The sequence below is a fragment of the Rhipicephalus microplus genome, chromosome 4, assembly GCF_043290135.1.
Source record: "Rhipicephalus microplus isolate Deutch F79 chromosome 4, USDA_Rmic, whole genome shotgun sequence".
Taxonomy (NCBI): domain Eukaryota; kingdom Metazoa; phylum Arthropoda; class Arachnida; order Ixodida; family Ixodidae; genus Rhipicephalus; species Rhipicephalus microplus.
The window spans coordinates 100,142,976-100,431,333 of record NC_134703.1 but is presented as its reverse complement, the minus strand read 5'-3'; the positions used below and the strand labels follow the sequence as shown (position 1 = coordinate 100,431,333).

The following is a 288,358-nucleotide window of genomic DNA, read 5'->3' as shown; positions in this document are numbered from 1 at the left end:
GCTACATAATGGTCCTCTTTTGTTGAATAAGCCCAAGGGGCCTGATTATCAAGTCCCTTCTAGTTGCCTCCGTTGAACAGTGTCGCTACACGGTGCACGGCTGCAAAGGACACGGGTTTGATCCCGACCGTGGCGGGCGCATTACGATTGAGGCGATATGGTCGAAGGCCCGTCTACTGAGCGATGCCCGTGCACAATAGAAAGCCAGATGGTCAACATTTCTTAAACCCTCCACTGCGGAATTATTATTATTATTATTATTATTATTATTATTATTATTATTATTATTGTTGTTGTTGTTGTTGTTGTTGTTGTTGTTGTTGTTGTTGTTGTTGTTGTTGTTGTTGTTGTTGTTGTTGTTGTTGTTGTTGTTGTTGTTGTTGTTGTTGTTGTTGTTGTTGTTGTTGTTGTTGTTGTCGTTGTTGAGATGGGGGAATGGCTCCAAACTGCGTCGTCCATTCGCAGGACACACCCCGCTTTGGAAGGTCCCATCCACACCCCACCGGCCCCTGTCAACGTCCCCGACTAGGGCGTGGCCACCGTACTCAGCACCTGTGGCGCCGGGGTGGTCTTTCCCCGGCGTGCGACGGCTGCAGGATGATGGGTCACACGCTCGGACAACCGGGTGCTTCAAAAGTTCCGGCACTCATCTACGATCTACGCCGGCACCGGTGTCTCTTCAGAGACAGCAGTGGGCTTCGCTACCGGAAAACTTTCCGGGCATCTTGTCGAGCACCTTGCGGCGTCAGACTGCACGGCGCCCCGTGCACTTCCTGTGTCGGGACGATATCGTGTTGGTAAAAATACACTGGTTTGGATGACTGTCACCGAGTCAGCAGCCCTTGGCCGACTTGTTCGAAAACAAAGGACACCGCCACTTGCTCCTCGGCCCAGCCTTCTCGGCACAACCACAAAGACGGCTGAAGCGCCGCAGCCGATCACCTTGAAGCCTAAAAAATAGTTCAGCACATGCACTCAGCAATGGTATCCGATGGGCGCGGTTTTCAGCAGCCAGTCTCTTACATCAGTCTGAAATGAGGGCCCATTGGTGCGAGCTTCTGTGCCTTTGTCTTTGAGCAGCAAACACCGCGGGCCATTAAAATAGTGATGACAGTTTTGTTGGCATTGAAATAGGTGTGTAGCAAAAATTTAATAAGGGCTCATGACGGGGGACTAAACGCTTTGAACTGTTTACCAACGTATCTAGTGAACAGGCAGCAAAATGTTGGTAATACTTCAAGAAAGTTGACAACAGCACATGTTACTACCTATTTAGTGCAGTACAAACTTTTTACCACTCCTTTTTTAAAGAGAATACAATGAATTTCACTCAGTAACGACTACTTTGCCGTGATTTCACTATTGTACTGGTGATTCGAATCATTGCGCTGCTTTCACTGCTTTCGAATCAATGCTTTCAATATAGCAGGTGGTACAAACACGAGATCCTGCGCCAAAAAGTCCCGGGTATTTATGCGAAACGACCTCTGTTCGGTATATATAGTTATTCGTAGAGAAAAAATATCCACGCATCTTCACGAAATGAAGGATGACGATTGAGCGAAGCTCGGTCCGAAGGTCTGCGATGAAGTCGCCGACTAGTGCAAAAGACGGATGAACGAATGGCCGGCGCAGGTGATCATGTATTATGTTGTCATATACACTTGATTGATGCACGTGTAAAGTCGGTTTTTACATAAATGCTCTCGTTTTTCCTTGCGCGGGTGTTCCTTTTTTTCTTTTGTGGAGCATGACGGACGCGGAGGACCGCAATGTTCGGCCCCAAAGAGCTTCGCTCCTGAAGCAAACCGACGAAACTTGGAGTGTTTTCCCGGGTTGATTCAAAGCGGGTTCATGCGTTCCGCTGGGTCGTTTCAGAGCAAATCACTCCAGGCGAGCCTGCTCTCGTGGCTCCTCTGCCAAATCACGTACTCGTTCAGAAATAAAAAGAGCAGTATACAGTCGCTTGCGTCGGTTTACGAGCGATTGCAGTCGTTCATCGCAGCGATTAAGGTTGTCATGAGAACGTACAGAGTGGGAGCAGGAATAGTTTTCGGAACAGGCCAGCGTAACGTGCATGTGCATGAATAACTTCCGGCGAAATCTCACGCGCAGGTTTCTCGTATTGGCACAATCGGTTTGGTTCAATCCGAGTGGCCGCAATAACATTTTGGTGGCCACTGTGGATTTCCCAGCGAAAACGAACATTCTATATACACATTTATATCAGGCGGCAACTAGAGAGTCATTTTCCATGCGTCCACCTCTAGTGGACAGTCTGTTTCGTTGCTGCCGAGTTACTGTAGTTCGGCAAGCAGCGATTCGCCAGTTTTCTGTTTTTTTTTTTTTTTTGAAGTCACGAAGCTTTTACAGCTCTCAACGATTTCGAGAGGGACGGAATGTGCTTCAGCGCAACGAACTCAGCCCCCTCCACGAGGACCACTTTTGAACGCAAACCTCAGAGGCCTTGCCTGAATGCTAATCACATAAGTCCTCAAACTTCAATTAGGTTTAACACGGCCGCCCGTCTAGCACTGCTGTCCAGGTCGGTACGCATTCCCTGCATCGTTTGCAAGCATATGGACATGCTCATAGGCAAGTTCAGACTTTCCACGTTTGTTTATACCAGGTTAACCACTCCGTCTTTTCCTTATATCTTTCTCGCTCTACATTTCTCAATTTGAGTATCTTGTGAGGGTAGCTTTCATCCACTTTATTCTTACGCTTTGAATGTGCTGGTGGGTTCGGTGTGTAGACGTGGTCAAGAGCACAATTACGTCACGGCTCCCCGCTTTCAGGGGTGAAGCTCCTTAAAGGGACCCTGAAACGGTTTCGACGATTTTTTACAAACACATTGGACTGGTATAACAAGTCCCAAGGGCAACTTAGAGACCGATTTCAGCTCTCTGCGTAAACTTTGTAATTTGAAGCTGTGAATTGCTCCAGATCGCTGCAGATCGCTGCGACTCAGCCAAACGTGTTTTCAACCGCCCATACACCAAGCGACACGATCTGCCCCACTGACGTCATTGTATCCAGCTGATATCTTTGGCTGTGGAACGCGCAGCACAGACTGCCGGTATCGTATCGACAGCTGCATTTACGCGTATGCGGTCTCACGCCACATCATGAAGCAGGCGCCGTGAAGGCGAAGCTTAGCCCCGAGCGCTCGAAGGAAGAGTTGAGGGCAGTTGAAGGTGAAAGGCGGAGCGGAAGAGGAGGGTACTTATTTAGTACTTATAGCTCCGTTAATAATGGGTGTTTCGATTTAACTCTGGTGCCAATGATTTGCTCCAGTAGTGATCTAATCAAAAACGGAATCTAAAAAAAAACCGTTTCATCGGCCCTTTAAGGCGTGGGTTCGTACATCCTCTGAGGTATGTAGTTGTAGTAGTAAGTAGCCACCTCTATTTTAGTTCTTGCAGTGTTCACTAGGTGGTGGTACTTGTAGTTGATGAAAAGATGCGAGATGTTATAAAACTAGATGGCAGTACATGTAGAGGATGATGAAAGATGCGAGATGTTATAATAGAAATGATGTCACATATGGCGCCTGCCATTGGTGGAAGGCAATCGTTCGATTTAGTGTGGTGATACGCTAGGGGGAGCGTTGTAATAAAATTCGTTCGCTGTTGGCGCGTGCTCGGAGTCGCCAGATGAACAAGGCTGCAGAGCGGCGAGCGTGCAAGGCGGCGGCAGCGCACATTCGCAGACAAAATTGCGGTGGGTAATACCAGCGAGGCAGAAGCGCGCCGTGACGCTGGTGTTGCCGCCGCCAAGATACTGCCATATGACAGCGGGAGGCCCAAGTGGCATGGTATGCATACATAGCGTTTTTCACGTCTTCAAATGATGATCAACTGGGCGAATTACACGGAAGATTCGCGGTTTACCATTGATGCCCTCTGGAGCTTCGCCCACTCATCATCATTCAACCCGTGGATATGCTGTGATTTTTTTAGAGTAACTGAAAGCACGTTAAGCAAATGGACATATTCACAAGGTGTACACATCGAGAATACCTTCACTACATATACCTGTGAACTCGATCGTGTAGGGAACACGACTAGTGCCGCCTTTAGTTTCGCTCAAATGTCGCTTCAAGCTAGCTCACGAACTTTCACCGTGTGGACTAGCAAATGGTGCCTTTAAGTGAGCATTCAGCGGTAGAAATCTTGCGGAAAACAACCCAGCGCCACCTTTCGCAGTGGTTGGCTTCACCCCAATACCCTCAAGGGTTTCCGCCCCATGGTTGGGGACGATGGGCGATGGCTGACGGGAATGGCTTATTCTTTTTTTTTAGGCACGCCAGGAAACACAAGAAAAGCTTGAAAACTTCTAGTAAATGTCCAAAAAGGATAGTCCAAAAGTATATAGAAGTCTTGTTAAGGTGTTATTTAAACTTAAACAGCTTGAAAACCTCCTGTAGCTGTGCTAACGCCACATTATTATACGGCTAGAAAACGTCTAGCAAGAATTCTAAAGGAAAACGTCGCTCTAGATTTTTCAAAGAACCTTTGTAAACGTTTACTATACTTATAATATTAGAAGCCTAGTAAACTTCTTGCCAAGATTCTAGAAAGACTTTCGCTAGATCTTTTAACACCTTTTTAGACACTTATTTTTCATGCAAACCAGCTTATTGAGCGTTTCTCGTGGTTAATTTGTTGCATCATTTCAGCGTTTACAATCGCTGCATTTAGCTGTTCACTGTTGAGAGTGGCAAGTAGACACAGCAACATAAATTGGCAATAAATTATTGCTGGCACTATTTTAATTAGCACAATTGGTGCCACAATGGTTGAAAGAATTAATTAGTGACTGCCATCTATCCTTACGATAACCTGTTTTGCTTGGAGATAAGACGGGCTTTTAAACGTCAATTCATCATTGTTTTTGGTGTTGCCTAGAATGCATCATACTGTACATCCAAAAGTAAATGCGAAATTTCAACAAATCTTGTTGCATACTTGTAACCGTTACTATACATAACAATGACTGCACACTTTGTCCCAAAACTCGCATGCTTTATAGTAACCATAATTATACAAAGCCATTGAGGGGCTGGCCAGATACTTGGTTCAGGAACCTGCTCACATCAAAAAAGGCACAAACTGTTCTCTTCGAGCAGACTTCTATCAGTGCAACAAAATTTAACAGGCTTGCTTAGCAAACACATTGGCCCAGTAGCAAATATCTGAAGGTAGAAAACTTGTTACAGCCAAAAAACAGCAGTCGAACAATTTATTTTTTTATAACCCAGTGCGCTTAAATTTAGGTATGTTAGAACCATGAGTAGTTGACATTAATGGCTATCACCACAAATATGTGTTTAACAATCAATATGTGGTTTCGGCAACACTTCGAATTCTAATTCCATCCCAAAATACTCGCACAAAAACACAGTGAAGTAAACACGCTACAGTATTCCAGAATGCTTTCTGTCAGTCATCATTAACAATGTTAAACATGGTTAGGTATCACTGTATTATATCACGCATGGTTAGATATTGGCAAAGTTAGGTATAAGTAAGTATGACAGCAGAAAATCACTTGTTTGCACTTACAGCAATGAATTCGAGAAGACAATGAGTTAAGGTTACAAATGCATTAAAACAAGATATTCAGTCAATATTACAGTGAAAATAAAACCATTGATCTGCTACAGCCTTATTGCAATGCAAAAAGTTCGATTTTACCTGAGTAATTGTAGATTACACAAAAATTAAACATGACATAAAACCTTACAAAGCAGCACTGACACATGTATTCAGAGACGTGTTTGGTGCTTGTACTAAAATTCAGCCCTAAGAACAAAAAACTGTCTTTCTAGATAAGTCGTGTGTCCAGAGGGACAAAAAGTAAGACAATAATGCTGTCAACTGCCCAATCAATTAAGAATACCGAAATTTCGGTGTGTACAATAAGTGGGTATGTTTGCATAGAATAGTTTGTGGCAGTTGTGTTTCTACACACTCCCACTTGGAAAAATTCTTCGAGCATGTCTATGCTCTGAGGTATTCCATTCGGAAGTTTATTGTGTTTTTCATGATTACGCATGCAAGGCAGTGAGAATCAGCAAAACACTACTCTCTGGTGGGTTGAGCAGTCAGCGTTTGCTGTCACCAGCCGGTAGTAAAAAGGTAACCATTATAATGCTTGTCTATGGCTTCGACCCATGGTCAGATTATATGCGGCACCTCAGGGAGTAGTAGCTGTGTGCTAGTGCTCACTGTCCTGCATGCATAAAAGCCACATTACAAGCCGCAACTAAACTTTCCAGCGGCATATCTGAGCACAGGCATGCCAGACTTCTTTGGACCTATGTATGAATGTGACTGGCTCAAATTTTAATACGTGCATGGCCACCTGCTCCAGTCACTAATAAGTTCATTATTGAATGTTATTTAAGGGCACGGCTGACAGTGATAATTATTGTTGCACATTGTGTTCCCCTCAATACTTAGCTACCTGCAAAGGTGGTTTTTACACACGCAACTTACAGCACTAACTTTTTTAAAGAAAAACAAAAGGCTTAATATTGAACATCCTGAACATGTGAGCTACTTGAATACAGCAATCAGGTGGCTCAGTGAAGTTCCCTTTCCATAGAAAACAGAAGCCATGCGCAGGTGCTGTACATTCAGTAGCCAACTTTTCCATGAGCCACCATTCATGACAGGCTTGTCCGGAATTTTTTCACACTTATTTCGTACGAGGTGCATGCATAGGCTGCAATGGAAACACCGAAAGAAGAATTTAGTGAAATGAGTGACATGTGTCTCTTAGAAAAACAGAAGTTGTCAGCGCATTTAAAATGATTTGGAACAATGTGTCTCAAAACAAGCAGGATGTAAGCAAACTAGAGATGTTACAAGCAAAACTTTCTTGATGTTCTTGGCGAAGACAGTTGCAACCTTATGAAAGAAAACGCGATTTCCACGCTGAAGATGTGTCACAACCATGCTTGAATTGCACTCGTTCATAGTGCATTGAAAGGGAATTCAGTGACACTACAACACATACATGATGGTATGCACTTTTGTCAAGTATCTATTGCAGGTAACATACATTATTGAACACGAATTTTATTTCAGATACCACTACTGTAGCTATTTTAAGGCTGCTCACACTGGGACTATTATACCTATAATGTCAGAAATTGATGTCACTAAATTACTATTGTGTGCTGCCAAATTATGTTCATCAGTTTCAGTGATTATGATTAGCTAAAAAGGCAGCACTCTTCACTCAAGCATCGCAGGCTGTCTGATGAAAAAAAAAACATGGAAATACTAAGACCTACGAGGCACCCACCTTGAACCACACACCATCCCTATAAAGCATACAAGCTTCTGCAAGAATCTTAGGGAACCATAATCTTGGAAGTTATTGACCACGATTTAGCAATAAGATTTGATGAAACTGATTTTAGAATTCTTTCAGTGCCAATAGCTTGAAAACTCGCAGTCTATATTTATGATTCCCAAATAAATACCGCGCCCAATTTTACATTTCAACAGCAATACGTGTATGACTCATGCATGCTCACCATGATTTATAACATTTTCGCAAGTTCTGAGTTATAAATGAAATATTCATTCTGCACATACCACAGATTCCGTCAGTATCTCTAGCGCAAGCCTAGAAACTTTACTTTATTCAATATACTGTTAACCTTATCATTAATCAGAAAATTTTGTTGGGGGTGGTGCTATAAACTTTTCTTAGTGTTCGTACACGTAAAAGTGTTTAGTAAAGTTTACACACCAAGGTTGGGCGAGGTGCATAAGATATTTAATAAACCAAAACAAAATACAAACATGGCGGATACAAGCAGAGTAAAATCGATGGCGCTCGAACGCATGGACTAATGACTGAATCAGTGCTCGCGCAGTAAGGTACAGCAATGCGGCCTCATTGAGCCAAGAAATATTTGTTATAAAATACAGTTCGGGATAAACGAATGGCTTAAAATGCACGGATTCAGGCCGCAAGGCACTCTATGTTGCTGGTGTATACCAAAAATTGAATATTTACTAAACGAGCTGCATAAACACTTACGGGTAAGTGCAACCTTTGCGAGCCCTACCTAAGACTGTTCAACACGTTGCACACGAACACGCATGAACTCGAGTATCACGGTAGTGTATAAAGGCGCGTGCCGGCGCGGATGCACACACCGGCATACATTCGGCCACCTACAAGGAAAAAAACTTCTGTGATAGTAGTTTTAACGTATAACGATACTGTAGCTGTTTAAAATGGAACGTGCAGCAGATTAAACTGCCTTAGACACGTTCACTTCAATAGCGTACAATATGAACAGGCATCAACGCCTACAGCTAACAGACGCCCCAGAATCAATAAACAAAAATAGTGGTCACTGGCGAGCAGGTTCCAACTTCAACACCACTGCCGAAATAGGTGGACAGCCACCTCAACTCTGCTCGAATCTGCCGCCGAATTCCCGCTACGCGTGCATGCTTCACACTCCGCACAAAATAAAAAAAACTCGTCCGCGCTTAACTTCGCACAACTTTGCTTTTACACTGCTGAAGTACTACAGAGAAGCTGAGTCCCCACGTAAACAAAAGCTTACTTATCGTGCACATGGTTGGAAAAACGTGGTGAACGCAGTGATTAAGAATGCGCCGACAGCAGCAGTGTGGTACATACCTATCCAGGGCTCCACGATACGAAGCCACACGTCTTCGCTTGAGTGTAGCGCATCTTCGTAATCAGCAGCACTTGCAGAACACAAAACACGAACACAACGCGCAAGCACGATTTATAAAACACGAAAGAAACCGACTCGAACCCGCTCCTTCGTGAGGCGACTGAGCGGTGGGTAAACCCGTCCATACATGTAAAATTGTTCTAGTCGTGCAGGCGCATACCGCACTTGCGCATCTCAATTTGTTAATGCTGATTAGAGAGCTCAATTATTACGTTTAAATATGTAAAAATATGTAAAAATATATTACACAACTACGAAAAGTGATTATTGTTTTGATTTATAACAAAGAAAGAAACAGAAAACACCCTGCATATATTGCATGGACAATCAAGACTTCAACAGCGGATTCTACCAAAAGTTCTCGAGAATATATTTTAGTAAATGTTTTGAAAAAGACTTCTTGTAAATATCGTTTTCTCAACGTCTTCTAAAAAAAACTTCCTTTGAAAAACGTTTATTCAACGTCACCTAATATAACTAGATGTCCGCATACCTTTCTAGTCGTTTCGAGAACGTATACGACGTTTCGCGTTTCTTGGAACGTAGCTCCTTAAGGTGTGGGTATGTACATCCTCTGAGGCATGTAGTTGTAGTATTTGCAGGCAGCCACCCACATACCAGTGGTACATACCCGCATACATACCTGCATGCCCACTTGTTACGAAAAACGTAGCACGGCGCCATCATCTCGTCTAGGTGTTAGCAAAGCGCTGACGGCAGAAATGTGGTACATACTTTCGTTTAGTCCTTGGATTGTCCGCTGAACGGCGCTACTTGTATATGATGAATATATGATAAAAAGAAGCGATATGGCGGTACTTGAAGTGTTCACCACATGGAAGGACAGACAGACAAGCAAACGGACAGACAGGCAAACACACGGACAGACGCACTGACGGATGCACGGACGGACGCAGGAACGGGAGCACGTACGAATGGACTGACGCACGGATGGACGAACGCACGAACGGGCGCACGTACGGACGGACGAACGCGCGGATGGAAATATGGACGAAAGTGTGGACGAAGTGCGCTTCGCACCACTCATCATCATTCATTCCGTGGATATGCTGTGATTTTTTAGGGGCGAAGCTCTTTAAAGCGGCTCCCGTTCGTCCCTAGTAGTAGTGCGTAACATGTCTTACGCTTTTACCTGCAAGGTGGTACCGGTGGGAGATTTCTCATGTGTGTTGTTGAACAATAAAAAATTCGCAGCGTGCGCGTTACCTAAAAGCCAAATTCTCCTGTCTCTCATTCCGAATTAGCAGGCATTGGCATGTACATTGCCCACTATCTCACAAGAAAGGGTTACTACGTTATACTTGCTGGGCGTGAACTCCTTGGTTTTAGAAAGGTTCAACGATCGTTGGGCCGCAGTGCCAACCCAGTGAACTAGTATATACCATGAACTCTAGGTGGTTGAAGGTGGGAAGTAGACACTAAGCGCAAGCTGTAAGAAAGTGTGCGTGTGCCACCTCTAATTTAGTCTTTGGAATGTCCGCTGGATGGCGGTGCTTCTATATGCGGAATATATAATGGAAAGATGCGAGATCGTGACTCTTGGAGTGTTGATTAGATGGACGAACGGACACATAGACAGATGCACTGCACGGACGGATGGACGCATAGACCGACACAGGGATGGACGCACGAATGGACGTGCGGACGCACGAGCAGACGCACGCACGGACGGGCGGATGGATGCACGGATGGTCACACAGACGGACTCATGGACGGACGGAAGCAAGAACGAATGGACGGACGATGCTTCGCCCCACTCTCCATCGTTCACTCTGTGGATATGCTGCCATTTTTTAAAAATAAAGTCATCTTTCTATCTTTCAACGGGCACCTGTAAACAGCCTTTTTTTTGGGGGGGGGGGGGGGATGTTTAGGGAAGTGGCGATGTTTTAAGTGGCGATTGCCAGGGGATATACTAAGAGTTGAAGAAATATACATGATTGACTCCTCCACATCCGGGCAGAAAACGTGCCAATGAGTGTGTTTAGAACAGATGTACGACGACTTGGCGTACAGTGTACATTACTATTGGGAGAGAAAAGAATAACCAATCAGCCATCGCCTGCAGAGGAAGCCAAGTGAGAATGGCAACGCCTTGCTTAAGTCCCATGAAAACCTTTCATGCTAGTTCTGGTTGTATTTCGAAGTTCGGCTGCCTATTCAAAGTATGTTTACTGGCAACCATGCTCAATAAAATTTGTTGCAGAACATAAATTAAAGGACCCTTTCAACTTTTAAGCGAGCTAGAAGACAAAAAAACTATTCGGAATGGTGCTGCTTGTATGTCTGCTACGAATTCATCCTAAAACAAGGGGCAGGTTCTACCAAAGGAAGCACTGAAAGCCACAACAAGTAACTAATTATTAAATTAGGTATTATAAAATATTTGGTTATTCAAAATTATTCGAACCCACGCAGGATTCACATTGGAAATTGTTGAAGAAATCTTATTAAGGCGAAAGTCATCAAACACAAAATTTAACAGCCAGCGTCTCCCATCCGCGTCGTAGGAGACAAGTGATGAAAAAAATTATCGCGACGAGACTACGTTACCCTATATCGTCACATGTCGCCAAAATTTGTCAGTATCTCAGTGACATTACGTGATGTAACATTCAATAACGACGTCATTACTTGGCAACTTAGCTTGGCAAGGGCTGGGCAGTATGAAAGTATGATGGGCAGTATTTGAGATACTATCTTAGAAAATCTTTGGGTATTTTGTATCTGTATAACAATACGTTCAGCAAGACGAGTGCCTGTGTCTGTATTTCCGTTACATTCAGTAATATATCGGGTATCTTAAATACAACATAGTGATGTCGCATGCTTTACCATGTGGTACGTAATTTTATAACGTAACTTTATCTTTTTGCCCGACTCCCCCACTCGGGGGCGGGTGATGAGGTGTGCGCGTTCGTTTTGGTGAAGCCGAACAACACGACAGAGCTCATGCAGTTTAGTGTATTTTGCCTTCGATATTTCTTCTCTTTTATGTTTTTTCAGAGCAATGACACCTATACTTGAGCTTCATCCATTCACACGTCCCGGACGGCTCCAGACGGCCCCGGACGCCGGCGCCGCATTCGTTTTTCTCGGAGACCAACTGCAAGCTCAACCCACTGGTCCGGGATCGCTCGGACACATGTTCGTTTTTCGCGGGCCTGGCGGCCTGCGGGTGGCCCGGGACCGTCCGAACGATTTCTTCCGGGCAGCTGGCAGCCGACAGCACGGGATGCATGCCAGTGTGGCCATCTTAATTTAGGCACGGAAATTTTTGACATACTCTTGCTTTCTCTTTGCGTTTCTTTCCGCTTCTCGCATGTTTCTGGATTTCGCGTTGTTTGCGCACCCAGTTCTTGTCACCGGTGTTCTGAGCTAGGTCGAGCATGTGCGTATTTCCGAAGGTCGGGCCATACTCGCTAGGAGAAACAGTGGTGGAACTGCCACGCCGGTGTATACGATGCGCACGCGCTCGAGTACTTCACTTACAGTAAGTTGCATCACAACAGAAATAGGTATTATTCACTACCTAACTGCCGTTTAGGTTGGAATTGGGTCGGCGTTGTCAGGAAACTCTATGGGCGTTGTGGCCTGTGCCACAGCTATGGAGGGAGCAGACGGCATAGTCTGGCATAGCAGATGCCACAGCGGATGCAGCCAGCGTCAAGCGCGCAGATGGCCCGGGGCCACTCGGGCTGGCACGGGACTTTCAGATCACTTGCATGTGACGTAGGCGCCCATGAGCCGAGGCGTCCGCGGGCTACCGGCGGGTGATCCGGGACTTGGTAAATCGATGAAACTCCTTGACTACTTGCAAGCGTCGCGTACCACAATGCGCGCGCCAAAGACCGCACCAATTCTGATGCTACTCTCTGGTGTGGGGCTATAGCACCACCGGTACTGATGCTGTATCTAATAAAACAGGCGCTTACCTACCAGACCATACATTGTCGTACCATGCCGCTTTCAACCTACTGCTTTTATTCAAAAAGCTGTTTAAATTATAATATGGCTGTTAGCACAAGTGCTTTCACAGTCGTCCATCACTTCCTGTGCAGGTAGCCACTCAAGCCCTTCTCACATCCTGTCCTTCTCTTCCATCACATACATCATTTTGTTTTTATTTACCCATTGTTCGTGGTGCATGCCCACTGTGGAGGATGAGTGGGCTCAGTGGCACCAATGTAGTATTGTTATACCCGGTGTTGTAAGTGTTTCGCTGTTGTGCGTATCGTTGCTCAAAATATTGCATTTCCTGAACTTTGTATCTACTTGGTTACCTGTGATGATGTATGCCCGCTTCCTGTATGGGTCTGAAGAAGGCCTACAGTATTGTTAAATAAAACAAATAAAATATAAATCAACAATTTGAGTTTTATAAAATAATGTGCAGATTTAGAATAATGAACATTACATAATAGAAACATCACCTATAACTCTCTGAGCGGTTTCTTTGTTCAGTCTCGCGAGTACAATAAACCTTTTGTAATGTGCAGTCCAAATTAGCTTTGTTTTACGCTTACCTTCAATCGGTTGCTTTATTTTTGTTGCTTGCACTTATATGTTTACTTGAGTTTACTTCTCTGGCAACTTGATTAGAAAAACAAATATGTTATTAAGTATATGTTGGCACGTGTTGAGTATACAACACGTGCATACATATACGAGATAATGCACAGACCTTTTTTTTCAAAGACGATATTCTTTCTTGGGCTACTTCTACGCAAAATATTGGCCCCATATTTGCATGTTTCACTGCAAATGTCGTTGAAAGGCGAGTCTTGCGTCCGGAGAGAGTGAAGAAAACGTTTATTTGATATTCTGCGTGAGAAAATTGGTGAATCGTATTCTGGAGGCACTGCGTTACAGAGTTTCGATCCATGCAGCGAAGGTGAACGAGCGCATCGAGGTACGTTAAAATCCCTAGATGATGAGACAAGTTTCCAAGGTAGCGTCACTCATTGTTCTCGAGCCGTCCTCCTCACTCTTTCGCTTACCCCTCTGTTTCTCTGAAATCCGCGTCTGTATTTGGTGCATTCCTCTCACGTGATCTTGCAAGTGGCTGGTGGTGTTATTTATTATTATGCAAAAGGTTAAAAACGAGTACGCATGCGCATATGGCTCTAGCTGGATTCTCACCGTGACGAAAGACGAAATCGTAGCCAGGACATAAACTGAAAAGGGGGAGTGCTTCAGTGGGTGCCAAGTCGGCCAAGATTGTTTTGCAGTGCTTGTTCAATGCAACATACAAGTTTTTCAAGAATACTTGGTTGCCGTAAAACAACAGAAAACGGTTTCGCTTTCTTCAACTTAGCTCATGTTGTCCAAAATGAAGCACGCCGTGAAGTTTATCTATGAAACATTTCACGCGAACGTCTTCGTGCAACTTCATCGACGTACGTCAATGCGGATCTGCGAAATGAGTTTACTTGTCGGTTTTTATTGAAACGCCAGGAGCGCGTTCATATCGTGTCTAGTGCATGTGAGTTGTTACAAATGTTTGTGCGTATTCACGTATAGAGAGCAGCTGGATCGTGTAAATAACGCACCTTCTGGAACATTTCACGCTTGACCAGCTGACCAGAATGCGGAATAAAGGAGCCGAAACGTGCTGCTTCGGGACACCTCACCAGTAGAACTCTCACTTTTCAGGAAGATCCGCGTACCGCACCAGGATTACCTGGCTTCACTTTTGTCAAAATGGGCACGTTTAAAAACTGTCATCGCAGTGCTGCTAATAAAGCGTTCCTGCCACTCTGGCCACGGTTTTTCCTTGCATGTGCACAAGTCGGCTGTAATCACTCGTCACAACGTCACGCCCTGTGGTCACTGGCAGGATCCAGCAAGAAGCGCGTTTACTGTGTCACGGCACGAACGAAACACACTCAGAGAACTAGACTAGTTGTAACTGGACGAACTTCAGTGGGTTCTGCTAATAGTTTCTGCTAATAAAGAAACAACTACGATGTACGACGCGAGACGCCATGGCTGGTTGGGCAAAATATAGAACTGCACAACGTTGCCAGTTGAGTAACGCACATCCCGATTGCTCTTGTGTCGTACCGCTTATGCTCATCAAGGCAACCGTTTATTCTACGACTCATTTCATTCAATTTTGTTTAATTTACATCTATTCACCTTAGCAACTGAACCCTAATAATCGCTTTTTTATGAAAGCTCTGAACCTTCAAGGGGGCGCTGCAGAAACATAGGTGAGGAGGAAAGGGAAAGGTGTCGCTATTTTGGAAACTTGTTTCATCTAGGGACCTTAAGCAACACCACCTAGACTAGGTGGTGTTGCCTTAAGGCATGTGAGACACGAGCGCTATCTGGCAGTTATCTTCGAAAACGAAGAATGGCGCGCATGCCTGTCTCGGAGGTGATAATGTGTAGAACGCAAAATGACGGGCAGGTGCCACCACCGTGTCGTCTTAGCAAAGCGTTGGAAACACTTGCCTTTTTAAGCATCGCGTTGCGTTGTCCGCGCAGCGTGGTCAGCGCTACGGCCCTTAAAATTCCTTATGTATCCCTTCTTTAGTATAAAGACACACATACAAAATATTGACTTGTTGTTGGGGTGACTTAAATACGCGCAATAATTGCTCTTTATATTGACAATCACACAAGTATGAACGCTAAAACTTGAGCAATACTGGTGGGCGCTGCAGATAGAGTTAGCCGTTTAGAGTTTCGTTACGGTTCAGTTAGGTGCTTTTAGCGGGACGGCTCAGTAAAGTTGAAGTACTCGAAATCGTTAAACATTTTTTTCTAAACACACGATCGTCTTCATTATACAAAACGAGATGAAGTGCACTCTTTTCTAGTTTTGAAATAGTTTGATAGGCTACCCGACTTATGGCCAGTCCCTCCGGGTAGATGTAATGCAAAATTTTAAGATGTATTCATTTATATCTAAATCTGAAATGGTGAAACATGCATCTCTACCTTATTCCAGGCTGCTACTACTCGAATGCATTCTATGTGAACTAGTACCATAAGTGCCCAACGTTGCTCAGGAGCAACAACTCACTACTAACCTATAAATAATCATAATTTTTTTCTGACAACGTTATTGGCATAATTTGGAATTTTTTATGCATAAGAGACAAAATTTCTTGGTGTTGTTCATTGAAACAAAATTTTCGGCATCAAAGAGTTGCTCACCGACTCGCCCAGTTGTCCCTTTTGATGCTAAAATGACCCAATTGAATTTGCATTCTAGTATTGAGGATAGTTATTTGACCATCTTCAAGATCTAAGAAAGGGGATTCTAGAAACATTGCTATGTCGAATGGTCCGTTTTTTACGAATGTGTAAACAAGCCTATCAATGCAACTTTCCATAGGTACCGACTTTTTATTGTCTTACCTTAACAGCTAAATTGACGATACCACATGCTTAATTGCGATAGCTCCTATAAGAGGACCACCTGCATTGTGCATGTGAGCTTATTCACCATGAATGCTTGACCCAAAAGAGCTTTTTTTTTATTTTGGTTGTAACTGTTTTACTTTTAAAGCTTTGCTATTTTTCTCCTAAATACAAATTTCCAGGTAATCTCAGGCGGCAATAGCGTGATTAGCAGCGTTGTCGTCCGAAAATTTGTGCAACTATGCTACCACGCACTCTCATGTTTTAGGGCCGAAGCTCCTTAACGTCGAGGCTTGTCTGTTGGTGGCGTTGGAGTTTACCGTGGCCAAGCACGATCATGATGATGATGATGTCGATAAAGATAAATAACAAGTACATTCTAGACCCCACGTTCTCTGGGTGTGTTCCAATACTCACCATAGACGGCTAAGTAGACAAATGGATAGCGGCCATCTTAAGTCCCATTCTAATTCTCACGTAGGCGGCAAAATAGACAGCGCTGAGAAGACCACATCGCAGACAAATACAATGCAGGTTACTTTGCTGTCTAAACAAAATGGTGGCTCAGCGAATCGCTCAGATAGATCAAATCACGCCGGAATGGTCGTCTGCACACAAGCAGCCGCTTTCCCAGACGCTCAATGTGAGAAACGTTTATTTATTTTTGAGTTCAACACAAAATGAGCCAGAAAATCTAACTTACATTTGTTCATTCTAGCTTTTTTTTTCTCGAGGCGAGGTGGCGCATTGTCGCATAAAAGCCGTCCAGTAGAGTTCCAATTCTCGGACAGCATGGGCTTGGTGCCGTCTTCTAAACAGTCTACCCGTAGATTCTCTACGTGCTGTCTAAGAATCGGAAAACACCTCTTTCTGCTATCACGTCACAGCATAGAATTTATGCGTCACAGCACACGCAAGGTACCCACTACACGCTATGACGATGACAATGACACTCGTGACGATGAAGAGCAAGCATGTTCCGTACGAAACGTTCTTTTTCTGCGATCACGACACAGCACATCAGATGCGATATTATAATAATATTAATGTTATGTAAAATTTAACGTCTCAAAACCACTATATGAGTATGAGAGACGCCGTAGTAAAATTTCGACCACCTGGGGTTCTTTAAAGTACACCCAAATCCAACATACAGCATTTCCGCCTCCATCGAAAATGCAGCCGCCACAGCAGGGATTTGATCTCGCAACCTGCTGGTCAGCACCCGAGTACCTTAGCAACTAGATTACCGCGGCGGGGCACATCCCATGCAATGTACCCACTGTTCTGCTTTACGCGCTCGGCAAAGACACAACCACACGAGACGCTAGCTAGCAAGGGACTGTTTATTGATGGCTGCCGCGCCGCGCGCGCGCCCTCTCTCAAGGTGGCCAGGTGAGGTGGGATCATCCCGATTTATTAAGCGGTGGCCCGCCTGGTACATCCTCCTTTTTCTTTAGGTGATGTAGTCGGCAAAGCGCGTCGGTGCTCTACGTGGCCTAGTTGATCTTCTGAGACTCGAGTCGGCTGCTTCTTGTGCCTGGCAAGTGACCTTATGCTGGGACGGGACCACGTCGGGGTCCCTTGATGGTTGACTTGCAATGGGTGGTGCACGTGCAGCTGACTGGTTCAGTAGAGCATCCGATGCAGGCGCCTGTTGTGACGGATGTCGTTCCTTTCGTGATGCGGATGCTGTTGTCAAATCGGGCGCTGTATCTGATGTTGAATGTTGTCTATGCTGTATAGGCGACGGGATTATCGGTGCGACATCCTTGTCATCCAGTGGGTCTAAGTGTTCGGGCGTCCTTTTTAGATGCTGACGATTCCTTCGATAACGCCGGCCTTCATCTGTACAGACTATGTAAGATCTAGGGCCAGCAAGTTTCTCTACTCGGGCTTTCGGAAACCACCCCTTGTCGTTTCTTATTCTGACGACGTCCCCTTCGGAGAGAGGTGTGAGAGGTATGCCTTTGCCGTGATCCTGTGGATGTTTCCGCACTGACGATGTCGAAGCCGATGAGAAGTCTGGAAGTCGTCCCCGAAGCATCCGTCCCATAAGGAGCTGACTTGGTGTGCGTCCGTCTATCAGGGGCGAGATTCGATAATTGAGCAGTGCAACCCAGAACTCCTCGCCAGCGTACTCACTTTTCTTCAAGAGGCGCTTTACGACCTGTACCCCTTTCTCAGCTAGACCATTGGCCCTGGGGAAGTGTGGACTGGATATGGTATGAGTAAAATCGTATTTTACTGCAAACTGTCTAAACTCTCGCGATGTGAACTGTGGTCCTCCATCGGTACAGACTTCAATGGGTATACCGTGGCGAGCAAACATGGTCCCTAGTGTGTCCACTACGACCTGACTTGTTGACTGAGGCAACTGTTCCACTTCTGGGTAGTTGGAGTAGGCACAGTACGCAACCAGGTAACGCTTGCCCCCATGGTCAAATAGGTCGACACCAATTCGCTGCCACGGCCGCGTTGGGATTTCCCTCGATAACAGTGGCTCTGAAGGTTGCCGGTAGGCAAAGTGCTGACATGTGGCACACTTGCTAATGAGTGACTTGATGTCAGCATTCATCCCAGGCCAGTACATCAGAAGGCGTGCTCTGGCTTTGCACTTGCTCATTCCCAAATGGCCTTCATGAAGACGTTGCAGCATGGATCGCCTCAGACTCTTTGGGATTACCACCCTGCTGCCCCGCAAAAGCACTCCATCAACATATGACAGTTCTGACAAACATGGAGCTAGTTCGCCTGAGACTGGTCATCTTCAGCGCAGGGTTCGACTGTTACACTTCTGACACCATGTTCTGCTTTACGCGCTCGGCAAAGACACAACCACACGAGACGCTAGCTAGCAAGGGACTGTTTATTGATGGCTGCCGCGCCGCGCGCGCGCCCTCTCTCAAGGTGGCCAGGAGAGGTGGGATCATCCCGATTTATTAAGCGGTGGCCCGCCTGGTACACCCACTATACGTCATGACGACGCTCGTAACGATTAAGATAATGACGATGACGATCCCGGACAACGACTGACTTGTGCACTAAATGACGTCTCCATATGCTCTACGATGCATCTCTTATGACTGCAAAGGACGAGCAACCACCAGGAAAGCATGCACAGACCTTGTCTTTGCCAAGTTCTGGCTACATCTAAAAACCACAAAGAAATGAAGGCAAAACGATATTCACAACGCAACACAATATACCAGTTATGACCAATGAACATTGTATATAATGAACATTGTATATAACAATGAACATTGTATATAATTGTATAATGAACATTGTATTTACATGTGTTAGTGGTCAATGTCACGGATGGCTTACAGTAACTTCAAGTAACACCAAACGTTCTCCCTGCTTCGCATCGTCTTTCGCTTCGCAGATATGCCGCGAGTTTTTTAGGGGCGAAGCTCCTTACGGTCGTGGCATGTCCGTTGGCGTGCATCGTTGCCATGATGATGATGACACTGATGACGATAAAAATGATTGCGATGAAGATCACGGACAACGACATACTTTTGCAGTATGTGACGAGAGGACAATGTCATTGCGAATTTTAGCTAGCTTACATCCCATGTATGAACCCTTGGCTTTGATTTCAGTGATGATGCATAAGGCGGTCTTAATGAAGGGAAAACGGAGTCCGCACCTCAATACGAGACGAGACCAATAAAACAACATACACATACACGTGTGTATGTAATAAACAACATACTGTACACGTGTGTTCTCACTCATTTGCATGTTTGAGTCAGCTAAGTAGGGGGTTTTACCGGTTACCCGAATGATCCTCCGCAGCTTCGCCCACACATCATCATTCACTTCGTGGATATGCTGTGATTTTTTTTCATTTTGGTGTGATCATGTCTATAAGTCACAAAAAAAAAAACGTATGGGCCTTCGGCGCAAGTGTACGATTCTGTTTCGTTAACATTGAGATCATCTCAGGTTGGGCTGCTAACCCCCGTATTCACAAAGGCTCCTCGACTCGACTTTCACCCTTCACTTGACAGAGTTGGGCAATGCGCCATTGCTCAGCTGAAAATGACACTGCGCTACTCAAAAATCGCAGAAGATTATCCCCGATATACAGTGACTTGCCATTCTTAGACATGGCGCTCCCATTGGCTTTCTCAAGTGAAGGTGAAGCGTTGAGTGAAGGGATGTTCTAGAATACGGTGGTAAGACTGCGCGAAAATCCTGCGTGCTGCCATGGCCACATGTCCGTGGAGGTGAAATGCTAGAGGCTTGGATTTGAATCCACGTTTGAAAACGCCGCATGGTCTAAATTTCCGGGGTCAACCACTTCTGTGTTGCGTGTAGTTATATCGTAGTTTTAGAACCATAAGAACAGAAAATTTATTTAGATTTCGCGCATGCGCTAAACGTATTCACCTTTTCATAAACGCCTCCCTGGGTGCCACCATAGCCCTCCTTGGGCTGTGCAAATTGGCGCGTCCCCTCGAAAATGCACTGGCAACGCTGCGCCCTTAGCCTTTGTACTCCCGTGCACAGCCCATCATGGCGGTGTTTTTTTCTTTCCTGTGAAAAGGTGGATATACTCTTGTTCATTCGCGAGCTTACGCATTCACCAGCAATAATGCTGGAACGTTTGAGCCCGGCTGCATAACTACAAGCAGAGTTGTGCCAATGATCAGGTTTCCGAAGGCTGACCAGTGTTATTGCTGCTATGACAGTACAGCGCAATATGCTTGAACTTTGATTTACTTAGTTTTCCTAGCATAAGTTAGCTCATTACTGAGTTTCATTTCTGCCAGAGTGCCTATACCACTGTCATCGTAGTAATCGTCACGTGTCAGTACAATGTTCTCTCAGTCAAGAAAAAAATGATTGCACTTTAGTGAGTATATAGATAATGAACGGTTTACGTGAGCAGACAACAAGTACAACAAAAGGCATAGCAGCTTTATGTGATCTGAGGAGGCCTATATACGCAGTCTTCCTAAAAAATGTCGCTACCGGCGTTGTTGCTCCTGTATACCGGTGATTTGGTATTGCTTCTTATTGAAGCTCTTGTGGTTACGTGGCAATCCGCTAGCTGGTCGGCAAGCTCACAAGCGACTTCCACCAATTGCAAAATGACAAGCAAGAACCAGTGGTAATTGATCAGAAGTCTTGATATATTCGAGTTTGTAATGGAATTTCTTCGTTTTTTCTTCAAGCCTTTTTTCAGCATTCCTAGGGCAGCATTCCTAGGAAATTTCGCAGGTGGAAACCCGTGAACTGACGTCGGTAATCCGTCACAGGAGTACGAGGTAGACCGAACCTCGCAAACATAGCCCTGAGGACCTCCGCTGTCACTTCTGCTGTTGCATCATTGTAACTGCTTATATCTACTTCATTTTGGAATCGACAGCTACCCATATGTGTTCTAAAATGGGACATGCATAGATTGCATGCAACAACAACAAAAAATAAAAGACGCGTGACTGCGTGGTACAACACCCGCTTGATTGATTTATTTGTGTGGTTTAACGTCCCAAAACCACCATATGATTATGAGAGACGCCGTAGTGAAGGGCTCCGGAAATTTCGACCACCTGGGGTTCTTTAACGTGCACCTAAATCTGAGCACACGGCAACATGTGCTATGCGAACACCCAGGTTCCTATGCGAACAGAAAATCTAACTTACATTTGTTCATTCTAGCTTTTTTTTTTTTTGAGGCGAGGTGGCGCATTGTCGCATAAAAACCTTCCAGTAGTGTTCCAATTCTCGGACAGCATGGGCTCGGTGCCGTCTTCTAAGCAGTCTACCCGTAGATTCTCTACGTGCTGTCTAAGAATCGGAAAACACCTCTTTCTGCTATCACGTCACAGCATAAAATTTATGCGTCACAGCGCACGCAAGGTACCCACTACACGCTATGACGATGATGATGACACTCGTGACGATGAAGAGCAAGCATGTTCCATACGAAACGTTGTTCCATACGAAACTTTTTCTGCGATCACGACACAGCACATCAGATGCGATATTATAATAATATTAATGTTATGTAAAATTTAACGTCTCAAAACCACCATATGAGTATGAGAGACGCCGTAGTAAAATTTCGACCACCTGGGGTTCTTTAAAGTACACCCAAATCCGACATGCGAACAACCCGGGTTCCTATGCGAACAACCCGGGTTCGATTCCCATTAAGACCCAAAACTTATTATTTATTTTATTTGCATCTTTGTTTTCAACTTTCGAGTGATGCACAAGATTATTTTGCGCTCACAACCAACGGTGCCGACATCGGCATTTCTACGAAACGAGCTCTTTAACCCTGTCGCGTTCAAAAAGAAAAACTGCAGATACCCTCTCGACAAATGTTTTCATTATTTAGCAGTATAAAATGCTGTACAGTAATAAATCTAACACGTACACAAGTAGTGCAGAACAGACACACGGTAGCAAGAAAATTGAACGAGCACACTTCTTGCTGCTTAAATTGGTACCGTGCTTATAGACACAAGCGGCATAAAACCATCAATGGCGTTTCGAATTTACAGAAATTGCGTGAAACGTATTCGAATGTCCAGTGTTATTTCAACAGACAAAATTTGCAGTCACGTAAATACCTTGCACACAATAATTTTCAGCTGATAGATTGACGCAGTTCATCGCTAATAAGGGAATTCTGATTTGTACTTGGTTAGTCCACGTTCAACGGGCATGCTAATGCTTCTTGTAATAAAGTGCGAAACACACAGAGACACAGCAAAAAGGGGACAAAGAATCACCGAAATTACCCACACGGTCACAATCTTCAAGAAAGCGATCGTGCGTCCACTCTGCACCGTATCCTTCTGTGTTTACGCTGTATTACAAGATTATTGTCCACAAACTCGCTCAAACCACTACGCTACTCAAGTGAGCGCCCGTTACACGGTCATTCTGCGTTTGCGTTGAGTCAGAGTTCGTGAGTCCGCCCGCTACTGTGTCATTCTGTGTTTCCGTTGCATCATAACGTGGGCGTGGATAATTCTTGCTGTAGCCGACCGGGCACCCAGGTTTAGCCGTGCAATCCGAGACTGTGTAGATGGCTATGGCATCTCGAAGCTCCTCGGCAGACACTTTCTCGTTGGTTCGAAAGAAAACCACCTTGTTTGATTCTCTGAGCAGAAAACCGTTGTCGGAGAATCGACCGCTCAGGTGCTGTGAGTCGAGCCACACGAAGATCGCCACGTTATCCGTAAAAAGGTTCACCTTATAGCTGTACGGCTCGTGGTCGGCAAATAGTGGTCCCGTTACGGATACTACCTGAGAAAAAGCGGTAAAGATGAGAGAGGATGAAGTTAAGTTGCGTTTAAAAAAATTACTGCGGTAAGAGACGCAGGCCAAAAAAGAGACTAACGCCAATAAAGAAAAAGTTACAGCTTTACCGCAAAGGCGAAGCAATGAACGCGATAGCGACAAATTGGAAGGCTACGCTCAGAGTGGCAAGCAGATCGAAACGTGCCTCGCGTTTCTCACGCATAAAGGACACACGAAACGTACTCACAGGTACAGATGAACGCGAATAAGCGTCTTAGTTGTTACTTCGCTGTCTCTGAAAAGCACGCCCTTTTCGCAAAGGAAGACTGTGCAGCGATTGCAGTGACCTTTGCCTGGTAACTACAACAGAATCTTTCCGACGAACCACAAAGGCTAGCCATGACGTACAATTTTCCCCACTGCAAGATAAGGGCGCGTGATCGAGCGTGCACCCCCTCATTCTCTACGCGGGTTGATGCAAGCGTGCGAGATTAGAGCCGCCGCGCGCTCACTGCGCCATCTTGCTGATAATGCTGAAAACACAATAGTACCCCACCCCCCGCGATGCCCGCCAACAGCGGTAAGTGGTAGGTATGAATATCTTGCCGTTTGAACCTTGAAGAAGGTACCTCTCGGTGGCTCAACATTAAAGAAAAAAAAACCTCTCGGTTGCTCAGTGGTTAACGCCTCGCGTTCACGACGCGGAGGTCCTACGTTCAATTATGCGCGCTGAGTCATTTTATGGTATTTTTTTCTGTCTTGCGTTTATGTATAAATATGTATACATATACGGTGCATGACTTCGACGCTGACGCCCACGCCAACGCCGACGCTGGCGGCGAAATCCAGCCGAGAGTGTCCATATATTTGCTATCGCAACAAAAGAATGAACGAATGTGTTTACAGCAGTTTAGTTGTCTGTCACATATTATAAAGCCGGTGTGGCGCTTGCGATGCCACTGATTTGCAGGAGAAAAGGCAGAGAATGGCGTGCGGCGTCGAACCCTGACCGAAATTGCGACGAAAGACCGTTTATACCACTAGAGAAATGGTCAGGCTGTGGTTACCCTGCATTTCACTAATATGCGTAAAACGACACGAGTGAAGCCTTCTTTCACGATTACGTAAACGTTAAACGACCCCTGACAGCGAAAGTTTTGTTTGCGACATTTTTACAGCAATTTCCAGCCTTGCGTCTGGTGACACCGAAACTAAATCGTTGATTCTCTAACGCATCATATAATTAATGGTAGCGTCGTTGATTCAGAACGATTTTGCGTCAGTTTGAAACACCTGCCTAAGTACAATAAGAAACTCTAACACCATACAGCGGGGCAGCGCCTGAGATGCATGCGCTCAAGATGACAACACTTAATTTACCTCTGCGATGTCATAAGAGGGCTTCTGTTTACATCAAACCACGGAAAATGTTGATTGGGCCTGTATACTCGGATGGGCACAAAACGTTACTTTAAAACCAAATTAATATATCTTTTAAGCAATGCTCGTCAGTAATAATCGGTCCAAAATGACCCCAAAAAAATGCAGGACTATCAAACAACACAAGCATCTTGAGTTTTCAAAGCTGTTTAAGGAATCATTCAGGACACATCGTACGAAAGCGTAATAATGCTGCAAAATGAAAATATTTTGTGTCAACTGAAGCGAATGCAACACAGTGAAACACATTTTCTAATGAAGTGCTCGGGGCATTAAAAATACATTGTTATAGGCCACCAATTTGCTAAGGTTAGTCATACACTGCGATGCTTCAGGAGTCATTAGCTGTTCAGGTAATTTAAATTCAGAACCTTTTGTCATAGAAATATTGCAAATATAGCGCTTAAAAATGGTAAAAAAATGTCATCTGCCCATTTCGTAGCACGGAGGTTCAATAAATAGTACAAATTTATAAGAACAACCTGACACTTCTTAATTGACAAAATATTATTTGTCTGAGTTCAGGATTTAAACCCTGGACCAAGACACCCGTGAGACAGTTGCTCGGCCAAGTAAGCTAACCAAGAAGCGACCAGGTTTTATCCTCCTGCACTTCGTTTCTTCCTCCGCCCTCGGGGCTTCTGCAGAACTGATATGGCGATGTCGATGTTAGTGACGGTATTTCGTACAAACGAAATTCCTCTGTAAACCTCACCTTTATAGTTGCCTGCACTAAGGTTGCGTTGGCAAGTCGAGCGGGCAGGACATAAGCCTCTGGCGCAAGCGGGAACGCTGTCAGAGTATCCTCTAGCGTGAACCACAAGAAACATTCTGTACTCGAGCACGAACTGGTGTTCCACAGGCTGTCCAACGGTATGATGACTGCCTCGAAAGAGCTGGCAGCGGGCTACAGCATTCAAAGTGACACATAAATTAAGAACTTGTCTTGCGAAGTAATTCGTTGCATGGAGAAATAAGCGCTAGTAGTAAGGGAAGGCGAGAAACTATAACGTCTCACCTTTTAACGCGGTATGGTTTGGATGCCCTTTATAGAGCCCCTAAACCGCACCGACCAAAGGCGAGACAATAGTTTAATTTTCACCTCAATTACCCTTCCTACAAGTGCTATCTACTCCCCCCCCCCCCACTTATTTCTTCATAAAGCACGTGGAATATCAGCAATAAGCGTTCAGACAATCAATATTTCGCGCTTTTCGACTATACACTGTGATCTCCACTTGCGCAGTCACAAATGTAGAAAAAAATTAAGTGAAATTGATTTACCGCACACGAAAGAAAGTCTTGCCAGACAAGGAAGAAAGGGCATGCGACTGCGTGGCAAAGCCGGGCAGGTGACAATTCGCGACAGATATCCCTTGCATATCGACAAACAGGGAGCATATTTCATCATGACGTCACCTGAGAAATCTCTCTTGACGTCGCAAATTGTGGCGCAAAGACGGGAGACGCCAGGAGATAACAGCGAGCTAGAGTTTTCGGCACTCTCAGACCCTTTAAGTTTGAGCAAGCCGGGTGGCTCTTTCGTCAAACTCACGAACCCATGACGATATGAAAGTGGGAAACGCGCGAGGAAACGGTATACGGCTGTTTGACGTTATATTCAAAGCCCGCAAAGCAACTGTGAAACGCAAAGCAACTCTACAACCTATTCTTTACCTGCAACTCTTAGGAGGGCGTTCCCATCGTTCACAGCCGTTTTAACCCTTTAACAACATTACGCGGTTTTGATGCTTGTTTTATGGTTCTCTTTGCGGAAACGAATACTGAGTTGTACGCTGCAGGGCTGATTGCAAAACATGATACGCCATCGGTTTCCAATTGATGAAGAGTATGTTTCAGAACTGCATTTCGCAATTTTCGTTGATTTATTTCGATCAATCTTTGGTTATTTCTGTATGTTATTTTGGACATTGTTAGTTTACTTCTCGCGGGTTTTGAACATTGTTAGTCTTGTTGCAAGCCTGTATTAACCACTGCGTAATCATGCGACGGTGGACGGACAACCCACGCCCCTAAAGTTCTACGCACTTCAAAAAAAATTATGTAAACTTTATACAGATGTTCCAACCGATACATGCAAATCATTGTGGTTAAGCCGTCTAACCTTATGCAACTAATGGTGAGCGCACAGCTACGTCTACTTTCATGATGCACTTCTTGCGATATCACACGCAACAAGTTGGAACCGATGGTTCCAATTTTCGAAAATAACTTGTCGGCCTAAAGAGATTCAGACGTTTTGCATGAGGGTCGCCATAAAAATGAGAAGCCTGGCTCACCACCACGAGTTCAAAGGCCGTGGTGTTTTCAGGAACGAAAGACGTCCACTTCTGAGAAAAAATTTTGAGCGAAACTTTTTCCAACGGTGAAAGTTCATCGTTGACGATGAACACAGTGAGGTGTGTTTTGTTCGAGAACGGTGACACGAGCACTGGACTGTAGAACTTCTTGGCGAAGTAGTGTAGCATTTTCCAACGACCTCCATACTCTGAAAGAGAAAGGGGGAGAGAGAGAGAGAGATGGGGTAAGAAGCGCTTGAGATAACGTGGTACAGCTACAAAACAAAATTTCAAAGAGGTCACGTACAGGGGCCCTGAGTATGAGGTAATCAGAGAAAGGAATTTCGAGGGTTCGCTTCATTGTTTGACAGAACGTTAACGAAGCCCAGCGAATAACGAAGTCCAAAAAGACATAAAGGTCGTTAGCTGCACGGTTTCAAGTATAATTGTGATATATATGTGAAGACGGTGAAATGGACTACAAGAGCAACGGAAGCCGGCAAGGACCGAATCTGCAATCTTCGCATAACGAGCCCAATGCTCTATACTTATTGAACTACGGTAGCTGTAGTACTCTCATCCCCATTATCGTGTGCATGCAAACTTGGGAGTGTTAGTCACTGCCGCTATATCGGTGAGTGACGGTGGAACATACGGCGCGTTATCCGAGCTTTGGGGGCTCGGGAGATCTAACTACGTTCGCGATAACTTTCGGGGCTACTCCCTTGTTTTAAGGCTCACCTATGGAAGACCACGACGGTGCCTGCCAGATATCGTTCAGCTGCCAGTAGAGGACGCCCATGGTGTGGCCATGACCACCCTCATCGAGGTAGCTGCGCCAACGCCGGAATGACTCGCAGCCGGTGCGAACAGCTTCCGCTTGCACAACCTGTGTTGTTGTGTTTTGTTTTTCAACAAAATAAGGTAAAGAAGACGCAAGACGATTCAGGAAAAAAAACTGAGTTCGAATAAAGACAGTGCTGGAGTTGAGGCAGTAACTTAGACTGCGTTAATCAAGGGTTGGCCTAAGTTTGCCATCACATAGCAGTCACAGCATATGCCGCAGGCATCCTTAACTCGTGGCCGGCAACTTTTTACGGTCACTTAAGGGGAAAGAGTAGGCCCATTGCACTCAGCCAGTTCTAACATACGGTCCGCCTCGGTGAACAGTGCTTAACAGTGGAAATGTGCTCGGCAGCTGACCCGAAGGTCATGGGTTGGATCCCTGCCACGGCTATCGTATCTCGTTGGAGGCGACATGCTAGAGGCCCGTATACTGTGGAGTGCCTGTGCACGTTACAGAACACAAAATGGTAGAAATTTTCGGAGACCTTCAATACGGGCTGTCTCGTGACCACATCGTGGTTTTGGCGCGTAAAACCTGAGATAATGCTATTATCTAGCATACGGGCCTAAACCTGAAGAGTGACCCAGAAACATGAAAGACCATCGACCATAGGGAACCGAAGCTCAAGTTTGCAGAGCAATGACAACGCCGCGCCTGGCCCTGGCGGCAAGCTCCGGAAAACTTGAGGATAGGCGTGGCGGGGGGTGCAGGCAATTCACTGTATTCGACGGTTTCGCCTAAGCGGGGGCGCGTGCTACGCGTCAAGAACGCGTTCTGCAGTCGGTGCCGGTGGACTTCAGCGCCGTGCCGACAGCTTGGCGCGCAAAAACCAGATGCTCGCTGTGCATAGTTGCATTTTCGCGATTGCAGAGGTGACGCCATGGAAGTGTCGGCAAGGTCCAAAGTACTGTTGAGTCGTGGGCTGCCACAACAATGCAGACAACACCAAGGGACATTTTCCACGTGTAAAGCTGTACCGGTTTGCCCCAACTCTGCGGCTCACTGGTGCTTGAATTGACTTATTCATTACTTTGTGGATGCATACCGTGGCTGCGTGCTTGCACTGTGCTTTATAGCAAGCTTTGCAGATGCGCCTTCTCAAATACAAAGAACCCGCATCTCCTGGCGTGACCACGCCAACTATGGGAGAGAAAAAACTGGACAGCCAGTTGACACTGTTTTTCACATGCAACTGCCTTCTGGTTTGCCCCAACTGTTGGGGCTGACTAGTGCATAAATTCACTTCTTCATTATTTTATGGATGCATACCACAGCTGCGTGCTTTCAGTGTGCTTTAATGCCGGCTTTGCAGCTGCATGTGCCTTCTCGAATACAAGGACCCTGCTTCTCCTGGTATGACCATGCCAACTATAGGAGAAAAAAAGAATTGGATAGCCAGTTGCCACTGTTTTTCACAAGAAACTGACTTCTCAAGCCTGCCTATATATACTTAGCAGCGTGTTACATGACGGCGCACGTTTCAAAGCTAACCTCAAGTTTGCATCTCTGCAAAAGAGCTTCAGGAGTGCGTACAAAGTAAAAATTTAGGTGACAAAACATGCTTGAAAGTAAATTACACTCCGCACAGCAGACAGGGAGGCGCTGCGGTCACCGAGGTGAATGGACGCTCTTCACGTCGGCTCCGTTCTCATAGAATGATTTCACAGCGAATACAGCCAGGCACTGCTCGGATTTATATACCATCTGATTCTTCTCGTCACCGAGAATCCGAAGAGACCATATTCTAAGGTGGGTGATCATTTTTTGAGATTTTACGACCGAAAACCAGCCCCCCCCCCCCCCCCCCAAGTAGCGTCTACTACTCCTACGACCGGCGCTCCGCGTCGACTGGGGCAGCCTCACGATAGCCAGGACTCGGCGTTCGCGCCATACAGGCCGTAATCATCAATAATGGAGGTATCGCAGCAGAATGAAGACGCCACCCGACGAGAAGACGAAGACGTCACCCAACAAGAAGATGACACAGGCAACGGATGGGCAGAAGTTCGATACAGAAAACGTGCGAAAAAAGGTAGCCAGGAACGCCGTGGTAGCCCTAGCCCTACCCGAACACCTAGAACGCGCGGTGCAAACCTGATATCCTGGATAACCAGAGCCAGCAAAATGCCAAGACTGCCGACAGGTGACTTCAAGATAGTTATAAGGCCAAGAGGAGGACTGTAGCTATCCAAGCTCAGCTTAACGGAGCTAGACAAAGCTGTGTATGAAGCGGCCGAGATCCCTTATGAAGAAAGAGAGACGGACACGATTTGTCCGAATAATTTTCAGAACATCTGGGTCGTTAGCACCCCAAACCAAGACCATGCAGATAAGTACCAAGGCATCAAGCACATCAAAGCCAACGACAAGTTGTATGAGGTGGGAGCATACGAGACGGCCCCAGAACTCACTGCCAAAGGTGTAATCAAAGGAGTTCCTTTGAACGAAACCCCACGGGACATCACCGCAGCTATTATTGCAGCCCGAAATCCTACGGCCATCACAGCCAAACGTCTTGGCAACACCACGACAGTGATAGTCCTTTTTGACGGCAGCAGAGTCCCAATGCACGTTATGTACAGAGGAGAGCTCACACGCTGTTCACTATACAGGAAACAAGTTGACTTTTGCAAACAATGCAACAGACTTGGGCACAGGAGTGACGTGTGCTGGAGGCCAAACGACAAGCTATGTGCGGGTTGTGGAACGCCTGATCCGAGCGAGGACCACCACTGTCAGCCGCGATGTCAGCTGTGCGGCAAGGATCATCCCACGGCTGACAAACTCTGCAATGCCAAGTTCAAGACACCCTACATCGTAAAACAACGCCAGTGGTTCCGACAACTTCAAGAGACGCTCGAGGAGAACTACTCCCCTACCACCAAGCCAACCGAACGCGGGAGGTCCAAATTCCGGACGAGGGCAACGCCTGGGTCCAGATCAAGGTCCTGGTCCTGCGCAACGCCCCGCGGCCACACCACGCAGTTTCCGGGACCGAGAAGGCGCACTACATCCCGTTCCAGATCCCGGTCTAAGCCAAAGGGTGGCAATTGCCATCAAGGGAACCCGGCTTTCATGGTGAGCTGGTCAGACGTGGCTAAAGGGACGCGCCCTGAGCCTTCGGGGGAGACTGCGCATAATGCCAGTGATATAGCAGAGCTGAAAAAAGAAAACGCTGAGCTTAGAGAATTGATATCACAACTTACTCGGGAAATTCAAAGTCTTAAAAACTGCACAAATAGAACTTCTAGTCAAATGCGTTCCGCGGCCCAAGAGCGCCTCGAAGAAATGCCAGATAACCGAATGGACGAGGACAGTACCCCGCCACCTCTTAAAAGGAAAGCTCAGGTGTCTAATGACAAAACTACGGCGCAAAGCTCGAACATTAATCAAACATTGTCCGAAATACAGAAAGCAGTTAAGGAACAGGCAGAGGCAACCAACAACCTCTCGCTTGCAATATCTGTGATCATGAATAGACTAGATAAACTCGAAGCTAACGTAGCCAATCTCAACCCTAGGACAGCTCCGGTACTTCCAGCTACCAACCTTCCGATAAGCACTGAAGGAAATTCACACTTATCTCAGGGCACCGCATCAGTCGCTATATCAACTAATTTCATGAGGCCTGCCTCCTTTCACCCTCCTCCCTCTTCGATAGCCAACTCAAAATAGGGAAGCCGAGAAAAAGAGACTTAATTATTTGGCAGTGGAATTGCAGGAGCTATGAGGGGAAGAGAGCAGTCTTGCAACAACACCTTAGAGACAAAACCAAACTGGATGTTCTAATTTTGCAGGAAACCCATGCTTTAGCTAAGCTACCGGGATATCAGGCGATCGGCCCCTCAACAGGGGATATTAGAACACTAACCACTCTAGTAAGGAAGGGACTCGTAGCAATCTGCCACGACACCCACATCACAGAAATTGAACATATACTCGTACAACTTGCCCCTAAAAGAAAAAAAATCTCCGAGCATATTTATTCTGAATTTGTACAGCAATCCCACACGCATACGACAACGCTTCCTTCTTCTCTTTAGGAAGGCGGTAGATATAGCGGGACCCAATCCACTCGTCATAGGTGGAGACTTTAACGCTCCACACAGTGCTTGGGGATACGGATACACAAGAGCCAAAGGAAAAACGCTATGGCAGGATATTCAAGAAACAGGCTTAACTATCATCACTGACCCCGACTCCCCTACGTGTATGGGAACTGGGCTTGCAAGAGACACCACTCCAGACTTAACGTTAGTTCGTAACGCGGGGACCGCTAAATGGAAAAACACATTCGATGATCTGGGGAGTGATCATCGAATATTAGAAATTAGGATAGAAACCATGGCTGCCGCAAAAATTCAGAGACAGATTAGATGGACTGACTGGGTAAGTTTCGGAAAGTCAGAAATGCGAAAAAACAAGACCCTATCAGCAATATAGAAGATTGGATCAAAGATGTCAATAACGACGTCAGCGAGGCAACGCGGAGTATCACTTCAAGTCCACCCCTAGAGCAGATTGATAGCCGTCTCGCACACATGTGGGAGGCCAAACAATCACTGCAGAATAGATGGCGGGGACAGAGGCACAACAGGCCCTTGCGCAAGCGCATAGCCAAGCTGAACAAACAGATCGAAGAACATTGTAAGCAGCTAAGCAAACAGCAATGGGACCAAGTTTGCAATAGTCTCGATGGCCAAATGAATGCTGGTCAGACATGGCGCATGCTCAGCACCTGCTAGACCCAGATAACACCAAATCAGCACACAAGCAAACCTTGCGTAAACTGGTGCACCAGTATAACGGCAGTGAGGAGGACTTTATCGCTGAGGCTAGCGACACGTACATTCCCGCCATGCCTGTCATAGAGCACGGACCATATTCCGGAGGCCCGAACGAGCTCTTAGATGAGGAGTTTACTGTGGCTGAAATCAGGGCCGCGCTACAGAAGCTAAACAGCAAATCTGCACCGGGACCAGACGGGATCACTAACATAACACTACGGAACCTTGACGACCAAGCCATAGAGAACATCACGCAATATATTAACGAGTGCTGGACCAAGGGCACTATACCACAACAGTGGAAAAAAGCTAAAGTAATCCTCATCCCCAAGCCTGGGAAACCCCCCAATCTATCGAATTTACGCCCCATATCACTAACGTCTTGTGCTGGGAAGCTGATGGAACACGCTTTTCTAGACAGAATCAACACTTATCTTGAGGAGAACAAAATCTTCCCAGATTCCATGTTGGGGTTCCGCACACGGCTTTCCACGCAAGACGCCATGCTGCAAATTAAGCAGCAGATTCTAGACAACAAAACAAGAGCTACCCGGGCGATCTTAGGGTTAGACCTTAAAAAAGCCTTCGACAAAGCATCGCATACGGCTATCTTACATCAGATCTGCCAATTAAGCTTAGGATCAAGGGCGTATAACTATGTCAAGGACTTCCTAACAGACAGAACGGCATCTATCGTAACGGGAGAACTGAGATCTGAGGAAAGGCCTATGGGCAGTGCTGGTACCCCGCAGGGTTCGGTCATATCGCCAATGCTGTTTAATCTCATAATGATAGGACTCCCGGCGCGGCTGAACTCAATATACGGAATACATCATTCTATATATGCAGATGATATCACCATCCGGGCATGTGAAGGTAGTGACGGAGAGATAGAGCAGAGACTACAAGAGGCCGTCACCACTATTGAGGAGTATCTTGATGGTACTGGCCTCGAGTGCTCGCCAGATAAATCCGAACTCCTCCTCTATCGCCCCACACTTAAAGGCAGACCACCCAAGGGATACAACCGGGACCGTGCTTACGAAGAGATCCAAATTCACACCAAAAACGGCAGGACTATTCCTATAGTGCAACAAATCAGAGTCCTTGGACCCATCATAGAGTCTAAGGGTACAAACGGTGATACCGTCAAGAGGTTAGTAACCAAAGTCACCAACGCAATACGGCTAATCAAGAGAGTCACCAACAAACACCAAGGCATGAAAGAGGCTAACGTCATCAGGCTTATTTATTCATTCGCCATAAGTCACATTATATACGTAGCGCCATATCTAAACTGGTATACAGCCGAAAAACTCAAAATCAACGCACTCATACGAAAGGCGTACAAACAAGCTTTGGGCCTTCCAGATAGCACCAGCAACGAGAAACTGTTTCAACTGGGCTTACATAACACTTTAGAGGAGCTGATAGAAGCGCAACAGATTGCCCAGTTGGAGAGGCTAGCCAGCACGCGCACAGGACGGAGTATCCTTGACAAGTTGGGGATAAATTACCATAGGCAACAAGGAAGTAAAGTGTCGATTTTAAAGGTGATCAGGGAAAAGATCCAGGTCCCCAATCTGCCCAAAAACATGCACCCCGAATTTAATCAGGGCAGAAGAGAAAGCCGCGCTAGAACTCTGCTTAAGGCCTACGGCAGAGACAAGGAAGCGTTGTTCGTAGACGCAGCGGAGTACCCTAGTCACAAATCCTACGTTGCGGTAGTAATAAACACCGACCGCAAATGCGTAAACGCGTGCTCCATACGCTCGGATAATTCAGAAATCGCGGAAGAGGTGGCTATTGCACAGGCCATAATTTCCCCAAAGTGTAGGTATGTCATCAGCGACTCGCAGTCAGCAATCCGTAACTATGCACGAGGAAGAATATCTCCCGAGGCAGCCAACATACTCCTCCGCAAGGCAAATCTCATATCATCCGAGGAATTCGAAGAAAGGTATATTATATGGTTCCCAGCCCACACCCCGTGTACGTCCCCCATTCCCAACCTCAACGAGGAGGCTCACCGCGTAGCGCGAGGTCTCACTTACCGCACTCGCAATGGAGCTTCACATGAGGTACTGGGAGGAGATGAGTGGTGGGAGAGGGACAGAATGTTTCGGTTCTGCGACATTATCCAATCCTACCAAAAGTCGAGGCGCAGATTTCCACCACCTAGCTCCACATTAGACAGATCTCAGGAAGTTGACTGGAGGCGACTTCAAACTAGAACATTTCCCAATCCGAAGCTCCTAAATCGCATCTACCCCGAACTATACCCAGATGACTCGTGTAAACTATGTAGCATGAGACGCGCCTCCCTAGTGCATATGTTATGGGAATGCACACAGATAAAGGACGCCAATGCAGTCTCCCCAGAACAGCTTGGGGCGCGGTGGAGAGCCGCGCTGATCAGCTCAGATCGCACAGATCAAATATGGGCCATCCAGCGGGCACGGGAGGCGGCTGAGAGACAGGGTCTCTCCACCGCCCCTGATGCGGCTTAGGCCCACGCCTCAATCCGCTGGTTAAATAAAGTTTGCTCACTCACTCACTCACTCCGCACAGGTGCTTCGAGTGCGGGTTTACATGTGCGGTAATTGCGCATCGTGTGACCGACACCCCACCTCGCCTGTCCTTCGGCCCCACTCACACTGAGCCGCGTTCGCGAGGGATAGAGCAAGCATGACACGAGAGCCGAAAAAAACGAGGCGAACCTTTCAACTTGACTTTAAGGCTTGTATTCAGAAACCAACCTCAGCCTTACCTCACGTTTTCCTCAACTTCCTGTACTCTTTACATGCGTTATAAAGACACGAAAATGGTAACAAGGTGAAAGATGGGAAGAAGATTGTTTAATGTATACTGATCCAATTTGTTTATCATGCGCAATAAAGGTTAAAAATCAATAAAGAAAACTCGAGGAAAGTATGAGGTTGGTTTGCGAATACGGTCCTAAAACTTTTCGGACATTTTAATGTCATAACCACATGCTTACTTTTTAATTATTTTTTTCAGCACACCGCAAACGTTTGCACATGACAGTAAATGACTGCTATACTGTTAGATACCAAATCAAAACAACTACATGATTTTCATAAAGGTGGATTCACACGAGGGAACAGAGGAGGAATTTTTGCAGTGGATGGCGCACCACGTGACGTGCACGTCATCGAAAGGTGCCGGCCTCGCTTCATCCGCTCTCCTCCGCTCGCTGCACGGATGGAAATGTGTCGCCGCTATTTCAATCCCTCTGTTTGGCGATCGTCTGCTCTCGATTGAGAAGATTCAGCGTCAAATCTGTCAACATTGGTCGGATTGGCGTGGCTAGGAAGCAGGCAGCCTACGCGAAGTAGTACGTTTTGGCGCGCGTCTCGTAACGATGTGGAAAGTGGCGGGGGTGCACCATCAGCGTTTCATGTAGACGCAGACGCCACTCGGCGTTTGAGATGCACGTAAAAAGGCGGGTATTTCTCACGAGCTCAAAAACGCGAAATAACAACAGATAAATTAAAAGAAATACGAATATCTTATTGGTGTCAGCTGCGTCCTGTCTTAAATGACTCCATGTAGAAAATGAAGGCGGTAGAAGCGCGCTGCATAAGAATAGGAGTCGAGAGTATGCAGGAGGATTCAGCGAGCATAGATCCGGTTGTGTGTATGTGACGTGTCTGCTGCTGCGCCGGATAAAACTAATCACGTGACTATTCGGTCCGCGGAGCAGTGCGATTTTGCCCTCGCGTGTGAATCTAGCTTAAACGTCAACGCAGCACATTGATTGAGGACGCGGCTGAGAAACGCATTTCGCAGTGAATCAGGCCTCCTCTTCTACCATCGTCTGCTCCACATCATAAGCGTGACTAACGAGCTTTTATGCTTCCGTTAAATTCGCTTTCGGAAGTGCTTCTCTACCTGAGAGATCTTTTTGAAGCTGCGATGCAAGCGGTGCATTGTGAGGCGACTCAAACGCACCGTGTGCGTTCTGCCGTTCTGCACGAGCAGGTTAGAGAGCGGCAAAAGCGTTGGCGGGAAGGGAAAACGTGCGAAATACATACGCGATTTCTACTTCTCGGTCAAAGATGGCGCTGCCTGCCCAGAGTCGCAGTGCCACCATGCGTTGCTTTGGCTTCCTATACTTGGAAGGAAGGACGGCACAGTGACACACAGACTGTCGGTGTAACTAGTCCAAGAAACAGCCATCTTATAATCACCCAGCGCGCAACGTCCCATTGCAGTGTTTACATTAAGGAACGTATTTCTGTATACCTCTCTTTATATGTAACCCCCCACCCAAATACGCTCAGTAAACTGAAACTTAAAAAAAACTAAAAAAAGACTGGAACGTAACGAAAAATGATGAGTGTAGCTGATACCTTAGACTACATTAAGAGATAAAGCTGCATAAGATCCTTGAACATATGCTTATGAAATCAGAACACAAAAGCATTCCTTTTAGGCTGATGTTACGAAGGGGTGCTGCAATGCCACGTCGCCGGCGTGTTTTGAAGAATCGGATAATGTATCAGCGCGCCGTGTCACGTGCGCTGACGTGCGCTGTACTCAACCTTGCAGTCGAGACACCTTGAAATCGAGAACTTACAGCTCATGGCTTAATCCTAGATCAGCATATTGTGCAAGAACCACTTTACAAAGGCTCTCGCCGAGGTGACCTGAATTGCCCCCCAAGATTATGCGACTTGACCCAGCTAGAATTCTTCTGGTGCTTGCTTAAGTCGCCTTTCTACTCACACAAGCCACAACCGACCGATGCCATTAAGGTCAACATAAGCCAGACCACCACTGAAGTTCTGTCTCGTCTATGTGGTCAATAAAAATTGCACCACTCGGATCCGTCCCGCAGTACATAATGGCATAGATGAGTATTTCAAATAACGAAAAAAAAACTACATAGCTCGCACACAGCTTTGTCTAATTCATTTCAACATCGACCAGCCTTTAGATAACCTCATATTAGTCAAAGTTATATTTATTCATCAGTAGAGTAGTGCAGCCTCTGAAGGGCAACTTACCTGGCTCAAATACGAAACCATGGCGTAGCCTTCTTCCGTCCTGTTGAAACTAGAGTCGTGTGCGGCTATGCCGAAGTACACGTACAGTGATTGTATCAATTCTGATGTACCTGCAAGGTAGCAGAAACCAGGCATAGCGTTGAAAAATTGTTAGCTTAGTCGTCTTTAAAAAGAACACGGCGTTCGCAATATGCCTACACCGTGTGATCTCTCAGGCTGAGCTTACACTCGGCTCTGCGTAAAGTAAATTATTCCACTGCATTTAAGGAAATCGCGCTTTTACTCACTCTAATTAAGCAGTTATTAATTGAGACCTCATTGACATGCTATTCTTCTCGTGACCTGACGTTTTTTCAAGCGTCGCCGAATTCATAAAGCGTGACTGTTTTCTGCAACACTACCCTCCGAAAATTCAAAAAAGCTCAATATGCAAATCTACATACGGTTAACCATGGCGAGTGAAATAATGATATCGGTTTCCGAAGAATTTGGTCATTCCTATGAGGTCCATCCCAATTAAACTATATTATGTTTACAGTGGAGGCGTTAATAGAGAATTTTCGAGAGACTTTAAAAACCTTACCGAATGAGCTTTTCTGTGGAAAAGTGCTAACATGTAAGTCCGTTGTTGAAGTGTTGTCCTTATTCACTGGCGTATCTCAAGGCGAACGGCCACTAAAAAAGTGCGACTACAAGCCTCATACATTGCTGCTACCAAGATGAATACTTATTCGTTATCTACCTCAAGAAAAAAAAATTCTGCTGATCCCACGTACCTGGGAATAGACGTTATGCAAAGCATGCGGTAGAAAGGCGACCGTGTTGCAATTTTTTTTATTGAACGACACGTCATGAGATGACGCTAAATATATGTACAAATGTTGCACGCACATATATATGTGGAAGAGCTGTAGATGTTTGTATAACCAGTTGTTTGCATTTGCGCAACGATGCCAACTGGAACATGTGTATTAGCAACACCAGAAGCTGATATGAAGCGCTGATGCTCGCAAGGATGCTGGCCCTGGTCACTGCTACATAAATCAACTTCAGCGCAACTAACCCCAATTGACGTGAAGCTGACGTCACGCCTATGTCAAAGGAGTACATATGCAATGTTTATAAAATTAGGTAGGCAGCACTGCAACCACTATTGGCGTTTCACGAAGATTAGCGTCTATTTGAAAAGTAGTTCCGAGACCTGATGTAGCTCTGTGGTAAAATGCTTCATTGCCACGCAGAATGCTTGGGTTTGATTCCAGCTGGGACTCTGACATTTATTCTTTGCATTCGTAGGGTATTTCTTAACGCTCGTGCGTTAAGATTGTCCATGTGTGTTCTCGTCGATCCTGTATATATACTAAGTGGCAATCATCTGTGGCGCATACCCGCATACCAGCGGCCCATACACGCCCATGGGTATGTGCCACTGTCTAGCGAGTATTGTTCGACTACGTACGCGACGGGATTGTGACATTATTTATGTATGGACCAGCGCGTCATATTCGTCAAACCATCTTACCCTCCCATGCTAATTTCGGTTCACGCCAAATTAAGGGGTTGACCACGAGAACAACCAAACGTAAGCGGCTAAATATATTGATATATAGATAGCTACGCTCAAAGTCACCGAAGTTCGCTAAGAAATGCTACGCATTTAAAAACTCGTCAAAGCATCGAATCTTCATAATCCCATAACATGTGATCTGCTAGGATTCTTATTCTTTTGTCTTACGCGTCTGTGTCGGCTCCGTAAATTCACGCTGCATTAAAAAAAAAACGCTTAACCGTCGTCCTATTACCCATTAAAATGCAATGAAACCTAGCTATTACAAAAGCTGATATAACAAATTATTAGGTATAGTGAACTGAATATGAACTTAAGTAGCGTCTCCAATGAATCTCCTTCATTTTTTAGGAAAATTTACAACAGTCTATTGCAACCTAAAACCCATGGAAAGACACTAGCACTACCGACAACCATTCATATTCAACCAACAGACATTTTTCACAAATGCGCCATCCCAGCATGTTCCCCCGTTTGGAGCGATGAATTGTGATGAATGTGGAGCGATGAATTGGGCTCGTTGCTGGTTGTTCCTGACTTCTTATTGCGCTCTTTATTAAGAGACAGGGACGAGACACGGACTACAGAGCGGGTGACGCACAAATGAACGCTACTTGTGGATCGAGATTTCCTTTATTCCTAAGTTATGACTATCTATCTTTTCAGCTCATGGAAGTACTGTGCGTACTTAGCTTTAGCGTCACCACCTTGGTGCGCTCTAAGCACCGGGTGTACGCAAGAGAACACAAACCCGTTTGCAATAGAATGCAAGCACGGCTTGGGGACACTGAGCTATAGCTATAGCGTTGTTTGCGTTACGCTATAATGCAAAGCATAAAGTTCCCTGGTGATGATCACAGTGGCGTTTCATTTTGTCAGAACGCTTCTCGTTGATAGGCTACAGGTGTCTGACGGAGAGATTGATCATTTTCATGTTCTGCTTCGCAGATTGCACCAGCCAGAACTTTCAAACAACCGCGACCACTCCATCGTGAGCTACCGGGTTTATATATCGCCAACAAAAGTAGTCTACGTACCTCCGCTGTGATGCTGCCTAGCTTGGAGAAACGGCGAGAAGGGGAATACTAGCGTCGACTCCGGCGCTATCTTCCTCATGGTGCCAGGAGATGGGTAAGACAGGAGACCGTACTCGCTCACGAATCGAGCAATCGGATACATCGCCGGAAGCCAGGCATAGTCCCAGTACTCGTAGTAGTGCACTAAAAAGGTAAGCAAAATAAAGGAGTGGCAGTGATAACAAAGGGCGCGTAGAAAAGAATGCCTGGAACTCGTTCCCTACCTGCCTAACTACTTGACTCACTCGCTCACTCACTCACTCAATCACTCACTCACTGAAACCATCGACAGTGTTTTTTTTTTTTTTTTTTTGTAGCGTTAGCTACACTGGCCTCGCTGAGCCAATTTCCCGACGCACTGGCCTGCGCATGCGCAATGATACTCTGCCGCCGCCGCGCGCGGCTCGCCGCCGGTACTTGGCTGGTACAGTGTACTAGAATACTTTCCAGTGACACGACCGCGCCTCGCCGGCTGACGCGCGTGGTGGCAGCTGCAGCGGCGGCGCTGCCATCGACCACCCTTGAAAGTTCGCCCTGGCTCTCCTCTGCAGTGTACGTGGCACACGAGAACGTGACGCGTGTTCGGTTATGCAATGCCGCTGTTTTAACGTAATTAATGCTGTGTTCACAAGTATTTTCCGGTTACTTTATAACCGCATTGGTGCGTTTAAGCTGCTCGCATGATTTCGGGCCTCTCAGCAATAAAACCTAGTAGCAGACGAAAGCCAGTCGATGCGCTGCAACTTTTTCTTTTTTCGCCCGTAATGGACCATTCCAGGCAATGTGGCTATTTCGCGAGTACTAAATTTTGCGAAACGTATGCATTATAAACTATCAAAAATCAGACATGAAAAAAAACAATCTCTAAAGTGCTCTTAATGACCCACACGATTTTATTGCACGCGTTTTTCATTTGCACAAAAATTGTTCTTGAAGCTTCAATGCACAAAGCAAGCAGGGTAGAATTACAGCTAAGTTAGTCTGCTTAGCTTGAGGTGGTGTGCTGCCTTTCTCTTTGACAACACGTTTGCTTTGTTCAAGCCTTTGATAAAAAAAAAATTGCCCGCAGCTTCCCTCGGGGGAACACTGAGGAGGATGCGGACCATATAGTTGGTTAACGGGGTGTTAAAGTGCGACTTACTTGGGTCGATGGCTAAATTGGTTAACGTGGTTGTGAAATGGGGTGTTAAATTGCGACTTACTTGGGTCGATGGCTAAATTGGTTAACGTGGTTGTAGGAGGGGGTGTTAAATGAGTGAACACGTACACACGTATGCGAAAGGGCGGCGCTGGTCGAAGGGACGTCGATCATTGTGTTTGTGGATTCGTTGGAATTCATTTCACCGCGACCTTGGACGTCGACGCGCCGTACAAACCAACCGACGAGCGGCAACTGAGCGAGCGAGCGCCGACCTTGAGTATATATACAGCACGACGGCGCATGCACTGTCAGCTGTTGAATGTTCTCGAAGCGCGACGCCACATGCGCGTCCACTGGAGAATCAGGAGAATTGAAGATGTCGAACGCGGTGTGTAGAGGAGGAAGGGTGCACAGATGGTGGAGGAGTGAAGCGCGCGCGGTGTGTAGAGGAGGAAGGGATGCACAGATGGTGGAAGAGTGGGCGACGGCGCGACGGCGCATGCGCGCGCGTCAGCTGTCGAATGTTCGAGAAGCGGTGCGGACGGCGCACTACAAGGTGCGAGTATAAGATGCTCCGCATCTAAAAAGGAAGTTGTGTGGTAACATAAAAGCTGACTATGCGGGGAGTCAGACTCTCTGCGTGAGCTCTGCATCCCACATTCAAGGAAGCGGCACAATGAATCATGTGCAGGATGTCCATCAGGCTCTCCCAGTGAACTTTTCGTGCACTAAAATAATTTGTGAAAATATCTTCAAGCCTTGAGATAAAGCAAAAGAGTTCGACTGACGTGTAGAGCAAACCGACTTGATCATTGTGGCGTACAAATGCTGCAGCATGCAAGCGGTGCCCTTCTTTTGGAAGGAGGAGGCTGTCATTACATATAAGTCAGTCTTGAGTCGCTTCTCCGGACGCGGCACTCATCCACAGATTCACTGTCACATGAATATGAAGGTCCCGCTTGCTTTTCCGTGCAAAGCTTCATTTTGTCGATCAGCTGTTGCTTTGTGGTTTCTTCCCTGTCCCCAATGTCAAGAAGAGAACTGATGATATCGCCTTCTGCATTCTCGCCTTCAACACTGTGTGTTCAAAATTATAAAAAGAGAGACAGTGCATGAGTAGAAACTGCTGTGACGTCAGGTGAGAGTTGCAGCCGGATAAAAGTCTCACCATTCCGGATAAGTTTTCTACTTTATCTTGGCTCAGCCTGGATGTCAACAAGTAGTGAAACCCAACTTGCTCACGCAAACAGCGAACGAGCTCTAGAGTACTTGTTAAAGTGACTCTTAAGCCCTCAACACTAGACTCGCTGAGAAACTTCTTTTTATCAGCATGGCGCTCCCAGGCGTCCAGGAAACTGAGGATTTTCTTGATGTTTTTCTCACCTGCCGAGTCAGGTCTGAGAGCCTCGGCTGTGTACCTTACTGTCATCATAGCAATCAGTGACTTCATTCTCGTCAAGACCTTCTCGGTCGCATCAATTTTACCACAGCGAGTCGAGGGAACATGGAGTAAAACATACTCCGTCTGCGTCGTGAAGTTAATGTAGCGTCCAGCGCTTCCCAAGCGTTTTGAGTTCCATCATAGCAGCGACAGTCGCGGCCACACAGACTTCATTGCTGTTCGTAGGTTCGTCAGCGTCTGTCACCTCTGCAACCTCCCCACGTGCCTTTTTTTCGTTGCGGGACTTCTTCATTGCGCTTACTTTTTCGCTCATTCCTCTTGCGAGTGGGCTGTTTGCTCAGGTAACCTGGCAGACTCGGCAAAATTGTGGGGACTGCGTCCGGAGGGAGCGTAGGCGTCCCACGTGGAATGCGAACTTCCTCACCATTTATACGGTGTACGTAGTCCCTGACAACGAAGCGCTGCTCAAAATGCAGCTCACATACCGCGCAGTCTGCGGTTTGCGGCTTGTAGGCTCTATGTAGGTTTCTTTCCCACGTGGATCTCCGTTACGGGTCTGCAGGCGCCTTGAATATCGACAGCTTCTTCGCGCTGTTAGTTCGCGCGTATCCTGTGCTGCATGCAGCCTGGAGCATATATCAGTGATTGAGACGTTGCTTTGCACTCATTGACGCAAGTGGCCACGTTCACATAAGTACAGGCACGAAACGCAACCACGCAGAACGAAAAGCCAGAACGAAATGCAGTAGCCGTGCGCGCCCACACCGGTAGCTTTCAAGAGTGGTCGACAACAGCGCCACCACTTCGGGTTCCATTCAGTGTGACACGCGAAGCAAGGCGGCGCCCCCTCCGCTCATTGCGCTAAGTTCTTTTGGTTCACTGTACCGCCGGTGTGCGCACAATTTGAAGCGCTGCGCAGACGATCAGTGGTGTCACGCACCGGAGCCGGCACCTCCCTCGCACTCGGCCGCGGCCGCCGCGCGCGACTCGCCGCCGCCGGTGTGCGCTTTCCAGAGGAGTGCCGTCATAGCCTTGGTAGACATGTGGACGCCGACGCGCGCGCCTTCCCTGTGCAGTCGCCATCTGACACTGCGCTGGAGCCGCTTGATAGCGCCTCTGACCGGCGTTTGCAACTGTGGTATAGCCATGGAGAAGGAAGAATAATCAGCTGAACCTTTGCTAACGCTACGTATATCCTGGCATAGCTGAGCTAAGCCACTGCCATTTTTTTCCATCCTCGTTCAGTATCAGACATTTTTCATGCCTAGCGTTGGCTTGTGTTACCATATATGTTGCTCAAGTGATTCAGCTAAAAATAATGTTTACGCAGTATCGGACAGATCCTTCATTACACCTTTCTGTTTATTCCTTAATGTGATGTGAAGACAACCTGTTGACAACTTAAGTGGAAAAACACATGAAATGTTGCCATTAGCGGATGCACCAAGGCAATTACACGGGGGTGTACATAAGCAAGGCTATTTCCCACACGAAAGGGCTACAAGCAGGCGGAACGCCAAAAACGAAGTTTGAAAACTTCCAGAGCCCCGGCGCGATTGGGAAGACTTGGGGAAAGAGAACCCTGGCGAGTGCATGAATGACGTACTACCTTTCTCTCTTTTTGTTTCACTCTTTCCTTCTTTCTTTTCTTTCTTTATTTCCCTCTTTCCTTCTTTTTTTCCTATTCTTTTTCACGATGGCAATGGTACCTGCGCCTAAGTCAGCCAAAATGGCACAGTGGAAACAAACAAGCTCCACGCTGCAAGCTTTGCGCTGAAACTATACGTGCCATAGTCGGAGTTTCATACAATTTGGTTCGGCGCCTAAAGGGAAAAAGCACAAATGTGAGTACACGCAGCCATATAGAAAGGGTTAACAAGGCAGCCGAAGGTAACGTCCGCCTTCACCACTGAGTGCAGCTATGTTCCCCTTCATTGAAAAACTGCTCTTGACGACGCCACATCAAAAGGCATAAGTTAGTGTACAAACAAATGCAGTATCAGAACAGATACTGAAGGGAGAAGCAAATTTGGCCTGCATTTTGGTTCCTCTTTATACACGCCCAGGGTATAGCAAGAACTTTTTTCGGGGGCGAAGGCGCAGGAGGGTAGGAGGGGGGGGGGGGTCAATCACGCTTTATGTATGCTTGAGCGTGCGTTTGTACGTGGGCGCGTCTGTATACGCGAGCAAATTTGAAAAAATTCAAAAAAAAAAGGGGGGGGGGGGGGGGTAAACGTTAACCTCCCAACACACATCTTCCCGCATCCTTGCATACGCCACCGACGCCCCCCACAAAAGTGTCGAACACTCTACGTACAGCCTGATGTTTATATCTTGAGCAGTTTTGTACCGGACTCACGTAAATAACCTGTAATACAAGGAGGATATTGCATACCTGCGCACACGCGAACACAGAAAGTTTTTCTCACCATATTCATCCTTGCTAGGCGCTCTCGAAAAGCATTAATGCTGACGAAAAATGCGGCCCGGTGTACCATATTCGACGCAGAAGCCACGGGGTAAGGGAGTGGTGCACTGCTGTAACTAATGCCAACAGATCTATGGGCTTTGTTCCCCACTACCCGAATCTTAGTTTTCCCATTATTCATGACCACTCCAGATGTGAGGCGAGCCTGCTCAGTCTTCTTACACACTACTTTTGTCGGCAAAAAAATACGCTAGGTCGTCATTTTAGCAGTATTAAATTTATTGCTAAACAATCTTAAAACATTACCATTCTTTCAAAGACACTGGCCATGCATATACTGTAGGTATCAAAATAATTGCCTCTTTGGGAATTAGTAGGGTAGTTGTACTGCAGAAGATACAATTGTACTGCAGGAGCACCAAGGCACAATCTCTCGGTTTCGGTAGCATGTTTTGCACACTTTTGCAGTTCTTTATGCATGTGATCACATCAGATTTATGGTGTGTTTATTCTTAACTCAATAAAACTGTCAAGATGCCTTTCCTACGTTGCAGAATTACAGGAATGAAATGGAACTGCCCGGTCATTCCAGGAGTGGAAATGGGCTAAGCTTTTTTTTTTCATTTCGATGTATTAAAAGCAATTGCGTTGCGACAAGTTATAATTCTCTGTAATGGGATTGGAATGGAATGGAGGCGTCCATTCCACAACACTAGCGCGGTGCGGACCTGACGAGCTTCGCTCCTAAAAAAGGAAACCCAGTGAACTCCACTTCGCGAACCCTTTCGAAACGGCGAAGCTTATGTCCATCCTCCATCGTGCTATATAGTACTTCTGCATTTTTCACGTCTTCCGTTCGTTGGCGCTTAGCTTCGCTCGGCCCCTCTTGCGCGAACACTGCGGTTGGCTTGGCGACGACATGTCCGTTCTTGCATTGACTACCACTGACGCTGACGACGGGTGGCTTCTTCGTTGGTAGAATGAGAAAGGTTAGCCATCTTGAAAGCATGAACTCCTGAACACTGACACGCTACTTCACACAGCACTGCGCGCATCACCATATTCTTCTGTGTCGCGTACCTCAAAGGCTCACCCCTCTACATCCTCCACCTTCACTTCTGGCATCCCACACTTCCCTCTCCCTCCTAGTGAGGCTCATTCTCGCGACAATAAAACGACACATGTTCAGCACCGCCACAACATCGGACACAAATCATCCACTTAGAATAGCTCAGGAATTTCAAAAACACGTTTTGCTTCTTGCCGGCCCCTTCCGTTTTTTGTTAAACTTAGCCGCATAATTTGCTTGCACTGCGGAGGAGCCGACTTACGCTCCTCCTCCTTCGTGATATGGCTGTAAAGCTTTCGTTGAATTTTTCAACGTCATGTGCGTGCACGCACGCTTTTTCCAAGCTTGCGCATTTGACACGCCAATATAGCTACAAAACAGGTTGAATATGGCTGAAACCACTAAGCTTACTGACAACCTGTTGACATGGAATTCACGCTGCACTTTTGTTTTAGCATTCATTGTCGTGTAGAAAAAAGGTGCTCCTATTTCATGCTGCATGCCACGTCTGTATATGACCCATCTTCAACTCCTCCCACTTCCGCTTTCTCTCACTACAAGGAGTCCCTCATAACTTCAACGGGTTCACAAATGACACCCTAAGCATCCACGATTCAGAGCCCGTGTCATTAATGCTTCGGTTAAAGGGGTCCTGCAACACATTTTCAGGTAACCAGTGAATGCCTTCATTAAGAGAGTTTACTACCACACGAATCAACCATCGAAAAAAATTTTTGTACCCCTCTTCCCCCCTCACCCGGTAAAACTGCCGGACTTTAAATAAAGTCTATTCATTCATTCATTCATCTGGCAACTGTGAGCGAAGCTATAGAGGGAATGGTGTAGTTGATTTCTTTTTTCTCTCGTCCCAAACAGCACGTGAATATTATTAATTGTTGCGATTTAACGTCCCAAAGCTACCATATGATTATAAGAGACGCCGTAGAGGAGGGCTCCAGAAATTGCGACCACATGAAGTTTTTTAATGTGAACCCAAATCTACGCACATGAACCCCAAGCATTGTCACCTCTACCAAAAGCGCGGAAAATTGGAATAGAAAAGAAAAGTGAGCCCTGCAACTGTCTGTAGCTAAGCGCGACACCTCAGCAGCAATTCACGAGGGAATGGGAAAAAGAGGGTTTAAAAAGGTAAAAGTAAAGATTGAAGAAAGTGAAAGATTGGGACACGGTCAAAGGAGCCGGAGGACGGGGTGCCGATTGGCCAGAGCTACACGGCACCAGTAGTTAGCGGGCGGTGGGCCGATCGGCGAGAGCTACGCTGGCGCCTAGTATAATGCGGACGACACAACCATTCAGCGACGAATCTCCCAAGCAAGCCCGCAATTCCAAGCTGCGTGCTGCGCTGTAATGTTTGGCTCGCGTGTTTTCAGGACTGTCAAGTGGCAGCATTTCCAGACCATGCTGAGAATGCGTTGCCGGGCTCCTTTAAAAATGCGGTTAACTCCAGCAGTACTCACAGTCGCCACGCTCTTCGCTGTTCGGAGAACCATACTTCCAGACGTCGTCCATATCCAAGTGCAATCGTACAGGAAGCGAAGTGTTGTGCAAGACGGGGCTTCCGTTCCTGCCGTTGCTGGGAGTCGAGGACAGGAAAGGGCGTGACCTATCTTCTCTGTCAATGACTCTTTTTATGGTGTAAATGTACAGCCGTCGATAGTCATTCAAACCACTTTTGGCGTTTCCCCTATCAAAAGGAACAAGGAAACAGTCAATAGCGAATTACAGAAAAGATCACTCGCTGACAAATTGACACTAAGAAAACGCGGAGTTTAACGTCGTTGCTGTCATCTCTTCCGGTGCGCTGTACGTTCGCTTTGAACAGAGAGAGAGAAGCAACTTTTTTTTTATGGCACGAGCACCGAATTACACTTTGGTTTTCTTCTGAGCAAGTGAGATCGAGCACTTACTTCCAGATTTCGGAGTGTTCAGGAAAGGTTTTTTTTTAATATAAATCTGGTTCAAGTTAACACTGCACAAATTTAATGTGCACAACGTGCACATTAACTTCGCGCAGTGTCAAGAGCTATATTGTACAGGGTACACATGACGTCGGAGCGTAACTTTACTTCAGGTGAGAGTGAATTATCTGCCAGAATAAATAATAAAGATTAAGCGATTGAGTACATAGAAAAATCGGGAACAGCTGCGATCGTTGCGGCACCTGGTGGAGAAGATATCAAGCACACACTTTGTTCTGCATGGCCCTCGAAATCCGCGTTGGCCGCGCGAAAAAATGCAAAGTTTACCCTAGGTGTACTGCAGTGCGCACCAGCTAGTGTCCCTACCAGACACATAAGTCAAATATTGTACAGCGCCGCCTCCAAATTTCTGAACAAAATTATTATCGTTGTAGGTGTTGCAGGGGCTGGTACTTGGTCCAGGATTCCGGAGACCACCACAACGAAACACCGCAGGTCTGGCCACGGAGGCTTATCTAAGCTAGACGGCGCGGGTTCGATTCCCGGTCTCCGGGGCCGCACTTCGATGGGAGCGAAATGCAAGATCACCAGCCTACCTACACTTCACCGCCTGTTAAACACTGGGTGCTCAGCATCACTCCAGACTCCCCATCACAAAAAGTCTGATAATCATATCGCAGTTTTGACGCGTAAAGCTCCATAAGTTATGCATTGCTTAGCCCAAATGTGACGGGACATCATAGCGTCGGTGTGTTACTCACCAGAAGTTAAAGAATAAATTATTTTCATTCTCGTTGTTGCCAACCCACACGATCAGACACGGATGACGTTGAAGACGACGAACCTGCGCGAGGTTAAAAGGGAATAAATGCTTGTGACCATTCATAAAACCACCAATATCTGAAGTGAACGCTAAGAATACGTAAAAAAAGCTTTACGTGTTACATCTCCACTTTCGCATATTGATTGCGCATTGTGCCCTTCCAAGGATATCTCTAATCCTTTTGTGACACTTTTTTGCCCCTGGTAGTTTATTTGTCTCGAAATAAATCATCACATTTTATGGCATATGCATGAACACACAAAATTCATGTCTACTAGCTTGAATGTGTGTCATATGAGAAGGAGTACCTTATTTGGCACAAAAGACTTCGTTGCCTCTGACACATGGCAACGCCGTGTGGTCGTGCTTCTATTTCAGGGCCGCGCTGGCTCGCCATCATTTCTGCACTTCGGATCAGCCTTAGGTGGTGCCCGAGGACAGTACTGGACAGCTATGTTTCCCAAGCAAATTTCGCGGTACTTTCTTCTTGCTTTTCGGTGTGATCCATGCATTCTTGTGTGATGTGGCATGGTTTTCCCCCCTATTTCCTTCAGCGCTTCCGATCCACGTTGGCACCAGCCGTTCAACCCATTGCTTACAAAAGCGCCGCGCAGTGAAATGCACCGATACCTGAAGTGTGGTGGCTCATGATTTCTTTTTGTATTTTTTTTTTCATTTATTACGATCAGAAAACCATCCGCCTCTGTGGTTTACAGTGCCAAGCTGCTAACCTGAACGTCGCAGCTTTGATCCTGGCCGCGGCGGTTGCATTTAGATGCAGGCGAAATGGTACCGTGTGATGTCAGTGCATCCTAAAGAGCACCAGATGGCGTCTTTCGTAATTACATCACGGTTTCAGGACGTAAAAATACTATTATTATTGCGATTGCAAAGTCATTCAAACAAGTGAGTGAGACCTCTGAGAGCAAAAATTAAGTACATGCTGTGATGGTGTTTTTGTGGTATACCAGTGAATAACCACTAAAAACCCAAGTGTTAGGACCCCCTCTCCGGTCTTATATCAAGCGGCCGCTTACCCTAAAATAATTGACAAGCTCTGCCCCTGGTGAGAAGCCACTGTGTAATGTTATTAATCGCTTCGATCTGAAGAGCAAGATCGCCACTTGTGTCAAGTTCGCCTCCGCTGCACTTGCACTAACTAGATTTCATCTGTATGATTCGCGACGTATATAGGTTCTGAGTTACGTGATTAATACACGAAACAGGTTATAAAGTATCCGATCTGACGAGGACGATGACTATTGCCGAAACTTTGTCTGCCTGCAACGAGATACCTCGTTTGACGCCTAATGATTCCTTCAAGCCTCCGGCTTCGGTCTTGTTCGCACACAAACCCTACGAAAAAGTCGGCGGTCCTCAACATGTATTCTACCCCACAGCATACAGAGATATATGTCCGTGGTGTGGGGCCACATCAACTCTGTTTCACATCACGTGGGAGTGTACACATCACAATGAAAAACCCCACAACATGAACAACAGAGAGGAACAATTGGAGGCACTGCTGTCCATCTCGGTCACTGCTGATCAGCGCTGGCTGGTCCAACGGGTAGAGATGATGGCCAGGGCCAGCGGAGCCCTGGAATAGGGGCCCGACCATTTGGAAGGCTCCGCGTTATGCGCAAATAAAGTCTCTCTCTCTCTCTCAGCATTCATACGGGGACGGATTACCGGCGTAGCTTCATTCCCACTTCTACTGCACAAGCATCGTCGCTCGTCTCTCCGGCTTAAGCAACTGCAAACATTGACGTTCTTGTTCGTACTCATGATCTTTCAGCGCATTCACCTCGTGGCGTAGTGGGTAAAGCACTCGGTGGGAGAACCACCTTTATATATACGGTCCAACTCGGATGGTGGTGGTGGTAGTCGTTAGAAGATGAGAAAAGGCACCTAATTTCTGCAACCCGGTCGGGATCAACTCGGATGTGTGCATTCGAGTTGCTGCTTCGCATTTTCAGCCTTTTCTCCTCCCGTGTACACGCGCTATCCGCACAGTCGCACCGCACGTGCCGGAACATCTGCCGCACACAAGAGGAGAACGAAAGAGCGTAACAGAGGCAGTAACGGGACTGCGCTTTTTTCTTCCCTTTTCCTCTTTTCAAAGCCACTTGGGGAGCGTATCGCGGCGACGCTCTTTCGCCCCAGCTTGCGTCCGGCACGAGTCCCGCCACAGGTGGTGCGGCTGTGCGGATAGCGCGTGCACAGTAAAGTCCGTTGATCTAGGGGCTTTAGTGTACAGGCTCGCGCTGCGCCCTCTCGGTGCCTCGCCTTCTCCGGTTTCTCGCAATGCTGTGTACGTCATATACCACAGTAGCGCCACCAGCCAGCACCGCGTGTGCATGTTCCGCCAGCTGCCCGTGCGCAATCTGAGCGTTCTCCGCCAGCTGCGGTCGAGTGACAGTAGAGGGTTTCAACAAGCTACGGAAACACGTTACGGAAATACGACACGGTTCCTTTCCGTATGCGCGGACAATTCTCGCGCATGCGCCTTCATCAGCCTGTTCCGTATTGCCACGTTTTCATAACGTGTTTCCGTAGCTTGCGAAAAACATCCAATGACTCCATTTGCCACCTTCACTGTTTCGGTCTGACGCGAGCCACCCAGAATACCTACCCCCCCCCCCCTTTCTTCCTGGCAACGCATTGTAAACAGCTTCGCGGTAAAACAATTCCGAATGCACACACCAACCTGCTGCCTCACTTCAGCGGCAACACTGCGGAGGAAGTTGTTGTCTGAGGGATATTCGCTGACGGAGAACATCAGGTCTTGCCAGATCAAAATTCCAAGTTCATCGGCGAGGTCGTAGAAGTGGTCTGTCTCGTAAGTACCACCGCCCCAAACACGAATCATGTTCATGTTGGCATCCTGCGAGCATAGGAAATATCATTTGTTTTCAGTTCTGTTGCGCCATCTACCGGCGCATTTAAACACCCACGAACACCACGACTAGTTGATTATCACCACTAAGCCATGAGACCAGCTGTTACGAAACGAGCTCCTTCGTTGCAATGGTCGCAATAAAAGTTATTAGCTGAAAAAAGGCACTTCTGTGTGCTGATTTCTTCATTCAAGGAACCGATACTAAGTTGTACTTCTGGGAATATACTGAATGGTACAATAACAAAAAAATAATAAAACGTCAGGTGGGAACAACGTTTGGACGAACGAAATGACAATGCATAGCTTGTGTTCGCCTTGTGTGTTTTGCCGTTTTGCGCATTTACACTGCGCTAGTTTTTAGGTACGAAGCATCCTATGCGGGGGGGCTCTCTCTCTTGTCCCTCACTCCTGCGGCGTCTATACCCCACTGCGCATGCACGTCTCCTCCCTTCTCTCTCCTCTTCTACGCTCCTCTCTCTCTCTCTCTTTCCTCGCAACGTCGATGCAGGCAGCGTCTGCTAGCCTACGCTTGCACCCCCTTCTCTCTCCTCTAGGCATCCCTTCCTCGGTGTCTACCCCCTATTGCGCATGCGAGTTTCTTGCCTTCTCTCTCTTCTAGTACGCTCCCCCCATCTCCCACCTCGCAACGCCAACGCAGACAATCTGCTAGCGAGTTGCTTGATTGAAAAAAAAAAAAACGACCACTGGCTCTGCACAACTATTCACTGGCCATCTCGTATATATAGGCACTGGATCTTGTTCCCCCAAGGTAGTGCTGGTGGGACATCTTTCCTGTGCGTTGCTGAACAATAAAAATTCGCTGCATGCGCGTTAACTAAAAGCGGACAGTTTGTCCGCGTGTCCAACCGGCATCTTCTCTCTGCCATTGCCCATTAGCCGCGATTAGAATGCTTCAGTAGGAAACACTGCATGGTCCATCACTGCATGCTTTGTGGCTCCCCAGGTTTCTCTCCTGCGCAATGCCGCGATGAGCGCCAGCGTCAACGCCGCCGCCAATGTCAGTGTTCGCGCAAACACTCGTTCTCAATGAAGTGCACTGTCTACTGCTCAAGCGAATTATCTGCCCGCTGCTTCGCGTCCACGCATGGATCCCTTTAGCGGGACATGATGTACTTTTTAGGGGCGAAGCTCATTAAGGCGTGAACTGAGCGTCCCGTCGTAATCGTATGTAGTGACCTCTCTTTAGTTCTTGAAGCGACCGTATAGGGCGGTCCTTGTACATATAACGAAATGCATATACGCTGAAAATGCAAATGGCACGAAACTAGGGGACGTTACCCTGCTTGTAGTATGATAAATAATAAAAATAACAGCATATCCACGGAGTCAATGATGATGAGTGGGGCGAAGCGTCCATCAGTCCGTCCATCTGTGCGTCCGTCCGTAGGTGCGTCCATTCATCTTCTCGTGCATCCATCCGCGCGTTCATCTGTGCGTCCGTCTGCGCGTCTATCCATGCGTCCGCCCGTCTGTGCATCCGTCCCTGCGTTCGATCATGCGTTCGTCCATCCATTCGTCTATGCGTTCGTTCATCCGTGCGTCCATCCCTGTGTTTGTGCACGCGCCCATCCATCCGTCCGTCCACACGTCCATACGTTCATCCGCGCCTCTATGCATTCGTGTATCCGTCTATGCACTCATCCGTCCGTCCACTTTGCCCCACTCATCATCATTCACCTCGTGGATATGCTGTGATTTTCTTTTCTTATTTTATTTTATATTTCTTGGGGGGGCAGAGAGATAGGCCACGTTCTGAAAACCCCGCTGTGCAAGACGAAATTGTGGCCCCTACATTCACTCAACAAAATCGACATGCACTAATCGAGTGGCATCTTGTACCGTATGGCTACGTAATCTATCGGAAAGTTTTTGGCTTTACAATCACAAACTACTCGAGGATTAGGAGACGCAGAAATTTTTTGTCGGGGGGGGGGGGCATTTCGGGGAGGGCACCCCTTGAAATGGTCATTTTTCCCGCTCTATGCCGTGGCAAAAAGTATTATCAGGGGCGGGGGGTATGGGCTCGGTGTGATACCCCTGGCTACGCCACTGGCAGAGGGGCAGTGATATTTGTACTAACCTAGATGACACAGGGTGTCTTAGCATGTATATAAATCTATATATCCGGGTGATTTTTCATATCGTGCCCATGGGAACACAGCCGCCGTGGTCGAGAAACGATTACAGCGTAATACCATGAAGCCACGGAGGGAGGGGGTGCGTCAGCAATAGTACAGACAAACGTACCGCTATTTGGTCAGCAGTAGGAGGAGTTTGCCCTTTAAGGGTTTATGCTAAAGAGACGGAAAAGATATACTAGTGCTTGCACATTGCCATGGTATCTCTGGTTTCTGTTAATAGGGAGTTTTAGTGCTGGGTACGCATTCTCTTGGGGCCTTGCGGGCTTGGGAGCGTGCGGCGTTGCGTGCCCAACCCATACCCAACCGGAATTCCTTTTAGTTGGCACCACGGTGGCACGCACGCAAACGCAAGCCGCACGAAGGTCACACGCGCTCGCAGCGCCATAGCGTCTTGTCGCGTAAGTATTATTTAGGTATATTTATGATTTAAAATGTTAAATTAAACATACATAGTGATCAGGACACTTTTTATTGTGTACAGTATCCTGGTATACGCAAAAAAGTGAAAAGACAAGGTTAATGTAACGGCAGTATCGACATCTTGTGACACTTCGTGCAACCACAGTCATGAACATGTTAGCTTACGCGCAATGTTTCTGAGGTGAAAATGAATAAAATCGTTACTCATTTGTAATATTGTCGCTGCGCAATTTTTGCACCAGATGTACCATGCACAATGTTTCTGCAATAACAAAAGTGTGGTTGTCTGTTTCACTATGACCTCGTTAGATGGCGCCACCTAGTCAGCTGGTCGGGAGATGGCAAATTTTTAGTTCTATGTTCCAGGCCATTCTAGCTGTGGAAATCTGGCTGAAACCGTGTAATCGCTATAAGTGATCGCACTTTGGCTTATTTTAACTCGACGGCGAGAGTATCCGCAGTGCGGATACCGTGAATTTTCGCGAAGGTGGACCTTACAAGGCGGCCGATCCATGCTGTCCGAGATTTCGCGACTTTGTGCCATGCTATTCGTATAGTGGCTAGCCACTATAATATTTGCGCTTAAAACTTAAAAGTCAAAGTGGTGGCTCAGGCCAGCCTCAGCTTTGCTCGCCATCAAGGTAACATGATGCGCCAGCATGTGCGCCACGGCAGCTTATCTCCGCTAGGAGGCCAGTGGTGGCAGCGTTGTTTATGGCCGCACAGACGCATCGCCCCAGCGATCTTGCGACGCATCTCTTTGGGGCTTCGCGCATGCGCAATACCGCCGCCCCATCGTCCTACGTACGCAAGCCGCCTGCGTACCCAGCACTAAAACTCCCTAATGTCCGCCTTTTTCGAGAACTTTTAAAATTTCAGTCAGATAAGCATCTTTGTTAGTATCTTTCATCATAATGTTTCCTTAGGAATCAGACCTTGCTTGAAACAACGGGTGACTCGTGCAGACAAGACTGCTAGCGAAGTGCCCGTTGCGGTGGTTTAGTGGCTACGGTGCGGGGCTCCGGGTCTGAAGGATGTGGGTTCGATCCCGCCAGTCGCATTTCAGTGTAGGCTAAATGCTATAGAGGTCCGCACACTGCACGTTGTCAGTGCACGTTAAAGAACACCAGATTGTCAAAATTTCTGCAGCCCTCCACTACAGCGTTCCTCATAATAATATCCTGGTTTTTGGACGCAAAATATCAGATATCATTGCTCAGAAAGTGGGTAATAAATTGAGGTCATAAATCTTGGATACAACCTGGACGCATAGTAAGTAGGGCGGTGTTCAGGAAAAAGCCCACCTTGGCGGACTGCAGCAGGTCTCTGACGTATGCCTCCGTAACCCTCTCTGGAAAGATGTCCGCTGGAATCCAGTTGCTTCCTTTGGCGAATATTGGCACACCGTTGATTTTGAAGTAGAACTCCGTTCCTAGAGTGTCATTGGCTGGGAAGCGTGCATAGATAGATAGATAGATAGATAGATAGATAGATAGATAGATAGATAGATAGATAGATAGATAGATAGATAGATAGATAGATAGATAGATAGATAGATAGATAGATAGATAGATAGATAGATAGATAGATAGATAGATAGCAGTTGCCCGTGTACTTAACATACGGTAGCAGTACCTTATAGTCCCTCAATTATCGTAACTATCGGAGTGTTTATCGCAACTATTGTAGTATTTAACTGCCTTGAAAACCCCGCTGGAATTATCATGAAATGCTACTGTGCACAAATAGTCGGGGACAACGGAAGTATGCATAACACATAGGCGCTGATGTCTTGTGAATCAGCGCTATGTTGTATCATGAGAGTGTGTGCACTCTCTCATGATACATTAACTAGTTACCAAGTCATCCTCGTGCAATATTCAGATATGAACAAAGAAGGATTATCGGCTGCATGTATATAGCCACACGCAAACGTAGTTGCATGAATATTAAGGATGCATATAGTATACTTGCTATTAGATGCTGTTGCGAACGACGGACCGATCCCGCCGAAGTCACCACTGTTGCGAAAGACGGCGACGCCAACACGGTCCCGGAGGCGCCACTGCTTCCAACTCCGCCGGGAAGGTCACCAGCCGTTTGGTAGCGTATGTTTATCAGCTCGCGACTACTTCTGCGCAGAGCTGATAAGACGAGCGGACGAGACGACGGTGAGTTAAACAAGGTTTATGTACAGCATATTTACAGAGGCGTTACAATTTCGGCACTGGGGCCGACAGAGACTCGAAGAGCCGAGCTCTTCTCTCTAACACATAGTTCAGCCTTTCGCCTAAGACCGCTGACTCGCATACATGTCGGCCCTCCGACATGGGGTCTCCTCGCTCATAGGAACTCCGATCGCGACGCGCCGCAGGGCTTCTTTTATTTACACCGGGTCCAACCAAAATGTCCAATCAGAAGCGCCGCTGGTCGTCCGGGCAGATTCCGCCAATGGGGGTCGCCGCGCCATGCGTCAGACCACCAGGCACGAGAACGCCGGCTCGCTGTCACGTGCGCCGATGACTCAATGCACGTGGGCGAGAGAGGCGCCGCGCGTGTTCACGCCGTTGAGAAGTTCGCGTCGGGCAGACGGCGGGCTGGCCTTGACCCAGATTGCCTTTTTCAGAGGCACGGTCGTTTGACGAGGACTCGCTGGCATAACAGCACCCCCGCCGCCAGACAATGCACCGGAAAGACGAGCTGCTTCCACGGGGCTCGGATGTCAGGTGCGCTCGTTCGCCTGGTCCCTCCAGGTTCGCCTCCAGGGCCATGGGGAGAATACAGCTCCAGACTGGTCCGGGAACACATCCCATTTTTGACGACGGATCCCAGCTCCACTGGCTTGTCGCCACAACTTGCTGGCCAACTTCGCTCGTCTCTTCTGACCATCTTCGGTTTCAGCACTTGTCGATGGTTCTGCAACTTGCTAAGAACGGTTCGACAACAGACAACACACGACACACGCAAGTGCCTTCGGTCACCCGACAGAACACCAGACAAAGTATAGTACAACGTATACCTATCTACGTGTCTATCGGAATTTTGTTCCCTCTACATCAAGGGGCACATGTGGGACACAAGACTCTTAAAATGACAACTCAATTTTTTTTTCCCACGTACAACAACGTAACGAATTAGAATACCACAAAGTTGGCCCCTTGAGATCACTCTGAACTAGAGCGCTCAGCCCAGGTCGTGATGAGGCCAAAATTTTGCCCCGAATCACCAGCGAGAAACCGAAAGGTTGAGAAGTTACTAGCTGGAACGCACTGCTCAATGCACCTGCATTAGCGTTTACCTTTCCTTTATTTTTTTTTTATAGCGAACGTCAAAGTTGCGCAGTGGAGCAACATGCTCCACTTCAGTAACCGGCCACTTTTAGGCGACGATACCTATGCGGCACCAAGAGCGGCTCACACTTTCGACGTTGCACAGGGGAACAACGATACGGCTTGCTACTGATTGACTCCTCACCGCTGAGCTCGATATCGTGTTCGATCACCCTCGTGTTTCCGGGGCGGTCCGAAAGCACGTCTTCAAACTCGGAACCAATCTTTCTCAGGTCCTCTTTCTCAGGTCCTCCTTCACTTAAGCTAGGCTCTAGGTTTATCTGCTCCCGGATTACTTTCGATCCCCCTTCAATTACCTCACTAGAACTCAAAATTTCTGCTTCCTCTTCCTTTGAAGCCTTCAACAGCTGATTTACGACCGCTTGATGTTGAACATTGGGTTTCATCAAGTTGTAAATTTTGTTCTGCCGCCTTCCTACTTGCACCTCATAATTTGTATCGCAAGGCTTCGATAATACTTTGGCGGGCCCTTCCCAATCAACCTCAAGCTTGTTCCTTTTGGATGGCTGCAGCCGCATTACCTGATTATCAACTTCAAAAGCGCGCTTCTTCCCCGATTTCTCGTAGTGCTCCTTCGACAGCACTTTTGCCGCGTTTTTCTGGCTTTCCACTAGCGCTTCAATTTGGCTTTCCACTAGCGCTTCAATCGAGAGATCCTCACTCTGCCCTCGAATGAGCGTCTCTCGATCAACTCTCGGCAGCTCGCTCCAACTTTCCGCTACAGGCGAGAGCGTTGCAGCCCTCTCGCTCTGACTCAATGGCGCCACGTCGTCTCCCCCAGCGCATACCGCGCCGGCCGCTCCCGCGACGGGCCGCTCGCGTGACTGCTCACATGACTCATGCGGAAAATTTCCTTTCTGGGGTTCCGTCGACCCGCCGACAAGGTCACTTGAGAGTTCACCGCATGGAACCAAGTCAAGCTTCCGCGAAAGCTTTCGCGCTTGCGATCGCGTGAGAGCCATGCACGCTAAGTTGGGGAAAAACGATTTGCCCTGCTCTTTGAGAAGCTGCTCTGAGTTGTTGGAGAATAGATAAGGAAAACGATCATTTAGCGCGGCAGACACAGCTGCTTCGGTGCGAAGCTTACCGAACGGGCCTTCCATGACAACCGTGGCGATTGGTAAGCGAACACTCTGCACCTCGGCGACTTGCCTAATCCACGCGCATTCTCCTGTGAAGTCATCCGGAGACACCAATGAAGGATGGACAACGTCCATGGTTGCCGCTGAGTCTCTAAGTGCTCGGCACGTTTTCTCATTGACCCTAATTTCTTGGAGATACGGCTCCAACAACCGAATGTTTTTTTCTGATTCTCGGATCGTTGCGAAGGCAAATTTTTCCTGACAGTTTCTCGCGATGTGCCCTTCCTTTTTACAGTTGTAGCAGATTAGCGGCTTCCGTTTGTTTTCCGATTCAAATGCCTGTGTGGTAGAAACCTCACTCGATTTCTCCGCTTCGGTTTGCCCTTCCCCTACACTGTCCTTCGTAAGAGACGGGTCCTTTTTGAAATTACGGTGCGGAACGGGTTTCCGTTGATCAGGTTTCCTTGAAAAGCCCTCTTTCTTTTCATCCTTTTCAACGCGCGCTGCCCTGCTATGCAACTTTCGGCGAGTATAATACTCCTCAGCTAACTCAGCTGCCTTGTTTAACTGTACGTCTCCAAGTCTGTCCTGCAGCCAAAGTTTGACATCCTCCTCGATGCAGCGGTAGAATTGCTCCAATGCAACGCATTCCACCACTTTATCGCGGTCGTCATAAACACCTTCGCCCTTGAGCCATTCAATCAAATCGGCTTTAAGACGAAACGCGAAGTCAACGTGTGACTCATTCCCCTTTTCAGCATACCGGAACCTTTGCCTGAAAGCCTCGGGTGACAACTTGTAACGTCTCAAGAGCACTTCCTTAACCTCGTCATAGCTCTCAAACGCTTCCCTAGACAAGCAAGTTAATGCGTCGGACACTTCGCCGGGAAGAAGAGCTAACAGGTTCTGCGCCCAAAGAGACCGCTCCAAAGCGTTTCGCTCACAGACGTGTTCAAACTTGACGAGGTACTTCGCCCTGTCCTCGCCTACTACGAACGGTGGCAGTTGGTCCCGAATTCTGAAACCGCTGACCTGAATCGTCGGAGAAGCTACGCTAGGCGCCTGCGAACACTGTAGGATTGCCAATTCTAGTCGTTTCAACTCTAGGCGCTCTTGTCTCTCGGCCTCCTCGCGCTCGCGACGTTCGCGCCTTTCAGCTTCTTCACGTTCGCGAGCTTCGCGCCTTTCAGCCTCCTCACGTTCGCGAGCTTCGCGCCTTTCAGCCTCCTCACGTTCGCGAGCTTCTACTTCTCGCCTTTCAGCCTCCTCACGGCGTGCTTTAATATCCACCCAGGCCTCATCGACTTCCTCAGCCGACACTCCCTCATCCTTCATGATCTCAAGGATCGCTTGCTTTCGTTTCGCACGGCCCAAAGTAATGCCGAGTTCCTCACAAATTTCGATGAGTTCCTTCACTTTAAGGTTCTCCATCGTTCACACTAGCCTCTTGCTGTTTGCCCCTGTTAACAATTTACTTGCCGTACCCACTATAAGTCAACTAGCAAGACGCGCAAGCAATTTTTCACTCTCCCGTGTTTACCCCCTCCGCATTAACTTTGGTTTCAAAGCACTTCGACTTTGCTTGAAACGATCAAAGCTCACTCTAATGCTTCACACAGCCCTTCTCTAAACTACTACAACCTGAGCTAGAGTAGTCTGGTGAACTGAGGGGAAAACATCAGGCACTCACCGCATCGATGTCGCTGACGCCGGCCGATCCCGCAGCTGCCAACCACTGTTGTGAACGACGGACCGATCCCGCCGAAGTCACCACTGTTGCGAAAGACGGCGACGCCAACACGGTCCCGGAGGCGCCACTGCTTCCAACTCCGCCGGGAAGGTCACCAGCCGTTTGGTAGCGTATGTTTATCAGCTCGCGACTACTTCTGCGCAGAGCTGATAAGACGAGCGGACGAGACGACGGTGAGTTAAACAAGGTTTATGTACAGCATATTTACAGAGGCGTTACAATTTCGGCACTGGGGCCGACAGAGACTCGAAGAGCCGAGCTCTTCTCTCTAACACATAGTTCAGCCTTTCGCTTAAGACCGCTGACTCGCATACATGTCGGCCCTCCGACATGGGGTCTCCTCGCTCATAGGAACTCCGATCGCGACGCGCCGCAGGGCTTCTTTTATTTACACCGGGTCCAACCAAAATGTCCAATCAGAAGCGCCGCTGGTCGTCCGGGCAGATTCCGCCAATGGGGGTCGCCGCGCCATGCGTCAGACCACCAGGCACGAGAACGCCGGCTCGCTGTCACGTGCGCCGATGACTCAATGCACGTGGGCGAGAGAGGCGCCGCGCGTGTTCACGCCGTTGAGATATTCGCGTCGGGCAGACGGCGGGCTGGCCTTGACCCAGATTGCCTTTTTCAGAGGCACGGTCGTTTGACGAGGACTCGCTGGCATAACAATGCACAATCACGAACAGTTAAAGCGTGATCAAGCTTATGTAGGCGCCTATCATTGCTCGAGGAGCTAGAATTTCACTGTACTGTGTGCCATGTTTTATAATAATTGAGATATGAAAGAACTGATGAACTGATATGCACAAAAGACGCTCACGTATACTTCTATATAATGTCCCTGTGTTGCGGGTGGCAGAAAGCACTCAAGCACACTGATACCTTTACTAAGGAGGTGACGATTGGAATGCATTGGAGGGACACTTACAGATGTCATCTTCCACGAGCTCAACAGTGCGAAATCCAAATCTGATGACCTTGTCGCACTGTTCGCCATCGACAGACATGGACACGTTCAGGTGGTACAGCTTCTGATTCCCGTAGCCAGATGGCCACCAGTGCTCTATTTCTATGTCCTATGGAAGCAGGAGGTCGAAGTTTGACTGACAGTATCAATAAACGAATTACAATCTATGCTTCCAGTCAAACATACATTCCAAACAAACATGCACTCGCCAACGATAACACCAAGTCTGCTCCAATGCGCAATGTTATACGTTCAGGTGACTTTACTACCTGCCATATGTTTATATATTTAGTTAGTCGGTTAGTTAGTTAGTTAGTTAGTTGGTTAGTTAGTTAGTTAGTTAGTTAGTTAGTTAGTTAGTTAGTTAGTTAGTTAGTTAGTTAGTGTTTAAAAGCGCACAGTGGCTGCACCATACTGACAGTGAACACAACAAAAGCTGCTTGGAAACATTTTTTTATTTTTGCATTTATTCATAATTCATTTTTTATTTGTTTATTTAATAACTTATTTATATATTTGTTTGTTGCGTCTAACACTGCTTTGCTAGTTGTATCAACATTGTCTTTCACGCGATCGGTTGCACTGACTGATCAAGATCTCGCATGCTACCGAATCGATGACGATCACAATGTTGATCAAAAATCAAGCGAAATTTGCGTGACTCGATTTTGACTCGCACATCCGAGTAGCTAAACCGTAGATTGTTTCTGTATATTGTTACCCTCAAGTTTTGTGATACATTGACCATCATTGCACAATATCGAGCTTTATTTGCATGAGCAGACGGCTTTTTTTTTTTGTTCCTTTGTTTTGCACTTAGTACCGGTCATTTCTGAAGCTTCATTGCAAGGCGAAAATAAATAATCATAATTATAAAGTGTTGCCATTTCGTAATTTACAGGTTGGGCATATCAAGGAGCCGTTTCGACTACGCGAGTGAGCTGTTGTGCAAGAACAAAATCGTTCTGTGGCTTCCTTTTATTTTTATTTTTTGGAAGGGGAGGGTGGAGTTGAATAAAGTTTTGTACTGCGACGCTTCAGCACATTAGCATGCTGTCCAACTTATGATTACATAACGTGCTAAATAAGGTACTCACGTCTGGGATGCTGACGGGCACCGTCACCTTTCCGCTGTAATCCTCATGCGACTTGTTGCTATTTGCCACATTCGCAAATCGCACCACTGAACTGAACAAAAACGAGGCGCCCAGGCTGACTGATATGGTGCCGTGTTTGGGCGCACGTCGAGACAGCGTGAAGAACACGCCGACTTCTATATCCCATTTATGCGCTTGGTATTTCGTTCCTGTATAGCAAATAGGCAAAAGTAAATTCACAAAATTCAGAACTACACAGATAAAAAATATTACTAGCACTACTACTTCGATTATATTTTTGTGCCTGGAAGATCTGTGCTCAAAATGTGAAAAAGTTGAGGACGTACAAGTATAGCGTGTGCAGACCTTAGAAAAAAATGTATCAAAATTTAATTTCATCTTCAAAACCCGTAATAACTTACGCTTTCCTGAGTGATATAACGTTGAAAACGGTCATTATGAGCCAGCTTGTTTTTTTTTTTCGAGTTTACGGTCTTTCTAATGCAACCAGCACCCTGAAACTTGAATGGAGGCTATATTTAAACAGACTAATTAGCGCACCAGTGAAACGAAACGTAACAAATATTAACTTCTTGTAGATATAAGCTGCCTCAATTTTGTCCCTGCAATTGAAAAAAAAATGTATGTGCTTGCAGACGTGAACACATTTACCATTGCTGTCGCCAACAGTTATCACGTGATGAACTCAGCTTCTACTACGGTACGCCAATTTCACTCTACACAACGTCACTCTACTTCGACGCATGCCTACGACTCACGTTTTTGTGTCGTCGTCACAGTAACATCTCGAATAAAAACTTGGTTGTAGGCCACCAGCTCGATCGGTTTCCTGCCAGAGAAACAGAGGAAGATTTGCTATCGAGAATTCGATCACAAGGTGGGGAACTTACAACAATTATCACTGGTAAATCTCCAAAAATCAAGGATGTTTACGTATGTGGCATTTAGACTTCAGAAAGCGGGAAAGTTTGGATATTTGGTATTGGTTCATTTCTGGCCTAATCAAAGTACAACTGCAAAACGTTAACATAGGTTCTTGTATATAAATGCACCTCATTCAAAATAAAAATAAATTAAAGAACCCCAGGTGGTCGAAATTTCCGGAGCCCTCCACTACGGCGTCTCTCATAATCATATGGTGGTTTTGGGACGTTAAACCTCACAAATCAATCAAAATAATAATAAAAACAAAATTGGCATCGTCCATATAGGGGGCAGCCATCTTTGACTGAGGGCTGTGGGTCGAGCGTGACAAATATTTACTATGGGCACCCTGCAATGGAGCAGAGGTCGCGACGGAGCTCTCACGTCATCAATGGGCTTTACTCCCGTGATGCCTCAGTATCGCCGGCATCGGCCGCCAGAGATAGGAAGGAAATGCAATGCTCACACGTTTCTAAAGAATTAAGGCTCCTGGGATGCAACCGTAACCTCTTCACGGCGTTGTGAGTATTGTCACGTGTGCTTCTTTTCATAGTTTAATGTAAACGATTCGCCACATGTATGACCACTGCCTCGCGTGAATTGCGCCGTGGTATATGGTAACCTTCCAGATTATTTTCGAATCTTTTGATGAGCTGATTGGTCCGGATCACAAATAGATCGTCGACCACAGCTGTTTTTACTCTACCATGCACGGTCCGTGCACCCAATAATGACGAAATCGCCGTCAGTATTTCTTGGAAGGTTAAGCTCACTTTCATACGAACTCACCTGGCATAAACTTCTATCTTGGTTTTCTTTTTCTTTCTCTTATTTTTGATGTCTATTCAACTCTTTTGATTTTCCAGCGCAGTCTTGTGCACCAACTCTGTATATATTTTTTCTAGTATTGCTATCTTCCGTATTTCTGCAATGTATGCCACCAGTTATTCTTTATTGCTTGTCTATTTAGATGTAATACCCCTTTTAAAGTATACCCTGTTATTGATTACTGCACCTCTGCTCCTGACATGTAATTAAATAGTCATGTCATAGATTGCACCAGTAACTAGCCGCATAGGCTAATGGTACAAATACTTTGTTACCATTTTTTGTACCAAGTTGACTGAATAAACAGATTGATGGATTAATTGATTGATTGATCGAAAAAAGAAAAGAAGCTTGAGCGTGAAACAAAGACAGAGTTCATTCTGCAACTAACGCGGGCACTAAGGACAAAGCTCAAGTCTTCGATGCTGCATATGATAAATACTGTCGCGCTCTACTGCTGATATTATTACCGACGACCGACGACATTGCTTCACACTATCAGTGTACAGTGTGCATTTCTTGTACTTTGACTTTCAGTTTCATTGAACAAGTTCACTCGAATAAAGAGTTTCATCTTGAGTACGCCGACCGCTGCCTTCTTTAACGCCATGACTAGCGGGACAATATGCGCTACCTCCCACCACCCCTTGAACTGCGGACGCTGCGACAGAAAGAACAGTGTGAGCGGGCACACACGAAGACACGAGCGCTGACTATCAACTGTTCATGTCTTCTATCTGCCCCGTGCGAGCAGCCACATGAATCGTCAGCAAGAATCCTAAAAGAAGGGACATTCCGCGATATACGTCGAACGACTCAGCCTTGTTCCGATTGTCAATTACTTAAAAGAGCAGCTTCCTTGCTTGATGGTGCCAGATTCCACGCACGCACAACCCTTCTCCGCACGTGCTATGTTCATAGCCTCTATAATCACCCTACCATGCTTGTCTGTGTGACGAGTGATAATTTCTCGCCGTTCAAACAAGGGCTCGCAGATTGGCCTCGGGACTGAGATGCAGTTCCACGTTGTCTGCAATGCATGCTTGTGTCCCTGTTTTGCTTCCATTAACATCATAGTGATACTCCCTTAACCAGCCGCGCCGCGGTGGTCTAGTGGCTAAGGTATTCGGCTGCTGACCCGCAGGTCGCGGGCTCAAATCCCGGCTGCGGCGGCTGCATTTTCGATGGAGGCGGAAATGTTGTAGGCCCGTGTGCTCAGATTTGGGTGCATGTTAAAGAACCCCAGGTGGTCTAAATTTCCGGATCCCTCCACTATGGCGTCTCTCATAATCATATAGTGGTTTTGGGACGTTAAACCCCACATATAAATCAATTACTCCCTTAACTTGCTGTAGGCACATCTACCTGCCTGCCCAATATACTCGTGGCCACAAGATAACGGTACACGATAAATGCAGCTTTTATAACAAGTGAAAAACTTTCTCACGTGGTCAATTGCATTGTTTTCTTAACTGGTTCTGACGCGGATTTGTCTTTTCACAAAGCATGGACATTTTTACAGGCGCTAAAAACACTATACCTTATCACCCGTGTTTGTTTTTATGTTTTCGTGAGATTGTGCTAGGTTTGGAGAATGTAAGAAATTGCGGCTTTCCTTCCGCAGTCCTGTTGCCTCTCCTCGTCTTCGCATTTGTCTAATGGTCCTTTATTTATTTTTTGGAGCATGGCGTCAGCCACGGAAGTGCAACAAGTGACTCTGGATACCCAGAATCTGACATCCTTCAAACTTGTAAAAATAGGCACTCTTTCATTAGGTGCTCGCATGCGCAATTAACACATTATATAAGACAGTACAAAGACTGACAGTGACGTTAGCCTTTGTACTCTCACGCAAGTTTCTTCAGTTCAGGAAGCTGCTTCCTTTCACAGCCGATAAGACGCTCTTTCTACCTTCTCAAATACAAGCCAGTCGCGTTCGTTTCTTTACACTGAGCACAATACTGCTGCTACTGCTTGCTAGGCTGTGTACTCGAAAACTGAAATGCAGGGTTCATATTGTTACACAAGGCAAGGTAACTCAATGGGGGTTTTTAATGGGCCCTGAGTCCGCGATCACCGTATAATGATGATGATCTACACTGCCATGGCTCGTACCCACTCAGGGGGATCGCAATGGAGGCAACGTCGTCCTTCATTCTCTACCCGCGCTTCCCTTGTTTTTCCTGGTAGTAATACTTCTTATATGTACCCTTCCAATGAAGGCTCTCTGGTGTCACCGTAATTCCTTCTGGCCTGTTGTAAGTTTGCCTGACCTCCCAAAAACACACTGCCTAGGCAGCGAAGTCAGCGTATACCCGTTATACAGTTCACAAAAGAGGTACCTCCTCTCTATGCTCAGAAAGGTCTTTTAGACTTGTATGATTGCGATGATTGCTCCCTCATCCATCAGATGTGACGTAAGCGATCCCGCAACCACCACGCTGGCCGCACACAAGACCGACAACGGAGGTCTATAAGCAAGTGCGCTCGCTCTTAAACGTGGCCGCTATGTATAGTGCAAAATACACTGACCATATTCCAGTGGAGGGAAACGACGGACCCCAGTCCCAGCCGAACGAGCACGGCATCTTGCGAATCAAGTTGATGTGACACTGGCCCCTCTGTTCCGGCGGCGCGCACAGCGGATACACGGGGGTCGTATTGCTGCTGACGCGCAGCTCGTGCTTGCGCAAGGCGTACCGCAGCGGCGACTCGCAGCTCACCACGATGCTGTTGTTCCTCTGCGCATGCGGGTCGACAAAAAAAAAAAAACAGTGAATAAAATGGCAATCTTTGATATACTTTAGAAGACGGTACACGGCATTTTGCTCGTATAAGAGCCTCAAAGGTAATGATAGGAAGTTTTAGAATGGGGTACGCAAAGCTTCGCGTTAACGGTGGTCGTCACTGCGCACGCGCCATACGATATAGCGTCTTGGTCAGTGATGGAAATAGCGTAGCGTACTTAACGAACGCTATTTCTCTACACCCTATTCTAAAACAGCATAATGATGGGGAGCTTTAGAAAGGCATGCACTCAACCTCGCGTTAGCACTTGTGACCACTGCACATGCGTCGTACACTATACTCTTGCGGGCCCCCGTTAAGTGAGGGAAATAACGGGCAACCGCTACGAATGCTGTCTTTGCGTACGCTTTTCCAGAACTATAAATTCCAAAACTGGACACATATCATTAAACGCTTGCAAGCGCCGCGTTTTAGGTTCATCTGTTCAATTCCGGCCTCGGCGGTGGCATTTTGGTGCAGGCGAAATTCTGGAGGCCCGTGTACATTCATCATCATCATCATCATCATCATCATCATCATCATCATCATCATCTTCATCATTATCATCATCATCACCACCAGCCTGACTACGTCCACTGCAGGACAAAGGCATCTCCGATGTTCCGCCAGTTAACTTTGTGCGCACGTGTACATTCACGTGCGCACAAAGGAAGCAGCAGAGGGGAGGGGGGAGGAGTGGCCGCTCCCCCTCGCCTAATCACCTGCATGGGGAGGAGGAGGGGCGAAAATCTACCCCATACTTCTATACTCAGTGGGACCCGTACCATGAAGAGCATGGTTTACTTTTTCTCTTTTTTTTTTTTTCGTGCTTGTGAAATCACAATGCAAATATGTTGTAAACACATGCGAAACTCATAACATTCGTCTCTCTTGTTTTTATTTTCGGTTTCGTTATAGCAGTGCACAGAGCCAGCATGCCTTTTCGTCGGCTATATTCTTTTGTGAATGTGACAATGTAAATTTAGCCACGCCCCGACCCCCATGTGCAATGCTCAATTCAGGGCCAGATGATGATGGCCACGCAGGTTTCTTTTGTATACATTAATGGCGGCAAAGGTTCCAAATGTCACATTCCAAGGCCTGTTTACCACCCGTCTTCACTTCGAGGAAGTTCGTTTTTTTTTTTTTCATCTACTGTCAAGCGTGCTGTCTTTTTGACCCAACCAACCCGGTGGAGGAGGTTATATTTAGATTTAAGTGACTGTTAAAGAACCCCAAGTTGTCGAGATATCCGGACAGAGCATACGGTGTGCGAAGTGCTGTTATTCACCTGAACTTTATTCAGATCACTACAGCAATGGCAACGGCAGCCCCTCCGACAGTGTATTTGTCTATGCAATCTGCGTCGCAATAAAACGATAATAATAGGACAATCTGCCATGTAGGCTTAGCAGCTACGAAGTTGCGAGGCTCAGCGTGAAGTCACGGCGTCAAACCCCGGCGGCGTCAGCTTAGCTTCGCCTACGGAGAACATCAGGAGGCGCCCGTCTCTCTTCAACATCGTCTTTGCACGGAGACGTGGTGCCGGTGTAAATAGTGTAAGCGCAACTACTCTACCAGCGTATACAAAAGAACAGCAGGCTCACCCTTAGCATGCTCGTCACTTCGACTTCATAGCGGACGAACATGTTGCTCGTGTTGAGCGCGTCGATACCATTCAACGTCACCGTGCAGGCAGTGTCGATGCCGTGAGCCACGAGCTTTACATGGCGGTGATCTGTTATGTACGTGGGAGCTGCGAACACGAAAAAGTAATCAATTACTAGCGTGGTACATTTCAAAAGTGGTCCAAAGAAAACATGTGACTACGTAGTAGCTTAGTTCTAATATGTAACTTCGGGCGTTCCGCGTTTCCCGCGTAAGCAGTTCTCAAAAAAGTTTAAAGAGATAACATAGATGAAAACGATTTTATGTTATTAGCAAATATCTTTTTCACAACTTCCAAATCGCCGCCACTCTCCACGGGAAGACGCTTATATAAGCAGGAAAACGCGCAAAATGAAAATGCTGGTGGCGACGCCTCTTTGAATTTCCTGCACCAAACGCCTTGACGTCATGAATTTTGACGGTGCTTACCAAGGCCGATTCACTCGCAGGATTTCAAGCTGGACGGTTGTGCCCTCGCGATCTCCGACGCCAGCGTAGCTCCCGCCGACTGGTTCGCCCTCCGCGGTCTCCTGACGCCGTGCAGCTCTCGCATTGTGGCGCCCCGCCCTTGGACTGCTTCGACCGGATCCCCACTTTCCTATCTCCTTCTTTTTCCGTCGCTTGCCTGTCTACTTCTTCGTCTATTTTCCTTCTATTCTTTTTATCCCTCCTTCCCCCCACATTTATAAGGCACTGCGCCGGGTCGCCTGAAGGCAGACAGAAATTAGGTGCCTTTTTCCTCTTCATTCTCACCACTACCACCGCCACCTACCAAGGCCTACGTAGTTCCGAATGGGTAAAAGTGAAGCGAAATGTCTGTTGATGGGGTCAGAGACTTAACATACGAAGTTTCGGGAAATTTCGTCAACCCTGTCTCGACAAAGTGCAACAAGTACACCTTGAAATTCGTGACGAAAGCACGCAGACTTCGGCACGAATTTTGAAAATTGTTTTCTGGTTTTCTCCTATACTAATGAATTTAGGATGGTAAAATAAGCGACATTAGAGTTATCAGAAAGCACTTTATTAATATAAATAATACATTGTTTAACTTTAGTGTCCTTTTAGTTGTGTTCGATCGTGATACTCTGCATGGCATGGCATAGCTTTCTTTTTTTTTTTACACGTTGCCGTGTTTCGAAAAGTAAGACATTTGACTACTGAAAGGCGCTGCAATATTGAAGGACTAAACGAGAGGTGGCTACTACGACTACAACACGGGACATTTGGCCCATGGCGTAAGGAGCTTCACCCCCAAAATTTGTCGAAAAGTGCCAGGTTAAGCATTATTGGCTCTTTGATGGCGCTGTTCCATCTTAAATCAGGTGGCTGCAAAATTATTGACTTCAAGGAGAGTGCGAGCTGCAGGTTCGAAAGACATTGCGTGCATCGCTTTTCGTTATTTTTACATTTCCGATTAATGAGGTGCCCCCAAGCACATGAAAGTGCCGCTGCTTTAGTTTGGCATAGCCCTAATTGACACGCCCACGATAATTATCAGTATCATTTATTGTCCCCTTAAGGTATCGGCATTTATAAATCAGGCCTTAAAACTACTTAGTTCTTTTTCTTCACTTTAGGTAATCCTGTAAGGTGTGTGCTTTAGATAAGACTGGAAGATATTGGGTCTTCTGTCTATTTTTTTACTGGTATTCTAATTTTAAATTCTCTGGCTGGTATGTCCAAAGTTTTCATGTATTGGTATTACTACCGCAAACAATTTTGTAATTTATAATTGTTCAGTACCGAAACTACGATTTTTAAACTGGTAAGCCTTTGTATATTTTGAAATAACACCACTGTTGTTACTCCCAACGCGGCGTAATTCGTGGGCGTAGCGTTGGGCGTAACTCCTCATTGGCTAACCACATCAGGAAGTCTTTAACCTTGACCACCTGGCAGAGCTTTTTATAGACCAAAAAGGAATTGATTATTAAATAATATTTTAAATATATATTTACACGGTCACGATAAGTCAACGTTCTTTTTAAGATCAGACATCTTCATTGACATGCACGTTTAATTTTTCGTCTTTTTTGTGTCTTTAGACTACCTCAGTGAAAACTTATTGAAAACGCAAAAAAAAAAAGGAATTGAGAGACAGTTATTGATGCTTACCTACAAAGGTTCTGTGGAATTTCCAGCTCTCCCAGCCAACCCATTCGTACTCGACATCACCGTCGCCGTAATACGGTTCACCTATTATGCCGGCCATATTGAGGTCCGTGTATATGCCGCCAGGCACAGTACTGGGTACGGTGATAGCTGCGTATTAATACAGACGGGAAGATCTTCATATCTATAAAATATAGTGCGTGATGGTAGTTACACAATTATTAGTTGTTTCTGTTTCCAGTGCTCTATGCCTATGCCTATGGCTAGCGAAATATTCCCAATGCATCGATAAAGAACAACTAAATAAATTCGATTTATTTCTTTTTGTTTTCATGATAAATAGTGATCAGCAAACAGATTATGCATTTACTTGTATGTTCGAGTATGTATGTATGTACGTATGTATGTACGTACGTATGTATGTATGTATGTAATGTATGTATGTGTGTATGCATGCATTGATTGATTGATTGATTGATTGATTGATTGATTGATATGTGGGGTTTAACGTCCCAAAACCACCATATGATTATGAGAGACGCCGTAGTGGAGGGCTCCGGAAATTTTGACCACCTGGGGTTCTTTAACGTACACCCAAATCTGAGCACACGGGCCTACAACATTTCCGCCTCCATCGGAAATGCAGCCGCCGCAGCCGGGATTCGATCGCGCTACCTGCGGGTCAGCAGCCAAGTGCCTTAGCCACTAGACCACCGCGGCGTGGCAAAAAAGGTGCCATCAGCACTCGGTGTTCCCAGGTGGTCTCCCTCCCAAGTACTGACCGAGCCCAATGCTGCTTAGCTTCGGTGATCGGACGAGAACCGGCGCATTCAGCATGGTATGGCCGATGGCGTGTATGCATGCATGTATGTATGTATGTATGTATGTATGTATGTTTCACGTACGCTATTACTGAAACGTGTTTTCTTAGGCGATATTTACTATCTTACCCGTTCTTTCAACTAAGTGAATGTAAACATAAATGTAAGCGATTGTACTGTCCATACCACTCGCTAGCAGTGACAGAGGACGATTCAAACCACCTGATGTGAGGATGTGAGCATGTCCATATCCTTCCTCAAGCTGGCATCTACCACAATGCCACCACAAGCCACGATGACTGTGAGCACGGCAACGAATACTACAAAGCGCTGCTCCAATTCGTACACAACAAAGGCCTCACGGCATGCATACAATACACAAAATGCACTCTGTGTACTGTATGCATGCCGTAGTAATTTGTAGTCGGCGTTGCCGGTTTGCCGCTTCTTCGCGAGCCCTCGTTTTTGGGGTAGCTCCTCTGCGTCGGCATTGCCTTTTGCGGGCGATTGTGTGTTTACGTTGATTTTAATCCATATCAGAAAGAGAATATGTGGTATCTATGGCCTGACACGCGCTTATTCTTCGTCATAAGCAGCGTCATCTGGTGTTGTCTGCGTCAGCGTTGCCGTTCCCGGCCGAGGGCCCGCTCACGTTCTTTTGCATCCGTGGCAGAAACAGAATGTGTGGTCTAAAACGTGGTTTTTCTGCATTGCCATGAAAGTCATCATCATGATATATAGTGGGTAGCTTAAATTGTCTTCAGCGTCATCGTCACAATGCACAACGGACAAGCCTAGACCCTAAGGTACTTCGTCCCTAAAGAACATGGCAGATGCCTCTGCCATAGCAATCGGTATAACACGAAAGCTAAACGTGTCTTCACAGAGGTAACGAGCTTATTGTTCATTGCCATCAGCGTCATCGTCTTGATGTATAGGGGGTACCTTAAATTGTCATCAGCGTCTTTGTCACAATGCACAACGGACAAGCCTAGACCCTAAGGTGCTTCGTCCCTAAAGAAAAAAACCTGGCAGATGCCACTGCCATAGCAATCGGTATAACACGAAAACTAAACGTGTCTTCACAGAGGTAATGAGCTTATTGTTCATCGCCATCAGCGTCCTCATCTTGATATATAGTGGGTACCTTAAATTGTCATCAGCGTCTTCGTCACAATGCACAACGAACAAGCCTAGGCCCTAAGTTGCTTCGTCCATAAAAAACGTGGCAGATCCCTCTGCCATAGCAATCGGTATAACACGAAAGCAAAACGTACCTTCACAGCAGTAACATGCTTATTCTTCATTGACATCAGCGTCATCGTCATGATCTATAGTGGGTACATTGAATTGTCTTTAGCGTCATCATCACAATGCAGAATGGACAAGCCTAGACCCTAAGGTGCTTCGTTCATAAAAAACGTGGCAGATCCCTTTGCCATAGCAATCGGTATAACACGAAAGCAAAACGTATCTTCACAGCAGTAACATGCTTATTCTTCATTGCCATCAGCGTCGTCGTCATGATCTATAGTGGGTACATTGAATTGTCTTTAGCGTCATCATCACAATGCAGAATGGACAAGCCTAGACCCTAAGGTGCTTCGTCCATAAAGAACGTGGCAGATCCCTCTGCCATAGCAATCGGTATAACACGAAAGCAAAACGTGTCTTCACAGTGGTAGTTTAGCGTTTATTGCCCATTGTTTAGCCACAAGGGCGAAGGAATGAATGTTAGAGCAACAAATTGGGACGTCACGCGAAGAACAGCAAGCACCTCGAAACTTTCAGTGCGTTGCTCAAGCAGAAAGTACGTACGAATATTACATACACAAGACTATAGCACGAAGCTCATAACTTAAAGCACGCTACTGTAATACAAGGATGCACGAAATGAACGGACAAGTATATGACGAGCGCGAACTGAGAACTGTCAGAGCTAGCTGTTATTTCTTCGTATGTGAGCAGCGTGCTTCTCTCGCAGAAACAGCCGCTTAAGTAAGCAAAGTGACCTTCGTGCTTTTTGCAACTTCAACGCAAACTTGCAGTGATAGCAAAAGAGGTATAAACCACCCCCGTCACGATGTAAGCACGCACACAAGCGACAACGCCTCTTAAGGCGCACGAGCTGCACGAGCGAGCATCGCAACGCGCAGGGCGACGACCTTTGAAGAGACTATGAAACGGTTTGTTTTTTAAAGACAATAGTCTTTCTTGGGGACCTTCAACGCAAAAATTTTGGTCGGTCTGTGTCTGTCTGTACATTTGTCTGTTTGTCCACTCCTAACAGCATCGGGTATTTGAAACGGCCGACCCCATCCGCAGCGCCCACCTACGTTGCTCAAGTTTGAGCGTTCACACTTGTGCAATTTTCGATTAAAAGGGAATTATTGCGCATGTCTGGGGCACCATAACAACACGTATATATTCTGCATGTGCGCCTTTTACTAGAAAATGCATACATAAGTAATTTTAAGGACCGTAGCGCTTATCACGCTGCGCTGAACAACCAACGTTTGCACGGGAAGGCGAGTGTTTCCAACGCTTTGCTAAAACGAGACGGTGGTGGCACCTACCCGTCGCCTTGCGTTCTACACCTTATCACATCTGACGCGGGTGCGCACACCCGTCTCAGAGTCACGCGCTTTGTTTTTGGAAAGAACTGCCAGATGGCACTCAAGTCTCACGTGTGACGTGACTTGATGCGCTCGTTCGCCTCCGCTGCACGCTCGAGGCACTCTAGCGCCTCTAGAATACGATTCACCGATTTTCTTGAGCAGAACATCAAATAAATGTTTTGCTCACTCTCTCCACACGCAAGACTGTCGTCTTTCGATGACATTTGCAGATTAAATGCAGGTACGGGGCCAATTTTTTATCTTGTTTTATTTTTTTTTTGGGGGGGGGGAGGGGGGCACCACAAATTTAGCTACATGCCATATACAAGGCCGCTATGAACAATCACAGCATACCCTCCTTCTCACCTCTGCCTTGCCTCCTCAACTTATAAAACACGCTGGCATCACTGGCGATCAGAAAGCTCTCAGGGGTGCACTCGATGATTTGAACTTCGCCTGCAATCTAGACTTCAGAGTTAGTACGCTGACAGGTTGCGCGCAGTCTCGGAGGCCATCACACAGTGCGCCCGATAGCTCGCTAGCCATGTAGCAGCAGAGACGAAGATCGCGGGGTCGTTGATATCTGCTCCGACAGGATATCGTCACCCTACCATTCGATCTTACTTTCGCTCATTACACAGACAATCTGATTAGAAGCCTCGGTGACGTCGCGTTACCAGAGCACGTATACATTTTTCTGTGAACAGGGGATCGAAAACGCGTTTGGTTGAGAAGCAGAGATCTGCAGCAATTTGCAGCTTTAAAGCGCTGTAATAAATTAATCAGTTTGCGCAGAGAGCTCAAATTGGTCTGTAAATGACCCTTATGACTTGGTCCACCGGCCCATTGTGTTTGTACGAAATTGTAAAATCGTTTAAGGGTCCCTTTAAAGTGCACCCTTCGTGCCATTTCGCTAGTGATAACGAAAACACGCTGAAGTGCCACCGATCTCGGAATATCGTCAACGGTAAATGGTGTATAAATAGTTTTACGTTTGCATTATTAAGAATGTACACTCTGCGGCCGTGTTATTTTGCGCCGCGCGCCCATAGGTTTGACGTAAGGCGACGGAACTTTTTCTAGTTTTTTTTCTTCGCCATTCGTTAGTATATATTTTACGTCACTTCTTCTAGCTTTTCTTTGCCATGTGTTGCTTTATATTTTACGACGTCATATCCGTGACGGAAATAAGTCATTGCAGCTATATATAGTGCACCCCGGCATAAACACTTTCATATTGACGAAAAAGAAAACTGTATAGCGCCACCTCTGCAGGTCTTCTGCCTCGCTGGGAACCCTTGCTTACGTTCAACGAAATAACAAAGCACTCCTATCTGTCAAGAAGGGTATTCCCCTCCCACACCCTGCCTTGTGAAGGGCGCAGGCAGTTACCCTTAGACTATTGCAGGCCAGTGCGTATCCTAACCCTGCGCTTCTTCATACCATGTACCCTGAACGGTATCCAAGTGCGGATTGCCCCGCCTGTGAACGGCTAGCAACATTCAACCATGTGTTGTGGGAATGTGAAGCCATTGGCTCCGCCCTCAGCGAGGACAGGTGGGCTGCGCTCAGCCCCGAACTTAACGATCAAACCCTGGCCGTCCAGAGTGCCCGTGAATGGGCCGCCAAGCTCGGCTTGACGGTCCCTACGTGGGATTAGCCGGGTGGCGCGGGGTCTCCCCTGCGTCTTCTTAGGACAAAAATAAAGTTTTTATCAATCAATCAATCAATCAATCATTACCGTAGGCATTGCATTGGCGTTGTGGGAAGCGACCTACTTCAACGCAGTATTTTGATTTGCTATTCTATTGAAGAGCAGTATTAGATGAAACTTTAAAAAATACGATCAATCATGCGTTTCTGCAGTTCGCACAAGATCACTTTGTTTACAGAATGTCCATATATATGTTTTGATGCGTTTATACAGTTTTCTCGCATATATTTTTATTATATTCTAAAAAAATTTAATATCCGATTATATTCATTGTATATTAGTAGATGTGAACAAGCTTGCGAGTGCTCCCCATTTAACTTTTTAGCGGAGCTCTACATTTGCCTGACGCAGTATGGTGCCATGATGTCGCTTCTTAGCGACATCATGGCACCATCCCGCAACCAACAGCAAACCAAATACAACCGTTCTTTTTAATGAGTAATTTAGGTCCAAGAACCACAAATGCAAGTAGGCTTGGGACATAAAAGTCAGTTAAATGCAACACCCCCGCCTCCTTCACGCCTGTCCCGTGGAGGGGCGGAATTCGCTGTCTGGTTCACCCCTTCTGAGCAAAGGGAAAGCGTTTGCTCTAGCTAAGGGGAAATGTTGCATGCATTATCATCCGCAGGCATATGCAGGAAATGTCACACACTTACAGCCGTTGCTGTTGCTGGCTCTCCAGCGTCCGTTCAGCGAAAATCGTTCGAGTCCCAGCGCATTATTCGCAAATATAAGGAGGCACGACATCTGCAAAAGGCACGCCATAGCTATGATTCTTCGTCCTCGTCCACGTTCGTTGGTTTATCAACTGATGATTATGACGCTCATGGTGATGATTACCTACAGCACATGACAGTCAATCAGTCAGTTCACGTGACGAAAATCACTTAACTAGTCGCCTAACAGAATTATGTTACACCACGTAACTATGCGCGTTACTAATAGACGCGGTTTCGCGTCCCAAAACAATGAACCATGGTGGCGTGACTAAAAATCACGTGATAATAATCCCGCAACGTTGCGTAAGAGTTATCCAAGTCACAGTTTCCCGCCAAAACATGCAAGTCAAGTGACTAAAACCACATCAACGTGGGTAGTCACGTCGCATGTCTAACCAAACCTAATAATGTCTGGGGTTTTGCTCTCCCAAAATGACGATACGATTATGGGGGATACCACAGTGTAGGGCTCCGGAAATTTTGACCATCTGGTGTTCTTTAATGTGCACCGACATCACACAGTGCACGCCCCCAACGAATTGCGACCTCCGCAATCGAACCTGCGACCTTCGATCGGGCCAGCCGCCGAATACCTTAACCACTTTACCGCCATGCCGCACGTCTAGACAACTATAGCCATACTTAAAACTAATGAAAAAAAACTTCGCATCTCTAGCAAAAGCTTGTTATATCTGGCAAAGGCAAAAGTTAGCTAGGTCGAGCACAAGGAGTTTCCGCTGGCGGTTGTTATTGTTGTTGTTGTTTCCCTGTGCAAATGGCTCGTACCCAAAGGAGGGGATTGGCCGATTATAAAGTGAATTTGTCCTATACTTTCAGAATTGCGTCATTCCTACAAAAATTTTGTAATTTAATTTTGATTTGAAATGCCGATAGCAAGCTTGCAGAAAAAAATAAAGAAAAATAGTGAGACCGTAATTTAGCAAGATACTCGTTTAGTCGCAGTGATGTATTCCTGAACGGCGAATAAAAGATGCCTGGGGCTGAAACCCAGTGTAGAGGGTCCAAATGAAGGAAGATCAGGTTGAGATAATTGCAAGCCCAGTCTTTGAAGAGGTGGTGCTAGTATGCTATGCCTGAATAAATCGAAACGGCGACAATGTAATAAAAAATGACTAATCGTTTCCTCTTGATTACAGTAAATGCACATATGGAAATTCAATATACCTGATCTATGCAAGTAAAAATTGAGGGAGGTAACGCGACAACGAAATTTTGTGATGACAACTTCCATCATTCTTGAATTAGACAGTTCACTGCGCCAGGGAAATAACAAGTGGTTGTACTCCGGAGAAGCCGTCAGTCCAGGTTTCAGCCTTGCGCCATAAATGCAAGCTGCACACTTCTTTTTTTTTTTTTTTTTTCAGCCGGCTGCACTCGACGGGAAAATATTTCTGCCTTCGTCACGGCTCACGTCTACGAAGTACTCATTTCCTTTAAATGTAAAGCACCACGACCTACGTCACTGTACGGCTATATATATTGAACATTCATCATAGGTGCGAACGCTGTTGCCTTTGCATGATAATCCGATAACGTTTATCTACGAAAAAAACTGATCTCCGGGACGCTTTTTTTTCGAGACTGATGAATTAGTTGAAGCTGTAAGTGAAGCGCAGAGAAAAAGACAGTTTGCAATAATCATAGAGCTGTTTCTTTGTTTCGTTTTAATCTCGTATATAGTTGTGTTAAAGTTCTAAAAAACTCGACCTTAATAAAAAAAATTCTGTTTCAGTGCTAATGGTGAAAGTGAGAGCATTCGATTATTACTCATGCCCCACTCCAATTTCTTTTGTTCTTTTTTTGTAACAACTGAGGTGACGTACGTTGATACTATGGGAGAAAGCACAGTAAATGGAGTTGATCGCTTTGCCTGATCGGCCGCATTTCCATCCATAGAACTATATAAACCATTGGCCGTTGTAAATTGTGGCTTTTCACAGACAAATGAAAGCGTTTCTGCTAAAAAAAGAAAAAAAAATCCAATCAAGCAAGTGTGGCAAGCCTTCAAGCAAAAAAAAAAAAAAATACAGAGAATAAAATTCAAGCCTTTTTAGAAAATGTGACCACGAACAAAGGAGTGCGATATGAATTTCTTAATATCATCAGAAAAAAGAGGCACCCGCCTGTTGCTTGTTTAATATGTGTTCTTTTTGTTCATTCATTAATCTACTAATAAATGGACAAAAAGAACACACATTAAATAAGCAACAAGTTTTCGCAAGATTACTCGAGCAAAAATTTGAGGGGGGGGGGGGGGGTACCAGCAGAGCAGAGGGGACGCTTTTCTGGTAAGTGCTTAATCGAAGGTAAATGTTCGTAAATCATGTGCATGTTAATTGACACCCTCTTTTCAAGCAACTCAACAACCGTAGTGCAAATAATATCTTCTTTTTTTTTTCTTTCTTTTTCAAATGCACTCTTGTTGCATAGAAAAGCTGAAGACCCATGTGAAATATTCTGCTTACGTCTTGGAACGGCATGTTATGCTGGGCCAGTTGGCGCCTCGTTACTTGACACACTTCAGGAAATTAAAATAGCCGCCACATGAACACGAAGCTAGCGACAGCAGCGATTTTGGTGGTACTATGCAAAACCACAACAATCATCATATTGACCTCTGAGATCTATTCAAAACACTGCACCGTTTAAAACTCGCGGAGGCTTTCTGTTCATCCGACCAACTTCTGTTAAATCAGGCATTTCAAAAAGTAGCCTCCTGGTGCGAGGAATGGCAGATGGTCATTAACTTTGATAAAACTGTTTTTATGCGAATTACACACAAGAAAAAACCTTTGCATTTCAGATACAATGCTAACAACACCTTTTTGACTGAAGTCACTAATTATAAGTACTTGGGGCTTTTCATATCGAATGATCTCTGCTGGAACAAACACATTACACATGTAACGGCCAATGCAACTTACAAACTGTTTTTTCTATGTCGTGCTCTCAAACTATCCACTCCTTCTGTCCGCCTTTTAGCGTACAAATCAATTGTTTTACCAATATTAGATTACGCCGCTATTATATGGGATCCTTTTACTAAGACTAACATTAACAAATTAGAAAAAGTGCAAAAAAGAGCAGTTCGTTTTGTCTACAATAATTTTTCGAGGACTTCCGTTACTGACCTATTAAGCAGAGCTCAACTTTCACCTTTATCATTAAGATACCGTAACTTAAGGCTTAAGTTTCTGTACCAACTAATTAACGGCCAATATCAAGTAGACATAGCCGATATTTTTTCTTTTTCTTCTGGCTACTCTACCAGGCAGAGACATTACCTCACCATAACCCCCTTTCCCACACACAATAATTGCTTTAAGTATTCATTTTTTCCTCGCACCATAGTCGAGTGGAACAAACTAACTAGTGCAATTGTTTCAGCACCCTCATTGGCATTGTTTTTCTCGAAATTAGAAAGTGCACTAACCAGTTGAATTGTTGAATCGTATTACATACCACTGTACATGCTTGTATAATTGTAGTCTTCTATTTTTTATTGTATGATATTGCCAGTTGAAGTTTGTATTTGCCCTATAGACATTGTATAACCTGTATATATTATATGACATTGTACTTGCCATTTGTTCATGACTAACTTCATGTACCACCCTGCTAAAATCACCAAAGGTGATTGCAGTATCTGTAAATAAATAAATAAAATACCCTACGTGCTTTAAATTCAAATGCCATCTTTCAACATCTTGCGTAAGAGTATCGCACGCTTTTTTTTTTATAACTGTCGTCAATGCTAAACTATTTTTAAATACTAATAATAGTAAACTACAAGAAATCTTATAATTTTTACTGAAAAAACCTAGTGAAAAACTTATTTGTAAATTGTCTTGTAAATAAACGAAAGGCTATTCCAATGTCATCACTTTAGCACATTTTTCCGCTGACTCTAGGCGGGGCAACGAACGCCAGCTGGGCCACCATGGCTGTGTGTGGCTCAGATATGCAGATCTGATGTTTGTTGGTCGCTGCAAGATCTTATTTCCCTTTTCGGTTATGCGATGATTCGGATCACACTACGTAAAATTGCTTTTCGAGAGACGCTACGAGACGAACTGCTGGTGTCCGTTCCCGCAGCGACGGTCCAGCCACAGAACCACAAGGCAAGTCCGATGAGCCAAGCCAGCGTTTCTTCTTGAAAGCTCAGGGTGCGCGGAAATTGGGTGTTTCTTCATTCTTGGACTCTTTTGTTTTGCGTGTGGAACGTGACACACCGCCATCACCGGCTGTTACGTCTCCTTGCAGAGCTGTATGAGCGAAGCCGGACCTTTCGGGTCCCTTCGATAGGAGCTGGACCGCAGTTATGTTCCCGCTCAACAACTGTCACCGCTGTCCTCCAGTCTTCGAATACTCCTAGCAGTTGTTCGTGTTAACCTGCACCACCATGACGTTTCTTTGTGAACGCCGTTTGCCCGCAACCGCCCACAGCTACGTGATGAGGCTGATCGTAATCTTGCTGCTGACCATATCGCAGGTAACCGTGATTACATGCCAGTCTTTCTACGTGTCTGCATTTGCTGCCGAGCAGAAATGTCTGCGTTTCCCCTAATCTAATGGCGCACGGCCACAAGGACTCGTGTAAAATGCGCATGTGCATTTTAAGTTCTTAACGTGTAACGGGTGCGTTCTTCATGTATTGCCACTCGCAGGTCTCGGCCGGCGAATACTCGGTGATAATGGCTGAAGCGGACAATTCAGTGCATCAGTTTTGTATGGTGTATTTCTCTGAATTCAAGGAATTGCCAGAGAGTCCAGAAAGAATGGTTAGTTATGTTATTTGTGCAGCCTATAAGCCGTAGAGTGCATAAGCCTGAGCTCTGAAAGAGCTGTGAAACGACAGCCTTTTAAAATGTCCTGTATTTTGCAATGCAGCCCTACATCCAAATGGTCAACCTAACATCTCAGGATGGCTGCAAGAAACTGCAGTCTATTAATCTGCACGGCAAAGTTGCACTAATAAAGGACAGCGGCAACTGCACGCTAGACAAGGTTGTTCTTCACTACAAGGCTGCACAGGCCTATGGCATTGTCATTTCGACGCAGAAGAGTAGAGTGGTGAGTGTGTGTTGAGAAACAGACTAGTGACTGATGTAGTGTCATGGGCCGTGTGTTGTGACAGTTACTTATCTGCCTACTCATTTGGCTGCATTCTAGGACAACATTATCATCAACAGAAATGACACGCGCAACCTGGATATTGTTGTGGGATTTGTTACAGACATCACTGGAAACAGCTTGCTGGTGGGTTTTTATTTGTCATCTGCACAAAATTTGACTCTCTTGCCTGCTTGTACACTCCCAAACTTGTGAGCCAGTTGTTGTGCTCACGTGCAATAACTGGATTGTAAATTCAGTGGATTTTGTCAAAAGACCCACAGAATTCCTGGCGCTCTTTGAGTTGCCTGTGCAAGACAGAAAATTAGTAACCTGTGCCCTTACTTTGGATGAGTTGGCTTTTGTAAAGTGCTTGTCGCTGTCATGTGCTAACGCTAGACTTGAGCCCTCCATTAGAAGATTGGCAATAACACCCAATGTAGACGCTCCCATACAGCTGCATTATGAATTGCTTAGGTTCTGTTTGGGGCACAATTGAGAGGAACATTACTTTAGAGTGCAGCCTGGTCGCTGAGACACTTCTTTGAAAAACAGTTCTGGTCAGCTTTTGATTACAGCAAGAACAAACTGAAGATTGCTAGGGTTGTGGCTTGGGCAAGTTGGTTTATTCTTATAAGAGGGAAGAGGGGAAAACAGCACAAAATTCATACACAAAATGACAAGTTGTCGTGCCTCCTTCATCTTCTGTCTGTCTAAATTTTGGACTGTTTTTCCCTCTTACCAACAAAAGATGTCACGCAAGAGATAGTTTTTTGCGAATAGTTGAAACTGATGGTAATGAATAGAGAGTGTTCACGTAGTTATTATGGATTGTACAATTTAAAAGTGATGATAGTGCAAAAGACCAGAATTGTTCTGAGATGTCTACAGAGCATTGCATTTCAAGATGGCCTCATCTGATTCTCTGTTCCGTGTCGAGTCCGTCTATCCTGGTTAGGCACCTTGTATTCCATTGAGTGTGTACCAACATGCCCAGCAACAAGTTTGATTGACTTACATTTCAATAATCTCAAGAATAACATGACGCATGAAGTGCCTGGCCCCTCTTTGCAGAGCCTAATGAAGCCCAAGGAACCCTTGCTCACGAAGCTGTTTACCAAAAAAAGCCTGGCATTCGATTATAGCCTGATCATAATCTGGCTGGTAGCTGTGTTCACCCTCGGTGTTGGCTCCTATTGGTCAGGACTGGTCAAACACGAGATGTGAGTGCATTGTTTTCTGCTCATGCATCATGGCTCTGGCTGTTACCGGAGGCTCAAGAGATCAGAGAGCCCGAGGGACACGCAGCTTGTTTTCTATCTGTGCATAGTTAATCGCTTGGGTACTCTTAATGCTATAATTAGCTCAAAGGCTGCTTGTGATCATTTAAAGCAGTGTGTTTGCTACGTTATGAAAGCAGAGGGGACATTTCTAGTTCAGAGATGCCATAACTGTATTGTATATGACTACGCTATACCCTACTCTGCTTTATAGATAAAGGACAGTGATATCAAATCTGGATTCCTCTTAGAGCTAACCCTTGCAGTGAAGGAAAGACAGGCTGTCAAAAAAACAAAAAGAAGGATGTTGGTGCAAAAGTAGCCCCAGGTAGCATTGCATGACACCATGCATTCAGGCATGGCATATTTGTTGCATAGGAGGCATTTGCAGATTCGAGCACATTAATGCAAATGAGAGGCATGACACGTTTGTGCAAACAGCAGGGGCAGCCTGCTGCTTGTGTTTTTGTCTAAGACAGTGCTTTGTAGTAGAAGTGAAAATGTGCACAAATAATATTCAGTTCTACCTAACCTAAAAACTGCAGGAGTTACTTGTAATATATGGCATAGTTATTTGGTGAAAAACATTGCATGTTTTAAACAGCCGCTCTGTAAACCAAGTGGAATGAGTCTGGCAACTGCTTCACTATTCGAAGTTTTTTTTTTTTTTTGCTATATACAATATTGAGCGCAACTTATGAGAAACGCAGCCATCGAGACTTGATCACTGTTTGAAACATTGGCAAATATGCTCTTCAAGACATCAAAAAGTCTTCAAAATGCTATGTGCCAGTTTCTTGCTGTATTTCCTCATTGCAGCTAGCTTATTGTGACAACTTATCTTAGGATGCAGTGCCCTTGGAATTAACATCGATTTTCATTTATATGCTTCCGAAGTAGACGTCGCTTCGCTTTAATGCTATCATGTTAAAACACCTCTTTTCAGCTACCAGCACGAGATTGGCAAGTGCTCGCATACCAGCCATGCCGGAGCTGAAGGCGAGGAGAGCTCATTGCCAAAGTCTGAGAATGTACTCGAGGAAGAGAGCTCGCTGGATGTCTCACCCGTGCTGGTTACGCTCTTTGTCATCTGCATGGGCGTCATGCTGCTTCTGCTCTACTTCTTCTTCCAGTACCTGGGTGAGTTGCTCCTTAGTGGCAGTAATAGGAGCATTGGCAAAGTGGACTTATGTCCTCATTTATACCAGTGGTTGAACAGGTTGCTTTGGTCAAAAAGCGACTATTACAGGTGAGTCACTCCCTGCTCAGTCTTTTTGCTGCAAATGTAATGACACGAAACCAAAGAAGCAGTCAGGTTCACAGCAGCGGAACGTCTACTTGTTGTTCATGGAACTGGTTGTGCGACAGGCGTGAACGGCACCAACAGTGATTCGTATTCATGTGGCAACGAGCAGGTTGTTCTAGCCATTGTGATCACTGGTTCCTGTGAGTTGCTTATTGGTCATGTCGTTTCTTGGTCACTGGTCTCAATCTCATATGCAGCCACTTGCCATCACCGGTGTAAGTTAAGCCTTACTCTTATATGTAGCGTTTCAACTAGGAACTAGCTCAATAAACACACACATAATGTGCGACATATGGGTGTCATCTGCCATTTTATTCTAACTTCTTCCTTCACTACCCCATTATTCACTTTATCCTTTTTTGTGTGCTTATTGCAGATCACTTTATTATAATGAGCACATAAAACACCAGGTGTTCCACCAGTGACAATACAAAAAAAAAAAGCCTCCCAAGAACTCCACACAAATGGTTAACCAGCGATGGCTGAAACGTGCATTCTCGGTGTTCAGCCGTGGGTTCAATGCGTTGTGGAACTGAAGCCTTTCACAATTATTCATTACATTTTTGTGCTTATTAATGAAGTTAGAAACACATTTGGCTTGAGTTTAGTACAGTTATCGCATGCCACACATTGTGCCCTGCATGATCACGATCATGGAGGAGTGTAATGAGCGGTTAAATGCATTCCGCAATGCAATAATTATAGTGATTCTTCTCGAAGCACAGGCAGTCACATACGTCGCAGCCGAAGCTGATGTGTCGCTGGAGAAAGTCCCGCCAAAAGCGGGCATTTGCCCCTTCAAACCGGCCCACAATCATCACGTTGACGCCGCAATGACGTTGCAAGTGTTTAACGTTGCGAGATAACTTGGCAGCGTGGTTTGCAGGATCCGCCCGCTACTGGTACTTGCATTCCCATTCACAACTTAGCGCGGCTTGGAAGGCTGCCGGATCATTGGTACGCAGTTGCTGCTGGCACTCTGTTTCCCGGGCCTGTTTTTGTGGCCGAATTGAACCATCAGCCCGGCGAATGTTGGCTCTAGCTCTCATGTTTCCACTGTTGACGCTTTTCTAGAGTTGTCCTTGGCATACAAATGTGGAAGGTTTCAAGAAAAACTGATGCGCGTGCACTCGATGCTTCGGCTGCGGTGGGATGGACGACGTCACTCACAACGCAGCCAATGGTGTGCGTGCTTGGGTTCGATGCTGCGAACAATGTAACTGATAATAGAGCCAATAAAGACCGCTCGTGACACTGCTGCTGGGCAGATTTTTGTTTCTCCTAGCCATATACAGCTTTCGCTGTAATAAAAGCCTGTTAACTTAGTGCTTACTAATTAGAAAGATTGGATAATTCACACATGTTCTCTGGTCTTAGCAAGCATGTGCATTTTTAATGGCACACTTGTAAGTGTGGTCATATTTGTCTGCAACACAGTGAATAAAGATTGATGGAGCGCGCCAACTGTGAAATATCACAAATCTGGAAGAAAAAAAAAACTGCGTTCACTGGCAATGAAAATGTAGTGGCACAGTCCATATTGCCATCATAATCAGTGCAAACCATACTGTAATGACCGGAAGGTTAAACGCCTCATGCCTATTTGCATTTACCACCGTGAGTGATAGATACCACATCGTCCGCAGGCCTGTAGAAAGGCTTGGCCATCATCAACGATCATGTTGTTGGCGACCAAGGCTTCGGCTTCTGCAGCAAACTTGTTTCATTTTCATTTTTGCTTGGTGCAATTGAACAACCTGAGTGCTATCTGTGATCATGTCAATAACTATTCTAGTATCGTCCGCAGTGGCTCTGACAAACAGTAGTTTAGTTTTTTTCGTGTGCCTTCAGAACTGTGTAGTCACCATCCATTATTATACAAGGGGCCTTGTGCCTGGGTTGCATTGCGAACAAAGTTGCAGGATGACACAAAAATGGTTGCTTTTTGCACTTATGAAAAACAAAAACATGATTTATGTAGTCATTGAAAAAAAATTAATGTGCATTGTTTTATCAGGCACTTTTTTTTTGCGTTCCTAATACTTTAGATAACTCAACATTTCTGTTATTTTAAATATTTTCCGGTCTGCCCTGCCACGGTGGTCTAGTGGCTAAGATACTCGGCTGCTGACCCGCAGGTCGCGGGATCAAATCCCGGCTGTGGCGGCTGCATTTCCGATGGAGGCGGAAATGTTGTAGGCCCGTGTACTCAGATTTGGGTGCGCGTTAAAGAACCCCAGGTGGTCGAAATTTCCGGAGCCCTCCACTACGGCGTCTCTCATAATCAAATGGTGGTTTTAGGACGTTAAACCCCACAAATCCAAATTCAATATTTTCCGGTCTTGTGGAATTCGAATTGACGAGCTTCCACTGTAGAACATGCCAAGAGAGCAATTTGTGTTAGGCCATTTTTGTTATTTCAAAAGGTTTGAGTAGACGAGCAAATGCACCTTCTACTGGGCTTAATGGCACAACAAAAAAGCATCTAGTATTTCTTTGTGGGAACTTTAACTTGAACAGCTAAGGCATCTATTTCTTACTGGTTTTATAATAGTTACACAAAACATTTCCAGTGTTCATCAGATCTATAGAGCCACAAAATCCCAAGCAGTCTACAGAACAACTTGACTTTGCCTTCTTGGTGCGTGTTGTGTAATGTCAAGTTTTCTTTCCTTCCAGTGTTCTTCATCATCGGCATGTTTGCCTTGGCATCTGTGGTGTCGGTCATTGGTGTGCTCGAACCTTTAATCTACAAAATTCCAATTGGGACAACAAGGTTAGTGTATAAGCTTGCCTTAGTGAATATTTTCAGTCACAACAGCCTTGCATCGGCCAGTGAGCTACCAGTGTTACTCTAGGTATGATGAACGCACCACTGAGCTTCAGCAAAAATTAATTTTATTTCTTTTAGTATGTGCTATCGGTTTTTACGCACAACCGAGTCGAGACCAATTACCAACTTGCCCAGAAGTTGCACGCTTGGTTTACCATTGTAGCAAGCGGTGAAAGCAGTTGTGGGGCTATGTGTCTGCCATTTTTCAAGGTGGCTCGTGTGTCACATACTCTGACTTTGCTTCCTGATGTTTCATAATGGAGCAAACTGCAAGTAACATGCTATTAAATTATTCGCTTTCACTCGCTTGGCATGATTTCCTTCCTTGTATTTTGTGCAGCGTTTGTTAAGCTTATTGGCAGCCTGCAGTGCTCTAAAGCTCCACAATAATTTGTGCTGTGCACATCGCATTGCATCAGAAAACCTTAGCTTTTATTCTAACTCCAACACTCAATATTAAATGCACTCAATGGCTTATTTGGGGCTTGAAAAGCTTCATAGCATGAGGGTACATAAAATGCAACTCGGTCCTTAATAGTTGGCAGCATCATCTTCAATGTTGCTGTTGGTGTCACGCTCAGTGCTCTTGCAGTCCTCATCGTCCAGTGAAGCAATGCTGCAGTGGTATCCGCACCTTTCATCGGTGTGGCTGCTGTGTTGTTTTTCCAGGAAACTAGACAACCAGCGGAGCCCACTCCTGAATTCTCATGCCATGCCTCTGTGTCGCGCGCAGGATCCCCCGCAATGTGTGCCCATGTTTCCATGGCCCCCTGGAGGTGCGTCAGCTGGCACTCATCGTGTTTGCCATTTCGGTGTCAGTGACCTGGGTCGTGCTGCGGCACCACCCGCAGTCGTGGATTCTACAAGACCTGCTGGGCGTCGCCTTCAGCATCAACATGCTCAAGACCCTGCGCCTGCCAAACCTCATGGTGCGCTTTTGCCACATAGAACTGAAACCCCCTATATGAGCGAATTTGCCCGGAGAAGTGAGGAGATTGGTCCTTGCGTGCCTCGACCACTTGTTGATGTCGCTGGATAGCTTGGTTCTGAATGTCATAGAAGGTGCCACTAATTGATTGGCGGATTATGTGATTCCACTTTGTCATCACTCCTTTACCACATGCTGTGGTGGAGCATGTCTTCTTAGCCTTACACAGCTTCGTGTGTTTTGGTGCATGTGATTGTAAGTTACACCAAAACAACAAGCTCTTTCGCAAGCCTATCACCACTGCATATGCAGACAAAATACAAACATTTTTAGTGGTTTTTTTTACAGCTCATGCACATGGTTGAAAAGACACCAAGCTTTTTAGTTCAGTTCCGCCAATTGTCGAGGCTCTGTATTGTTAGCTGTGCAAGGTGTCAGGTTGTACTTACATGGCCGCTCAGTACCTGATATCGCACAGTATTAGTATCAGCGCATAGTACCTGTGGCATAACTGTCGGCATTTGTTTATCAACTCGCAAGAGGATTGCATTGTAAACTGCATTCCCAACATAATAGTGCTTTTCACTCATCTTTAGCAAATGACAAAACTTATCTTGTTGCCATTCCGTTGTGTTCGCTGCAGCTGTCACTTGCATCGTATTTTACCAACAAGCAGCAGACTTCAGCAATAGCTACTATCTCTATTGTGTCGGTTCTCACTCTAGCATGTGAAATTTCTTATATAGTGGGCTGTTTATATGTAGTACTTCCAAGTTTTCTCACCTCGAGAGCAACATTGTATGTGTCCTCATCATGTTTAACCATATAACCATATAATATATAATCATTAACCATATAAACAGACTTCACCATATTTGTTTGTCACAGACAGGTGCACTCAAATCTCATTATAAAAAAGTTGCTTGTCACACAAAATTAAGTCCATTATATCCAAAAATTCGTTACAAAGTAATATTCCTAACACTGTCTATTGCAAGACTATTTTTTGTTGACTTCATTATAACTGATTTTTCGTTATGTCCACATTTGTTATACTGTTAAACCTGGATATAACGAAATTGACTAATTCCCGGAAAAACTTGTTATAAAGGGGATATAAAGAGGTTCAGTACGAAAATTTGGAAAATAAACGCACATTAAACAAAAGGAGAACTGAAAGCATAGCTAACCCAAAACACCGTCGCCGTGTTCGCCGTCGCCGGTATGCACCGTAACAAGTTCAAATTGATGACATGCTTCCGTGCATTTGTTGTAACTTTCACGAACAAGTAAAAGCAGAGATCAAATGAGCCGACCCGTCTCTATCGCCCGAAGAACGCATACGATAATATCCCCCCACGTGTTGAAACTGCCGTCTAAGGCTCAGAGAAAAGAAGACCACCCGTATTGAACAAGAATGAAAAAGCGTGGAAGAGAGGGCTGGGCGGTCACTTGAGTAGCAACGGAGAACTTTCATTTTGAGGGCACAGTCGCCATCACTGGCACCTGTTATCTCGGCAGGCATACGTGTGCTTATAACGCGTAGACTGTGAAAAGAGCACTTCATCCTGGGGTGGCCATATTTGCTTACACCAGCGTTTTGTGGGAGTACCGCGATATCGGACCGAAAAGAGTTGGCTGCCGGCCTTACTTCTCATACAACATTACAATTTGTTGCTCTCGCATTAATTGCATTGCATCCAACATGCCCTCGTGTTGTTGCCAAAGGTAATCTGAATCCTGAAGGCTACGGTTCCTCGAACGCGTGGTGCAAACGGAAACGCATGACGAGCCGACCTCCGAACATCCATTGTAGTCACAATGGTCTTGGAGTGTTTCCATCAGCGTCTATTCTGACATCCCCTCAGTAGTGGCGACATGGTCGTCTGCATTAAAAAAAAGCAAAGCGGTACGTTGTCAGGGCCCACATCATGCGCTTGCATTGAAACTATGCATCCACTCAAGGGGTCGAGAGCGAGAGTTAACGATGCAGATACTGTGGAAGACTATTCGGTAAAGCGCCCTCCATATCTAGCGCCGCCCCACATATGTGATGCTAACTCGCAAAAGTAGTTTTGTAGCGTTAGCTACACTGGCCTCGCTGAGCCAATTTCTCGGGGCACTGGTCTGCGCATGCGCAATGATACTCCGCCGCCGCCGCGGCGCCGGTGTGCGCGCAATTCGATGCGCTGCGCAGACGATTAGTGTCACGCACCGGAGCCGGCACCTCCCTCGCACACGGCCGCGCCGCGCCTGACTCGCCGCCGCCGGCGTGCGCTTTCCAGGGGAGTGCCGTCATAGCCTTGGTAGACATTTGGACGCCGACGCGTGCTCCTTCCCTGTGCAGTCGCCATCTGACACTGCGCTGGAGCCGCTTGATAGCGCCTCTGACTGGCGTTTGCCACTGTGGTATAGACATGGAGAAGGAGAGTGCAAATGCTGCTCAACGGGGCAGTAGAGCGGAGAAGCTTAACTCATCAGATCCCGAAGTAGTTGCCCGGCAAAATAAGTATACATGTGCCACATAATACGTGTACCGTGTGTGTGTCATTAGAACAGCTGTAAGCATGATATCTGGAAAGCTAAGAATAATGAGCTGAACCTTTGCTAAAGCTATGTATATCCTCGCATAGCTGAGCTAAGCCACTGCCATTTTTTTTTTTTTTTTTTGAGGGGGAGGGCACATCCGCGCATGCGACTGCAGTGGCAAGAACAGCGGCAATGTCGTCTCGCGGGGCGGAGACCTGCCTGCCCACCTTGCGTGCAATAACAAGCGCTCTCTCTCGCCTGGGAATCGCCGGGGCCACAAGCACGCCGCCGCGGTTTCGCGCTCGGTCGGTGGCAGGGCTACCACGTAAGATGCATGCTCGTGCCAAAATTACAAAATCCGGGGCGATATTTCTAGATTGTTTGTGGTTAAAATTCGTTATATCAAGGTTGTCTCCCGCTGTTACTTTGTTACACAGAGGTCTCATATATATATGCTTCTATGGAATAACGGCCGGGAATACGAAAACTTTGTTATACCGAGGAATTTGTTATATAGAGGTTCATGATTAGCAGGTTTAACTGTATCGAGGTTTGAGCGTATTTTTTTGCCTTTTGCTCACCTCTGCATGAATGTGTTCCCGAGATATCATGAAGCTTTTATTGATGGAAAATTTCGTCTTGATGTGTGGCACTGTCTCAGTGTAGGGCCCACTTTAGTAAAGCCACACCACATGGCAAGATTCGCATGTAACTGACATTTCGTCTTTCTGTTGCAGGTTAAGCGCGCATGAATATGATACAGTCACAGTGCATCCATCATCAAGTGGTGGTGATGGTGTCGCCAAGTATTAAAGTATACGGTAGATCTTGATTCAATTTTGGAGATATTGTGAGAATTGATGGCCGAGTTACACAACAAGCTTTAAACAAAGAGCGGAAAAAATATGTAAAGTTAATCCCAGATATATCTTACTCCAAGGGGATCGTGAAATAGTTTGATATATCGATAATTCGAAAAACAAAATATGCGTATTTAAGGCCTAAATTAGCCCTGCCATGGTGGTCTAGTGGCTAATGCACTCCGCTACTCACCCGCAGGTCGCGGGATAGAAGCCTGGCTGCGGCAGCTGCATTTTCGATGGAGGCAAAATGCTGTAGGCTTATGTGCTCAGATTTGGGTGCACGTTAAGGAACCCCAGTTGGTCAAAATTTTCAGAGCCCTCTACTACGGTGTTTCTCATAATCATATGGTGGTTTTAAGATGTTAAACCCGACATATCAATCAATCATCAGAAAGCACTTTTTTACCCGTTCGTCACAAAGTAGACACATCTTAATGTGCACAGAGTGGCCACTTTTCCTTGGTTCAGCCAGCTGGACAATTAGTCAAGTGCAGATTTTTCGGACCCTCTAGGGAGCAAAAACCGTCCAAAAATTCGGGCAGTCTAAAAAAATGAATGCAAGAAACAAAAAAACGCATTATTTTACTGATAATTTTCAATGCAAGCCAAAAAAATTCTCCATTTTGCTAATATTTCTCAATGCAAGCAAAAAACGCACCATTTTATTGATATTTCTCGGATCAAGAGGGTCAAGGTATCTCTGAAACTGTTTGCTTCGCTGTTTGCTGTTTGCTAAATTGGAAACTGTTTGCTTGGAAATGCCGAACTCCTTGCTCACGTCAGCCTGCGATCGGCCACTCTTCACTAACTTAATAATGGCGGATTTCTTCTCCATCGTTAACCGACGGTACTGTTTTCTGCGCTTCTATGCCATCAGCGAGGACGACGAAGGCAGAGTGGGGGCCATCGCAGGCAAGCGAAATCCTCACGATGTGAACAAAGGAGTTTGCTGATGAGCGTCGAAGCACCTAGGCTTAGCATTGCAGAGCTCACTTCACACGATGGCACAACCACGCACTAGGCTAGCCAAACACCATGTGGACTGCGTAAACAACACAGCGTGATGGCAGGCGACGGTGCCTCGGGTACTTCGGAGGTGGCGCTGGTAAACATTCAAGATAGCCAGCGTGGCCACACCGAATCGGTGTCTGTGATGGTTAGTTTTAGTTCGAAGTGGTGAAACGCTTCGTGAAAGCGCTGCGCAGGAAGCCAGAGTGGCACGCACAAGCGCTAAAGCGAAAGGAACTTTATTGGCGCCAAAAAATTTTCGGTAGGATAGTTTCGATTGTCAGCGAAGCACCCTTGCACTATAAACGCGGCCAGTGTTAGGAATCTCGGAGGCCGTGTGTGTTTCTCCGCTAACAATCAACGAGTCCAAGCAACAGATGTCGCCACTGTAGACCAGCGTGCTCATTTATGCGATCGTAATCGCGTGTGACAGTTGTGGTGGTTTCCACTGGAGGTCGGTGGTGGTTTCCGACCTTCCGTCATGTCAAAAAGTCCGGAAAATTGGACTCCGGGGGGTTCGAGCGTCCGAAGTTTCAGACTTCCTTATACATTGATTCTACGGGGCTCGGGGCGGTGCCGCGAAGATTTCCGAATTATCGGGCATGTCCGAAAATTCGGGTGTCCGAAAAATTGGCAGTTGTCTGTAGATTAAGCGCAACGCCATCAGCAGGAATCGCACACAAAAGCTGGCTCTCTTACTAGGTTCCTTCTGCGAGTAACGTTGAAATGCTACTACGTTTGTGCTATAAATATAAATTTTCTTTTGTTTGCCCATTTGTCTTGTGTTTGCGCATCAGGAACATTATTTAGGTCTTTTGTAACTGTTTGCTTGCATCTGCTGTACTCTGATACTACTGTTAGCGTATGGCTTTGTCAGGTAATGTATTCCTTTTGTTGCATCACGTAGGACAAATTTTTAACTCATGGTCGAAAAAGAAAGGAGAAAAATGGTTTTTTTCCTGAATGATCCTTTGCAGGAAAATTTCCTAAGGTGAAATCCTAGTGCATAACTAGGGATCTCCAGTGGTACTTGCACAAAAGTGTCTATGCATCAAGAGAATGACAGGATGTACTGAAAAGGAAGTTTTTTTGAACTGGGCTTTACATGATATGTTGTGACGGCTGCAAAAAAAAAAAGGCATGTCTTTTGGTCTCTTTTAAAACTAGCCAGGGTGCATGTGTTCTTTCTGAAATATATTTCCCGTTTTTGCAGATCTGCAGTGTGCTCTTGGTGTTGCTTTTCTTCTACGACATCTTCTTTGTTTTCGTCACTCCATTCTTGACTATGGTAAGTAGAGTGCAATTTTCTTTGCAGTGGAGATTGCTTGTCCATATTTAACATTTACCACAATATCCAAGCATCTACATTTTCCCGTGCTTATTGAATCTTATTTGCACTAGGCAGCCAACTTACAGTTTAACTGCATGTATGTGCCAGATGTTCAGTTTGCCTCGCTGTGTCAAACCTCAATAATGAAAACTTTTTGCTATGATGACACTGAAAGGGGAGAGGGCGAACTAACATTCTGACACATTAAAATGTTATCTTCAGTGCTTGATAGCCTTGCTTTTTGAAAATGTTAGGGAAAATCGCTCTCACTTCATTGTGTTCATAACTTTTATATAGAGGTTTGGTAGCTGTGAAAATGGTGAAATTACAATAATGGCAATTAAATGTTCAATCTTATAACACTGCGCGCACTGTGGGACTGGTTTGTACCAGGTCCCACAAGTACTAGGTGAATGCAGAGACTTTATGCTTTCTGACTGACATTTTTGAAATTTTGCATGGTGAGTAGAGTGCAATTTTCTTTGCAGTGCAGATTGCTTGTCCATATTTAACATTTACCACAATATCCAAGCATCTTCATATTCCCATGCTTATTGAATCTTATTTGCACTAGGCAGCCAACTTACAGTTTAACTGCATGTATGTGCCAGATGTTCAGTTTGCCTCGCTGTGTCAAACCTCAATAATGAAAACTTTTTGCTATGATGACACTGAAAGGGGAGAGGGCGAACTAACATTCTGACACATTAAAATGATATCTTCAGTGCTTGATAGCCTTGCTTTTTGAAAAGGTTAGGGAAAATCGCTCTCACTTCATTATGTTCATAACTTTTATATAGAGGTTTGATAGCTGTGAAAATGGTGAAATTACAATAATGGCAATTAAATGTTCAATCTTATAACACTGCGCGCACTGTGGGACTGGTTTGTACCAGGCCCCACAAGTACTAGGTGAATGCAGAGACTTTATGCTTTCTGACTGACATTTTTGAAATTTTGCATGGTATTCTCGCCGAGCTGATGTAAATGGGCTCATGCTCATAAAGGGTACATAGCTTATGAGTGCACATGCCCTAAGAGAATGCTGGTGCAACCACTATGATCCGCACAGACATGTATTTTTGTTCAAATGCTCGAGTAGGGTGACTTAGCTTCTGGTAACTAAAATTGGCTGCCGACATTTCGTACATATCTGATTATTGAGACATCTCTGTTGCTATTCCTATTATACATTGGACAATTTACAAGTGTGCATAGGACAAATGTGCCGAGTTGGCTGAAAATTGGCACGTGCTTGTTAAACTTTTGGACGTGACCCGTGTGCCCAATGTTTCAAAAATGGCAGCCACGAAGCCACGAGTCCCACTACTCAAATTGGCCCTGTGCACATTTACAGAAGGGCGAGAGCGTCATGGTGGATGTGGCCACAAGAGGCCTGGAGCAGCTGCCAACGGTGCTGAGGCCCCCCTTCTCTCCCCGCTTCAACAATAAGTTTCTTCATCAGCTTGGCAGTTAAAAGCTTTGCCCTCATTGGCGATGTGACCTGATGTCCCAGATTGCAACTGAGTGTCAATGAGAGCGTCGGAAATGAATCGCTTTTGTTTTAAAGAGCACAAGTAGCTGCTGTCACTGCCTTTGTGGAAGTACATTTTTGTTTGAAAGTTGTCTCATTGATTCACAGAGGACATTTTTTCATATTTCGCTTCCTAGCAGCATTCTCGTGAATTTGCAATGCTGTTGCTTATAGGGATTAACATAACTCTGCTTGTTTTTTTGTATTTTTTAATTATGTATTGATCTGCATTTTGTTTGCAAAGGACATGCTTGCCGCTCATGCAAAAGCAAGAAACTTTAATGATTCTTTGTGTCCGGCATTCATGCTTCTTGCTAATAGTTTTGAATTCCAAGGGCAGAGCTGGAGCAGTCGACCGACTTTGCTAGTGAGCACTTGACTCTGCGTAGAACAATCCCGTCAGATATGCAATTGGAACACAACACGTCACTGTAACTAGGTGAAAGCGGAAGGTCTATCTTTCGAGTGAGTAGTTGTCTAGGATACCTTGCTTATATAGTCACTTAACCTGCTGTCAAATCACTCGTGCTTGGAAGTTTCAGCGGCACTGTTGCTATGCGATGTACCACTCGTGTAGAAATATCTTTCTGACTCGGCGCTGTTGTTGTGGAGCAGCAGAAACAATGCTGCACAATTTGACAACTCATTCGTGTAATCCGCTAATACGTACCACTAAAACAAGCGACCACTGGCGCCACCCCCAAGAAGGCAAATGTGTTGGAAGAAAGTATGTCATGCCGAGATCTGGTCCACTACAGCGATTTTTGTGGAGCTACTTCTGATTCACGGAGTGACTTCCGCTCTGAATCCATTTTGACTCAGTCACTAGAACGCTCGACTCCCTTCCTCAATCGGCCATTGTAGCACACTTGCTCCAAAACGAGCAGAACTACTTGCTCTGACTCGGCCATTGGAATTCAACATGAGTTTGTCTGTCCAGCAGTAAGCACAGTTGCCGACCGATTTTCTTGGAGTACCTGGTTTTTCTGTCGCCTGGCCATTCTCACTTTCAGATCTAAAGCAGCTTATGGCGAAGTTCAATCCTTTGTGCGTAACCACCCTTAGTGGGCATGCGCAACAGCTGGCCCAAGCACTGCCAGAACATGCTCGTGCGTTCTGGCCTGTGTGAAGGGCTGAGTAAGACACTGTGGCTTTTGCCTCTTACACTCTCTCAGCAATCACGTGATGGCATCGGGAATGAGATTCTGCAGATGTGCGATGAATCAACGCGTTCTATCTCAGAACGTGCTGGCATGTGATAAGGTGTTTGGGCCTGCGTAAGTGGTCGTGGTCTCCCCCTTACACACGCTCGGCAATCACTTGATGTCGTTGGGGAACGAGATTCTGCAAACGCGCGATGAACCCATGTGCTCTCATTTCGCTTGGCAATGAACCCGCGTGGCCTCCTCCAACTAGAGTTAGGGACGAGTGAAAGCAACAGAAACTACAATGAATTAATGGTGTGCTTCACTGGCAAGGATGCGTTACCATCGGGAAAGGTGCTCATGATGAACGAAACATTAAGTCAGCCTATGCGCCGCTTCGCATGCTACTCATGCTTCCATGTAGTAGGAGGTGGTGTGAATTTTTTTCAGTTATGATGTCTTCTTTATGCGCTGCTAGTTTTTCCTTTGCACCAATATACATTGTAAACCAAATCATAGGTGCTACAGTGTTTCCCAAGATAGCTCAGATGTGGTGCGCGCTGCTGCAAGAAATCGCAGCCTCGGAGTAAATCCGGTCATTCGGGGTCATGTCGTACCCTTGCTTATGTTGATGAAGCTTCCTTCTTTAGTTTTTCGTTGTTATGTATCCTCTGCGAGTACATGTGCATTGGCTTGTTACCAAACCATAACTTTGGTTTCTGATACTTCGTGACACTGTGCTGGCTTAGTTGAAAAACACGGGCCTTGAAGAAAGTTTGCGTGGGCAACGTGGCTATGAGCTGCAAGCTGTGTGCCAAGCTGCTGTTCACTTTCTGCCAGTGTTTTTCATTAATGACTTGACCTAATGAATGAATGAGTGGCCATGCGTTTGGCTGACATTTGTACAAGCACCATTTCATCATCATCATCAGCCTGATTACGTCCACTGCAGGACAAAGGCCTCTCCCATGTTTCACCAGTTAATTCGGTCCTGTGCTTGCTGCTGCCAGTTTATACCCGCAAGCTTCTTAATCTCATCTGCCCACCTAACCTTCTGTCTCCCCCTAACCCGCTTGCCTTCTCTAGGAATCCAGTTAGTTACCCTTTAATCCAGTTAATCCAGATAAGCACCATTTAGTACGTTCTAAAAGAGACCATTTGTCATTTTTATTAAATAAACTCACGGGAAAGCTGCTATTCCGACTTATAAGAACCACTTAGTACATTCTAAAAGCGACCATTTGTCATTTGTATTAAGTAAACTCTGAGTAAATTTATCATAAACTTACTGGAAAGCTTCTATTCCGGCTTATAAGAATGCTCTGAAAGAGATTCGTGTGGTGCAACCCAGAATATGGTCCCTGACGGATTTCTTGTGCTTCAAAAATTCAATCTTGTTGCATATTTCGGACTTTATAAAGGCACAATCAACATTATCATAGCACTAAAGCATTCTCACGACCCATTTTTTGGACGAGATCATGCTCTAAAATTTGATTTACTGTACTAAATCGTTCGTTTTGAGCCGTGCCTCTTAATTTTGAAATCGGCCATGTTGAATTTTGCGTTGGCATTGTTGAGTTTGGCTTACAGTGGCTAGTTGTGTGGCCTCCAAGATTGAAAGCGCACACAAGCTTCAAGTGTGTTATCTTCCTCGGCTGGCAAAACTGTCTAGGTGACGCAGCTTTTCTTCTTTAGTTATTGTTATCATCATCATTACTAGGCTTGTGCGAATAGTGAATTTTTGGTTCGAAGCGAATTTGAAGCGAATATTGATTTTGGCGAAATAATTTTGAATCAAATTCGAATAGTGTATGTGACATATAAATAAAAATGGGCATATTTATCATAACCTTACTAAGCTGCTCAATATTTTTTTACTTGAACTGGAGCCTCTATGCAAATGCCTTCTTTTTTCATTCAAAGGAAGTCGAAAAAACCTTGAGTAGTAGCAGGATTTGACTTTCTGTAGGATGTGAGTGATGGACTTTCAATTACATAACATTTTCAACTTTAATATACATAGAGCATACAAGCCGTCATAACAAACTTTTAAGCTTAATAAGATGAGGAATTGATTTTAGGGTAATAGGCTTATTTAAAGGGGCCCTGCAACACTTTTTCAAGTAGCCATGAAAGGAATTCACTAAAAAAGCTTATTGGCTCACGAATTCACTGCCTGAAACATTTTTAGAATCCATCCAGTACAAGTGGAGTTGCAAAGATTTGTTGCACGCTGCAGTTTCATTCTCTCATATCGTCCCGACAAAAGTGCTGGAAGCTCAGCAGGGAGGGATGGCAGCGTTTTCTGACCATGCTCAAAAAGTGTTGCAGGGGCCCCTGTAAATTTGAAGGGGGCTTTCTGGCAGGGCAGATTTCTTTTGTGAAAAAGCTTTCATGGCTAAGCATTTCTATTTTGCAGTAAAACCACCTTTACAGGTGGTTACATGCAAATTAATATACATTTATTCGTTCATTGCGAATACTTCGAAATTTTCAATAATCTAAATTCGAATCGAAGTGAATTCGAATACTCTACTCTTCATTTGAATATACGAACCATACGAATATTCACACGAGCCTAATCATTACACGTCAGTAGGCTATTTAGGTTTTTGTTTTGTTTTATTTTTAAGTGTTTAATTTCACACGTGGTCATTTTGGTGATGCATCAAGTGTTTTTGAACTGTCGTGCGTGTCACATGTTCTCTGCTGTTGTGGTTGCTCAATAGCAATTGGTTGTTACGGTGCTTGGCCACTGACCTGGAACAAGCAGGTTTGATCATGGCCGTGGCAATCACATTTCAATGGAGGAAGGGCAGCTGTTGGAGGCTTTTTTTTTTTTAGCTGTTGGAGGGTTGCATACTTGCAATGTCTGTGCAAGTTAAAAAAAATCCAGACGGCGTCGTTAAATCCGACCAGACAGAAGAGACGTTGCAAGCATTTTTTTTGCAACAAACATCAAGTTTTTGTTTGCTTGGTGCCATGGAGCCACCTACTGTGCCACCCGCAACGGTCGACGGCAGCAATTGCCAATTTACTGATGATGTTAGCATTGCCCGAGTACAACTAAATCTGCTAATCCCCAAGCACAGCATGATGCTGGGCATTGTTGAGGACTTTGTTGGCTACTCTAATCTAAACTAACTTCATTGTCATGTGCCTTCTATTTTTTCTGCTCAATTTTTCGGACTATTGGCCGTCCCCGCCAGGTCTGAAAAATTAGTCGGCAACTGTATTAAAGTCAAGGCCGCGTTCAAAAAATATAAATTTACAGCATTGCCGTGTGGCCGTATAAAGAGTACTGCAAAATTCTCTCGGGACTTCAGAAGTTGCTAAAATTTTTGTAGGAATGGTTTTTTTTTTTTTTAAGTTTAAGACTGGGCAATATCTTTGTCTGCCCGACTATTCCCTCATTTTTGCAGCTTGAGAAATCTGTCAGTGATTGTGTAGTTGCGAACTTGTCTGTGTTCTTGCTTGTGTTGCTTTGCCTTTGTGTTCGTCTCTCAGAGTGGTATGTCTTTTAGCTGTTGACTCGTACACGCCTAATGTGGCACTCACCCTGGTCGTTGTTGCCACTTGTGTTGTCCACCTGCAGAAAGGCGAGAGCATCATGGTTGAAGTGGCTAAAGGAGGCAACACCCAGGAGCAGCTGCCCATGGTGCTGAGGGTGCCCCACTTCAACAACGAGTCGCTGTCGGTCTGCTTCGGCCAGTTCTCATTGCTGGGCTTTGGGGACATTCTTGTTCCAGGTACGCTCCTTCTCAATTGGACTGTTCGTTTGGTCGCGTTGTAATTGGCAGCTCTTGTCCACGCATTCTCGCGCCTGAAAGCAGTTCCGGGGAACAGCAGCTTTAATTCTCTTCCTGCCATGGCGAAAACATGTGTTTCTGGAAGCTTTCAGTAGATTTAAGGAGCTACTGCACCTTATATATTATGAATGATAGATAAACAGAAAAAAAATGAATGACCTTTTTATGCATGCAAGTTTCACTAGTGAGATACTACTATATGCTATGTGAGCAATATAAATTGCGAAATTTAAAATTGCAGGAATGAATTAAACAGATTTTGTAATGTCATGCTTCTATCTACTAACTAAAATATATAGCAGTAACTATAAGATATAAAAACGCACTGTCATAAAACAAACGCCATCACTGAAAAATTTATAAACATTTTTATTAAACAGGACTTCCTTGACAAAAATCCTACTGCAAGCGCTCTTATTGGGTTTGTCATGCGGCAAAACAGTTCCTTGATGTAAAGCTTAGCGTAATGTTGCATGTCTTGCAGTAAACTCTTGCTTTATGCTTGGTTTTATTGTAGCACATCTATTTTTCACAGTTTCTAGAAGTCTCCCATCGTGGCAGGCTAGTGCTGAAACATGTTTTAGGCTGCTTTGCGTCATCGTTGCTCTCAGTGTCAAAGCCTGAAAAAAAAAAGCAGAATCCTCGAGCTCGCTGTTGCTATAGCTAAATCTATAAAATCAGTCGCAGACACACAGGCATGCTGTTACCTGCATTCATTTAAAGCGCGTGTATGCACTGCATTCGGTATTGGCTATATCCACATTCCGCTCAGACGATCGTTCGAAATTGGAGTGTGTTAAAAAATTAAGGCCAGGGGGAGGGGGGGGGGGGGAGTACAAAGAAAAGTCTAGCTATTCTCTTTCGTGGCGGATGTCCCTGAAGCAACGAAATGTCGCTGGATCAACAGAATGTTTTTGAAGCGGCAATTCAGACCGTCTATAAAAAGCATACCGTATATACTCGTGTAAGGGCCGCCCTCGTGTAAGGGCCGCACCCCAACTTTGAAAGCGGATATTTCGAAAAAAAAAAAACAAAAGTTCAAAATGTCCCGCCAGAAAAGTGTAGTTAGTTCATTTACAGCCAGATGGCGCTGCACGCTTTTCCGCTTTTATTCTACTTCCGCCGACGCGCCGACCACGCTGTTGACAGCGCGCCGCCATATTTGCCTTGTGCGGCCTCTTTGTTGGCATCGTTCCTAGCATCGTGTCGATACGTTGGCAGCGCGACTTCAGATCGGTGTCGTCGGTGTCACTTTGTTGGTTGTAGTGAACCCTGCAGAAGCCAGCGCACGTGACGGACGATGGGCCGGCATCTGAGATCATTCACTGCAGCATTTAAGCTGCAAGTGATTGACTATGCCGAGGAGCACGGGAAGCGGGAAGCTGGACGAAAGTACGACGTCGATGAGAAGCGCGTGCGTTACTGGATGAATCAGAAAGATGCCCTCGCCGCTACTAACAGGAGCCGAAAGGCGTTTCGCGGGAAAAAGTGCAAGTACCCGCAACTCGAAAGCGAGCTCGTCAACTACGTCGTCGACACACGAAGGGACGGCTACGCCGTATCGACTGACATGATACGCGTCAAAGCCCTCAGCATCGCTCGCCACATGGAAATACCCCCGGCACAATTCAAGGCAAGTCGGGGCTGGGCTACGCGGTTTATGAACCGTAACCAGCTTTCTATTCGGCGCCGAACGACGATTTGCCAAAAACTGCCGCGCGAGTACGAAGACCACGTCATTAAGTTTCATCGCTTCGTGAATGCTCTCAGGAGGGAGCATGAATACGACCTGTCCCAAATTGGGAATGCGGACCAGACACCTGTGTGGTTCGATGCACCGGAAAGCACCACAGTGGATTTAAAAGGTGCGAAAAGTGTGTCTGTGCGCACGACTGGTGCAGAACGCCAAAGGTGCACTGTGATGTTGTGCATCACGGCAGACGGCAGGAGGCTTCCGCCGTACGTCGTATTTAAAAGGAAGACTCTCCCAAAAGAGAAGTTCCCTCAGGGAATCGTCGTACGTGCGCAAGAGAAGGGCTGGATGTCCGAGGAACTGGTCGTTGACTGGATTAAGACCGTCTGGGCAAACAGACCTGGAGGGCTGTTACAACGGAAAGCCCTCCTTGTTTTGGACAGCTTTAGGGGCCACTTGACCGACCGCGTCAAGAACCGAGTTGCCGCAACTCGTACGGACTTGGCCGTCATTCCCGGTGGCCTGACGAGTGTGCTGCAGCCGCTCGACGTATGCGTCAACAGACCATTCAAAGTGGAATTTCGCCGATGTTACTCTGAATGGATGGCTGGAGGCGTCCACGAGAAGACCCCTACAGGACGGCTGAAGCGGGCGTCGCTCCAACAGGTGTGTGAATGGATTTTGAATGCGTGGCGTGCCATGTCAGTAGAAGTAGTTGCTAAAAGCTTCAAGGAAACGGGAATTTCGAACTCCATGAACGGCACCGAAGATGACCGTCTCTGGGAAGACGCGGACGCCGAGGCGAGCTCCTCCGAGAACGAGGACAGCGAAATGGAATCCGAATAAAAACATTTCTGGCATGTCATTTGTGACTCTTGCACTCTGCTACTGTTGCATAAACAGTACAGACCTTTGGCCTGTACTGCCTGTACTAAATCGGCCTGATTCGTGTAAGGGCCGCACCTAGCAAAATTTTCGAAAAAAAAGTGCGGCCCTTACACGAGTATATACGGTATATGGTTTGAATTGCCACTACCTGTTTATGTGCATTGCGCTGGGTATTGTTGGAATGGTTAACAACCTGGTTGCTTTCAGTACTGTATCTCTAATAAGCATTTAATTTTGTCGTTTTCTTGCTCATATAGTGCTGTTCCTATGGTGTAAGGGGCTGAGCTAACACATGCATTTGTACACCGTTTTTAGGCCTCTTGGTTGCCTACTGCCATGGTTTTGACCTGCTGACTACAAGAAGTCGTCTGTATTTCCTCACTGGCACGCTGTGTATGTTTTCTTTATTGAACTGCCTGCTGTGTGGATTCCACCTTTTGCAATTTTTCTTGCTTGCATGCTCTCATACAGCTTTTGTAATGGATGCATGTTCCACTTACCAAATACGTGCATTCAATTTTATGGCTGGAAAATGCTCACTGTCGCTCTTTATGAAAGAGGAGACGCGATTGTGTGACCTGCTCTCTACAACGGCTGCCTACAGTATCTTGCAGCACTTGTTCAGCAGCCATAACTTATTGTTTTATTGTTTTGTTTGCCAATAGATGACGCCAAAAGCCAACGTCCTCTTTTGCTGTCAGTTGATGGTCCTGTAAGCAGCCGCCACAGAGCGCAGGCCACGCGCTCATGTGTTTCCTTTCATAAAGGAAATCAGTGTACCTCATTTCTAGTGACACAGGAGCTGACTAAAGTTAGGGAAATGGCATAGGAACTGAGTAGTGGTTTTGCCTGTCGCTTGAACAGCTTTATTGGGATGTTGCAACAATTATACATGTGCAGCTTCCAAACCGCGTGTTACCTCGGTCAAGACTCAGCGGGCAGACCACTCAATCCCAAAAATATGCAGCATCATCACATGATGTGGCCACAACACATTATGTTAACTCTTGCCCTTTCACTATAGTGCAGTTATTAAATTTGATGCGCCTCCTCACTGTAATGAGTGCCAAAAGGCTGTAGACTGAAAGTTTTTTTTTTTCTTTTTTCGTTATTCACCATCACCAGCTATAAACTGGTGTGATAGAAGTCTCCCTATTTCGCAGCTGTGCTCATCTTTCTGCCTCTTTCGTTTCATGGTTCGAGTCTTTTCGAGTTCATTATCCTTATCTTTACATTGTGGTGTTGTGCCGTGTCTATGTTGCAGTTTATGGCATGGGGCTTGTGCTGACATTCATCGCACTGTACTTGATGCGAACTCCCCAGCCTGCGTTACTGTACCTCGTGCCAGCCACGCTCCTGCCAACCATCGGCATAGCATGGTGTAGAGGGCAGCTAGCCGACATCTGGCATGGTGTCAAGGTGAGGTGTGGATTGTGTCCTCAGTAGTTCTGCACCATCCTCTCAATTTTGGTGTGTAGCTGTACGCCCACCTTGGTAACTTACTGGCTGTAGCACCACCACTAAACATGAGGGTGCAGTTTTGGTACTAGATCATAGGGCTGTAGGTATTATAGTGGTGGCAAAATGCAAAAGTATCCTTTGGGCCCTTGTTGAAAAAACCCAAGCGATCTGGATTAATCTTAAGTGCCGTCCTATGGCAAGCCTCATGATCATGATATTGAGGTTTCAACATGTAAAAACCAGAATATATATACAATTAAACGTCGTTATAATGAAATTGGAGGGCCGCCGCTATTTACTCGTTATAACCAATATTTCGTTATAGCTGTAGCGGGCATTTACCGCAAATATTATGCACTGTACTTACCCAAAAAAATAGCGGGCGAAATAGCATCCCGCCGCACGGTGGTATGCAACAAAATAACCGCATTCCCAAATAAAAAGGAAAAAGTCATGCACCTGTTTTAATGCACTTCAAAATACACAGCTTGCATTTCAGGCAGACTTAGCTGCAAAGAAGTCCGTAATTGGACGTTCATGCATCTTCCTGATGCGAACGATGGCTCGCTCAGCTGCGGCCGCAATGTTCGAGCCTTCTTCGCTGCCCTCGTGAGCGCCGAAGTAGCGGCGCAGTATGTTCACCGGGTCTAATGCCTCCGACGCCGTCGGCACGTTTGTCTCCTGTTCGTCGACAGGGTCATCGTCACTGGTTTCGTTACGATCACTGAGAGCGCGCACAATATCGTCATCCAGGAGCTGCTCCGTTGCCACCACTTCTGAGTCCGCACTCACATAGTCGCAAAACGACTCCCTGTCAGCCACGACACCGGCGTCACGAAGTGCTGTCCATGATGCAGCGACTTCGTCTGATGTGGCAAAACCGTCCGGCACAGTGGGCTTGTCTGATGGCTCATCGCTGGCGTCTGGTGCGGCAGCAAATGAGGCGTGTCGAAAGCAGTTTGCGATCGTGGTCGCTGTCACACTCATCCACGCCGCCTGAAGCATTTCGAGCGCAGCGTACAAGTCAACATCGGTGTCTCGCTTCATCCTCATGTTGAGCAGGAGCTTGTCTATAACGCGCTTGCGGTAACCTGCCTTCAGCGGCATAATCACGCCTTGGTCAAGCGGCTGTATTTTTGCTGTGCACTTGGCAGGAAGGAACAGCAGCTCGATGTTTTGAAGCACAGCAGCGGTATGGTGGGCGGTGCAGTTATCTAAAACAAGGCACACCTTGCGGTTCGCTTTTGCCAGCTTCTCGTCCCATTCGCAAAGTCATTTTGAAAAAATCTCCCTGGTCATTCAGGCTTTGCGATTGGCTACGTACTTGACTGGGAGCTGCCTCTTCCCCTTAAAGCAGCGAGGGGATGCACTTTTGCAAATTACGAAAATTGGCAGCTTCTCAGAGCCGGTCATGTTTGCACAAAGTAGCGCAGTGATCCGCAGCTTACTTTGTTTGCCGCCATGGCACGGCTCGCCTTTGAGGGCTAACGTATTGTGAGGCAACATCTTGAAAAAGAGAGCGGTTTTTTCCGCGCTGTATTTTTCTAGCAGCCACACGATGTTTTCTTTCGCCCACTTGGTAGCCTCTGCTTTGTCGACAGATTGCGATTCGCTGCAGACCGCTCTCCCGAAAATGTCGTGGCGCTCCTTGAAGCGTTGGAGCCAACCCGAACTTGGTATGAAGTTGTCATAGCTCATGATGCAGGCAAAGTCTCTTGCTTTTCTTTGCAGCAAGGCGCCGCTCACCGACAGATTCACGGCCCGCGTGTCCAAGAACCATTTAAAAACGGCCCTTTTGACCGCTTCAAAGGCAGGTGCCCTCATCCTCTTAGCGCTTCCTTTCACGCCACGTGCAACAGCGTCGATGATGGACTCCCGCTTGCTCAAGATGGTTGACAGTGTGCTCGTCGATACGCCAAAGTCTCTTGCCACGTTGCCTTTCTTGGTCCCCGATTCGACGGCTCTTATCATAGCCGCCTTCTGATCTAGCGTTATGCTCTTTCGCTTCCCGCCTGGCGCATTCATGTTGCTGGAATCACGAGCGCAGCACGATAAAAGATAAGGCGGAAGCGGTCGAAAAAGAGAAGAAACACGCACGCAAAAGCAACGCGGCTCACGTCGGCGAGCGACAACACTTGCAGAGAAAGTGACTATGAAGAGAAAGGGGCAGAAGGGGCGCTCTTTTGCGCTGCCCTCTAGGAACCGGTTACTCAAGGTGAAGGGGGTATGTAAGATTAGGAAGCGCGCCTCAGCACCATGAAAAAGGGGAGAGGGAGAGTATAAAAAAGACACAAAAGAAAAGAAAAGCGAGACGTTCGCGGAGCTGCGGAGCGCTCCGCTGTCGGTGGTAGCCAAGCGGCGCACGTGCAGCGACCTCTCCTCCGGAAACAGCGCGTGCCATTTGCTTTGCGCGCGTTGCTGGAGGGCACGTGGCGGGAGTTTTTAACTGCTAAATACAGTTCTTGCTTTGCGCGCCGTCTCAAATTCGTGTTGTGCACTGTCGTGACATCGGCTCAAAATTTTACTTCCTAACAAAATTTGTTCGTTATATCCCATAACAGGCAAATTTTGCCTTGTTAAAATGAGGTTTTGAATACATTGGTTTGTATAGGGACTTTCAAGGGGAATTAGGATTTGCTCGTTATATCCATTATTTCGTTATAGCCCGTCTCGTTATAACGAGGTTAACTGTATATATTTTTTATTTTCCACATAAACTGAGCACTGTTCTCAAACACAAATGGACGCTCGAAGCTTTTGACTGAGACAGGAAACATATGCTTACATCTTCATCTATAACTTAGCGCTGCAGTGGGCCCTGCAGTACAGTCTAACCTTATCAGAATGAAATACCGCCGAACTTAAAAGTAGTGCTTTCATCATGTCAATGCAGCACGCCACACCTTCTTGCAATTGTTCTCACGGTCAGTGCACGGTCAGTGCTCAGTGTTGGTCAAAAGAAGGGGAGTCGGTCGGATAAGAACACTCATTGCTATGCTTTTTTACCGAGTTGCGTTTCCCTCGTGACAATTGAGAGCTTTTTAATCCATTTGGGTGAAGCTGGAGGCAAACAGCAGGCATCAGAAATCGGAGTGCAATCGCACATGCAGTGGCCTCATGTATTTCGACAAACGCTTTGCTTTGCAAGTTACGGTACAACACGAGCATGTGCTTAGAGCTGTGTACTACTTATAACCGCGCATAATTTGGGTGGGCCTGGTTTACTTGCAGCCTGTGCCGCTAGCGCTGACTGGGCAGACTGTTCCTCCCACCACGGTCGTGCCGCCAAGGGCGGTCAGCAGCGCAGATGCCTCGCAAGCCCCGTCAACTCCCACTAGTTGCCACGGGACCATAAACTCGTCAAGCCGGCCGGGTACACCACCGCCGCTCGCGAGTCCTCAACATGTTCCGGCGTCGCAGCTGGGTGGTTCTCCAAACGCTCAGCCAAGGATGTCTCCACCACCGAGCCCCGGTTCTGGGGGAAGGGGCTCTCTAGGCCGTACTCCAAACGCTCATTCAAGCAATCGCGTTCCAAGCGCACTACCACAGGCCAACACCCCTCTCCTCAGTCCAGCGCAGTATCCTAACCCTGGGACTCAAAGCCAGTACTGGGTTGGTGCTCAAGAGCACTTTGACAAGTCTTTCCCTGCCGAAACAACACAGAGGTAGTAGCCACTCATGGCCTCTGCTGTTCAGTAAGAGGGACTGTACCTGGGAGTTCTTGTTGTGATGCTTTCACCATTTTTATGTTATATCTTTTTTTTTGTACTCTGTGGCCACTCTGCACCCATCTGATTGGCTGGCAGTTCTGAGCTTCTTCCGTTGGCAGGAACGCCTTAGAAAGGCTAGCTAGTGTTTAACTCTCCTTTCGTGCATAACCCTTCTTTTGTGCACTGTCTGTCCACTTATTGGACAGTTACCATGTAGCAAATTCTGTGAGCTGCACTGATGGTAAGCCGTGTTGCACGTGCTGGGCTGCCTGCTCCGGTGCGTTGACGTAAATGACAGCGATGTATTGTACATTTCTGAATGTGCAGCACTAAATTCCTTCCAATCACCAGAAAAGCAAAGCGGTTTACTTTTTGGCTTGTCACCCCTGTTGTAGCAGAACCCTAATTGACTGTACGGTCTGCTGGCTCAGACAGCTGAACAAAGAGGAATGCGGAATGGGTGGGACAATAACCCAAGCCAACGGGACATGCAGCCACTGCTATTCAAGATCGATGGCTTAGTGCGAGAACCGAACAGTGCAAACAACTCGGGGTTTTGTAAAGACCGTTGGTAATCGTGCACGTGTGTCAAGAGCGGGGAGGAATACTGTAAGAACATATGAAGCATGAATGAAGTTATCAGTTGTCAACGTACACAAAGTTTTTTGTCATGCAGGGAAGGTTAAATTTTCGACAAGCTTTTTGTTGTCTTGTTTCTTGTTGTCACAACACTGTGCCACTTGCACAATTGTTCAATTTCCCCTTGTGGTTTGCTCTGTTTCAGTTCCTTTTATGCCTCTCAGCAATTTTCCCAAGTTTTCAGTTGGCCAATGTTTTTGGGATGGTGCTACTGTCTTCAGCCTTTGGTACGGCCTCTATTTGGAGGCACAGTCTTTGTTAAAAAAATATGGATTTCAGCACAAGTTGAAATGTTCACTCGTGTTAACCTCAAGTTTTCACAAACCACTCGAGGCATGTTAACCCACAAAAACAACTCTGGTCAGATTCTTGAAGCATCTCTCTTCCCTGAAGCTGCTTCCCACTCCTTCCTATTTCTTACAATTAATTTTTTTTTTCTGTTAAGGCCAGTGTCGCCTAGGTGCCTTTGGTGTGCTCTCCGTCCTCAAACTCTCCTTGGAAGCTGCACGTGAACAGAATGGCTCTTTTTTTCTCTTTATTTTTTTCACAAGTCACAAGCTGTCTTTGTGTAGAGTATGCAGCCAACTTTGCATAATGTGGCAGTGATTACAGCTCCATGCTTCCAATCATGACAGTAAATGTTCCTGAGCTGTAAATCTTCCCTTGTATTTTGTTTAATGTTTAAGGGAAATTCTACTGGTCACTCTTGAAGTAGCTGCTGAGGATCAAAACTTCTGCGTTTTTCTTGAACCCGCATTGTCGTCAAATCGTATGCACACTGAAAAATATTCCACCACAGGACCTTTCGTGCAATCGTTGTTGTAAAACTTTCATGTTGTAAGCATGACACTGTGTTTGCTAAAACGTCGTCCAAACTAATTCTTCGCTCTTTTTAAAAAGTTGAACTGTTGTCATCAAGCGTAGCACGATCACTGCGTACCCATGTGTGCGGGTCGTATCCTAAAAGATGACTTGCGCAAGGAAATGAACCCGTTTAATGTCGATGTGTGTATCAGAAGACAAGTCAAGTTACACTCCGCGCTTCCCTCTCCCCAAACTCTCTATGTATCACTCTTTGCAAGCAACGAGCTATTTGCTACTAAAGCCGGTTTTCCCGAATAACAATGAGAACAAGCTGCATCACTTCTTCAAGGTTGACCGGGAGGGTTTCTTCATGTTTGTTTTCTCAGACCATTTGCAAAGCCTCGTAGAGGATTGTGTCGTACTAATCACTCTTTTGTTTCTCTTGTATTGCACATTTTTTTGTGCTGTATGTAATGAAATTTATTATTAAGAGTGCTGTATTCATTTTGAGTGAACATGTGCTCACTGCTGGCAGTTGTGTCTATTGATGTACGTATAATGCATTCGTAAGCAGTTCTCAAGTAACCACTTTGAATCACCTTGACGATGAACTTTCGAATTCTAGAATACTTCTTTCTGAAAATGACAGCAACAGATCTGTGTAAATAAAACATTTCAAAGGTCATTTCAAAGTCGCACACTTGCCCTATGGGACGATTAACCTGTGTTGCTTATCTGCGTGTGTTTATATCTGTGCCACTGAACGGAATGAGTAGAGTTTGTGATGGGTGCCTCAGGTGTTTGCTTACTGTGATTCCTCGTTAAACAAGTTACAATACAAGGTCGCATTTTGAGGCTAAAAATGAACACGTTTTCTTTGTATATGTGTGCCAAGTATTCCTATTTTCTGATACTAGTAATCTGATAATGATGACTGTGGCATATACACAAATTTTAGTGTGTAAAATATGCATACGTGCAAGTCATGGAATTTTTATATGTGAAAATACGCCATTAGAGCAAAGCTTTGGTTAAAGTTACACAATAAACTGGTCTAAAGCTTTTTTTCGTCTCGACTTGTCAATGATTACAAATTCAAGACTCTAAACGTGTTTGCACAACATCGGCATGGCACAGTAAAGGAGTACACTCACAATGCCGCCCTTCTTCAAATGCAATAAGCCATTTTCTATAGAAGCTACTTCTTCAAACGAAAATTTGTAAGATTTTCAAATTTACTTCGAGATTTACCTGAACCACTTTGTCAAGTTTGTTTTCTCATCCTGATGGTGAGACATGCTGGAGGTTTGTAGCATGCCCGTTCAACATCCAGTATTTTATACCAATGTGCCCAGTGTTCAATGCTATTAAGTTAACTTGATAAGAAAAATCTGTCGGATGTTTGCGGCACCATAGTTTACTTTTGGCTAAGGGCTCTTATTCCTAGGCACCTTGGCACACTAGCAGTTGTGAAGAGGAGGTTCTTGTGATCTTTGCGAGCATGTGAACAATGGTAGCCGCTCGAAATTTTAAATGGTCTCAATGACAAGTTTATCCTAACTTATGTCTAGCTTGAGCTGCATTTTAGTAGTAAATATGCACATTGTAACATAAACTGTAAGGTAAGTCTAATGCACACATTCTTAATGTTGCTACTACACCCAAAACACGTTATAACAGAATGGCATCTTGCAAGAAGTAAGTTCGTTATATACAAAAACTCGTTGTAAAGGTTATTCTTAACATTGTGTCTATCACAAGACTGTTTTTTATTTACTTCATTATAACCAATATTTTGTGATATCCGTGTTCGTTATATTGAGGTTTGAGTGGAGTAGAAATCGCTTTTTTGCATGCAACACTGTTGTCACACCTGCAAAATGTTGGAACACCAGTTTGTAAAACATTAAGAGAACTTGTGTTACGAACAGCACAGCTGATTTAGTGCCCATGTTCTGTTTTAGTGCATGCATTCTCTAGCGATTTAAAGCAAAGGATCCCCAGATGTGAAATGTCCCCACACCCACCACATGGTTATGGCACTCGACTGCTAACCAAAGAGTCACAGAATCGAATTTCGGCCGTGGCGACTACATTTAAACACACACAAAATGCTGGGGGCCGATGAACATTAAAGTTTGGGTGGTTGAACTTGCTGGAGCCTCCCACTATAGCATCCCTGATAATCATATTGTTTTAAGAAGCAAAGCGCAACAACTATTACATGTAAAGTCTCACTATACAAGCATTTTGTAGTAGCGCTTCTGAACCTAACCATTTCAAGCTGTATTAGATTTAACCAAGTGCCACTTGGCTGTGCCAACGAGTTGAGGCTCTGAAACGGGCATCTTAGAAAGACCTCTGTTATTGCTATATGTTGTCTAACCAATCTTCTCTTGGGAAAATTATTTTAGTCCGTCAAGCATAAGTGGAGTTACTGGTAGTTACGCAGGTCGCGGGATCGAATCCCGGCTGCATTTTCGATGGAGGCGGAAATGTTCTAGGCTCGTGTGCTCAGATTTGGGCGCACGTTAAAGAATCTTAGGTGGTCGAAATTTTCGGAGCCCTCCACTATGGCGTCTCTCATAATCATAAAGTAGCTTTGGGACGTTAAACCCCATATATCAATCAATTACTGGTAGTTATTGCATGCTTTACTATTACCTTCTTTGGCAATGTTACATAGGGGGGAAACACAAACATAACAGAAGTTGGGGGAATGTGGTGGCTTGATTTAAGGAAAAATCGATTAACAGGGAATGTTGTTGGACCCGCTGTTTTGACGAGCAGACTTTTTCGTTGTTAACTCAACTTAGCAGCTTGTTTATTTACACTTGCTCACTCTCTCCCAACCTCAACAGTCGAAGTGTGGGAAGGGAAACCATATGCAAAAATGTAGGAAACGAAAGAAACAGTATTGAGACAGATAGGTTGGCATTCCTAACGGGAGTTGTAGTATAGCTGGGAGAGGAAGTTACTTAGGTGTGGGGGTGGCAGGAGTGTGCAAGGCTCCACTCAAAATTTACACTGCAACACTTCACGCCTTTAGGCATTTCTTATGCCTTGTTTGTTTGTTTGTTTGTTTGTTCTGGAGCATGCTGGCTACTACTACCTGTTCAGGAGTGGGTGACACCAGCCTTTGGTGGTACTTTGTAGTGTACTTCGTGCTGGTACCTTGTGGCGGAGGACTTTGCATTGGAAGAAGTTTTTGTGTACTGTGCTGAAGCGTGAGCTTACACACTCAAATGTGGCTGAGTTGAACCGGGTGTGGACCACTCTTGCTGTGCAGCTGCTTTACTGACGAAGGGTAGCCGAATCCAGGTTGTGCACTTTGAAGCACATTTGATAGGTTTAAAAATTGGGAGACCCTTAAGCTACCTACGCCTGTAAGAGTTGAACGCGATAGTGATATCCTGTCCCTGGTGTGTGTACCGAGTTCAAAATGGCTTGTGTTGGTAACGTGTGTGCTTTCTGTAGGGTGTAACCCACTTTATACCATGAAGTGATGATAATCACCTGTTCTGACGCCAATCGCAATTTACGCTTGCACCATGCATTATTACTGCAATATTAGATATTGCATTGTAAAGCATATATACGGTATGCATGCGTTTGCAAAGCATGGAAGTTACTTTCACTGCACTTTCAAGCAGAGGAAGTTGTTTTCACTGTATTTTCAAGCAGACGGGTGGCTCTGTGGTAGAACACCTTCTTGCCACGCAAGCGAACAGGGTTCAATCCTCACTCATGCCCACAATGTTCATTATTTATTTTATTTGCATCTTTCTCAATTTTTCGGTCACACACAAGATAATTATTTTTTGCTCACAACCAACGACGACCGGAACTTCTGCGAAACGAGCTCTTTAACTCTATCACCTTAAAACAAAGTTTGTCTCTTGAGGCACGTGAGAGAAAGCTAGAGCATGGCTATGGAGACAATATGCATAGATGAGCACTTTCCAAGCTTGCTCAGTGCCAAATAACAAACTAAGGCACAATGTACTTAAATGACCACTCATTTACTCTGTCAAGTCCTACCTTGTGTGTAGGAAACAAACATAGACCACTACTAACTAATGCCAAAAGAGTTAAAGTGAAACATCTTGTGGCCTTTTTGACATTGCAAGTGTATACTTTTCATTTACTTAACTATAACTTAGAAATATTACAATTGCTGAGAATGTTTTCATGTCAGTTGGTATTAATTGGGCTTGCTTACTCCTACTTCAAGTTACACCTACAATTTTCTTTTCCATCGTTTGCTGCTTGGTCCTTAAAATTGGGGACAATGCAGCAAGCTATGAAAAAAAAAAATGATAGGTGTAACCTCAAGGGACAGGGAGAGAGCAGATTGGGTCAGGGAACAAATGGGGGTCAAGGATACCAAAGTTGAAATCTAGACGAAATGAATATGAACAGGGCATGTGACACGTAGGCAGGATAACCCACGGTCATGAAGGGTAACTTACTGGATTCCAAGAGAAGGCAAACAGGTGGAAGGGAGATGAAAAATTAGGTGGGCAGATGAGATAAAGAAGTTTGCAGGCATAATGTTGCAGCAGAAAGCACAGGTCTGGGTTGATTGATGCAACGTGGAAGAGGCCTTTGCCCTGCTGTGGGCGTACTTAGGCTGATGTTGTGATTTGTATGTTGTGATTAGCTACATAACGAAAGTAAAAGCAAGCAATGTTCAGCTGTTCCAGGTGCAATTTTTTCAATTATCTGCTGCATGTAGTGCAGCAAATGGAGATCCTGCAGCATATATACAATGCCTCCATTGGCAACATTTTCATAACGTGGTCAAAAAGTGTTGCAGGGCCCCTTTAATGGCTTCAAAGCGAATGCGAAAGCAGCTTTTTGCTCCGTTTGTTTTGTATATTATCTCTACTCTCAAAGCAAAGTTTTATTTGTTATAATTTTAACAATTCTGGAACTGCCCAAAAACATATGATTTAGACTTTTCTCGCTAACAAAATAAAGATGGTAAATACTTAGACTAACTGGTGCGTGTGCCTGATCTCATTTTGTCTTACAACTGAAGGAGCTATTGCTTCATCCTAAACGTGGCTTGCACGAATCGGGCAGAGATTCCTGGGCATTGTCTATTCTGTGGCCTTTATGAGAAGGCTATTGGCAAGTAGTTGACTCAGGTTGCCTGGAACACAGGCATGTGATCAAGTTGTGGTTAAGTGACAAGATGCACCTAGAAGAACAGATTCATAGAGGATAACTTAAGATAATTTGCCAACAGTTATTTGTTGAGAATTACATTACAGTCAGCTGGCTATGAGGAATAGTCAATTTCCCGGTCTAAACAAATGTTGCAAGCAAGCATACGCACTTGAGAACTTAAAGAAATATATTTAAAAAAAAAAGTCATGCTAAATTGTGAAAGAAATTATTTCCTACTTCCATGGCTGACGCCAGACTGATTTCAGTATATTTCACTTGTTCTAAAATAACAATTTTAATGCTTCACGAAGTGTTTTCACCCACATATTTCATAAATATCTTACTTTATAAATATTTTACTGATTGAAATCTGTGAAAGTTTTGTCCAAGACGATCAAAGTAATTGCATGCAAATTGCAGAAGGTAATGCCACATGACCTTGTGAGGCAACAAATTGCTCTATGCCATGAAGCAAACACATTCAAAAGAAGCAGTAAAAATTTTGAAGAATGTTTTCATGATATGCATGTAAACGTTTATGATCACAGCACTCCACTTTCAACATTGTGCCACTGTCTTCATGCAACCAAAAGTTACTCACCATAAAGCTAAAGCAAACATTCAAAATGGCCATTGAAATTTATCTGGAGGTCTGTGCTCACTTCAAGAACACTTAAGACCTCAGTGGAGTAAATTAAGGTCAACTGCTTTTACAAATCAATTCTCCGGCATATATATTACTGACTTAATTTTCTGTATCTTTCGTCCCGCACATCAGCTCTACCTGATGGAACGTGCTCGGGGGAAACCTATACTACTTCCACCAGTTGATCAGATGTATGAAATAAAGGAATAATCCTTTCAAACAGGAGACACTTTCTGCAAATATTTGAATTGTATGGAACAGGTGTGATGTTTTACTCAGCAGATATGCCAGCCAGACCAGCTGTCCCAGCGAAAAAGAGTACAGGGAGGATGGGCTCATTTTGTTCTTGCGAGAAATAAATGTCAATGTAGTGTCATATCTTTACAATTGTGCAGTGACCTTTAAACATTCAATTTTAATTTCATCGGCAGGTATAATAATGCACGTGTGCATAAAGCTCATGCTCCGGATGTCGAAGCCAGAAGACTGTTCTTCCTGATTGCATCAAGAATTTAACTCTGGCTTTAACAGAGTCAACGGTCAGAATGAGCAACCAGTTGGCTTAGTCATTTTTGGAGCAAACGCAGCAAGCGAAACTTAGCGTGAGTCTGAAGGAAGAAGAATACAGCAAGGAAGGAAATGCAACAAGATGAGAGGTAATTGACATGGACACTTCCTTCTTTGGTGGAATCTCTATCCTTCGAGCTGAAACTGAGCTATGCGACATCGCTATGACATTATGATGCACCCATGTGCCCAATCTGCAATACTTGAGCGAAACGCAGTTTTGGTTGCATCTCTTGTATCCTCCATGCGTGGGCCGCAGGACATCACAACGAAGCCTAGAATGATGGTGCAAATGCACACAAACTCACGCTCAAAATTGCGATTTAATTGTTGCGCTCTGATAAAGTGCCATACACAAACATATAGTGAATGTTTTGTTGTCCATATTTTAAGAGGGGGCGGGTCAAATACTTTTTATGCGGGTTCATGTGTGTGCCTATGGGTGCATACATATGCATACACCCCACATCCCCCCTATTTGTTTTGTTTATTACGAAGGCTAAAGTTTAGTGCCTCATCCAATGGATGATTTTAGTGTTGGCGGCGTCAGCTTCAGCAGAAAGTGACGGAAAAAGAATTATGTGTTATGATGAGGTCAAGATAAATAAATAAATAATATAATAATAATGATAATTGTCATATCATGAGGTCAAGATCACCGAAATACATGACGTCATAAGACATCACGTGATGACGCTAATGAATCAATGCTCAAAGGTCGGCCGATTCATAGTGTTTAGAAAACTCCATTGAGTTACACACTATGGATATGGGCTGATCCTAGGGTGCTATTCTGGACATTGTTGAATTTCACCATGTTGTCAGATTCCAACATTGATCACATCACTATCATCACATCGCATCACTTTATTTCCTTAAAGACCCCTCAAGGGGGTATTACATAAGAGGTGGGTGCACAGGGTAGCCAGGTGACTTCACTCGGTACGATACTTTGTCCAAAACGTTTGATGGATTAGTAATGGCTGCAATGGTGTGGGAAAGGCCATTCCAATCTGTTGCTGCTCGGGGGAAAAATGAGGAGGAAAATGTGAGGGTGCGAGCACGTGGGCGTGACACTCTCAATTCATGTCCGCGGTGATGAGGTATGCGCGTAAGATGAACGATGTAAGGTGGATGACAGAGATCACTGTAATAAAATTTGTGGAATAATGATAGCGTGGTAATACGACGACGAAGACAGAGATTAGATAAACCGGTATCCACTTTCAGTGGCGATACACTAGCTCGGTAATAATAAGTGGAATGAATGAATCTAGCAGCACGGTTTTGGACCGCTTTCAGGGCAGATACTCGCGATGCTAAGTGGTCAAGTCAGCTGTTACAACCTCTATGATTGGCTTAAAATGCCGCCATTACGAAAACTGCATGAGGTGCGAAAAGTTCGCAGCACTTCCGAAGTTCAGTGGGTGGGGGGTGGGGCGAAGACACTTGACTGAGAACTACAAGAAAAAGGCTTACGCCTTCAAGTTATCTTAGGCGGATGCATAGTGTTTCCTGCAATGAAACTTTATGGGCGAATCAGACTGCGTGACTTCTGTGGTAGTCTTGAAACCTGACTGACCTGGCTTTTATTGCGCCTTCCTAAGAACTATAATGTCATTTTGATTCGAACAATGCAGCATTAAATAGCTTTGAACGTACTTTAACAAACTATTATTTGTAGAAATCATCGACGTTAAAGCGGTACCGAACAATAATTTCACAAGACAAACGCTAGATTGTAAACTGTCAACTAATCCCCATCGACATCAAAAATAACATCTGCGCACGGAGGAAAAAAAAAGGCATCTGCGTGTGTTTGTTTTGTTTTAAGTTTCTCCTGACGTGCTTCTGTTGTGATGCGTGTAATTCTGACCGTTCAGGTGGGCGAATAGCTGCTGCAATAGCATTTTACTCTAAGAAAGTGTGAGGTATCTCTCTCTGTTTTGTTTAAGCCGAGAAACACTGAGCAAGTGGTTGTATATTCGCATTGGGCAGCTGATTCCGCCACCAACTCCATTCATTTCCTCAGCTGTTCCACGAGAACTGTTACGCTAAACCACCCCGTGCTAGCACTTGAAATGAGCGCAATGGGTGCTGCGATGTGTCCTTTATGCCAGAAAAACTCGGCCTTCGTCGCGCTGTGCTTATGCTCGTTGTGGAATTAACGGCACAAGATGAGATGACTGCGCGCGAAACGAAACTGGCGATCGTCGCAAATTAAGCTGGGCTCTGACTGCTTTGTATTTTTCAGGCGGCGCCCACAGAGTAAAACTTACAGTGGCCATCTAAGGAATCTGCGAGGGTGTCGACAGCATGGACGCCAAGGGAGACTCCATCAACTTAGATTTAAGCCAACTTACTGGCGAGATTGTTGCTGTTGTAGATGAGGAGCAAAAGGGGTGAGTATATTTGCATAACATTCGGAGTTTCCGAGTTACGAACTGCATATATTGTGTCAACGAGCAGATTCGCAGAGCACTGTATTAGTATGTTCTACAGGTGGTAACTTTCGTTTAGGTCGTGTGTCTAACATGAATGACACGGCAGTGGTAATTTTTGCCCGTGCCACGTCATCGTCACAACATGAAAGTAATACAAGTAACGGGGTTACCAATTTGTGCGGCGGTGTGAATTGATGTACGCCTCAATTATATAGCATCAGTGACATCGAAATCTTAACGCCTCTGGTTGAATGAGCGTAAGAACAGCATAGGTGAATAGCATAGGTTATCGAGTGTGTGCCAAGAAAACTCGGTTGGCGAGAATATATCACCTGTTGTTTATCTGCTACTTTGGGAGGGGTAAGATCTATCAGTCATTACCTGTTGACCTTAACTTTATATATAATTCTGTAAAGGTTCTTATTTTAAAATTCTGAGAAACTAAAATGAGTCTTGTGTTTCGCAGGTTTTCAGATAATGTATTTTTGAGGGCCACCTCATAGGCAGTCTCTAGCTGCTAAATAAAAGTATAACTAAGAAACTGGAAAAAGATGTGTAAAATAATGTTGATATGCAGTCACTGTGATAAAATAATAAAATCGCGAAAGCCATGACGTGATAGCCTCGTGTAAAGGCACACGATGATGTTTTCTTGCAAGCCAAGCTGTTTCTGTTCCACTTATTCAAATATTTATATATATATATTTTTTTACAGCAAGCCTGGACTATTGCCAACCAGTCCTGCTGCCGCGAAGGAATGGCTCTCGCAGAAGAAGCAGACCATTCGTCCGTGGAAGCAGTTCGTGAACTTCAACCGATTCAGCGTGCCCAAGAACATTGGCGATGCATCTGCCAGAGTTGTTCGGAATGTGGAGCACTTCCAAAGCAACTACCTCTTCGTCTTCATTGGCCTCATTGTGTACTGTATGTAAGTTCAAAGGTTTCTGCAGGGAAACTTTCCCTTTTATTTTTGTTTTTAAAGGTGAGAAAACTCAGTCAAGAAGCTTTGCAGAAGTGTGGTCCTCTGTAACCTGTGCATCGCTGCAAACACGCACATCTAATGCAGCACACACATTAAATACATCATTGCAATGAACAAATAAACTTAGAACTACTTTCATACACAATCAAAAGAAACTAGTGAGCAAACAATATCTGTACAAAAAAAACAAAGAAGTGTCATATGTCATTGATGAATTGAAAAAAGACCAGCAATAAATGCTATTTGTACACAGAGAACATAAATTTGAGCATGTATTGCTGCCACAGAAATAAATGTTGATAATATGTTTGTGTGAATGTATACTGACTGATAGCAAAAACCTCAAATTTTCAGTGAATGAACTGTGTGGATACATATTGCAAGTCATGGAAGAACAGGACATTTCATTGTTCCCAAATATAACGTTATACCAAATGTGTTCTCTCTACACTTAAGGTATTTAATACTCTTGACACGTGGGATATGCACCTCTAGAAAACCGTTAGCACCCTATAGTAATGGCTGTATACATTTAATTAAACTGCTACATATAGGAGATTACAACTTCTTTAATTTGTTTGGCTTTCTGTACCTACGCAGGTTTCTGCATTGAAAAGTCTACATGTTAAGAATGCTGAAGTAGCAGCAGTCTAACTACAATTGAACATGAATACACAGTACTTTGGCCATTATGTGACTTTGGGCTGTGTTGGCACCATTACTATGCGAATAAACTTTCCTTTCCTCAGAAATATTAGCCACTGATGATTGCACTAATATTGGTTATTTACACAATAACTATGTTGTTAACAATGCCATAGAAATTCGCACTTGTGGCAAGTACTACTACACGGGCTGCTGACGTATACAATTTTGTGTATTTCGATTGGTGTGATGGCTAAAGAAGTTTAACTCAGATTACAGTTCTGGCAGCAACCTTCATCACAACTTCGACCTTGCTTTTTTACTTGAATCATGGGTTCCTATGTTAAAGGATATTTTGAAAGGTCGCAGGCCTTGTTCGGTAGACTCACAGTAAACAGAAATCGCATGGAACTACTGCTGAAACAAAACAACTGAGTTTAATAAGACTGATTTCATACCTGAAAACTGCAACCTTGTTTATCTCCCAGTAAAGGAAATTCCTGTTGATCGGAACATATTTTGCGGTCCCTTCAGGTTGTGTTTCACGAGAGTCTATTGTATTTGATCTTCTTGGCATGCAAGTAAAATGACAGCAAGATTTCAACAGAGAGGGCGGGTGAAATTTTTTCATCTTTTTCATTCGGGGAATTGAAGTTAATGCACTTATATGTATGAAGCTCACTGAAGAAAATCCGGATGTGTGAAGTTCTTATGAAGTTGAACTACAGAGGAGGTCGGCAAACAAAGGAACCTAGAGGTTTAACGGTTTTTAAATGCATAAAACACTTGATAGAAAGGTCCTGCCATCCAACAGCGTACCACAATCTAAAAAAGTCGAGTACTATTTGGGGAGTGTTCCTGCTACACAACAATAATCATCTACTTCGAGTACTTTCCTTGCATTATCACCACGGTTCTGGTAGTTGGCAGTGGCAAACAGCGTGCGCGTTATCAGAGTGACATAGCATTTCCGACAGGAAAGTGGCCAGCGCCGGGTTTTTAAGGGGGGACGCGGCACTTCGGGACCGAAAATCAGCCAAAAAATCGAGTTTTCGCGGACCTTCTTTTCGCGTTCCCGACATCATTGCGCACCTATTTACAAAATTTCATAGCCGAATACCATCAACTTTTATCGTTATTCAACTTTAAAAAACCGAAAACGGGCGTCCTGCCCTTTAAATTGAGGGCGAATAGCGCAGGTTTCGGCTCTACAATACGCGGGAACTACGCGCTCGATCGGCGCCATTTTGGTCTTGTTTGAAAGAACGCGTTTTCAGCTGTTTTTTCTATTCAGTAAGCAACATTGAGCGTTTCCCCGGCTCGAAAAACGGGGCCTCAAAGACGAAGAGCCGCGCTCACTGCCATTGGCTAAATGGCGCACGTGACTGAAATGGCGCTTTCCGGTTGGCTGGAAGCTCGCGGCTTGCGCCTGCATACGCGACCCGACGCCATTTTGAAAGGGTTACCGCTGTGACGCCTCGAAATCGGCAGAGCACTCTGAAGCTTCTGATCGTATCGCCATGCCTGGAAACGCAAAAAAGTATCGGACCGTGCACGCATTTGGTCGCAGGAAACGCAAAGGTCGTGGGAGAAAGTCTACGAAGTCATCAGAGCCCTTGGTTGGCTCCGACGAACGATGTGTCGACGCTCCGCGGCCGTTCAGCGATGGTGCGACCGAGCGCGTTGCCTCCGACGACGATGACAGTGAAGCGAACTCCGGATGACTACGAATCGACGCCAAGGTGGTGACAAACGCCGAAGTTGAAGAAAATCATGCCCGGGAGAAAGCGACGCTCGACCGGCTTTCATCGGCGCCAGCAACTGCACGGAAAATTGACTTTTTCACCGCGAGTTGTAGCGAGGCAACCGCACAGGACTCGGACCACGCTGCTCCTTATCTGCTTATGCATCTAGATATCCTAAACGCGATAATGGGTGCCTTGTGTTGCAAAGCCTGCCTTGGACCGGCTACGATCGTCAGAGGGGATCGGGACTACGGACTTGCCGTGAAAGTGCTAGTGCAGTGTGAAAGGTGCGGCGAGATCGCGAATGAATGGACTTCGCCCCGCACAAACGGCACGAAAACGTGCAATCCGTTTGAAGTAAATCTTCTCACTTCGAGGGCGATGGTGGCTACCGGCAACGGCCAAACGAAAATGAACGATATTTTCGCAACAATGGGCATCTCACACCGCGGTATGCACCACAAGACGTTTCAGCGGCATTTGAAGAACACGCTGGCACCCGCTGCAACGCGAGCGGCTGAGTCCGCTATGAGCGAATGTGCGGAAAAGGTTAGAACAATTTATGATGACTTGTGCTTCGGCCACCGGGGCAATATTGCCGTTAGCTACGACGGCACGTGGAAGACGCGAGGCCATTCTTCCCACATCGGCGTGGGCACAGTTATCGAATTATTTAGTGGCTACGTGTTGGACTACGTCGTTCTTTCCAACTTTTGCCTAGGCTGCGAGGTGGGCCCAAAGCCTAGTAGTGAGGGCTATCAAGAATGGAAGGCTAACCACAAATGCCAAAAAAATACGAACAGCAAAGCGGGGCAAATGGAAGTGGAGGCGGCTCTAATTCTATTTCAGAGGTCGCTTGAACGCCATGGCCTGCGCTATACAACTATGCTGTCTGATGGAGACTCTAGGACATTTTGCGCCATACAAGACGCCAAGGTGTATGGTTACATTGACGTGCAGAAGGAAGACTGTATTAATCATGTACAGAAACGGATGGGCACCGCATTGAGAAACCTGGTGCAGAAACAAAAGTGCAATGGGAAAAGAGGTCTTGGTGGGAAAGGCAGGCTCACAGGTGAGCTGATCACCAGGCTGAGCACATATTATGGTCGGGCTCTGAAATCGCATGAAGGTGACGTGGGCGAGATGCAAAAGGCTGTGATGGCCACATACCGCCACGTCACCTCCACTGATGAATGCTCGGACCACAGTCTGTGCCCAGCTGGTGAAACTTCATGGTGTCGGCACAATGCCGCAAAAGCAAAGGGTGAGCCCGACCCCAGGCATGCCTACAATCTACCGAAAAACGTGGCAGAGGCATTACTACCGGTTTATACCCGGCTTTCGGAAAGAGCCCTGCTTCAGAGGTGCGAACGCGGCAAAACGCACAACTCCAACGAGAGCCTACATTCGGTAATCTGGAGTTTGGCCCCCAAGGAGCACCATGCGTCCCTGTTCGCTGTTGAAGCAGCTGTTGCAGAAGCAGTGCTGCGCTTCAACACGGGCAATTTGAATTCTGCAACGGCAATCTTAGGTGAAATGGACATGAATGCGACAAGTACTGGTGCCAGGAGAGCGAGAGAAAAAGACCACCGTCGCAGCATTGTCTCCAACAAGAAAAGAACAGCCTCATTGGAACTCCGGAAGCTAGTGAAGAGGAGGCATGAGCACAGAATGCATTCAGACTATGCTTCTGGTGCGTTTTGAGGTTGTCTTGTTGCATCTTCTGCAATAAAAATGTGTGCCCACGTTTTTTCTCGATTTCTCAAAACGACAATTTTCATGTGCTTCCCATTATGCCGGAGCAATATCTCTTGTTCTATCTGGGTTATCATTACGATTTCTTTTTTGTTTCGAAGATAAATGCAGGGGATGTGTCGTAAAGTAAGTTTTATTGTAATAATTTTTGGAGAAAATTCTCTAAATGGATCTTTTGTTTCAAGTGTAGATGGGGAAATTTTTCATGTCATATTCAACATCCCACAACTTTGCTTCGAAATAGCCCAGAACAATGATTTATACTTTATTGCACACTGTGAACATACCGAATCGGTTCTATAGGTTGCACATCAATATCCAAGTTACAGTTAATTAGCTAATTAGGCCTTAATTGAAAAAGTCGCAGTTCATTATATCTTTAAAACTAATTGTCACAGCAAAAAAAGAATTAGATTTTTGAAATCAGCAGTAAAATCTACATAGGCTCTCCAAATTTGACTGAGGTACTCGCAAAAATAAAAGTTTTTGGAAGGTGTAGCATCCCCCCTTAAGAAGGGAAACGCGAGCAAGTCGGATGACGATTATTGTTGTGTTACAGAACTACTCCTTGAACACTCCATTTTTTCTAAAAGTGAGTGCAGTGCTTGATTGTATAGAAATTGATAGTATACTGATGCACGTGTGTTTGATAAAGTCAACACACTGCAAATCTTTAGAAAGTGTTTTGAAAGACCATACCCTTCCTGCTTTCAGATTGACCTCTCCTCTCTTGCTGATTGCAATTGTGGCTGGTATGGGAGGCGCATACATCATTCGCCTGAAAAGTGCCGAAGGGAAAATCAAGCTGTTCAGTGAGTTTTTCTTTTTTATTTCATTTTATCACTATATATTGTGACGACGCGGGATCGACGAGCACACACAAAGCACCTCGAACAAATACGCTTTATCGATCACAGGACAAAGACTGCAACGTCTTCTTCGTCTCTGCTCTCGGCCAAGGACAGTCGCGCTACTTTGTTGTCACCGCCACTGGCAGATATGCGCGTCATTATCCCTCTTTAAAAAAAACATTGCCCCGATGTGAAACCTTTGAGAAGCAAGGTAAAACCAAAACTGCACCGTTAGTCACTGAAAGTAAGGCTTCATACGAAGCACGTGGACAATGTCTGGTGAATGTCTGCGGCGCTTCGAACACTGAACGCCGTTCGGAACAACCTCGTAGTTGACGTCACTCATGCGTCGCAGAACCTTGTAGGGTCCGAAGTACCTTCGCAACAGCTTTTCAGAGAGCCCATGCTGACGAATAGGTGTCCAGACCCACACTTTGTCGCCCACGTTGTATGTGACGGTTCTATGCCGGAGGTTGTAATGTCTGGCGTCATCGTCTTATTGTTTGGTTATTCGCAACCTGGCAAGCTGTCTGGCTTCCCCTGCTCGCTGGGTAAACTCTTCGGCGTCAGTCTCATTACCATCATTTTCATGAGGGTACATCGCGTCTAATGTTGTTGTAACTTTGCGTACGTAAAGGAGACTGAAGGGTGTCTTCCGAGTGGTCTCCTGACGAGCCGTGTTGTATGCAAACGTGATGTAGGGCCATATGTCGTCCCAGTTCTTGTGCTCTACATCTACGTACGTGCTTGTCATGTCAGCCAGTGTCTTGATGAGACGTTCAGTGAGCCCGTTGGTCTGGAGATGATAAGCCGTTGTCTTCCTGTGAGCTGTACAATTTAGTCGGAAAACGGCGTCTAAAAGCTCGGCCATGAACGCAGTACCTCTGTCGGTGATGACTATTGCGGCACATACGCGCGTCATTATTGTCACTGCACTCAATCGTTGACTAAGTCTATCTCTTTGTGAAACGGTGTTGTGGCATTGGAGCAATGCTTGTCATCAATGAATGCATTGATACTTTGTTTACAGAGAAATGGGTCTTTTGAGCAGTTATGGTTACAGTTGAGCACAAAGGAAAAACTTATAGTGCTGCATTACATACATGCAAGGCTAGAGGCCAAGCCATAAGCAGACGTGCCACATGCATCCACTTTGAGCAGATGTCATGTGTATGCTCGAAGCTTTAATTACTGCATGTGCGAATGCCACTTTTGTATACCCTCAATACCATAAGAGTTGCAGGGGATGATGGCTGCGAGTGTATGTGGAGCATGAGATGAAGCCCTAATTTTTTGTAATGAAGAAAACCACAGCCTATCTGGGGCCTTGAAACGCCAGTTGAAGAGCATTTTTTTAATTTATCAAAAGTATTTTCTTAACCTGTATTTATTGCTCATGGACTTACTATACTGTGCATTACATATTATTCACACAGACCCTCTATTGGTGTTGGGAGCTAATGCTTGACAAGGCAACATTTCATACTGTGCTAACCTGTTTGTTGCCATGCAAGCCATTGACATAGATTGAAAAACTACTCTTGGTCTCTTGTAACAAAGTATTGTATGCAACACATTGCGTAGAAGTCATGTTTCTCTTGAGTGTTCTGTTGATTTCTGCTAATAAAACAGAGTGTATACTCTATTTCACAAGCCGTTAGCACTTCTGTGCAAGCTGTGTTTTCACAACGCTACTTGTAGTTAGCATAGTGTGAAAATCAGTGGGCTTTCGTGACCCTCTTATTGCTGATCGAATGAAGCAGCATGTTCACATCTTGCATGTGTAGTTGAAGTTTTCATAATTGGCAACCTTGTTTAGTAAGACATTAAAAAAAGAATGGCCGGGTATCCGCGTGCGTCGCTGGCAAAGGTCGTCAATCTTCTGTCTGGAAAGAAAGTGAATAAAAAGTTTATTTTTGACATTCTGTACGAGAAAATCAGTGAGTGAAATATAGATGCCATCTGGGAGTAATTTCAAAAAACGGAAATTTTTCTAGAATGCAGAGCCACTGGTAGGTAGCAGCACTGTGTCGTTTTAGTGAAGTGTAGGAATCACCCGCTTTTTCATATAGTGTCGCATTGTTAATGTAGAAGAATAAGCACTGTGGTCTTTGGAATTAGTACATATTTATGCATATTAGAAACAATGTAACACAAGCTTAATACTTATGTATTGATGTTTATCTCAAATATGCGTAATACTTGCTTTTTGCTCGACAGTCTTCACTACATAAACGCAGCAAGCAGATCGAAATGGCTGGGTGTTGAGGAAGTGCTTAAACTTTCGCAGCATGATTGAATCGTGTGGCACACAGACCAACAGAAAGACAGACCAAAATTTCTGCATTGAAGTATTAAAAAAAAAGACTATAATCTATCAAAACGTTGTTTACTGCGCTAGATGTATGAATATCTCGCCTCAGTGTTGTATTTCTTTGCAAACGTTTCTGATATCACATCAAAATATTTGTCAACATTTTATAGTTAAAATAAAGTTAAAGGCACACCTTAAGCAGTTATATAAATGGAACTCGCCTTTTTATTAAATGCAGCCAATCTGATTTGAATAAGCTTGCAAGGTTCCTAATTAAGTTATTCCTATGATTCTAGCTTGTTTGAATAAGGATGGGCTAGGGCTGAAGAAGTATTTCACTCATAGTGCTATTCATTACAGACAAATAGTATAGTGGTTACCGTAGCTGTTAATGTGTATAGCGTCACCAGTAGGTGCAAAGTACCGAACGTCTGGGCTTTGTGTGGTCTTGTAGAATTGTAGAACTGGGAAGAATGCATGAAATTGTGAAGTTAGCTTGCAAGTTTTTCAACTGCTGTTATGCCGGTTTTTGTGACACCGTGATTTTACGTCGCTCTTGAGCCTGCAATCGAACAGCAGCTTAACTTTAGTTCAGCTTAACTTAGAACAGCAGCTTAACTTTGTTTTTGATTATTTTTCTTTGTAGACAAAGAGCTCACTGTGATCCAGCAGTACTGCATACTGGGCATGCTATGCTTTCCGATATTCTATGTGGCCGGAGCCGGATCAGCTGTCTTCTGGGTCCTTGGTGAGAAAATTGACATTAGCTGCAACCTAGGCGTTTCCAGCAATTTGGTTTTTTAATAGCGAACATACGTAGCAAATAATGAGTGCATAATCAGTGCGACATATGTCATCAAGCAGAAAAGGGCAACGCCAGCTCGGATTACTATCCGTGCATGTACATGTGCTTACATTTTAATGAATTTGAATCGCAGTGAAGATGTTGCATTCCTTTTGTGACTGCACACACAAAAAAAAAGCTTTCTTGTTTCACTGTTTGTTATTCAATGTAAATGCACGCAAGTTTGTCTTAGAGTCCAATTGACTCTGGAGTGCCGCAAAGGCAGCATCTTAGAAAACAGGAGCCAATAAGTGCTGTAATATAGAGAAAGATAAATGCCTGTAAAAATAGGGAGAAATGGAAAACTCAATAACAGAGTCAAGACTAACCAAAAAAAAATGTCACAACAGCAGGCAGCAGACATTAGTGGATTAATATTTATTCTTGCTTAGGCATCATTTAGCCAACACTGTGTTAGTATAATATGACTAATATGACTCAACAGAGTCTACATTGTTGGACATCCCCATACCACTTTACAGAAGAGGTTCATGAAGATATTGTCTGCAGGAAAAAAAAAAATCACCACCATATCCACAAAATGAATGCTGTTAGAAGAGCTCGCTCGGAGGTGCATGGGGCGTTTCTTGGCAAAACCATTTCTGTAGGAAAGCTTGTTGACGAGCCGGTGCATGATGTGTATGTTGAAGGCAGCATTGTCGGGCACGTTCCGTGGCCAGCACTGCGCAGTGTTGGCCACATATATAGGAATGTTAACCACTTGCCCCTTTATGCCATACTGGCCACTGTCACGAGTCAAATGCCTAACGCTCACAAATGGCAGACGCGGAGCTATCAGGTGTTTTTAAAATGGGTTGAGAGCATGCAGGTGAGCGGGCTTGGGAGGATATCGGTACTCGTGCCCAGCGCTCATTGTAGGAATATATCACTTGCTTCCATGCCTACGATGGACGAGAACGAAGTGGACGTAGTCACAACCAAGTGAGCGCGCAGGCCATCGAAAACCGACGCCTCGGGTGGCGGTGCGAGAGTAGGCAGGTGATTGGGCTTGAGAGGTTATCGGTACCCCTGCATAACACTCATCGTAGGAACTTTTCACGTGCTGCTGTGTGAACTAAGTAAATGTAGCCGTGAGGAGGCGAGCGTGCGGATCATCGAAAACAGACGCTATGGGTAGCGGCGTGTCATCTAGTGAGCATTGTTGAAATCACCGCAGTGGCGACCCGAGAAGTGTACAGTCGCAACAGTGGTGTACACGCCGGCAGCCGTCGAACATATCGTAAGCTTTAAGACAAAAAAATCAAAGCCTTAGTTGCAAGTTAGGTGAAGTGTACTTCGTTATTTTTTTTTTCTTATAGCTTGACTAAGTGTGCAAGTGGCATGGTATTCATAGCTGCTTAGTAGTATTTCATTTTTGACACAAAATGCATGCTTCGATTCAGATATAAGCGTTACCTATCCTGCCCCAGCATGTGGCAACTTATCTTCTCTGGGGCTTCCCTCATTGGTGCTCAACCACTCATGGTCGCCAAGATTCAGTGAGCCAGGCATGCAAGATAGTTTCTATTAGACTTCTGTACACAATAACTAGTCTGTTTTTTTATTGCATTAGTCATCCTACGCTCTTAATATGTCAAATGACTCCAATTGCGACCAATGTCATTTATTCTTGCTTCTTCAGGTGCCTCTTTCTTCACGATCATGCTGCACGCAACAACATATGCCATTGAAGCATCATCTGCTGATGAAACCTTCGAGTTGCAGACAGTATAAAACAGATGCTACAGCAAGAGAGAAAGAAAAGGCTGGTTACCCATCCTACTCCTGGATTCTAATGTGCAGAGTACAGGATACCTTCTGATTGTGAGATGGCGAGGGTATCAGAAAAAATTACACACAATATCGAGAGAATATTAAAAAAATTGTTTTAGCACCTTGGGGTGTTTTTCTACTTTTTCAGCAAACACATTGCTCCCTCAGAATAACCTCTAACACTTTAGGCTTGAAGGCTTCGTCGAAATTGCGTCAATGCATGGTCACTATCCTTGACAAAGAAATAGCTATTTTTCTTTAAAGCAACTGTGCCTGTGCATTCCTAAGTGTTGGTGTATTTTCAATGTATAAATGCACGTGGTCAAGTTCAAATAAACAATTCGTTGAAAGTTAGAGCCTGTATGTGTCACGCTTTGCCTTGTCCAATCTTTACAGGAAGGTATGTGCCACACTCTTGGAACTCAAACACATTGTGGCTATCGGAAAAAAATCCTTGAATTACTGAATTCTCCAACAGGTTTTCTTGTAATAACTGTTGTCTAGATTGCCAACAGAATGAGTGACCATGCAGAACAGCTGTCACCACTTGGTACCAAGAAGCAAATTTAGTTTTTCTGGCACCCATGAAGGCGTTTTTGGTCATTGAAAAATACTATTTACGTGACAGCGATAAGGGGCGATAAGTGGCTAAATTGAGTGTCTTCGATGTCTGCGATGTAGTCCGTGTGTGGAAAATTGTTTATGGATGAAGAAAATAAAAATTGGGGTTGAAGCCAGAATCATACCAGGCGCATGGTTTCGCACTGCTTCATGTAAAGGAGGCATTGCAAGCCTTCAGCACCTCACTTGCCTGCGAGATTCGCCTGCCTCTGTCTAGTGACGACTTTATTAGATGATGGCGTCATTGGCACATTGTGACATCGCTACAAATTCACGATGGCATCTGGAAGTGACAATATATCGTGATAATCTTTTGCACCACTCACATTCACGAAGACGTTTACTTTTGGTATTACCATCCTGCTACCTCTCCTTTTACGAAAAATTCCGAGAACACTTTACGAGTAGGGTAATTATCCTAGGGTTGGCAACTCTGCGTGAAAGCAAGCAGTCTTATCTCAGGGCTGCACCAGTGCTTGAAATCGCCAACGCAAAAGACCTTGAACACCTGGTTGCTGGGGGAAATTTGAAAAATAGCCAGAACTTAAGCTATCAAATTGCCAAATGTAGCCATAGTATTTAATTTTAACATCAAATTTGCAGCCAAGTGGAACAGGAGCAGTATTTTGAATATATATTTTATTGTCAAACAACAATATATCATTTTGCATAACCAAGGCATTGAAATGAGAGCTGATTTCTTCCCTCCTGTTGCTTGGTCGTCAAGGCGCAGGTAAGTCGCAAGTAAGAGAAATTATTATAAATACTGTTTGCCTATGCAGAGTTTACATAGGATGAGAGTTCTTCCTTGAAACAGTTATTTTTCGAATGATAAGGAACATAAGTGCAGTGTTTTTTTGAAGCCACATACTAAGATTGATTTGTAGTTACGATGATACCAGTACGGCTTCAAGTATTGAAATCTTGAAGAGGAAGAGTCCAGCTTCATTCCTTCATGTCAAGTTCACACGAGAACACGCGCTGTGCACTAGCAGTGCAAATTGGTATGCAGCAGCAGCTTCGATGACAGGGGCAGCATGACCAGCATGCTAGCCACACATATGACAACAACCACGTGATTTCGTCACTTCCTTTGCAGGACGTGTATGCGCATCAGCTGACACGACAGTAAAGCTTAGAAACAACCTATTTTATTTGCAAATAGCGCGCAAAATGGAAACTGAATGTACTAAATTAGAAGCTCAACGTAGCCATGGAGACTCAGTCGTAATGTAATCACCAGTAGCAGCCCTGCCTATGCATCTTGTCGACAAAGCCCCCCTGGATGCCGCCATTATCCGCTTTGAGCTGTCAACATGCATGACTCCACAAAAAAACACGGCATATCCACGAAGTGAATGATGACGAGTGGGCAAAGCAGTGGCATTGTTCGGTGTTATCGCCCCGCCGCGGTTGTCTAGTGGCTAAGGTACTCGGCTGCTGACCCGCAGGTTGCGGGATCGAATCCCGGCTGCATTTCGGATGGAGGCGGAAGTGTAGGCCCGTGTGCTCAGATTTGGGTGCACGTTCAAGAACACCAGGTGGTCGAAATTTTCGGAGCCCTCCACTACGGGGTCTCTCATAATCATATGGTTGTTTTGGAATGTTAAACCCCACATATCAATCAATACAGTTATATTGAATGTTTATTAGTCATAAATGATATATACAATGTTTATTGGTCATAAATTATATGTTGTGTTGGCTTGGGAATTCTGTTTTGCCTTAATGATTACCACTTTGCGATACCATATCTAGCCTGACATTGGCAAAGACGACGTCCCTGCACATCCCCCAGGGGTTGTTTCAAGTCATACGAAGTGCATTGTAGACCATACAAGATGTCATATACTAAAAAAGCCGTTGTTGTCCGTGATAATTATCGTCATCAGTGTCATCACGGCTACGCCGCACGCCAACACCGCCAACTGACAAGCCTTGACCTTAAGGAGCTTCGCCCCCAGAATGCACCGCCAAGGCTATGATGTCAGCTTTTGTACTCCTGTGAAACAGGTAAGTAAGGAGGTGATCCCTCTCTTCACTGAAAATGTCTATGAACGATTTTCCGCAGTGGCGCATGGGCACTGTCACTTTTGATCACGTGACCGTAACTGGCCTTCTCCCATCCAGTTGCTCTAGCCCCAACCAACCAATTGGGCCAGTAAAATGCCCACTGTGATCGTAAGTGCCAGTGGGGCTATAAGCAAACGTGGCAGCACCCATGTAGACGAGACCGCCTGCTTCGATCTTAACTCACGCTTGCTACTCGCTCACCGTCTTCACAGCAATAAATAAATGGTGAAGTCAACTGTCGCTTCAAATCGTCTCGTGCTGAGAAAAAATCATCAGGTATGTTCTGTCTTTATTGCTTGGATTAGTGGTGTTTACTTAGCCATGCATTATAAGCCTTGTATCTGGCAATTTGAGAACGAATCTTAAAAACACTGCTAAATACAGACGAGCATACGCTGCTTTTGAAGCTTTAGGACGTAAATATAAAGCCGATAAATGCGTTAGTAGTAAATGTATGAGCCACATAGCACAAAACGACTCGATAAGTTTGAGGAGTAGGGAAATATCACCCACAGGTGCCGCCGCATCGACATTCCTGGCTCTGCCGCCTGCTCGTTTTTACTCTTGCACAAAGACGACATGATTCGGATGAAAACACATTGAGCAGTGCGATGCTAAAAGCCATGGTAGGGAGACGACCATGCGGTGGGGACATCTAGCTTAGACTCAACAAGCCAGCTGCGGAAAATCATCTATAGAGGCATCCATCGGCTGAAGAGTCATGTTTGCAGCTATAATAACGCGTGGCCGAAACATTAAATTGCACATCACACCATGCGAATTATGTTATGATTGGGTGGTCTAACGTTGCCGATCTCTTATGAATGACTCAGCCATAATTAGTCATCAGCCAAAGCATCAACCACGTGTGCAGCTACATCGGTGCATGTAGCTGCACACATGTATGTAACAGCACACATGTGTGCATGGGAGCCTTACAGATGCGTAGTGGATAGAGTGAAATAACATGGGTGCATGTAGCTGAATACTTCATGAGTGTCTTATAGATGTGTGGTGAGTACATTGAGCATATTCCTGCAATTTACAGTAGTCATTATCACATGCACACGTTTCTTTCCCCATGGCATTGTTGAGGTGCCCATCAAAAAGTGAAGTATGTATTACATACCACTCTTAAAAGACTCAAGCATTCTCGAGTTTTTTTGTTTTGTTTTTTTCAGCTCACTACCATCCCTCCGTGAACACTTTTTTTCTCACTTGAATAAGGTTGTTCTCTCTCCAAGCTGTGTAGCAGGTTCAGCCAACTATTGGTAGTTGAAGTCATCACTGAAGGGAGTACTACTTGCACATACTAAATATCAGAAATAGTTCCAATTTCACAGTGAGGAGTTGATTACTGTGGAGAAAATGAAAGTGAAATTTTCATTTTTTTTATTTTGTAACAATAGACTAATAGTAACGTAAATTTTGGTTTTGAAGAGCACTTGAAGAAGGAAAGACCTGGTCAAATAATTTCTCATTAAACAGCTCAAATACTGTATACCACATATTATATAGAACCAAGAGCGTGTTGTCATGAGCCACCTTACGTGCACAATACGTTTAGGAATTAGCAGAACCAGAATAGTATGAATCTCATTTTTTTGGTTCAAAGCAAAAGTGGAAGTGACCTTAAATAGTAGCAGGATTTCAATAGTGATAGGGTGCAATTTATGAGAAGTAAAATATGTTACATTCTAAAATTTACTACATTTGGCAGTTACACATAAGCTGTTTCAAACTTAAAAAGATATATAAGCAAGGCTTAGGCAATGCAGCTCACCCTGGATATATCGAACTGATATATCGAACCTGGATGTATCAAACAAAAAATTGCCAGATCCCACGCACAGCAGGAAGCAAAGCACGAATGAGGAAGGTTGATATGTCACTTCAAAATCAGCACAATGTTACGAGGCGGACGTAAATTTTGTCACACATGAGTTCTTCCCTATCATGATTGTCATGTTTCGATGTGTCATTTACTTTCGTAGTCTAGTCATGTCATGTAATACCAAATTTGTGGACTTGTGCGAATATCTGAATGCTTCAAATATTTGAACGAATAATACAGTATTCGAATTTGCTTCTATTCGAAAATTATTGAAAATTTTGAAGTATTCGCAATGAACGAATAGGTGTGTATTAGTCTGCATGTAACTGCCTGTAGAGGTGGTTTCATTGCAGAGTAGGGGGGCTAAGCAGTGAAAGCACTTAACCATGAAAAACCCACTTTGCCATAAAGCACCACTACAAATCTAAAAGGGCCCTGCAACACTTCTTGAGCCTAGTCAGCAATCCCTGCCTACAGTAGTCGAGGCTACTGAGCCAAATAGAATTGCGCGGCACACAGCCTGAAATCGACAGTAAATTCTCAGTTAGCTGAAAATTGATTTCTTTTCACTCAAAAAATGATGGATGAAGCTCAAAAATTACTCCTCACAGCCATTGTATCAGCCATTGGCTGAATTGAGCATGGCATGCTCGGTCGTTACTAGGGTCATCGTAGGAGGCTGCGACTTGTCCACGCGTACGTGTGCGATCGCACTAAAAATCCGCGTATTCGAAGAAAAAAATTTGAGAGAGAAAAAGTGCTCAAGGTTACGAGGCACGTGTGACATATTTTCTATCGCCGCGCCATTGCTCCCTGCTTAGCTGCCAGTGCTCCCGTTGGGACAAAACAAGATAAAATGCGATTGAAGCGTGCGACAAATCTTTGCAGCTCTGCTCGTACTGGACGCATTCTAAAAATTTTTGCGGCGGTGGATTCATGAGGCAATAAGCTTCTTTGGTGAATCGATTACTTGGCTACTTGAAAAAGTGTTGCAAGGCCTTGGTAAATTAACATATTACCCTCAAATCAATTCCTAATTTTTTTAAGCCTAAAAGGTTGTTATGCCGCCTTATATTCGAAGTATAATAAATTTTAAAATGTTACGTATTTTGGAGGTTATCACTTGCATCCTACAAAAAGTCAAATTCTCCTACAACTCAAAGTTGTTACGACTTCCTTTGAACGAAAAAAAAAAAGCATTTGCATATACGCCTTATTTAAATTTATAAAAAATATCGTGCAGGCTAGTTAGGTCATTAAAAATATGCCCATTTTTCTTTATATATCATACATAGTATTCGAATTCGATTCAATATTATTCAACCAAGATCACTATTCGCTTCGAATTTGCTTTCAACTTAAATTTCACTATTCGCACAAGCCTACAAATTTGGTATATGTGGAGCTAGCAAAACGGCCACGAGCGCGTCATGAGCGTAACAAGTAGTCATGTTCTTACAAGACACACATATCACGATTATCATGTTTGCAACAGTCATATACCTTCGTTGCCCGTTAGCATCACGTAATACCAAATTTGCTGTATGTAAAGCTAGCAAAACGATCACGAGGGCATCATGATCGTGACATGTAGTCATGTTCTTACACGACACGTTACATGACACGCATGTCATGATGATCATGTTTGCGCCAGTCATACCTTCATCGTCCATTCACGTCATGCAATACCAAATTTGGTATATGTGAAGCTTGCGAAACTACTGCAAGCACACCATAAGCGCACGCTCATGGTGCACTCATGTAAGTCATGACTTGCATGACATGCATGCTATGATTTCCATGTTAGGACCCGACAGTTATGTTCACCATGCAGTCATGTCATACGATACCAGTTCCATGATATTCATGTGAACAAACCCACCGCAAGAGCAGCAAGACTTTGACACGTAAATCATAACATTCATGACATACATGTCATGATTTTCATGTTATGACTAATCACTTATGCTCGTCATACAGTCATGCTATGCCATACCAATTTTGGTATCGATACCATTATCGAAACAGCCAGGAGAGCTTAATGTCGTAGGTGGCTAGGTAGATAGATACGCTCAACGTTGTCAAAGTTCACTAAAAAATGTTTCGCATTTAAATTATATTTAAAGAAATTTTACAATTGTTCAACATTTATACACACAATAATCCATTATATCTGTGCTCCATATATGCAGATTTAACTTTCTGAACATTTAATTTTGGATTGAGGCCTGGCAGCAATGCTCGTTTTCTTGGACATGCGGTTTTATAGCACAGCTACCCTACTGTGCGGTGAAGCAACCTTTTTAGAAGCTTACGTGCGATAAGCCAATATCAAAACAATGATGTAGCCTATCTCGAGACAAAGTGAATTAATTCTGCAAATGTTCATGGGCTGCATATAACACGGGAGAAAAATTGTACAATACCGTTAAAGGGCCCCTGCACCACCTCTGATAATCTAAAAAAAAACTTTTCAATAAATATGCGCATCGTGTTCAGAATGCCATCACGATCAACAATGCCAAATGCAGCAGCACTACAAACCACAGTCACTCCGAAAATTTCGAACACAATCCTTTCTCCCCTACATGCCTCTCAACATTCCTTGTCCCCTCAACATTCACTATGACGTCAACGAGCCGTCTGCTCCTCAACTACAACACCTCATCCTCCTTGAATGGTGAGAAGGAACACTCGGCCAGAAGAAGAGCCGAGAGAAAAAAATAGCGAAAGAAAATAAGGCATCTTTCGTATCATCGATCGCGTGTAACTCCACTATTATGGAACAGTACCGAAAAATTCTCATGGCTATGTGTTCCCTATACACTCGTGCACAACTGCAACATCACAATTAAATTTTGACCCCCGGATGGTTCAGGGGCACTTTAATGGGTAGTTTTAAGAACAGTTCGACCTGACTCTACTGTACCAGGGATACCATGATGATGACATAAAGGTCAGTTTATACAGTTTTTATGAACTTCAAGGTTCTTTATGACTGGCTCTTATTAGTTTTTTTTCTTCTTGAACTGACAGAGTTTTGTTACACTTATTGGCTGACACTACATTTTCTTACCAATGCGTGGCACATTCACTATGCATTACTGTATTCATTGAAATCATAGCCTAGCCCTTTTAGAATATGCTCTAGCCTAATGTTTTTAGAATGTTCTTTAGCCTTTCTGATAAGTGAATGGCAAAAGCATGTAAGAGGCATAGTCAACGGTGCATAGACGCCTTGTGAGTGCCATATCTTAATTACAAGTCAACTAAAGCAGGCTGCTTCTACTTTTCCATGTGCTAGCAGTTTGCCACTTTCGAAATATGAACTTCTTTTGGCATCCTATTTAAAATACACAAAGCAAAAAATTTGAAGGGCTGCCGGAATGAAAGTTTTTTGTTAGTATTCAAACGCTTATATATCAGAAGGATGAAATTGTGAGGCCCAGCAGGCTAAGAGATAAATTGATGTAACCATGTGAACTAATGTTAGACTGAACACGAGTGTGTCTACATCCTACACGTTCCAATCACTGAAACAAAATCGCACCTGCCAAAAGTACCTTTGTTATACAGAATATTGATCGGAAGCTTGTATCAGTCACACATAGAAGTTGGCAGGCATGAAATAATGCAGGATTTGTTGTATCCAACAATTTGCAACATTCACACTTTTTGTATTGATGTTTGGCTGTATTAGCAGATGACCATGCATAACAACAGAATTAAGTATCAAAATGTCGATACAATTTCCACAGTAACATAACAAAACAAGGTTGCATATTTTCCAACTCAGAGGAGAGATAGCCGCAATGCGCCCACTTTTCCTTCATTGGATGATATGAAGCATTGGAGAGTGTTGAACAAAGGCACAGCTTAGAACAATTTATTAAAAGAACAGTTAAACATAACGAAACAACCTAAAGATTTGTCTATACTCAGTGGTACGTACAAACTGGTATGTACAAACTAGTGCGTACTGGTGGCTTTTCTGCCAATGGTTCATACACATTTGTCGAGTTTCATCATGTGACAGTCAACGTATGTGAAGAATAAGATGCACTTCTATGAAGGTCACGCAATGACATGCAATGTATGAAAATGTTTAGAATGTGTAATGACTGCTGCTAAAGTAGCACGCAGACACTCACAATGGTGTTGCAATGAAAACATACAATGGAAGAACAGTACAAAGCAGTTGCAGTTTTAACGTGCACTGCATTCTGATTGCAAACACCAGTGATGGAAGAGTTCACAAACACTTCAGTTACTAGTTGCAAGAAGCAAAATGTGAAGTGTACCATAAAGAAACCCCCGAAATTATTTGGCAACTGTTGACAGAGATTCACAAGCGGCATGCCACGCTTTTGAAGCCAGGTGCATAGCACCAGCATTTCGTTCCTTACTGCAGAACAGTGCACAAAGTTTACAAATATGAACCTTTGCAAAGCGCACTCCCACAATCACATGCTGCATGATTACTCACAGTTTACACCATTACCCTTTCTTTTTCTATTACCAGTGCACCACAAAAGTCACTAGAATAAGGCACTTCACTTTATGACATACGGTTCACTACTTCCCTTATCAAGGTATGCACTTTCATTACTGCACTCATGTGATACCTACTCGCACAGCCTTGATGAGCCTTGTATGTCAGGATACAGTGTTCGTCGAAAGTTTCAAAGCCACTACATGCATCACTATAGCTGTGCCGAGTCAACCAGCTGGATTCTTTGGCACTGAAAATTGCCTAGAGCTGAGAAGCAGTGCCCCTTGCCTTATTGTTGATATAGCAATGCTACACAAGCATTTGCATGCCACCCTCCGAATCGAGAGTTTTTAACAAACTCTTGCAGTAGTTTCCAGACTAGTGACAAAGGCTGAAAGGGTAGGATAGCAGTCTGAAAGATAGGCATCTTTACCAGCAGCTTCGATTTGCATTTACAGCTGTACAAAGCAGTACTTAGCATGGTTGGTAGCAGAAGAGACAAAAGTGTTTCCACGTTATCGTGAACTGTATATTGGTCCCATCAGATGATGGCAAACTTGCTCAGCAGGCATAATCAAGAATACAGTGGTGTAAAACACTGATAAACGATGACCACAAAGGTTGTAACAAGGTATGTTGTAGGAAGTTTTCAGTATGAACATCTTACAGCCATATTCATTGCAGTAGCAAAACAATCTTGAGCAATGTCAGCTATAAAAACTGGCACAACATTTTTACTAACCATGACACAGTTTTGATAATGCTATATTTTTTTTCTGCCAGTATAGGCAAAGCAGAATGTTAATTTGGTTTTGCACACACCTTTCACTAATAGTACACTGGTATGTATCATGCTCCAGGTGTTGGCTAATGAACAATATTATCAGAGAAAAAAAGAATAACTGGGGAGGAAGCCATCACTACAATACTTGTTAAGGAACACTTGTACTCGCTGTCAAACTACAGCTAAAGCAAATTTACATCATAAAGAAATAACTAAGCATCTGTCATGACACACAAACAGGGCTTTAGCTTCTCAAATGACTAACGACATATGTATGTAAAGGCTTCTACAAAATTATGCAGTATTTTTCTGGTTTGATTTTGCATCAGAATTTAAATAGATAGGCTGTCGCAAGTGACAGCCATTGAAGAATCAGCAACATGATTCTAGCTCAAACAGAAAGGAGCACTTCTTGTTTTCTTATAACTCATAGTTTTATCAGATTGACCCCATGATTGTCCACTATACACAAGTTTCTCAATGACACATTTTTGTCTCTATTTCTGTTTGAACAGTAGGCACTATTTCTTAAGTTAAAAACAAATAATAAAGAGTGACGTATGTATGTAAAATGTACAATTAAGGCAGCATCTTCCCTTCCATGTCACAGGGAAAGAAACATGCTTTATAGGTAAACAACCATTAAGAGCAGCTGTAGATAAAGGCTTCTCATCAAAGAAAAATATGCGTGTAAGATGACAGCACACCTATAATACACAACACGCTCTCACAGTTTTTCTTTTTCCTTTCACAAAACTTGTTCTATTGAGAGTATCTGTACAGAGCCCTGGGGCAACACAGTTGCTAACACGCATCCACGACAGTGATTCAAGTCTCTTAAGAAAATCCTCAAAGTGGAAAAGACATTAAAATAACATATAATGAGCTGGTGCAGCTTCCGAAACAAGTTCATCCACAGTACCCTAATGTAAGTTGCACAGAGCATATAACAAAAGCTGGCTACGTAACCTGGCTCAGTCAGGTGCTGCTGGAAGTATCATCACCTGCGGAAAGAGAGGTGGTCGTTGTGAAATGCACAAGTCTCGCAGTATCAAGGTCCACGGTTCGCTGCATGCGTCCCTTTTGGCTTACCACGAACACGCAACGCCCGAAACCAGTTTCACAGCTACATTTGGTCAGCAGCTTACTGATGCGAACGCCTTACAGATGTTGACGAATATAAAAGGTGACGTGGGAACAACCAGAACAGCCTTCTCCTTTGCCATTGAGCAAGGCGCTTCCGGCATGCCAATGCTGAAATAGAGATCTTCGATCCAGTGTAGCACAGTCCACCACAACTGCTTTAGTGCTTTGTACTATGATCCATACGCCACGGCCGGCCGTTGGTGTACAGAGTACAGCTCGTCTTCCGAACTGCTGGACGATCGCACAATCCCTTCGTCTAGAGACGCCCGCGAAAAGACGCCCGACGATGTCGGCGACAGAAGCGGACGCTTGTCGTCGTCCTCGATTTCCTCTATGGTCTCTGGCAAGTGTTGGCCCCCAGTCTCTGGAAGTGCGAGGGCAGACAGTCCCGAGACAAGCATAATGACACCAAGGACGGTAAACTGCAGCCCGGGAATCAAGTTATCCTGCAAAGAGATCTCACTGAGGACATGTTTTCGTCGCATCACTACTAGCAAACATTAGCAAATGCCGCGGGGGACACCACGTATGAATACATAGCGTTTGATGCTCTAACCACTGAGCTACCACAGCGGCCTATATGAATACATAGCGTTTTTCATTCTAGAAGGTCTGAACTTCAACTATTTCAGCTCAAGTTGAAATGAAACTGGACGAGCAATACACAGGCGCTCATTGGAAAAACTGCAAAAAAGTGCATTGATTCTGTCTGGTGGACATGGATATACGTAGTATGTGCGTGCAGGATAAAGGCACTCATTTGCAATAAGCGCTGATTCAGAATTTTCTTTCAATTGCCATTTCATCATGCTGTTTTAACTTAGGAACAACATCCTGATCAACCAAGACTTTTGGCGGGATCTCAATTCAGGAGAATGAACTGAGGACCCTGTCATGTCATAACTTTTTTTCGCACAGTCTGTCACTACTTCAAATGAACTTTCGTAACTTCAACAAATTTAACTTTGGTACTCAACGATTTGTGACAAAAGGTGTAAACATTAGGGCAGGGCTTTTTTCAAGGCTCGCAAAGCAATTGGAGTGAAATTATGATTTATAATGCGACTATAGCTGCAGCTTTTGAGGATGCTGAAGGAAAACAAAGCTAAAGTGGCAAATTAGAGCTCCCATACCTTCACAGTAGCAGTTTTCATCAGAGCATGTTTTCCCACTATAGCGTAGTGCTTGCATACATGTGGACACATATGGCACCACCACCACTGATTATACATATGCAATGACTGCATGCAAACAGTAAATTTTAGGTTCAAAGTGAATTCATAGTTATCAGTAATTAAGTCAAATAATATCAAATGAAATCCAAATAGTGTTTATCACATTATAAATAAAAATGTGCATATTTATCTTGACCCACCTAACCTGTGCATATCTTTTTAATTAATGCAATGCAAGTGCAATTGTCAATCTTTTTGGTTTAACGGAAAGTGGACAAAACTTTGAATAATAGCAGGATTTGATTTTGATTAGAATGTAATTGATAACCTGTAAAATGTGTCAAGTTTTGAAATTTATTACACTTGAAGCATACATGCTCGTATAACAAGCTTTAAGTCAACAAAATGACGAATCGCTGAGACGGTATCATGTTCGTTTAATCTTGAAGTGGGGCTGCGCGGCAGCATGAATATTTCGTAGATAGGTGTATTCATGGTAGAGTACCCTTCCACTGCAGTGAAACCACTTTTACAGGAGGTTATAGGCAGTTTAGAATATACTATTCCTATTTGTTCATTTTGAACACATCAAAATGTTTGAATAATTTATATTATTGTCTAAGTGATTTGGGATACTTTAATATTTTAAGTGCGCAAAAATATTCGAATATGCCCAATATATATTGACTTTTTAAAAGCATTGTTCTTGTAGCTGGCAAACAGTCAAACTATGACAATAAGATAGCAGAATATAGGTGCCTGCTCTGATAATTACTGGTTACTGAATTATGCTGATAATTAAAATTCATAATTACTGAAAACAGGATGCATGATACCTAGACTACGTCACATAAATGCGACTGCAAGCAAAGAAGTTGCCATAAAAGTGCCCATCCCTACAGGCATTAGTGCTTGTAAGAACGTGCAGAGGCTCTTCATAAAATAGAAAGCGTGAGGGGGGGGGGGGCAAAAAAGAAAGGCATCCGTGCAGTAACCACGTTTCTATTACTTACCAACAAACTGACAAATGGAGAGATTATGCCACCGACCCTTGCTGCAACGGACACAATGCCCATTCCGACATTCCTAAGTGAGGAAGAAAAACCAAATAAGAAGATTGTACTTTTCTGAACATCCTGAAAAGGATACTGGGAGAATTCGTCACTCTAAGTCACTTCTAATCAAGCCAGGTGCTAATTAGAATGTCAACAATAAAAAATCTCACTTCTGATCAGCTAGGCATGTCCTGAGTGACAAACCTAGTACAAGTGAGGTCATTGTGGGTTTCATAGCACTTTCCTTTTTGCTTTACATCGCTTTAACGAAAAATAAAAAGCTGACAAAAGCTGCCCTGTTAAGTATCCCTTTGTACCAAAGAAGATGCAATAACTTTCTTGATAATAACCATCAAAAAGCATAGATTAGAACTAGCTATGCATATAGCTAGATTCATTCAATTAGACCACGGGGATAATTATAGAAAAATCTTAGTTGCAATTAAGGGAAAACTACAAAGGCGGTGCGCATATGAACACTACAGCTCCTGAAAGAAGCATAGGATCTGCAGTTGTGCAATTTTGAGGCAAAGAAAAGAAAAATAGATTACTTACAACAGCGAAATCAGAACACGTAAACTAGTTTGCTACTGACTATGACAGTAACTTTCCAACAATGTGCAAATCATTTGATAGAAATGGAGAAATTGGTACAAAATAATTTACCAGGCCCCCATACATTTTTGGCACAGGTAGACTAGCATCAAATTTGGTCGAAAGTTAGTATTCGTGCAATAGTGGACACAATGTGGGCAATGCAGTGAAAACTCCTGGCAGACTTGTACTGCACGTGTTAGAATATAATAAATGAACAATGTATGAAGAAGACAGAAACGATACATGAATCGAGCAGCATGTTTCCACAGGGTTGCAATGAAACATACCAGCTCGCTTGAAGCAAATTCAGCTTCCTGTGAGCGATATTGCCAGTAGAGCATAAGAAGTGTATGTACGCACATATGTGTGCCTGCACACATGCACACACACACAAACAACAAAAATCTTGTACAGAAACAATCATATGCCTAATGCCAGCCAGCAAGGCTTCAACGAAGTACATTCATAAACTGCCGACAAGCACTCTGCTCCAATGTGAATATGCTGTAGCATTGTTCAATAACTTGGCAAGACATTGACACGTAATTTGTCAGAGTGCTTCCAATCCATTCAATTTTGAACTGCTTTATTCAACTGAAAAATGACTAAGCTCTAGCGAATAAGCTCTAGCTTGCAGTGAAAAGTGGGCAGGTTTATTCTTACCTGACAATGGTAGGCATGAGCTCAGCTGAGTAGACATAGATGATGGCAAAGGACATTGATATGCACATCTTGGCGCTGAGTGAGACAATGTCACGCACTGCAGTGCTGTAGTGGACTGTGTGTGAGAAAAATGTTTTGTATGCAAACAAATGCCACTTCCATAGAGGCATTCAAAGCAAGTAGCAAGGTACAGGAAAGAAAAATGTGCAATTTGTGGCAAGACTAAATAAAAACAAATATAATGCAACTTACAACTCTTTGCAAATGAAGCCATTGCTGTTATTATCACATTAATGACAATGTTAAAAGGACACTTGCTCAACATCCTCAATGCAGGTTACATAAGTTAGAACATCACTCTGTTTCTATTTTAATAGAGAGAGAGATTATATAGACTACTGGAGTACCCACAGTTATTACCCACCCTCCTGCCACCTGAAGTTTATAGAAAAAAATGTGTGGACCATGTCTTAGCGACAAAAACAAGAAAAAGAAGGTAAAAGTTAGAAAATAAGCATTTTTGTTCACATCCAAGGTGGCTTGACAAGATGCACTTGACTACAGCTGGTAACTGCGGTGTTGCACAGCATGTAACGCAAGGAAAAAGAGGCCTCTCGGTGTTAGGAGTTTTTCCGCATGCTGACCATGAGACAAAACGTGGCTCACACATATGCTGCACATCATTGTCTTATTCCCGATTATTTAGCGCAGGTTATCAGCGTGGCCAGCTTTCCAAAGTGTGAAAATATACGCAGCCAAAGGAAACTTACAGTGGTCAGAAAACTGGAGCGCAACGGACGCCACACTTCCGATCAGCATCACAGCAAACAGTGAGTGGCGCCTGCCGATATAACTGAGCAGGACTGCTGACAGCAGGTATCCCGGAATCTCGATCAAGCCCGACAGGGCTGTGCTCATGTAAAGGTCGCCACCTAGGCTGCTGGCAGCCATTGTGAGGGCATAGTAGGTGATGCCGTTCACTAACCTGAAGAATCAAAAGAGAAAACAAAGCAGCGACATTTATCACTTCACTAACCTCTTCACAGGAGACACCCACCCCTAGATGAAAAAATTCGCAAAACAGGGGTTGTGTCTCCTTCCTGCCGTTTTTTTGGACACCCACTCTGAGAATAAACATTAACCTTCATATGGGCTGTTTTCTATGACCAGAGTACCTCATCCTCATTTTCTGAATCCCCCATGATATTTCGATGTTGGCCACAGTGGTGCCACTTATAACCATATGTCTCTTAGACCAGCATTTTTTGTAAAGGGGTCTAACTGTATAAGTGAGTTGTACAAAGCAGTCCGCTTTCTTCACAAAGCCATGGTGCATGCCTTACCAAATTGGCAAAGGGCAGCATATAAAAATATAAGGTGCTGATCACATACAATTTAAAAACAGGCATTACTATCTAATTTTTATGCACATAAAGGGGCTCTGCAATGCTTTTTTGCCTGTTTTATGCAGTGATGGAGTTTATGCAGTGCTGAATACTGAAATTAAAGCAAAATGAATTATCAAAATTGGTACATGGTAACGGAAGTCATTCCCCTTCAGGTGCAAATTATGATTCACTGCCTGCAAGTTAGTGAAATTCGCTTGACTTGATTCCAAGGCACTCAGTATTACATTTAAAAAAAGAAAATGAAAGACGGTGTTGATTTCTTTGAGATTGGATAATTAGCAATTACCATGTAATTAATTACTTAATTATAGTGCAATCACTCAGCTTCCATTTTTGCATTCGAAAGTATGATACAAGGCCCAAAATGCATTGTTTGATTTTTTTAATGCTATAGTTCCTTTTTAGCACAGATAAAAATAAACTATTGACGTAAATCCTGTAACGTGAAATGGTCATCGAACATGGTATCGAACTTCTCCAGCAAAGTGATCCTGTAAAGCAATATGGCGCACAATAATGTTACTGCTAGTTGTCCAACAGAGGAAGTCTTCACAAGTTTACAGGGGGGGGTGGGGGTCAAAAGTTCCAAGGCGACGCTATAAGAATACATGAAATAGTGGCCTGAAAACTTTTGATCAGCCCTGTACATATTAATTTTCAAGCTATTCGAGGAAACAGACAGTGGACGAGGTGCCTCCGAAGTTGATGTGTACAATTGTACACAATGCTGGTGAAGGGGTTATTAGCTATAAAATTTTAAAACACCAGCCGATGAAGGAAAAAAAAAACATCCCCATTCGCATTTCACTTTCGCAGTGATGTCAAAGGCTTTATCCAATCACCGCATGCCTCTTACAAAGACTTACCGGACGACTCCTCTCAGGTTGGTCATTGCGCAGCGTTCCTAGCATTTTTTTACAATTGTATTCCCATTTTCGTATTTACAACCATAAATTTTTTCGTATGTGAGAAGGTATAAAGAGCGCTTTTACCATTTTTAGAGCTCGCTAGTGTGTCCTATCTGGAACCGTATGAATAATACGCGCGACTTGTCGTGACAAACCAATTAAAATACTGCACGGTCCATGTCGTTACTCCCACGAGAAGCGTCACTTCTGATGACAAAAATAGCTGCTGTTTAGTTCTACTGAAAAAACACTCTAGCAAAGTTTCCCCATAGAAATAAAATTTTCATGGCTTTGTTTTCGGGGTTATTACTCGGGCAATGATATCGGTGCATTTCACAGTTTGAGAAGAAGCAATTAAAACAACACGCTTAATTTTGTGTCGCAGGGCCCCTTAAAGACAAATATCAAATACTACTAAGAAAAGTCATGCCGAATGTGATTTTGTTTTTGTGGCTCAACTATAGGAAAATTTGACCGAACGTCCTAAGAGAATGTGTTGAACAGGTGTGCAGAGTTACAAACAGAAAGAAACAGATTCATAAATGTTATAAGCGGGTAATACAATGAAGTGGAGATATGTGATAGATATGTATAGAAAAGTGCCTGACCTTATGCAAAATACCAACACACAGAATGATAGATGCAAGTGGATTTCATCCTGCAGTGGATATTAAATGGTGCATAACCTTGATGTCGCTAGTGCTGTGCCGAATTCTGTTTAAGATGAGCAGTGAGACTTTCATCATCATTTTGTTAGGAATAGGCTGATAATGACAGCAACTCTGTGCAGAATCCTACAGTGTGGAAATATGCCTATCCACATCATGACACAGTTAACACCAGACTACAAAATGAATAGTGGTCATAACGGTTTTCATGGAATGGACTTAAGCATGGCATATCCAAGGAATAAGTTTATATATGCATATATAACACCACTTTTTTAGGAGCACTGTCTACATACCCACTTCTAATGTGAATTACGACCATTTATTTAAGGCCCTCTTATGCTAGATATTGTCGCAACAAAAAACGACAATAAGGGATGACACCGTGTGAATAGTGGTTTACTATTCCAACCACGCCAGTCACAAACTTCTTCCTTCTCAGTCTCTATCACGACTAGCGCGTGGCGATATTTAACAGAAGTACTAATGACTGCCTTCGAGCTGCTTAACTTAGCACTCATCATAATACTTTTAAATACTTTGTTACAACCTAGGTAGCTCCAATAGACCTCTCATTTTATAGATATATTTATGACAAGAAACACTTAAAATTATCTTCTGAGAGCTCTTTCAAGTCAGAAGGCATCTCCAGATTTTTTAATTACCGTGTGATAGAGCTCTATGGTAATGTTAGATAACTATGCAAAATCACTGACCTACAAAACGTATGAAACCACCGAGTAACAGACCAGGATAGTGTGCAGTACAGTTCAAATATTTACGGAGGGATATATTACCTAGCAAATGTAACATAGGAAACAAGCAGGTCAAGAATAAGGAAGAAAAGAATGAAGGCACCTGACTAAGCATCTCAATGGTCACTAAATCTTTTAAGTGCTCGGAAAAACAATTTTCATTGAAAAGCAGCTGACCCACACTAACACTTCATGAGTTGGTGTGCCCATGGCTACGCTTGTATAAGCAGCATAACTTGAACACACAGGTTGCAGCCGGTAAACACTATTTTTAGAACTTGAGATGTAATGAAAACTTACTTTTCTCTTGAATAGCTGCCTATCACTTGCAGTAACTACACTAAGAAATTACCCTTTTAACATTCTGTGATGCTGCCGTCCTGTCAAAACACAGGATTGTAGACTTTTCAAGTTGTTTAACGATGGCTTCTGTTCTACATGCCACCCATGCCTACGTAAATGTATACAATAGGAAACAAATTATATTTAACCATGTATGGTCATGATCTTCATTTATAGGTGAATTTGCACTAAAGCTGACACTAAAATTTTCAAGCTTCTTACTCTAATAATAAAATTTATAGACAGTACAATTATCACTAGTCCCCGTGTTTTACACTTACAAACATTCGCCTGCCAAGCAAACCTGCATAACTAGAAGTCATTCACACCTACCAAGTTTTATAAGATTTAACTAAGTCACGAATAATTGCAGAATGTCAAAACAACGTACCAAAGAAGAATTTGAATGAGGGTACGAATGCGCAAGGTGGAGCTGGTGAACAGTGCCATCGGGTTAGTTCCCTTGTGGTGCACTTTCGGCTCCTGTAGGTCCCAGGTGCGCGGCAGGCAATGAGCTCGGTTGTTGCGCACTGCTATGTCGAGAAGGACTTGCCGTGCTTGTGGTCGCTGACCGTGCAGAAGTAACCAGCGAGGGCTTTCGGGCAGAAGCCTGCGCACCAAGGCGTGGTTCTTATGAACAAGCCCAATACCCCTGTCACACAGCAATCACTACACTCCATTTGCTTCAGTTCAGCATTCAACTCTCTAATAGAGCTTTGCGAGAATGGAGTTGTGGCCATGCTACAAAGCTTAGCACAAGCTTTCGACCAGAGCCGCAAAGGGCAAAAACGATGCCGCTGCGCTTATCGAAACATCCCATCTTTCACTTATGTAGTCGTCTTTAAAGCAACATCACACGTCTCTCTCTTTCTTTTTTTTCATACTGTGCACTTTTTTTTACACTTTGTTTGCACACATGTGAGATGGTGCATGTGCATCCATCTCGCACGTGTATAAACAAACAATACAACGCCCCCCTTGCTGGTGGTAGCTTAGCAAAGCGTTGAATGTAGAGGGTACAGACACTGATATTCTCAAAAATAACATTGAAACTTGCACTACACTGTGTGCAATAGTACAGCAAGCAAAAGTACAAATTTAAAATCTATAATCAAAATCACAAAAGCAATTTTATTAGCGCTATTTTCTTCATAGCAGTAGCTATGTGGCAATGAGAGCACTCTCGAGCCCAAGTCGTCATTAACGAATTCCATCGAGCCTAAGTGGTCTTTAGCAAACTACCTTTCCCAAATGCTACATTCAACTTCCACAGTTAAATGAAGGCCACGTGACATGAACTGCATGCCCCTTAAAGAAAAGTTGAAGTACTTAAACAGAGTTCCGTGGTGGCCCCTTCTTGACATGCAAATAGCCAGGGTTCTATCTTAACTCAGAGCCAGATATTTTTATTATTTATTTTAGTGGCATATTTCTCAATTTTCTGTCACAGACAAGACAATGTTTTGTTCACAACTGACGATGCGAACGACGCCACCAGAATTTCTGCAGAACGAGCCCTTTACCACTATCGTGTTGAAACACGCTTATCACATCATGAGGAAGCATTGCCTAGTGAGCTAATCCCCCTAATCCACCGTTGTACTGGCCTCACGTGTGCCGAAACAGCTTCATGCGGAGCGAATGCAAGTTGCAACCTTGACACTTGCTGTAGATTTCTGTTCTAACGATAAGTGTCTGCAAGAATTGTCCGATAAAGAAAGGTGCTTGAACAAGAACTGCTGAACAAAATAATTACTATCCCGCGGGTAAGCCAGGACAACTACTCCACAAGACGGAATACATTTTAAGTGTGAAAAGTACACCAAATACGTCAGGTTTTTCTACGCGAAATGGCATTTTACCCTGAAATGTACGCTGTAGAAATACTACACGTCCGCAATTTCTTTCTGATGTTTGCAGCCAGAGATGTCTCTTTGGTGTAGGCGCATGAGGAAGGAACCACCTACTTGAGTAGAATAATTAATATTCAGCACTTACTTTTGCTAATATGAGCTGGAATTAGATTTTAGAGATGCTTATTTTTAAATTTCTATACGTCCTCTATGCCGAGTGAACTCCCACAGTTGTAGTTTCTACGTGCACCCATGCAGCAGCTTTCACTGTTAGTTTTTATCATAAAAGTTTTCGTATCACAAAGGAGACAAGTTGTCAGTAAAACAATATGGCAAACAGACTGAAAAGGACAATGCACGTTGCTTTTAATGGTGATCTTGGACATTCTTTGTGAACAAACTGTGCTTCAGGAAAAAGCACCTTGAACAAGTTGGTTCTGTTTTAGTCAAGTAGACCTTTTAATCAAGTAAACTGAAGCAATGTGAAACAGTGTAATGATAAAGAAACGGTGAAACATGCATGCTAAACATATTTTTCATTCATTTCAATATGGAACAATTTATTTACTTTTTAGCATATTATTGCCTTCCCAGTGGCGATTATTCTTTACTTGTCAACATGATTAAAAGTTTTTCCTGAACTGTTGTTCGTCTTCTTGCCAATGTTTCTGCTGCTGTCTCTTCTTGTTCCGTATAAAATATGTATTCTTCTGACAATAAAGATGAGGTCTGTCCAGTATGAAAACAAAAGCTCAGCAATGGCGAAAGCTACATATACCTGACCATTTGTAGGTATAGTAGTGGACTAGCCCTATCGACTTATTTGTCCTTCAGTTATCATTTTTACACTGCATCAGACGCACCTTCACTACAACAGAACCTTACTTCAACTTACTTCGGAGAATAAAGCCCGTAAGTGTGTTCAAACTACGGTATTTGTGTTCTCCTGTAAAAGTCGTGCCTGATGAACAACAAGTTGCATAGAAGTTCATTTTTATGTGAACTTCTCAAGTGTCAACCGATGCCTTGATGTATACGCAGAATTAAATGCAAGATTTCATGTGTGAAAACAAAGGTATCCCAGTAAAAAAAAAAAAAAAGAACATTCACACTAACTGGGGATTCCAGTTGGTCTCAATTGGCACCAGTTGGTGAGACCCATTATTCAATGGGTTTGAATTGCATGCCCTGAAATGTCCCATTGAAATGCTACCCCATTGGCTTTGCTCCTGCAAGTTCTCCAACATAGTAAAAAAAAAAAAGGTCACTTGGTCCAACTGGCCACACCAATCTCCCATAGTAGGATGGGCTAAAACTGATTAGAACCTTAAACTTTAATGAAATAGCTCAATTTGAATTGATAGTTCCAAATGGTCACGACCATTACTGGAAATTTTTCGTTTGGCCAACCTATTTGAATTTAGGGTCATCCAAACAGAGTCAATCCACACTTAAAGATTGCTCTTCTGATTGAAATGTTTGGATATCATCATAGACTCTATGTGGTATTAGGCATTTTATCTAACATTGTTATATAGGAAACAATTAGAGATTTGTAGGTTCAATTGGTGGTCTATACAGCACATTATCCAGTGGGCCTCATTACATGCTTTTTCTATATTATCTATATTTAATATCTGGTAAAAAAAATGCACCGGTTTTCGGGTTGATTAAATGATTACCCGAGGGTCTCATAGTAAAATTTATAAATAGAATTGGTCTAAGGATCGTACATAAGATATGATTCTAATAAGAATTCAACCATTTCATTCCAATCACACATTACTGTTATGCCCATTGGTTTCATTGGACATCACAGAAAGCAGTAAAGCTGTGAAACAAGAAACTACTTCACAGAAACATGCTTGCAATTACACTATTACTCCTGAAATGAAATATATTTGCACTTTGACATTGTCTACAAAATGTTTCATTTATTTCATCTGTTCATTTTACAGTCGGCCACAAAAGTTACTCAATTTTTCTTGGGACCTGGCACAACTTACTGGGCTCAAATTGCTGGCATGTTGAGCGAAGTTGTGTTTAGAAAGATGAATATGATGTGACATGGAGAAATTTTTCATTTCACATTTGTCCACAGGTAGCCTTCACTAATGCTAAGCTCATGCAATATAACCACATAGATTCTTAATTTTGATGCATCTCCAATGAGATTAACAGGTCAGCTTCCTAATTTTGAGCTCCACCGTGTTCCCAATAGAAGAAATTGGCCTGGCCAATCGATTTAATTGTTGAAACCATTTTGATTATGTTTATGCAACCAATTGTTCAAGTTGCTTATATCTTTTAACACAATTGAGAACTACAATTAGAACTATATGCTGTTTCCAATGGGTGAACTGGGTTTACCTGCTAATCAAATTTGTCAAGCCATTTGGATAGTGATTGTTACTAACTGGTCGTGTTGGTCAGGCCTGTTCAAACTAAATAGGGTGACCCATTGAACCCACTGGAATTTTCCAATTGGTGTCCCAAAACACAATTGGAATATTTTACCAAGTTCCAATTGGAAACTTCCAATTGGTCATGCCAACTGTTTTGTTTTTTTTAGTGAGATGACTACCAGACATGCGGCAGGGATTAATCTTGACCAGCTGGAGTGACTTAATGAACACGGTGTCTAAAAACGTGAATGCTTTTCGGACTTTGACTTCGATAAAATGCATACATTGTGGCAAGGAATCGATTTTGCACCCATGGGTCTTGCAGCCAAGCCCCTTAGCCAGTGCATTGCCACGACAATGACAGACATGCACAAAAGGAAATGAAAAGAACTCACAGGGCAAGTGGTATGAAGAGAGCACTCAGGGCAGCTGTGGCAATAGTGTAGTGGCGCCAGTCCGGAATGAAATAGGCAAGTGCAGCGTGCAGTCCAATGCCCAAAGCAAACACACCCGGGAACAGCGTTCCCATTAGCGCCCGCTTAGATGGACCCACAAGCTCGGTCATCAGCACAAACGTAACGAGTGCCACGGCTGCCGTGGTCATGCCGGCAAAGAAGCGACAGGTGGCATGTAGGGCCAGGCTCGGGGCGAAGGCCCCGAAGAAAGTTATGGCCGAAATGCCTATGGCTGCAAATGGTAGTGTGCGCCGCCGTCCAAACTTGTCGGAGATGTACCCAAACACACAGGCACCAGTCATAACGCCGGCCATGAAGACTGCTTGCACCATCTTCACCAAGTATTCATCATGACAGATGAGATTCCACTGGAAGAACATAAATGGAGCTCGTTAATAAGCGTGTTGGCGATGTCCCACTTTGTAAAGCTAATGAGATCAATGGCAAGCATAATTGAATAAAGCACTGTGGGCATGAGCATGCACAGAGTTTTTCATAGTGCCCCCCTCTCCAGTAAGTCAAAGTATGAGACAAACTTTGTATCCCCCTCTAGGGATAAAAGCCCCACCCCTTCTCCCTGTGAGCCCGCCTATGACTGTAGGGTCACTGTGCACAACTTTTGAGGTGACAACCCTTATGCACAAAAATGCTGCACCTTAATGGTGCACTTTAATCTATCAGAAAAAAACAACAACACAGAAACAAACATTCATTTTGTACTTGATACATGGACTTAAGTTCACAGACGTTTTATAAATTAACACCAAATAGTGACAAAACTGCAGGTTTGTAAACTGGAAATTGTTAACAAACCAAACTATTGCTTTGTTTTTTAAATGAGGCTGCGCAGATTAGCGAAGGTTCTGAACATTTGGGAAAGTGAAACCACTAAATTTTGGTAGCTCAGAAATGAACGAATGGTCCATAGGCAAGAAACTAAGTGAATAGGTTCATAAGAGAACTGAAAGTCGAATTACAGTCATCACAAGCATGTCATATGCAGCGCATCAAGCTAGCTTACCTCGGTGGCTATAGACGTGAACCTGGACGTGTAGTGCGGGTTCTCGCATCGGTTGTCCGTGTCACAGCCCGCCGTTGAAGGTGTCGAGCCATTCCAGCACTGAAACTCGGGTGCGGCACCGGTGAACACAATTTGCAGCATCTCTCCGCTCACAAACAAACCGCCGAGGATAGCCGTGTAAATGAAGTAGAGAATCTGTTGTGGCCCGACCTCGCCAACGAGGTGAAAAACTTGGTCGACATCCATTGTAAGGTCGTGGAATGCACAACGCGATATTTTCGGAGCCGACAACACTCAAACGCGGCCGGTGAAAACGGGCGAAAAAAAAAAAAAAAACGTTTTCCAACTACCACGTCGTCACTGCAATGCCATTCGTTTGCGGCGACTCGCACCGCACCTTTGGTTGCTTCCGTATTGTGTCAGAACGCAACGTCGCACCTGTAGCGCGAGATCTGTCAACACGAGAAACCGAGCCGGCACCTTCTGATACAAGATAGCTCGACTGTATGCGAGCTCAAGCAAGGTGAGGCTCTCAGCAGCAACGATAAAGCAACGTACTACTTGCCGTGCTCGATTTCAAATGTACCGTGAACTGTCGTAAGCACGAGGACAACGCTAAGCACACGTTGTGCACGCGATGCGCTCTTGCAGCGGAGAGTAGACGGGCTCACAATACACACTCCAACTACGAAGATTTGAGCGGCGGCCAACTCCACAGCTGCTCGGCATGGACTCGCTGGTTAACGCGGTCAGTTGCGAAACTAGCGCGCGCGCTCTTGTCGGCATCACAGCGCCCTTCCGCTTTCTCTGGAAAGAGCGCTCGTGCCGCTAGCGATATCTGGCTGCAGTTGCTGATAGTGGCTGATTTTTGCGGCTGCGTGGAGTCACACATTCGGCAGAATGACAAGTTGGACGGCGCTCGAAATGTTATCTGGACGAACGAGCTTGCTCATGATTAGATATGCAGCCGGAAAGAATCAGCGAACTGATTTTTAGCGTGTTTGTTTGCCCCGGCACGTGTGCGGGGGGCAATCCGGGTTTATCGTCTCTGGGCACTGTGGGTCAAATGTGTGCGTGTCTGCAAAGTTACGAAAGCGTTAAGTGAACTCCTTCACGTATTTCAAAATCACGGGTGTCTCTCTCTACTTACCTGTGCAGTTAATGATAAAAGTTTTAAGGGGGTGATGGTGTCCTGGACAAAGACAAAACGTCTACATAATGTGCACATGACTCAGAGCCCTGGGGAAAAAAAAAGAGAGTTTTGCCATAAATGTGGCAGCTTTATTTGTAAATATAACCTTCATTTCGCTCTTAAATTCGAAGCATTTCATAGTGAACTTCGGCGACTTTGGCGGTGTCTACGCCGCATATGACTTAGCTCTCCTGGCCGTTTCGATAATATGATCTATACCGAAATTGGCATGGTATAGCATGACTGTATGACGAGCATAAGTCACTAATCATAAACATAAAAATCATGGCATGCGCATCATAAATGTCATGATTTACATGTCATGGTCTTGCATGCTTTTGCGGTGGTTTCGTTCACATGACATATTGCAAAACTTGTATGGTATGACATGACTGCATGGCGAACGTAAGTGAGAGAGGTCTTAACGCGGAAATAATGGCATGCTGTCACACACTTCGAGTGAGGCCCCGCCGATCCAACATCGACGTGCGGCAGACTCGCAGGCTTCCACTTTACGCTTCGGCCTGCGACGCCTGAAAGGCCTCGAAGTGGCACATTTCGAATTTATTTGCGGGTTGGCCGACCCGTGCGGGGTTGCACGTGTGGTGATGTGTGGGCCTGACCGACGCACTCATAGAGCAGACACGGAGTTTGATTACACATAAACAAGCATTTAATTAAAACAGGGGCAAAGGCAGGAGATTACAAAAATAACAAAGAAGGAAGAACTGATACGCGCGATGGAATGAACAGCTATATAACAAAATATGCTAAAGAAACACTACAAAAGATACAGACTAAAGACAAATATGCGGAACATTAATAAAATAACAACAAGATGGAAATCAAAGGAGAGAAACACTGGAAATTAATTACAGAATGATCATGGTGGCGCTTTAGAATTTAAACGTGCGACGCAGCGCACACTACAAATATTTTAAAAAAAGGCTGGTTAAAACAAGTTTACGGTTTAACAAAAAAGTCACAATAAAAAGTTCCATACGGACCAAACCAGCCCTTGGTGCACGTAGGGGAGTTGACGGGTGCCGCTGAAGGTCTCGCCGGCTTGGTAGACGACGAGGGTGCCCGGAATTGCAGCCGTCTCAATACGTTGCGCGGGTCACTCCGTGCTCGCCGCCTACGCGAGACTCGCGACACCGACGACCGCACTTGTTGCTGTCTGTACGTCAACTGCCTTTTCCGATACAGTTCAAACCACCTCAGGGGCGTACACGTGTTCCCGTCTCATCTGGGAGCAATTTACCTTGTTTAGATCGCCGGTGCCCCTTCCGGTACCGGTGCAGGGAAGACGAGCCGGCGCCACGCTGGGTCATTATAGTCGCCGGATGTCGTCCCCCAACACAAAAGCGCCCTTCCTTGGTAGGTGGGGCCCGCGGCTGCTCCGAAAATTGGAGTCGTTTGTGACATAGCCCCCTTCTTAAGAATATTACTGTGTAATATTCAAGAAAATCACAAACGTGCAATGTTCGAGAGCTTGCAGTGTTCTGGTTGTCCACCAATGCGTTTTCTTTTTCGCGCACCATTTCACTGACGTGGACGACATCGCAGAGAACACCTGACACATTACACTTCACGGTCACTATACGATGAAAGTCAGAACTCGCGCACAACGTCATGGCACCACACATGAAAAGACTGACAAAAATACTGCACACTTCAGGAGTAAGACAGGTAAGCATTCCTTGATGCCACATATAAAAAAACTACACGCTTTAAGCGGTATTGAAAAATCACTTACTTACACGCAGCTTCCGACAAGGATGGATGAAAAATTATTCGGCATGATCGCCTGCGCGCAGTTCCTGAACTTACTGTCCACTAAAGCGCTCTATTTTAAAATAATAATAAAAAGGAAAGTCTTCAATAACATAGCGTCATGTTTATCACACATGCGTACCGTGGTTCACTTCAATTGTACGACCAAGCAGTACCTTCAATTAAAAGTCCAACTAAATAAAATAACAACGTCCCTAAAACAAAGCCTTCCAAGCTGAACGGGTAATAGGTTGAAACAACGAACATCGTCTACAAACACACAGACGCCACAAGAAAATCAATAAAAAAAACTAAGCGATTGCTCCGAACGTTTATGAAATGTTTCAAAATCGAATGACTGAAATGAACATTGTTTCCAAAAAGTATCCCATTAGCCTTGAAGGTTGGGTTTACGTTTCGATGTACATACACATAAGTTTTATCCGCGCCCGAGGTGGTCGCACTCTTGGGGGAGCCGTTTGAAACAACCCGGGCAGACAAAAGAGCGTATGGCCGCTACACGGACGCCTGTTTCCCGTTAGTCTGCACCGTGGCAGCAAGCCATCGTCGACACCGCGTTTTACGGAAATGGGCTTTGCACCCGCGTCGCGTCGTCTAGGCATATTGCGCTCCTTCCCCATGCATTCCGCTCCTCGAACACAAGAATGGAGTGGTGGGGGTCGGCTCCTCGGAGCACCAGGTACAATCGCCTGCCTCACCCCCCTACCCTTCAAGCGGTTTGGGGCATGACTACCCCCTCTACTGGCGAATGCCACAAAATGCAAACGAAGCTTTCGTTGCCTCGATTGCTGTTTGGCAATTAGCGATTTTCCGGGTTGCTTTGCACCCTTGGTTTTTCTTTTGCTTGTGCGGCGTCTTTTTCTTTTTGGACGTTGCCCAGTGCTCACTTTTGAGAAGTCCGCTTGCAACATTTGCAGAGCAGAACTGGTCTCGCCTGTCTCATCGGCTGTAACGTCTATACAGTCGGGATTTTCTGTTAATTTGTTGACACCCTGACTTGCGGGAAACTTGACCGACGGCTGAACAATGCAAGCGTCTTCCTCAGGGCTGCGCCGTTCGCACCTGGGAGAACTACTTGCCCCAACATTGCCCAGCTCGCAGTGTGCGTCAGCACACGACTCTGTCCCGCCGTCTGTACAGGGGTCCTCGTCTGCCGGGCCGGTTGTACTGTGAACATCACAGTTAGCTGCCATGGCGACGCCCATACAGGGTGGCTGTGCCAAGTCAATCACAGATGGCATTTCTGTATCGACAAGACTTTCCAGGCACAGCGCCTCGTCGCCATCACTGCGGCCTTCAGTGGCCTTTGTGGCCACAACAGGACTTTCAGCAGCCAACTCAGTAGGTTCACTCACGAACCTGATGTCCGCCTCAACAGTACACAATTTTTGCCCGGCTCTCAGCGGTTTGGCACCTACGGTCTCTTTGCCCCCTTTGTGCCTTGCATCCCAGGTCTCAAACTTGCGCCGTCTATCTTCCATTTTCTGGCGCAGTAGCTGAACATGATCCTGGTAAGACTGCTTGTTCGTGACACGGTCGGTCACGCTACTGGGCGTTCTAGTGTCTAAGCTAAGACCCGACTGTGCCACACACAGTCCCAAGCGCTCTTTTTCCTTTTGAATTCTCAGCCTTGAATTTTCTCGCTCCTGTTCCATCAAAAATTCCAGATGTTGCCTGTACCTAATGCGTTCGGCATCCCGCTCCTCTTTAAGTCTATTTCGTTCTTTTTCGACGAAATTATATAACTCCTTGCCTACAAAGCCAAAGGCTTTGCCCTGTTCAATAAGCCTGTCAAACACCGTGTCGTTCATTGCTATACACAGTTGTCAACCAACAAAGCAATAACAGACCGGCTACACACTGAACGCTCAGAGTTACGTCAGTCTCCCGGACATCACCACGTGGTCGGCCAGTCCTGTCGCGGACGCCAGATAATGTCACACACTTCGAGTGAGGCCCCGCCGATCCAACATCGACGTGCGGCAGACTCGCAGGCTTCCACTTTACGCTTCGGCCTGCGACGCCTGAAAGGCCTCGAAGTGGCACATTTCGAATTTATTTGCGGGTTGGCCGACCCGTGCGGGGTTGCACGTGTGGTGATGTGTGGGCCTGACCGACGCACTCATAGAGCAGACACGGAGTTTGATTACACATAAACAAGCATTTAATTAAAACAGGGGCAAAGGCAGGAGATTACAAAAATAACAAAGAAGGAAGAACTGATACGCGCGATGGAATGAACAGCTATATAACAAAATATGCTAAAGAAACACTACAAAAGATACAGACTAAAGACAAATATGCGGAACATTAATAAAATAACAACAAGATGGAAATCAAAGGAGAGAAACACTAGAAATTAATTACAGAATGATCATGGTGGCGCTTTAGAATTTAAACGTGCGACGCAGCGCACACTACAAATATTTTAAAAAAAGGCTGGTTAAAACAAGTTTACGGTTTAACAAAAAAGTCACAATAAAAAGTTCCATACGGACCAAACCAGCCCTTGGTGCACGTAGGGGAGTTGACGGGTGCCGCTGAAGGTCTCGCCGGCTTGGTAGACGACGAGGGTGCCCGGAATTGCAGCCGTCTCAATACGTTGCGCGGGTCACTCCGTGCTCGCCGCCTACGCGAGACTCGCGACACCGACGACCGCACTTGTTGCTGTCTGTACGTCAACTGCCTTTTCCGATACAGTTCAAACCACCTCAGGGGCGTACACGTGTTCCCGTCTCATCTGGGAGCAATTTATCTTGTTTAGATCGCCGGTGCCCCTTCCGGTACCGGTGCAGGGAAGACGAGCCGGCGCCACGCTGGGTCATTATAGTCGCCGGATGTCGTCCCCCAACACAAAAGCGCCCTTCCTTGGTAGGTGGGGCCCGCGGCTGCTCCGAAAATTGGAGTCGTTTGTGACACATGCGTGTAATGTTAGTCATGAATTAGATGAGCGCACTATGACCTCATGGTGCGCTCGCAGCCGTTTCACTAACTTCACATATACGAAATTTGGTATTACGTGACGTGAATGGATGACGAAGGTATGACTGGTGCAAACATGATAATTATATAGTATGTGAGTCATGTAATGTGTCACGTAAGAACATGACTACATGCCACGATCATGATGCACTCGTGATCGTTTTGCTAGCGTCACACACAGCAAATTCGGTATTACGTGACGCAAACGGGCGACGAAATTATATGACTGGTGCAAACATGATACTCATGACATGCGTGTTATGTAAAAAATGTCTACATGCTACGCTTATAGTGCGCTCGAAGCCATTTCGCTAGCTTGACATATCCCGAATTTAGTGATACGTGGCATGAATGGATGACGAAGGTATATGACGGGAGTAAAAATGATAAGCATCACATGCGTGCTATGTAAGAACATGACTACATGCCACGCTCATGATGCGCTCGCAGCTGTTTCGCTTGCTTAAGATATACCAAATTCGGTATGTGACGTGAATGAACGACGAACACAAATGCATGGCATAACCATGATAATCACGACATACTGGAAATCATGTACAGCGTGATTGACGTCTGCCTCAATTGTAATGTGCGGATTTTAAAGGGACATATCAACCTTCCTTATTCGTGCTTTGCATATCATCGATTCCCATTGTACGTAGGATCTGTCATTTTTTTTCTTTCCTTTGTATTTTTTTCTTTCTGTCTGTATTTCTTCTTTATATACTGTTCTGTCTCTCTTGTTGTTTATCTCCCCCCTCCCTCTTTCGGATTCTCGCTTTCTCTTTATATCTCTCAATTTTTTCTCTGTGCTTCATTTTCTGCCCTACTCCTCAACCTTATATATCTCCTCCTCACCCTCACTTTCCTTTTCCCTTCCCCACTCCCTTGCTAAACTATATCACACAAAGCTACGTCACGCGCTGCCAGCGTGTGTGAGTGGGCGATTGGTTAAGCTACCCGCTTTCGAATCATGTGTACGCGGGGTCAAATCTGGCTTCGTGGAAAATTTTTTATATTGCCGAGAATTTATCTCCATCTCTATCGTTCTCGCTTTACTCGTTCTCTCGCCCATCCGAACAAGTGCCGATCCCAGTTGCTGTATCTCCCACGCTGGATAATATGACGCAGGGGACCTCTCTCTCTACTTTATCCAAGCTATTGTTGTCCATAGAGATTGCTTTTGCTTGTGTCCGTCATTGCTTGTTCCCCCCCCCCCCCCTTGGCGTTGGGTTATACATGCATAAAAGAACATCGTTTCCTTTACTGCAATTCATTTTTGGCTGTGAATCGAACAGCCAGAAAATTAGAAGGACGATTCACCTTCTCCTCCTTCCTTTAAGTATACTTTATAAGTAAACATCCGTATTACTTTCCTTTATAAAAACACTTATAAGACTAATAGTGCTTTATTTCAATGTTATCACCGATATTTAAAGCAAAGAATACGTTTGAAGATTACATTTCGTCAACATTGACATAACTCAACAGCCATTTTCTAACTTGCGGTATCTCCTGTAGGTTTCCGTTCTGCAAGATTCGTACTTGAAATTTCGGAAACTTAATCAGCTGGCAAGCATAGATCAGTTCACTGTTAAAATTGCATAATTTACCTATCGAACAGTGACTTTTCTAATGTACATTTTATATTGACTATTTCATCTAGAATTGAGCTATCGCCTAGCTTTATTTCATTTCTACATAATTTTTTGCTCTTGTGCTTACACTATGATGAGCTTCACCCCGGTTTATTGAAGCCACTTGTGCACACTTCTGTTTTTGGCCAAAACCCATCATCAGTCGTTCAGCTTAGTGGCTAAGGTGCTGCTAAGCCTCAGGACGTGGGTTCGATTCCTGGCCTCTGTGGTCGCAGAATTAGGGTCGCAGTGAGAGTATAGCAGCAGATAACATCACGTGTTCCTTTTAACACGAAAGTGTTTTATGCCGGTATTCCCACGGCTCCACTGACGTAATTCCATGACGGATATGACGTCGTAGTATATATATTACAAGATTGCGAACAAAAAAGCAATATGCAAAGGTCGCTGTGGGGAGTTAAACTAGCGAAATAAACAGTTGTATCGGGCCAGTTGGTAAGGCTCCAAATCTTGCTAGGAAGCGCAGCCACTATTACAAAGAACACACAACACAAGCACTTGTGTTGTGTGTTCTTTGTAATAGTGGCTGCGCTTACTAGCCAGATGGTTTAAACCAGCGACCTCGCGAATCACAGCGCGCGGCGCTAACCACTATCCAAAATGCCATGTAGTAAGGATAGCTAATGGTAAGTCACTTATATACACTATATACCATTTGGGGGTCCTCAGAGCTTTGCAGCTTCAGCGTGTTTCCGTCATTTGAGGCGAGATGGCGTGACGAGTACCGTTAGGCCCGCCGCCTCTCGCGTTTTGGAGAGCGACGCCTCCACGGAGCGTGGTCCTGCCTGCGCGAGCTCTAACCAGTCTCGTGAATCTGGAGAGCACCAAGTTCACTTCGCTCGCTGCCGCGGACGCATTCACCAAGAGAGCACTATACTAACATATGACGAAGTAAGGATCGTGTCAGTTGCTCGCGCTTTTCATGGTGCTCCTTTTTTTCCGTTCATAAGGTGCTCATTGTGTGAAGCTGTGACAGTTGTTAGTCTGCGTTGTTCCTGTGTATGCTCATTTCGTGCGTGCTTTCTTCTGCTTGAGTGACGTTTGACATTTGTGTTTTACCGATTCCTAGAAAAAGGGATCATTCACTTTATCTTGTTATGTGAGGTCGCAGAGGTCGGAAGCCTCCGTGCAAGGCCTTAACTGCCGGCAATCGTAACGGCCCGGTCAGTCAGTCGCTTACGGCTGTGTACGCGAAAGAGTGGCTTTCTGCTGGCACTGGTCGGTTATGCAAGGTTGGCAAGGTGTGGTTTGAAGCATTCACCACGCGAAAAGGTACAAGCTTGAGTGTTCTCCGCGTGAAGTACATCGGCCGTGGTACTGTGTTGATTTAGAAGTGTGGGATATCAGTGCAAGGGTTGGGGAACGTTATGTAGTGGTTTGGTGCCTGTGTCAAGCAGCATCAGCGGCACAGATTAGCTTTGCGTGTGGTGGCAAGGTTTTAAAGGTTAGTTTGTAATGTGAGCCAGTACCAACTGTCCCAACTTACCATGATTGTACGTTACTGGCACATGCCCAATACAGCTAGAGGATTGGCAGATGGTCTGTAACGCTGCCTACAGTACGTTTATGCATCGTATTTCACATCGACAGCGTTGAGCTGTCCTTCCACCAGATGAATAATCCCTGGACTGTCACACGAGCGCACCCAATGCCATAAAGAGACTTGCATTCCCGCGTGTACAAAAAAGGTGGATTAGTGGTACATCTTGGTTTTTGTGGTGGATCTTATGAGCAGTGCGAGAGATACGGGCTTGTGCGTGGTTCCGAGATACATATCCGTATTCAAGTGCCAGTTATAGACACCACCGCAGGTCGAAGTTAATCTGCAGCCCCGAACATGGCTTGCTTCATATTAATACCGTGGTTCAGACACGTATAGACCACATTTTTATTTTTATTATGACCTCATTATTTTTTTATAATTGTTGTAAAACCCCTGTAACGCTATGGGGCATCGACAAAGAACAAGAACATTCTGGACTATTCCATATATATATATATATATATATATATATATATATATATATATATATATATATATATATATATATATATATATATATATATATATATAAGGGAAAGAAGTGCATACTTAAGGGCTCGTTTTTCCGTGTTTTTGACACATTATTAATGAGATCTAACAGACAGTAATGCCAAGGAATGTACAGGGGAAGATATTAGAACCAATGGAATGTAAATAAGAAGAAAGAAAAGTTGGTGCAAAAATAACCAGCCGTGAGCAGGAATCAAACCTACGACCTTCGAATAACGCGTGCGATGTTCTAACCACTGAGCTATCACAGCGGCCTACCCCCCACCCACACTTTTTTGTTGGGTTTATATGTGAATTTAGAAGTAGGAGTGTCAGATCTCACACACATATATATATAAACATCCAATGTACTAGTCAATCTTCATTGTCAACATCAACGCAGCCTCAAGTGACAAACTTCAGCCTTTCTATGATTATCCCATTGCATACCACTGCACTGTTTTGTAATTATTATATTAATACATCAGATATTCATCTGAATAAGAGCTATATTTTCCTGTCATCCAATTAGTTTTTGGTTGTTTTTTCTTCGTCCCAAGTTTATTCTTAACTCCTATATTAATTATCGGTTTCATCGCCAATCCTCAAAGCGGGTAAGAGCCATAATATTTTAAATATGCTTTTTAGAAAATGGGGTGTCGATTTAATTTAATATCTATTGCTAATAAAAAGCATTATATTTTGTACATTTCAGTGAGCATCAAAATCTTATATAAATTGTGTAATATTCTTATTTCTGTAACCTCCATTTCTCTAAAATTCCATAACATTTTATAAGACCACTCAATACTTTGCCAATCCCCCCCCCCCTTTGTAAAGAGGAGGAGGAGGAAGGGGAGAAATGAAAGGCAGGGAGTTCAACCAGAAGCACGTCCGGTTTGCTACCCTGCACTGAGGGAAGGGGTGAGGGGATTAAGGAAGAGAGAGAGAGGTGAAGGGCAACGTGTGTGTAGATGTGACCTTGTCCATTGCACGCTTATAAGCCGTCGCGTAGTCCGGTCGTCTTTAGAAAACTTAGCAATGCCCGCGTCGCTTTGCTGGCCAGCGACGCGTAGAGCCATGAGCCAAGTATGTTCTCTTCGTAAAAAGGTCTACTGTCTAGTGTCTTTAACGTTTCGCGTAGCAAGTTGCGTTCGCTCGCAAAACGTTCATACGAACACAGTAGATGTTCTATTGTCTCGTCAGTGTCGCACGATTCACATCGGGAGCTATACGCCATTCCTATGCGAAAGGAGTACGCCTTTGTAAAAGCCACTCTTAACCACAGGCGGCACAATAAAGTTGCATCCTGGCGGGAGAAGTCCGATGGAACTTGAAGCTTTCTCGATGGGTCCAATTTGTGTAGGCGGCGGTTCCTGACACTGGGGTCACTCAGCCAAGTTTTCGACATGGTGTTAGCCAACGAGTGAAGGCCCCTTGCAGCGTCGGTTCTCGACAATGGAATTGGGGTTGTCTGGGCGGATCGGGCAGCATTATCAGCAAGGTCATTACCGACAATACCACAATGTCCCGGTAACCACTGGAACACCAAGTCATGTCCTTTCGATAAAACTTCGTGAATCAGTTCTCCTATTTCATTCACTAGTTGTTGATGCTCCCTCTGTCGTAAAGCTGATTGCAAGCTCTGAAGGGATGTCTTGGAGTCACAGAACACAGCCCATTTTTGAGGTCGGGCTTCCGCGATATAAAGTATAGCAGCACGTAAGGCGGCAAGCTCCGCTGCTGTGGATGTTGTCCTATGCGACAGTTTGAGCTTTATAGTGACCTGGTACGCCGGGATGACAACAGCACCTGTGGAGCTGTCAGCGGAGACCGATCCATCGGTGTAAATGTGGGTCCTCTCGCCGTATTTTTCGTTGAGTAGCGACAATGTCACCTGTCGTAGGACCACTGTTGAATGATGGCTTTTGTTCGTTATTCCCGGAATAGTGAGGCACACGTGTGGTTGTTGTAGGCCCCACGGGGGTGACGCTGGTCTTTTTGCTGGAGTGAAGCCAAAAGGAAGGCATTCTCTATGGGCCGAAATAATCTTTGAAAACATCGCGTGTGGTCTTTGAAGTGGCAACGCTGCAACGTGGTGACCAGGAACTCGGCAGAGGTGCCTTATGTGGGCTCTCAGATTGTCAGTGGTGATGTATGTTCGAATTGGATGCTCTCTTGCGTTCATAATTGCCCCGTAGGTTGAGGTGCATCGCGGCAATCCTAAGCACACGCGTAGTGCTTGTCCTCGCAGACTTTCGAGAGTGCGGATGTTCCTCCTGCACGTACTTGCCAGTAACGGCAAGCTGTAGCGCAAAAATCCCAGAAACAGTGCCCTGTATAGCTGCATCATTGACCTTATCGATGTGCCCCAAGATTTTCCGCAGAGGAACCGCATTATATGGACGATGGAAGTTAGCCTTCTCTTCAGGTAATTGCTGTGGGCACTCCACGAAAGGTCCCTGTCAATAATCACACCCAGGAAGCGATGGTTCTTATGGTATGGAATATTTTGTTCATTGATGGTAACAGGGTATTGTGTCATGGCTCTGCGAGTAAACGCAACCAATGCACATTTCTCCGTTGAGACGGAAAGACCTTGCTTGCGGAGATATGAGCATGTCAGGGTGGCAGCCTGCTGCACGTACTTGTAGACGAGTTACAGCCGAAGTCCATAGACAAATATCGTCAGCATATATGGATATGAGGATAGTACTTGGCAAAATTTCACGAAGTCCTACCATCACGAGGTTAAATAAAGTGGGACTTAATACGGCGCCCTGAGGGACGCCACGGGAGGTATAGTAATTGGTGGTAGGTCCATCTGAGGTTTGTACAGAAAAGGACCTTCTCGTCAAATATTCCTGGATCCATTGGAACATCCGACCACCAATTCCAACAGCTTCCAACGAGTCTAGGATAGCTTTATGTGTTACGTTATCATAAGCCCCTTTGACGTCGAGGAATAGTGCCAGTGGTATTCGCTTGAGGCTCTTCTGTTGCTGGATAAATGTTGTGAGATCAATCACGTTGTCAAGAGATGACCTACCTCGCCGAAAACCCGTCATGCAGTTTGGGTATACGTTGTAGCGCTCAAGGTACCATTCTAGGCGTGTAAGTATCGTCCTTTCCATGACTTTTCCTACGCAACTTGCGAGGGAAACAGGGCGAAATGATGTCAAATCAAATGGGGACTTTCCTGCTTTGAGTAGCGGCACAAGTCGACTTATCTTCCAATCTTGGGGAACATTGCCGGCCAGCCATGAGTGGTTGTAATAGCTTAACAACTGTCCCCTTGCCTCCTGTTGAAGGTTGGCTAGAGCGGCGTAGGTGATGCCATCGGGTCCTGGTGAAGATGATCGTCAGGAAGCCGCCAAAGATGCGTCAAGTTCTTCTATAGTGAAAAGATTGTCCATTTCGCGGATGCGGGGTTCAGGGATAACACTCTTAATGGTGCCAGCGGACAAGGCGGACATCCAGCGATTCGCGTACAAAACTCCTTTGCCACTTCAAGTTGGGTGTGGCCTGAATGTAGGGCTAAAGCCATGAAAGGATGTCTTTGTTGGGGAGTCGAGCGCAGGCCACGAATAGTGCTCCAGATGCGTGACAACAGCTTTCGGGGATCCAACGATTCGCAGAATGATTTTCAGCGTTCCTGTTCAAGTTTGTCTAAACGTCGTTGGACTTTTTTCTGTATGCGTCGTGCCAGCCTCAAGTCGCATATTGCTTTCGTCCGCCTGTATCTTCTTTCCGCCCTTCGGCTAAGCGCGCGCAGTTTTTCCAGTTCAACGTCGAAATCTGAACGCTTGCCGGTGAACGGGAGGAGACAGAAAGCTTCCCTCATTGCCTCTTTGATGACATCCTCCAAGTTCTGGTCAGGGTCTTCACGGCATGTATTTTCCATGAGCCGCTGAAATTTGGACCAATCAATTCTTCGTATTGTGGTCTTAGGAAAGGAGTTAGTAAGACCCCTTATTCGCATATAAGTTGGAATGTGGTCACTCCCATGCGTTTCGATGTCTGAAAACCAGTGCACTTGCGACCGGAAGTTTCTGGATACCAGAGTCAAATCGAGGCAACCGCTGTACGTAAGGCCCCGCAGGTATGTAGGACTGCCATCATTTAAGAAACATAGGTAATGCTTGGAAGCGAATGACACGAGGTTTCTTCCTTTAGCGTTGATCGTCGAACTACCCGAGATTAAGCGATGTGCGATGAAGTCTCCAGTTATAACCCACGGGCCCGTAGTTGTTGTCAGTATGTCTCGTAGTCGGTCTTGTTCAAATCGTCCCGATGGTGACATGTAGACACCAATGAGTGTGAATGACACTTTTTTCTTTTTAACACGTAATCAGACATATTGATTGTCATCATGCGGTTGAACTGCATGATGCACATATGTGAAATCTGTGCGAATGTAAACAACCACCTTGCTGCGTTCCTCGCACGTTGAAGGAACGAAAGATTCATACCCTGATAGTTTAGGAGGTGTTGCACGTTTGGTTCACATATAACTATCATAGGAATATGATTCATGAATATATACTGACAGAATGAAGAGATGCGGGATCTGAGGCCTCTCACGTTCCACTGCATTATCGACGCTTGTCGGACCTCGTTGCGGAAGGAGATAATTAGTCGAGCCATGGTTGCTACTGGAGACTTGCAAATAGTGGACTTAAAGCATCCAGTACTTGTAGTGCACTCTGAGCGAGTGGAGACTTCAGGCTGCTGCACAGCTTTCGCATGGCATCCAGCAGTGTTCGGAACATTCTGATGACTTCTGTGTCCTCCTCAGGCAGCTTGTCAGCGGCTGGCTGGAGTGATGTGACTGTCGATGTGCGCTTGGAATTTGCAGGTGGCTGTGATTTCGGCAATGAAGGCCAAACTGATTCATCTGCAACAGTGCTGCTCGTTGGTTTGTTGACCGCGCTGGCCGCCTTCGGTCTGGGAGGCAAGGGCGGTGGAAGAGAAGGGTGGTGGAGTGGTGCTTTCGATACAGCGTCTGCGGCATTCTTTGATGAACTGCGGCGACGATGACGCCTCTTTCGGACGGTCCTGGCAGCCTCTCGATGCGACGAATTGTCTCTGACCATTTGTTTCAATGCCGCTATTTCTCTTTGGATTTTGGGGCATTGTATTGACGAAGCTGCATGTGACCCATGACGATTCGAGCATTTGAGGGTAGTTGCTTCGCAGTCATCCACAGAATGGGCTTCCGCGCAACAAGGACACACCGTCCTATTTTCGCATACGCTTCTCACGTGGCCCATCTTCATGCACTTATAACACTGTAAGGGCTTCGGTATGAAAGGTCGCACTGAATGCCGAAAATGGCCCACCTTTACGTGTGAAGGAAGAGATCCGCTCTTGAACATGATCTTCAAGCAGCGTGAGTTTCCCAAACGGACAACTTTTGCGATGGCGCTGGCTTCATTTGCCGGTTTGACCAGAACATCGAAGTCGGAGCTGGGAATGGCAGTATCCACATCGTAGATGACTCCAGTGACGACGTTCGAGCTCACAGGAATGTAGGAGTGAACTTTCATTCCCCCCAACTCGTTGACGTTGCGCAGTACATTAAGTGCCGCAGCATGCAAAACGTCGATGGCCAATACGTTATTACGCGTGTTCACTCTGATGTCTGCGATCTCGTTTGGCACGAGTCCTTCCAGCATCACCGAAACAGATTGCCTGTTGAGGTGCTTCATGTTACCGTCCGGCACCTCAAGGACAAAAATGATAGTGTTTGTCACGGGTCTCCTTGGCACTCTGTCGTTCAACGTACTCGATGACGAAGATTTTCTGACGTTCCGCCTCTTCGCTTTACGGCTCAGCACCAGCTTAAAATCGTCGTCGTCAGAAGGCTCTTCGCTGCTCATTGAGTAAACAAGAGTGCCCTCGCTGTCGTAGTCGCTGTAGAGTCCCGTACGCTTTCTGGATGCGGCCACCACCGACGCCGCCGTAACTGGCGGACGTCCGTGGGGGTCCACGTCCATCACCGACGGACACGGATGTGATATTCGCGAAGTTCACTTAAAATTAGGTGAAAAAAGAGAGCACCTACTGAAATGGCGATCTGCTAAGCAATCACTTCGTCGTCGTTCACTCCCCCTTTGTAAGTATGAGCCACAAGAGAAGGGGAACAAGAATAAAGATCGAACAAGCAAAGCCGATCCCTCAGAGTGGGTGTGAGCCATACATATTTGACATCATAATCATCAGCAACATCATCAAGCAAGAAAAAAGCAAGCAAACAAGCAAGCAAGGAGCTCGCCCTGGTTTCGGTCAGGTATTCAGTGGTATATCTGGTTTTGTGTTTTATTCTATTTTAGTCTATTCACTTTATTTTTCTATATACTCTCAACGTTATTATTATATATTGACTGTATATTCTACGCACCCGTGTTGGTCCAATCGCCATATCTACAGGCTTAGCTATTTGTCAGCTTCCATTCATTCGCACGATTTGCTTGCAAAGCTATTCTCACGCCTCTAGAACTTGAAGAGCAATTGTGGATTTGGATTTGACCCTTACGATGCCTTAGTTATTAATTATATAGTTAGTTACACTGGAGTAATATAAGTCGGGGTGTTGTCTTCTCTATTCCAAAGAAAATATCGCTGATGTTTGCGCAATTTGGCCAAACTGGCACATTCTCCGTGGCTCGTCAGAACAGGCTTGTGTGCAGGTATTAGGAGCGATGTTTTTCTGTTTCATCCGCGGCTGCCCATTATCGAGATGAACGAAGTTAGAAAAAAATACAAACTAGGCCGTAACTTTGGCTCTCGTTAACCTCATCACACATTATCTCCTCCTATTTTACCACAGGTATACCTTTTATTCATAACATTGTATACCATCGCTACAAACCGATCACTTTATCAAGACTTAAAACTGTGTATTTGTTAATCAATGTTTGGCTGTAGGTTACTTCAACACGAAATTTTCACAGATTAATTATTTTGTTTTGGACCTTTTTTTCTCTCCACTTCGCTGTATTCGAACATTTTAACTGCATAGCCTTGATGAAGATCAGGTGAAAAACATTTATTGCCATTGCTTAGAGCGTGGGCGCAACCATTTATGGAGAGGATGTGACAATCCCTTACGTAGGCTCGTGCGTGTGCATGTGCTCATATAATGCTGGTCAAATCTTAGCGTAAGCCAGCGGCACTCGAGTACCAAATTTGGTGTTAGGGGTCCTTTAATTTCCATAAAGGGTAGCGTAAACGTGAAACGATACACCGACCAAACGAACACAAAGTTTACTGACGTTTCGGCACCCCCACACGGGAGCCTTGTTCCCAACAGCCATAAGAATAGTGCAGCGTATTCAAGTATACGCCTAAGTACGTGACTTAAGCAGCGGTAGTGCATTGTCGGAAGCGTCGCATTATTCTTGTTCAGCGTGTGCGCAGGAATCCTATAAAGGAATTTTGTAAAACGTGAGCGCGTGAGAGCACATGCCCACAATTATTTTTTTTCAATTCGATTCCATCATATAGAAAGGTCTTCACTGCGCACGCTATAGTTAAAGGTTTAGTCGGTTGTACGTGTCATATACGCACGAAATGCAAAGGTTTCGAGGAGAAGGTGTTAGAACCCCCGAACTCCCATCTCGTAACGGCGTCTAGACAAGAACAAGAGCTACGTGTGGCGCTTTGCTCTTGGGGATGTCGCATATAAGAACAGTCCTTGAACGTCTTCGATGACTGGGCAGCGTTTAAAAGAACAAACGCAGCCTTTAGTTTCAGTCCTCTGATTCCAAATGCACCGCGTGCATCCTCGCTCTCAAGTCCGCTCCTTAATATAGGGTGCGAACATGGGAGACGATTGAGCCATTCCTGACTAAAAGTGCAGGTAGAAGCAGGTTTCTTTCAACCTCTTTGGGCAGTTAGCCAATGCGTTAGTGCCCCTTCACTAGACTTTAGTGACAAAGAAGTGGTATTTTTGAAAGATAGCATGTATTCCTTTTAAGTTCGAATTGTGCGATGCCAATTTAGCCATACAGTATACGCTTGACACTTGCTATATGCACTGCGATCTTTTTTTACGGTTCGGCTTGAGTGTACTTTGCGGCGCACGCACCTACCCTCTTTTAGTCGCTTCTGTTGTCATGTAACTATTCCTGATTTCAGATTACTTTGTTCGACAGCCTTCATAAATCGGCGTTGTTTCTGTGATTAAACAGTTAGAAGTTGGCGCCCATGTCAGTCAGTTCGTTTCTTCATTTCGTTCCCGTACTATTGGTGCTTGTTTAAGTATGAACAAACTAGCTCAGCAACTAGCCCTGTTGGCCGAAAGGGGAGCCCGCTCTTCCTCCTTCTCCTGCGAGTAACCGCCACTCGTTGCCATAAATCTGTCATCGCAACATATTTGTCAGCCACAGAGCTTTGTTCTAGTGTTGCCGCAGTCGTGGCCTTCCCGACCTGCAAAGAAACAGTGGCAACCACGGAGGGAGGAAACGGGAAGGGGGCAAATAAGTGCAAAGTTACAACAGGGGAGTTTTATCTGCATTTCTAGGCCAGTTTCCGGTTTATGATGCTTCTATAGATAGTCGTTGGAGGAACGCCTTTTTTGTACCTTTTGTTTTCTTTCTATCGTTGAAGAAAAATAGAGGAAACCATCTACGCTGCATGAGCGTTGCAATCTTGACAGGATGTGCTTTTTAAGTGCAGCTGTTTTATCGTTAAATATAAAACTAGTCCACCCTGCTTTGGAAGATAAGTTAACCGACCTTGAGGCTGATAGCAACTGCGACATCGTAGTCTACGAATATTGGGCTGGTAGGGTTCTCATGGCCACGGTTTGGTTTTTCAGCTTCAAATAATTATTTCAGACATATATACCCAATTCACAGTGTAAAGTATATCAACGAGGTAAGGCTAAAGGCGACTCGTATGTCTCTTGATGAGGCGTTCACCCCGGACATGCCTGACAGCAGCAGCAAAACCAGCTAGGGAAAACAAGCAAACTATAAAAAATAATTACACTACTCATTACACAGTATGCAAACAAGAATTATTGTAAAAAGAAACACCTTGACATGAACATTAAGGGAAAAGTTTGTAAAAACTTTAATAATGGAAATATTATTTGATCCATCCAGAACGTCTATCTCTAAGAAAAAAAATAATAGTAATAACCTTTTGTAACCTCCTACGTCACTTTTTTTTTTCGCCCAAGGGACAGCATTCTAATTGGACCTATGCTAATGTTTACCAGAAATAACTATTGATTGCAATGAGTAGATAGATGCCCGTTGGTACAATGAATGGGTTGTATACTTAACGAAACGCCAAATGCAACATATGCGAAAGTTTTTTTTTTTTCAAAGATGAGATTGTTTGTACAGGCACAAAACAAGGCAACCGCATTTTTTGAAAATATATACTCTTTCTTCGGGAACCCCTATAGTATCGCCAGTGGCCAACACTGGAATTCGAAAGGTTTGGACCCCACAAAGAGAGATTTTTAAAAGTGTTTTAAATAATTCTTGTACATCGTAGTCGTGTTGGTATGATGATGACGTGAACCGTAATATAAAACGCATAATCCATAGATCGTATTATCCGAAGCACGCTTCAAACAAAGATCAAAATGGGTGTACTTGGAGATAAACTCACTGAGAGCAAATGTTCTTTCTTTTGGCGTCCATGCGATATTGATCCACATGGAACATTATGCGCAACGTCATCGCCTGATCCAACCTTAGCCATATGCATTTTCACAGAAGGTTTCCTGGGCGCCACCATTATTCTGTCTGGGCTGGAGAACGTAGAGCTTCCTAAAATTAACTACAAGGGACTCTGGTGAGCTGCGATCGTTCGGGGACCATGAGAATCATGGGTGTGACATGAATTTGCCTAGTCTTCGTGTTTGCGGGAGGCGAACGCACTTGTGACTTCATTTGTTGCTGTGTTTTGTTTTTTAATGAAAGAGCAAACCGTTTTGATTTTCATGGCCAGATTTGAAAGCGTGATCTTAAAAGGCGAAAGTGGGGAAGCGTAACTGCCGAACATTTGCCGATTCTTGTTTCGTGACAAAGCAGCTTCAAGCCGCGCGAAGCCAAAAGGAACGTAAAGTATGAAGACTAAGTAAATTCATGTATCACCCATATTTCCATGCTCGCTGAAGCGCCATGCGTTGAAGCTCCCAATAGACTAGGGCCAGAGTTTCCTCTAGTGTATATTTAGACAACCCCATAATGGAAAATAGGCATGCCCCCTCCCCCCCCCCCCCCCGCTCCCTCCCAGACACACTACCAAGGCAGCGACGTCAGCTATTTTACTTCAGTACCACGGTTCAGAAAGGAGCCTGCGTGCTTCTGCCTGCCCCTGCCTGCCTGCCTGCTTGCCTGCCTGCCTGCCTGCCTGTCTGTCTGTCTGTCTGTCTGCCTGCCTGCCTGTCTGTCTGTCTGTCTGTCTGTCTGTCTGTCTGTCTGTCTGTCTGTCTGTCTGTCTGTCTGTCTGTCTGTCTGTCTGTCTGTCTGTCTGTCTGTCTGTCTGTCTGTCTGTCTGTCCATTCGTCCGTCCATCCGTCAACTGTACGAAATCGTCGACTATACAAAAACGACTAACGTCTTCTAGTGGTATTATTTCCAAAGACATATACACACAGCGCCATCTAGTGAGCAACTCTTAAAACTTACTAGAAGTGGCTACTAGTAGTACAACATACTACTACGAGGAACACAACCCACACCCTAAAGAGTGTCGCCCCTAAAACAAAAACAAACTCTATTCTGCAAGTCAAAATAACGAGCTTTCCGTCTTTCTCTGAACTAAGCATTTGCGGCGAAACACCGAAGTGTATGCGCCCACAGATGCGAGGACACCACCAGCAGCTTTCCCACGGTGGTGATTTCCCAATGCCGCTGTTGCTTAATCTTCCCAGCTGTGGGCGTGTAACATGGTTGCCATGGATCACCGATGGGTTGTTTAAGCTAACACTGCGATATGAAGGCATTCGTTTTTTTTTTAAATCTAATAGAAGACGACTTGTGCAGTCTTACTATGCAAGCTCAGAGTGAAATACAGTCTCGATAGTCATATCTCATATGCAAGACACGAAAAAAAGCATCCTAAAATGCATTACTAGTGGACCGTATACTAAATACCGTTGGAGCTTCGCTGTGTACGTTATGGTACGCAGGATTAAACGATGGCCACCACGATGAATACTCCGTCTATGGAAGCTGAAATGTTCAGAAGGGAGATCGGCCGAGATGCGCACGCCGCCTGGGAGTGGGGCGACCGGACAGTGCACTCTCCGTCGGATCACCCCAGGTCCGCGAAGAAGCGATCCATCCTGCACAGCCGTTTCCACATCAAGCTGATCGCCACCTACCTGACGCCCATACTACTGCTGCCGCTCTTCGTCTTCCACAACACACCGGTGAGCGGCGCGCTGAATGTGATCCCGATGTATGAACTGGAATATGCTCATACATACTGTGCTCATTCATGCATTATAAATTTGGCCTATAGAGCAGATAGTATGTACATAGTGCCTCTGATTAGTTTTTTTCTTTGTTTATTCTTAATTTTCCTTGTTTGTGTGCGTATCTTGTACATTACTGTTATCATGTTGGGATAGCCGGCTCTAACGTAGCCTACCTTTACATATTTTGCCTAATACAAGATGAATGATACTTGGCCGCACGATTGAAGTATGCGCGTGCTCGTATAGGCGATGCATTGAGATGAGGAGTTATCAGCACAGTGAGCAAGAAAGTTTTATTTTTTTTTGGGGGGGGGGGGGGGCGTCAATCATACCGTGTATGCTTGCGCATGCGGCTTATGTGTACATGTACATATATAAACATGCAAAGTTGTAAAGCTTTGGAGGGGGGGGGGCGGGTGTGAATCTCTCGATACTCCCTCTTCTCCTGGCTACTCCAGTGACAGTTATGCGCCTAAACTACAGATGTGCTCCTAAAATACTTCATGGGGTGATTAAACAACAACAACAACAACAACAACAACAACAACAACAACAACAACAACAACAACAACAACAACAACAACAACAACAACAACAACAAGAACAACAAGGCTGACAGAAAATTCAAGTACTGAATTGACATTAAATGAGTGTTCGCCCGATTAGAGTTCATACGTTAGCAACAATGCGGTAAAGAGTTGTCGTCGCCTTCTTCGTAAGCGGTTACAGGAGAACAGGTGGAAATGATCTAGGAGGCCACTTTTTTTTTTTCAAAAGTAACTTCATCTGGTAAAATTTTGTTACAATATTACATTTCTGCTACCTTGATGGTCTCTTCGCAGACCCCCCAGGTCGCGGGATCGAATCCCTGCACTGGCGGCCGCTTTTTTGATGGAGGCGAAAATACTTGATGCTCGTGTGCTTAGATTAAAGTACACGTTAAAGATCCCCACAAGGAGATTAAAAGAAATCATAGAATATTCACGGAATGAATGATAATGAGTGGGGCGAAGCGTCCATCAATCCGTCCATGTGTCCGCCCATCCGTGCGTCTGTTCGTGCGTCCATCCATGCGTCCGTCCGTGTGTATGTTTGTCCGTCTGCTGTCTGTCCGTCCATGCGTCCATCCGTCCTTCTAGTGAACACTTCAAGTACCGCCATCTAGCTTCTTTTTATCATATATTGATCACATATAAGTATCCAGCAGACAATCCAAGGACTAAACGAGAGTACGTACCACATTGCTGCTGTCAGCGCTGTGTTAACACTGAGAGCGTGATAACGACGCCGTGCTACGTTTTTCGTAACATGTTGACATGTGGATATGCACCCGAGGGCGGGTATGTGCCGCAGGCTACGCACTACGACAACGGGCGACGCACAAGACACGCCATAAGGAGCTTCGCTCCTAAAAAAAATTGAACCCCAGGTGGTAGAAATTTCTGGAGCCCTCTGCTACGGCGTCTCTCATAATCACATATGGTGGTTTTGGGACGTTAAACGCCAACAACTATTATATTATTAATGCTCTCTTAAATTTTTGAAACTACGAAACAAAAGCGCAGGGAACCGCCGGAGACTGCTTGTCACTTTGATTTCACAAATTTCAGCCCCTCTTTTTGTATTTGAGCTGTCTCGGCGCAGCCAAATTTCTACTGGAGCTGAATAGGCATGATTTTTTTCTTTCATAATGCTTTCCTTATTAACGAACTGTTTACGTTACGTAAAGTCAGCGTCGTTGAGTAATGACGGGATCACTCTGAGATAACCGCAATAAGCACTCGATGATGGGTTTATGTCACCGCTAAGATGCCACGTCAGCGCCTAATGATGGCGTCGCCGTGTTTTTCTGAGAAGAGTTTAATGCTGGAACGTGTGCCAATAATTAGTTATGGATACTATTATGGCTTCGCAAGATACCTTGTCTCAGTGTAAGTGAGATGTTTTACGGTTTACGCGCAATTTAGTAATACAGATGATGTCCGTACCGGTGTTTCTGACCACGAGGAGTGCTGTACAGTGAAAGACAACATTTACCATTCTTCCTTCACGACCTTTACACTGTCGCCTTTATAACGATTGTGTTCGAGACCTGCAAAGTAGTTTTTTATACATGTTCATTCGCTGTCGAGGTCGCGCGCTGAAACATTCGCAATGGAGTCGAACGCAAGAAATCTTTCGTTTTAAGGACCTGCTCTCTGGATTTCAAGCCGACTGGTTGTGCCCCCGCGATCTCCGGCGACAGCGCAGCTCTGGCCGACTGGGCCAGAGCTGCGCCCATCTCCTGTCGCCGGCAAGAACTCTCGCCGGGTGGTGCCCCGTCCTCGGACTCTTGCGACCGTGTCCAAATTTTCAATCTTCTCGTTACTGCCCCGCCGCGGTGGTCTAGTGGCTAAGGTACTCGGCTGCTGACCCGCTGGGCGCGGGTTCGAATCCCGGCTGCGGCGGCTGCATTTCCGATGGAGGCGGAAATGTTGTAGGTCCGTGTGCTCAGATTTGGGCGCACGTTAAAGAACCCCAGGTGGTCTAAATTTCCGGAGCCCTCCACTACGGCGTCTCTCATAATCATATAGTGGTTTTGGGACGTTAAACCCCACATATCAATCAATCTTCTCGTTACTTCCATATGCCCCTGCCCCTGCACCACGCTCTCTCCTTCCCCCTCTCTCCATCTCTATACATTTAAACCCTATTCTTTTAATTCCCTCCTTACCCACACCCCTCGTGAGCTACTGTTGAGGTGTCCTCCCCAAGAGAGACAGTTACGGGGCACACTTTTCTCTTCTTTTAATTTAAGAATCACTCACTCTTTCGTTTTAAAGGCATTTTCTTAGGCTATAATGTCAGTTGCTTGCGCTTGCGTTTCTTTTATTGTACGTTATAGTTCCTCTTCGAGGAAGGGTAGTTATAGATCTTCATAGCTTCCCATATAACCTTGCTTATAATTATATAGACAAGGTCACTCTCTCTCTCTACACACACACACACACACACACACACACACACACACACACACACACACACACACACACACACACACACACACACACACACACACACACACACATATATATATATATATATATATATATATATATATATATATATATATATATATTCCTGCCCATGGTGCCTGCCCACGGCAAGTTATCTTTTCACCCACATTTCTTTCTTCACATTTACATTACAATTCGGTCTAATACCTTCCCTTATACTATACTTTTCTTGGCATTATTGTCTGTTAGATTTCAATAATATTGTGTCAAACACGGATAAACGAGCCCTAAAGTATACACTTGTTTCCCCCCCCACATACACACACACACACACACACACACACACACACACACACACACACACACACACACACACACACACACACACACATATATATATATATATATATATATATATATATATATATATATATATATATATATATATATATATAATGTGTGTGTGTGTGTGTGTGTGTGTAAGGTTATAAAGGTTATACGTATAAACAATAAGCTTGTTTGTTAATTTTGAGCGTGGTTGTTTACTGTTTATACCGTTTTAGTTGATTCATGCATAACGCGTACGATGTGGTTGCGTTTTACCAATGGAGCAGCCCCGTGTATGAGGTGGCCAGGTTTCCCTCAAGCTTTCTTGCCCGGTCATCCTCGCGACCTCGTTGTCGATACACTCAATTCAATTCAATTCAACGTGTCATACCAGTGGTTCGACTCACCCCTTTGCAGAAGACCCGCTGCGCGTACGTCATGGTGCTGGTGTTCGTCAACTGGGTGACAAGGACGCTGCCGCTAGGTGTCACTGCCCTGATGCCGCTGCTATACCTTCCGGCGTTGCGCATCATCAGCTACGACCAGGTTGTCGGCATGTACATGAACGTGAGTGCACCGGTCGCCTGCAAGAACCAGTGTTTCATCGTTATATCTCCTCAACAAATCTGCAGCACTTTGGATGCGTCTTGAATTAGCTAACTTTGCTGGTACGCTAGGAGACATACCCAGAAAGCTCTAAAGTTAACAATGGGCAACGGGCATTGTTGGGTGGTGCATGTGCTGAAATTCAGATTCCGCAATCACTGCAGAAGGGGACATATGAGACGTGTCAACCTTATGACACATTTTATTACGTTAACCCTCAACATTATTTGTGAATCAACAAATGATTTGTGAAAACTGTCTTACTTTAATGAATGAATAAATTGCTGCATGAATGCGTTGCATATTGATTCAAAAGGCTGGTGATTTTCCTTTACTGTGAGCCAAGAGAATTCATGATTAGTAGGGTGTGTCAACGGGGGGAAATATTGAGGTTTAGAGACAACGAAACTAAACCCCTGCTGGATTATATATTCTCCACAGTGGTTAAATCCAGAAAAATTAAAAATCACCAGAGGGGATGCACATCTTGCCATGGCGACCACATTGTTTACATAACTATAATATTTTCACTCATAGAAACATAAAATCATACCATATAATCAACGTCACAAAAAAACATGGCTTTCGAACTCGCTGCTTTGTTTTATTGGGTTTTCTCTGATACCAATGGAGTGGCAATTGCTTTTCAGTAATTTTACACAGCTGATAGGTATTAACACCGGTGTACCGGTAAAACCGGTAGAAGTAGAACAGGCAATAAAAAAGCCAGTCAACAGGCTCCGATTTTTTTTGCACCTCCGAACAAGCCCGCGCATCTTTTGTACGCCTGACGAACTTCCTCCCACGCCCAGTGACGTTCGCTAGGCGATCGGTGACGTTCACTTCACTACTGTTTGTTGAGACCTGGTTCAGACCAATCGACGAGCTGCGTGCTGTGTCACGTCACCGATCGCCGAGTTGACTACACTGCTGCGTGGACGGAGGTTGGTCAGGCGTAGGAAAAATGCACGAGCTTGTTTGAAGGGTGTAAAAAAACGTCATAGACTGTTGACGGGCCCTTTAAGAATGGTGAACGTGTTATACTTAACTGTCAAGACATTCAGATATACGAAGTTTTAAAAATAAATTTCAAAGGGGGGGTCCTCCCCACCTGAGCACAGAGGTGGTCAGGACCCCACTAACCTACTATTATTTAGACCACTGATTTTATAAACTAGCTATTTCACTGGATATATTTTTTGAAATCCACGGCACCAAACGAATTATTTCGCAGATGTAGGATGGAACGCTTCCAGGAACGTATACTTGAGTCGTATAAAAACAAGTTTGACAGTTCTGAGCTGACAATCACGCTGCATACACTGGGGGCTCACGATCACGTGGGCCGAAATTCGCAACGCCATGCAAATGGGTCAAGTTTCAAGTCGAACGCTGCTTGCCCTTCTCGCGGTCGCGCGCACAGAGAATGAGGGGCTGAAGTGCACGATGGTATATTGGTAGTGCTGTGATGTCACTCTTCTTCGTTAACACTGCCTCAATCATTTGACGCGATGTGTAGACTGTGTAATTTGTTGCTTGAATAGATTAATGAGACTTGGGAGCAATAAAAAAAAAGTTCAGCCGATCCCGCATACTTTGGGAATCGATGTTAAGCATGCGAATGAAAGGAGACTGTGTTGCAATTTTTTTTATTGAGTGAAACGTTACGATGTGGCACTAAAGATATGTATGCACAAACACACGTTAAACAGCCGCCTGTGTTTCATATAACCAGTTGTCTAGAGTTGCGTAACGAGCATAACAGCAGCATGAATATTAGCAACACCAGAAGCGGTAGGCTGATATGAGGTGCCGATGCTTGCAAGAAAGGTAGCCCTGCATACTCCTACATAAATCAACTTCAGCGGATGGCACTTAACTACAATTGACGTTAACTGGACGTGACTGTTGTATCATAGGAGTGCGTATGTAATGTTTATAAAATTGTATGGTCAGCGCTACAAGCAGAATTGACGTTTCACGAACATTAGGGTCCGTTTGAAAAGTATTTCCAAGACCTTGCGTGGCTCTGAGGTAGAATACTCGATTCCACGAAGAACGCTATAGGGTTTGATTTTTAATAGGACCTTACATTTATTCTCTGCATTTGTCGAGCCAGCGTGGCTACTGTCAGTGTTTTCTTAACAGTCATGCGTCATTAATGAGGTCTGTTCACACCGTTCCTGAGTAGATATAAAATGTCAATCACTTGTGGCACCTATACCCGCGCATATCTGTGAAGAATATCCGCCCGCGGGTGTGTTACACGTCTGGCGAAAAGAGTTTGACGAATTACGCCAAGGAATTGTGACATTATTTATGTCACGACCCACCAGTCATACTCCTGGTATCTCCGTGCTAACTTCGGTTCACTCCAAATTAACGGGGTGATCATGAGGGCAACCAGACGTAGGCGGCTAGATGAACAGATAAACAGATAGGCGCAAAAAATGCGTGCAATGCGCAAAGAAATGCTTCGCATTTAAAACACCAACTTAATGTATGCGTTTCATTTTTTAAATTTTTACTGCAAATCACCGCAATACGTGAGAGTAATCTGCCTCCTTTTTGCGTTCGTTCGTATTCTCGCGCTTTGCACATCGTGCAAACACAGCCCCTCATAACCAAACTGATTTCCTATCGCATTACAGTGCTCATTTTACGTCAAGAAAAATTTTCACAGTGGACAAGCACTGTCCGTGTCAGATCCTTTTCGTGCATTTTTGTTTTATCCCGTGCTGTGTAAATTTTGCTCGACGATGAACTAACTACTAGCTCACCCAAACACGCACATTAATCGCTCGTTCTCATCTACCTTCCCGCGTCTAGCTAAATATAGATGCGGAACTGGCTGAAGGTAACGCTAGTCTCGCATTCGTATAGAACGTCAATGCTCAGTAATGGGTCTAAAGCCGAGCGATCGGCGAGGGCGCATTCGGCATAGCTTGCAGAGATGATGCGCGGGGAACTACATACGGCACACTGGCCACAACACCCTGACACTCGCGTCTCGGGAGCTCGGGCTGGTTCAGGCATGTCATGCGCTCGTGACCTTCTGTGCACATGACATTTTCATGGGACGTGTGATGCGTATGCGACATGTGATCCTCCCGCTCGCCTGCCGAATAGGTGTGAAGAGGGCAGGGAAGGGATTTAGCTTCGGAAGGCTACACAGGGCGGGCGCCGGCAATGGCTTAAAGCTCGCCTCCTCGCATTAGGGTTTCGCGCCGCTTCAAAGCATTGGTTTTCTCAACTTCTAGGGGACTGATAAGAGATATTATTGTGGCCTAATGCTTTTTATTGGGTGCGAAACAACTTCTAGCGTCTAAATAAAGCTCGTTATGTCACCTGAGGAGGGGCTCTTTAATGTCATCACGGATCCTCAGGCGGGCTATTCCAAGGATGGTCATCTTTTGAGGCGTTCTAGGCCCGTAGACAAACAGTGCCGGTTCATCTCATGTACAACATTCTCTTTTTAATTTTCTTAGAGGCAGTCTCATTTAAAAATGTTTAGTGTTGTGTTTTGTACACGTTATATGTCGGTCATGCTCTGTGTTTATCGCTTCATCGTCATATGCTTACAAAACCACATTTTAAGCATAATGGCAGATAAGACGCTTAAGTATGTATCAAGGACCTATTAGGGCACTCCTTACTTCCTCCCTGCGCCGCTGAAGTGGGTTTCAAGTACAACATACATTTACTTTACACTAACAACATGCAGACTTAATGTATTAGCCACCTGTACATCCGTACCACCAAACCATCTGTATACCGCCAATCGCAGAAAACGGTTTTCCTGACGCACGCTGGCGGCCATGATAATGTCGATCACATTCGGAAAGACCAATTTGCATTCCCTCTGGGTCCTCCTTACTTCCTCCCTGCGCCGCTAAGATGTGTTTTTAAGTACACATTCACTCTACACTAAGAAAGCGTAGACTTAATGTACAAGCAATCTGTACCGCCAATCGCAGAACACGGTTCTCCTGACGCTGGCAGCCATCATGATGTCGATCGCAATCGAGACGACGAACCTGCACAAGCGCATCGCGCTCTGGGTGCTGCTTCAGTGCGGCCAGTCTCTGCGCAACATCATGGCCGGCTACACGGTCGCCACGTTCCTCATCACGCTGCTGCTCAAGAACAGCGCCACGGCGGACATCATGGTGCCCGTTGTGGACGCCACCGTGCACGAGATACACTACATCTACATGAAGGACATGTACACGCAGCGCTTCGGGGCGGACGCCAAGAAGAGGCCGTCGGTCTCCTGTAAGGCGGGTCGGGAGCTGGGAGACGCAGCCAGACATTTTTCTTGCAGTGTGTGTGTGTGTGTGTGTGTGTGTGTGTGTGCGTGTGTGTGTGTGTGTGTGCGTGCGTGTGTGCGTGTGTGCGTGCGTGTGTGTGTGTGTGTGTGTGTGCGTGTGTAGGGGGGGTTGATTTCCCGTGTATGTATGCTTGTGCGTCTGTTCGTATGTGTGCGTGCATATATACAAAAATTTGAGAGACGATTGAACCCCCCCCCCCTCTTCCATGGCTACGCTACTGGTTGAGGGCATTGCTCTTTTTCAATGCGAATAATTCAATGGGACAACTTATTTTTAAGAAGCAGTTCCTGGCTCAGATCAGAAAAAAAAGCGTATTGCCAGCTAAAGTGGAGGAAAAAAGAATAATATCCGGTGCTATTAAACAGGACACAATAAATGCCATACGTAACAATGGCCACAACGAAATATCCATTGTGGCATTGTTGACAGAGGAGCTCCGTGATGACCTTTTCAAGTATGAGGGTAAATAAGAGTCCCAAGACATAAAATTCTCAAAAATATATGAAAGCGGGTCGTACGAGTGTTGGCTAACGTCTGTCTAGCGCTGTCTAGGGTCGGCTTGTGTTTAGTATCTACTCTTTAAGCAATGCAATGCAATAGGATGTATATGCAAACATGCACAAGCCTTACTATTTCAAATGCTCCACGCACTACTAGAGTTTCTGGAAATAACTGCAGTTGTTTTTCTCCACATGATAGAAGTTTAATAATGAAAGTTCACTTCCGGCTTTGTGAAGCTGCTTTGTGTGAAGCAAACAGTTGATCATATAGCAGTGATTAAATTAAAGCGTGATTATATTATTTGCAATACATAATGGGGTTTGAATACTAAAGCTGCCGAATTCATGGTGATAGATTAATTACACGATGTCATTAACTTCATCACTTTTATACCGCAAATGATCGCAGCGATGGCACGGAAACAAGCTTATAGGCACCTATAGAATATCTAGCACGACGTTGCATATTTATCGTTTGGTTGTTTTTCTCCCTCGGCAAACAGATAACTCCCGCAGTAAAAATCTGGGCTGGGAATCTAGTTAAACATTAAAAAAAATGGAGGACAAGATCATACAGACTGTAGGCATACTCAACCTCGACGATAACCGTGCTACTAGGTTCATTCATTCTTCGTATTCGCATAATATTAGTGTATCATCCCTCAAAAAAGAATCTGCTATTTTAAACCTTGACGTTTGCCGTCGCATTTCCAGCCTCTGCCTGTTTCAGAAAATTTTTTACAGCCCATTCCGTCATCCCTACATTGTTCCACCAGCCCGCATATCTCACCGCACTAGACATCCACTTCAAGTTGCCCGTCCACGCATTAGAACGACCAGTTTTTCTATGTGCTTTTTTTGTACGGACTGCAAACGACTGGAATGATCTTCCCCACGACATCGTGGCCATTTCCTGTCCATCAACATTTTTTCGACCAACTGTCTGCACGTCTTTCGCAATGAAAACCCGTGTCAAAAAAAAAAATAACAGAACTTTATTTGTTAACACACCCCTTATGTAATACCCCCTCGGGGGTCTTTAAGGAAATAAAGTGAAGTGAAGTGAAGATGCGATAATACCTTATCTTAATATACCCGCACGAAAAAAAAAATATTGTGGACCATCTGCCCGAAGGAAACCTACGAAGCAGCAGTGGTGCGCACGTCGCTGACTCGGCGATTGAAACGGGCATCGACGCAGGTGCTGAAAAATGGTTTTAAGTGAAACTCGGCGTAGCCGTTACTCGAGGAAACGTTTCTTTGATACGCAAAGACACAGGAGGCGGGTTGGGTTTCGTGTAAGTTTCGTCGCACATAAACGAGATGAAAGAGTGTTTACTCTCGACGTGCGGTGGAGTGTTGTGGGTGGTAGAGAGGGTAAAGCGAGACAGAAGTGTGTTGCAAGTGGTCGGAGTAAAACCGGTCGGAGTAAATATTTTTTTAGGCACTGCGCCGTGCTCCCGACCGGGTTGCAGAAATGAGGTGCCTTTTCTCATCTTCTAACCACTACCACCACCACATTCGAAAAAGTACAACCTTCTTTTGCTCTGCGCCGCTTCCTCCTCTCCCCGCCGGAGCTTCTTGTCTCTCCTGGTGGATGCGGCGAAGAACCGGTTTTCGCCGCTCGGCGCCATGTTGGATGCACCAAAGCGCCACTGTGTTGCTTGTTCGCCGCATGCAAAGCGCAGAACGTTGTAGATGTGAAGTGAAATGAACTTTATCTGGTCCTGGAGAACTGGTCAGACGCCCCCCTAAGAGGTGTCCGCCGCAGTTACTGGCCGTGACCACGCCGGGACTGGAAGACCGTGGCGCCATTCGCAGGCCTTCTGAACTGCCGAGTATTGGACTTAAGAGTTCGGGGCTTTTAAGAGCCCTCTCCCAGTCTTCTTCTGTGCTGAACTTTGCGCCATGTAACAGAGCATTTCTCTCAAAAGGCGGTTAATGTTTCGAATTTCATGATTATCGCGGCTATTATCAAGCGCAGCCCGTGTCTGCAACAGCGTGCACGTCACGTGTGCTTCTTATGAAATGAATCAGTGGCACTTGAAAAAAAATGCTTTGTTGCAATACATATGAAGATGTGCTGAACTTTTTTATTGCTTTGAGGTGATGCTGTGCGTTGAGTTCAGAGAATACATCGCTAGAATTGGGCGAGCGGTAATTTCGACAGTGATGACGTGACGGCGTTTTTGGACCTCTACGTCACAGCCCCATCTTGGCCATCCAGTAGTTCGGAATAGTTTCCGTGCACAGGAATGACGTTTATCACCTACATTATCTGCAATGCCCATAAAGACATGTAAAACCTCGAGACAATGGTTGGAAATTGCACCGCAGAGGACAAATATCTCAGAAGGGCGTTCTGCGTGTACGTGTCATCGGACAGGCAGAGGAGAGGTAGCAAGTGCAATGTCCCGAAGTTCTGAGCGAGCACTTTCATGGAAATTGTTCACATTGCTGCAGTTATAAAATATCGAGATAGTTTGTAGAGAACTGTTCCTTCCAAAACGTCGTGGCTTAAGACACCGCAGCTGCGATTTAAGTATTTCTTACCGGTTCAATAATTAGCGTGCCGAGTTTACTGAATTTCATTTCAACCTGTTCTGAATAAACCCAGTTTTGTATATCAGCGCCAGATACAAAAGGAAACGCTACGGCGTGAAAAGTAGTTTAAACGGCGTGCGATTCGCTACAACTTGTGCATGATTTGCAGCAGCTCTTCTGTCGTAATATTGATGCTGAGCGCACCCAGTCTCGCTGAGATAATCAGTGCGGAAAAATCATTACATAGAGCCGTATGCGAGGCACGGCACACGGCCCCGACTGTACAGAAGCGGCTGTAACTAATGCAGCAGCAGCGGCGTGGCACCAGCTCGAAAGGAAACTTCAAGCTCGTGGCGCATTACAGGGGGTGCCACTGTCGCAAGCGAAAGAAAAAAAAAAGCAACTCGCCGGAGAGGAGGCGGCGAGGGGGAGAGAAGATGGCGGTACATTTACGAAGTATATAGGGGTTTTAGTTCGGAGGAGCCGGAAGCTGCGGGCGCTGCGGCAAGCATGCTGCGGATGAGGGAGAGGGCCGTCCGCACGCAACTGCGAGAGAGGCTTGCGAAGGAAGCGTGACACCGTAGTCGGGACTATGGTGACGTCAACGCGCAGCGGCAGCGTGACCTATTTGGCGCCACTCCAACACCTGCGGCGAGGGCAATGCATTGCGGCGCGTTCGTATAGGCGCACGTACGCACGGCGTTACACACATGAATCAAAGAGCTGCTTCACATCTAAAAAGCAACACATGCCTCCACCGAACTGCGCCGCCTTGCTTGAGCTCAGTCAAGCAACGTGAAAAAGAAGAGAAAAAAAAAGAATATATGGCAACATATGTGCACATGCGTAACGTGCGTATGTAGGGAGATCTACTAACAACAGCTTGAACTTTAACTGGAAGCATTTCGCAATTCATGTCACCTGAAGAAATTTGCAGACACTCAAAGCGCGCTTTACTTTGCTTGATTTTTATTGAGTGATTCTCGAGAAGAGGAAGAAGAAGCCTAATATCTGTCTGCCTGCTGGGCAATACGGCGCAGTGACCTGTAGGGGAGGAGGGATAAAAATAATAGTGGCGTGATATAGATAAAGAAATAGGACAAGGCAAGCGATAGAAAAAAAGCATAGGAAAGACGGGAGCCGGTAAAAGAAGTCCAAGGGCGGGGCACCACACGGCGAGAGCTTTGGGGCGTCAGGAGATCGCGGAGGGCGAACCAGTCGGCGAGAGCTATGCGCCATCGGAATTTCCGGGCGGCACAACTTTCAGCTTGAAATTCTTCGAGTAACTATTGGCTTGATGGAAGAAACCAGACGCGTAGTTAGACATTTTTTTTAGGGTGGTGGAACACGCATTATGATACTTTTTATGTTTATGCGTGCGTTTGTATGTTGCGTGTACATATACGCAAACAAAACTTGCTCGCGAGAAAAGATTGAACGCCCCCCTCCCATGGCTGCTCTTATGACAGAAACACTACATTTAACTTCAATTTCGAAAGACCGTGAGGAATTAGGTTATGGCGGCGATGTGCCGTGTCGTGTTTTAACGTATACATTATTGTTACCGAAGCGTACAGGCAACTCGCCTTTAATGTTGACATTTAAGTATCGAGCTTATACAACCAACGCTAGCAGGCACAATAATGTGTGACGTATATTTACCGACGCCTATTATTATTATCTTTTTATCTGGATGAATACATGTATATTTTGTTACTGCTTTGATATAGCTTATGTAAATATTGTTGAATTTGTCCGTAGGATACAATAACAATAGGCTTTTAAGAGCTTTGAGTTTACCTAGGATCTGATGTGCACCTTCCTACTCATGGTTTAAGGCACTTTCTTCTTACGTGGCGCAGACATTGCCAACGCTCTCAAGTTGGACGACATTAGGATGCGGCAAATAACGACGTGAGTACTTGTTCACCGTTCAAATACAGTTACGTATTCAGTGCAATCTAGCTTGGTTGGTTGGTTGCGAAACTTTATTGAGGTCCTGCAAGGCGCGCGTCAGCGCGCAGTGGGCGTCTCCCACGTCGGGACCGTTAGGCCAAGCCTATCGGCCGCTCCGCGGGCGTGCTGGACGGCCCAAAGTTGGTCGGCCAGGAGGGAGCTGCGAAGGGCCGCCTCCCACCTGACCGATGTAGTGTTGGGGTTAGTGTACATTGCCTTGCACTCCCAGAGCATGTGCGCCAGCGTGGATACATCCCCACATTCGGGGCAAGCGTCATTGGGGAACACGTCAGGATAAATAGCGTGAAGGGATCTCAGGTTAGGGTACGTGTCGGTCTGCAGTAGTCTGAGCGTAAGGGCTTGTGGCCTATTAAGATTTGGATGAGGGAGTGGATATAGTCTCCGCGCGAGGTAAAAATATTTTGTTACTTCGTTGTACGTGGCAGGCGCGTCCCTGTTTTCCGCAACCCCGTTGGCCCCGAATCGTTGCCCGGAACCCGCGCGGTCGGTAAGTGCGCGCGCCAATCTAGCTTGGAAGAAAAAAAAGTAAGCGATAGGTACGAAGGTACATTTATCGCAGAGAGACCCGCAACAACTTGAAGTAACGCATGTATTAGTTGGATACAACTGTTGTTTAGAGTTGAAAACGCGCTCGATTGTTTAAATTTAACGCTTGTTAAAATGTTTGTTGAAAGGCCAACGCTGAATCAATTTTGGAAAAAAAATCACGTGATGACGTCATCATAAGATGTGAGAAATAACTAAAATTTGTGATATCCTTGTGACTTCATCGTCATGTTACTGTGACGTAAGACCACGTCATGTCTTCATATGACATCTTAGCTTGGTCAAATACAGCCCGATCACATAGGCAACGTAAAACCAGGTGAGGTGAAGGCTTTCGAAGGGTGCGATGCACGATCATATATCTAGGCTGCCTTGATTGCATACGTTAAATACATACCCTGAAAATCAAAACTAGCAGTTGTTCCGCGTACGAAAACAACTGATGAGTGAAGGTCCCTAGGAATGGGACGTAAACGAGTGTGTATCTGATCTCGCTGCTGACTTTCATGAAGGCGGTATAGGGTGGGGCAACGTATTAGGACCAGTATAGAGTTTCGCAGCTCCACTCGCGAGTCAGCAGACGCGGCTGACTTGTGGACTTATGACACTGTGGTTCCACCTGGCTTCCCTTGCTGTGTCCCGCGGAATGGGATACGGCAGCGCACCGTTACTCTCGATGGCCCGTTGCCGAAGCCAATCGCTGAGGCGCGCACATGTCGCAGCGAGCTGAGACGCACAAGGAGTAGCGCCGCTTGTGACGCACTGCGCATTTCTAGAGCTCGCCTTCTCCGTACTCCATGCGTAATTTACGAAGGCATGATGCAAGATGGAACTGCAGCTTCGCTAGTTCTGGCGTCGGCCGTCACGTCCACTTAAGAGATGAAGCGTTTAATGAGGGCGGTAGGGTGGGGAGATCGTCTGCTGCTATCAGTGGTGGGAAGGACTGAGGCGCACGCAGGGCAGCGCGAGCATGCCCACGGGAAAGAGCAGATACGAAGACTGATATCGAGGCTATAGAGGTGGGAGAGGGGTGCGAGCGGTGATGTGACGGAGAGCTTCGACGGCGGTGACGGTGGGGTGCGGGCCTAAAGAGCTCCGCTCATAAATATTGCGCAAATTGAGCATTTATTTATTTATTTTATTTTATTTATTACAAGTACCTACATCGCCCATTGGGCATTGTTGTAGGGGGGTTACAGTAGAAGATAGAATACAAAACAGCAAAATTAAAAGCAAATAAGTCGTGCATTACAGTATACAGGAGAAATCAACACTTGTAGTACAGCATTAGAACAAAAGTACAAAACACAGGATTATACAACGAAAGCAGTAATTATACATATAAAAAAATCAACAACCAAGAGAAGTACAAAGCCAACGTTAAATATATGGGTTATTTCAGCAGCTCGAAACGCTGTTTCAATGGCTGTTAGGAAATTAGAATCAGAGAATATTGGTATTTTTAGCGCATTCCAGTCACTAATAGAATTTGGAAAGAAAGAGTATTTAAGGACATTCAATCGACAGGTATATTCTCTAATTTTATATAAGTGATCTTTCCGTTCGGACATATAAATAGGCGTCTTTAAATACCGCTCTTTATTTAGCCCAGTCTTACCGTGATATATATTATAGAGAAATTTAAGTCTTTGAACTTTCCGTCGTCCACAAAGGGGTTCCCATCCCAAGGCCTGAAGAATTCCAGCATGATGCATGATGAAAAAGTATGCATGATCATTGCGAAACTTTCTCGCCGTCCATCTTTGATGTCCGTGCTGTTCTGTTTTGCCGTTGCTGTCTACGTTTTGACTGTCGAATTTATACGACTACACGTGGAGAGGAACAAGGGACAAAACATTCACGCACATGTTCCTCTGTGCATCTACATAGCTCGCGTTTCCTCCGTCAGCGGCACAAGCGCTGCCATTCTGCATTTCTACGCAGCGGATCTGTAACCACGGTTGCCAGCACCAATGTTTGAGATGTATAATCTAGAAAGCATGTTCAGCCAAGTGGGGGGGGGGGGGGGGAATCTGGCTTCTGTGTGTAAGGTACGAAAATTGCGACCAGGCAAGTTTTTTTCTCTTTGCCAATTTCAAAATGGTGGCAAAGGTCGAGGGTCCGAGCTCCTGCTCACTTGGTATGTCGTGGGTTCAAGTCGTTACCTACCGTACGTCTGCAGTGTTCTCCTTATAGTACAACTCCATGAATTCCTATGGGGAAAGATGTGGCGTTTCGTTGTATATTTGCTGGGAATTTCACCTTAGTATACACGCCCATCAAAAAAGCCAGTCGCGCCTTGAAGAAACTCTCACCTCCCGCAAAAAAACAAAAACGAAAAACAATGACGCCAGGAAATGACATGCGGAGAGATTAATGAACAGAAGTATAGATAACCGGGCATATAAAAGTAATACAATAATGACACGTGAAACAAAACGTAGATCTAACAATTATAAGCACAGCAGAAGTAAATCACAGTGATTTTCTTCCAATTTTTCTCATAAAGGTTTTTGATAAAGGAACTACACGTTGTATTGCCTGTAGACCATGTAGTTTATGCGTAATTGCCTGCCATTTCTCACAGAGCAGCCGTCTTTCTTTCGACGGCACCGTTTTGCTTATCGGCTTTGCTGCGCCTCTGTACTGCGACTCTGGAAATATTCAAAATGGACATCTGATTTTTTCATAAAGTTTAACTCCTCTTTGAAGAAGTGGTTTTGATGGTTTGAATTTTACATGAATTAAGGTGGTTGCTAAGAATTGCCAAGTTAGATTAGAAGAGTTGTTCCTTGGGCGATTTAGTTGTTCATACTTTGTTGGGTTTAGTCAAGATAGATAAAAGGAATGCGTTGAGAAACTGTCGGGAAGGGAATGTTGTTGGAGCCAACATTCGGGCTAAAGCACAACGAATGCATATTCATTAGTCGAAACGTTGGCTGCAGCAACACTCCTTTTCCGATTGGTCTCAATATATGTGAACTCGTTCATGACTTAATTTTTGTCGACAAGGGCCACAGAATGGCGGCATGTTCTCCCACAGTAAAGCACCAAGTACTACAAGTCGTTAACAACGTTCTTTCCAAACACAACTTCTCACCGCGCTTAGATCTTTGAACGCGAAGGCCGACGTGCATTAAGTTTCCTTGTGTGCCCCACTTCGTCAGTACGAATCCAACACACAGTAAAGCTAAAGAAAATCATAGAAGGTGCTATCTGTAGTTTTTAACCGATGTATTACGATATGAAAGAAGAATGAATTAAGGTGGGCGAGGTAACTCTCTGCCGGCGGTGAAAAAATTTACGAACTTCGTCTTACGTTACGATGCTCTATCAGCTGAGCTACGCCTCTACATCGTCCACTTTCTTGGTTGGTTCTGTGAGTGTAACTCTGCCCATGCGCCACTACTGGCTATGAAGGCAGAACATTCACTTGGACAAGTTGCATTTGATATTCTCGCGCGTCCGTATTTTCGCGTACTAGGTGAGGCGATCGTATCGAATGAAACGTTGTGCCCTGGTCGCGTGTGCGCGCAGGAGGTTCATCAAGATCCGCAAGGTGTTGCTTATCATGGTTGCCTACACAGCCAGCCTCGGCTCCGTGGGTACTCTCAGCGGTACCATCACAAACTACGTCACCAAGATGATCGTCACATCGTGAGTACCAAACACACGTGCATGACCACATTCTGTGGTATACGTATGGAAGTTCTCGCTCTGAATATGGACGTAATCGACGCAGTGGCATTCAAAGTGCCCAATAGTAAGTAAACGCGCACCGATGCTCAACCTATTTCTGCTTTGAAATTGTGATGACCGAAGATTGCTCGGACGGCGGTTGTCAGCAGACTAAGGCTCGCACTCATATAAAAACCGTATGTTTATCTTAATGTCAACAGTTTTACAAATAATATCTTGGGTGTCACGTTCCAAAACCACGACATGATTATGAGTGACAACGTAGTGGAGGGCTCCAGAAATTTCGACCACCCGGTGATCTTTAAGGCGCACTGGCATCGCATAATACATGGGCCTCAAGCACTTCACATTTACCGAAACGCGACTGCCTCGGCCGGGATCGAACTTGCAACCTCAGCGTCAGCAGCCGGACACCATAACGACTGCTTCATCACGGCGGGCTGTCATATGTTTTCTGAAGTTTATGTGCTCTCTACGAGCTTTATATGAACGCCGAAATAAATGCAGAGTAAAAAGATAACTACGTGTTTTATTTAGTAATAATTACGTTCTGTGTTAATCAATCGCACTAAGTGTACAAAACAGACAGGGAAAATTAAAACGTGAGATGAGGGTAAGGTTATTTTATGAATACGAATGTTAAAGCTTGAAGAAAAGTGTTGTCTTCAAGTGCACCAAGCTCTACTTGGTAATGTCTTTTCATTTTATGGTACTACTTCCATCTGTTATTAACGTACTGGTTTGGGGTTAAATAACAAAATACATTGTCATCGTGCGTAAGCAAGTCGTGTAAACACGGTTACAAACAGAAGAGAACGAGCAGTATTCATTAAGTGGTTATCCCCTCTATAGAGTGCCTGTTCGTATGCTTTAATTTGAACACTCTGAATAATTAATAACTAGTTCAAATTTCTGTCGTTTAAATATAGTATACCTTGTGTTTTCATGTAGATAAATGCATTTAGATATTGTCAAACTGCAGGTACCCTGAACAGTTGGTCAACTTTGGGATCTGTCTGTGTGTAACCAACACTTAAAACCTTATTTTGGGCATTAAATTGAAATCAGAACTACAACTCAAGGCTTTTCAATGGATCTAGACAAATTAGCCAGACCACATTTGAATTCAACTTCAGGGATCGCATTACTGAAACATAACACCTGCTGTACCCACCGCAAAGCACAATCGTTTGAAATGACTTATCATGTATTGTTTTTCCCATAATTTGTCCTACTTTGATTCACATGTTCTGTATTTACGTTCACTCCTAATGCTTTATTTGCCACTTGTATAACCTTCACTTTTCGAAAAATTCTATCATTGTTACTCGTTTTTCAGTTTTCTTGCCCAATGTTTATAATGTTTTATATTGCCACTCTTGCTCGGGCCTCGAGGCCTCCAGTATTTCTATAAATAAATAAATAAATAAATAAATAAATAAATAAATAAATAAATAAATAAATAAATAAATAAATAAATAAATAAATATCAGAGACTGTTAAACATGCCTTACAGCGTGCTATACATTTATACGTGTTCAGCCGGTGAGTGCACGCGCAAGAGCCGCAAAGATCACCTTCAGTTGACCTTGACGAAACCATGTCCCTGTCCCGTCTAGGATAACTAATCGATGCGAATTGACTTCAACGAAGGCCGGCTGATCTTACGAAGCAGAAGTGCTTCATGCGACTCCGGTATCAATGAAAGGGATTAGTAGCTAGGCACCTTTGGAGTGGAAGATCAATCACTATAAATCGAAGCGGCTCATTCATGCCAAACTACAGAAAACATAAGCGAATTCGTGCCCTGTCTTTTGCTTCGTAGACGATTTCCCAGAGTCGACTCGGTAACGTTTCTCTCGTGGGCGACGGCCTTTCTACCGGTTGCCTTCCTCGAAGTCCTGATGGCGTTCATGGTGCTGTACTTTATGCACATGCGACGACTGTGAGTGTTTCCTCTATTTGTTTGTATTTTTTATTTTTTAAGTGAAATTCAACAAGCAACACAGCGAAAAAAATCACAGGATATTTACGCGTTGAATGATGGAGAGTAGAGCGAAGCTGGGTCCGCATGCCGCTGCCGCTTCGGCCTCCTGCTCGCGTACGCCAGGATCTTGACGGCGCCACCGCGCAGCTTCACGGCACGCTTCTGCCTCACAAGCTCGCACATCAGGGTTCCGTCTTCGAGCGCGAGCCGCGGCCGCTTTGCGCGCACGCCGCTCTGTAGCCTTGTCCATCCGCCGACCCTGCGAGGAAGCGCGTGCGCCAAAATGGCTTTTATTTTACTACACCGCACCCCCTAGCGTACGGCGCCACCGACGAACACGCGGTCGCCAACGTCTTCGTGTAACGTCATTCCTATTTTTTCGCGCCATCGGGGTTCCGTCTTCGAGCGCGAGCTGCCGCCGCCTAACCTAACCTAACCTAACCTAACCTAACCTAACCTAACCTAACCTAACCTAACCTAACCTAACCTAACCTAACCTAACCTAAGCTGCTGTGATTTTTATTATTTATCGGCAAACCGGGAATCAACCGCTGGCCGCGTCCGTCCGTCGTCTGTCTGTCTGTTTGACGCACGCACGGACGGATGCATGGACGAACACAGTGATTGACGCAGGGACGTACGGATGGGTGCAAGGACAGATGCACGAATGGACGGACGCATGGCTGAACGGATGGACGCACAGATGGACAGAAGCACGGACGGAATGACGAACGCTTCGCCCTACTGATCATCATTCACTCCATGGATATGCTGGGATTTTTATTATTTATCATACTACAAGTCCTCTAGTATCGTACCATTTGCATTTTCAGCGTATATGAATTTTGTTATAAGTACAAGTACCGCCCTCTACGGCCGGTTCAAGGACTAACGAGATGTGGCTACATATGATTACGACGGGACGCTCATGCATCTCACGTCTTAAGGTGCTTCGCTCCTAAAAGGTAGTCAAATCCGCCTATTATTAGCGGGAAAAGCAACTCTGCTCAGAATTATATTCTGGTTTTTAGGCGTAACACCACAGCAGTTTTTACGCGGGACCGACCATCCAACCCAACGCTGCAGCCTTGGCGTTAGGCTCGGTTTGCCGTTCCTGACAATGAGCTGCCGTCGTCGCCGGCCAAAAGTGACCCGGAAGTGGCACGCGCCGTTAACTTGCTGAGTCAGAAACTTCTCAGCAAGGACTGTGAATAATAGATTTCAAATACTGAGTCGAATTTACGCGGCGTCCTCGTAACAAAGGGAGAAAACAATGCTCCCTAATGCGAAATTCGAATGCAGTAGTGCGCGTTTTTATACGACAATAAAGGAAAGCGGGAAACAAAACATTTCAGAGGAGCACGCGTGTATTTACAGATACAGGGTACTCCTAATTTGGAGTTTTTATTATAGTAAAGAAGTGTTAGTTTTTTTATTACCTGGCAAGGTTTTGAGATAGTTATTTTTCACGTCTTTTTAGTTTCCTCCTCTGGCGTTGTTGCCGAGGCAAATATTCGTTCCTTAATTTTATTGTTACTTCTCGTGGATCGGGGAAGGTTTTATTTGTTGCAATCGCATTTACAGCTTTGCCCTTTTGGAGAAATCGCGACTTTCTCTTTGCTTAAGTTCGCGTATGTGCGCTTGCGCATTAGTGAGCACATTGAATGACCCGATAAGTCGCCTTGTGATAGCATTATTCGCTTTTGCTTAGGCCAGATAGATTCAAGCATGCAAACCAAGCAGAAAGACGCATGCACGTGCGTGAACAACTTCTTTTAATAGAGCCCGGAAGAAATCAATGAAGAGATATAGTTACCGAATCGCTAATGCCTCTGCGCTTATATTTTAGGTTGTGCATGAGAAAGATGGATTTATTTAATGTTATGACGTCATCGCGGCATCATTTATAGGCGGCCACTAAGAGGGGCCGCGGCGGTAAAGGTTATTTATTGGGCGTGTTACTGTCCAGCAAAACATGAAGCTGTCACTGAAAAATGATAGCGGCAAGAACAATCAAACACACGATCTGCGGTTCTATGAGGCATACCCCCGTATTATAGAAATTCCCTTCACTCAACGCTTCACTTTCACTTGAGAAAGCCGACGGGAGCGCCATCTCTGGGTACGGCAAGTCACTGCATATCATCTATAGTCTGCTGAGATTCAGTAGCGCAGCGTCATTCTCAGCCGAGTGGTGGCACAGCGCTCAACTCTGTCAAGTGAAGGGTGAAAGTCGAGTCGAGGAGCGTTTGTGAATACGGGGGATAGAGTTTCCCAAAATTAACTAGAGGGCACTCTGGCGCTGCGATCGTTCAGCGACCATGGGAATTATGGATATAGTACACACATTTGCCTAGTCTTCGTACTTGTGGGTGGCGAATCGCACTTGCGGCTTCATTTATTGCATTGTTCCAGTTTTGTTTTGAAAGAAAAAACGAACCCTTTTGAACTTAGTGACTTGATTTGAAATGGTAAGCCTAAAAGAATAAGGTTGTGAAGCACGAATGGTGAACATTTGCTAATTTATGTTTTCATGAAAAAACAGCTCCAAGCCACACGAACACACACGGAGCCAAAAGAAGGCCAGAAGTACGAAGTTTAGACAAATGTGTGTACTACCCATCATTCCCATGCTTGCTGAAGCGCCGTGTGATGCAGCTCCCATAGACACTAGCGCCAGAGTTTTCTCAAGTGTATATTAAGAAACTCTATGCTATGAGGCACGGTATACAATCAGGCATAATCGCGCGCCCATACACATTTCAAAGTGTACAGGGACCGTAAAGTAAAACGGAGAACACGAGCTGTGGTAAAATTTGCAAATCTGCATACCAGCACGCTCTGTGAGAGAAGCGGTTATTGACTCATAAATAGAAATGATGTCTGTGTATTGTGTTTATGAATAAAAAAAAAACACTTCCCTGATAGACAACCCTGGCATGCGCGTTTGCATAGTTTGACCACAGCTGGTGTGCTCTGTTTGACATTGGGAGCACCTGCATATCCCTCTGCTCGCGTAGTGCGAGAAGTGTGATTCGATTGATCGGAAGCACACGGGAAGCAGCCGCTGCATCAAGGTACGACTTAATGATGATATGTGGAGTTTAACGTCACAAAACCACCATATGATATTGAGAGACGCCGTAGTGAAGGGCTCCGGAAATTTCGACCACCTGGGGTTCTTTAACGTGCACCCAAATCTGAGTACACAGGCCTACAGCATTTTCGCCTCCATCGAAAATGCAGCCAACGCAGCCGGGATTCGATCCCATGACCTGCGGGTCAGCAGCTGAGTACCTTAGCCACTAGGTTACTGCGGCGGGGCATCAAGGTGCGACTTGCACAGAGTGGTAACATCGAGTGGCACGGTTTTAGCCTGTAAAATTTGGTTATGAAGAAAGAAAAAAAGAAAAAAAGAACAAGACAAAAACGAGGACGAGCGTGCAGTTCACTATGAACTGCACAAGGGAAAAAATTCAGCCTTGTTTGTAAGACAGTGGGCAATACTCCGTGCACTGTGAACCTATGCTGCTGAGTAGCATCTTGATGTTTCAGTCAACGAGGCACATCTAGTATATAGAATTTTCAATTTGTGATCATGTTTCAATACTAATCTTTGCCGCCCACTCTGCATTCCAATTTAAAGTGGCTGAAGAGCTCCACATGGGAAGAAAAAAAATATTTGAGGATAAGTATTATTACACTCTAAAATATTTTTATACTTTTAGGGTGTTTTGTAGTCGCATAAACAGCAGCCTCTATTTACTGCAACGGAAGTGTTTTGGCGTGTGACAGTGAGTTACAACTACACACAGAAGGAGGAAAAAAATACCAAAAGCTTTTGTATCGTTTCTGACCAGCAGGTATGCACAGAAATGTTCGATAAGAAAATTTGCAGAACTGCATATAAAAATGTAATTATCGTTCTTATCACGCAATCTATCGCAGTCATCACAGTTTTTTGTTTGCGAAGAAGAGCCAGCAAGCGACAAATTCGTATTGGTTTCTACATGAAACTAGATCGTACTCTTCAAACGTGAGCGTGTTAACCATTTGACAACAAACACTGTTTAGGAAGACAAATAAGCGTAAGTATTCAAGGTATAATTACTAGGCTACACCGCTTAAAAATACCCGTTTCAGCTCCGTTCAAAGTTACTTTCTTTCGGGGTGGGCTGTCTAAATGGTGTCGCGAATTAGGCTGCGGCAGTCACGACTTCGGGGTGTCACGTTCAGGGCGCACGTGTATGATGGATGATAAGTGCCCATTATAACATGTCGAGGACAATTCACTGAAACGATGTCCGTGCTCTCAATTCTGTGGTGACCCTCACAGTTGGAAGCGATTCTTCTACACAGTTTATACGCTGGCGGTAAAGAAGAAAATACCGGCTCAGATATGTTTTTTTCCCGTAAACTGTAAAAGTGGGTGATGTGAAAGTTAGTAGTAAAAATGTCAATTGTGACATACTACAACCAGTCACTGGCACGCCCTTCCCCTCCCTGAATTTTTTTTAGTTTTCTATGTGCGTAATGCCTACATACATATATATGTACGCACGAATATGCATACGGGGTGGTTAATCTTCTTTCCGCCTAAAAAATTTCAGGGTACGCCCCTGCTGTCGATCAGAACATTCGCTGTGGTAGCCAAACATTTTGTCTATACCCTCATGACTGTACACGTTAATAAGCACGGTATACGTTTTTAAGCTGCACTAAACGGAAGTATCCGTTGAAAAACGACGTGTGAATATGTACAATGTTGTTAACATAGCTGCAGGCTTATTCTTGGAGGTTGTGAGCCATTGGTGTGAAGTCCAGAAGTGCTTCATATGAGGCTAGTTAGTATCGTAAACATGGAATAATGATGCGCTGCAGATGTGCACAGATACGAATAACCAGAAGAGTGGGGTCGTGACATCGTTGCCCGTTTTGTGTTCTTGTTAAGCTCTAAACACATGTAGGTTCTCTCCGCATGGCGGGAAAGGGTGTGCCGCTAGACAAAGCTGCGCCCGCGCTCTCCATTTGCAGAGGGCACATACCACCGTGTGCTGACGTGCCGGTAATCGTATACGTGTGGTAAAGGTTCTAGTCGTCTGTGCGCACCTCTGCAGCACAACGTTACCCTTCCGTATTGACATGAATGTTAATTTCGTTTTATGTGTTATTCCGCAGTTCCCTGTACTAAAAACGAAAATGCATCTGAACAGAGGCACAAAAAGAACGCGGACCAGTTCTGACGGACTGTTAGCCTGGTGCCCCAGCATTCAGTCTTTCCCCCTCGTGGTGAAACAATGCATAATCAATGCTGAGCTACCTCTGCAAGGATACGTTTCATTTTCGTGTTTTACTGATTCCTTAAAAGAGGGATCGACCACGTTTATTTTTTCCACCCCGCCTCCCAAAGAAGCTCGACAATTTGTAGAATAGACCACGGCGATCACGTTTTCCGAATATTACAGCGCTGCGCGCCGGGCAGATCCCCCCATTCAAAAATGATTCCCGCGCTCCTTTCACGTGCAGTGACGCCAAATCGCTCATCGGCGACTTGATGTAGCACGCAGTTTGTCGATTGGTCCGAACCAGTAATGATGAAAAAAATACACCCTCCCGTGAGGCTGCGCGAAAATTTAAAACCAGCTGAAACCAATGTTGTAACCCTTGTAACTTCCTTAATATAATAGCACGTATTTGCGAAATTCTTGCGGCAGTATGTTCACAAAGCAAAAGTGCACATATTTCTCTTTATAACAGTTTTTGCACCTTGGGGCTGTTTACTGGTCTTTTAAAGGGACACTCAAGTCACAACAATTTACGTCTGAGTGAAAGCTCAGTGTATGACATCTAGACCGACAATATTATCAACAACAATGCCCTGCTTACCGCGAAATTGAGGTAAGTGCACAAGAACACAAGCGCCGCAGTAGGACATTTTAAAAATGATGCCGATGACATCAGACGGACCGCCTACAAATAATCACTAGTATTCAACCTGACTGCACTAAATAAAGAACCTTTCGTGCATCTAGAGACGCAATGAAATGCTGCCTGTTTGTTTCTCTTTGATTAATGCAAAAAAGAACCGCAGGACGTTACTATAGGGAATGGCGTGAGTGGTTCAAAATTTGAATTTTGCGTAGTTACATTGGACAGGTGGTGCCATCTCGTGGGAAGCAGGTGAACCAGAAAACGTCTGCAATTTCGAAGCCAATTGTGGGAAATTGATCAATAGCCGTTGTTGCTGCTGTGGCTCCCGCTGCGTTTGGTCTGCTGCTACTAACGCATTAAATTCGAGCAACATTGTGCACGGCAACAGTCACGTCAGTCGGTCTGCTTCTTGAGGCGGGTAATTTGAAGTGCGCTAACGAGATTCGGATCACTAAAACGTGATGTTATTTCAAGATAGGTCCTTCTTTAGCACGAAAGTAACACTACGAGGTTTCTGGATCGCTATTTCAACAATCAACGTCGACTTGAAAGTTGCCTTTAGTGTCCTTTTAACGAATGCAGAGTTTCACGTCGACAAAACAACACTTACCTAATTGTTACAGCGAAACATCGTATCATTCGCATCTTGATTTCTGGCGCGATTACGGCTGCGCTAATTCATTCAAAGTGTATTTATTGAGCGTGTGCCAAGTATTCCCAGAGAATCGCGAAAGGTGACATATGTGAGGGCACGTCGGACACATGCAGGACACAACTGTGTTCGTCTGAATCATGAAATGTGTTTGATCATTTTTACGACAGTGCGATGGACTTCAAGAAGGAGGATGTCCACGACGCTTTTCTGGTCAAGTACAGAAGCCTAGGCAAGATCACGTAAGTTGACAGAGCTGAGAACCATTATTACAGTGTATTGGTAAAAATGCAGAATTTAGTATACTTCCCTTTATATGCATTTATATTATGTGCGTCACCAATTAGCGAGCATTGAGCTTTAATTCATCACCAGGCATCGTAGTCTGCAATGTAGGGGTTCTCCTATTCTTTGGTGGTATATGCATCATATTAATCTAATTTCACATAGTTATTAGTTCAAATAAAATGTAAATATTTGGCAATTATTTGTGTATTTATTTATTTATTTAGACATACATCAGAAATCCAACACCATCACAGTTCACTATTTTAAACGAGTGAGAAATGTTCCCTGTCTGCTCTCCAATCATGCAGTGTCATGAAAATGTGGGGTTGGCGTCGGTGGCATTGGTTGTTAGCAAAAAATTGGTATTCTCTGTGAGTGAAATATGCCGATAAATAAAGAGAATAAAAATAAGGACCCGCGGAAGAATGAAACATTGGTGTTTATTTATTTACATAGACATACCTTACAGGTCTCCAACGAGGCATAGGTTGAAGGGAGCATATATGGTGCAATTTAATATATATAATAACGTAGACGAAGCTTGGGTATCGGCAAGTTCTTCAAAATATGCAATGGCAGCGCGTCTCGTAAGGTGGCGATATTCGTCGCTGAACTTCGTGATTAGGAGATGAGCATGTCTCTTGCTGGGCCGAACGATTCCTTGGGCAACGCTGATTTGTCGTGAAATAAGGAGAGACGAATTGGCCTCCGCAATGATTGTGTCAGACACGTCCTGTCCCAATTCTACCTTGACAAAGAGGCTGTTTCGAGGCGGGAGAGTTAGAGAATTGTCAGTAACACGGAGCGCTCTCTTTGAGAGTTGCGTACCGTCAGTTGCAGCACCAAAAAAGTATCCTCGAACGACACAAGTAATTCACGAAGGTTGATGACTGAGCCATATTCAGAAATGATGATTGGCCGAGAGCACACGCGCAATACGAAGAAAGACCCCGTAAATGTCGACGTACGGATTTGAATGCGCGCTGAGCACATACTAGTAGGCATCACCAGATGGCCACCTGCCGTGCGCAACTGCAGTCTTTGCCACGGTGTGGTAACCTTCCTCAATTCAGATGCCAGTGCGGCCTCATCACGGAATAGTCGGCGCCGGTGTCGACGAGGGCGTCGACAGCATGATTGTCGACGAAAACGGTGATTTCGGCAGAAAAGATCTTTCTGCTGTCGGGGACCACTGAAAAACCAGAATGCTCGTCGTCGGGTTGTTGCGTCGAAGAACTGTCTTTAACAGTGCGAATGTCTTTAACACCACGATTTCACCCCCAGAAGTGTCCTGGACGGGGGGCATAGCCTGGTACATTGTCCGCATAGCGGGACCTGTAGCCGGAGGCACAGGGGATCGTAATAGCGCCGCGTATGTCAGGATTGGGGCCTCGATTGGTGCCAGGGATGTGACTGCCTGCCTGAAATTCTTGTCTGATTACATCCACGATGTCTGGCACATGTGGACGGGATTAAACTGCCTGAAGCTGTCACAATTCACCCCACACGATACTTCGAATGATGTCTGCGAGGGCCTGTCTCTCGCTGTCAGATCCGTTAGAGCATGCGGTGACTGGGATGTGGCATTCGTATTGTGACGACCACTGCTGCAGAGTACGCTCTACCAAAGATGCCTTACAGATTAACTCGGTGACAGTCGTCGGTGAATAGGACACGAGTCCAGCGAAAAGCTGTTCTTTCACATCCCTCATCAAATGCCGTACCTTCTTTTCTTCCGACATGGGAGAGTCGGGGCACGCCTGAAGAGACGGAGCATGTCCTCGGCAAACATGGCGACGCGTTCATTCGGTAGCTGGTTCCAGCAAATTACGGCTTGTTCACCCCTCTCCTTTCTTTCGGCGTTGTGGTAGGAATTAAGCAGGCGTTGCGGAGCTGCTGGCTAAACTCTTGCCATGTCGCAAAGGTTCTCGTACATGCCTTCGCAGAAACTTCAAAGTAGAAGTAAATCCTGCTCGGCTTGCGAACATCTTCCCATTCGTTGATACCGGCAAACCGATCAGAGTGGCCGAGCCAGTCATCAACATCCTAGAAGATATCTCCACGGAACGATTTTGTTGTTTGTGGTGAAAAACATGCGCGAGAGGAGAACCATGAGAATCGCTGGTTTGGACCACCTGGCTTGTCGTCAGAGCTGTCATCTTTTTGGGTGTCGATGCCAAGGGACCAAATTCAGGGGGCAACCCACGCAGGCGGCGACTGCTTTTTGCTCTGGGAGATGTAGCTAGATGGCTGAAACCGCCGAAGTACACGTACCCAGCATCTCCACCAGTAATGTCGCGAATAAAACAAGACCGACAGCCAGGAGTTTACTGGAACCAGAGAAACAGAACATTCTCTTCTTTTTGAGAGCCATAACGAGTACGAGCCACAACGCTCGTTCTTCAAGGGTGGCATGCGCTATTATATTAGAAGGGCTCAAAAATTGTCACATAGCAATTTCCGTGTTACAGGCTGACGAAGATGTTAAAATAAAAATAACAGCAAAAATATTAACAGATAAGCAAAAAATCAATAATTACATACCATGACGGTATGATCGCGTCATTATACAATATATTATGCAAGCACGTGAGTGTAACACAAGCATGTGAGTGTAAAATGAAACAAACAAACAAACGTAACCTTATTGAAAAAAAGAAGAAAACAAATAGCGTAGCAGTTAAGTATTCTACAACATAGCTACTTCAACACTTGATGCTGTTCCACAAAAAGAGTCTACACACAGTCATCATGCCGTGCAAGGAGTCATGTCAGCATATTTAACATTGCGTGGCGGAAACGTCAATCGCGCGAGGCGTCACACTATGTGAATTTCATAATGAGTGGTTGTTTCAAAGCTGCCAGCTTGTTCCAAAGGATAGAGCGATGGTTCATCATCATCAACCATGCACAACAACAACTTAGTGTGCAGCTACGTAAGTACACGCAATGCCTTGTAGAAACGCTGAGCGGATACTTCGCAATCTGATAATAGTATCTCGTTGCACTCTTGAAGTTGAAGCCTGAGCATCCTCCGTATTTTCTTGAATATGCGATTGTGGCTCGCATTTGCCATAATTATAATGTTAACAATACCGAATGAGTGAATGAGTGAGCGAGTGAAGCAGCTTTATTGTCGATCCGGCATAAAGGGGCAAGAGGTAGGGGAATTAAAGCAAGACTCAAGCGCACTCGGACGTCCCGGAGCATCAACCTACTCGCCTCAAACCTGTAGGGGCGCTGCTTTCAGCCGCTGGCGTTGCAGGATGCCAAGCATGAAGGAAAAAAAGAGAGAGGAGGGAGCACTACGTCATAAGAGTGAAGCCCACCTTGTCGGCTCAACACGTGATTAAAACGTCCGAGCTTGCGGTAGCTTTTAGTACTCTCGCTGCTGTTCCACCTTTGAACCACCTGCGTGAACCGGCCGGTCCACGCTCAACCAGCGCGTTTCGATTAAAAGCTACCGGGTGCCGTACTCCGAAGTATCGGGAAATCTCTTTGCTGGCGCGATTTTGCGCAAAAGGTCACGAGTTGGGCCGGCTTTGATGGCTTCGAAACGGGTTGGCTTGCCAAGGCTGGGTGCGTGACGTCATGCTCCCTCTTGAGTTTTTCCTTCCTCCATGATGCCAAGTACGTGCTGAACCACGTCTCTTTGGTTGCTCTCGGCTCATGATTTTGCTGCTGATGGCAGTTGGCATTGCTTCTTGGTTAGTCGGCAGTGGCGCACAGTCCCAGAAGAGGTGTCTCTGGGTGGCTCGCGCCTTCTTGCAGTGTTGGCATATATCTGTGGAGTATACCTCCGGGAACACGTGCTTTGCCCAGACGGGGGTCCATATGGCTTATACTTGCAACTGCCGTGGGTGGCTGCTTCGCTGCGTTGTAGGTCTCGGTGAGGCGGTGGGTAGAGGCGTGTGCTCGTTCTGTACCACTGCAGAACGTCGCCGTATACGTTGTGATGAAATACTCTTCGTCTTCGGAATCGGGTCGTTCCGGCTCCGAGGAATGTGTTGATGAAGACCCGCGGCTAGTTAGTGCATGAGCCGCCGTATCTGCTTCCTTGTCGTGGTTCGGGCCCGCGTTCAGCTCCCCAGCATGCGCAGAGAACCACTTTACGGTATCGTTGGTTCCGGTCTTGCTATCTTTGAACATATCCTTGCGGTGGTTCCATAGGCGTTTGTAGCAAGGTTGACTGTTGCCGGCTTTGACTCACTGAGGACCGTGCAACAATCCGGGATCGCCAGTGCCAGTGCGATTGCTAAGTCCTCGGCTTGCGTGGGCGACTTTCATCGTATGCTTCCCGACACTGTGAGTACAACACCTAGGATTTTACGAGGCAAGACCACATTATGATGAGGGGGACCGCGGTAATGGAGGGCTCCGAAAATTTCGCCCACCCAGGGGTTGCGGTCTTGAAGACTATATTCGAAGTGCATATACTTCAAGTGACAATCAATCAATCAATCAATCAATCAATCAATCAATCAATCAATCAATCAATCAATCAATCAATCAATATAGCAGCCACATTACAGTCACCAGCCTGACGTCGAGGAGCCTTTGGCTCAGCAATACGTATGACATGGCTCTGTCAATCTGTTCGTTCATTTTCAGTCATATGCTGCGCTATTTTTCATAACTCACGACGGTGGTCTACTGGTTATAGTGCTCGGCTGCTGACCCAAAGGTAGTGGGATCGAATGCTGGCTGCGGCCGCTACACACTTCGATGAAGGCGATATGCTTGAGTCCTGTGAGCTTAGATTTAGGTGCACGTTAAAGGAAACCAGATGGTCAAAATTTCCGGAGTTCCCAACAGCGTCCCTGACAACCATATGGGGATCCATAATACCCCAGATAATATTATTGCTGACTGCATATACCTGTTCGAGAACAATTTCATCTGAAGCATTCCTGTAGTTTTTTCCCTCTCTTTGGCAAGGTGAGTTTTAAAGCTGTACCTCTGATAAAAAAAAAACTATCAACATCATTGTACTGAAATCTTGTAAGTTAGTTTGACTCGCCGGAGTTTACAGTGCGGACTGTTAACCGATTCGCTTCCCGGTTGCAGCCGCGCGAGCCCTATAGAGTTACGGCGCGTCACAGAGATGAAGTGCGACATCGCATCTCAAGTGACGGGATTTCCCGGTGAAACGTTGACGCTCCCGTTCTCCGCTGCTAGACGTGGAAAAAACAAACAAGTGGTCTGTACGTCATATCACGTTTTCACGACGTCACGGGACACATGCTGGCGTTGTAAAATGAACCTTTCCCAAGCATCCCGGTGGTGGGTTTTAGACTGGATGGAACGAGTTTGAACCGGTTTCACCAGGGTGTGTCGAGACCGAATACACCAACACTGAATAGAACCGTTGGCGGTGGGACTCAGATGCTCCCGTTTACCACACGCCATAACTCTTTCCCACGCTTCGCCGAGTCGCACACACGCCGTTCGAGCGGTGTGGCCTCTCGCATTACAGCGTGCGTGCACGTTCATATTTCTTTTTCTGGCGTTTACGTTTGTGACAGGCTGATAGCGTGATGCAGCGTCAGAGATAGCGCCCGAGAGCTTTCGATTTCGCGTAGAGAAACACGCTGGTGCGTTGCGTTCTACGGAGGACAAGCTGATAGAAACATGAGTCGAAAGAATAACGCCCCTCTAGTTTAAAGCGGACTCTCGTGACAGCTTGGAAGTTGCAACACGGCGCGAGGGCCGGGCCTTGGTTGGGAGAGTGCCAACGTACAGTCCGAGTAATCTATTCTTTCTTTTTTTGTCGCGACGAAGGTTTCAGTCCGCGCGTGGCGGGAAATACCAACGCCTGAATCGCAATCTTAACGAGGAGCTTGAAGTGTGCGTACGATTAGATTAATGCACTGAAGTACGGAATCTATGTGCGATGAAATATATTACAGATCAGAGCCGTATTCGAGTCATTAGAAAAAATTAGGACAGTACCTGGAGGCTGTACATGTGAATGTGTTTCTTTGCTGAGTTTTAGGCACAGTTTTTGCCTGTCACCGGTCCATTCATGTCTCGCTTCATTCGTAGGTGTTTCCGAGATCTTACTTTTCCAAACTCTTTCCACAGAGGCCGTATTACGCTAGTCCCCAAGAAAGACCAAATGTCTACGCGACTAGAATGTTGCCGCCTTATTACCCTGCTTAATGTAGATTACAAGTTTTTGGCCATCATCCTGGTGCGCCGAATCAGTGTGTATCTTACAGCATTAATCGCTCCCCACCAGATTTGTTTCGTTTTGTGCCGAGAAATACACAGCCACACATGGTTAACGCGTGACACCATTCAGTACACCACTGCCCGATGTACCCAAGGGCTGTTGGTTTCCTTAGATAAGGAAGATGAATTGTATATTATAGAGCATATGGCAACTTACTAAATATTTTAATTGCATTCAGATTCCCGAACAGGTTCATTCAGCTCATTTGCGCGATGTATACGAATTCAGAAAGTACCGTTTACATAGATTTCCGCAAGAGTGACCCCTTTCTCAAGTGGCGCGTGGTGTCCTCCAAGGGTGTCCCCTCTCCCTAGTTCTATTTATTCTTGCATTAAAACACTCCTTAAGGGCTATTTAGCGCGATCCGCAGATTAGAGTCTTACCCCTGCCTGATAACGCTCAATTAAAGGTCTCTGCATATGCTGATGATATTACTCTACACATGCATAAGAACAGCCGCTGCAGCATGTCCTTAATACTTTCCGTCATTTCGGCATTATCTCCGGTGCAAGGTTAAATGTTTCTTGAAGCCCATATTTAATAATAATAATAATAATAATAATAATAATAATAATAATAATAATAATAATAATAATAATAATAATAATAATAATAATAATAATAATAATAATAATAATAATAATAATAATAATAATAATAATAATAATAATAATAATAATAATAATAATAATAATAATATAATAATAATAATAATAATAATAATAATTAACTGCCATATCCCACGTACAGTGGGAATCGATGACATGCGAAGCACGAATCAGAAATGTTGATATGTCACTTTAAAATCAGCCCAACGTTACGAGGTGGAGGTAAATGATGCCGCACATGACTTCCGTGTCTTGGTTTATTTATTTATTTATTTATTTATTTATTTATTTATTTATTTATTTATTTATTTACTTTATTTACTACAGTACTGCCGGTCCAATCTTCAGACCTTAGGCAGCAGTGCGTACAAGTGAATACAAAAAAAAAAAGGTTACAATAAACACATATCAAGCATTGCGGCGATAATAACAGCAAAAGAAGAAGAGAACAACGGGTTCATACGAGCACAGCAGCAAGATATTTAAATAACTAGTGAAAACATATGGGAGAAAAAGAAAGCGTCAGGGTTCATGTAAAACTATGTCAGAGCTATGTCCCATGGACCGAAGGGCCTGTAGATAGGATGAGAGCGACGGGCATTCCACCACTGCTGAAGGGAAGGAATTCCAATTGGTTGCAGTTTTCTGGAAAAAAGAATACCGGAAAATGTTGGTGTGACTAGAGAACTCGCTTACTTTTTTATTATGAAGGGACTGAATAGGCCGCCGGTGTGAGTCTTTTAGATATGTATCCTTTTTGATACCTAAGTGTCCATGATAAAGAAGGTAAAATAGTTTCATTCGTTCGCGGTATCGGCGATTAGCTAATTTTTCCAGCTCAGCCGTTTCTAGAAGAGATGTTACTGATGCCTCCCAGCTGTATTGATTAAAGATGAATCTAACTGATTTCTTCTGTATTTTCGCCAATATTTAAATCTTTCTTTTTCTCTATGGATCGAAAACAGCGGCACAATATTCCAGGAGTGGCCTAATAAATGTTTTATAGGGTAATATTTTAACTTTTGGAGAGGACTTACTCAAGCGCCTCCTTAAGTATCCGAGTTTTTTCATTGCCTTTCTATGTATGTAGTCAATGTGGTCATTCCATTTAAGATCGGGAAAAACGATAACTCCCAGATACTTATAGTTAGTTACTACTTATAAAAACAGTAAGAAAATGTTATAGGGTGCTTTTTCCGACTAATTGTCTTTGTGACATGATTATCATGTTCGGCTGTGTCGTTTACACTCGTCATCTATTCGCGTCACGTGATACCAAATTTAGTATATGTGTAGCTAGCGAAACGGCCACGAGCACGCTATGAGCGTGGTATGTTGTCATGTTCTTAGATGACACGCGTGACAGGATTATCATGTTTGCACCAGTCATATACTTCGGCATCCATTGACGTCACGTAACACCGAATTCGGTGTATGTGGAGCTAGCAAAATGGCCGCGAGCGCATCATGATGGGCCAATGTAGCGTTGACACGCGCGCACGCTGGGAACAGCGACGCTACGTTAGCAAAACGCGAGCACTCTATAGTCTGACGCTAGGCGCGACCGACGCGACCAGCGTCCGTCGGCGCGGCCCGATGTAAACCAGCGCGAAATGCGACATGCTGCGTTTCGCGCCGATGTGTTAACCCAGACAGCACTGCGTCTGCCTCTTTTCGTGACGGAGGGATGCCGGACGCACTGAAACGCGCATGCGTCAAAGCAACGGAGCACGGCGCGCGCCTGCGAGTATATGGCAGGACCGGCGCCTGGCGTGGCAACGCCGGCGGGATGCGACGAAATGAACGCCGGCGAGCACGCGCACCGCGTCACGTCGAAATGTAGTGGCGGCTTAACTGTGACATGTAGTCATGTGCTCACATGACACGCATCTCATGATTATCATGTTTGCACCAGTCACATACCTTCGCCATCCATTCTCGTCACGTAATACCAAATTTGACATATGTGAAGCTAGATAAACGACCGCAAGCGCATCATCATTGATGTAGTCATGTTCTCACATGACACGTATGTCGTGATCATCATGTTTGCACAAGTATCATACCTTCGTCATCCATTCCCGTCCCGTAATACCAAGTTTGGTATATGTGACGCTAGCGAAACGACCGCGAGCGCATCATGAACGTGGCATGTAGTCATGTTGTTACATGACACGCATGTCATGATTTTTACGTTAAGGTCTGTCGAATGTGTTCGCCATGCAGTCATGCCATACCATACCAGTTTTGCAACATGCCATGTGAACGAAACCACCGCTAGAGCTGCAAGACCACGAAATATAAATCATGACATTCATGACATACGTGTAATGATTTTCATTTCATGACTTGTCAAATATGTTCATACAGTCATGTTATATGCCATACCAAGTTTGGTATTGATACCATTTTCGAAATTACCAGGAGAGTTAAAAGTCATAGACGGCTAGATAGATAGATAGATAGATAGATAGATAGATACGCTCAAAGTCGCCGAAGTTCGCTAAGAAATGCTTCGCATTTATTAACACCGACACGAACACTATCCTATGTAATGATGATGCCAGCGATCTGTTTTTGAGATGGTTTTTGAGACTTGAGAGGGCGAAAAAAATGTTCAATGAAGCAGTGTACGTAGAAAAAATAAAATGAACGGCAAAACGAATAAGCCAAGGCGTTTCTGGTAAATACTTACCTTTGCTAGTTGTTCAGCTCCAGTTAGGGATAAGGGTGTTCGCGTGCCGGCCGTTCAATACAATACATTGCATGTATTGTATATCATGTATTGTACTATTGTATATATTGTATCATGATAACCCATTGTGTTATTTGTACATGCATGCCACGTCTGTCATGTAATTTGGAGTAGTGATGTGTTCACTAACACATAGTCATATTTGTCGTGGCACATAGGTGTGCCAATGTCTATGTGCCGCTTAATACTATATTGTTATAAAATTTTCGTTTTGTGTACATATTGTAAATGAACTTTTTGCTAAAAGTAGGTAAATAAATACGTTCGTAGATAATAATTAAAAAAATGCCACGCCTGCTTCACGCTGGAAGACGGAAACGACTGACGCATGTACGGAAACCCTCTGCTTTTCCTTCTCAGTCGATTGTATTGACATCCCGCTCGATGGCTTTCCGCACGCAACGTGGTTTCGCAGTGTCTCCGAGATCGATTTAGCATTGATAAAGCATCAGCCCGCCGCGTTGGTGTGGTGGTAATGGTGTCCAGCTGCTGACTCGAAGGTCGAGGGTTCGATAACGACCGCGGCGGTCACATTTCGATGGATGCGGGATGCTAGGGGCTCGTGTGCTGTGCAATGTCGCTGCGCGTTAATGCAACACCAGTTGGTCTGCATTCCCTGAGCCCCCCTCAACGACGTCCCTCAAGATCATTTAGTGGTTTTGGAAAGCAAAACTCTAGCAGGTATATTATTGCGATAGCAATTATATGAACACTCTTGGCTGGATTTCACCACCAGCGTCGGCGTGGGCGTCGACGTTGGCGTCGATGTCATGCACCGTATATGTATACGTATCTATATATATGAAAACGCAAGAAAGAAAAAAAATATGACGGAAAAATTAAGACTCCGGCACGCAGAATCGAACGTGGGGCCTCTGCGTCGTAAATGCGAAGCGATAACCATGCACTGAACCACCGAGAGGTACCTCCTTCAACGTCCAAATGGCAAGCTATTTAAATCTACCATTGCTGCTGTTGGTGGGCATATCAGGGGGGGGGGGGGGGTTGAGAGGTAACTATCGTGTTTTCAGCATTATCAACAAGATGGCGCAGTGAGTGCGCGGCGACTCTCAACTTTCACGCGTACTTTTGGTACGCGTAGAGAGTAAGGGGGTGTGCGTTTGATCGTGCACCCTTATCTTGCAGTGGGGAGAATCGTACGTCTTGTATAGCCTTTGAGTTTTGTCGGAACAATTCTGTTGTATAGTTACCGGGCGCACAAAGGTCACTGCAATCGTTGCACAGCCTCCGTTTGCGAAAAGGGCGCACTTCTCAGACCCAGCGCAGTAACAACTGAGACGCTTATTCGCGTTAATCTGTACCTGTGAGTACGTTTTGCGCGTCATTTGTGCATGAGAAACGCACAAACGTTTCGATCTGCTTGCCATTCTGCGCGTGACCTTCCAATTTGTTGCTATCGCATTCATTGCTTCGCCTTTGCGGCAAAGTCGGTACTTTTTTTTTGACCAAACAACGATGTCATATGATGACTTGAGCATGCGATGTCAGGTGAATGTGACGAAATAATGACGTCACAAACTTTGAAAACCTGGGGCGTCGTAGGGTGACACCATTCACTGGTGTGGACGCCTCCGACGAACACTCTTCGCGTTTAAAGAGGTACATCCAAGGCTTTCTTCGCCTTAAAAAAAAACACTCTCTTTCAGCGCCGCCGAGAAGGTTGTCGTGGTCGTACTGGCCGTAGTGTTCTTCCTGTGGTCGACCAGGAGGGCTGTCTTCTTCAAGGGCTGGGCCAACTGGTTCCACATGAGGTGAGCCTTTCTTTGTTTTTTCGCCAGTGCGAAGTTGAATTGGTGTGTTTTGTCGTCCGAGAGTACAACCAACGCCAAGAGGGTGATACAAGGAGGGCAGAACTGGACACCTGTGCTGAATGTCAACTAAAACCTACGTTCTGAGTCGTGCGTCATTGACATATCGAAAGGACAATGCTGCTGAGCCCCTTGAAAAATAATTTTCTCATAGAAAGAGCTCGAAAGATCGTAAAAATCTATGAAAATGAACAAATAAACTGTTTGCATTTTTCGATTTTATGTGTTTCATCAGTCTTGTGTTCTTTACCATATCTTGCGTTCTCTGCCCCTAAAAACGCGTGTTACTTAAAAAGTGCTTCGAAGTAGCATCGTGAATTTACCATGAGTTTCCTTGTTTGACTGGTCAGAAAAGAGTAATTTGTTGCCTGTATAGCTTCGCATTACTCCATCCGGTGGGCATAAAAAATCCTGCAATGACGGCTCAAGAGGAATGTAAATCAGTTTAGGGCACGATAAAAGCTTGTGTTAAACAATTGGCAGAATATCCACGGAGTGATGGATGGAGAGTGGGGCGAAGCATTCGTCCGTCCATTTTTTCTTGCTTCCGTCCGTCCATGCGTCCGTCTGCGTGACCGTTCATGCGTCCATCCACCCGTCCGTGCGTGCGTCTGTTCGTGCGTTCGTCTCTGCGTTCGTCCATGCATCCGCCCCTGCGTCCGTTCATGCGTCCATCCGTGCATCTGTCTGTGCGTCCGTTCGTCTATCTATTCAACACTCCAAGTACCACCATCTCGCATTTTTTCATCATATATTCCCCATATAGAAGCACCGCCATCCAGCGGACATTCCAAGGACTAAACGAGAGGTGGCACACGCAGACTTTTTTACGGCTTGCGCTTCGGGTTTACTTCCCACCTTTAACCACCTGGACTTCATGGTATATACTAGTTCACTGTATTCATGGCTATACGGCCCAACGCTCGCTAAACCTTTCTAAAACCAAGGAGGTTACAGCCAGCGAGTATAACGTAGCAACCCTTTCTTGTCAGATCGTGCTCAATGTACATGCCAATAGCTGCTAATGGGGATCGCAGCGTGCGCGTTATCTAAAGGCCGAATGCTCCTGTCGCTCGTTCCCCCTTGGCAGCCATTAACATGTGCATTGAGCACTATCTTTTGTTGTTCAACAACACACAGAAGAAATCTCTCACTGGAACCACCTTGGAGGTCAAAATCGTAAGGACCGCTATTTCGGGTATGTGCCACTGGTGGTTACGTACTACGAGGGACGCACAAGCCACGCCATAAGGAGCTTCGCCCCTAAAATGCACTCTGTGTACTGTATGCATGCCGTAGCAATTTGTGGTTGGCGTTGCCGGTTTGCCGCTTCTTCGCGAGCCCTCGTTTTCGGGGTAGCTCCTCTGCGTCGGCGTTGCCTTCTGCGGGCGAGTGTGTGTTCACGTTGATTTTAATACATATCAGAAAGAGAATATGTGGTATCTATGCTCTGACACGCGCTTATTCTTCGTCATAAGCAGCGTCATCTGGTGTTGTCTGCGTCGGCGCACCTTTCCCGGCAAAGGGCGCGTTCACGTTCGCTTGCATCCGTAGCAGAAAGAGAATGTGTGGTCTAAAACGTGCTTATTCTTCATTGCCATCAGCGTCATCGTAAATATGTATAGTGGGTACCTTAAATTGTCATCAGCATCATCGTCACAACGCACAACGGACAACACTAGACCCTAAGGTGCTTCATCCATAAAAAAACATGGCAGATCCCTCTGCCATAGCAATCGGTATAATATGCGAAAGGGCGGCGCTGGTCGAAGGGACGTCGATCATTGTGTTTGTGGATTCGTTGGAATTCATTTCACCGCGACCTTGGACGTCGACGCGCCGTACAAACCAACCGACGAGCGGCAACTGAGCGAGCGAGCGCCGACCTTGAGTATATATACAGCTCGACGGCACATGCACTGTCAGCTGTTGAATGTTCTCGAAGCGCGACGCCACATGCGCGTCCACTGGAGAATCAGGAGAATTGTAGATGTCGAACGCGGTGTGTAGAGGAGGAAGGGATGCACAGATGGTGGAAGAGTGGGCGACGGCGCGACGGCGCATGCGCGCGCGTCAGCTGTCGAATGTTCGAGAAGCGGTGCGGACGGCGCGGACGGCGCGGACGGCGCACTACAAGGCGCGAGTATAAGATGCTTCCGCATCTAAAAGGAGGTAACGATTTAGAGCACAGGGTACTCTACTATGGGAGAGTTTAAAGCCGTTCACTGGTTACAGAACCTTGATGACATCCGGTTTCGTCCACCAATGGGGGGGGGGGGATGGGGCGGTAGAAAAAGGGGGTAACAATTTAGAGCACAGGGTACTCTACTATGGGAGAGCTTAAAGCCGTCCCAGACGCAGAACTTTCAGACAGTGTGCCTGTCTTTGACACCCGATGTCCTGGGGGGGTGGGGGGGGGGTTAGAAAAAGGGGGTAACGATTCAGAGCACAGCGTACTGTACTACAATAAAAAACGCGCAAATAACCCCGCACACATTCGGCTTTTTGCGCGCCTTCTTGCTCGAAAACCCCGATATTAGCTCTAGTTTCAAGTGATAGCTTTACAAAGCTGCCATCAAATATACGGACGAATTATCACTCTCTTTAACTAAAATATCTGCGTTCGTGAGCTGTCGCACAAAACGTTTTTATAAAACAGCGACGAAATTAAATTGCTGATCGAAACAGCGGGTTACTTTGGTACAAGAACCCCGGCTGTTTCTTAAGCCCACCGTGGTGAAGCAGTGGGCATGTTGCTCGCCTGCTCAGCCGGAGCTCGTGGGTTCAATCCCGACTGTGGGGGCCACATAACGACGGAGGTGAAATGGTTGAGGGCCGCGTACTGCGCTATGTTAGTGCTGGTTAAAGAAGACAGGATGGTCAAATTTCCGGAGCCTTCCACTGCGCCCTATCTCATAATCACATCGTCGTTACCTAAAGCTCCAAATAATGTTATTGAAGCAAATTGTTTTATGAGATCACGACAAGGGCCGCTTCGCACGCCGTAGTTGTCCACCGCCACCAAAGAGGTTGGCTGCCGCCGCCGCCGGTGTCCGCAACCACTATCGCGCGAAATTAGAAAATAACTAGGTAGAAAAATACAGAGAGCATAATGAAACCATTCCAGGGCACCCTTTATGGTAGCTCAGAACTCTATCACTGAGCTACCTGGATGCTAGAGTCGCCGTTGGAAATTGACCATACAGGCTTAATGTCAGGTTATAATGACGTTATGTTTGGTAAGGACAGCTTTCAGCTCTCCCATAGTAGAGTACCGAGTACTCTAAATCGTTAACCACTTTTTCTAAACACAGAATGACGTTAATATGCGCAATTACGTGTTTTTTTTTTCAGAAGAGCAAAGTAACAACCAGGCGTTACACAATGCGGATTGCTTAACAAGTGGTCGTTGAATAGTCCATCCCGTTAACAAAAAACCTCAAACTCAATTCTTAATCGTCGTCAGCCGCAGCAATAACAAAGTGTGCAAATGCCTTGCAAGTGTGTAACGGGTACCATGCTTTTCTAAAGGAAAGCGAACCGTGGCATAGTGAACGCTTCCGCACTACACAACAATTGGGATTATTTATGGCGTAGCGGGTACCTTTCAAGTGCGCTTGTAGTCGTTGCACCAACGAAGAGCATTAAAATAAAAGGCTCGATAAAGGCCACTCTTCCAGCTTTCACTGTGACGGTGCTGCGTGTTCCGCGCAGATCTGGCGGTTTTATGTTGTTATCACGAGAAGGTGGCTGTTAGGGAGGGACGTTCTCCAAGATAAACGCGTGCGATGTAAGCTGAATGATGTGCTAAAGCGAACAATTAAGCAGTTGCTAATACCAAACATTAAGCGCTTAGCCGAGCTGTGGTTTTCTCGCATTTACTGATAAGCGCTGATTGCATGGGGACATGGAGCACTGAAACAGGCTCTATAGAGGCTCGTTTCACTCTAGAAAGAGTTACACTTTACTTTGCAACACATAAAAGTAAAACGTAAGATGGAAGATGGGACAAGTGCCATATGTTTCGACTTAACTTCTACTACTTGTTATGTCTGGGTCATCCTTCCTTGACGACGTTGAGGTACTTGTCGGGATATAGGTGGCTATAGCACGTGCTATAGAACCTCTTTGCTTATTCATGAAAAACTCTTATTGAAACTGGCAGGGGATACTAAGCGCCTGCTCTCTTCCATACCGAACTATCGTTATAGCACAATCTTGGTTCCACTGTGCCATCAATCATAGGTAAAATGACGCAAAACAAATCCGTAACGTATGTGTCCTTATATCAGAGTCTGTTCTACACCTCGTATGTTGCCTTAAAGTACGTTGTTGCGCTTTTTTCCCGAGTCATCGGAATGAGTATATCTAAAAGCTTTATCGCCATTGCGCCGTTCCCGAGAAAAGTGCGGTTCATGTTTCAACGTGCAACACAATTTTTCGTTCACGTCAGGCTGTGGATACGCAATTCTATTACCACAATGTTATTGTGCGTAAACATGCACAATTGGAAGGAGAAGGGGTGGATTAGACGAACACGGGTGATGGCATCTTATCCTGCTTGCCCCACATTGAAATATTCCTTGTGGGCAGGGGCGCTATTTCTGTTTTACAACGCTTAATTTTTTGCAAGCCACGCAAGGAAACTCATACATATCTCGCTTGAAATGTAAACGAAGAGGCTTAAAAAACAGTGTAGCTATACACCATCGGAATGTGATTAAGTTCACCAACTGTTCTTCGGCATCCTTCATGTATATTTCGCAGCCCCAATCGGCGCCATATTTTAGATTTACGTCATATGGGTCCGTAAAATACAGTAGTCGACACTAGAAAATGTCTTATGTGCCTTTTACGTGGCTCCTACTTATTTCAAGCCAGTTATGCAGGATGAAAATAAAATGCAGGAATGCTACAGCACAACGCATATGCTAGCCGCGTTTCGTGAAATTGTTTGACTGCGCACATGAGTGCGCTACGCACAGACTTCCTTGGTTGATACCACAGTGGAAAAGCACTTGACCATAATAATTGTTGAGTTAGAATTGTTGTGGCGAGATATGTTAAGTAATCTGAAATTTACGTTCCAGCAACCACAAAACGTATATTGTGTAGTCTGTGAAAGTGAGATTGAAGTTTCGTTTTGTGACCGGAGCATGGAGGTCATGCCCTTGGGAAAGGATCTATTGCGAAGACAGGTCCACGCACACATGAACTTTGTACGGAATACGCAGTGCTGTGGACGACACGTCCGTTGCGTTCATGGCCGTGGCGGTGCTGTTCGCGGTGCCCATGTCAAGCGACAACCTGCAGAAGCGCATCCTCTCTTGGAGCGTAGTTAAACACAAGATGGCGTGGGGTATGCTGCTCACCTTCGGTGGAGGGCTCGCCCTTGGAGTGGCCAGCGAGGTACGTCCACGGGTGGTTGCATGCGTGAAGAGACGCTGCAATGATAGAAACTATCTTTTTAGGGGTGAATCACCTTGAAATCGCACAATGTCCCTCCGTCCACAAACCACCACCTGAGAAGATGTAGGAAACTAAACATCCGTGAGCAAAAAGAAAAATAAATGGTTTTAGACAGGCTGTTAACCAGAACAAACAAAATAAAAGGCCACAGCACCGGAAAAACGCCGAAATTTAACCAAACATTATTCCAAGCATGACAGAACAATGTGTTAACAAGAACAAAATAAAAAAAGCTGTGAACCAGAACAAAATAGAAGGCGACAATGTATGATCCAATGCACACTGCTTCGTTCAATCATAAGCATTCATTTCTTAAATATGCAAGATTTCTTCTTTGCTTACCAGCCAAACGACAGAAATGACAGGGGTAGAAGACACTGCAGATCCAAAGCTAAACAGCAAATCTCAAATCTTGACAATAAGATTACGCCGAACAACAATAATGGCTTTTTTTACATACCAACCCTAACTCAGCATCATCATGCTCAGATACTGGAAGCGCCCGTGAAACGCTCAGTCAAACAACTTTCAACGAAATCCAAAAATAATTCCTATTCTGGCAGTATCGCTGACAATTCCTGTAAGCCTTTTGATACTTTTTCATTATATGCACATACCACGATAATATGTATTCACATATCGGGCTGCTATGGCTTTCTGAATTACAGTTGAAGTTAGAGCCTGTCTGGAGTACTTGATTTTCGTCGTTCTTTTTTTTTTTTGCTCAGCCAGGCTATGTGTGCCTAAAAATGCCCAAAATGAAAAAGTAAGAGTTTTATCGCATCACATTTCTACATACACGGCAGCAGAAGCTCCTTATAGCGGCACCCGTTCGTCCCGCGTCCCGTCGTAGTATGTAACCAGTCTTACGCTTTTGACCTGCAAACATTTTGACCTCCAAGGTGGTGCCGGTGAGAGATTCCTTCTATGCGTTGTTGAACAACAAAAAATAGTGCTCAATGTACATGCCAATAGCTGACAATGGGGTATGAGAGACAGGAGCATTCGGCTTTTAGTTGACGTGCACGCAGCGATACCCATTAGCAGCCATTGCATGTACATTGAGCACTATCTGAAGGGAAAGGGTTGCTACATTATACCCGCTGGGTGTAACCACCTTAGTTTTGAAAGGTTTAGCGAGCGTTGAGCCGCAGTGCCATGAATACAATGAACTAGTATATACCATGAATGATCTCGAGGTAGTTAAAGGTGGGAAGTAGGTACGAGGTGCAAGCCGTAAGAAAGTAAAAGCCGAATTCTCATGTCTCTCATTTCCCACGCAGCCATTGGCATGTAAATTGAGCTCTATCTGCCAGGAAAAGGTTGCTACGTTATACTCGCTGGGTTTTAGAAAGGTTTAGCGAGTGTTGGGCCGCAGTGCCATGAATACAGTGAACTAGTATATAACATGAACTTGAGGTGGTTAAAGGTGGGAAGTGGACCCGAAGCGCAAGCTGTTAGAAAGTGTGTGTGTGCCACCTCTCGTTTAGTCCTTGGAATGTCCGCTGGATGGCGGTGCTTCTATATGGGGAGTATATGATGAAAAAAAAAGATGCGAGACGGTGGTACTTGGAGTGTAGTAGATGGACGGACGGACACATAGACAGATGCGTGGATGGACGCATGAACAGACGCAGGGGTGGCTGCATGGACGAACGCAGGAATGGACGCACGCACGGACGGGCGGATGTACGCATGGACGGTCGTACAGACGGAAGGAAGCAAGAACGAATGGACGGACGAATGCTTCGCCCCACTCTTTATCATTCACTCCATGGATATGCTGCCAATTTTTTTTTACACAAGCAAAAGGGTACAGGACAACATATGAAACGGGATCAAAGGTGTGGAACGCCACGCCAATGAAAGGACGCATTCCAACATGAAACATAACTGTTGTGAAGAAGAAAACCGCCGCCATTCCAAGTGCCACTGTGCGGTACGTAGCGTCCTTCGTCCTCCATCGATTCATACTACTCAGGTAAAAAATTGCGCTGAAATAGAAAGGACACCACAAAGAAGGAACACTTAAACAGATCGAGCGCAATCTGTTTAAGTCGCCTCCGCTTAAACAGATTGCGCTCGATCTGTTTAAGTGTTCCTTCTTTGTGGTGTCCTTTCTATTTCAGCGCAATTTTTTACCTGAATAGAATGAACCAACTAGCCCCTCAAGACGTCCTGATCGATTCATACTACGACATGGTGCTCCTCGAGAACTACTAAGTGACCGAGGACGAGCCTTCCTATCAGAAGTCGTCACGGCTCTGCTTTCTGAATGTCATGTTGTTCATCGCAAGACCATGGCATAACATCCGCAGACTAACGGGCTCACGGAGAGATTTAACCACACAGTCGGCGATATGCTCGCGATGTATGTGACATCTGATCATACTAACTGGGATCGCATTCTTCCATTCATCACGTTCGCATACAACACCGCGACACAGTCCACCACTGGATTTTCACCTTTCTTTCTCCTTTATGGACGCGAACCATCCCACATTATCGACACTCTCCTTCCATACCATCCTGACGCATCCGGATGCCCATCTGTGTCCGAAGCTGCCCGAAAAGCGGAAGAGTGCCGTGAACTCGCACGCCCCTTTACGTCACAAGAACAGCAGCGCCAGAAAGAAAACAACGCCGACTCTTCACGAAGCCACAGCTATTCCCCGGGATCATTTGTATGGCTGGCTGTTCCTTACCAAACCCCCGGCCTTTCCTCAAAACCAGTCCCGAAGCACTAGGGTCCTTACCGCGTTTTGGAGGAAACCTCACCGGTGAATTTTCTCATTGAGCCACTTTCCCCATCTGACGACATGCGCCGGCGTGGACGTGACATCATCCACGTCGCCCGCCTTAAGCCATATTATAGCCCTCTGCCTCCAGACTCTTAGGTCGCCAGGATGGCTCTTTTTCGGCGGGGGAAAATTGTGAAAAAGAAAGCGCATCGTTGGCAAGCAACATCGCCTCCGCTTGGGTACTGGGTCCTGGGCTTCGCTCGCTCGGCTCGTGCTGATCATCATCGCCGGCATCTGCTTGAGCATTGCTCTTTCCCGATCGTGTTTCATCGTAGGACCACCGTCGCAACAGTCGCCAATAAACCCTTTTTCACTGCTTATTAGCGTGGTCGCGGCAGCGCAGCGAGCATGCCGAGGCTGGGCTCGAATGGTTCACGGAAAAACGATTCTCTTCCGAGTTTGGCAGCTTGGGTTTATAGCCAACGATGATGGCGTGGGCCTTCGGTGGCGCTGTCCCTTATCAGACGCGTGTTGTAGCCAAGGAGGATTAAAGAGAATTTTTTAAAATCCTCCTTGGTTGCAGCATGCGACTGAGTCACGCCAGCTGCGCTGGTTTGTGCGCAGTGTGTCAGCGCAAAGGTAATCTACAGCATTCTGCTTTGCGACACTTCCCTGTGAATTGGGCAGTTTTCCACCTTCCGATAGAGGTGGAAATGTTGTAGGCCCGTGTGCTCAGATTTGGGTGCACGTTAAAAAACCCCAGGTGGTCGAAATTTCCGGAGCCCTCCACTACGGCGTCTCTCATAATCATATGGTGGTTTTGGGACGTTAAACCCCACAAATCAATCATCAACGCACCCCAAAGCTTATTTATTATGAATGCAGGCATTCAATAGCTTGGCTCTCAGCTTTCATTGAAATTGAGTCAAACTTATAACAGCCGACCCTGGTCCCCGTCGAAGTAAAAGAATTACGTCATTTTTCTTCCTTTCAACAATCACTTCAACCAACCCCACCGACCCCTCACCTCCTCTCCCCCCTCAAAAAAAGAAAGAAAGAGCCAGCTGTATGTAACCTATGTCGATGACCAACAGGCAGCCTCACCACTCACGAACAACAATGAACGCTCTTGTCTAGAGTGATGTCGTGAGTTTAGTTCCCAATCTAGGTTACTATGATTTCGATGACTACCGTGGAAATGCAACAGCTACAAAAATCGGCATTTTGCCTGTTCATACTGTGCTGCTAATTTTAAAGTGCCACCCACTTATTATTGTCCAGTGGAAGATATGTATATGATGGCGCCCCTTTGATGGGACAGTGCTTGCATTAGCGAAGGGGTAAGTATAGCGAAAATCTTACTCCGACAAAGCAGGACCTGTATAATGGCAGAAGTACACTGATATTTGGCGTGGTACATAGAAAAACACACCATGCACATTTGCAAACATCCAGCGAATGGCCATGCCAGTCAAATTGCTTGGAGTGCAGCCACACCACTACAAGAGTAGTAAACATATAACCAATGCTGTGTGCGGAAAAAAGCAGCAGCTGTGAAAAGCCTGCCTTCTTCTCGCTTTTCAGCAGCACTCGCTTGTAATTGCTACTCGTAAGGTGTATTTAGGATGAGCACCTCCGTCGGGGGTGTAGCTCAGATGTGAATAAAGAAAAAAAAAGGGTGTAGCTCAGATGGTAGAGCGCTCGCTTAGCATGCGAGAGGTACTGGGATTGATACCCAGCACCTCCACTCTTTTATTTTTATATTTTATTCATTTACTTTTTAAGAATTGGTGGCACGAGAATGAACGAGCGACGCATGTGAGGAAAAGCAGAAGCAGCAGGAAAGCCTGTCTTCTTCTCGCTTTTCGGCAGCACTCGCTTGTAATTGCTACTCGGAAGGTGTGTTTAAGGTGCGTACCTCCGTCGGGGGTGTAGCTCAGATGGTAGAGCGCTCGCTTAGCATGCGAGAGGTACTGGGATCGATACCCAGCACCTCCACTCATTTATTTTTTTCTTTTCTTTCTTTATTTTTTAATAATTGGCAGCACGAGAATGAACGAACGATGCATGGGAGGAAAAGCGGAAGCAGCAGGAAAACCTGTCTTCTTCTCGCTTTTCGGCAGCACTCGCTTGTAATTGCTACTCGGAAGGTGTGTTTAAGGTGCGTACCTCCATCGGGGGTGTAGCTCAGATGGTAGAGCGCTCGCTTAGCATGCGAGAGGTACTGGGATCGATACCCAGCACCTCCACTCATTTATTTTTCTCTTTTTATTTTTTTTAATAATTGGCAGCACGAGAATGAACGAACGACGCATGCGAGGAAAAGCGGAAGCAGCAGGAAAACCTGTCTTCTCGCTTTTCGGCAGCACTCGCTTGTAATTGCTACTCGGAAGGTGTGTTTAAGGTGCGTACTTCCATCGGGGGTGTAGCTCAGATGGTAGAGCGCTCGCTTAGCATGCGAGAGGTACTGGGATCGATACCCAGCTCCTCCACTCATTTATTTTTCTATTTTCTTTCTTTATTTTTTTAATAATTGGCAGCACGAGAATGAACGAACGACGCATGCGAGGAAAAGCGGAAGCAGCAGGAAAACCTGTCTTCTCGCTTTTCGGCAGCACTCGCTTGTAATTGCTACTCGGAAGGTGTGTTTAAGGTGCGTACCTCCATCGGGGGTGTAGCTCAGATGGTAGAGCGCTCGCTTAGCATGCGAGAGGTACTGGGATCGATACCCAGCACCTCCACTCATTTATTTTTCTCTTTTCTTTCTTTATTTTTTTAATAATTGGCAGCACGAGAATGAACGAACGATGCATGCGAGGAAAAGCGGAAGCAGCAGGAAAACCTGTCTTCTTCTCGCTTTTCGGCAGCACTCGCTTGTAATTGCTACTCGGAAGGTGTGTTTAAGGTGCGTACCTCCATCGGGGGTGTAGCACAGATGATAGAGCGCTCGCTTAGCATGCGAGAGGTATTGGGATCGATACCCAGCACTTCCACTAATTTATTTTTCTCTTTTTATTTTTTTAATAATTGGCAGCACGAGAATGAACGAACGACGCATGCGAGGAAAAGCGGAAGCAGCAGGAAAACCTGTTTTCTCGCTTTTCGGCAGCACTCGCTTGTAATTGCTACTCGGAAGGTGTGTTTAAGGTGCGTACCTCCATCGGGGGTGTAGCTCAGATGGTAGAGCGCTCGCTTAGCATGCGAGAGGTACTGGGATCGATACCCAGCACCTCCACTCATTGATTTTTCTCTTTTCTTTCTTTATTTTTTTAATAATTGGCAGCACGAGAATGAACGAACGACGCATGTGAGGAAAAGCGGATGCAGCAGGAAAACCTGTCTTCTTCTCGCTTTTCGGCAGCACTCGCTTGTAATTGCTACTCGGGAAGTGTGTTTAAGGTGCGTATACTTCCGTCGGGGGTGTAGCTCAGATGGTAGAGCGCTCGCTTAGCATGCGAGAGGTACTGGGATCGATACCCAGCACTTCCACTAATTTATTTTTCTCTTTTTATTTTTTTTAATAATTGGCAGCACGAGAATGAACGAACGACGCATGCGAGGAAAAGCGGAAGCAGCAGGAAAACCTGTCTTCTTCTCGCTTTTCGGCAGCACTCGCTTGTAATTGCTACTCGGAAGGTGTGTTTAAGGTGCGTACCTCCATCGGGGGTGTAGCTCAGATGGTAGAGCGCTCGCTTAGCATGCGAGAGGTACTGGGATCGATACCCAGCACCTCCACTCATTTATTTTTCTCTTTTCTTTCTTTATTTTTTTAATAATTGGCAGCACGAGAATGAACGAACGATGCATGCGAGGAAAAGCGGAAGCAGCAGGAAAACCTGTCTTCTTCTCGCTTTTCGGCAGCACTCGCTTGTAATTGCTACTCGGAAGATGTGTTTAAGGTGCGTACCTCCATTGGGGGTGTAGCCAACACCACCTAGATAAGTTCAGGCATTTAGGTGGTGTTGGTGTAGCTCAGATGGTAGAGCGCTCGCTTAGCATGTGAGAGGTACTGGGATCGATACCCAGCACCTCCACTTATTTATTTTTCTTTTTTCTTTCTTTATTTTTTTAATAATTGGCAGCACGAGAATGAACGAACGACGCATGTGAGGAAAAGCAGATGCAGCAGGAAAACCTGTCTTCTTCTCGCTTTTCGGCAGCACTCGCTTGTAGTTGCTACTCGGGAAGTGTGTTTAAGGTGCGTATACTTCCGTCGGGGGTGTAGCTCAGATGGTAGAGCGCTCACTTAGCATGCGAGAGGTACTGGGATCGATACCCAGCACTTCCACTAATTTATTTTTCTCTTTTTATTTTTTTTAATAATTGGCAGCACGAGAATGAACGAACGACGCATGCGAGGAAAAGCGGAAGCAGCAGGAAAACCTGTCTTCTCGCTTTTCGGCAGCACTCGCTTGTAATTGCTACTCGGAAGGTGTGTTTAAGGTGCGTACCTGCGTCGGGGGTGTAGCTCAGATTGAAATAAAGAAAAAAAAAGGGGGGTGTAGCTCAGATGGTAGAGCGCTCGCTTAGCATGCGAGAGGTACTGGGATCGATACGCAGCACCTCCACTCATTTATTTTTCTCTTTTCTTTCTTTATTTTTTAATAATTGGCAGCACGAGAATGAACGAACGACGCATGCGAGGAAAAACTGAACCTGCAGGAAAACCTGTTTTCTTCTCGCTTTTTGTCAGCACTTGTGTGCAATCTCCACTCGCAAGGTGTGTCTAGGATGCGCACCTCCGTCGGGGGTGTAGCTCAGGTAGTAGAGCGCTCGCCTAGCACGCCAGAGGTACTGGGATCGATACCCAGCCCCTCCAAACTCTTTTATTTTTCTTATAATAAATCCCCACTCGTGCCGCTAAATAGCAGCACGCCTGTGAACCAATCCTGTATGTGATGCAGGTGCTACAGGAGGACAATTATTCTGTGTGTCCATATTTTATACGTGTTAGGTTATGCTCGATTGTTGCGTTTCTCCTCCGTTTTAGTCGATGTTAGCGTGCACGAAACTTTTCCTATCGAAGGCAACTCTCATAAGGTCGTAAGTAACTGTTAGTGCAGTTAAACCTGATTAATATGGCCGAAGTGGCCGCTTCCGTTGATTTACAGCGCTGCGTATATTTTTGAAAAATACGCTGGTTTTTTCAGTTTTTTTTTTCCATTTTCAACGAGCGCTGTCACTCTGCGAAGGCAAGTAGAACTTGCTTCTATGGATGCTAAGTCTAATTTTAAACCAAGGTTTGTATACTTGTACGTTCGCACACTCGGACGTGCGTGAGCTCTGTGCTGTAATTTCTTGCTTGTTGCACCCGCGCTTGTACATGTGTTTTTAAAATAGGGAATGGTTGATCTTTGAAACTCGTTTGTTTATTGATCGCAGGGGTGGGATGACAGCTGTTAACAGGTGTACGCTTGCGTTTATGTGATCGTGCATTGTATGCGCGCTTGCTTTCTGCGAGGTTATGAAGGGTACTGATTGTCGGCTTTGTCTTTTTCATTTTGAAAAGGCTTGTAGCGATGAGCAACAGGTAACAGGGTCGAATTGAAGGAAGAAACTTAAGATATGAGCATAGCCCGTTTTTGCTGAAGAAACACTTGTTTTTATTGTATGGTTACTTTAAAGTGCGTGTTTAGAGACAGAGAGAGAGAGAGAGAGAGAGAGAGAGATAGATAGATAGATAGATAGATAGATAGATAGATAGATAGATAGATAGATAGATAGAGAAATAACTTTATTGGGTTGAAAGAAAAGGGGGGGTGGGTTGAGGAGCTATAGATGGGTGGGGCCCTATGTCCAAGGCTCCACTGGCTTGCGCCTCCTGCCGGACGTGGTCCTGGAGGGCTAGTTGCACCGCTGGGTCCGAGCTAGCGAGGAGTGCCTCCCACTGCTCCAAAGAGTTTTCCATTCTATACATATGCTGTTAGCGATCGAGTTCATTTGGCCGTTTAGGACACCTTCACAAGGTATTGTGAAGGGTCAGTGGCGAGTCGCAACACCACGGACAATCGCGCCCATACAAAGTTGGATGAATTTTGTGCAGCCGTAATAAATTTGGTAAACTCCCGTTTGAATTTTACGGAGGTCTGTGGCGCCTTCCCCTTTAAGAGATTTGTGGGGGGTGCCATATTTCTGCCGTGTGCATCGCTGGTGAGCAAGAAGCTCTCGTGGAGCCATCCGAGCCGGGTCGTTTTCCTCTTCCTCGCGAAAGCCGTCATGCGTATAGGGCTGGGTGGTGGTAACAGCGAGAAAGGCTGCTGCTCCGCTCGGTTTGTTAGCGCTCGAGCTAGAGCGTCCGCCCTCTCGTTACCCTCTAGGCCTGCATGTCCCGGGCACCAGACCAACCTATAAGTGTTGCTCAATTCGCCGCCTAAAAATTTGCTAACGTTTAATGGGAGGTGGCCTTTCGTGATTAGCCGGCACGCCTCTTGAGAATCCGAGAGTATAGTGATGTACGTCTGGCCGCCGTTGCGCTCTCGACTTTTAATCGCCAATGCGATGGCGAAACACTCGGCCTTGGTGATCGATGTAGTGTACAGTGATGCGCTGCACGCCATGCTTCTCGTGTCGCTGCTTACCATTGGGATGACGCGGCGCTTCCAGTTATACCTGGAAGCGTCAACGTGTAGCACGTTCCGGTAAATTTGTATTTGTTGCGAAACAAATTGACGCCATCCGGGTAGGATACGGTGGGAAACGTCTACTCCGAACGTGTTCAGCACAGTATTTGGTTGCGAATCTCGATGTTCACCGATCTCACCAATCCACGCATGCTAGCAAAAATGTCACGCCTTTGTTATTAGCGACGCAAACAGCAATTGAATATATAAGTGAACTGGGTAAAAGATGCGTGATTGAGCGCAAAAAAAAGGCACCTCTAGTTTTTTGCATAGAACGTATAAAAATAGGGAAATTACATGTGCTCTTTGTAGCATGTAACCTGACACTAAGTCGTATTCATGTACGTTTATAGCTGTGACATTGTGAATACTTTCTACTCTATATATTTATATAACGTTCCTGTCATTCAAAATCTTTTTCATGTTGAATTATTCGACACACTTAACCATTTAGAAGGGTGCCATCTGCCACCATATTGTGAGTAGTTTCTCCTATAAATATTAAAATTGGAAGTGGTGCCTCAGGCAAAGATTTCATCAAGACTCTAAGGCATACAAGGGACATATTTTTGTTATAGCGTAGTATTTTATAAGAGTTTGTAATTCGCCGATGAACCTTCATTTTTTTTGTCCAAATCGCGGGCATATTTAAGCATCGGTGTGTGCACGGGCTAATCAAGGGAAGGAGGGGGGAGGGGCACTGATTCTGGCCAGTGCCTTTACTCAGTCGGACCTTTGAGGTCATTCTTAATGCGAAGTCTTATGGCTAAGCATATTTTTTGATAGTGAGGAGAGAGAACCTTTCATGAGGCATTCAAAAAAATTCTTACTTCCCGCTCCCCCCTCCCCTTTCTGAAAACTATGGAACAATGGCAGGCCGTTGGGAGGAGGACGCCTTCGCTTTGTTTGCATTTTGGCTCCCAAGATGGAGCTTGTGATCTTCAGGGATCTACACAGAGACAGGAGGGGGTAGAGTTGCTGAGAAAGTGGCTCCCACCCTTACATAACAGAAGCCCCTGCACACGCCAATGGTTATATCTATCATGTTCCCAAAGTGAATGAAGGAATGAATGAAATAATTGATGAATAATTGACAACTGTATTCACGCATTAAACCTATGTGCAGATCACGCAGCTCTCCGCGGAGTTCGTGGTTGTGATCGAGAGTCTGAACATCCAGACGCCGCTGCAAATGCAGGTTCTCATCTCGCTCGGCGCTGCGACGCTCACGGAGTTCACGCCCAACGACGCAGCCGCCACGATGCTGCTGCCCGTCGTGATCTCCTTGGTACGCATGTGTATGTGATCTATACTCCAACAAAATACACGAAGTGCGGCTACGTGCTTAAGCTACCGGCGCTGTAACGGCGTGCGGTTTTACAGCGAAAGCTGTTATGAGATCGCAGCAACAGTCGCGTGCGGTGCCGTAGTTGTCCGCCACCGCCGGTGTTCGTAACCACTATCGCACGAAAAAAAAATCTTTGTAAATAAAAGCACCAAGGGCACAGGGAGATTCGAACCCGCGTACCCTGCGTGCCAGCCGAGTATTTTATACCGCAGAGCCACACCGAAGCTCGAAACTTCGTTGCAATATTGCCTTAGGCAGGCTTGATGTCGGGAAAGGAATCACATTAGTGTGAGTAATAAAGTGCTTTAGAACAGCAAAAGAACAAGCAGGCGTCACACAATGCGAACTGCGTAACGAGTGGGTCGTACTATGCTCCAACCGAGAGTGCCTCAATGCTATAGCTCCTCCGAGGCACCCTATTCCAACGCAATATAAACGCTTCTTGTTCATCACCTAATAACTGTGCCACACACCCACTTCAGGCATAACTCTTCATCGTCATGAGCCACTGCATAAATAATTTTAACAGAGCTCATTGCAAGTGTGTAGCAAATACTACACTTCTCCGAAGAATGGCGAAGGATAGCCTATAGTGAATGCCGGCCTACTACCCCAAAATTAGAATAACTTATGGCGTAGTTGGTACACAGCGAGCGTGTTTGTAGCAGTTACCCAAACAGTGCTCAGAAAAAATTGATTCACTGATATGTAGGATTTAACGTTCCAAAACCACCATATGATTATGAGAGACGCCGTAGTTTAGCGCTCCGGATATTTCGACCACCTGGGGTTCTATAACGTTCAACCAAATCTGAGCACATGGGCCTACAACATTTTCGCCTCCACAAAAAATGCAGCCACCACAGCTGGGATTCGAACCCGCGACCTGCGGGTAAGCAGCCGAGTACCTCAACCGCTAGGCCACCACGGCAGGGCAGGGTTCAGAAGTGGCTCCAAAAGGTCGCTCTTCTAGCTTTTGCCGTGACTGTGCAGCGCGTTCCACGCAGGCCATGTGGTTTTCAGGGCCGAAGCTCCTTAAGCTGTGGGTCGTGCGTCCATGATATATGTAGTAGTAGTGCATTGTAGTAGTAGGTAGCCACCTCCACGGCCGGACTAGAGGAGTGGCACGTGCGTACTCATTTGAATTGAGGAGGAAAGCCACGCACGTTAATGATAAATAAAAAAAGATTGTTGTTTTTGATAAAATAACCTACGTAGATGAGTATCGGTAACCTAAGAGTGAAAATGATCACTGTAAGATGCGTTGGTGTAAAATGCATCTACTTTTTTATTTGCCCATTCAAAGGCCTGCAAGCTCAGGCTGAACCCTTTGTACCTGGTGTTCCCGGTGTGCCTGTCAGTGACGCAGGCATGCATCTTTCCGGCATCCTCCTCGGTCATCGCCATTATCTGCGATGAGGGACACGTCACTACTAAGGACTTGGTACGTGCCTTGATCGGTGACTCCTGACAGAGAAACTCTATTGTAGTGTATTGGAAGGATTACTTACAGTATGCCCACAGGGATTATTATTCTATGAAAATCCTAGCGTCAACAGAACTAGAGGGGCGATTTAACTGAATGCATAAGCGAGATCTCAAGATAAAGAATCAAGAAGAATAGATGGCTTGCACTGACGTCACTAATATAGCCACGTTTAAGGAACATATTGTCACGATGAGTCACAAGTACTGGGGGATGTATTGAACGACCGGGTAGCTAGCTCTAGGACGATGCGTCAGTTGTGGCTGGCTCTCGAGCCGAGAAGAGACACGCAGATCTTCTTTTTTTCCTTCAGATGGTAGAGCCGCTCTTGCAGTCGACCCACTACGTGTGGGTGGCATTATCCCCCCTTTCGAAAAGAAAAAAAGTCCCAAAAGGGGGAAAGAAAAGTACATAGCACCACCACGATGTCACGACATAGGCACGTGGAAAAAAAGAAATGGGAAATTCGGATAAAGTAAAAATAGAAACGAGCGTGCCAATATAGGTAAAATCAGTGAACGAAGAAGCAAGTTCACAAAAATAGATAAATAACACAAAGAACAGTGTACGGCAAAAAACAAGTTATGAACACCGCGCAATAAATGGTTTCATGCGCAACACATGAACGACATCCGATTTCGGTCGTGTCCTACTCCGTGCCTGCGATGTTGAGTCCGGAACCACTTCGTAGTTCACGTCACTGACGCGACGTAACACTTTATAAGGGCCAAAGTACCGGCTCAGTAACTTTTCACTAAGGCCACGGCGGCGGACGCGCGTCCACACCCAAACTTGGTCTCCGGGGTTGTAAAATACTTCACTGTGGCGGATGTTATAGCGCCGTGCGTCTGCCTGCTGTTGCTGGCCGATGTGTAGTCGCGCGAGCTGCCGGGCTTCCTCAGCACGCTCTGCGAATTCTGCGAATTCATCGGCGTCAGTTGCCAACTCGTCTTCGTCTTGACACGGTAGCATAGAGTCCAGCATGGTCTGCACTTCGCGGCCGTAGAGAAGCCGAAATGGCGTGAATCGCGTGGTCTCTTGCACGGCGGTATTATACGCGAAGGTCACGTAAGGTAATATCCGGTCCCATGTTTTGTGCTGTACGTCGATGTACATTGAGATCATGTCTGCGATGGTCTTATTCAGTCGCTCGGTAAGTCCGTTGGTTTGCGGGTGGTACGCAGTTGTCTTTCGGTGTCTGGTGTTGCTCAGTTTGAAAACCTCGTCCACAAGCTGCGCCGTGAATGCCGTCCCTCTGTCCGTTATTATACTGGAAGGAGCACCGTGTCGTAACACGATGTGGCGCATGAAAAATTGTGCTACCTCAGAAGCCGTGGCTCGTGGGATCGCGTGCGTCTCAGCGTAGCGTGTCAAATAGTCGGTCGCGACGATCACCCATTTGTTGCTGTCCGCAGATAGGGGGAATGGCCCGAGAATGTCCATGCCGACTTGGTCGAATGGCGTGCAGAGTGCTTCAATGGGCTGAAGCAAACCAGCTGGCTTAACAGATGGTTGCTTTCGGCGCTGACATTCTCGACAGCTCGTGACGTACTTCTTGACGCTTGCCGAAAGTCCTGGCCAATAGTACCTCTCGCTCACTCTGGCAAGTGTCCGTGAGTAGCCCAGATGACCGGATGTGGGTTTGTCATGGCAAGCGAAGAGGACGTCGTCTCGCATGTCTCGAGGAACCACCAGGAGGTAGGTACGGTTGTTCGAACGAGCGTTCTTCTTGTACAGCACACCATCTCGAAGGCAGAACGACGGCAACGAGCGGGATAAATGACGTGGTATGATTGTGCCCTGACCCTCTAAATGATCGATGATCGGACGAATCTCTGCGTCATCCCGCTGCAGTTTACTCAAGTCTGATGAGCTAATGGCGCCCAGGAAGCCTTCGTCTTCCTTTGCTTCCTGACTGACGACATGAAGGGGTGCGCGTGACAGTGTGTCAGCGTCTTCATGCTTACGGCCGGACTTATGAACGATGGTGACGTCAAATTCCTGCAGCCGCAAGCTCCACCATGCTAGCCGTCCTGAAGGGTCGCGCAGACTTGCCAACCAGCAGAGGGCATGGTGGTCCGTCACTACCTTGAAGGGACGACCATAAAGGTACGGGCGAAACTTGGTGATTGCCCACACGACTGCGAGACACTCTTTCTCCGTAGTGGAATAATTCACCTCGGCACGGGATAGAGAGCGGCTGGCGTAGGCTATCACCCTTTCGATGTCGTCTTGACGCTGAACGAGCACTGCACCAAGCCCAACGTTACTAGCGTCAGTATGAACCTCCGTGTCAGCATCATCGTCGAAATGAGCGAGAACGGGTGCTGATTGCATGCGCAGTCGCAGTTCATCAAAAGCTGCTTGTTGCTCATTTTCCCAAACAAACGGCGTGTCGTCCCTTGTGAGACGAGTCAGAGGTTCTGCTATCTGTGAAAAGCCATGAATGAACCGGCGATAGTAGGCGCACAAACCAAGGAAACGCTGGACGGCTTTCTTATCGACAGGAGCTGGTAATTCGGCAACAGCGGCAAGCTTGTCTGGATCGGGCCGGACTCCTTCAGCGCTAACTACATGTCCAAGAAATTTCAGTTCTTCATAGCCGAAGTGGCACTTCTGTGGCTTTAGAGTGAGGTCCGCCGATCGGATAGCCTCCAGCACGCTGCGCAGGCGCTGTAGGTGCTGCTCGAACGTGGCAGAGAAGACCACCACATCATAAAGGTAGACAAGACAAGTCTGCCACTTGAGCCCTGGGAGGACAGTGTCCATCATTCGCTGGAAAGTTGCCGGCGCTGAACACAAGCCGAAAGGAAGTACTCAAAATTGGTATAGACCGTCTGGAGTCACGAAGGCTGTCTTTTCGCGGTCTCGCTGATCTACCTCGATTTGCCAGTACCCGCTTTTGAGATCGAGAGAAGTGAAATAATGGGAACGACGAAGTCTATCCAGCGAATCGTCGATACGCGGTAGCGGGTACGCATCCTTTTTGGTCACGTTGTTAAGCTTTCGGTAATCGACGCAGAAGCGTAGCGACCCGTCCTTCTTTTTGACAAGCACGACTGGAGATGACCACGGGCTGTTGGATGGTTCGATAACGCCATCGTCAAGCATCTCGCGAACTTGCGTACGTATCGCTTCACGTTCTTTAGCCGACACGCGGTAGGGGTGCTGGTGTATTGGGCGTGCGTCCTCGTACGTGATGATCCTGTGTTGAGTGATGGACGTCTGGCGGATCTTTGAGCAACTCGCGAAGCAAGACCTGTACTCGAACAAGAGCGCTCGCAGCGCAGTCTGGTTATCGGTGGACAGATCAGGATTGATGTCACTGTCGCTCATTGATGTGTCTGCGTTATCCACTATTTCTGACGTGAGACAGTTGGTTACGTTTGCTACTTCGTGGGCAAACGCTATCGAAGTGCCACGGAAAAGGTGTCGATGCTCGTTGCTAAAGTTGGTAACGAGCAATTCAGATCGGCCGTCGCGAACGTGTATTACACTTCTCGCTACACATATGCCTTGCTGCAGTAGGTGTTCTAAATTTGTCTCGGCCACCACATCGCCATCGCTCAAACCACAGCACGTTACGTCGACTAGAACACTGGCTCGGGGAGGAAGCGTCACGCTCTGTTCAGAAATACAGAGTACGTCGACACGCATTCCGTCATCCTGCACGTTGATTGCTCGCTGAGCTGAGAACGTGACGCGGCGCTCCTGCAGATCAATGATAGCTCCATTTTCCTGTAGAAAATCAATTCCCAGAATGACGTCACGGGAGCATTCACGTAGAACAAGGCAGCTTGCTACAAATGTGTACCCTTGAATCTGTACTCTAGTTGTGCAGGCGCCCAGTGGAGTTACGACATGGCCACCAGCTGTCCGAATCTGCGAGTTATGCCACGGCGTGATTACTTTCTTCAGCTGCGTTGTCAGTTTCCCGCTCAGTATGGAATAGTCTGCGCCGGTGTCCACTAACGCATTAACTACACAAGCATCAATTGTTACTGCTATGTCGAGTGAAAGCCGGCTATCCTTTGCAGCAGCAGGTGATGTCGGACCAGTTTCTGTACGGTTCTGCGTCAATAGGAGGTCTTCAGCGCTTCGACGTTCAGTGACCCCGCCCCCAGAGGTCGCTTCGGCTAGTTTTCCCGGCGGGGGCTGGGAGATCGTGCGGTAGAATATCACTGGGGCATTGATGAAAATTGCCTCGGTGATGGCGAGCGCGACTGGCGCCCGGCAGACGGTGATACATGCTGCTGGGAGAGGTAGTTTTGGATGTCGCGTGGTCTCTGGCCGTAACGGGGGGGGGGGGGCGGCGAGTACGCAGAGAAGCCGCGAAGCCCAAGACGGCGATAAGGACACTGGCGGTACAAGTGATCAGCTTCTCCGCAGTGAAAGCATAGAGGCCGGTGATCGGGTGTGCGCCAGACATCAGACTTCCGAGGATACGAGTGCCGATCATCGATGTACTGGACCGGTTGCACTGAACGATGGGCAAGGTTTCACCGCCAGCATGCGGCCACGGAATAATCTGCTCTTGTACGTTCTGCAGATTCTCGCCTTGTGCCTGGGGTTATCATCGGATGGATGGTCACCGGAAAGCCTGCTGCCAGTGATTTTGTCACCCGACGCCAATCAGCGCAGTCCTGAATTCCGCTGCACAGATGAATTTTCCTGGATTCGGTGGCCAGCTCAAGTTTCGGTTTCCGGTGCTTTGAACTACACAGCCAAATCGACAGCGACAGGCGAGGCCTCGAGATACGCCCCCCACGTTTACAGCGGCATTGGGCAGGGTTTCACCGCCAGCATGCGGCCACGGAATAATCTGCTCTTGTACGTTCTGCAGATTCTCGCCTTGTGCCTGGGGTTATCATCGGATGGATGGTCACCGGAAAGCCTGCTGCCAGTGATTTTGTCACCCGACGCCAATCAGCGCAGTCCTGAATTCCGCTGCACAGATGAATTTTCCTGGATTCGGTGGCCAGCTCAAGTTTCGGTTTCCGGTGCTTTGAACTACACAGCCAAATCGACAGCGACAGGCGAGGCCTCGAGATACGCCCCCCACGTTTACAGCGGCATTGGGCAGGGTTTCACCGCCAGCATGCGGCCACGGAATAATCTGCTCTTGTACGTTCTGCAGGTTAGTAAAAAACATTCCTATTCCAAATGCACCACGAGTTTCCGGTGCCTGGTGGTGTTGCCTTGCCCAAGAGCCTTTTGTGATGGAGTGGCCGAGTGCTTTGATGCTGCGTGTATGTTGGTATTGCTTCTGAGTGGGGACATTGAAATGAACCCGGGCCCTAATGATTCTGCAATGCAGGAGCTACTTAAAGGTCAAAAAGAAATACTTGAGGTGATGGGAACAATTAGAAAGAAGCTCGACGACTACATTGCTCTTACGGATCAGAGGTTAGACTCAATTGAAAGTGAATTAAAATGCCTTGCCGGTAAAAGTGTACAATTTGAACGTTGTGAGAAAACAGTGGATCGAATATCGGCAGGCATTGTTGAGATGCAAGTGAAACTCGATGATCTTGAGAACAGAAGCAGACGTAATAATTTGGTTGTATATGGGTTGAAAGAAAGTACTGGTGAAACAACTGAATCACTTCGTAAAACTGTTCTTGACGATATTTTTACTGCTAAAATGGGTGTCACCTTAATGAGTGTTGAAAGAATTCACCGCATTGGAGCAAAGAAGCGGGGGAAGAACAGACCAGTCATTCTACGGCTTTACAACTTTCGAGAAAAAGCTGATCTCTACAAAAATGCACACAAATTGAAAGATTCTGGCTTATCAATCAGTGACGACTATTCCAAGCAGGTGCGCGAAAAAAGAAAGCACTTATGGGAATATGCAAAATCAAAAAAAAGCAGATGGTCACACAGTGAAACTTTCTTTTGATAAGCTTATCATTGACGGTAGGACTTACACTTGGGATAGCGTTGCGCAAGATGTCACAAAAGTAAGACGTTCGTGACGCGATAACAAAGAAGTGAGACAAAAGCCCCAAGGTGCCCGAGATATTGCCCTTCTGATGATGAATTGCCGAAGTGTTAAGAATAAAGCTGATGAGCTGGGTGGCCTTATTGGGTCAGTGAACGCTGACTTAGTCATTGGGTCAGAATCTTGGCTTGACGAAGCAGTTTCGAACTCTGAAATGTTTCCTTGCAATTTTCAAACATATCGAAAAGACCGGTCAACGCATGGTGGTGGTGTTTTCATTCTTGTGAAGGATTCTTTGATGTCCGAAGAAATTTTTATTGATAACAATGAAACTGAATCTGTTTGGTGCCGAGTAGTGCAAAGTAATCGTTCTAGTTTCATTGTTGGTGCTTTCTATCGGCCTCCTGTCTTTGAACCGAATGTTATGCGTCAGCTGAGAAAAATTGCCTGCACATTTTCTAAAGAATGTGTCGTTCTTGCTGGTGACTTTAATTTACCGGATGCTGAGTGGAATAACGGTAATTGTGTCTTAAAGTCTCAGGCAGCGACATACTGTGAATTGAAAACGTTGACTGACGTGCTCGGCCTCATGCAGTATGTTTCCAGTCCTACGCGAGGTGACAACATTCTGGATTTGTTGTTTTGTAATACCCCTGATGTCATTAATGAAACACACGTTATTCCCGGTATTAGTGATCACAACGCCGTCTTTGCAAAGCTAACAAGATCTCGGGTAAATACAAAGAAATGCGAATCTAGGAGAATCTTCTTTTATAGTAAAGCAAACTATCAGCAAATATCAGCTGGTCTTGAGCAACAATTTCTGTCTTTTGAATGCAGTGCAGACGAAGCAACTGTTGAGCAGCTATGGCAAGTGTTTAAGGAACGCATTACTGGGCTCATTCGGCGTCACGTCCCGAGCGTCTCAAGCGATAAACTGAGTAGAATAAAGAAACCTTGGATTAAGGGGCATCTTATTCAGCTTATCAAAAAGCGCAAGAGGGCTTTTTCCCGATACTGCCAAAAAAAATCCCCTGAAAATTTTAATAAAATGAAAGATTTGACATCACTTTATAAAATGGAACTGAAAGAAGCCAAGAAAAAGTATTTTAAGAGTCTGGCCGCTGACTTTTCTAATAAGAAAAGGTTTTGGAAATATATGAGACGATGTGGTACTGAGAAGGTTAGCCCACCAAACCTACGTTACGGTGGCGAGATTGTAATTGAGGATCGAGATAAAGCCACACTTTTTAACGACTTCTTTAAATCGCTCTTCCGCCCACCTACACAAGTGATTGTCACGAATAAAAAAGAACAATATTTGCCTATGGGTGAGATAGAGCTTTCATTCAATGGCATAATGAAGTTATTACAGCGCATTGACGAAGGTAAAGCAACTGGCCCAGATGGCATATCACCAAGAGTTTTAAAACTTTGCTCTGAGGCAGTGGCTCGTTACCTTTATGTTATCTATAAAAAATCACTCGATGAAGGCAAGCTTCCTGATGATTGGAAAATAGCTAATGTTGTGCCAGTTTTCAAAAGTGGTTCTAAATCAGACGTATCAAATTACAGACCAATTTCTTTGACGCCGATTTGTTGTAAAGTACTTGAACATGTTCTTTTTTCCGCTTTAATGAATCACCTGACTTCAATTAAATTTTTTAATCCTAAACAACACGGATTTAGACAGGGTTTTTCATGCACAACCCAATTAATTGAATTCTATCATGATATAGCATCAGTTTTAGATAATCGAGGACAGATTGATTGTTTATTTTTAGACTTCAGAAAGGCTTTCGATACGGTATCACACTCTATTCTGATTCAAAAACTGCAGAACTTGAACATTCATCAAACCATTTGCCGTTGGATTGCGGACTATTTAACTTCAAGAAAACAAAAGGTTGTGCTTGGTGGATCTTGTTCGTGTTTAGCTTCGGTGACATCAGGGGTACCTCAGGGTTCCGTACTCGGTCCGCTTCTCTTCCTTGTGTTTATTAATGATATTTCGGATACAATTAGGTGTCGTATTAGAATGTTTGCTGACGACTGTGTGTTGTATACTGAATTGACCGACCAAACGGATTCCACCCAGCTTCAGGATGACCTTAATCACGTGGAGGCATGGTGTAAAAATAATGACATGGTATTAAACACGAATAAATGTGTTCACGTCAGTTTCACCAAAAAGGTTAATAGATTTACAAATCAGTACATCTTAAACAATGAAGTTATTAGGTATGAACACAAATATAAGTATTTGGGTGTCACGCTTTCTGAGGATGGGGGATGGTCTGAGCACATTGGCAATGTTGTAAGTAGAGCGGGAAAAGCCCTAGGCTTTTTACAAAGAAATCTTAAACATGTAACCAAGGAGGTTAAACAGGCCGCATATTATGCCTATGTGAGACCAATACTAGAATACGCCTGTCCTGTGTGGGATCCGTTTAACAAAATACATATTCATGAATTAGAGCGCATTCAGTCGATGGCAGCAAGATTTGTTCTGGGAAAATATGGCCGAACTGAAAGCTCCCGTTGTATGAAAAGAGAACTTAATTGGCAATACTTACAAGATCGAAGACGTAATCTAAGATTAAAACTATTTTATTCGATATATAACAATAAAACGGGCATTAATGCTTCAGATTATTTAAAAAAAGCGTATTATCAATCCTCCCGTCATGATCACAAATTTAAAGTACGGCCATACAACCCCAGAACGGATCTTTTTAAGCATTCTTTTTTTCCGCAATCCATTGTTGAATGGAACACGTTACCAGCCGATGTAGTTGGCCGCAAGACTGCGGATTCATTTTATGAGGCTCTGTGCCCCCCGCAATAATGCCTAAGTGGCGCTGCGGGTTTTGTTTCAAATAAAAAAAAAAAAACAGAAGCACCACGGACAAAGGGCAGAGGCGGTGGCGTGTGCGTGCCTTCGTAGTATGGTATGTGCTGCGCTGACTCGAGTGAAACTGCAGGGACAGGATGAACGAACAATGACGGCGATGCAGCAGGGCGTTTCAAGGCTTCCGCGTAGGTTGTCTTACGGTGGTATTCAGCAGGAGCTGACGCAGCTGTATCAGGAGGCAAGGTGTCCCGGAGGGCCTGGTGCAGCTCATCTTTGATGACAGTTACAATAGAGCTAACCGTAGGGTGAGGTGTTACACCAGCCTTTTGCAACTCTTCACGTACGATATTACGGATGAGTTCACGTAAGGAGTCATTGCTGGTCCCAGCGGCGGCAAAAATGTCAGCAGTGGACATGCCACCGACTTGCCTGTCGTATTGGTTTGATCGCTGCTGTAGCATTTTTTCCATTGTCACGGCTTCAGACAAGAACTCCGCGACTGTCTTTGGAGGGCATCGCACGAGGCCGGCGAAAAGCTGGTCCTTGACACCACGCATCAGGTGACGCAACTTCTTGTCCTCCGTCATTCTTGAATCTGCCCGTCGGAAGAGACGCGTCATGTCTTCGACGTACGCGGTCACAGTTTCGTTTGGCGACTGGACGCGGGCAAGAATAGCTCGTTCAGCTCTTTCTTGGCGGTCGGCGCTGGCATATGTCTGCAGAAGTCTACGACAGAATTCGGGCCACGTCGTCAGCTGCTCCTCTCGATTTTGATACCACGTGCGAGCCCCGTCTTCGAGATAGAAGTAGACACGACCCAGTTTCGCCGCGTCGTCTCACTGATTCAAGTTGGCTACGCGCTCGAAGTCCGCCAACCAGTTCTCAACGTCTTCGCTCTCCGTACCATGGAACGTCGTCGGTGCCCGTGGGCTTTCCAACGTATATCGGTTCGACGACGTGCTTCCCGTGCCGGTTGGCAAGGTTTGTACCGAAGTGCTGGTCATGTTTGTTGACGTGGTGGGAGGAGTATCGTTGACTTCCGGAGGCAATCCCCTGATTCGGCGGCTGGTCCGATGCACGGGAGTATTGACTGGCACTGGACTCGTATTACGGCTTCCTGGGGGGGGGGGGGTCTGCAGCATCCGTGAGACTACCCAGCACCTTCCACCAGTTTGTCACGATGAGTCACAAGTACTGGGGGATGTATTGAACGACCCGGTAGCTAGCTCTAGGACGATGCGTCAGTCGTGGCTGGCTCTCGAGCCGAGAAGAGACACGCAGATCTTCTTTTTTTCCTTCAGATGGTAGAGCCGCTCTTGCAGTCGACCCACTACGTGTGGGTGGCAATATGGTGGGATGCGAACTTTTTGATTAAGCGTCCATGTCATCAGTTCCTCACCTGCTGCCGGTTTTCTTCGTTACTCATGCACAGGCGCCCAGTAACGTTCTAGTGTTATGATAAGAAAGCAGATCAGTCAACGCGTGATTACGAGGCTTTAACGTCATCCATGTCGCCATGTTGAAGCCATACTGCGTATACATGACGTCACGTGCAAGCAATCAATCAATAATAACAAGAGCAAAGTAAATAACAGAGTAAACAAAAATATGTGCAGCTTCAAGTGACGTAACGTCGTGAAGGGTGATGAATGATCTTCGTGCCTTTCCTCCGCTTTCCCCACAGCTCGGTGCACTGTATCTTGAATTCATTCGGAAGTTCCGCTTCCTCAGCAGCACCACCTGTGCACGAGCACATGCAACATTTACCCGACTCCTTTGACCAGCACCGTCAATCGCGATTCTTATCTCTCCACCTCTCCAGGAGTTGTTCGGAGGATTTCAAGCTGAATGGTTGTGCCACCCGTGATTTCCGGTGCCAGCGTAGCTCTCGGCGACTGGTCCTTGTACTTTTCCGACTAGCACCAACTTTCCCATCTCTTTAATTTTCTGCCACTTGGCTGTCCTATTTCTTTATCTATATATTTCCACTATCTTTTTTTATCCCTACTTCCCCCTTCCCCTACAAGGCACTCCACCGTGTCGCCCTAGAGGCAGACAGAAATTAGGTGCCTTTTTCCCCTTCTCAAAAACCACTCATTCATTGATCCATTCGTTCATTCCTCTCCACATCTCCTGCTTCGCTGCTGCCATAGCTTCACCTTTGCTTTCATCCCATTTACCCAACAACCCATTCTCCACGTTGCTACCCTTGTTCCACTAGGCTCGGTGCGCTACACTAGGCTTACCCCTCACCCACGATTTCCTTATCGTGAGGCTTCATCCTCGAAGCTCGGTTAGAGAGTGCGGATGACGAATGCCCAGGGTTATTGCCTTTTACTTACACAGTTTCGTTCTTAAGAGCTGGCGTGAAGAAGAGACTCAAAAAGGTTTGATATCAAGCCACGACTGACCTTTCGAACCATGAAATAGATATTATACAAAACAGTCTGCGAGGAGTCAGATAAGCATGCGATCTGCATGACTTTCAGTGAAGTGTATACAAAACCAGCACACGTGATAGAGTAGCGTGATTGACGGCAGCATACAAAACGCGCAACACCTAAAGGCAAGTTTAAAGTCCACCGCGAATTCTAGTCCTAGATGACACGTGGGTTAAATCGGGTACGCTGACGTGTCAATCTCAACCAACGTGCATTGGTGCGTTATGGCAGAGTCCAACAAAAAGTGCGAGGCATGGGCTAGTACTTACGTGTTATTTATTAAAGGGGCCATGCAACACTTTTTGAGCATACTCATAAAACGCTGACGATTGGTAGCCTTAGCTTGTGAGAACAAGCGAGCCAAACATTATAGCGCAGCACGCTGCCTGAAATTTACCATTATATCTATTGCAGCTAAAAATCTTCTCCTTGTTTCCCTTCACAATTCATGACATAAAGCCTAACTGCTGCACCAGATGCACCCATACTATGCGGCCGTTAGCTGATTTGACCATTGTGATTTCCATATATACCGGTGCTGCCGCACGTTGTCGCCACGTGCCCATGCGTGCCCTAGCGATCACACTAAAAGTTAGCCTACATTAAAAGGAGAAAAAGTCAGAATTTCGCCGCAATAGCGAACAATGAATGTGATATCGACGCCTTTGAATGTAATGCTGGGAACGGCAAACAGGTCGAAACGCGCAGCGAATGCTCACGCTCAAATGGCACACGAAAAGAACACACACAGGAAGACAGTGAACTAATAGCGTTTACAGCTCGATACACAATGCGCTGTTCAAATAAAAACGACGTACGGAACGTAATGACAGGTATAGATGAGTGCAAACTAACAAGTGCCCTGTATTTCATTCCTTCTGTCCCGTGTTTATGTTAACAAAAGCGCATCTTTGAAGATGAATGAACAACCAGCTCCCCTTTATATTCCTCCTAAACAGAAATATAAACACCCGCACTGGCCGATTATGAATATGTAGAAATCGCGTTGCAACTGGTGGTCCCAGCACATACAAATGAAAAAAAAGCTTTCTGGGGAGGCATTGCCGAAATATTTCGTATGCCTCAGATGAAATTGCTCCCTAAGACAATGCGAAATCTGACATGAAAGATTGCTAAACTCAAGAAAATTCTAGCAATGCGAAAATTTATTGACTGACAGGCGTTTTCATGATGACTGTAGAGTGTATTAACCGCAAGCGCATTACGGCGTTGGACGCCAATGGGCTTCTGCACTGAGGAGCCCACCTAGTGTTAGTGAGGGGTGTCTCAAACCGGGCCACCTCCCACATACTCCCTGTATATAAATGGAATAAAGTTTTTTCCCTCTCTCTGATGCCTTTTCTGATTCCGAAGGATGTTAAGAAAAACACAAAAATTTACATCGTGTCACACTAAAGAGAACCATGTATGAATGCGAAGATGCAGGCGCAAACGCTTACACTGGCGGCGGCATTGACGCTGGTGCTCAATGCGGCCTTGCGCAGAAGAGAAACCTGGAGAGGCGCCAACAAAAACAAAAACAAGAAGAAGAAAAAAAACTGTGTGCGTGCCTTAAACGACCACTAAGGCAGTAAAAAAAAACTTTATGAAGCCTGCAAAAACCGCATGTGGTTTCAGTTTTCGACTTTCACCGCCCGTGCAAATGTCATCACTTCCAACGACGAGTGATGTGGGCATTCATCCCAGCAATGGTAGGAGACCGAACGCAGATAAAAAAATTCTGTTTTAAAAGCTTTTACGCACTTTTCAGAAAAAGCGCTGCAAGATTAGACACTTCAGATGGTACACTTTTTATTGTGACACAAAACAGAGAAGCAGTGGATGACGAAAGGCAGTCCCTTTAAGGTGGCGGTTCCACTCCCTCCTTCTCGCAATAGTTCGAAAGACGCCACCAGGCCACGCCACTCATCCACGCTTGCAAAAGGCGAGAAAATCGCTCGCGCAAGTACGGTCAGCGTCACCTCGCGCGTGTCTTCTATCTTGTATGTCGTGCAAGGCGCTGGATTTCGTGCCGACCGGTTGTGCGCCCGCGCGCTCCGCGCGCTTGCGACCTTCGGCGTCACCGTAGCTCTGGCCGACTGGGCTCGCCCTACGTCACCTCCTGCCGCCGACGGCCTTCGACGACAGCGAAGCTCTGACTTACTGGACCTGCTCTACGCCATCTACAGACGCCGACAACATCTCTCGCAAGTGTACCCCGTCCTCGGACTTCAGTGACCGTGCTTCCATCTTTCCTGTCTCTCCAATCCCCTCAGTTTGTTGTTGCTTCTTCTTCCTCTTTTCTATACCTTTTCTTCTACCCTTTTTATACCTCCTCACCCCCATCCCTTGTGAGCCCTGTGGTGGTGTCGCTCACTGAAGCAGACACTAACGGGGCTCCCTTTTCTCTTCCTTTCTCATTATTAAGAACCACTCGCAAGGCGGCGGAAATCGGCCGATGAAAACCAAGGAGGACCAGCGCAGACGGGGTCTTTCACCTACTATCCGCCAACTGTGACCGTCGTTTCAACGACACGACGAGAGGTACCCCAGTGGTTGCGGCCGGAGTGGGACCACCACATTAAGCGAGCGTTGCTTGCTGGGTAGAGAGCACTAAAACTCCCTAAAGACAAACAGCGAGGCGGACGGCTTTTTTGTGGATGCCTGGCGTTTTACCTGGAGCAAAAGCTTTTAATACTCAGATGGTTCCTCATGGATTCGTCAGACAGGACTTCGTTCTCTACTCGGTTGGTGTGCCACACACCCTCTCCCGCTACTTTTCAAAATCTTTCTGCGCCTAGCGTGGATTTGAGCTGCCTACTGGATCGGAGGCAGTGCACAGTTCAGTGCCCAGCCTCCGTCATCTACCTCCTCTCCTTCGACTAAGCGACGATGACATCATGACGTCATACCCCAGGTGGGGCCTTTGAGGTATTCAAAATAAATAAATAAATAAATAAATATGGTGACGTCATTCTGTGATTATCTTTTTTTTCTTTGCTTGTACTGACACTAACGCCTCTAGGCGCTGATGCCGACGGAGCTGGTTAATTATCGCGTTTGATGAGGCACCTAAATATTTCGCCATAATTGACACCCTTTCTACTCGCCCTCTCTTTAGAGAGCACATTTACGCTTTACTCTACTGTCACTGCGCTTCCCTCACGGTAATTCTCCCATAATCACTCGCAGCTGATACCAGGCATCATCGTGAAGTTCTTCTGCCAGATCGTCAACCTGGCCTTCATCAACACGCTGGCCAACTACGTCTTCAACTTGCAGACTTTTCCATCATGGGCGTCAGCCTGCTTCAGCAGTGCGCCCTCTTTCGGCCCCATCCCTCATTAATGTGGCGTAAGTGTACCAGGCAACGCCACAAGCACTGCACCCTTTCGGGACAAAAGAACTATGGGTGCATTCGACGTTATGTACGCGGTTTTTCGTCAGGTTATCTGCGACAGCTCCCGCTCAATTTTCATGCAAACTGAGCATGTTGTGTTGATCTTTTTTTCATACGCAATAATAAATATTTGAAAGGAATGATGATGGCCATACGTGCTCGCAATGTCTATATATATTTGGAGGCAAAACATAAGTATCTAAATTTACATATAACCGCAAATACACACGCATACTTCCTAAGAGGTTACGTACGCACATTGTTAAACCTGCAACTCTGGAAGGTACGGGAAACATCACCTATATGCTCGAACTGCAGGCTCGTAACAATGAGGTAGCTGATGAAAAATCAACTTGCTTCAGGCAGGGACTAACAACTTTCATCTAGCCCCTTTGATGCTCGACAATCGGTAGAACATCGGACAAGTTATATTCGATTCCCACAATTGGCTAGTTGATTTTAATAGCGAAGCTGTTCAAGTGGTGCGTGATTGTCTGTTGAATCCAACAAATATGATCGTCAGGAACCGGTACGGAAACTCATAACCCTCTTCATCATCAGCTTCGCTGCTCGAACACCATCGATTTCTCTGTTGGTAAATACAATACATCTGATGGGCGAACTAGTACAGAGAAAGAAAGAAAAAAAAACAGAGATAATAAATATGGAGAAAAAGAATGAAGAAAAATAAGGTGAGAGATTGAGTAGATGGAGTTAGAGAGATAGATGCAAAGAGAAAGAAAAAGGAAGTGATGCCAAGGAAGAGTGAAAAAAAAAAGACAAAAAAACTGGGTGAGGTAAGAACAGTGAAAAAGGAAAAGATTGAGTGAAATAGAAAGAGATATAGTAATCAAGGAAAGATAAAAAGGAGAAAAAGAAAGACAGCACTCTATGTGTTGCCATAATAAAAGAACCAAATATTGAAAGAATCACACCCTCTCTCACTAAAGGCGGATGGCGTAACCATGTGTATATAGATTCAAAGCAGCGGGATCTAACACGTACACCAGTGGCGTGGACGCTGGCGCTCACCGGCGTTGTGCAGTAGAGAAACCTGGAGAGGCGCAAAGCACGCAATGATGGACCGGTGTTTCCTACTAGAACATGTCAATCGCTGCTAATGGGCAATAAGAGACAGAAGATTTTGATTGTATACAGAGACTGCAGCCTACTTTAAGTTAACGCACACGCTGAGAATTTTTATTGTGAAACAACGCACAGGGGGAATTCCCCACCTGCACTACCTTGGAGGTCAAGACTGAGTGCATATATATATATATATATATATATATATATATATATATATATATATATATATATATATATATATATATATATATGAGATCTAACAGACAGTATTGCCAAGGAGTGTACAGGGGAAGTTATTAGAACCAATGGAATGTAAATAAGAAGAAAAGTGCTCACGGCTGGTTATTTTTTCATCCACTTTTCTTCTTATATACATTCCATTGGTTCTAATAACTTCCCCTGTACATTCCTTGGCATTACTGTCTGTTAGATCTCATTAATATTGTGTTAAAACACGGAAAAACGAGCCCTTGGGTATACACTTCTTTCCCTTTATATATATATATATATATATATATATATATATATATATATATATATATATATATATATATATATATATATATATATATATATATATATACGGGGTGGGCGCGAGCAGTTGGTTTTAAGGGACGAATATCCTAAAGCCATGGGTCTGTCCGTCTTAGCTCGTACGTGAGCACGTACCTCGATGACTCACTCAGCAGTTGCGGATAAATGGAAGGATATACGGAAGGACGGACAGACAGACAGATGAACAGACGGACGGATGAACGATTCACGGTTTACCAATAAAACCCTCCAAAGCTTCGCCCCGCTCATCATCATTCACTCCGTGCATATGCTATGATTTTTTCAGTCAAGAAACCCGCTAACAGAGTCTGCCTGCGTCGGCGTTGTGAGGTGAGACAGGGGGGGACTGTAGGAGAGGAGGGGAGGATGCGCATGCGTAATTAAGGTGTTAAGATCACTGGTAATGATGCCTAGAGGATAGAAATGGGGAATCGAGCGTAAGCTAGCGAGACGCTGCCTTTGTCGGCGTAGCGAAGTGAGAGAGAGAGAGAGAGAGAGAGAGAGAGAGAGAGAGAGAACTTTTTTGATGGCTTAGCAAGGTCGGTAAACTTAATTTGTGGGTGGTTCGAAGGATGGTGGCTAAAAGCATGCCACGACCGTTTCAGGACAGAGGTTTCTAAAAAAACTAGAGGGAACTCTGGCACTGCGATCGTCCAGCGACCATGGGGATTGTGGTTATGACATGGATATGCCTTGTCTTCGTGCTTGCGGGTGGCGGATGCACTTGTGGCTTCGTTTAGTGATGTGTTTTGGTTTTCAAATAAAAGAATGAACCGTTTTGAACTTCGTGAGCTGATTTAAAATGGTGATCCTAAAAGTTGGAGGTGATGAACCGTAACTGCCAAACTTTTGCTGTTGTTTTGTGACCAAGCAGTTTCAAGCCACGCGAAGCCAGAAGGGACGTTAACTATGGAGACTAGGCAAATCCATGTACTACCCATACTTATATCCTTCTCGCTGAAGCGCTATGCGTTTCAGCTCCCATAGGGTCTCCTAAAATTAACTAGAGGGGACTATAGCGCTGCGATCGTTTAGTGACCAGAGGAGTGAGGGGTAGTACATGGATTTGCCTAGTTTTTGTACTTGCGGCTTCGTTTATTGCTGGTTTCAGTTTCGTTTTTAATGAAAAAAAACGAACCCTTTTGAACTTCGTGACCCAATTTCAAATGATAAGCCTAATAGAGTAAGGTGATAAAGCACAACCGTAGAATATTTGCCGATTGTCGTTTCGTGAGAAAAGAGTTCCAAGCCACAGGAACACACACGGAGCCAGAAGCAGGCCAGAAGTACGAAGATTAGGCAAATACGTGTACTACTCATCATTCCCATTCTCGCCGAAGCGCCGTGCGTTGCAGCTCCCATAGACACTGGCATCGGAGTTCTCCCTAGTGTATATTAGGAAACACTATGAATGATCCCATGGACACTAGCGCCAGAGTTAAAGCATAGTGGACGCCGATCGATTGCGCACCATGCGTCTGTTCTTCGGAGCGTGGACGTCTGAGCCTTCCTTCTTGCGACAATGTCCATGGTGCTGCTGTGGACGGCTGGTGGTACGTCGGTTGGCTTGGCGGTCAGCCCAGGGTCTGCTCTTGCAGCGGTGACCAAGGGGCCGTCGGCACTGGGTGGTATGGCGGCTATGTACCAGGTGGTGAACGTTGCAAAGCGTCGGCGTAGCTCATGGGGCGGTGCTTGTCATCGACCAGCAGTAGAAAATGGGTGGCGGATTCCGTCGCGTACCAGTTCAGCGACAGACGCAACGGGGGTTTGAGCAATCGGAGTACGAAACTTTTGCAGTTCTTCGCGAACTATCTCCATAATGTGGTCTCGCAGGAAGCTTTGATTCTCAGGTATGGCGGCAGCATTGATTGCGGCGCTGCTAGACATTCGATGATACTGCCTGCATCGTTGATGGAGGGCCCGCTCAATAGCAGTAGCCGCCTTGATAAAGTCAACTACGGTAGTTGGAGGGTGGGGCAGTAGCCCAGCGAAAAGTTGCTCCTTAACGCCGCGCATGAGGTATCTCAACTTCCTATCTTCACTCATGTGAAGATAGGAAGTTGAGATACCTCATGTGCAGTATAGGTACCTCATGAAGATAGGTACCTCATGCGCGGTACCTATCTTAACTCAGCGACTCTCAGCAGCCGAACAGCAAGACCACCTTCTTTATCTTCGATCAGCCAGAGCTCCACTACCTGGTGTCCGCCAAATCCCCTTATCGTCGTTTTGGTCCACCGGTAAACACGCGTCTATATATATATATATATATATATATATATATATATTGTAATGATGACAAAGCGGCGATCGTGCTCGGCGCATACCTGGAAGAGAAGGAGGACGAGGAAGGGGAGGCAGATAAAGAACAGCCGGCCTGCAGCAAAGGCGTTGTCTCTTTGTCTTATTTCTCCTCGTTACAATGGCGCAGTCGCGAACTACTGACCCCGATATCCCTGCGTCCACTACACTTCGAAGTGGACGAGTGCTCTCGAACTCCCCACCGATCACGGACGGCGTCCAAGCCTCCACGGCGGCACCGCATCATGACTGCAGCGAGGCCATTTCTCGAGGCTTCTCTCTGTTCGCCCAAGAGCTCAAGACATCCGGGTTTGGCTGCGCCTCTTTTGGATCGTTCAACGAGAACGAAATTCCATATTTTCATGGATTCAAGGATGACCCTACCAACTGGGTAAGCGTGATAAACTCGGTTGCCCTTAAATACTCGTGGAGCGACACGATTAAGAAGTCGGTCGCTGAAGGACGTTTGCGAGGATCTGCCCAAGCGTGGCATCGTTTCCAAGGCAGTACATACGCTACATGGCAAACATGGAGCGCGGCCCTGATATCCGCGTTTGCGCCGCTTCCGAGCGCTTACGACGACCGTTTCATGACCATGCGGTCACGCCGGCAAGGTGCAACCGAGGACGTCGCGACTTACATCTACGACAAGCTGGACCTTTTACAAGCTTGCGATATACAGTGGACCTCCTCCGCAGCCAGGCAGTACATCATCGACGGGATCCATGACTCGACGCACGCAGCCGTCTTGTCCGCCTACAACCACCCAGTCCACATCTCCACTTTCGTACGCCAGGCAATGGAGTTGCAGGACACGTCTCATCGCCGGGCGGCTGCAGTTGGCCCAAAGGAGTCAGCTTCACCGAGACGCGGATGCTATACGTGTGGCCGCATCGGGCATGGGTATAAAAGCTGCCCACAAAGCCAACCTCAAGCGATGCAATATCAATCACGCCCACTTCCAACCCTCAAGGTCCGCGTCGACGGCATCGGAGAACTGACAGCTCTCGTTGATACCGGAGCTCAACGTACGGCGTTGCTTCGCCGCCACGCCTCCGAACCTCTCCAGCCTTGGACTGAGCCACCACTGCGGGGTCTCGGTGGCGACGTACTACCGGTCGGTGCCCTAAACCTGCAACTCAACACCGAGGCCGGCAGCAAGTTTTTGTCCTCGGTGCCCGTCTTCGACGACCTGCCCACAGACATGGTTTTAGGGGCCGACTACCTGCTCTCCGGGGAAGTGCGCCTCACGGTGGAAGGAAGTACCGTCAACCTCCATCCTGTGGCTCCAAGTGTGCCTCCGGCGCAATCCCAAGGTGAGCTGACGACGCCACTTACACTTCCCGCAATACTCGAGAGGCACGCATCGCTCTTCGCTGATACTACTACTCAGCTTCCCGGAACTAGCGTGCTAGTGCACCATATTACTACCGACAATCATCCGCCGGTGTCCATACCGTTACGTAGATATGCCGAACGAGAGCGGATATTAATTGACCAGCAGGTGCAAGAAATGCTTGCCGCAAGCATAATCAGGCCATCTTCTAGCCCGTGGGCAGCACCTGTTGTCCTAGTCCGTAAAAAGGACGGCAATCTCCGATTCTGTGTTGACTACCGAGAGCTGAACAAGCACACCATACCAGACTCGTACCCGCTGCCACGCATTGACGACGCTATTGACGCCGTACGAAAAGCGAGGTTCTTTTCGTCGCTAGATTTAAAAGCAGGGTATTGGCAGATCAACGTGGCTGAAGAAGATAAGTTTAAGACGGCCTTCCGAACACCATCTGGCTTGTACGAGTTTAATCGGATGCCGTTCGGTCTGCGAACTGCTCCAAGCACCTTTCAGCGTGCCATGAACACAGTGTTAGGCACACTGATAGACCGTGCCTGCGTCGTGTACCTCGATGACGTTCTAGTCATCGGGGAAACAGAAAAACAACATCTACAAAATCTCGACACGGTTCTGCAGAGGCTACACAACACCGGCTTTCGACTTAACCGCGAGAAGTGCCAGTTTGGGTTGACGACAATATCTTATCTTGGTTATCAGATATCTCATAATGGCGTACGACCCTTGCCTGAACGCATAGACGCCGTTGCCAAATACCCTGCACCAACATCTATAAAACAGCTCCAGGTATTCCTAGGAATGGCGTCATACTTGCGCAAGTTTGTACCGAGCTTTGCGTCAACTGCTGCTCCACTCACGGACTTACTGAAGAAAAACGCCCAATTTCAGTGGGGTCCTTTGCAGGATAACGCCTTCCAAACCCTCAAACACCAGCTTACACATAGCCCGGTGCTCTGCCACTTTAATGAAGATTGGATGACAGAAGTCCATACTGATGCGAGTCAGATTGGCCTGGGGGCGGTTTTACTTCAACGTGACTCGAGTGGGCGTGGGCACGTCATCTGCTACGCCAGTCGTAAACTATCGGACGCAGAACGGCATTATCATTCGAATGAACTGGAGTGTTTGGCTGTAGTATGGAGTGTGGATGAAAAGTTCCGCCACTACTTGTTTGGCCGACACTTCACGGTAGTAACAGACAACTCCGCGATTGCGTGGATGTTCCAGAAGCAGCACCTCAAGCACAAGTTTGCCCGATGGATTGTTCGGCTCCAAGACTATACGTACGACATCCGTCACCGTGCTGGAGCACAAAATCAGCTTGCGGACGCTTTATCGCGAAATCCGATCGAGGAATTCTCCACACGAAATCGAGAAACCTGGATCCTGTTTTCGCAACAGGACGTGACCAAGGCTCAGCAAGCCGATGGAAGACTCGCATCCGTTATAGACTCCATTGGCGATGCGGGACGCAATGCCAAGTTTGTCTTACGTAATGGAACGCTGTATCGGCGTCACTGGGCCGATAAAAGCACCGAGTGTCATCTCCTGGTCATTCCTGACACCTTAAGATCGAGCGTACTACGCGCCATCCATGACACTCCCGAGGGAGGCCATGTTGGCTACAGAGCCACCTTACGCAAGGCACAAGAACGTTTTTGGTGGCCGAAAATGGATAAAAGCGTGCGTTCATACGTTGCCAGTTGCGAGATTTGTCAGCAACACAAACGACGTCCTGGAGCTCGACATGGACTTCTTACGCCGATCAAGCCTCCAGAGACAATTTTCCACACGTTGGGCATAGATCACATCGGGCCTCTTCCAATGACGACAGCGGGCAATCGTTACATTATACTCGCTGTGGACTACTTGTCCAAGTTCGTAGAGGTCGCGGCCGTGCCTTCGCTTGCTGCTAGCCATGTCATCCGATTCCTGAAAGATCGCTTCGAATGGCGACACGGTCTTCCTAACAAGTTGATCTCAGACCGGTCGACCACCTTTCGCAGTCGCGAGCTCCGCACTTACCTACAACAAGCTGGAGTGGACCATCACTTCGCGTCGGCATACCATCCACAGGCGAACGGACTGACCGAAAGGTCGAACCAGACTATCCAGGCTAGACTCGCACCGTACTGTAAGAATCACAAACGAGGTGAGGCCGACTGGGATGATCATCTCCAAGCAGCTGCGTACGCAGTGAACACGGCGGCACACAGCTCCACAGGAATTTGCCCCTACGAGATTGTCTATGGTCAGCTCCCGCAACTGAATGCTACGTTCGGTTTGGACACTCCCGTTAAAGTAGGGCGTTCCGCTGCACGCCAGACACTTTGTCGCGATATCCGTGTGGAGGCGCGTAGGAGGATTGTGCATGCTCAACAGGCACAAAAGCGATACTACGACCGACGCCACCGTCCCGCGCCGAAATACAGTGTAGGTGATGAGGTGTGGCTACAGCGAGGTGCGCCATCGTCTTCAAACAAACTGCACCCAAAGTACGACGGCCCTTACATTATTTCTGAGCGCTTGGGAGATAACACTTGGCGAGTACGATCCACAGCTTCTGATACGCGCAGAGACAAGAGAAAACGGAATAACTTTACGGTGCATGTGTCGCGGATGAAGAACTGCATACGGCGGCAAACGTGACATTGGTTTGTGTTTTTCTTACAGGAGTAGACCAGCTGCAGCGTGGCCGAGTGTAATGATGACAAAGCGGCGATCGTGCTCGGCGCATACCTGGAAGAGAAGGAGGACGAGGAAGGGGAGGCAGATAAAGAACAGCCGGCCTGCAGCAAAGGCGTTGTCTCTTTGTCTTATTTCTCCTCGTTACAATATATATATATATATATATATATATATATATATATATATATATATATAGACGCGATTTGCCGTCAAAGCTAGCCTTTGCTCAGCAGCTGCGGACGCTGTTAAATGAAGCTAGTGGAAGGACCTCACATCTCAAATGTATTTCCGGCATGTAATGGAATGTCATGGCAGCATATGTTAACCAACTTCTTTGCGTTTTGTCCCCAGCGGCAGCCGACAGGCGTAGCTATAGTCTAGTAAACGTAGCACCACAAGCTTGAAGCAGCAGTGCCATGACAGGAATCCTGCGTCGTTATACGCCAGTCTGGCACTCTGCCAATCCCTGAGAAGGGAAGAACTGGGTGTAATGGCAGCGCGTAACGATATGCTTCATCCTTTGTAATCTCTTCCATACGGACATCGAAATTGGTGAATTTGGCGACACTGCAGTAGTTGTCGGCCATAGTGTTCGACGAAGAAACAGCTAAAGTAGGACTCAAGGTAGTGCGCAGCTGCACCTTACCTTCCGGCACTTAAGTGCAAATTTAGGTTTACTTAAGTAAAGATGGGTCTGTAAACCGCGTTAAGGGCTGATAGATTACTCAGGTCATAAATTAAATATAGGAAGAGGAGAGGAATACGGAAGGAAAAGGAGGTCAGCCACTTCTCAGTCCGGCTGGCTACTCTGTATAATATAAGGATAAGTTTAGTTTGTGAATACGGGCCCAAGAGCGGGCAGTCCAGCAGGCCAGGGCCGTTGTAGAGAACCTGAGAAGTTGTTCTTCGAACGTTGGATCTCTGGCAGCCTGTCCCCGGGCGCAAGCATTGGGAAAGCTAAGTTTATTCGACTTAACTCTAGTTCTGAGTTGCATCGGTTTTTCACAATTTCTTGTGGCCAACACTGTGCGACAAAGTTTTTTTCTGGAAGCACAAATTCACTGCTGCCACGTTGCAAATATACTCCGGAGCGTGTGCACAGTGGTTCACCGTTTATTTACATCTACACATGTACATCTGCATCTACCAAGCGGTTCACTTTTAAAAGGAACATTGGAGTGTGCGACTCCCGCTGGGCGCCACCAACGGCGGCCAGCTGCCGCGCTTCGAATCGTCGCGAACTGGTCGAGACGAGAACCATTCAGGCGTCCGAGAGCAGCACACATGATTCTTACTGAGCCTGCGAAAAACTCGTTGCACCAACCAGCCGGAGATGGCCCCGAACAATCGTCATGCACTCCATTCCCTTTACAGTAAGCACAGTACCACGTCCGTGGGATGGCTACGCACCGCGTTCAGGAAGCTGCAGGAGACATCGCACTCCGGAAGCTACAGGGGAAGCTACAGGACTACTAGATGAATATGCGCTGCACCTTGTGCGGTGCGTAGTCATTGAAAGGCCGTGACTGTACGCTGCAGTTCCTTTAACAGTGGATTGCTGCGTACAGTGCTTACTGATCAGAACAAGTATTGAAAACACCAACTAGTATTGACGGTTTCTCAAGATGTCCACGCCATGTCGATATGAATCTGGCTGCTAAAGATGACACCAGGTCTGATGGAAGCATTATGCTAATTCAAATGAAATGGGCTATGGTGGAATCTTAATTGCGTAAATTACTCAGCCCTATTTTGATGCGTTACACGGCGGGAAATAATCGTTCTAATCGGGGCCTGTTCCAATTTCTCCTATGCATACAGTCTTGCCTTAACCTTTGCGAAGCTAGGCGACTGGAAAGGGAACGATCAGGCCAGACTGCTTGGCCTACTAGGCGTGTGCGTGCGCAGAATGATAAGTTAGTACTACGATTCTCTTGACTTGAAAAATGACTACGCCCAACAGCGAGACACGTACTTCTTGAGAATCGAGGTGCCTCAAGGACGTTTTTGTCGCTTATGATACCGAACATTACAAAAGTGCGTTTAACGACCCGTCGGTGCGATTAGAATAGAAAAGCTATTTTGCTTGATCTTCTTTTGTGGCTCTTACCCATTAAGGGGGATCGGCCGAGAAGCTGGCGCTTAATGTAAGTGGACAATGTAAAACTATGCAGGCTAGATAAAGCTGATTACTTTGTTTTTAACGGAACGGGATAATTTTGCGCAGTGAAAGAACTAAAAAAAACAAAAAAATAAAAGAAGAAAAATATAGGGATTTTCTCAAAAACTGAAGCATTTTCAAAATACATAATTTTTCGGTAGGTTGAGTCAGTGCAGTGTAATAATGAAATACTAAATTCAGGCTTGGTTATAAAAAATCGAGAGCTGATAAATGGATCAGCAAGGTAATATCCTTGTTCCACATGGGAATTCGCAGATGGCCCCGCAGACGTTCCTGTCGCTGAATTCCAATGAAGCAGCCCCAAAGGGCAAAATTTTAGGAGCACTAAGTGAAATTCCTAGATTTCTTAATAAAATTTGCAAACAATTTTTTTTTGATGTTTGAAACGGCACCATGCTAGAACAAAATGGTAGATATCTTCAGGTTCATTACAGCTAGAGCACAAAGAGCAGGGCACCAGACCAGACTTGTTTAAGTATAAATTAAGAGTTGGTATACGGCATCGTCATTTTTCAACGAATGCTTCCACTTTACGCGTGAGACACGATTTATTTCCATGTGAAGTGCAGGTGCGAGAACTCTGGATTCAGTATAGTAATATTTGATGATTCCTCGAGAAGAGAAAGTTTTCTGAACCTCGCTGCTGTTACATAAGCTGTAAGAGGCATGAGTGGCACAATCAAACCATCAAGAGATGGTCGCGCGAGTGAGTCAGCCATCTCATCTTTAAGTATACCACGGTGACCTGGCACTCATATCAATCACACAAAACGAATGTTTGCTGGGATCAATCATTTGAATATGTCTAGCACTGTTGATGTCGATGACGATGATAAAAATGAACACACGGATAACTGGTCAGTCACTATCAAAGCTGCCGAATCAGTCGCAGGAAGTTTTCGAAGAGCTAGCATAACATCCGTTAATTCCGCTTCAAATATGGGTGTATAATCTGGGAATCCTAATGAAAAAGACTAGAATGATGGCACAGAAAAAATACCCGCACCCCCACTTTCGTTACTCATTACAGTATTAGTATTACAGCATTACAGTATTAGTACCTAATTTACCCCGCAGTTCTTCTAAGAAGTCTTTCTTAACGAGAGAAAACCTCGTTTCTTCTTTTGCTTTCCATCGTTCTTCTTTTCAAGACGCTCCCCACACCGGTCGTGTTACCGTAATCCTGAAAATCGTGGTTGACTTTATTGATGAACAAAATGCCTAGTTTCTGAAAGATTTGAGAATATTCCAAAGTGCAGCTGTTTGAGGTTAGTCCCTGGGAAGCGTAACGCTGCTCCCAGTGGGTATTTGTCACAGAAATTCGGCAAGCCTGGCTACTCCCTTCCGGTACACAGAACGTATAGTGAAATAGCAATATGATGCCACCATTTTTAGTGTTTAACTAGACTTCACGATGCTATGTCAGTGAAGCTGCTTCAAAATTTTAAATCAATAGTTCTTCTCTGTTTGCGTGAAGGCTAGTTCAGTTTATTAATAACAATGCCCCCCCTCTCCCCCCACACACACCCATAAAAATCACTAACGCTAAAAATAAATTGCAGTTTGAGTTAGAAATACGCTACCAAAAAGGACGTAGGAGCTGTGGATTTCGTGATAAAGAGGAGCACCCACTGAGAAAACCACATTGATCGAAGCAAGCACGTTGGCTTGTGGGACGGACCTACACCGTACATTTTCTGTCCCAAAACTAAACTATCCAGTCTAACCGTACGTAGCCTCTAGCCATATATTGCTTAATGTAACAAAATTAACATGACCAGACCTCAAAAATGTTAACAGGAAAATGTTTGGCCGCGAGTACGTTCCAGACTCTAAATTGCACATTCTAAAATAATCAATAAAACAAAGAAGTTTGTAATCATCTGTTTTTTGAATCAAAACAAAACCAAAACACAGCAACAAATGAAGCCACAAGTGTGATCGAAGCCCGCAAATACAAAAACATTGGCAGATCTCACGTATACAGTGGTAATCGGTGGTATGCGAAGCAAGAATGAGGAAGGTTCACATGTCACATTAAAATTAGCACAAGGTTACGAGACGGAGGTAAATTATGCCGTAGATGACTTCCATGTGATGATTATCATGTTTGAACGCGTCATTTACCTTCGCCATGTATTCACGTCACCTGATACCAAATTTGGTATACGTGGAGCTAGCGAAACGGCCATGAGCGTGCTGTGAGCGTAGCATGTAGTTAAGTTTTACATGACACGCATGTCATGATTATTTTGTTTGGACGTATAATTTACCTTCGTCGTCTATTCACGTCACGCAATACCTAATTTGGTTGAGTTAACAAACAGGCAGAGAGAAAAAGGGAAAGAAAGGAAGAAAGAGAGATAAAGAGAGAAAAGAAGAATGAAAGAAAGAGAAAAATGCGAAAAAATTGAAATACGGAAGGATGTTGATGAGTAAAGAAGCGATAAATGAAGAGAGAGATAAAAAAAAGGAAATTATGGAAGGGGAAACGTCATGTAAAATCACGGGACTCTAGTCATATGTCATGTTGCCGCGAAAATTATGTAACACTAGTCCCGTGGCGTAAAATAGCGTATACGAGAGTAAGGACGCCAAATCACGTAACACAAGTCTTGCGACACGTTCTTGTCCAATTCACGTACTTCTGGTCACGTGACGCAAAATCACGCACCAGTAGGCACGTGAAATGTGTTTTTTTTTCGAACCCGAGTCGCTTAAGCGGGGCAGTCCGAGTAATATCTGCACAGTTGTTTCATTTTTGAATCGTTGGCGCAACCTGCGTTTATCTTTTTCTTAATCTTATTCTGGCTTCCTTATCTCATCGTATTAATAAATTACTTCTAGGGTAGCCAACGAAGACAAAGCTGGGTAGGCAATGCGGGCTTGTTGGCATTGCGTGCTCCTCGAAGGTAGCGCAAGCCAAAGACGGTGACAACAGAATAAAGACACACTCTTTGTGAGAACCATCTTTCGAAAGGTAGCGTTGTGTTGTGTTCTGTTTTTTTGTGTACCATAAGGTAGAAGCGGATGACTTAACATCCCCCTTTTTTCTCTCTGATGTTAAAATAATGGTTCTCATCATCACGATGACCTTGCGGTCTTTAAGAAGGATCTCTTTGTCAACTGTAGGCGACGAGGAAGGCACGAAGAGAGGCGGCAAACAGTCGACAAACAGCGATGTCGCAAAGCTTTAGAATGCGTTTTCGCACACCTGCCTCGTCACGGTATTGGCATTGTCTTTCAAGTGTCTGCGTGTCCGTATGTGCAGCTGCTTGAACATCCGCTTGCGTTGACAAGCGACCTGAACTATCTAACGGTTTTAGCCATGATAATATATCACTGAGCAATACTCCCATGCACGCTAGGTTTTAACCACAAAAATTGTTGAGTAATACGTCGTACCACTTCATTTTTGCAGATGTGGGCTACCATTCTTGACGCAAAGGTATAAAAAATATAGTAAAGACAAATAAAGCTCCAAATACATTTTTTTACTTTATGGCGTTTTATATTACCGGAGGTACTAGTCAGCCCAGTGACAAAAAGGCTTCGCATACTAGGTTACATAATTTTTTTCTCTACGTTGATTGGTAGCTTGGTGTGCGCACAGTATTACCGGAATGAAACGTGAAAATTTAGGACAACGTAATGCTTATACTTACCTCTATAGCATTTGAACGATCGTGTCATGTCAGCGTAATTCTTACTCCATCATTCTTACTCCACTTTAAGCAGCCGGACTTGAAGCTAAATCAAGCGGTTTATCAGAAGCAATTACTAACAGTAGTCATTAAAATAAGATAAAAATGATAACACATTTCAATCTATGAATATGCTCTACATTACTTCTGACACAGAGACTGAGAGACGAGATGCGACCTTTTTGAGAGATATGGGCACGCGGTTACTAATTGCATGCAGTACAAAACTCATTGGCTCACGTCCACTATACCCGAAAAGCCTTATGTCAGCGTAAGAGCGTTACGTAAGAAACTGTAGAGTAGAAATGGACGGTTTTTGTTAGGACGTTTAAGTGACAGTCTACGAAGGTACACAGCACAACTAAAAACTAGGAAATAAAACAGTATTGCACTAACCAGCACCGAAAGATCAAAACGAACATGCGGTGTGTAAAATGGTATATGGGGATAACAGAAATGAGTGTTCTGAAACTCAGGGGAAAAAATACCGCAAGTAAATTCACGTCCTCATGGAAAGAAATAGAGGTAAAAATGATTATTTTTTTTCAACCAGGGTATTGTTTGCCATTGGGAAAGAATTGTGCGTGTTAAAAATGTTGTAAAGTGAACTTTCTTTTGTATTATTCATGCTGTACTATATAAATACAAATGTATTACCCGGGAGGAGACCATGATTGATATGTGGGGTTTAGCGTCCCAAAACCACTATGTGATTATGAGAGACGCCGTAGTGGAGGGCTCCGGGAGGAGATTAGTGAATGCTGCTGAACCGAAAATATTTAAACCAGAAAAGTTTACCTTGACTGTTCAGTATGCGCAAAAACAATCGCAGAATCCCAAAGTGATACTGATTATCAGCAGACTTCTACGCGAAATAAGTGTAAACATGTGGTATTGTTAATTTTGACTATCTGCTGCTTTAACTGCAATGCCTGTTAATCTGCTACTTATTATAATGCATTAATTCATTATTTACTGTAAAGTTATCGCTTTATGGCTTGATCTAAATTCTACCGATGTCTAACGTCAGTGGAAAGACAGTTGCATCAACGTATTCTAAAACGGCAATGAGGTTAAATGGCAATGTAGTCTTCACACCACGAGAGCACATTTATAATTACGTTACCAGTTCTATATTTGTTTTTATAATTTATTTTTTAATACTGCACTTCCCAGAAGAAATTTTAGCTGGTTGTAAGTACACCATATCATGGTAAAAATGCAGGCAATAAAACAAAGGAGGGCGGGATACATTGCTTCAAATCAAGTAATACAAACAGACTGGTTATGTGAACAAATTACTTTAGAGACGGGCCTTTGAAGAAATCCGAAATAATTAATAATGGTGTTTAACGTGCCAATACTTCGATCTGATTATGAGGGACGCCGTAATGGAAGGCTCAGAATAAGTTGAGCACCTGTGGTTATTCAAAATACACCTAAATCTAAGTACACGGTCCTCAAAGATTTCGCATCCATCGAAAGTCGGCTGCGGCGACCGCGATTCGATCCATAGGCCTTCGTGTCAGACAACGACCACTAATCATGTGCCATGCCCGCCGGTCTGCCGAGCTGTTCAGCGTTAAACGAATGATTGTCGTTACCACGCTGGCCTTTAGGCTTTATATTTTTTTTATGTGTGTGCATCACGCATGAAAGAAGGCACGACGAGAGGTTGCAAGTGTAGGAAGTCGACAAGGAAGAATGTCACAAAGGTTTCAAACGGGTTCTAATGGCTCTACAGAGAATTAGCTCTGTCCTTCGATCGAGTGTATACGTGTTATTACGCGTGGCTGCGTTAACCTCAACTTACGTTGTGTAATATGTTTAATATGAAAAGCTTACTATAGAGAAGGGGGGGAGGGGTGTCACTAGGGTACTCTTGGTTCGATTCTAATCACTTCTGATTTTTGTTGCAGCGAGTGACCGATGCAACTTGCACGTGGTGATCATGATGATAGCCTATGATGAAGGACCGATTTTTTTGTATATGGTTCATGGCATTGAACTTCGTCAAATTGTGAGTCCTCAGTCTCGAAGGCCAAACAGAGCGCAAAGCTCCAAGCGGGCCGCAGCATCCGGTCTCTGGCGTTGCGAAGCTCTCTGGGCGTCCCCGTACCTCTTGAACGCACTGTCACGGCGCGCAAATCTGCGTCCGCTTTCCCTTTCTTAGAATGAAGCAAAAGCAAAAACAAAAAAATGCACACGCACACACAAAAGAACAGCGGCACCACGACGGGCGCTTAGCAGGTGCACTAGTCGCCACTGGAATTGCGACAGCATCTTACTCCCGCCCAAACCATTAAAAAGGCCTCCCTGACAGCGTCTCAATTGCAAAAAGTAAAAAAAAAGTAAAAGGAAGAACTTAAGCAACAAAGTGAAGGCTTGCGTAGCTATATGCCTGGCACGTACACACGCAGCACAGACAGTTGTCTTCTGGTTATGGTAATTTCGTCAGTCATGGTGTGTAGGAGGACAACCTTTGGAATTACCGTGTTTGTTTCGTTTTAACACGCACAGGTGTAGAGGCAGTGGCTTCGCGCTGCCGAAAATGTAGACGAGAGGGCAATTCCATAATTCTAATCTCGGCAACGAATGGCGTAAGAAGACGGGGGTGAAATTAATCCTTTAATGCCTTAATTATAAAACTGCCGATCAAAATAAAATTTGTTTTAATTTTCTACCTTTAAATAGCAACCTATAAGTTATTCTTCAGTTAAAATATACCACAGGAGCGATGATTTTGCAACAAAAATGTGCTTCACAACCACGTAACACGTTGTGTGCCACTTCTTGAGTGCGTACACACCAAATAAACCGAATTAAACTTACGTCATCGAGGCGAGAAAAAAAGAACGAAGAAGTGAGAGCTGTTGAACGTGCTTTGCGCTCTCCGCCATTATTTCCAAAATAAAAGTTCAAGCTTGAAATACCTTAAACGAGACAGCACTAAACTTTTCACGGTGAAAGCTACATGCCCCGTGAGTACTAGACAGCCGGCATTAAACATGGCACGCATTGCGGGACTTGTTTGCTCGAAGTTTTTTTTTTTATATCCCGATTTCGCAACATCCTGCAGTAGCCCCGCCGCGGTGGTCTAGTGGCCAAGGTACTCGGCTGCTGACCCACAGGTCGCGGAATCAAATCCCGGCTGCGGCGGCTGCATTTCCGATGGAGGCGCAAATGTTGTAGGCCTGTGTGCTCAGATTTGGGTGCACGTTAAAGAACCCCAGGTGGTTGAAATTTCCGGAGCCTCCACTACGCTGTCTCTCACAATCATATGGTGGTTTTGGGACGTTAAACCCCACATAATAACCAAAGCAACTTCCGGCAGTTAAAAAAAAACACCAGTGCACATTGATATAGGTGAGCATCATTTAAACAAGATTGAATTATATGCAGGGTGGCTTTTCTTGAAGATAATGCAGGTTTAAAAAATAATAATCTTGTGACAGTAGGAGATGTACTTTTGGCACACGAGCTCCACGTCGAAGAGGAAATAATTTGCTAGTTAAAATTACACTCTTGTGACAACTTAACAAAAACTTGTTCATTAACTTTATTATTCACCTATATTACACAGGTGCTTGTATTACGAAGTTGTAGCGCGTACAATTTTATGGCGTACCTATTTCTGAGGGATCAAAAGGCTTTGCACGTAGTTCGAGATATTCGCTACCGAAATTCAAGGGTGAAATAGAAACTGATCGTGAACGGTGCGCATGAAGCGTGACCGTTCTGTTACGCCAGACGTGAGCTAGCTGTTACGTGAAAGCGACAAGATTTGAATACAGGTGCACCACGACCGTATGTTTCCGTGAAAAGCTGCACGTACTCTCAGTTGTGCTTGTGCATCACTTTGGCTCGTTTTTTCTCTGTGTTGTTGATGCTTCACCGTTTCCTTCCAACTGTGCACGAGAAAGTTGTAATATCAATTTTTTTCTTGCTCTGGCAAGCATAAAACTCGTGGGCAGTCACTGCAGTGCTTCTTCTTTAGGACAGGTGAGACAGTCTTTAGTGCCACTTTATAGTTGACGAAGAAACAGATAAAGACATTAATCGGTGTATACTCGAGTATTTCAGAGCACTTGTCAATTTTTCTGACCAGGCCTTGCTTCAGCGCGCCTTTATTCAAATTTCATCACTTTTCTGTACCGCGTCGTTTCGGTGTTCTGCTACGCTTTGGGTGCACCGGTCGCGATCAGTTTTTGATTTCACCACTGTATTTCTATGACAAATATCCCGATCTATGTGCAACATTTGTACTTAGAAAAAAAAGGGTATGACAAATTATCACGCACTACAGCTTCTTAATATGAAGAACTTCACTCAAATAAATAAGTAAAGAGTTTATGAGTTCATGATACTTAGTCACCACAGTGTCATTTTATTTTCGGCAAGGTATTTCCGCCTCAACATTGAGTTCACGTTTGAAAACGACGGGTGCGTGACTGTCATTGAATTTTTATAAACCACCTGTATCTATATGACAAATACGCTTCCAACTAAGTGAAACATTTGTAAATATGCTCTTGATTCGTCAATCTTAACAATGAACGATCCTGGTTATTTCACTTGTTTGAGCGCATTAGCCGAACTGTCGCTCGTGAACCATCAAACGAGAGGCGTTCTTGCCTGGTCATGAACAAGCAAGCAAGCAAGACAGTGCACAAGAAATGCTCTAATGCTCTTTCTCACTGCCTTGACTGATAGCATAGATTGGCAAAGACAGGCCTTATCAGCGTCCACGCAGATGCGAGATGCCTTGAAAATCAACGCATGTCAAAGCGAATGCGCATCTTCCTAATGATCAGTGTGAGTTTAAATGTATACATCATAATGGGGGCAGAACTATAAATGCCTGAACGCGAGCGCTTTATTGCAATGTGAACATATGCAAGCAAAGTGTATGTTACCGTATTACTTTAATTTGTTTCAGTTTGCTATAAGGGCGATCATTGGTTGCTCACTTTTATTTCTCGTAAAAATGTTTTTTTTTCGCTCCAGAAATTATAGAAATGAAGTGGCGGAGGTAATATGAACGTCAACCTTTCCATAGCGGGCCAAGTCAAACAAAACAGAACATAATAGAACAGACCTGAACACGAAGCACGTGACTTAACACGGGATAATTTATTCCCTACTGCATTTTTTTTTTCAGACCCGCAAGCGTGGCCAACAAGTCTGAGTGGGTTTCGCGTTAACTTTATACGATAATTTTACCACCTTTGCGGTAATGGCGTGGAACTTACTCCATAATTACCGTGATCACGTAACGCAATATGCTACATTTTCTGCGCTAGCGTCCTATGGTCCCACCTACACCGTGACATATTGTTCGCCTCGTAGCGTTTACTTATAATTTATCCTTGGAATATGTACTTATGAAGAGGCAAGGGGTGCTGTAAAAGTGAAATGACTCGAAGCTCTACGTGGTTAATTGGGTGTATATCAAGTGCGATGCAGAAACCGCAGTATTAAAAAAAATAATAAATTGGAGTAACATTGCACCGCTTGATTTCGAGATTCCATATCCTGGTATAGTTCATAGCGATGGGTGTTGCATTTTGACTTTGATGTTATATGTTTATTTTTGTCTATAATACCGAAGCTGCGGGCTTCTTTACTTCAGGCTATCTTCAACACGTATGGTTGTTTTGTATAGGAATATACAGAGGATGAAATGGCATAGTGTGCATTTATAGATGTCCATAGCTATAACTTTCATTTATTGCAGAAAAAGAAAGAACAAAGCATCTTTCTCATTGTGTATCGCAAGGTAAAAAGAGTCTTATGGGGCCTCGCTCCAATACGAAGCATACATCAAATACTTCATTTCAATGCAAAGTATTTGAAGTAATGCATACGGTGAAACTAGTATATTTACCTTTAGCCTAAAGAGCATATGAGCATTATATGAGCTTAAAGCCATACACAAGGAATACACTCAAACATCGGGTTCAGTTGATTTCTTAATATCTCTGTATATACAGACTGAGAAGACATACGCACTGTCAGAAAACTGCAGCACAGTGATTTTAAGAGCTGCACTTGCAAGTCTTTTGCACTGTGAATGAGAGGGGAAGAACTATAAGAATTGAGTACGAGGTTATAGGGTCTGGTATCACCTTCTCTTTCTCTCTCTCTCACACACACACACACACACACACACACACACACACACACACACACACACACACACACACACACACACACACACACACACACACACACACACACACACACACACACACACACACACACACACACACACACACACACACACACACACACACACACACACACACACACGCTGAACCAACAAGCTCAACATGTGATATTAGTGTACTGTTTGTCGACGGGAGGTTGGACAGGTCAAATATGTGGTAAGTAATTAACCAAATGATGTTTTTACAAATCGCGTTGCCCATCTCAGCATCTGCTCTGGGCAACACAATGTTTGGGCAGAAAAGTGCTTTTGATTAAAGTATTTTTTTCTGACTACTGTTCTTACATGCAAGTTTTGCAGACTAAATGTGCCCCATCAAAAATAATAAAAGAAACATTGACGTCGAGCTCATAACCTTAAGAAAGGCTAAAGTCAGTGTCTTTTACAGAACTGAGATTCTCATGATGTCCAATTCATGGAGCTGTCTTACAACAGCAGCCTGGCGATATTCATCATTCAGATATTGTGACATTGTAAGAGATAATGGTAACGACAGTGACCTTTTCTTCTTCTCTCATGCTTTGAAAGCTTTATCAGGTATACTAATTAACAAACCATTGTTGATTTACAGAAACAAACCAGTGTTTTCGAAATGTTCAAGGTAGTGTATAGGTTAAACTCACTCTGCTCCATATGTAAGCTGAAGGACGACGTACCTTGAATGTTACTCGAAAGGAGGTTGAGAAAAAAAAAAGATTTTGATTTCATCCAAAAGACAAAAAAGCATGCTTGAGCGAGCCTATGCTGTATGGTATTGAACTTCTTTAGGAAAAAAAAATGGCAGCAGAGATCGAGGAGAAAAAATTGATGATCATACGCAAATAAGCAGCCGTATTCAGTTTCACAAAAAGTTGAGGAAGTTGCTGGCTGATAAGATCAATATTCGAGCGTTTCAGGTTATTGGAACAACAAAAAAACAATGCTCTAGGTGGCTGTATGTTGCGTCTACAGTTGGTGTTTAATCCCTCTCAAGCGTTTCCAAACTTGTTGACTGAACAATAGAATCACCTGAGAAGAAATTATGATGAAGATGGCTTGAGCATTGAGCCATCCTTGAGAAATGTATAAAAAACCACGTGACTTTATTTGGATGGTGTCTGCTTTTACAACAATTTCGAGTGAAACTGCTTTTTTGTGAAGTAAGGTGATCATTGGCTTCAACAACCGAGTGGTAACGTATACATGGTTTACCATTCGCTCTCTCTGTTGGCGATGCGTACGAGTAAATGCGGTAAGCCTCCCCACTATGTTTGAACCGTCTTCACACTCGCTTCTTATAAGGACACTAAAAACAAATGTAGATAGAGGGGAGAGTCGCAGCCCCACCGTCTTAATAGAGTGCGCCATGCGAGTCGCTATAGCTAAAGAAATCTCTCGCTACAAAGCGTTCGCCTTTGGTCTGGCGTGTGCTGTAGTTGCCACTTCCCGGAAAAAAAAAGCCCCCCACGCCTCACTCGCGTCTTTTCTTCATTCAAAATATGCGCGGGCATGTGACGAGCATTGGAGGGGAACGCCACCCGTAAGGTGGGAACAAAAAAAGCGAAACGGACACCGCTTTGATAAAAGCCAGCAGTCGGTGAATGCGACTCACCAGTGCAAAACCAACTCGCAAGCTGTGAAGACGCCCTGTTTGAGCGGGTAGAATTCGTTCAAGTGAGTATCGACTTTTCACGCAGAAGGTGACCGTGTTTGTAGATGCAAAGGTGAGCAACTGCGCGAAACTCTTGAAAGCGTCAAACTCTCTTAAGTGAGACGACGAAAAACATGGAGGACACCTGAGCTTTGCCTTGAAGAGCGGAACTTGATTGCGTAGTCTGGCCTCTTTCGCGTCAGAACTTATTCACTGGCCCCGCTTTCATTGTTCGTGGCCTCCTCAACGGTACCGATCTTTCGCTCATGACCAACACCGCCGATGCCGGTGGCGGCATTCCCGTGATACAGGCTCTTAGCTATTGCGTTAAAATGGCTTTGCAGTTACATGTTGGGAAACTAGTCACGTATTGTTCAGTGCCCAGCTTGGCTCACAAAAATAGCGAATGCGTACTCATAGATGCAAATACATTCGAGATAATTGCCCTGTAAAAGATCGTTCGCAAGAATTTTATTGAACATGCCATCTATGATGTAGCCCGAAGCAGTTGTCTATGCTGACGGTGCGTTAGGCCGTAATACGCCATGTCGTCCAATTCGTCATGAGTGTTTTGGATAATGTTCAAAACGTGTCCGTGGGGTTCAAAGTCCCAAAACCACCATATGATTATGAGAGACGCCGTGGTGGAAGACTCCACAAATTTCGACCACCTGGTGTCTTTATTGGACTCCTAAATCTAAGCCCACGGGCCTCAAGCATTTTCGTCCCAATTAAAGATGTGTTCGCCGCGGCCGGAATGGCATCCTGCGAGGCAGTGTCTTTAACACTGGGTCTTCTATTAAGCTTAGAAAGTCGATGCCAATCAACGTCGACCAGGCCTAGAGAACGTTAGACTCAGTCATGAAATTTCTGAAATTGCGACGCTTGGATGGGCCGTGCTTTCCCTTGGAAATAAGCCATTCGACAGAATTAGGAGAGCCCCATCTTCAGCAAGGATCCAGGTTGGTGTGCTAATTTGGGGCTAATCAACTATACCTTAATGTATCCCCATTAATCTTCATACAGTCTTATTGTAACGTTTCCTACAAAATTAATCGGGAATTGCTTTACTGTAACAAAAGATTATAGATGACCTGTCAGAAAGAAAAGTGCGCGAGGGCCGATTGATGCTTTACAGCTGACAGTTTTAAACATTAAACTATCTGTGTCTTTAAACCGACCGGTTAGGGCTTCTCGTCGCTTTGCCAACTAGAAGCCAGAAATAAGTTTTCACTTGCAAGTCGTTTATTAGGAACGTTAAAATTATTTAAACAAATAATTAAATAAGGAAATAAATAAATAAATATAAATAAATAAATAAATAAATAAGATATTATCACATAATTGCGCTACGACAATGTAACATTCTTGCAAAACTCGGCTTTCTAGCGGTGTTTAGGCAATTGTTAGTCAAATATAGTAGGATCCTGTGTGGTGTTTTATGGCACAAAGGCCTCACATGGCCAAAAGGCGCCATGTGGGTAAGGAGTACTATTGTACCAAGAATGTTAAAGTAACGATTAATGATCTTCTGCGTGTGCATTTCTTTTTCACTCACTCAGTCACGTAAGAATTTTCCTTAATGGCACTCGCAATGCACTGCGTCTGAATCACATGCGGATTTCCATTTGTGTTTTTTCTAACATGCAACTATTTGAAAGGGGTGGGCACGTGCACCCCCATTTCGGGCTATGCAAGTTGCGTGCGCGCGGACACACACACACACACACACACACACACACACACACACACACACACACACACACACACACACACACACACACACACACACACACACACACACACACACACACGCGCGCGCGCGCGCGCGCGCACACACACGAACACACACACACACACGTACACAAACACACACACGTACACACACGAACACACACACACGAACACACACACACACACACACGCACGTACACACACACACACGTACACACACACGCACACACACACACACACACACACACACAAACACACACACACACACACACACACACACACACACACACACATACACACAAACACACACACACACACACACACACACACACACACGCACACACACACAAGCGCGCGCGCGCACGCGCGTGATAGGCCAAGGCGGCTTGAATTAAGGGCTCTCGTGAAGGACAGGGTGTGGCTAATGAAGGAAGTGTGTAGCCTCTGTCGCAGCTCGCGCATTGATTAGTTTTTTGAACTCACCCTGCAGTGATGGCGTCCATGAAAGCATCCTTTTGTGCCCTTCTCGTCCTCCTGGCGGCAAGTTGTGCGTTCGGCTCGCCCTTGAAGGACTTCGTTGAGGTAGGCCTACAAAACAACTACTTATCACTCAAGATCTCAATTGACGAGCACACCTTGATCATTAGGGGAAGAATGCACAAGGATTCTTTTTAGTACATCTACTTCAGCCAACTGCACATGAATGCAAGTCCTAAATAACACTATGTCAAGTGTTAGAATTTGCAGAATTTTTAGCAGAGAAGCTGCTTACGCGAGCTTTACGTCGTGACCCACGAACATGAGAACATCATAATCATACATGAGCATGGGCCTATGACTACTCTTCACTCTCGAACCACTTCGGCTGATTTCTTCGGCGTCGGATAGAGTAACTATGATGTGTGGGGGAACGAGTACAAAAGTGCAGAAATGGAAGAGGGAAAGAAAAAGGAGAAAAAATCCTAGTCGAAAAAAAAAATGGCAGATCCTACGTACAGTGGGAATCGGTAATATGCGAAGCACAAAAAGAAAGGTTGATATCTCACTTTAAAATCAGCACAACGTTACGAGATGGGAGTAAATGATGCCGTACATGACTTCCGTGTCATGATCATAATGTTTGGATGTGAAGTTTACCTTCGTCATCTATTCGCGTCACATGATACCAAGTTTAGAATATCTGGAGCTAGCGAAATGGCCGCGAGCACGCCATGGGCGTGGTATGCTGTGATGTTCTTACATGACACGCGTGTCAGGATTATCATGTTTGTACGAGACATATATTTCGTCATCCCTTGACGTCGCGTAACACCAAATTTGGTATATGTAGTAAATTTGGTATACGCGCATGCGTCAAAGCAACACAGCGTGGTGCGTGCTTGGGAGTATATGGCAGGACCGGCGCCTGGCGTGGCAACGCCGGCGTGACTCGACTAAATGAGCTCCGGCGAGCACGCGCACCGCGTAACGTCTAAATGTATTGGCGCCTTGACTGTGGCATGTAGTCATGTTCTCTCTTGACACGCATCTCATGATTGTCATGCTAACACCAATCACATACCTGCGTCATCCATTGACGTCACGTAATACCAAATTTGGCATATGTGAAGTTAGCGAAATGACCAAGAGCGCATCATAAGTGTGGCATGTAGTCATGTTGTTACATGACACGCATGTCGTGATTATCATGTTTGTATGTCTCATTTACCTATGTCGTTCGTTCGTGTCGCGTAACACCGAGTCTGGTACATGTGAAGCTAGCGAAACGGCCCCGAGCGCATCATGAGCGTAGCATGTAGGGATGTTGTTACATGACACACATCTCATGTTTATCGTGTTTGCACCAGCATTATATCTTTGTCATCCATTCACGTCCCGTGATATCAAGTTTGGTATAAGTCAAGCTAGCGAAACGGACGCCAGCGCATCATTAGCGTGGCATGTAGTCTTGTTGTTACATGACACGCATCTTATGATTATGTTCGCACGAGTCATATACCTTAGTCATCCAGTCACGTATCGTAATACCAAATTTGGTATATGTGACGCTAGCGAAGCAGCCGCGAACGCATCATGTGCTTGGCATGTAGTCATATTGTTACATGACACGCATGTCATGATTTTCATGTTAGAGTCTGTTGCTTGTGTTCACCATGCAATCATGTCATACCATACCAGATTCGCAGCATGTCATGTGAACTAAATCACCGCAAATGCTGCAGGACCATGAAATCAAAATCACGACATTTATGACAGCCTTGTCATCATTTTCATGTTAGGACTAGTCAACTATGTTATTCATACAGTCTGGTTATGCCATACCAAGTTTGGTATCGATACCATTATCGAAACGGCCAGGAGAGCTAAAAGTTGTAGTGGCGGCTAGATAGATAGATAGATAGATAGATAGATAGATAGATAGATAGATAGATAGATAGATAGATAGATAGATAGATAGATAGATAGATCAATCGATAGATAGATAGATGGATAGATAGATAGATAGATCAATCGATAGATAGATAGATAGATAGATAGATAGATAGATAGATAGATAGATAGATAGATAGATAGATAGATAGATAGATACGCTCAACGTCGCCGAAGTTCGTTAATAAATGCTTAGCATTTAAAAATTGCTCAACGAGGCGGGACTCGAATCTCTGTAATAAAAACCTGAAGGCAAACATCGTAAGCACTCTACTATCCAGGCACCCTAGAAGAGCATATGAAAAATGAAAAAGAGAGAAATAGAAGAAAGGAAGATCAAAATCAGAAGTGCTTCGTACATCTATGCGAAGGTGGCGTTCTTACGCGTACAACACCTTCGCGGACGCTACTTACACATATTTAAAGCTCTCTTTTATGCCCCCCCCCCCCCCCCCCCAGTCTAGATATGATTATGGGGGGACGCCGTAGTGGAGGACCTCAAGCTAGTAGCCAAAGGAGCCCCATCCCCTTCCCTTGAAAAGCCATCCTATGTGCCATATTACTGGGCAACATCTTTTTATTTTTGCCAGGGAAACATTTTCTGTCAAACAATGAGACCTTGCCGCCCCCCTTTCTCCCCACACCCGACACCCGAAATGAAGAAACCGGGGTACGCGCAAGGATAACTCCATGATTTTGGACCAAAGATGTCGTTTAACGTGCCACTAACTTTAAGCACACGGGCGTCTAGCCTTTTTTCCCCCACCAACATGCAGTTGCCCCACCCAGAAATTTATCCCGCGACGTTCAGGTCAGTAGAAGTCGTGTACGGTAACGGCTAGACCATCATGAGGAGCACATGATATCACGACAGATATATTTTCTTAGTTTTCTGCATTTAGTTGCAGGTGGTTTTTCTTCGTCCCTCATAAATGCATTGCTGCACCCCATTTTTCAATACTAGATTCAAACCTATCGTCACAGGAGGCTGTGCAGGCACTATGGCGCTTTCTGTATTCAACCGGCCTCTCCGAACGACTCTTCCTAGAACATCCGGCATATGTGCCCATGTGTACATTCTTTTTTTTTGTTCTTTATCTCTTTACTCTCTCTCTGTCCTCTCTCTGATCCTTATTTCCCCGCCTCTGTGCAGGGTAGCAAACTGGTCCCTCTACCGGGCGAAGTTTTATTTCTACTTTTTCATGCTCATATATTTCTCTCCCTCTCTTATCGAGGAGGAGCTTGCATAATGTCCACGTTCCAGGTTAGCTCGCTCGGTGCCACCTAACCTTGGGCAGAAGCGAAAAGGAAAAGCACGTTAAGGCGAGCGAAGCACAAAACGTTCCCTCAGAATACGCACGCCCAGAATTTCGAAATTCAGCTCGCATGTGTCGCCACTCAGTCATAAAGTTGCGTCATATAGGCTGAGAGACTCGATGTCTGATATACGGCACAGATTTCTCACGCAGAGCAACGTGCGTGGACCATCGAAAAAGTAGACAAATACACGCAAAAAAAAAGAACACCCTCTTTAGAACGAGCAGTCTTATCCGCATGCTGTGATTTCGAGTACGTCTGTACTTATATGGTCAAAACAACCTGACCTGGCGATATTTCGAAAGTGCTTGGATCCTTGATGAAGTAATCAGGTTAGGTAATGTTTCCCCAGTAAGTACAATAACATAAAACATGAGTAGCTGTTAAACTCCGAGCCCCGCCGCGGTGTTCTAGTGGCTAAGGTACTCGGCTGCTGACCCGCAGGTCGCGGGTTCGAATCCCGGCAGCGGCTGCTGCATTTCAGATGGAGGCGGAAATGTTGTAGGCCCGTGTGCTCAGATTTGGGTGCACGTTAAAGAACCCCAGGTGGTCGAAATTTCCGGAGGCCTCCACTACGGCGTCTCTCATAATCATAAGGTGGTTTTGGGACGTTAAACCTCACATATCAGTCAATCAATCTGTTAAACTCCGAGACTATCCGCGCTATTAAGATTGGAAAAAAGAAGGGAGAGAAAGATGAGAAAACAGAATCACACAGAGTGATGCGCTCAGTTTTGCTGTGTCTGCTTTGAAGCGAATCGGTTACTTGACCCCGTACAGCAGCGAAAATTCAAGGTTGGCTCCATGGCTGCTTTCTGGCTACCCTAAACGTCTATTCTTGCTCATTTATTACCAATTTTTGTCGTTGTTTCTAGGTAACATACGTTGTTTAAAAGCCTTTCTGCCACGGCATCCAACGCAAGCGCTTGTCCGTCCCCGACAGCAGTCCGCCGTGCGTCGAGACACCCCAAACGCAATGTAGGCGGACCTGCAAAGATGGACTGACCAACTTGTGCGGATGTTGGCTAACGCCAATTTATAGAGCACTGTTCGCGCAGCCCTCCATTTACGCTGCCTCGCAGCTAGCCAGTTGCGAAATTCGAGACGTGCGTTTTCCCGAGAACTTGAGGAACACAGAGATGAGCAAGAAATCGAAGCAGGACTGTTCATCTACAACCAGATTTCGATACTTGAGACTGAACTGATACTGCGGTAACCGTACTATATAGATTTCGGTCTGCGGCTTGAAGGAATAACTGAAGTTGTATTGGTCGTATTGGCATGTTGGCTGGAATGTCTCCCAATGACTCCGTCTTTGCGAAGAACTCCATTCTACACAAGCTATATATAGACGCACTGAACTTGCAATAACTTTGAAACTTATTCGGCTTCAGGTCTATGCAAGAATCGAGCAAAACGTGGTTTTATTGCTACGTTTTTGTGCATGGTAAAATAATGCTTATTACTTATTGAGAATTTTTTAATAACAAGCAGCAGTTCTGGCTCATTTTCGTATAAGTATAAGAATAATATTTAATCGTCTGGCTACATTTATTTAAGCTTCAGTTGTGGCTTCTTTTCAAGTCTGCCCAACAGCAACGACAGATGCACATGAAAAAAAAGGGAGTGAGGCCGTAGATGACGTGCCAAGCATAAGAACAGGTTTGTGGGTCACTCGGAAGTATAGTCGTTCTTATCGACTTGGACTGCACGCAGCTCATAAAATTTCAATACAACCACAACGCATGTCACGTACAGTACGTATGACATTAGGGCACTTGATCAGTGCCAACTTGCGGTGTACGTCAGGTGCAAGAATACCGCAGTGTCACGCAGTGCACGTCGTTATCTGAAATGATTCTATTAGGCACCGCTATCATCTCGTCATGTTACCGGAAGCATCAGGCGACTCGCACAGTTAATACGTTATCGGCTCGTGGTACATTAACCAGTGAACGTTATACCATTCGTAAACGCAACCGTGTTAACGCCATTGCAGAGACATTCCATTAGTGTTGTATCAGTGGCGGCTTACCGCACTGTAAGTACAGGAGTACGGTACCGCCGTGGTTGGCTCGCAGCTTCTATTCTTTTAAATTCTTTATACACGTGAACTGCTGATTGTGTAGCGTAACGGGATGAGACGATGAGAGTGGCTAATAGAGGTCTTGCAAACTAAAAAAAAAAGCTAAGTGCAGAGCATACTGCATTGCCTTACTGTACAGTAGACCAGGTCTGCTGAAAGACGCTATTGCCGATTTCGCTGTGAGCAGAGTTACGGTATCGAAGCAATACCAATAGCAACTCTACTGGATATTAAAACCGAGGTCTAGTAGCGTTGTTTTCGTTAGCTTTATTTTGCTTCTCGAATATCCTATAGTGATAGCTGATCGTGGGCTAAGTTTGAAAGGATTTCTGTTGATATAGGTGCTGTTGCTTTGTTACGTTCACTGTAGTAGCTGCTTTCAAATTAAAGAAGGAAAACGAACACTACTCTTCAGCTTATGTAGACACTTAACATTTGTCGCATTTCTTACGGGATGGTTTTTAAAAAAATAATTATGAAAACTTGGCAATGAAATACATTCGACACAATAAATACCTTTAGGGTTGGAATAATATATAAACGTCTGTTTATAAAGGTATACATTCTTCGTATGCATAACTTGATTGTTTACAACATAGCACACAACTATACAGTTTTACATTGTTTAGATGACACATACCCATAGGTGTTGCCACAGAAAAGCAGAACCTGTGCTCCTGTACCCCTATGTCGATGCTTTTGTCGTTACATAATTCTGACCCTTTGTCTATTTAAAAACACGCCTTACATTTCTTGATTGATCTACAAACTTCGTTGCCGGCCTTCAGAGATAAAATATGAGATCTCACCACTGAAAACACTGAAAAGGTATGGAAGATGACCTTATTTCGGCTCTTAAAGGTCAGTGTAAATGTGCTTTTTATGCAGTACCTTTAAACGTGGTCATTTTTTATCAATACCAGTTCACCTTGCAGGACACTACACTGGGAAGACCGCCCTTAAAGAAATACTTCCAAGGAGTCTGACGCATCTTTCACTGAATAACTACAAGCGAAGTTTATTATTAGGCATGTATAACACGTTTAAAATATTCAGAGAATATGCTACAGTGAAAGCACGTTAGGAAAACCACGAGATGTAGCGGGACAAACAAGTAAATAAATCAGACATGGTTACAAGAATCGTCAATCTTACCTCGGGATGGCTTGTTTTAAAACAACCTGCTGTGAACATATAAGGCGAAGCTTGAAGTCGTGCGCAGCAAGGAAAGTTTACAAGAACGCAAATTTGCCTTTTTATCAGGCGTCCCCTTTCTCATGCAGAGGCTTGTGCTCACTCTCTTCGGTGTAGCCAGTGGCCATTGTTTGAAGTTGAACTGCAAATATCTCGTTATTAGCCAACAGCCAGCATATAGCCAACGCTTGTTGCCAAGGGGTGCCGCCATGATGTGCTGGCACTGCAGTCTATAGTCGGCTAGCATTACAGAGAGAGTAACACTCGCGCACAGCAGTCACAACGAGCAATAGCGATAGAGTTCCATACGCGCACTCAAGGTCATCCCGCGCACAAACGTAATTTCTTTCCGGCCGTGCCGAATTTCTTCCAGCTCATTTCTCATGGCGGGAGAAAAGGGAAATCGCTTAGAGGGTCCGATGAAGCCCTGTGAGTTCAATGATCGTTGACGGATTTGAGAAAGTTTTTGCAACAATCGATTCGTGAGGAAATGGTCGCTGGTACTGCGGACATTCGAAGATTACTTGAAAAAATAGTTAATAACCTCTTTAAAGGACATGCACCATGTTCGATTAGCTTACCAGGCACTATTTCTAGTTACTATATAGAATTTTAACGTGTCCTTTTTTTAACGCGTGCAGAGTGTGCGCAAGGAACCGCTGACCACGTACCAGTGTTATCGCAACGGCAGCAGCCTGGAAGACCCATCGGCCATCAAGCTGAGCGTCTTGTGGAGCGGTAAAGGACTTCCCGACAACAAGGTCGAGTGCCTCGTCACTTACAGTTTGCCCGACAGTGAAGGAAAGAAGACGTGAGTTTGTGCGCCCTTATTCTAATCACGGACGTTCACCGGGTGGGTGGAGTCGTTGCAACGCCGCAAGAAATCAAGCGATATGTCCGCTTTGCCATTTCCGTAATCTGAAAGTTCACGGAAAGCCACCGAAGAGGGTTATGGTTCTCGGCTGCTGACCCAAAGGTGGCGGATTCGCTCCCAGCCTGGGCAGTCGCAATTTCGACAGACATAAACGTGCTAGAGGGCCACGTACTTTGATTTTGGTTTGCGTCAAATAGCCCCAGGTGGTTAAATCTGCGGCGCTGTTTACTACAGCCTTATTATACCGTTGTCCTCGCTCGCAAAACTCCACCAATTGTTATGCAGGGCGATTCTATTAGAAGTGACGCATTTCACTTGAGTGTAGTTTTTTGAAAAAAAAAACAATACAAATTTGATGCACTTTGTGCGTGCCATATATTTAGAAAAAAAGTAAACCTAGATTCCTAGTCACATTTTGTGCTGTGTACAACTGATGAAAAAAAATATAACGAAAAATAACAAAAACCATAAAATTCACCACCAGGCGACATTGCTTGCGCGCGTAAGACGTTAAAAACTATGACTGCCATGGGGCAGGCCAAACCCTGTTCACGTTTGTAAAATTTACAAATCACTTACCCTATGACAGCTGTTAAAATGACCACTCGAAACGTAAAAAAAATTGGCCTGACTTCAATTGTAGGCAGTACTTACTGTAAAAAATTTCGGCGGAAAGTAGCAGTTCTAGTATTTATTATTTATCCTTTTTTCTGGCACTTCATATAAAAAAAAGGGATAAGCCAATAAAATATCATCCTTCCTTTGTGATTCACTGCAATCCACATGAGAAATCGCATAATTTTTGTCAAACTATAGCCCAACGTAGTAGGTGAATTCTAAAAGAATAACTCCAGTTTAAGGTACAGAAGAGATAAGCATTAAATGACTTTATACATCCAAACTATCCCGTGAAAACTTCATTGTCGTTAAATTTGTCACGACGGTTTCATTACTATAGGAGAGCGAAAACAAATGTAAGTACTTCAATACTTAATTTCATGCTTTAACCCAAGCATTTGAAATGTCTTTGCGGCGCCACGGATTTTAGACCAACTTCGTGTTCTTGCCAATTTGGCTCAATAAAGCTTCCCGATACTCGCTATGATATGCCTATAAACCATTTTGGACATTGTCATTCATTTTTAGCGATACAAGCTATCCAGGCCTCACTATTCGCTTTCAAAATTTATGTCGCCACAGCTGGTCGGTTTAGGAACTTCCAACATATACTATCGCAGCAAGCGTTTTTGTTTGTACTTATACCTAAATTTTATTACTTTTAGGTGACTTGCGTAATCACACGAGTAAAGTAGATTAAGCTGTGGTTGGTCTACATAAACAAGTAGTATGGTAATTGCTACGTTTTCTGTAGCAATACTCGTGCGATAGCACCCAGCTGTAGTATAATGGTTTTGAACGTCTCGAAGCACCACAAAACGCATCGTTATAACAGCAGAGCTGAGACGAATGTCGTCCATTTGTTAAACCACGCCAATGTCCAGAAAAACGCCGACTGAACTCATCTTCACGTACATTTCAAGGCAGACCATGCACAAAGGAAGAGCCGCAAAAATTTTGCAGATAATCTGTTTGGAGGGAGGGGGGGTTGAAGTGTATAGCAATAATTTTACTTCTATATACATCACTCATTTTCACTCACGCAGATTTCATATATCAGCGGAGTACGTGCCTCAAAAGGACTACATCATACTAGGCGCTGGTGGTAAGTCAGTTTTTACACTCATACGCTGAGACTTTCAGCTGGATAACGCTGCTGCGAATATTTATCGTGAGGTCATGACTATTCTACTTTCAGCCCTGTTTTAATCACGCTTTCCTGATCGAAGCTCCCACAGGAGCTCATGTTTACGACTACACACCAATGTTTGATGCCGCAATACACAGCTTTATTCACTGGAACTTGAAGTCTTATTCCCGAAGTAATGCTGTTGTTTTCTACTGCCGCTGTGCTTGCACAGAGACTAAAGTGTCGAGCAGCAAATCACGGAGCTACGGATTTCATTGCCTGGCGCGACGAGCGAATTTCTATAGCGACGAAATACTTCAAAGCCCATTTAGATTTGTTAGCACGTAATACACCTTGGGTGATAAAAATTTAGCCAGTGTCCACTATAACTCCGTTCGGTTTCATGACATCGCTGTTTTAGAATTGATATATGATTAAAACAGTGCTCACTGAAAACTAGAGCCATGTGGTGACCTTGTGAGGCCTTTCAACATTTCAACCAGTCTCCAGGGCTTTGGCGTGTAACTGAATGATTTCAAGATATTTTCTAGCAGATTGGACGAATGAAACATTACTAAGTTAAAGGACTGGGTGTGGCCGTTTTGCCTCTTTGATCCATCAGACCCCACGTACACTATTATATTGCCAATCACAAAATAGAGGTCATCACCATATTGAGCTCGGGAAGCCAAGGGAAAGCCCTTGCTGTATTGTGTATTTTTATACATTGGCAGGCAGGATAATCGCTGGCCATTAAGGGTAGCTCACTAGATTCCAAGAGAAGGCAAACGCGTGAGAGAGAGAAGATTCATGAGATGGGCAGATGGAATTTAGAAGTCTGTATGTATATGGTGGCAACAAAAAGCACAGGATCGGGTCGATTGGCAGAACATGACAGAGGCCTTTGTCCTGTTGTGGGCGCAGTCAGGATGATGGTGATAATGATGAGAAGGACGGAGGTCTTGCCCAATATACATTGGTAATCCATCGGACAAGCCCTCTGCTGAAACTACGTTTTGCGGCTTTGTTTTTAGTTGGGCGAAAGAAAATACGAATAAATTTTTATGCCTGAAACCTTTGTGCTGTTCTATAATTGTTTGAGAATGCCTGCTAGTATGTAGCCCAGGCTTTCTTGTTTTACCTTTCTACAAGTTGTAAAAGATTTTTAGCCCTAACCTATGCTACCTTTTTGCTGAATTGCCCAGGCATTAATTTTCCCGGATAATATACTCCTGCAGTGTAGTCCGAAAATGAATATAAACTTAAATATAAGCGTTCTTGAAGCTCCTGCTGAGCGTATACTAAGCTTTTCTTTATTGCTACTAGCGAGGCGTTCTAAGGTCAATATCACATATATCGTAAGCATGCTCAGTCAGCAGCCAAGACTTAGATTTAGTTTTTTTTTTGTGCTTTACAGAAAAGAGCGTGAACATGTACATTCTCCAGGAGCCGTACAACGGCAAAGCCTACATCTTCAAGCATGGTGAGTGGCTACAAATTTCAATTTCCATCTTACACAGGGTAAGCGTACACACGTTTCCTGACAAGTTTGACTTCGCTTAAAACTTGCATACTAATAAGTCAAACTCATATGCTCATAAATGGAAATGATAACATGTTCGTAATTTGGGGGTGTTGCAGGTTAGGACATCTTCAAAACTGACTATTTTATGGCATCGACATGTATGTCTTACGTTCGCAGATCACTGTGTTCTCCTCCCGGACAAAGTTATGATTTGTAGACAGCGCATTAGGTGCACGATTACCTAACATGTGAAGGTCTCCCGCCTTTGGAAAACACTATAATATGTAAAAAAAACTCACTGTTTGTAAGTTTACAGATTGTTCACTCGTACGTGACTCTTGTGGCTTTCCTTTGCTATTGACTGGTCATCTCCGGCATCAACATGTCCTTCATTACAATCGGCTGTCGTACATTTTCTCGCGATTATTTGAAGCCTGTAGGAAATATTTCGTGATAACGGAGCATGTTACGCCTGCACAGAAGTACCTGGTGGTTCCGACATTAGGCGAAATGTTAAACACCCTGCCTTGATGGAGCGCGGGATTGGGTAACCCAGGGTTATGTTTCCACCATAGAATCGGTGCTTTTGTACAATAGATTGCTTTAATGATGCACTGTCAAATGGCATTGCCACCGTAGCCCCTCGTTTCCACATCGCTACTAATTTTCGAGGCTCTTTTAGCGACGATAACTCTTCGACGACAAACGCAAGCCTCGGCAATACGTTCTGTTCGTAACACAGAGGATGGTGTAACTTTAGCGCCACTGTCTGTAGGCGGCGCCTACTCCGAAGCTGATTGTTTAGAGGGATATTCGGCAATAGGCCCAATCAAGTTTGGCAGCATAGGTCATTGAAAATGGTTGAGCTCAATCAGACTCACTCATGAAATATACCTTGCGCTTAGTACTCGATCGGACTTAACACTCATCGAAATTTTCCTGAGGCTGACTCACACTGACCTGCGCTCACAAGAATTTTCTTCAGTCAGATTCACTCGGAGTGAAACTCACCAAAGTATTACTCCGCCGGACTCACTCAGACTCACGGCTTGATCTTAGTCTGAGTGAGTCCGAGTGAGTCGATGACATGTATATATATATTTGACAGTCGTACATTCTGTGCTCGATATACGTAAGTGTACACATGTTTTGTAGTCGTGACAAATCGAGATGGATAAAATGTGAAATAGAACGGGTTTCACGAGTTCTATTAAGTCAACTATAGCACTGCTAAGAAACACTACACAGATATGGTGCAGCCAGCGCCAAAGTTAAGCACAGATAGATAGATAGATAGATAGATAGATAGATAGATAGATAGATAGATAGATAGATAGATGAATAGATAGATAGATAGATAGATAGATAGATAGATAAATAGATAGATAGATAGATAGATAGATAAAATGGCGGGAACGCTAGAAAGAAGAAATGGTAGAGAAGGAAGGGCAGGGAGGTTAACCAGTCCAGGATAGCCAGTTTGTGACTATCCTAGAAACGCTAGGAAACAAGGCACATATAAGGGGTATGAATCACCCAAAATATTTATTTATTTATTTATTTATTTGTTTATTCAACACATGGGCAGTTAGGCTACGTTAAAATAAGCTGTTCCATTACAGTGATACTTCGTGCCTGGAAAGTCTCGACCTGAAATCATTTCTCCGTGCCTTACCTGCTCCACCTTTTTTATAGCTACACTCCGATTTTTTTTTATAGTGACATTGTTCTTGTGTCCATATTAGTCTTAGTGTGCCTTACCGATTCGCCACGCTTGCTACTAGCATGTCACGATGTACTTTTTGCATTGTTACCGACCATATTTGTACTTGACCTTTTTTTCTTCTTTTTTATTCATAGCAAGATCTGCCAAGCACTACATTCGCGCCGTTTTTAGAATAGCGCTTTATGGCACGGAAATTAAGGGCTGCATTTTCCTGTTTCCTTTCTATGTGAATTACCGCGTTTCTATTTTTTTTCTAAACAACATTTGTACTGCTGTATAATCTGCTCGGTATTTTTTTGTACTTCCTGCGTATTGTTGTGTTCATTATACCGCCTACCCCGGCCCAAAGTCTGGCGTTCAGCCAGGAAGTATTCTCCAAAATAAATCAATAAATAAAAATAAAAAATAATAATATCGAAAGCACACAAAAGCAAGTAAGACAAACAAGAATAAATTCATAGGAAGCACTATGTACACATACGATTTCTAGCGTATGAAGAATACCTTTAAGGGCGGGGTCGAATACACGCAGGGTTAGCCCACAGATTACCACAGGTAAAGATATTTTAGCGACACTTTCAAAGAGCGTCGCTATATGTTGGTTAAAAGTACAATATATAAACGTGTTGGCAATGTGACGCTGCCCACGACAGTACTTTGCCACGCGGAGACAGAACTTGGCAACCGGGCGTCCCGCAGTCTCCTATTCACCCTTGTATCTTGTATGTTTCTATTTTTTAGTGCCCGCACTCCACCACACTTGCCATGTATCGAAAAAGCCCGAAAGCTTGCTTATTTTGAGACACTGCAAGCTTAACATTTCGCCGTGCTTTCTCTCTCTCTCTTTTTTTTTTTTCAGTTGAGACTTCGACCGGAGACGAAAGCTACAAGATTTACGACGCCAGTGCGACTTGTGAGAACGCTCATGCCTTACGCAAAATTGTCTGCCCTGAACCGTGCACCCTGCAAAGTACTGCGTAATAAATCTTTCCCTTCCACCGCCGCTGCCATCGGAGCTCAGGCGGTCAGGGACTTTATGTCAGGACTGAATTATTTGTATAGCAAAGACAATAGATGGTGTTTTAAACACGCGTGAAAACAGTGATGTATGGTCAAGGGAGTTAACATAATACAGTAGTTTTCAAAACATCGACTACTTAACGTAATTGCAGCAAACGGTGGAAATGCGTTGTCAACTTGCACAAACTGAGAATCAAGTATTCTATAAGGTTTCTAGCAAGAGGATTGGCAGATTATAGGCGTTAATAAATTAAAATGGGATGTTTACAGTTCAAGAAATGTGACAGCAACGCTTGTGAAGTCAACATAGGGTAGGCGGTGTGCTAACAACTGAAAGCCCATGAAAACAACTAATACATATAAAAAAGAAAGAAGAAAACTGTTTACGAGATAATCACTTCGAAGGAATATTTCGAGGTTTACAATATTTATTTCAAGAGTTAGTGAGTGAGTAAAACAAGCAGATAAGCAGTGAAAGGTTCACGACACAGAGTAACTTAATGAGCATATGCTAGATGCCCCGCCTCTCTCCTTGCGAACGCGTTTAGCGGAGAAAAATGACAATTATTAAAAAGAAATAAGGCTTATGTGAAGACCCCAGGTACCGCGTACTGCATTGAGGAGCATAACGACTTTTGTTGTGCAGAGCTAACACTAATGAGTAATGGCGGACGTTCATATGTACGCAGGTAATGTATTTATTTATTTAATTATTTATTTTTAAATACTGCCGTCCTGTGAAAGAGCTATTGCAGGAGTGCGATAATAAAGTGCTGGAAAGATAACAACGGACAAAAATACAAGAGAAGTAAGAACAAAAGCCATTTGCAATAATGAAGGAATTAAATGTTTGTTATACACAATGATTTTCAACAAGATTACTCACATGATCATTTAGGGTGACTGATCGAATGTGGCCAGGTAAGTAATCCCATAATTCTAGAGTGCGGAGATAGAAACTATATTTAAATGTATCAGTACGCGCAAAAAAGTTAGCAAGGTGAATTTCGTGAAAGTTACGCGTAAAGGAAGGCTCGGTAAAGAAAAAAAAAACTAAGTTTGAAATGCGAAAGGAATGGTTCATATTTTTTGAAGAAAAAAACTACATAATGATACTTCATTACGACGTACCAAAAGAGCTCGAAGCTTTAGCTCGTCTAAGGCTGATGAGGGTGACAAGTAGTGGTAGTATCTGCAAAAAATGAAACTCGCAGCCTTCTTTTTAAGTGCCTCTAGTTTGAGTACGTCGCACTGTCTATGAGGTGACCAGATCACGGAGGCATCATCGATGATAGGGTGATCAAAAGATTTATACATTGAAATTTTATTATCTTTTGGGACATTCTGCATTGTTCGATGCAAATAAACTAGTGTTAAAGCTTCAGAACATGTTAAAGCAATGTGAGTAGAAAGTGACAGGTTGTGAGTAAGTGTGACGCCAACAAACTTGTATAACATCATTCTGGTTAAAGAAACACATTTGAAGTAATATGTTGCATTAACTAGCAATACGTTTCTGTATATTTGAAGTTCATTTTACAATTTTCACGCCCCACACCAAACGATTTAAAGGAATCGCTCAGGCGTTTTGGGTCAGCTGTGGAAACAATCACGTCACAATCATCGGCGTCACAATCATCAGGTACATGTTTGGAAGATCATTTATATAAATTGAAAATATTAAGGAGACCTAGATGGATTCTTGTGTGACCTCAGAACCTACCTCTAATGATGATTGATTGATATGTGGGGTTTAACGTCCCAAAACCACCATATGATTATGAGAGACGCCGTAGTGAAGGGCTCCGGAAATTTCGACCACCTGGGGTTCTTTAACGTAAACCCAAATCTGAGCACACGGGCCTACAACATTTCCGCCTCCATCGGAAATGCAGCCACCGCAGCCGGGATTTCAACCCGCGACGTGCGGGTCAGCAGCCGAGTACCTTAGCCACTAGGCCACCACTGCGGGGCCAAACCCACTTCTAAAGCTGATGACCTGGTGGAACTCAAGTCGACATACTGAGAAAAGTTATGAAGGAAACTAGCATTCCAAGCAATCAGACGTTTATTTTTTAGGTATATATGCGACTTATGCAGAAGATGAAAATATAGCACTGTGTCAAAGGCTTTGGATAAGTCGAGAAAAAATGTATCGATTTTATTGCCCTGTTCTAAACGATATGTTACGTCGTGGGTCAGTTCAGTTAGTTGCACGATAATGCTGAAACCACTTCTGATACTATGATCTCAATCAGTTAAAAGATGGTTGGGCTCCGAAAAATTCATTAGGCCTTTATACAGGGTGTTTTTCTGAGCAGTACAGTATTTTCCCCTGAAAAATATATTAGATAAGCACTCTTTGCTTCCACAGCCAATTTCAAGGACGAAGCGGAAGCATTTTTCCACTAACTAGATCACTCAGAAATGATTAATTAAAAAAAAGAACAATGAATTCACTTTCATAATGTTCATTTTACGGTGGTTATTTATATGTGGTATTGTTCTACGCCTCAAATCATGGCGAGCTCTATTTTTAAAAATCGATAATATCACGCGTGGTTTCGGAGATACATCGTCGAATTTGCAGGCGACGGTGCTAGAGAAACTGAAACTAACGTACCTAATGTGCCGGAATTAACCAGAGTGCGTTGAAACTACCCTCTAGGTGCGTTAGTTTTGGGTTCTCCGGCACCGCGGTCTGGAAAAAAATTCGGGAAGCACGCCTGATGTTTTCAAGTTATAATCACTGGGCTCGGCATAATATGTGACGTAGAACAACATCATATAAACAACTACACTAAAATTGATGATAAAAAGTCAATTTAATCATTTTTGTGAAATATTCATTTTTGAGTGATCCAATTTGTGGCGAAATATTTACACCTAGGCCTAAAAATTGACTGTGAGAACAAGTGCCTACATATACGTTTTAAAGAAAAAAATCTGTATTGCTAAAAAAACCCTCCGTGTAATATAGGCTCTAACGTTTTGCACGAATAGAAAGCTAAAAATAATTTATGCATGATTATGTTGGGCTTGTTACCTCGTTTATACAAACGTATTATTTACGCCAGCTTCCAGGATGAAGGAACGATACTAGTTTCTAAACATTTATTAAGTACAATAACAAGGTAATGAGAGGTGGCTTGAGAACGAAGTTGTAAAAAAGGGTTCGGAACATCATCTGAACCACCATAGATTTTGGTGTCTTGTTTTGAAATAAAATAAAAAACACCGTTAGCGCTAATTGTGATGCCTTGAATAGAATTCTCTGAATGAATATCAAAAACTGGATACGTTTGGGAATCAGAAGCGTAGACAGAATGAAATATGCATGAAATGTATTAGATATGCGCTTCACCCTATTCACCCTAGTGTGGAAATAAGACTGTTTGCAGGCGATTGTGTTTTGTTCAAAGAAATACGTTCCACTAATGATTTCAACGATCTCAGCACTAGTCTTTGCAATATATATGAATGATGCAACAAATGGGGAATGTGTCTCAACGCGAACAAATGTATGTGCCTTCCAGTGACTTGCCAAAAGAATCCGCAATCGTGTACATACATATTAGGGTCTTCACCACTGCAACAGGTAAACTCCTACAAATACCTTGGTGTGACACTCACTTCCAACTTATCTTGGAATTTCCATATTGATAATGTTTGTTCATCTGCCTTTCGTAAACTATGTCTTCTTAAACAAAAGCTTCAAAGTGCTCCCAGGAATGTTAAACTACTTTGTTACACAGCCCTTGTGCGGCCAAAACTGGAGTACGCGAGCCTAGTATGGCATCCTTATACAAAACGTAATATACACACTCTTGAGCGTATTCACAGAAAAGCTGTTAGATTTATATTCGACAAGTACTCCAAGTTAGACTCACCCTCAGATTTAATGCTAGCCAACAACATTCCCTTACTGCAGATGCGAAGACAAAAAGCTAGATTAGAATTCCTTGATCAACTTTTGAACAAAAAAAGAGCTCTAGACCCATCCCCGTATTTGACACATCTTAGTAGCCGGCCCACCCGACACCACCACCCAAAAGCCTTGATCCCATATTTTGCTCGCACAGACCTATTGAAGTATTCGTACTTTCCAAGAACCATATGTGAATGGAACTGTCTTACTAATACATGTGATGAATGAACTAAACTACCAAACAACCTTCTTCGCCCTTTATTGTTTTGTTTCGCAATTATTTTATTTGTATGTGTATTACCACCCTGCTTGGACCTCGAGTATGCAGTATTAAATAAATAAAAATAAATAAATAAATATCATTTATATTTTTAACTTTTATAGCAAATAAAATGCAGAATCAGTAATACGCATGACAGATTGCCCTAATTTTTGAGGATTGTTTCTGATCAGGGCCCATGTTTCGATAATATTGAAGTATCAGGTCAGCTGTGTTTCTTGCTCAAGTTTCTCTTTCGCGGATGTGAATCTGGTATTAACAATGGGGTCGTCACTGAATTTATGTGCCTAATACGGCAACATATCTGTAATTTTTCTCTGATCATCCAAGAAATGTTGTGATTTCTTTTTTTTACGGACATAAAGCGATGAATTCATGCATGTACAATCTTCTGAAGCTTGCGAACTAGAGAAGTCACATCATAGTTTTAATGAGCATAACAAATGATTCATAGTTTTGAGATAAAGCTTCAAGAATGGTTGTATCGTCAGAGCATTCGAGGTCGAAAAAATATGAATAGCAATGCGTGCCGGCATACGGAGTTTTAGAAAGATATATGAACACAGCCTTGCGGTCGGCCATCTCATCAATTATTTCACATTTATACAACTTATGAACAGGTCTGCACTAAGGAAAACCAGGTCTAGGCATGTATTCTGCCTTGTAGCACCATTAACTACCGGCGTCACCCCGAAAAGCAGCGAAAAATTGGTCCGTTCTTTGCTCGAAGAACCATGATATGAAAGGAAGAGCCAGTGAACCTTGGGTATGTTAAAGTTGCCCGTTAGGATTAGACTACATGCATGAAAGTTGTGCATGGTCATGTAATTAGCAAGAAGGTAAAAGATAACAGGGGATGAACAAAGTGGATAATAAAAAACAGATAATAAGTTTATTACACATGTACAATTTACACGAAACAAATTCAAGCTCAATCGGGAGAGGGATAAAAAAAAACTTTGGATATGATTTTGGAAAAAGGGCAACTCCCCTACCCTTGCAAGTTTGACGATCTGTTTTCACAGCTACATAACCAAGCGTTGTGAATTCAAAGTGTAATACTTGATCACGAAGCCAAGTCTGAGTGACACCAACAAAAGGATGGGTGTAAGTTGTTACAACAGAAAGGAACTTGGAAACTTAATGACAAAACTTCTTGAATCAATGCATAAAAAAGTGGCATTGTACGAGTCATGGACCTGTCATACTGAAAACGATGTGGCTGGGACTGTGCCAATCGTGAAAGGACGCTGAAACTGTTCACTGAAGTTTTTGCAGATAGACCTGATAGGTTCACTAGAGAGCTTGATGCGTCATCCCAGCTGTAGCGGACATCATCTATGAAAGAATGGTTTTAGCGCAATTTTACCACAGAACCACAGTCACGAAACGAAGATGTCACTGCCCAAAGTTTTTCGCGAGTGGCATGCACTTTAACTGAAA

The 288,358-nt window shown here is 45.0% G+C and overlaps 6 protein-coding genes and 9 non-coding genes across 22 annotated transcripts; 12 read left to right on the top strand and 3 right to left on the bottom strand.

Moving 5' to 3' along the window:
• Positions 1-22,325: 22,325 nt before the first annotated feature.
• LOC119172804 (beta-mannosidase) lies at positions 22,326-77,256 on the bottom strand. The gene is made up of 17 exons (XM_075893134.1): positions 77,140-77,256; positions 71,338-71,480; positions 69,155-69,373; positions 67,293-67,501; positions 63,767-63,837; positions 62,988-63,196; positions 61,852-61,999; positions 56,049-56,191; positions 51,971-52,147; positions 49,199-49,281; positions 47,976-48,202; positions 40,419-40,601; positions 37,783-37,924; positions 27,889-28,151; positions 27,148-27,356; positions 25,563-25,754; positions 22,326-23,413 (listed from the first exon to the last, which is right to left on the bottom strand). Exons 1-17 carry the CDS (start codon positions 77,246-77,248, stop codon positions 23,003-23,005), a joined length of 3,138 nt encoding a protein of 1,045 aa, XP_075749249.1. The 5' UTR covers positions 77,249-77,256; the 3' UTR covers positions 22,326-23,002.
• LOC142814794 (5S ribosomal RNA) lies at positions 72,064-72,182 on the bottom strand. Its single transcript, XR_012895099.1, has one exon. It is a non-coding gene; the product is annotated as a 5S ribosomal RNA (ribosomal RNA).
• A 3,909-nt stretch (positions 77,257-81,165) lies between the features above and the next one.
• On the top strand, positions 81,166-109,003 carry LOC119172223 (signal peptide peptidase-like 2B). Of its 2 annotated transcripts, XM_037423255.2 has the most exons (15): positions 81,166-81,344; positions 81,487-81,715; positions 81,891-82,004; positions 82,114-82,296; positions 82,396-82,482; positions 83,410-83,558; positions 84,562-84,755; positions 87,601-87,697; positions 88,488-88,683; positions 94,296-94,370; positions 95,770-95,826; positions 100,690-100,843; positions 103,800-103,877; positions 104,749-104,903; positions 108,177-109,003. In XM_037423255.2, the coding sequence occupies exons 2-15, from the start codon at positions 81,626-81,628 to the stop codon at positions 108,612-108,614; spliced, it is 2,067 nt and encodes a 688-aa protein (XP_037279152.2). In that variant the 5' UTR covers positions 81,166-81,344; positions 81,487-81,625; the 3' UTR covers positions 108,615-109,003. The 2 variants fall into 2 exon arrangements, with proteins under 2 accessions (XP_037279152.2, XP_037279154.2); XM_037423257.2 differs by lacking the exon at positions 95,770-95,826.
• A 9,234-nt stretch (positions 109,004-118,237) lies between these two features.
• Positions 118,238-129,963, top strand: LOC119172222 (prenylated Rab acceptor protein 1). Its single transcript, XM_037423254.2, has 6 exons — positions 118,238-118,369; positions 118,741-118,888; positions 119,646-119,858; positions 124,775-124,872; positions 127,872-127,973; positions 129,712-129,963. The coding sequence occupies exons 2-6, from the start codon at positions 118,803-118,805 to the stop codon at positions 129,801-129,803; spliced, it is 591 nt and encodes a 196-aa protein (XP_037279151.2). The 5' UTR covers positions 118,238-118,369; positions 118,741-118,802; the 3' UTR covers positions 129,804-129,963.
• Positions 129,964-130,908: 945 nt separating this feature from the next.
• On the top strand, positions 130,909-245,472 carry LOC119172803 (solute carrier family 13 member 2). 6 transcript variants are annotated; one of them, XM_075893342.1, is made up of 8 exons: positions 130,909-131,196; positions 132,356-132,476; positions 178,949-179,098; positions 201,475-201,546; positions 212,858-212,962; positions 228,976-229,137; positions 230,504-230,641; positions 245,115-245,472. In XM_075893342.1, the coding sequence occupies exons 2-8, from the start codon at positions 132,429-132,431 to the stop codon at positions 245,268-245,270; spliced, it is 831 nt and encodes a 276-aa protein (XP_075749457.1). In that variant the 5' UTR covers positions 130,909-131,196; positions 132,356-132,428; the 3' UTR covers positions 245,271-245,472. The 6 variants fall into 6 exon arrangements, with proteins under 6 accessions (XP_075749457.1, XP_075749455.1, XP_075749458.1 ...); XM_075893340.1 differs by lacking the exons at positions 130,909-131,196; positions 132,356-132,476 and adding an exon at positions 174,909-175,160; XM_075893343.1 differs by lacking the exons at positions 130,909-131,196; positions 132,356-132,476 and adding an exon at positions 218,254-218,428 and having other exon boundaries at positions 178,965-179,098.
• Positions 138,043-155,012, bottom strand: LOC119172221 (solute carrier family 22 member 15-like). The gene is made up of 7 exons (XM_037423253.2): positions 154,099-155,012; positions 153,018-153,445; positions 148,756-148,974; positions 145,053-145,267; positions 144,283-144,397; positions 142,981-143,053; positions 138,043-141,238 (listed from the first exon to the last, which is right to left on the bottom strand). Exons 1-7 carry the CDS (start codon positions 154,342-154,344, stop codon positions 140,963-140,965), a joined length of 1,572 nt encoding a protein of 523 aa, XP_037279150.2. The 5' UTR covers positions 154,345-155,012; the 3' UTR covers positions 138,043-140,962.
• Positions 223,155-223,227, top strand: TRNAA-AGC (transfer RNA alanine (anticodon AGC)). The gene has a single exon. It is a non-coding gene; the product is annotated as a tRNA-Ala (tRNA).
• On the top strand, positions 223,406-223,478 carry TRNAA-AGC (transfer RNA alanine (anticodon AGC)). Its single transcript has one exon. It is a non-coding gene; the product is annotated as a tRNA-Ala (tRNA).
• TRNAA-AGC (transfer RNA alanine (anticodon AGC)) lies at positions 223,649-223,721 on the top strand. The gene has a single exon. It is a non-coding gene; the product is annotated as a tRNA-Ala (tRNA).
• On the top strand, positions 223,898-223,970 carry TRNAA-AGC (transfer RNA alanine (anticodon AGC)). Its single transcript has one exon. It is a non-coding gene; the product is annotated as a tRNA-Ala (tRNA).
• On the top strand, positions 224,392-224,464 carry TRNAA-AGC (transfer RNA alanine (anticodon AGC)). The gene has a single exon. It is a non-coding gene; the product is annotated as a tRNA-Ala (tRNA).
• On the top strand, positions 224,646-224,718 carry TRNAA-AGC (transfer RNA alanine (anticodon AGC)). The gene has a single exon. It is a non-coding gene; the product is annotated as a tRNA-Ala (tRNA).
• Positions 224,892-224,964, top strand: TRNAA-AGC (transfer RNA alanine (anticodon AGC)). The gene has a single exon. It is a non-coding gene; the product is annotated as a tRNA-Ala (tRNA).
• Positions 225,445-225,517, top strand: TRNAA-AGC (transfer RNA alanine (anticodon AGC)). The gene has a single exon. It is a non-coding gene; the product is annotated as a tRNA-Ala (tRNA).
• Positions 245,473-266,938: 21,466 nt separating the features above from the next.
• LOC119171434 (uncharacterized) lies at positions 266,939-282,724 on the top strand. Of its 2 annotated transcripts, none has more exons than XM_037422254.2 (6): positions 266,939-267,077; positions 269,279-269,370; positions 276,457-276,626; positions 278,354-278,412; positions 279,854-279,919; positions 282,547-282,724. In XM_037422254.2, coding segments are annotated over exons 1-6 (510 nt in total). In that variant the 5' UTR covers positions 266,939-267,076; the 3' UTR covers positions 282,669-282,724. The 2 variants fall into 2 exon arrangements, with proteins under 2 accessions (XP_037278151.2, XP_037278152.2); XM_037422255.2 differs by having other exon boundaries at positions 267,001-267,127.
• Positions 282,725-288,358: the final 5,634 nt, after the last annotated feature.

Bases quoted from the DNA above. Each gene is read 5' to 3' on its own strand.
- LOC119172804 (XM_075893134.1), bottom strand. From the start codon at position 77,248: ATGGCGTGCCTTTTGCAGATGTCGTGCCTCCTTATATTTGCGAATAAT. The intron at 56,192-61,851 runs GTAAGTGTCCCT...CACGCTTCCCAG, and splicing joins GCTCGTGGAAGATGACATCT to CCAATGACACTCTAGGAACG. The intron at 23,414-25,562 runs GTGAGGTTTACA...GCTTTTTCTCAG, and splicing joins TAGTGCAGGCAACTATAAAG to GTAGTATCCGTAACGGGACC.
- LOC119172223 (XM_037423255.2), top strand. From the start codon at position 81,626: ATGACGTTTCTTTGTGAACGCCGTTTGCCCGCAACCGCCCACAGCTAC. The intron at 87,698-88,487 runs GTTAGTGTATAA...TGTCGCGCGCAG, and splicing joins ATTCCAATTGGGACAACAAG to GATCCCCCGCAATGTGTGCC. The intron at 100,844-103,799 runs GTACGCTCCTTC...CACCGTTTTTAG, and splicing joins TGGGGACATTCTTGTTCCAG to GCCTCTTGGTTGCCTACTGC.
- LOC119172222 (XM_037423254.2), top strand. From the start codon at position 118,803: ATGGACGCCAAGGGAGACTCCATCAACTTAGATTTAAGCCAACTTACT. The intron at 118,889-119,645 runs GTGAGTATATTT...ATTTTTTTACAG, and splicing joins GTAGATGAGGAGCAAAAGGG to CAAGCCTGGACTATTGCCAA. The intron at 119,859-124,774 runs GTAAGTTCAAAG...TCCTGCTTTCAG, and splicing joins GGCCTCATTGTGTACTGTAT to ATTGACCTCTCCTCTCTTGC.
- LOC119172221 (XM_037423253.2), bottom strand. From the start codon at position 154,344: ATGGATGTCGACCAAGTTTTTCACCTCGTTGGCGAGGTCGGGCCACAA. The intron at 148,975-153,017 runs GTGAGTTCTTTT...CTTGGTGCGCAG, and splicing joins CTCTTCATACCACTTGCCCT to GCTTCTGCCCGAAAGCCCTC. The intron at 143,054-144,282 runs GTAAGAATAAAC...TTCCTCACTTAG, and splicing joins CTCATGCCTACCATTGTCAG to GAATGTCGGAATGGGCATTG.
- LOC119172803 (XM_075893340.1), top strand. From the start codon at position 174,927: ATGGCCACCACGATGAATACTCCGTCTATGGAAGCTGAAATGTTCAGA. The intron at 179,099-201,474 runs GTGAGTGCACCG...TTTTTACGACAG, and splicing joins TTGTCGGCATGTACATGAAC to TGCGATGGACTTCAAGAAGG. The intron at 229,138-230,503 runs GTACGCATGTGT...GCCCATTCAAAG, and splicing joins TGCCCGTCGTGATCTCCTTG to GCCTGCAAGCTCAGGCTGAA.
- LOC119171434 (XM_037422254.2), top strand. The intron at 276,627-278,353 runs GTGAGTTTGTGC...TCACTCACGCAG, and splicing joins GACAGTGAAGGAAAGAAGAC to ATTTCATATATCAGCGGAGT. The intron at 279,920-282,546 runs GTGAGTGGCTAC...TTTTTTTTTCAG, and splicing joins AGCCTACATCTTCAAGCATG to TTGAGACTTCGACCGGAGAC.